Genomic DNA, 202942 nt, shown 5'->3' on the forward strand with positions numbered 1-202942 from the left:
CCTAGACTGAAAATATTGACTCCGATGGATCGTGCTATTTTAACCAATTACTAGTGGTGTAATTAGGTCTGATATTTTGTCTAACATCAAGTTTTGTTGCGCTCATCCAACTTTGTCATTCTCCACACAGTTACCCAACAAGAGTATTATTTGTTCGACAAGTTTTATTCCTTTTACACAAACTGGTAGCTACCGACTTTCGCCAAATGTAGGGAGGGTTCTTTCCAAACAGTGCCTCCAAACAGAGCTCATGATTCATACCTCTCCGCCACTCTCCGCTTTCAGTTTGTACTCCGCTAAATATCGTCCACAGCACCTTCCGCTCGAACGCGTTTGTCCTCCGTGAGCACCGTCAAGCTTCAAGTCCACAAAGCACTACTGGTCTAATAAGGGTTTTGTACATTGTCAGTTTCGTACGGCGGCGTAGCGTTTTGCGAAGGGCAAAGTAGGTCCGATTTCCCGTTAGAATGCACCGCTGGATCTCTTTACTAGTGTTGTTGTGCGCGGCCACCAGCGATTTCAAATACACGAGCTCATCTAGTTTGTCGCCGTCAACGGTGACCGCCCATGGAAGGCACGCGTTTGTTTCCTTTATACCTGTTCCTTTCATGTATTTGGTGTTCGACGCATTTATTTTTAACCCAATCCTCCTAGACTCCGCTTTCAGTCTGGCGCAGATTGCCTCCGCCGTTCCTGGCAAAGTTCCTGGCTATGATACCAAAGTCATCAGCAAATCCTAGGAGTAGGTTAGCTGCCATAGCTAGTCTAGTTCGACTGTATCGTCTGCTGCTTTGAAATCAATAAAGATGTGATGCGTGGGCACGTTATACTCCCGACATTTCTGCAAAAAACGTTGGATGGTAAACATTTAGTCCGTAGTTGCGCGAGCTTCCTTGAAGCCCGTGGCCCAGGCCGTGGTTTCTTCTGCTGTACGAAGAAGTCGTCTCCATTCAACTCGGTCCATGGCCGCAATTCGCCAGCCACGTAGTCTGCGTAGGGTCCGCAGGTCGCCTTCCACTTGATCGATCCATCTTGCTCGCTGCACGCCCCGCTATCTCGTTCCAGTCGGATCGTTATTGAGAACTTTTTTAACCGATCTGTCGTCCGACATCCTCACGACGTGCCCAGTCCATCGCAGGCGACCGATTTTTGCGGTGTGAGTGATGGGTGGTTCCCTAAGCAGCTGATGCAATTCATGGTTCGTTCGCCTCCTCCACGTTCCGCCTTCCATCTGCACTCCGCTGTAGATGATGCGCAACACCTTCCGTTCGAAAACACTAAGGGCCCGAGCATAGTCCATGCCATACCTCATGGCCGTAAAGGACTACCGGTCTAATCAGCGTCTTGTAGATTGTTAACTTCGTGCGATGGCGAATTTTGTTCGATCACAGCGTCCTACGGAGTCCAAAGTAGGCACGATTTCCTGCTATAATGCGTCTTTGTATTGCTCTGCTGGTATCGTTGTCTGCCGTAACCAGTGAGCCCAGATACACGAACTCATCTACCACCTCGATTTCATCACCCTCGAAATGAATCCTGGGAGAGAGGTCAGCATTCACTTCTCTAGAACCTCTTCCTTTCATGTATTTGGTTTTCGATACATTTATGACAAGTCCAATCCGTTTGGCTTCAGCTTTCAGTCCGATTTACGTTTCCGCCATCCTCTCAAAGATACGTGTAATGATGTCAACGTCGTCAGCGAAACCAAGAAACTGGACGGACTTCGTGAATATCGTGCCACTCGTGTCTATTCCCGCTCTTCTTACCACACCCTCCAAAGCGATGTTGAACAGCAAACATGAAAGCCCATCACCTTGCCGTAACCCTCTTCGAGATCCAAAGGGACTCGAGACTGCCCCTGATACTCGAACAACACACATTACTCGATCCATCGTCGCCTTGACCAATCGCGATATCCAGAAATCCGTAGTAGTGCATAATCTGCCATAGCTGATCTCGATCGATCGTGTCGTACGCCGATTTGAATTCGATGAATAAATGTTGCGTGGGCACGTTGTATTCGCGACATTTCTGCAACACTTGCCAAAGCGCGAAAATCTGGTCCGTGGTGGCACGGGCACCCTTGAATTGCCCGACGAACTCCTTTGCAAATGGTGATAATCGACGATATAAAAGTTGGGAGAGTACCTTGTAGGCGGCGTTCAACAGTGTGATTGCGCCTTGCGCGGTAATTACAACAATCCAACTTATCGCCCTTTTTGTAGATCGGACACACGATGCCTCCTCCGGTAGAAGCTCCTCCTCCCAAATCTTGACAATAACTCAGTACAGCGCTCTAGCCAGTGCGTCACCACCGTATTTCAGCAGCTCGCCGGGTAACTGATCAGCCCCAGCCGCTTTATTGTTCTTCAGCCGACCTATCTCTTCTGCTACCTCCTGGATGTCGGGGACTGGTATTCTGTCGTCTTCTGCACGTGCTCCAAGATCTATTGCCATATCGTCACCTCCATGTTCAGCAACATCGCTGTTAAGGTGCTCGCAATAATACTGCTTCCACCTCTCGATCACCTCATGTTCGTTCGTGATAAGATTACCATCTGAGTCCCGACACATATCGGCCAGCGGCACATAGCCTTTGCCCGAACGGTTTAACTTCTCGTAGAACTTCCGTTTATCGTTAGCACGGTACAGTTCTTCCATTGCCTCGCGATCCGTTCTTCCTGTTGGCGTTTTTTCCTCCGAAAGACCGAGTTTTGCCTGTTCCGTGCTTGTTTATATGTATCGCTCCACATTCGCCCTCGTACGGTGTTGCAGCATTCTCGTACGTGCTGCATTCTTCTCCTGCACTGATTGCTCGCATTCGCCGTCGAACCAATTGTTTTTTCGATTCGGATTCATTGTACCTAGTGCCGCTAGAGCAGTACTACCGATGGCGGTCTTAATGCCTTTCCAGCCATCTTCAAGAGTTGCTGCACCAAGTTGCTCTTCCGTTGGTAGCGCTGCTTCCAGCTGCCGCGCGTGTTCACAAAATAGAACATGTAAAACGCAAATAACCGCTTTGCGTTTTTCACTCCAGAAGATTGGTGAGAATTGTTGACCAGGACATTGTTCGCACGGCTGCCAACTGAAAATTACTTTTAATATTTAATGTAAAATTTGTTCTTTTGCGATGAGGTTCTATTCCATCAACAAATTCTGTTCTATCTTGAGATCTGTCTGGAAAATCGAGTTGGCCTCGACCGAGAATGGCGAACCTGCATAAAATGTCAAAATCTACTGACAGCATATGCTCTCATTGTCCGCCATTAGTCCATCGAAAGGTCCTACCAATTTTCTTTGAAAAATTACTACAATTAAGCAGCAGGTAACTAAAGACCAGTAGAAAAGCAATGCATCAGCTCAGTACCGGGCGGCGCACTTCGTATAAGTTTTAAACGTTTCGAAGCAATGAATGAAGCGCGATTTACATCTCACACCGATTGCCATTTCACCTGACTTAATTGAATTGATGCTTAATTCACGCCCCTGTGCTTCGAGCTGGCTGCCAAACGACAGAACCAACGCCCGCCGCCGTTCGGAGTTCGGACCGTCGACTCCACATCACGGTTATAGCTTCTTCCCCTTGTGGCCAGGTGAAAGGTTAATTGAATTTAAACGTCCGTCGGCAGTCGGCATTCTCTTTGTCGGGGGATAACCTGCCGGGTTAATTACGGCGCAGATCTTGACGGCGTGTTTGCTTTGTGGATTACGGTGCAGGGTGCGTAACCGGTGCGAAGCTTTCGCTTTGTATCAAGTGCAAATTTGGTAGATTTTTTTGGGTAATCTCACTCTCAAGGATTTGATTTATTACATACTGTTTTGTGTGCTGTGCTACTCTTACGAAAATCTAATTTCTTTTAATGTCAGCTTTATGAGCTCATCTCACACGCACTGACAGTAGACAAAAATCTGGCTCTGTTGGATTGCATAAAGCTGCATACCTAAAAGGTTAACACTGACCCACGATTGTGACCGGTGGTTGAGTAAATTTAAATGTTTCAAATGATCCTTCCATCATTTCAATCACAACCAAGGGCTGATGAGCACTGCAGACTGCGATTGCCACTTCATCGCAAGTGTTTCTGAAGTTACTCGTGATTATTTTGACAAATTACGAGCAACATTGTAACTTTTGACATACCGTAAAAGGTTTCTATTCTACACGAAAAGGAAGACATTGATCATTGTTAGCATCTGATTGAGCTGCCATGGCGACGTGAGTCGCAATCAAGAGTCGTCTTCAATTTTGGACAGCCGAACAATGAGCATTGGATCTTCGGATTTTACTAATTGCTTACCGTTGAGTAGCGACTTAGCGAGACCATCGTGCACCACTCTGCAGTGGCTTCTGATTGGCAACCGGTGGTTGGTTGGTTGGTTTGGTGCGGACTTATGGCAGGGCTAAGGGTCACGATTGATCGACGTTCGGTTACACAACCGAACCGAAGAAGCACCCTTGGGATCGCAATGGATCGTGATCGGACGGAGACGTTATCCTATGCTTTCGGCAGTGCGGCAGTTAACGCTGAATGAATGCTGGTTGGCAAGCGAATTTATCTTGTTGCTGCCGGTTATTTGAGCGATTTTTAGAATGATTTGTGGCAGCCCAACCAATAAATTATGTGAAAGTACTCAAGACCCCGGGTTAGGGGGTTTACCAAAGCACGCTCGAAGAAGAAAAAAAAAACTTTAGTTAGTCGTGAACTCCTTAGTAAGAACACGCATTCAAAGCGAAAGGTCAAACAACACTTCCTACCGTCGTAAAAGTCAGATCAGCGCGTGAGTGAGTGCCGACAGCATCTAGTCCGTTCACCAGCAGCTGGTCGGAATGCGAGACCTCTGGCTTGCCAAATATTCCCACGCAAGTGGTGTGACGATTTGGTAGCGTTTCGAAGCAATTCGCCAACGTGTGTTAGATTCAATTTCATGGTAGCACACTGCAATGGGAAACGGAAACACCGGAGATCACCGGCTGATGGCGAAGGAGGAGAAGAACTTAATTTTATTGTAACCGATGATCGCGGAATGGATTCCTCAGTGAGCTGTGGACCGATTGAACCGAAATGGAAAACAAAAAAAAACATAAAACCAAGCAAAAAAAAGCAGTAAAATGCGCGCGCGTGATTTTCGGTCATTTTCACGCTTTATAATTGCGGCCTTTGCCGTTGCCGTCGTGTCCACCGGGTTGTTGGAATGATGTTGAATTAAAAAATTAGCCACCGAAATGATGAGAACACGCCGAGGAAATATAGGCAGATTAAAATCGCCTAACAAGCATATGAATTGCGGACTACAATTTACTACTGCTTGTATCGTTATTTAGTGCAATCATTGAGTGGGTAAAACGCGACCCGGTCTTCGTTCGGTACAGGTGACGAGGTGACAATGAACGGCGGGGCGGTTGTTTATAAAAATTAAAAATCTGGCAATAATTGCCCTTTTCGGAATGACCGCCGCCGTGGCGATGTGACCGAAAATCCGACCAATGTTGGGGTGCATTCCTTTGCGACCGCACTTGCTACTGTTTGCGCAGAGCCAACGCAAATAATTACAGCATTTATGGTACAATCGCCGGGGCTGCTGCTGGGGCTGGCGCTGGAAATTATTTTACCGTTGGATGGTGCAATTGCTGCTGGTGGCCGGCCTTGAGGTCGGAAGGAAGATTCTTAATTGGATGATTGCCAAAAAAAAATATGGCTAATTGAATCACCGCACACCGAACAGTGGCCGGCTCGATTTGAGGGTTTTTCGCTTCTGCCAAACAAACTTGTGGTATAAGTTCGGTCACTATTCGTTGCACAATTTTGTTCGATAGTCGGTAAGCAATTCACGGCAGTGGATTCATGGAATTATTTCCGATTCTGACGAAATTAATTAGACAAATGTCCTGAAATAGAAGAAGAGATTAAATTCTTTTCTGATCCATTAGATAAGTATTAACGTAATCAAAAAATTCCTAATAATGCTTTAATTTATATCATCCATGTTTTGCTGGTTGAACATTTCAAGCGATCAAAATCGACAAGTGCCAATACATAAAAGTAAACTGAATAATCTCACAGAACAGCCTATTGTAGATGACGATAGCATACAATGATGGAGCATTCGGATAGAGATTATCGAGAGGACCCGTAACATATTGCCGAATGTGTTATGGTGCGGCCCACCGGGTCAGACCTCTGATGAATCTCACTTCTATAGCCCACACCGTTTGGCCACATTATTGAAAACTCATTCCAATCGAACCGGCACTAAATCGCTTTTAATTAATCTTGATCTCTTGATACTCTTTTTTTTTCTTTTTTGAGTCAGCAAGCATCACTCTGTTTACGTTTACGTTTCGACTGACCTTTTGGGGACTAATCAGTGAGGCTCTTTTTTTGCCTATCTACTAAGTCGATCTTACCTTACCAACAGCAGACGGACGGTAATTAGTTGCAGAGGCGGTAAAAAAGATGACACCTGACGGATGATGGCGGCAATGTGGCACTGCGCAACCGCACTAAGTATAGTGTGAGTGACATGCGAAGGATGCCGCATCATTGTAGATCGAAAATGTGAATTCGATGGTGATTGCGTGCGAGTCGAAGCGGCCTTTCGATTAGACATTGACAAAAATGCCAAAAAAAACATTGAATTGTGAAAATCAGCCATTAGGTACGAGGTGCTGTAATCAGGAAACATTTTTTCTGGTAAATTATTTTGTTGCTTTTTAAAATATCCGACCCGAAGATTTATGCACTTTGGTAATTCTGAAAACATGTTTTATCCTGTCTGAAAAAGGAATGTGAAAACATGATTCTGAAACGAAAGCATTGCATTGTCTGTGCAAAGCGAAGCAAAGCCCTGGGCTTAAACGTCGTTTAAAGCCTTGACCCTTCTTTATCCACAAAATTCGCAGGCAGTTAGTACAGGACAATTACCGGGCTATGGGGGAAAGATCCTACTGACTCTATCCAGCAACACCACCCAGCAGAGATTTGAACATACGAAGACTGGCTTGCCAGACCAACATAGCTGAATGAGAAGTGGATTGTCTTCTTAGTTCAATACTCCTAAATAGTATAGGGTGCAATGCTCACGGGGCACGGTGATTATTGACACTTCATACCTTTATTATTCTATACCAGTGGTTTAGAAATTGGTCGAAAAACACGACGTTCCGAAGCCTGAAGTGCCGAGTCACATTTACCTGTCGATAAGGTTCTACGAACTGAGCAATGTGTGTGTGACAAAAAAAGAAAACATCTTTACAAAGGTCTTTTCTCTTTCTTTCTTATTTCTTTCATCGATAGACTTACATGGTTAACATTAAAAACTCTTTAATTTTGCATCTTTACTGTTGAGTGACTCGTCTATTGTTGTCTATTTAACACCTGTTATTCGTTTTTCGTTCTTTTTAACATCTGCCTCTCTGGCATTGTCTCTTTATCTACATTGTCTTTTTGTCATTTCGTATCGCCTTCTGTGGCGTTTTTGGGTTGCTAGCGTCTTTTTGTTGTCATCTGTAGTCTTTTCTGGCATTTCTTATCGCTGTTTTACTGTCTTTTTAGCGCCTATTCGTTGCCTTTCCTTCGTCTATTTATTATCTTTTCCTCATCTGTATTATCTTTTTAGTTTTTTTTACTCCTTTTTTGGTATTTTGTCGGTGTCTCACATCGTATTTTTGTCGTCTTTCGTCTTTTTTCATTTTTTTCTTCTTTCATCTTTCTTACTTCACTTTAGCGGCCGAGATCCGGGGTGGCTCATGCCGTATCAAGAATTCCTCTCCATTGTAGTCGGTCCTGGGATACTCGTCGCCAATTCGTTGCGCGTCTCGACAAACGTAGGTCGGCTTCAACCTGGTCGCGCCAGCTAGCACGTTGGGCCCCTCTATTCCTGTGCCGGGTAGGGTTCTCGAAGAGAACGGATTTTATTGTACAGTCGTCCGCCGTCCTTGCGACGTGGTCGGCCCACCGTAGTCTCCCAACTTTTGCCAGGTGTAGGATGGGAAACTCTCCAAGTGGTGCCTGTAGCTCATGATTCATACGCCTCCGCCACTCTCCACCTCCCGTTTGTACTTCTCCAAAAATTGTCCGCAACGCCTTTCGTTCAAATACGGCTAGTACACGTATGTCTTCCGTAAGCAAAGTTACTGTCTCAAGTCCGAAGAGGACTACCGGTCTGATTAGCGTTTTGTACATCGTCAGCTTTGTGCGGCGGTATATGCTGCTAAATCGAAGCGTCTTGCGAAGGATAAAGTAGGCTAGATTTTTAGCTTGAAGTGTCGTTGGATCTCCTTACTCGTATTATTGTCGGCGGTGACCAGAGATCCCAAATATACGAACTCATCAACCACTTCCAGTTCATCGCCGTAGTCACTGTCCGTGACAACATTAGGCAAACATTAGTTTCTCTAGAGCCTCTTCCTACCATAAATTTGGTTTTCGACGCATTGATTTGTAATCCCATCCTCCTAGACTCCGTTTTTATTCTGGCGTAGATTGATTCCGCCGTCCCAAGGTTTCCAGTAATGGTGTCGAGGTCGTCTGCGAAGGCTAGGAGTTGGTTGCTCTTGCTGAAGATCGTTCCTATCGTTTCGATGCCCGCTCGCCGGATCACACCGTCAATAGCGGTATTGAATGACATACAGAACAGTCCATCCTCTTGCCGCAACCTTCTGCGCGATTCGCAAAGACTCGAGAGTGTCCCCGAAACGCGCACGTAGCACATCACTCGTTCCAAAGTAGCTTTGACCAGTCGCGTCAGTTTGTCCGGAAAATCGTACTCGTGTATTATCTGCCATAGCTGTTCGCGTTCAACGGTATCGTATGCTGCTCTGAAATCCACGAAAATATGATGTGTGGGCACGTTGTACTCTCGACATTTCTGGAGGATTTGTAGGAGAGTAAAAATTTGATCCGTAGTAGCACGGGCCCCCCTAAATCCGCCTGATATTGCCCTATGAATTCTCTTGCCACAAAATCTGGAAGATCACCTTGTAGGCGGCATTGACCACCGTAATGCCGCGGTAGTTACAGCAGTCAAGCCGGTCGCCCATTTTGTAGATGGGGCAGACTACGCCTTCCATCCACTCTCCCGGTAGTTTCTCTTCTTCCCAAATCCTTGAAATCGGCCAGTAAAGTGCCGTTGCAAGCGGTTCTTGGCCATTTTTATAGAGTTATGCCGGGAGTCGGTCCTTTCCGGCGGCTCTATTATTCTTCAGCTGACCGATTTCTTGCCGGATTTCTTCGAGATCGGGAGCCGGTACGTTGTTGCCGTTTGTAGGTACTCCGAGATTAACTTCCATTGCGTCTCCTGCTGCTATATCGCCATTGAGGTGCTCATCGAAGAACTGCTTCCACCTGTCGACCACCTCGCGCTCGTTTGTGATTAGATCCCCTCCCCTCCCTACACATGTCAGGTTTTGGTGTGTGGGCCTTGCGAGTTTGGTTCACCTTCTCGTAAAGCCCGGAATAGTCGTTCAAGTTCCTCACGATCTCTGTCTTCCTTTTGGCACTTTTTTCTTCTCAGGATCAAGGTGAGTTAAAATAGGTGATCTAATTTTCACAGTTTGTAGAACAGAAGTGTGCGGAACGATTGATTAGCAACCATCGACGTTGCTTACACATTCAACAGTTTCCACTTTGAAAATTTCGGTGATCGTCAAGGGTAACCCAGCAGGGGTGAAAAACAAATTTGAACATCAGAAAACCTCTCTTGACTAACCTTGTACAGAATCATGGTCAACTCATTCCTCGCTCATCAATACTTGGCCAAATTCTCTCTCGTGGAGAATGTTTGAGAAAAACCGGCCCTCGATGAGAATATTCGATTTGGTCGATTTGGTTCGAGGTTCGTTGGTCATGTGATCTCCAGGTGGCCTTGTGGATATCTTTGTGGGGAAAGAAGGTGCTCTTGATCACCAAGCTTCGGGAAGCCGCAAAGTTGATGCATCGTTGGCCGTTATCGTTTGTGCCGGTGTGCTGCAGGCTATGGGGCCCGATCACCGGTCCCTGCCGATTTGGGCGTTCATATCCCCGATGACGATCTTGATGTCCCGTTGTACGTTGCCTCCAGCTGCGCATAGAAACCTTCCCTCTAGTCGTCGGGTCTACCTTCGTGTGGACAATGCACGTTTATGATGGTGTAGTTGAAGAAACGGCGTTTTATCCTCAACATGCACATCGTCTCGTTGATCGCTTTCCAGTCCTGCATTTTGCCCAACACTACAAAGCCCGTTACCAGCTCGTTGGTCGCTCCACCGCTCTGGAAAAATTGGGATTTTTCTGCCACGGATCTTCCACACCTTCTCGCCTTTGCGACAGATCTCCTGCAGTACCACGATTCCCAACTTTCGGGATTCTAACTGATCGAACAGCACCCTGTCGCCACCAACAAAATTTAGCGATCTGCAGTTCCAGGCAAGGATGGAAAAAGTCATTCACTGAAGTGAGCATCGCTGATTTACGATCATAAGTTGTCGAAGATAGAAAGATTGCTACCACTAACGCTCAGTATTGATCCAGAACTGTACTGATCGATTTGCTTTCGCTGCTAGATGTGCACCAGCCAGTCTCGAAAGAGAAATGATTCAAAAGGGATATGAAAAAATAGTGACTGGATCAGAACCGACACAATAGCAAGACGAACGTAAGCGATGGGAATCGGTTTGAACTTGGTTCACTTACGGTCACTGATCGTTCAGTTTTAACTCAATTGTATTCACACTTCTGCTATTAAAATATATTGTAATTATTCTCCATATGTTTCAAATATTCAAACACTTTGTAACTTATTCAGAAGTTACATAACTTATTGGAGCAAAATTAAAGCTGATTCAAATGATGATTGCAATCATTTTCGGTTCATGAACGATTGAGAAGATGAAAAGCAAAATAAAATCGGATCAGATTCGCTCAGTGGCAAACGTTTGGTTCGCTTCGTTAGGGCCAGAGAGTGAAAAAAACATAGTAGGCATGAGCGCAATCATTTCAGCTCATATTCAATTTGGTTCGTTTGCAACAAATGATTCAAACTAGAAATACTCACAGTAAGAGATACGCGGAAACTAAAGCCAACGATTTGGCATCAGTGTATAAAAACTGCCAGCACTTGCTGCGGAGCAAAATGCTGTAGCAGTGTCAATTAATTGTTTTCAACATGATCCGCTTCTGTTTTGTTTACATCAATTTTGCACAATAGAACGATATATCTTGCAACTTAATCAATGCAAAATGCATTGCAAAGCTTTATACACACTGTGTTCGAGTATAATACTCAAGGTGCGTGACAATAGCTTAAGCAGATTTCATAACTATTTCAATACTTGTTAATCAAACAGTTAAGCAAACAGTATGCGTGTTCGATTGGCTCCCTTTTGACAATTCTCGCTGCTCGATTGGCTCCCAAGATGGCTGCTTCCGCGTATCTCTGAGTATTTCTAATTCAAACTACTACGCTTGGTCTCTCTGAGTGAGCAAGTTTCCATTCCATGTCCTTATTTCGTCGCCTTGGTGCATGCCGAATATTCCGAGAAGATATTTCTTGACTCGTGTTGTTAGTTTTTTTGGGTTTAGGTAGGTAGCCGTACTAGGACTTACGCTACCGAGCCTTGGGATGGGGCTGCCATCTTGCAGTGTCGAGACAACGCTGTGCCTCCTCCCCTGTTAGTATACGACCTTAGTTTCCACCGGGTTTAGTTACCCGATCTCCGCTAAGGTTGCTCGTATTCCGGCTGTTAGCACGTGGAGGAAGTGGTAGGTGTTGCTAGATAAGAGGCTGTTAGGGACCACAATGGGGTGTGTTTTACGCATTATCCAACTATTTACCAACTATACTAATAAACTTCGAACCAATGTTTATAATGAATCTGCATCCTATTTTCATCTGTAATATTTTTTAGCTTTTAAGTTGAATAGCACCGATTGCTTGTGCCCCCCTTAGATTCTATTCATTCGATATGTTTATAAGAACTAGAAAATTCACTGTTGAAAGTCGGGTTTTCACTCTTTTTGGCTACAAGAGTATACTCCTCGATAGTTTTTTTTTTCTTCTACTATCATGAGCACATCTATAAACGGTTCATAAATCAAATTATAATAGATCAGAACATCCGCGCATCCCATTCTCTTCGGTAACGATCTTCGTTCGTAACCCAACATGCCGCAGTCGTAAAGAGCATCTTTCATCATCTCCAACATGCCTCTATAGTAGTGATGGCCCGTCATCGACGTCGACTGGTGCTGAAACCTACTACAATCCGTCTACCCTGGCAGGCAGAAGCCAGTATGAACTCTTTGCCAAAACTAGATCACAGGGTTCGCGGTGTGAGAAGGTACCGAAGAATTCCCGTTCTATTACCCGACGCGGTTGGCCTCTGCAGACTGCCAGTAGCATCAGCCACACTAACAACCCACAACTGTAAAGTGTACTTGAACCATTCACTTGTCATGTAAGCTTAGTACCATTCTGGCACCACTCAAAGCGTGCCATCACTCTGGCTGAAGCGACAGACGACCTTTAGATGCTGTTGAAAGATACCCTTACCGTAGTATAGTTAGGAAAACTGAAGTGAAAACTGCCCACCAACTAGTTATAAGATTGAAAAACTGCTGAATCTCGGTTTGACTTGCATAATATGATAAGTCGTACTGCAATGACATTAAGATACACACCATAAAGGAGCAACTTTTCACTAATTGCTTGATGGCATGCCTAATATAAAGTTTCCCCGTTTCGCGTATCGAGCAGCAACATTGTTGATCCACGATAGAATGCAATAACGGGGTCGCTGCTTAATGATGCGCTACAAATTACGTTATCAATTTGCTGCTGCATCTTGTTAATTTATTTTAATACGTTACGCAACCGGTCGAAACCCCAACTGTCTGTGTGAGAATTCTGCACCACCAGCCAGCAGGCACTAAACCCGGTGTTTAGATGCCAATCGTGTCTTTCTCTTTCTGCTGCCATGCCAAGCCGTGCGATTGTGAAGTTTTAGTTTTTTTATTAACCACTCATCATCTACTACTACTGATCGTGCATGCAACGGAGAGACGAAAGCCCAGAAGAAAAATATTTTCTCGGAAAAGCCCGAACAAAGAAACTTAAACTGGTCGAAACCAAGTTTTGAGTGCGAATATGCTTGAGTCGTCGCACCATCATCCATCCCCCGTGGAGGAAACTGTGTGACCGTGGCCCCGAAGATGAGTGGTATCTCGACGGAAATTGAAAGCATTTTGCTAGTGCCGCGCCGTCGTGGCGCTTTAACGAACTTATTTATTTAGATTGCAAACCGACAACCGACACGAATTTCGGGTCGGGTGAAGTGTTTATTTACATCGCGAAATGGTTGGATAATAGTTTCACCAGGAAGGTTGCAGAAGTTGTTACAATTCAACTCGAGCTGGTAGCCAAGTTTGAGTAGGTTTTTGGCTAAATTTGGCCATGGATGGAGCGTAAGGAAGTTGTAACAATGAAGAATCACCAATTCAAGTGAGACCTCATTCACTCCTACAATCTTTAGACCATTTATTTAATTTTTCACTATGCTAACCAACACGAAAAAGTAAAAGTAACAACACAAATTGATAACCTGATGATGAATACGAACCAATTAAGTACGTGTCAGATATTATCTTTGATTACCCTTCCGAACTGATGTACGACCCGGTCTCGGTTTCTTCCCACGCTCTAATCCTGTTGGCACACAGCACCGTCTGCAGAGATGGGACAAAACACGTTAAAGCCCACCAACCAAAAAGTGAAGCAAGAGTGCAGCATCTTCAATCGTGCACGGCATCGGTTGGTCGGCATGCGCCGTTGCAATCTTGAATGGTCTCTGCCGGGATATACACAAGTGGCATTTGCATCGCCTTGATTGACGAAGGCGAAGGTACACGGCGATTATCTTTAGTCAGTCAACATTTGGATGAGTTTTGAGGTAACGATTGATTAATAACCTAACGCATTAAAAGTTTATTCGTGCATCCTGAGAATCCCAAATTATTCGCACACACACACACACACACACACACACACACACACACACACACACACGCACACGCACATACACACATACACACACACACATACACACACACACATACACACACACACACACACACACACACACACACACACACACACACACACACACACACACACACACACACACACACACACACACACACACACACACACACACACACACACACACACACACACACACACACACACACACACACACACACACACACACACACACACACACACACACACACACACACACACACACACACACACACACACACACACACACACACACACACACACACACACACACACACACACACACACACACACACACACACACACACACACACACACACACACACACACACACACACACACACACACACACACACACACACACACACACACACACACACACACACACACACACACACACACACACACACACACACACACACACACACACACACACACACACACACACACACACACACACACACACACACACACACACACACACACACACACACACACACACACACACACACACACACACACACACACACACACACACACACACACACACACACACACACACACACACACACACACACACTTCAAGGACCTGAAGCAGAGTTAGCTCATGCTTCGGAGAATCTTGAATACAGCGAGCAAAACGCACAACGGCCTCGTGCCGCGTGCAGGAGAGGCGAAGAAGGTGACCGTGAAGGCGTCGAATACAGTACGACGGACGCCTGCCCGTTGACGGAGTGTCACGACGCGGTCCAGGACGCCGCGGAAAGCGCTACCAGCAGCGGTAAGGCGTCCGTCAAGCGTTTGATACAGTCCCCGAGGGATAGTACCCCTGGTGGACCGAAAAATCGGTAAAAGCCCTCAGGCTAGCGGGTTGGCAGAGCTAACCGATGAACCAGCGGGAAGCTCGTAGACGGGTGGCCCGTGGACCGAGGTTAAGGCCAAGAGAAAAGGCGGAGGAGGCTCCAGTAAAAAAACAGCTCCACCTACACCGACAAGGAAGCGAGCGAAGAAGGGCGACGCTCTTATCCTGAAAACCGACGGGTCGAAATACTCGGAGGTTCTGAAGGCCATGAGAAAAGACGCCCTACTCAAGGATCTGGACGCGGACGTGCCGCTCACGCACGGGCGATATGATCCTCGAGTTAAAGAAGGACGCCACCAAGACGAGTTCCGCTTACAAGTCCATAGCGGAAGGAGTGCTCGGGGACGGAGCGCAGGTACGTGCTCTCACACCAGCAGTGACACTCCAACTTAAGAACCTAGACGAGATCACCGAAGTGCGCGAGGTCGTACAAGCTCTCAAAGAGCAAAGTGGAGTGATGGTGGCAACCGAGGCGGTTCGCCTACGCAAGAGTCCGGCCGGGACCCAGGTAGCCACCATACGACTTCCGCTGACTGACGGAAACGAAGCCCTGAAAGCTGCTAGGCTAAAAGTGGGGTGGTCGGTATGCCCACTGAGCGTGCTCAAGCAGTCGGAGGCTTGTTTCCGGTCCTTCGAGCACGGGCATAAAGCCTGGAACTGCAAGGGGTCAGATAGGAGCCAGTTGTGCAGGAGATGTGGCAGTGCTGGCCATAAAGCAAGGGATTGCGCGGAGCCTCCCAAGTGCCTGATCTGTACCGGTAAACGGGACGCAAAGCACGTAACAGGAGGTCCAAGGTGCCCGGCCGGTGTACCGGCGACTAAGCCACGTTCATAGTGACACAACTCAACCTGAACCACTGCAGCACGACTCAGCAACTGTTATACCAAGCAGTTTCTGAGTCAGCAATTGACATTGCCATAATCACGGATCCATATCGCGTCCCTGCCGGAAATGACAACTGGGTCTCGGATAGGTCTGGGACGGCGGCTATATGGACGACAAGCAGGTTCCCGGTTCAGGAGGTTATGTCAACTGCAGACGAGAGATTTGCGGTTGCCAAAGTGGGTGGAGTGTTCTACTGCAACTGTTATGCTCCGCCGAGATGGTCTATCGAGTAGTTTACGCGGATGGTAGACGCGGATGGTATCACTTGTGCTGACTGGTCTAAGGCCGGTGGTTGTGGCGGGCGACTTTAACGCTTGGGCGGTAGAGTGGGGAAGTCGTCGCACGAACCATAAGGGTCGGATTCTGCTTGAGGCTCTGGCAAAGCTTAACGTAGATCTGACCAATGTCGGCAACACAAGTACCTTCAGTAGGAACGGAGAGGAATCTATCATCGACGTCCCAGCAAACATTTTGGTCTGTATAACTCAATTCTAAATGAGATAAACGTCAGCATATAACGTCTATCAAATCATATATCATGCGCAGAAACGGCATATACATGCTAAAGTGGAGGCGATATACATGATTTAGTTCTTCAGAATAATTGAAATGCCGACAAAACAAAACAGTTTATACGACTGAGTCGATTGACTGGATTGCATTTCGACACAGTTACGATAATATTTCTACTCTACCTTTCGCCTTTCCCCATGTGGTAAGTAAATGGCAAGTGTCAAAAATTGCATACAGAGCAGGCTATTTATAGCCAAATATTCGCCCTGGAAGTTAATGAGACAAAAAAGTAAAAGCTTTGCTGAAAGCTTTTTTTCGTAAGCTTCCAGATATTACCGACCTGTCACAATATTTAACTTTTTTGTCTATATCATATAAAACAAGCTGTACTCACCTGGTTTAGAACCAAGAACCACCCGTACCGCAGTATTTGTTCATTACCTTTAAGCTAGTGGTACATCAGTACCTCAATGATATTTTTGCACATCTTAAACCGAAGTCATGGTACATGTAAGCAATGAGGTCTTTTCTGATGCATTGAACATGTAAGTACGGATTTGATTTATTCTCATCCGACATACGAGTTTGTGTCAATTGCGACTGAATAACAGTGTCGTAAATAAGTTTGCATTTGATCGTTAATTTCAATGATAATGCTGACTTCATGGAATAAAGGTACTGCACTTTGTTAGCATTCCCTGGTACAGATTGTTCTAAATATACATTAGAATACGTTATATGCATATTCATATTTGATTACATGGAGATAATATTATTAACGCTCAAGTACAAAAATGTTGTTGGCTCTTTTAGAAGCTCTTAAAAAGAAATTAAAAGTTATTTAAAATAGAATGCTGAACATTTAGATGCTATAGGACAGCTCAAAATTGCTTACAACAATAAGCATCAAACATTATTTTTTACTGTACAAGTTTAATGCTGAATGTCTTTTTCCAATTCCACTTAACATTTACATTTCTTCTGTAAAGCCATAAGATGCACTGATATTAAGGCATTTAGATCAGCGGAATGGATCATAATCTAGACTTGCCCAGTTCTGAGAAATACTCTCCTTGGTAAATTTTAAGATTTCCGTTCGTTCACTTACCTATCAGAGAAATATCTAAAAAATTATGAGTTTCTATTTTTAACATTTTTAATTTTTAAAACGTTACGTTATGTGGTTTTAATACGTCAAAAACCAATCAAACTCCTCAAAGAGTGCTTTTTCAAAAAGATGTTTGATTGTCTTGTCAGTATGACTTAATCATTATATGCTTGCTGCTTAATATTTAGGCGGACTTATTTGAATTATTAACATTTTTAAAATAGTTAAAAAGGTAATTGTAAAAGTCTTTCAAACCAGATAATAGTTTTTTGGATATTCCGCTACAATAAAAATAAGTTCAATTTTAACAAAAGAAATAAATAGATATTTAAATTTAAAATAAAAACGTAGAAACCGGTAATTTTTTTGGTTGACAATTCTGCATTAAGAACGTATCCTTAAAATCTCTCTATTTTGTTGTTTTTGTTGTAAAGAAATCACAACAAATTTGAACGTGTTTTGATGCAAATCATATTTTAATGCACCTAGAATCTCATGATTATCACTGCTTGTATATATATCTAAAACGATGTCATATAAGACATTTTGCAAAACATAATCCGATGAAAACTTTAATTAAATACGATTACATCTTCATGATAGCCATTGTTGGTAACTAAATCTAAGAAATCGTCATATGCGATATTCGCTAAGCATAACCCGATTATCTTTCGACCTATTTACGATTTTTACTATTAATTCGTATATCAATCATCGTGTGCATTACATACGATGAAATTTACACAATGTGCTAGGGTAAGGGATCTAGTTTTCGACCCTGTGCTAGTTTTCGCGCTACTGCTAAAACATTCATCAAATAGATTCCTAAGAAAAAGGTAGAGCAACGCTATTATTTAGGATATTGTCAAGGTTGTTATTTTGCTAGAAATTTTGCAATACCCCACCAAAATTTGCGTCTGTACGTCCAAATAATCAAGTTTTTTAAACTGGGACTGGAGTTCGAGTGTTTTCTTTTCGTCTAGTGAAAACAGATACGGAATCAAAATTTCCATAAATTGTGTATATTGAGTCACTGAATTCATGCAATATGTTTTTATACAAAGAAAAGGTTATATTTCTGTCCAATTTTCCTTTGTTGCAGTGCATATTTGTTTTTTATGATGTAATTAGAGACGTTTAAAAAAGTACGAAAATTGAAACGCGAAACTGTTTGTGTTCTAGATTTCGACCGGTCGAAACAGCCTTCTGTATGCTTTCAAAGACGCTTGTTTCATTTTTCAACCCATCGTTCAAAAGTCATGGAAGTCTAAAAAGTATCCAGACCCGAAAGTAATTGTATGATTTCAGGCGTTTTCCGGGATTGCGTTTCATACATTTTGCATATATTCATTTAAAGGAGAAGGGTAATTGAAATAGTCTACAGGAAAGGTTTACGGTTTAGTTTTAAAAAAATAATACCAATGTGATATTACAGAAATGTTGCAGTTACTTTTTTGCATTAAATTCATCAATTTAAACAACCCTCGACTGTGAAAATACATTACTTTGTACTTGGGTCGAATATTAGAACACGCAAGGGTCGAAAACTAAAACAAGGGGTCGAAAATTAGCCGAATGGAATATTGAATTGAAACGAGAAAATGAGTGAAAAATAAACATCGTACACTTACTTCCTTTTAAATGTTAATTGTAAATACATCCTTTTATACTATTCTATCATATTTTCGAAAAAAAAAGCGCTATTTGGACGATATATTGCATTTTGTTAGCCATGCGTTGGTTTCATAGGTCGAATTATAGTGCCCTTACCCTAACAACATGTGTACATTTATACGAGTGCGATGTGATATCTATTTATATAAGATTAAATCTCGACATAAATATACGATATCTGGTTTGCTGGGGTGACTTTCGGCAGTCCTGGTCTGATAGGAAACTGGAGGGTAGACAATGGTTACACTCACAGTGACAATCAGGTGGTCCGCTATGGTGTCGGTCAGATAACGAGGCTGCAGGCGGCGAGTAGGCCCAACACTCCAACCACCCGTGGATGGAAGACATCATACTTCGATTCCGAAGTATTTGTGGAAGCGATCCAGAGAGAGTGCGGTGATCGCGGTATGCCCGATCCGAACGCTGATCATTTGATTGAGGTACTGTCGCGATCGTGTGACGCTACCATGCCTAGGAAAGGTCGACCTAGGTATGGCAAGTCACCGGCTTACTGGTGGACAGATGAAATTGCGGAACTCCGCGGAGCGTGCTTTCGTGCGAAAAGAATTATGCAAAGAGCTCGTTCGGACGAAGGCAGGGCTGAATGTCGAGTAGCACTTGTTGCTGCACGCGCAGCGCTTAAGAGCGGGATAAAGTAACGCAGTAACGCAAGTAACGAGCCTGCTTTGAAATGTTATGTGCTAGTGCCAATGCGAACCCGTGGGGTGATGCCTACAGGGTCGAAATGGCAAAGAATAGCCCGCTGAGTAATCGCCAGAGATGCTGGAGCGGATCATCGAGGGCCTCTTCCCGCGCCACGAGCCAAGGCCCTGGCCCCAGGCCGCTGAGTCGTCCCACGGCCGACGTTCCAGTATCTCAGATCATAGCGTAGGATGGTCGGCCTCCCAGCCGAACATCCAAAGTAACGTGGGCGACGGCGGTTTGGAGGTCGGGGAGGAAGTGACGGTTACAAACGAGGAACTCATTGAGATCGCTAAATCCCTAAAGATGAGCAAGGCACCGAGGCCAGACGGTATCCCGAATATGGCCATTAAAGCGGCTATTATAGAAGCTCCCGAATTATTCGGGGCAGTAATGAATAGATGCCTGGAAGATGGCCACTTCCCGGACAGATGGAAGCGACAGAACCTGGTCCTATTGCCGAAGCCGGGAAAACCTCTGGGTGTCCCCACGTCATATAGGCCGATCTGTCTGCTCGATACTGCCGGCAAGGTACTGGAGAGGGTTATCCGTAACAGACTCGTACAGTACACGGAGGGTACAAACGGTCTGTCAAGGAACCAATTCGGCTTCCGAAAAGGCAAATCTACGGTGGATGCCATCTTGTCTGTCACTAAGACAGCCGAGGTGGCAATCCAGCCTAAGAGGACAGGTATTCGTTATTGCTCAGTTGTCACGCTCGACGTGAGAAATGCGTTTAATAGCGCTAGCTGGGACTCCATAGTCAGCTCGCTTCGGAGCATCCAAGTGCCGGTGTCGCTGTACAGAATTCTGGAAAATTATTTCCAGAATCGTGTGCTATGCTACAACACGGAGGAGGGTCAGAAATGCGTTACAATCACCTCAGGAGTTCTGCAAGGTTCCATACTGGGTCCGGTGTTGTGGAACGTCATGTATGACGAGGTGTTGAAGCTAAAGTTCCCGGTAGGGGTGGTAATTGTCGGCTTTGCGGATGACATCACCTTGGAAGTCTACGGTGAATCTATCAGAGAGGTCGAATTGACGGCTACCCACTCTATAAGCATTGTTGAAGATTGGATGTGATCCAGGAAACTGGACCTAGCGCTTCATAAAACGGAGGTTATCGTGGTGAACAACCGCAAGTCGGTGCAGCAAGCAAATATTAGCGTCGGGGACTGCACTATTTTGATCAACTCCTGGGAGTCATGGTCGACGACAAGCTCAAGTTCGGGAGCCACGTCGACTATGCCTGCAAGAAGGCTTCCACAGCTATTTCGGCATTGTCTCGTATGATGTCTAATAGCTCTGCGGTATATGGCAGCAAGCGAAGGCTTTTAGCCAACGTGGTCCATTCCATACTCAGGTATGGCGGGCCGGTGTGGTCATCGGCGTTAGGTACCAAAAGCTATCTAGCCAAGCTGGAAAGCACCTATCGTCTCATGTGCTTAAGAGTGGCGAGTGCGTATCGCACAGTTTCACATGACGCAATCTGCGTCTTAGCGGGTATGATGCCTATTGGTATCATCATCAGCGAGGACGTAGAGTGCTTCAACCAACGGAGTACCAATACGGAGTACCACAAGATCGACCTCGATGATCACATGTCAGCGGGCATGGTCTGATTCCACAAAAGACCGATGGACACATCGACTTATCCCGGAACTATCCGGATGGGTCAACAGGCGCTACGGCGAAGTCAACTTCCACCTGACACAAATTCTGTCAGAGCATGGTTGTTTCAGACAGTATCTGCACAAGTTTGGGCATGCGGAGTCCCCCGCGTGTCCTGAATGCGTGGATGTTGAGGAAACTGCAGAACATGCTTTCTTCATATGCCCTCGCTTCGCGGGCGCGAGAAGCAACATGATGGCAGTGTACGGACAGAACACTACTCCGGATAACTTAGTCCAAAGGATGTGTTCCAGCTTGGACGTCTGGGGAGCGGTCAATGCGGCAGTTGCCCAGATTGTACTTGAGCTAATAAACGAATAAACAGCCTAACGACCATAGTCCAGTAGTTATCTAAGCGAGTGGGTTAAGCACAATAGCCCCTCTTTGAAGTAATACTGATAAGCTGGTGCCAGGGGAAATTGAGGCTGGAGACTCGAGTAGGGTTTTAGTGGTTCGGGATCCTCATGCCCCGTTAGGGGGGTCGGGATACCTAAACCCCACTCCCTCAGTTGTCTTTTATGGTGTCTGATAGTACCGTATCTTTTAAGGTGCTCAGCAGATTTCCCAACTCGTAATAAAAAAAACACTAAAAATACTAAACGGAAAAATTACGAAATTTTACGCGTACTGCTAAGTAAACGGCAAACTCAAAACAAAGTTGGGAGTGTGGTTATAGTTTGGCCTACTGTGATATCATTAAGGGGTTATATACAGTTAGAATTTTCGAAGAATCGATTTTCTGTTTATATCATGACATGATCATAGTGTATATACACTCAACCCCCGCAAATATGAAAAACAGCTCGTTCAGATTGGGCGAATTCATTTTTAATCTGAATATTTGGTAACTCTATTCATTTTCACATACGCGCACCTTATGAACTTGTTGTTTTGATTTGACGAAAACAAACGTTTTGAAAACATTTCAAACATGCGCGAATTCTAAAGGTTCGATTTGTAGAATACGAAATTGGCTCGGCAGTTTTAACTAAAATGGTCTATTTGGAGTGCTGGAGAGAGGTAAGTTGCATATGAGCTATATTGCCAAAGCTCCGGAGTAAGAGGAAACGCATTAAGATTTTTTGCTTTTTTTTTTAATTTACCGGTCAACTTTAACGTCAATTGTGTGTGACGCTTGATCGGTTTTTAATGTGAACGCATTCATACCACCGGGGTACAGATTAAAAATGTTCAGATTAAAGAAGGTCATACCAACGGGGGTACACGGTATATTTAAGTATGCACACAATTTCATGCCAATCCGGTAAATATTATTTTACGTTTAAAATTGCGCAGTCGCTCATAAAAATGTTGTTTTAGTTTGAAACTTTTTGGTAACTTCGGCGCACTTTTTCGTTACATTAGACCGTATGAATAAAAGAGTTAGAGCAAATGCTCCCATATGATTTAAACGGGAAAAGCAAAGCAAACTGTTTTATTCATACGGCCCATTGTGTCTGGCCGCTAAATCTGGATTATTTTCCCTAATGCCAATGTATATGACGGAGCGAAACAACAACATTGTCGTTGTTGCTCTTTCTCTTTCTTACTACTGTGATTTCAGTATGTCGGAGTTTGATCGCAGTTTTGTGCAGACGAACTTTCAAACTGCGGTGTCCCGTTCAGTTGGAAATGCGGTATATTCCTAGCAATAAGTGTGCCGCAGACACCGAAACGATTCATGCTAAAATAGCAGTTTTATGAATGATTGCGCCCTTTGGAAAAGAATAATTTTTCTTGCAATTAGCAATACTACAGACGGTATATAAAGTACAGATGCGCATAAAATTTTATACGTGGCATAAAACACCTATCGAACCGTCAAATCGGGGCTCCAAATGAGCAAAGTAAACAAACAGGCTCGACTAAATTTTGTAATCCACCTAAAATGTTACAACTTTAACCATTAATTTACCATTAACATATGGATCAGTTACCCTCAATATACTATATAATGCTTTAAAAATTTCAATTGGTTTATTGCACCTTGCAGCAATTTTACGAGTCCTACGCAAATTCGTTTTTTAATAATAATTATCCTGTACTAACTAAATACACTGAAAATATGCTTGTCAAGCAAGGGGTGGTGCAGTGGGGAGGCAATAACGAAAAACTGTTGGTTCAAATTGCTAAATTGCAAATCTGTGCAGAAAATAACCATGCCAATAATTTTCCCATCAAAAATATTTGTGATGCAAAATATGCATCGTATTCGCGAAGTTACACATTACCTCGCGATTTACGCAACTTTCTGCTAATCACAGGGAGTTTGATTCAATTCTTATTGGTTGTCAACACTGTTTAAATAAAAAAAATGAAAAAAAAGTGTTGCCGAATTAGGTTTTCAACGTATAATGCGCCTCCGACATTTGACAAACGTTGTAACGAAAAGTGGTTATGTTTAGCACGCTTATAACTCAGTCATTTGTTAATGGATTTTAGAGATATTTGCATCAATCGATCAGAAATGATTCTAAAAATAAATAATTTTTCAAATAACTATTGAAAAAAGCATAAATAAGGAGCATTGTCAAAGACGAAAGAATCAGCCAATCACATGGAAGCACTCTTTTGCCTCCCAAATCCGGAACGACAATCGTATACACTTGCGGTTTCGTTTACCTCGATTCTAGAAAAAAAAAGTGACCGAACGCTTGCTTTTCAAAGTGGAAAGTGGCGGAGGCGTATATGAATCACGACCTACAGGCACTACTTGGAGAGATTCTCATCGTACACCTGGCCTGGACACCATCGGGGCACCTGGAAAGTTGGGAGACTACGGTGGTCCGGCTACGTCGCAATGATTCCGCCGGACGACTGTGCAGTAAAATTCGTTCTTTTCAAGAATTCCACCGACACCAGAAATAGAGGCGCCCAACGTGCTAGATGACTCGATCAGGTTGAAGCCTCGTTCAGGTTCTCGATGAAATTCTCCAGTGTATTTACTGATAAAAGTTTGACGATTGCAGAGATATCCACAGCGACCGAGTGTGTTCCTTTCCTGGGTCATTCATTGAACAACCTCACCATCGACGAAGTGATGGTTACATCGGCCGCCGCGAAGTTGAAACTTTCTCGAGCCGTTGGACCGGACGGTATACCACCTGTGTTCCTGAAAAAATGCATCCACGCTATCGCTGCTCCAATGAGCCATCTTTTCAGCTTATCCGTTAACTCAGGTGTCTTTCCCTCAGCATGGAAATCGGTCTACATGTTCCCTGTGCATAAAAAGGGAAATAGGAAAAACGTAGATAACTATCGAGGAATCTCTGCTCTAAACTCAATTTCGAAACTGTTTGAGCTCGCACTGTTTGAACCAGTATTTGCATTTTTCAAACCGTACATCCCTGATAACCAACATGGATTTATGCCCAAGCGCTCCACGACTACCAATCTCTTGACTCTCACATCCTACGTGATAAATAGTTTCGATGCTCGGTCGCAAACAGATGTCATTTACACTGATCTTTCCGCAGCTTTCGACAAATTGAACCACCAAATCGCTATTGCAAAACTGGATAAGCTTGGCATAGGTGGTCCGTTGCTGCGTTGTTTCCGTTCATACTTATCCGATCGCCGCTTAAAGGTGAACATTGAGGGCAGTCTCTCTGGATCGTTCACTGCTCATTCTGGAATACCACAAGGCAGCCATCTTGATCCTTTAATATTCCTTATCTACTTCAATGACGTCAACTACCTGCTCAAAGGTCCGCGACTCTTGTTTGCTGACGACCTCAAGTTATACTCAAAAGTCGAAAATCTATCCGACGCCGCTGTCCTTCAGGAAGAACTATCGACCTTTGTCAAATGGTGTGTCGACAACCGCATGCTGCTCAACCCCAACAAGTGTGAAGTCATCACATTTTCCAGAAAGTTGAGCCCGTTCGCTTTTGACTACAAGCTGTCAAATACGCCATTACTTTGTGAAAACTGCGTCAAGGATCTGGGGATACTGCTCGACACTAAACTTACAAGCCTGCAGAAACTTTGGCTTCATTATGCGCATCGGCAAGAACTTCAACTATGTTTACTGCTTGAAAGCTCATTATTGTGCATTAGTCCGCTCCAATCTTGAACACTGTGCTCCAGTTTGGAGTCCATTCTATCAAAATGGAGTTAGCCGAATCGAGTCAGTGCAGCGGAGATTCATTCGTTTTGCTTTTCGGAGACTTCCGTGGAATAACCCTTTCCAGCTGCCAAGCTACGAACAACGCTGTAGGCTCATCGACCTAGACCCCCTTCATGTTCGTCGCGATGTAAATAGAGCAACAATTGTCTCCGATTTATTGACCTCACGGGTGGATTGCCCGTATATATTGCAAAACCTTGATATTCACGTCCGGAGTCGTACATTGCGCAATAACCACTTTTTACACGTGCCGAATCGACGGACTAACTACAGCAGCTTCAGCACGATTACCGGTCTCCAACGCCACTTTAACCGCTTTTACTCCAGCTTCGAAATTGACGTCAGCCATAACGTGCTGAAAAATCGCTTTTTTTTCAATAGCACGTAGTTTTTAGGTTAAATCATCATTTGGGCCACAAGGCCTGTTGATGTACAAATAAATAAACAAAGCCGACATGCGTGTGTCGAGACGCGCAACGAATTGGCGACGAGTAGTCCAGGACTGAGTGGCAATGAAGAGGAGTTCTAGATACGGCAAGAGCCACCACGGCTCTCGGCTGCTAAAAAAAGTAAGTGAGGTTTGGCCACCTTTGGTATTGCCAACACCGTGGTAGAACCAAAGGGTGCAAAGACTAATAATATAAACTAACTAAAATATCACTCACTTAACAAGAAACTGGCCATTACACCATTTATCCACAAATCGATATTTACTTACCTTTCTATGAGGGCTCAATTCATGTCAATAGTATCAATACGAAGTAATAGTCAATTCTATTATCTTTCATTTTCGTATCTTCGTGCAACGTAAGAACTATTGAACTACTAATATAATGTATTTACTGGACACTATACTTATTGTTCTTACAACATAAAAATGAACATTTACCTTGTTCGCCAACTGGTTTCTGATAGTTGGTACCCATCATCGGCGCTAGGTCCAACTCATTTTATTTTCTTGATCGAAACCTAGATTCTTGATTTTATTATCTTAATCGAACCCATTCCGAACAGAATTTGTCTTTTGTTTTTCAATCAGTATGGCTTAAAGCATACAGTTTGTTCTTTGTTCAAACTCCTAGACTAGTTCAAATACATGCTTTTCTTCAATAATATTTTATATTTATTAGCATCTAAATATCCTTCATAAGATTGTTATTACTTGCGACATAAATAATAGCATGAAAACCTAAAACTAAAACATTCGCTTCACCAGCGCGCGACTCCCCGGGAAAGCTTCACTCTCGGAACTTCCGCCTCACGCACCGTGGCATCGGCAGCAGATACAGGATCATATTGAAGGCGCACAAGCCCAAAGCGAACGCAACACAGGCCGCGATGTCGGTCGTTTCCTGTGGGTGCGCCTTGCCGATGCGTTCCAGCAAAAACTCGGTCGGCTGCGGACAAATCGCTCCCGTTGCCGGATTGCAGTCCATTCGACGAGCGTGAAAGATGGTCGTGTGCAGCAACGAGCTGGCGTACTTGCTGTGAATGCCTTTGGCGTTTTCCTGCAGCCACGGCGAAAGCCCTTTGTAGGAGCTTTATTTGTTCGGCAAAACGAGAAAAAGTTTTTTTGCTTAGATCATGCACACGTGGTTGCATAGCGTATAGGCGTTAACACTTACCGTACTGTTCCGCTAGCTAGTGACAGACAGATAACCAGAATGTAGGAAACGGCAATGGCAGCGTTTATCTGGGATTTGATGACCAATAGGAAGGCAATGCTTAGCTGTTCGGCAAGCACGAAACAGGTCCATAGTGCGATCAGGATGTACATGAACGTGAGACCGTCCGGTGTCGTAGGATTTAATATGAGCGGATAGAAGACGCACGATGCTATTGCCGCTGAGATGAACGAAAATGGCATCGACACAGCATTGTAGGCTATCAGGAGGGTAGCTCCGGTATACAAACCCTCCGAGTATTCCTGACAGAAACGTTTTCGCCAAGTGGGAACTGAATCGAAGCATAGGACGAAATTCTTATATGTTAAAATTTAAAGCAGAAAAAAACTGTTATACTTACATAGGCATATCGTCGTCCAAATGCCCACCCCATAGCTAAGCCCCAAGACGGTCATAATCATTCCACTTTTGCTGAAGAAACCGCGCGAATCGTCTCCAATTTGGCTGTAGAATAGCCACATAAGTCCCATGGCGACAGGTAGGGCCAACAAGCGCAAGAACATTGCCTTCATTCCTGCATAACCGCAGGAAAAGGTTGCCGCCAGCAGCCGCAAATACAGAACGCCCCAAACCTTCAGTTCGCCCGGTTTTCCGTAGGCCAACGGAATCTTACCGCTGCCGATCGGATTGATTGGCGCCTCCGGGATGGGCGATTCTCGGGCGAACTTTTCCACCAACGCTTCGATTTGTTGGCTCGACTCCAGGAACCGGTCACGGGATCTGAAAATGAGTGATGAATTCGGTTAGCTTAAAATACCGTTTTAAGGTAACGTTCCTACCGGGACAAAGAATCGCAGAAGAACTGACATTAGAAAACTGAAGGAAGGTCATCGTGCAAACAATAATGGAACAACAACGAGCGTATTATAAATACAACATTTCAAGTCTTTTTTTTATTCACGGCCCGTTCTGATTCAAGTACAGCATCATATCGATTTCATCGTGCCGCAGTACGGCCCGTTTCTTCGCGAAATCCCGCTGCTGTTCGGTTCGACCGAACAGCTGCTTCATGTCGTCACAGGCCGCCGGAATGTTCAGCACCCGCTGGCAGAGCTTCTTCAGCAGGGGGAATGCATTTTCGTTGCGCCAATAGCCCAGGATGTCCATCGGCGTTTCCAGCTTGATGTTCACGTACTGCCGAATTTCGTCGTCCACTACGTCGGCGGACTCGACCTCCAGAGACGCGTCCATGTACTCGTAGAATTTCGTTTCCTTTCGAATTTCGCTGCTGTCGGTCTTACCACAACTGTACAGCTTTTTGAGCTGTTCGATGCCATCCCGGTCCCGTCGTAACTGCTGCTTTACTATTGCGAGCGTCTCCGTGCGTTCCTCGTCAGTAAGAAAACGAAGTCCTTTGAACTTCGGATCTAGAAATACCGCAATTTTATGATAATCGTGCAGCTTTAGGCTTTGCCTAAGCTGCATTTGGAATGCTTCTTTAACAGTCTTTGTTTCGTCGTCATCACCCTCCTCCAGTCGGAAGCACTTTTCAAGCTTTTTCTTCCACAGGACAACCTCACTGATGGTCACATTACTGTCCGAAATTAAGCTATTAATGGGCTCCTTGAACGGAGCCATTATTTTCCACGTCGGATCCTCTTCCGTAGCAGCTTCATTATCATCTCGGACGAATACTCTCTCTAGGTAGAGTTTACTGTCCAGTTTGGCCACATTCATAACGGTTCTCATTACTTCCCAGAGAGCAGTCACTACACACGGTATCGGTTCAAAATCGTCCGTACCAGCACTATCCAGCAGCTTCGAGCCGTATACAAGTTTGAGAGGTTCAGTCTGTTCTTTGTCCAGCGTTGTGGACACAATGGTCCGGAATTCATCGACGAAAGTCTTCAGTTCATCCACGAGTACAGTCTTAACATTGATTTTGCGAAAATAATAGTCTTCCGCGATGGTGTAGGAGTTTATTGTGACGTAGGTTTTCTGCTCAGCTTCGTTTCTAAACTTGCTGAAGCTGTAGCTTAGATCACAGTCTTGCAAGGCTTGGTTTAATTGGCATTTTGCTTGCTGGTAGATCGATGGAATGGCATGTTCTAGGAGTTTTTCTCTATCGGCCAGAAATCCAATGTCCTGCTGACCGTAGAATACTCCAATGTTAACCAACATTTGAGCAAAAGTTCGAAAATTTTGGCTATCGAACATGTCGACGCTGCTGAGATCTTTGTATAGGAAACAGGCCTGCTGTCGGATCAGATCGTCGATTACGTTTTGTGGCATTTGGGTAGTTTGAAACTTGACGGCGTTGGATTGCGTCGGTCCTACTGCTGCCGATGCTTTTGCCGGCAAATTTCGGTTGGAAGCCGGCTGTTGTTCAATTTTGACCTCCACTCCGGAGGGAAGCTTAATCTTACACTTATGCCGAAGTAGAGAACCGGTTCCGGTACTAGCTTTGTGCAGTACCAGCCAGCCACATTCCAGACAGCGAACGTAATTCTGTTTGACGCCTTTGTAGTACATTGGCATGTACCTGGCCCAAGTGCTGTTATTGTTGTGATGCTTCCGGTAGACCAAATCCGGATCCTTCTCCGTGATCTTCTGCTCCAGCATGTCCTTGGTGAGCAAATTCGCCTGGGCCGGTTTGAACATCTGATCCGTCAGGTAGGACAGATTGCCCATCTGAATCTGGATGATCTTCTGTGGGTTTCCGGCAGCCTTCCGGAACGGTTCGACCAGCGAACGCGAACTGGTTTTAATTTCGATTTCCGGCTCATGCGGAGCTTCGTCGTTGGAAAAGTCCTCCAGCACCTGGGCCAGCGTGCTGTGCGCGTCCAGCGATACTTCTGAATCGGCCTAGAAAAGGGTGAAAATTGGTGGTCTTTCGACAGAGACAGCGGTTCTGATTGGCAGTACGTGAAAGATGAAACTGTGACGTGGCTTTTGATGGTATTGTTGGTAGTTCGCAAGTGACTAAGACCAAATACATGGAAATTAGAGCCACGAAGGAGACAAATGTGTGCCTCCCACAGGCAGTAATCGTTGACAGTGACGAATTGAAAGTGGTAAATGAGATGGTGTTTCGGATTCGCAAAAAAAAGCAAATCCTTGGGTTATAAACGTCATTAAAACTTGACCCTTCTTTATCGACAGACTTTGCAACCGGTTATTAAAGTACAGGACAATTACGGGGCTAGTGCCTTTCGCAATGCGCTACGATCAAGTAGCACACTGTTTGAAGCTAACAATGTGCAAAGCCCTTATTAGAGCTCATTAGATAAATTGAATGCCGAGAGTGGCAAAGTCGGACGAGTTACGGCACAGTTTCTGGGCAAATTCCATCGTACATCTGGCGAATATCGACAGGTTACACACAGTTGTCGTAAGCAAGCCATTCTCTTCAAAACCCTACCGGCACCAGAAATAGAGGAGCCAGACATGCGATACGGCTTGACTAAGCCGAAGACGACTTATGTCCTCTCAGATGCTGGCTTGGAATAGCACAAGCTACAAAATTGTTTACGTTCAGGACATCAAATTGACATTTAATGTTTAAACGAGTACACCGGTTGAAAGAGAGGGGTGGTTTGGCACTCTGGCATACTTCCCAAGCACAGATATCAAATTGGACTAGGTTCAATCGTCGCAAAGCATCTTCAACCTGTTGGGAAGGGGAGATTTTGTCACTTTTTATCTAAAAATACGTTGCAATCAATCACGAAGCGAGGTTTGCCAGTTGGAGAATGCTTCATTATTTTGAATTTATCGATAGTGCGTACTTTGAAATCAATAAGTTACTATATTGGGGTTGTTTTTCCGATCGATTGGTGCAAAAATATTTAAAATCGGTCGGCAAACCGCTAAGCTATTAGCGCTCAAAACCTATCATTTTTCGTGACGCTCGCATTTTTCGATTTTTCGGAATGACACCCTATCCCAAACCTTACCGTAAGACGTAGTCAAAACGTTAGGACTAACATTAAAGTCAAACAAATGGTAACATTAACTGGTTATATAACAATAACAAACACATCGAACAAATGGACTCATTTTGTGCGTAGTCCATTCTATATTGCTGAAATCTCGACGCCTAAAGAAAAGAGCCATGGTACTGCATTTCTATTTATTCTGATGAGAATCCACGGCGCGTCGATTTCCCCCAACAACAGTTTGCCGTCAAAGGTCGTCCTTTGAATATTTCGTCGCTTTTGGAGGGTGTTTGTTCCCAGAAGTCTGCATCTACTATAGTTTCGTACGACGGTAGCTCATTGGGATTTCGCCAAGGAAAGATTCTTAAAGCATATCTAATGGATCTCGATTGGATTTTTTCGATTCTGTGCATCCAAATTTCCAATACGGATCGATCTAAGCTGCAGTACGAGGTACGGAGACAGAACAGTATGGATCGCGGAATTCAGCTGAGATACGGAAAATGAATCCAAGGTTTCGACCAGATTTAGCGATGATATGACTAAAATGCTCGCGGAAGCCTAGTTCTGAGTCTATCAATACCCAAGGTTACGTAAATCATTTCATCTCTCCATTTCTTCGTTTCCTCTTCTACATCTCCATCAAATTGGGTTCATTTTCCTCGTCAACATGATTACAGAGCATTTTACCACGCTGATAATCATAAAATTGCGTTGGCACCAGTCGTAAAACTTGTGAATGACATTTCACAACTGACAGTCTGTAGGAGCACTGATAGTCCAGAAGATTATGGAGATTGTATGCATATAAAAGTTTGCAACTTTACGGTAACACATGGCAGACGTCGTTAAAGAATGTGATGAACAACAAAGATCCTTAATTACTACCTTGTGGGACATCTGAGGAATTATGAAATTCATCTGATTCCGTTAATCCCAATTTAACGCACAGTCGGTGATTAGTAAGATACGACTCGAACCAGCAGACAAGGTTTGATGACACGCCTAGACGATCGAGTTTGACAAGCCGTGGTATGGTGGTTGACTCGTCGACTTGAAGTCTTTAGAGGTGAGGCACAGTGATGAGAACTGGACTAGATTGGTAACGGTGGAGCAACCAGAGTTTTCCCTGTTCCGTGTTGCTCTGACGAAATGCAGTTTTAAAAAGTTCTTTGTTTACAAGTATTTCAAAAAGTTTCGTTACGGTACATAATGGTATTACTTCACGGTAGTTGAAGTAGAAATCATAATTTTTCAGCACCGGGAACATTACTGATTTCTTCCAGCATTCCGCTTGTGTTGGGGACAGATTGAAAATTGTTCAGAGAGCATCGGCGCATTTTATCAAAATAATTCAAGGAATTCGGTCTGGTCCTGTAGCCTGCTGAAATATGACCAACTCAGTCCGCGATCCGTTCCCCCGAATCTCTAGGCAAGTGGCTTCCCAGTGACTTGCCAAGTAAAGGCTTGCCCGGCCAAAAACTCCGCCTCAGGGCGGGTCAGTACAATAACTAGGGGGACAAAAAGATGGACGCTTGCTCTAGTGCTCGCTCTACGCGTTTTCAAAAAGCCTAACCACAGAAACTCGCTATCCGAAAATCCTCAATTCACACACCGATTCGTACCTTTTTCCTCACTGGCCCAAACTCTAGACATCCAGATTACTGACCAATGCTCGGGTACTTTTTCATTTCGACGTATCAGCAAATGAGAGATTCTTTTCGTGTCTCCTCTCTCTCGATGTTTACGGCGATTCTAATGCATTTTGACACATCAGCTTTGCATGAATCGGTTGCCGAAGTCACTAGCTAGCCAAATGTTTTGAAAATTTTCTTTTTAATGCATTAGCATTAGACACGAAGAGAATCTCTCATTTGCAGATACGTCGAAATGAAAAAGCACCCGAGAATGTAGGAAATCGAAGTGCGGGGACTGTGTTACCAAGCAGTCCACTTGGAGTACCAAAAACAACACTAGGAATTACGCGATTCGTGAGACACCTTTGAAATACCTAATTTACACCAAATGACAGATACAGCAAAGGGCCAATCTAATCAACCTGATTGCTACAGTCCAGGCCTAGTTAAGAGCTTCATTTTTCTAAAGCTAGCAATAATATCTGAATCATCAAATACACAGTTTCTCATTAGCATCCTGTTAGTGGGGCATCTCTAGGCGTGTCTTCAATTTGTTGTGGGCTATGCAACTGCTGACGCGTTTGGCAAACAGTTTGTAGATTCCTTGTGTAGAACTCGAAAAATCGGTATCCGAAAACATAACAGACGGCAGAAATTATTCAAAGAAGTGCCGTTATTAGTGGTTCCTTACCAAGCTTGAAGGGTTTAGCCGGATGTAGGGGTCCTTTACAGCGTTACATGCGGAGGAAAAAATGTGTCTGTGGAGCAAACGCGAGAAGCTCACATTTTAATGCCATCGGCTTCCCAGATAGGACCAGAACCAGACAATCTGTAGACTTTCTCTAGTTTGCATAACAGAGTTCCGTTGTCCACTCGATCAAATGCCTTGAGACGTGTGGACAGCATTCTCTTATCCGTAATCGTCGAATGGGCGAACTGAGCGCGACGCAAATCTGGTCAAAATCGTTGTAATAGACTGCTTTGGATAAAAAATAGGCTAAACTTCTGAGCAGTTGAAATGTAATTCATACAGGCGCAGACGAGTCCCTCATTGATAGTGGTGTTTGATCTTTTGAGAGCAAATAATTCCAACAGTTCAGAAACTTTTGATGAATAATTTCGCAACACTTCCGAACACAACTTCAGAACGAACATTGAAATGCCATTTGGCTGAACCAGCGGTGTCTGAAAGTTTTAACCACATACCAACACGAAATGGATGGAAATCAAAGGCCAATCGTTGATGCAAATCGAGATTTTGTCAGATAAGAAATAGCTTTTGTTGAACGAATTCATGAAATTTTGGACTAAAAGATTGTACTTCTCAATTTCCGAGCTGGCAACTTGATCTTCAAGATGAATTAACAATGATGGCAGACCAACTTCTATCTTACTTACATTTACAAAATACCAGAATCGTTTTGAAGTCCTGCGTAGGGATGACTGAATTTGTACAGGGGATTACTGAATCACTGAATCTTTGGCTAAGAGTGGACGTTAGACACAAATCCAGTCATGAATTTGTCGGAAGTCGGAGCGAAAATCTAAAGTATTATCAGTCCCAAAAGAATCCTAAATCCTCAATCGGCGCTAGAAGATTGAACGGGACGTCTAAAACAAGATGATCGACGTCCGAAGCAATCAAAGACTTAATGTCTTCGGGAGCTAGACGTACAACAATAAAACCATCAGGAGATCGATCTGAGTTGTCCATACATATGATTTACACCATCGAAACTGAGGCTGGTTTAAGGTGGTGTCCCGGATTTTCCCGGGACAATCTCGCATTTAGACGACTTGTCCTGGGCAACCGAGCGTCTCAAGTGTCCCGTATTGGTTAAATTTTTTAACCATACCAGTTGAATGTCAGAAACGCACGCAGAAAAGTTCGGCAAGACTTTTTTTTAAATTGCTAAAAGATTCTGAAGAAGTTTTCTTTTTACAAAGAATTTTTAAAACAGGTAGGTTCTCCTCCAAAATGTAGACCATTTAAAAAATTGTTATGCATTACAGAACCAATTTCTCTTCTGGCAAATCAAAGCAAAGCAATGCCTGTCTGAATTTTCCAGTTGAATGGCAACGTTCACCTTCCATAAGATAACCGATTACCGTGTTGATCACGATATCACGTCACGACATTGCAGCGCGAGTAAACAAAACAGAAAAGCGCTCTTTCTCTCCTTTTTTCTGCATCTTTCTCACCCACCACAGTTAACGGTACCGAGGAACTCACTCTCCCTCTCTCTCTCGCTTATCCGTCCCAACAAACCGATTTCGAGCGCAAACAACCACCGACAAGTTGCGTCTCCATCTCCACTTGTTTGTATTTAATTTCGTACGCCACCAATCCAATACCAGCACCAGCCAGCGAGCCAGCGAAGTTTACACCGAACAATGAGAAGCCAGTCACTTTCACAGCTCGTGAACTCGGTCGGCCATCTTGGGCGACCGTCGACCACGTCACGACCGTTTCACGTACTGTCTAACATGCGAACATTAGTTACCTGTATGTCGTGGTTGGGTACTTCCTCCTTGATTTGATTTATTTCCACCGGCATGTATACCATGTGCATCACATCCTTGCTGTCGCGTCTCGAGCCGTCCGCAGTTTTATTCCCTGCATCACGTACCGGGGATGACGTTGACGAACCTGACATCGGTTGACTGCGTCGAAACATTTCCGTAGGTCACGAATTCTGCAGTATACACCTCGGGTCTAGTTAGTTGAATTCTCGTAAATTGCCGTGCCTCAGCAGCCTGTTCCAAGCGGGTTGCATGTCCTGTACGCGTTTCGAATGCTCGCTTCCACCTTTGTTTAATTTTCTTCCCTTTGCTTTGTGCTGTCACGCACGCACACTGATCTACGGAGAGCAATAACCACCTGTACCGTACGGGAATTCAACCCTGCTGTCACAGCAATCAAGCAAACACAACCGTTTCAATGCGCTCCCAAACACCGACTGAATCGTGAGAGTGGGCCCGCTGCGAGCTACGACCACTGGCTGAGGTGGTCGAGCTTAGAACTGTGCTGTGTGCTAGATGGAAGCGTTGCGAGTTGCGACTTGCGAGTGAGTGAGAGTCACGTTTTTCGTGGTAGCTTACTCACCGACCCTCCTTCCATTCCTCCTCATGTTTCGTCTGCAACAGACCATCGCGCGAGCGAGAAGCTGAACACGAAATACACGAACATGATGGGTGGATTCACAAGTGCCGGCATCACCACACCACAGCACATCACACCACACCACACACCGCAGCGCAGATTGCTCATCTGCCTGTGTGTGGTTAAGCGCTACGAAGCACATTTTATTAACCAGTTACCAGGTCTGATCGAACGATTGAACGTGTTGCACTACAGAGCCATCGTCGAGTGGCCAGCTAGAGCCAGCCAGATTGTGGTGCGGGCAACGGGCTGAGAAGAGTGACGCTGCAAAAGCACGAACGAATGTGAAATTAGCTTCGCTTCAGGTTGTGGTAGTTGCCAGTTGCCAGTTTCACCAATCTAGTGGAACAATAATTTTTCACAATGCAACGTCTTTATAAAACATTTACAAAAAGTGGTATGTTTTGCACGCTTAGAACGTAACCATTGTTCAATGGATTTTAGAAATATTTACATCAATCGACCAGAAATTTTTCTATGCATTAATTGAAGTAGAGAATCTAAGGTGAAATTAGTCAGCATCGATTCTGCCAATTTCAAAAGCAGTTTTTTTGTTTGAAACAAAAATTCTGTTCATGAAAATATATTCGCTGTATTCAAATTAGCAAGCAAAATGCAGTGAATACATTTTTATAAATAGAGCCCAGCTTTTGGGCCCAAAAACTTCTTCCGAATTTGGCCTCTTCGACGAAAAGTTAATGACTGCTAATTTCCCGTTAAGGTGAAATTAGTCGTCATGGATTCTGCCCATTTTAAAAGCAGTTTTTTTGTTTGAAACAAAAATTCTGTTCATGAAAATATATTCGCTATGTTCAGATTGGCAAGAAGAATGCAGTATATTTACATTTTTATAAACGGAACCCCACTTTTGGGCCCAAAAACTGCTTCCGAAATTGGGTTTTCCGACGAAAAGTTAATGACTGCTAATTTCCCGTTAAGGGAAATCTGTCAAATCACTTTTGACTTTTGAGTATAAATAACAAGCACTGTCAATAATTAGCAAATCAACCAATCACATGTAAGCACGCTTTTTCTTCTCACGCCCGCGACGGCAAGTTACGAATTCGACTTCCTCGTTTTTAGAAGAAAAAAAAAGACAGTTTTTCCGTCCAAATCATCAGAGATAATTTATTTCGTTTGAACCTAGACCAAGTTGATGTCCTGTGAGTAAATAATTTTGTAAAAGTGCTAAAACTAGCCGCTCAGATCAGCTCCGATCGTTTATATTCAACTAGCTGTAACCCTCGTACGTCGCCTCGCGTTGCGTTGAGAGCAAATTAGAGATACACTATGTAACGCTAACGCTATGTAACTCTATGAGGTATAACTGCGTTACTCTTGCTCGTCTTTGCTTAATGTGGGAGATTATTACCGCGAAAATAAATATCGCACCCCTCGTTTTGGCTACAGACAAGGCTCTTATATATGGGTCACTAGCTGACCCGACAAACTTCGTATTGCCACAAATTAACCTGTGTTGTACATAAATCATGAATCTCGGATGATCTTTGTCACTATCTCGAGTTTTGCAAGCCTCCCAGTGGGCGGCGCTTCCGACGGCGGGTCACCGGCAACACTCGCGACCGGCTCGTCCTGAATGATCTAGTGTTACTATAGATAGTTTTTGTGGTCTTGTTATTGATTAATGTTTTATGGAAGAGTCTCGAATTTCTCGAGTTGGATTAGTTTTTGAGTTTCGCAAAAATTTCTGTTTTATTTGTATGAGAGTCCATATCCCCCTACCACAGGGGTGAGAGGTCTCTAACTATCGTAAAATAAATTCAAGACTCAAAAATCTCCTACATGCTAAATTTGGTTCCATTTGCTTGATTAGTACTCAAATTATAAGGAAATTTGTATTTCATTTGTATGGGAGCCCACCCTCTTAAAAGGGAAAGGGGTCGTAATACACCACAGAAAAAAAATTCTGCCATCTAAAACTCTCACATGCCAAATTTGGTTCCATTTGCTTGATTAGTTCTAAAGTTATGAGCAAATTTGTATTTCGTTTGAATGGGAGCCCCCCCCCCTCCTAAAAAGGTAAGAAGTCCTAATTCATAATGGGAAAAATGGTTGCCTCCAAAAACACCCACATGCCAAATATGGTTCCATTTGCTTGATTGGTTCTCGAATTATGAGGAAATTTGTATTTCATTTGTGTAGAAGCCCCCCCTTTTGAAGTGTGGAAGGATCCTAATTCACCGTAGAAAATATTTTTGCCTCCAAAAACCTCCACATGCCGAATTTGGTTCTATTTGCTTGATTAGTTCTCGAGTTATGGGGAAATTTGTATTTCATTTGTATTGGAGCCCCCCCTCCTAATGTGGGAAGAGGTCCTAATTCATCACAGAAAAAATTCTTGCCTCCAAAAACACCTACACGCCAAATTTGGTTCCATTTGCTGGATTAGTTCTCGAGTTATGAGGAAATTTGTATTTCGTTTGTATAGGACCCCCCTCCTAAAGTGGGGAGGGGTCCCAATTCATCATTGAAAAAAAAATTGTCTCCAAAAACACACATATGCCAAATTTGGTTCAATTCGCTTGATTAGTTCTCGAGTTATGAGGAAATTTGTATTTCATTTGTACAGGAGCCCCTCCTCTTAAAGTGGGGAGGGGTCCTAATTCACCATAGAAAATTTTCTTGCTCTCGAAAACCTTCACATGCCAAATTTGGTTGCATTTGCTTGATTAGTTCTCAAGTTATGAGGAAATTTGTATGGAAACCCCCCCTCTTAAAGGGGAGAGGAGTTATAATTCCTCTTATAAAGAGGGGAGGGGTCTCAATTCACCATAGAATAAATTCTTGTCACCAAAAAAAACACCCACATGCCAAATGTTGTTCAATTTGCTTGATTAGTTCTCGAGTTAGGAGGAAATTTGTATTTCATTTGTACAGGAGCCCCCCCTCTTAGAGTGGGGAGGGGTCATAATTCACCGTAGAAAATTTTCCTGCCCTCGAAAACCTTCACATGCCAAATTTGGTTCCATTTGCTTGATTAGTTCTCGAGTTATGAGGAAATTTGTATGGAAGCCCCCCCTCTTAAAGGGGAGAGGAGTTACAATTCCCCTTATAAAGATGGAGGGGTCTCAATTTACCATAGAATAAATTCTTGTCACCGAAAACACCCACATGCCAAATTTGGTTCTATTTGCTTGATTAGTTCTCGAGTTATGAGGAAATTTGTATTTCATTTGTATAGGAGCCCCCCCTCCTAAAGTGGGGAGAGGTTCTTATTCATCATAGAAAAAATTCTTGCCTCCAAAAACACCTACATGCCAAATTTGGTTCCATTTGCTGGATTAGCTCTCGAGTTATAAGGAAATTTGTATTTCGTTTGTATAGGAGCCCCCCCCACTTAAAGTGGGGAGGGGTCCCAATTCATCATAGAAAAAAATTTTGTCTCCAAAAACACACACATGCCAAATTTGGTTCCATTTGCTTGATTAGTTCTCGAGTTATGAGGAAATTGGTATTTCATTTGTACAGGAGCCCCCCCTCTTAAAGTGAGGAGGGGTCCTAATTCAACATAGAAAATTTTCTTGCCCTCGAAAACTTTCACATGCCAAATTTGGTTCCATTTGCTTGATTAGTTCTCGAGTTATGAGGAAATTTGTATGGAAACCCCCCCTCTTAAAGGGGAGAGGAGTTATAATTCCCCTTATAAAGAGGGGAGGGGTCTCAAATTACCCTAGAATAAATTCTTGTCACCGAAAACACCCACATGCCAAATTTGGTTCTATTTGCTTGATTAGTTCTCGAGTTATGCAGAAATTCGTGTTTCATTTGTATGGGAGCCCCCCCTCTTAGTGGGGGGAGGGGTCTTTAACCATCACTAAAACCTTTCCTGGCCCCAAAAACCTCTACATGCAAATTTTCACGCCGATTGGTTCAGTAGTTTTTGATTCTATAAGGAACACAGGACAGACAGGCAGACAGACAGACAGACAGACAGACAGAAATCCTTCTTTATAGGTATAGATTCCATGGGAAATTTACAGTCAAATTTTTTTTTTCTCTTCGGAATATTTTTTTTACGTTCTTTGTTCAAAAAAAATCGACACGTATTTTTTCATTTCGATGTTACTGTTGGAATTCGCAAGATATGATTTTTCAAAGTATTGTAATCCGTAAAAATCACTATTTTTTAAATGCTGATTGTAAACATAGTTTGTAATATCAAAAAATGACTTTCTACCAGATGTGTTCACTATTCCACAAGTTTTAAAAATTGGTATACCATACCTTTTCTCGATTGTTTTTCAATAGTTAAATAGTGCATTTATATAAACAATTGCATTGTTTTCAAAGTTGGAACTTTTTTTCTCGATTTTTTTTTTGTTTTAAAATATTTGTTAATCTTTCTCAAAGCATGGAAAGTTTGGAAATGGAGAAATGAAATCTGTAGGATCTATGAACTTTTATATCGAAGCGCGCACGTTAATGCAAACGAGCAAACGATCGCGCCCATTTCAACGACACGTTACACTTTATAGCATCAAAGGCGGCCTCGTTATGAAGCTGCCCGTGGGTTAGAACATCGATTGAGCATAACCGCTCGCTTCACATTGACTCACGCGCTGAGACATAAAAACTCATAACTTCTAGAGTTTTTATTTCTCCATTTCCAAATTTTGCATACAAAACTGCTTTTTTTGCACCTTGAAATGCGGTCAGGCATATAAACTAATATTTTTTGAAACGGTAGTTCTTTTACAATTGACGAAGGGGCGGTAGAAGAAAGTAATGAAATTTAGAATACAGGAGAGAGAGCGGAAAGGTGAGAGGGAGGTATTAGTAGCTGCGCTTAACAGGTAGTCGTTGTGACTCCTGCTTTTTGTCCAATGCTGGAAGGTATAATCTGGGATTATAACCGGATTCGAACCCACAATACCCGCCAGGGTATGTGGCTCGCTGGTACTGATGTACTTTTGAACCATAGAGGCGCTGAACAAAAGGAAACTGCACAACCCCCTTTATTAAGCGTGCGATGTATCGTTCAAACTCCACCAGCTGCTGGGTTGGGTTATTTATAGACACACAAATTGTGCCTCTTCGTCGATCAATTGTAATTGAACTACCGAATTGAGAAGTTTTGATCTAACTCGTTTTTTTACTGACCAGCACAACGAAACTGTACAGGCACTTGCGCGACTTACAAAGTACTGCACGTGACGTTGTTCGTCCATTAGCGTGTTAGCCGCGATTCTCAACGCGGATCTTCGGGTTGAAGGCTCCTTTCCTAGGGATAGACCAACCTCGTGTCTTGACCTTGAACGGAGCCTTCAACTCAAAGATCCGCGTTGAGAATCGCGGCTAACACGCTAATGGACGAACAACGTCACCTGCAGTACATAGTAAGTCGCGCAAATGCCTGTACCGTTTCGTCGTCCCGGTTAGTAAAAAAACGAGTTAGATTAAAACTTCTTAATTCGGTAGGCCAATTAAAATTGATCCAGCAAGAGGCACAATTTGTGTGTCTATAAATAACCCAACCCACCAGATGGTGGAATTTGAAAGATACGTCGCACGCTTAATAAAGGGGGTTGTGCAGACTCCTTTTGTCCAGCGCCTCTATGGTTCAAAGGTACATCAGTACCAGCGAGCCACATGCCCTGGCGAGTGTTGTGGGTTCGAATCCGGTTATAATCCCATCCGGTCACAACGACTTCTTTTTTAAGCGTAGCTACTAATAACCCCCCCTCTCTCACCTTTCCGCTTTTTCTCCTTCATTCTAAATTTCATTGCTTTCTTCTACCGTCCTTTCGTTAATTATAAAAGAGTGTATTGTAATTGTAATTGTAAAATAATAACAAATCTACATATTTTTTTCTGTCGGTTCGATTCTGCTGTATCTGTGCTTTGCATGTACCTGTGTGTCCCGTGAGTCAACCTTAACTTTTCTCCGTTTTTGTGGAGCAACCGGTCCTATTTTCGTTCAGTACAGCTATAAATGCCTTGAACTAAGAATTATCGGCGATTTCCAGATCACGCTCTTTTCCTCCGGGAAGTTTTATAATAATTGCGTTTAGATTTAAAGGAAAAACGCCTACAGCTCTGAATCTAGATCGTAGAGTTTGATCAGAGTTCTCCAGTTTAATTAAAGTTTTAATTAAATTCAACAGATATGGAAAAAAAAGTTTTTGGAATCGTGCCTCTGAAGTTTAGTATATAATCCTGAACAATTTCTCGTCACTTGATTTTTAACGGCCGGATGGGTTTGAGGGCTGACACAAATGTGTACTATTTGGAGGAACCAGCACGAAACTAATTTTGTGCTCTTGGTAGGTTTCAATTACTAGCAACGACAGATTGTTGCTTAAGTCATCACCGATTAACACCTTTGATTTGTTTTTCCCAGATAGCACATTATCTTTGAAGTACCTCAAAACTCTTTTGAAAAACCACTACCCGAACAGGTTATTATCGAACCAACCAGATGGAGAACATCCATAAACGGGTCGTTTTGGACCTTCCAGGATCGATGAATGGTACAAGTTATTACTCTTGTATACTACGAAAGGTGGAAACATATTTCCAGAAGCTAATCCGGCGAACATGACTGAAGTGCCCGATTTGGATAATTCCATGTTTCGTTCAACGTGCGCTGAATTGTGACTTTGGTACGTCCAGGATCATCGCAGAAACTTGTTTCATCGTAGTTTACGATGAGATTGAGGAAAATATTTTAAAAAGGATGAACACCGATTGCAATTTTTCCCATCTGGTCTAAATAATTTCTCAATCGATCGAACGCCTGTTCGAGTAAACGGAGAATGGAGATTCTGCAGCAAGAAGAATCCCTTCTGTTAATCTACGTTCCTTTTACATGTAAAGTACAGTTGGTAGACCGTTTTTGGGGTCCGATAGTATTCCTTTTGCCATGTTTTGATTGTTGCTGGGCACAGACATTTCCGGGTGATTTCTCTTTTCATAACTTCTTCAACAGCCATTTTCAGTACCCCCGGGAAAAATTGGCATACTTCCGACTGTCCGGATGTGTCTTATATTTCCTTGGCATGGTTTCAGTATTGCTAAAAATCAATAGAAATTATAGCTTAACTCGTGTCAATAGCCCGTATGAATAAAACGGTTTCCTTTGCTTTTCCCATGTAAACCTTATGGAGGAAGTAAAGTAAACTGTTTTATTCATACGGCCTAATATAACACGGCTTTTTACGTCTACTAGATGTTACAAATACAATTATCATGAAACAATTATTTTATTTCTTATTATTCACTCTTGGGGAAGAGTAAATGTTCAATGCAAGAAATGTAGATTTAGCGAAGGTGAGAGATGAACTAACAGCTCTCAATCTCTAGTCGAGTGTGTTGTTCAACCAATTACCACTAAGCTGTCTTATACTTTGTACCAAGTCTAATATTAAGATTTGGTTACGCTTGCCTAATTCTATCACTCTTTCGCACATCTATCCAGCGCGAGTATATTTTTGTTTGACGGTATTTCTTGCGGGTTACTTAACTATAAAACTTGTATGTTAGACTTATTATACATGTATTAATTGCGAAACAAACGTTTTGCAGTTGAAAAAATTACGACAAATTTAGCCACGTGGACAGAGATTTTTTAAAACTTTTAGAACAGCGGAAAATCCTTTGATCGGTTAGCTACAAGTCTCAATAAGTGACTTTTATTGCAATTTGAAGTGTCATATCATAATGCATTAATATCCATTTATCAATTTTTTCAAAAAGAGTAAAAGAAGAAATTAAAAAAATTCAAGTTGAATATACAACAAAGTTTTGAAAGAAACATCCATTGAGACAATAGTGAGGAAAATAATTACTTTCTCATTATTACGCAATCCTGTTAATGGACTTATTTACACCACCAGTAAGTGAATTTTCATCATGTAAGGTTTCTTAATTCTGTACCCTGTGTCAATAGTTATCAGACGCGATGCGAATAAAAATAGGTTATGAATTACCAGCACCTAAGTAGTACGATGAATCAGGATAAATGCAAATGCCTGAAACCAATTCAGGCATCAAAGAATTGCTAGCTTTATTATGTGATTGCGCATTAACATTATGATGCGTACTTTTCGTACTGCATTTTTCTTTACCTTTTAGTGAGCTAACGTTAGAATCGGTTGAAAACAAGTGTTGGTTGTGCACTTTTATCGATACGATTTACTTTCAGGACTTAAACTTCATGTAGGCTCATTAGAAACAAATAATCGGGACGGGATGGATTGGTATATTCTTTCTGAAATCGGAATGAACGAAGTCGCAGGTGTATAAATCCGTCGTCTGGGAAATGTGATTGGTTGAAAAATGAAAATTGAAAAACTAGACATTTCAATCAATTTTAACTGTTTAGCAGTTGCATAATGGTTACTATTATCCCACAATGAAATTGCTGGACTTATTTTCTATCCAACGACAATTTCCAAGTAACAACTTGGGTTTTATAACACTCTTATGATGGCATTTTAGACCTAAATTGGTCCTGAAAACCGCCATAAGAGTACCACAAAACTCACATTGTGGCGAAATTTCATGCTGTGATAAAAAAGTGATTGGTGTTTGAAATCTTTCATTCAAACTTTACGGTGGCGTTTTCGTTTTCACAAAGTGTTATCCAGTATAGTAAACAAAGATGTAGTCCTACGTAAAGATTGCATTGCTACTATTGCGAAAATATACAATTTGTGACCAATTTGTAACACATATTGTGATTTTCAAATTATTTCAAAGCAACCCTCGAAAACTAGCAACACTGTCGTTTCAGCCAGCCAAACAATGGCGCGCAATTCCAGCCAACTGTGTTCTTAACACCAGGCTGATACCTACAACGTCAATTTTCGCCGAAGAAGCGTGACAAAATGCTCACCACCATTTGGTGAAGCCAAAGCAAGAAGGCTTTACGTGCAGTATTCTTTGCTCGTTTTTTACACTACACATTAACCCCTGCCTGAACACCGCAACACGGGGAAAAGAAAAGAACAAAAAAACGAAAACAAACATGATAAATATAATTCAACCATCAAGTCACGCACAGCCAAACGCGGGGCTGCGGTGAATTGCGATGGAAGATCACGCGTTGCCAATTTTGCCAGCAAGGTTCAACGAAATCGTGACCACCGATGGTTCACGATTTCACAAAGTACCTATACTTTCGCCAACGTGTAATCATTGTCATGCCGTGACCAGCAGTTCGGAGACCCAATCATATAGCAGAGCGACAGAGCAAAAGCTAGAAGGACAATAAAAGTGGTCACCGCGATCCATCGGCCAGATTGTCCTTGAAAAGAAAAGATCATTCATCTTTTGCATGTTCTCGTTACGAACGATCACTGGGAAAAGGTGCAAGCAAGTGGGAAAACGAAACAGGTAAGCAGAGAAGAGACAAACAACAACACAAAAAAACTCACGTCGTGTACACTGTACGGTGGTGCCCTGGTCTGACAGCGGCAGCTGGAAGTGGCAGTGAAATTCAGTGATCCCCTATACAAGCGGAGTGAAGAGCGTGAGTGTCAACAGTGAGCAGACACCGTTAAGTTGAGAGCGTATACGTTGTGAGAGCAGACGACAAACCACGAGCGAAATTAGTTTTTTTTCTGTGAAGGAATTTTACATTCTGTGAGGCTTGTTTGGCTTTTCGACGCACGGTTTGACACGTTGGTTTTGATTCATAAACTTGCAACAGTTTGAGCTTGGCAAAGCTTGCTCGACAGTCGAATAGGTGCGCTTCACTTTACCGAGGGTAATGTATTGTGTAAGTCAAAAACCCATAACCAATATCTACTTTCAGCAAAAACTCTAATATAGGACCTAGGGCACGGGAGGGTATTTTCAGTCCATTAAGCGATTGCTTCTATTTTTTCGGCCTATGGCCTAGTTCTAGTGGAAGAACAGGTGGTTTTGACGTTCTTTGAAAAAAAAATAGTAGATTACTTACAGTCTTGAGAAAATAGTTATAACATATTAAAATTGTATGTCGGCAAAGTATTTTTATTGACGAAAGAAGAGGCAAATAGACTGAATTTAGAAACCTGGTGATAATACCCTCGCGTACCCTATTTGTTTCTGAAAACAAATTAAAAGACTTCTTTGCTGGGTGTCTTAATAAAATCTGGAAATATAGGTAGATATTTTGCATCCGCAGTAATCAGGATTCTTTAAAAACATCGCATCTTTTGAAATATTTGATTTGATTGATGAAATATTTCACTTAAACAGAGGTCTGCACTACCGTCAATTGTGATCGATTTTTACATTCCATAGGTAGGGTATGTTGCTGCTTCGTCGTAATTGTCTATTCCCGTCCTATCCAACACAAATTATTAAAAATATCAGCATTTTTATGACACACAATTCAAAACTAGTTATTTCCTAGTATTTCAGTTTGTTTTCTATCATACACGATCAATCAAAGTGAGCTGAGACCTATTTAAATGCTTTTTATCATTAAAGAAAGCCTACCAGCCAAATTTCCTATGTTTTTTCGTGCGACGAAGAAGTAAATGTCTACTAATCGTTTTAATTTCCGTCATTCATAAATGAAAATAACTCTCGCAAGGCATCGTCGTTATTCTAAAGCCAGGAAAACTTGCGTGACCTGCAGAAATTTTGCCTAATAACATTTGTCATGCCGTCCTTGACAAATACATGCGCGTTAGCTTCGTAAACATTGTTGTGATTTTTAGTTCGGACGATGAAAAGTTTTGATGGACGGATTATAAAATGGTACGACGAATTTAAGAAATAAACTCAGTTGTGTAATTTCAATAAAATATGCTTTAATAATCGCTTTTCAGTGATTTCGATCCTCACGGATCGGAAGGTAAGTGTGTTTTAGTCAAATCAGCACAAGAACTTTTGGAGTATTCATTAAATCCATCCAAGAAATGATGAAAATTAGAATGACTTTACTTACTAGGACGGGAATTAGAAATAAACCCTAATCCTCAAGCAGCACATTCTTGATACTTTTAGTTGCAGTAACTTAGGCTTATACAAATTTGAAAAAAAGTTTGTCGCCCCCCCCCCCCCCTTCAAAAATTTTCAAAATGTGAAGGGCCAAAAAAATAAAGTGTATTATTATTCTGTTGCATTCGTTTGTGATAAACAGATTTTTTTACAGTTCAATGAGTGTACATCTCTAAATTACCCGATTTGGCCAAGTTAAAGTAATTATCGCGTTAGTCTCGATCAACTTTGCCTTTAATCAACTTCAATTCCTGCTGCAGGTCACAGGCGACTATTTTGCATAACGTTTAAGTTCCCGACGTCAAAAATTAGGGTGCTTCAGACGTTTGAATCCATTTCCTTTAAATTTTGTTACATTTTAATTTAACTTGTTTTAAAAGAACCGCCCAGTTAGCTTCGAGGTACGACGCCGGTCTAACAAGCCAGTTGTCTTATGTTCGAATCTCGGCTAGGCGGTGCTTGCTAGTTAGAGCCAGTAGGATTGAGCACTGGCCCCGTAATTTTCCTGTACTCTAATAGCCGGTTGCGAAGTCTGTCGATAAAGAAGGGTAATGTCAAAAGACGGTATAAACCCATGGCTTTGCTTTGCTTTTTTTTTGAATTAGATTGAGGCAACAATCAAATAAACTATCATATTAGTGAAATTTAGTACCGCTTTTGACGGAGGTATTCCTAACTGCAGTGGGATTATTTTTTCTAATCACAGGTACTAGATAAGTTAAAAATGGAAATAAGACCAATCATAAACGACAAACGGTGCTTTCGGGGCTTCAAATTGGTCGTTTTATGCTGTAATGTCCAAGTACCTACCCTATTTTTAGATGTTTGGAAAGTAAAACTTAAAGACAAAATATTTTATTATGAACTAGCTGACCCGACAAACTTCGTATTGCCACAAATTAACCTGTGTTGTACATAAATCATGAATCTCGGATGATCTTTGTCACAATCTCGAGTTTTGCAAGCCCCCCAGTGGGCGGCGCTTCCGACGGCGGGTTACCGGCAACACTCGCGACCGTCTCGTCCTGAATGATCTAGTGTTACTATAGATAGTTTTTGTGGTCTTGTATTGACTAATGTTTTATGGAAGAGTCTCGAATTTCTCGAATTCGATTAGTTTTTGAGTTTCGCAAAAATTTCTGTTTTATTTGTATGAGAGTCCTTATCCCCCTACCACAGGGGTGAGAGGTCTCTAACTATCGTAAAATAAATTCAAGACTGCAAAATCTCCCACATGCCAAATTTGGTTCCATTTGCTTGATTAGTTCTCAAGTTATAAGGAAATTTGAATTTCATTTGTATGGGAGCTCCCCTCTTAAAAGGGGAAGGGGTCGTAATTCACATAGGAAAAATTTCTGCCATCTAAAACTCCCACATGTCAAATTTGGTTCCATTTGCTTGATTAGTTCTCGAGTTATGAGGAAATTTGTTTTTCATTTGTATAGGAGACCACCCCCACTCTTAAAGTGGGGAAATCCATAGAAAATATACCATAGAAAATATTCTTGCCTACAAAAACACCCACATGATAAATTTGGTTCCATTTGCTTGATTAGTTCTAGAGTTATGAGGAAATTTGTATTTCGTTTGTATGAGAGCCCCCCCTATTAAAAAGGTAAGGGGTCCTAATTCATCATAGAAAAAATGGTTGCCTCCAAAAACACCCACATGCCAAATATGGTTCCATTTGCTTGATTAGTTCTCGAATTATGAGGAAATTTGTATTTCATTTGTGTAGAAGCACCCCCTCTTAAAGCTGGGAGGGGTCCTAATTCACAATAGAAAATATTTTTGCCTCCAGAAACCTCCACATGCCAAATTTGGTTCTATTTGCTTGATTAGTTCTCGAGTTATGAGGAAATTTGAATCTCATTTGTGTAGGAGCCCCCCCTCCTAAAGTGGGTAGGGGTCCCAATTCATCATAGAAAAAATTTTTGTCTCCAAAAACACCCACGTGCCAAATTTGGTTCCATTTGCTTGATTAGTTCTCGAGTTATGAGGAAATTTGTATTTCGTTTGTATGGGAGCCCCCCCTCTTAAAGTTGGGAGGGATCCTAATTCACCATAGAAAATATTCTTGCCCTTGAAAACTTTCACATGCCAAATTTGGTTTCATTTGCTTGATTAGCTCTCGAGTTATGAGGAAATTTGTATTTCATTTGTATAAGAGCCCCCCCTCCTAAAGTAAGGAAGGGTCCCAGTTCATCATAGAAAAAAAATTTGTCTCCAAAAACACCCACGTGCCAAATTTTGTTCCATTTGCTTGATTAGCTCTTGAGTTATGAGGAAATTTGTATTTCGTTTGTATAGGAGCCCCCCCTCTTAAAGTGGGGCGGGGTCCTTATTTACCATAGAAAATATTCTTGCCCTCGAAAACTTTCACATGCCAAATTTTGTTCCATTTGCTTGATTAGTTCATCAGTTATGCGGAAATTTGTATTTCATGTGTATAGGATCCCCCCCTCCTAAAACGGGGAGGGGTCCCAATACATCATAGAAAAAATTTTTGTCTCCAAAAACACCCACGTCCCAAATTTGGTTCCATTTGCTTAATTACTTCTCGAGTTATGAGGAAAATTGTGTTTCTTTGGTACAGGAGCCCCCCTCTTAAAGTGGGGAGGGGTCCTAATTTACTATAGAAAATATTCTTGCCCTCGAAAACCTTCACATGCCAAATTTGGTTCCATTTGCTTGATTAGTTCTCGAGTTATGAGGAAATTTGTATGGAAGCCCCCCCTTTTAAAGATGAGAGGAGTTATAATTCCCCTTATAAAGAGGGGAGGGGTCTCAATTTACCATAGAATAAATTCTTGTCACCGAAAACACCCACATGCCAAATTTTGTTCTATTTGCTTGATTAGTTGTCGAGTTATGCAGAAATTTGTGTTTCATTTGTATGGGAGCCCCCCTCTTAGTGAGGGGAGGGGTTTCTAACCATCACTAAAACCTTTCCTGGCCCCAAAAAACCTCTACATGCATATTTTCATGCCGATTGGTTCAGTAGTTTTCGATTCTATAAGGAACATACGGACAGACAGACAGACAGACAGAAATCCTTCTTTATAGGTATAGATTGGATACATGTAGAAAGGATGTAGCTGAACTGTTCGAAACATGCAATTTTCTGACTATTGGCATGTTATGATTATCATTGGGATCAATGGTGGCTCCGACCATAATACCATAACCACTCCTGCCAAAAGAAAGTTGAAAACTTTTAAAGATTGGCTCGGTTTGAACTAAAATTTATATACTGTACAAAATTTTCGTAGTAAATTTTTATTATTATGGAAAAATAAACACTGTTTTCTTCGTTTCTGTTTAGTTATTGTAGGTTTGACGTTCGAAACTTACATTCCTCAGTGGAACAATTTTTCATGCTCCAGCGGAAATTCGTCATAGGAAAATTCACTTCGTCATAGGCAAGATTTCTTTCATTTATCATGGACAGACAGCAATTATTTACAAAAATCTATGCACGTATTCTTTGAGCCGTGTCCAAGAGCCACCCAACTACTATAAAAATCACGGTTTAAATCACGGCTCAAAATTTCAAGTAGTTACTTTTCGTCATACTTAAGCTTCTCTTCGTCATACAAAACTGGTTGGAAAGCCAACAGGATTTCTAGTTTTTGAACAAATATTGAAAAATAATAATTTTCTAGCATAATCTTTTGCTCGATAGCGAAGAGACAATCCATAAATATCAATACAAGGTGGGTTTGACAGTAATTCGCAACGAAATTGGTTATAATGTTGGTTTCTTGTCGATATGTCTGGAAAGCAGTCGAAGACCCGCCGTAGACGTACCCCTCCAGCACCCTACTAAAACGTTTTTTTGAATAGTTGACTATCGAAAAAAAAATCAAGTGTCGAAAATATTCGAGGAGTGTATCATCCTATAAATACGAAAGTGAAGCAGATGCTGAAGAAGAAGCCGAAAACTACGAAGCCACAAACTAGGACAGGGCATGCCATCTGGCTTCTTACTCTTCTTTTCTTTATGGCCGCCATCCCGATTGAAAATTCTTTGTACACTCTGCGCCATGGTTGCCTGCACATATTACTTTAAGAATCACTTCGTTTGGCGGACAACAGCTTCGGAATGCGCCGCAGTTTATGCGATTGAAATCATGTTTTGCATTTCATTTTGAAAATTAAAATTCGTTTTCAAACAAAACTAACATACAACTACAGAATACAAAAGCAATCAAAATTCGGAAATAATATTACTCATCTTTGTATTCCCACTAATGAGTTTTAGCAACACTGAAAGTGATACGGCGTTATATTTTCCAACCAAAACAGCTTCTAATTTTTGGGATTACGAGCTCGTTTTCGCCCATTGTGCAACGGTTGCATGTTACTTTCAGTTCAGCCAATCAGGAATTGGGTCAATTTTGGGTCAACACCGCGGTTGACACTTGGCTCGTCCTGTCCTAGGCCACAATCTATAAAACTTTTTATCCGTTTATGTTCCTCTTCAGCTGATCTGCGAAAACTAAATAATGTTTACATTTTCACACTTGAACAGTAAACAACCATGGATGTTCCCATAGCAACTCCTTCAGGGCGAACCTGCAATGAATGTCAGAAGATTGTGCCCAACAGTCACCATTATCGTTCGTGGAAAGCTGGATTTTCTTCTCTAACTGTGGCTCGACGAATATGAATGTCACAAGGATTTAATCAGAATTTAAGATATGTTCTGGATCGAAGTAATAGAAAAACCGCCAACTGAAGCATAGAAATTGTATCGCGATTAACTGACGAGATTTTCATGTGTCATTATAGATAATGAAGCTTACATCGTTGCAGATTTTAGACAACTTTCAGAATTGGCGTTCTACTCTGCAATGGCTAAAACTGCAACATCTGAATATTTCAGGGCAACAAAAACTGTCTAAATTTTCTACCTTGTATGTATGACAAGCAATTCGCACTAGTGAGAGAAAAACTCATAACTCAATCTATCATCAGAACAGAGACAATCAACGAGAAAAATTACTAGTAGGAATGCCTTCAAAAGCGGTTGCAGCCTTTAATCAGAAACCATCATGATGATTCTTTGATCGTGACAAATTGGTATGAAGCTAATAAAGTAATTATCGTGCCAAAACTAGCTAATTGTTCTGAATGGCGCCAATCGAAAAATGGGCTCTGATGAAGAGGGCTTTTTCCGGAAAGAAAGAGGAATGGTTAAAAATGCCAGCATTTTAAACAAATCTGGACCAGAGCTACCAATAAGATCACTGATTACTGATGATTTTACAGTTACGCCCTTTCGAAAAGTTAGTGCCAATATTTGTGAGGTATCCTAAAATTTTATTACAATTTTTGGTTAGTTTAGCTAGCTAGACCATAGCTAGATTTCATAGAAATGGAAAGGACAAAACATAACGAATTATTCTGAAATCATTCTTTTATAAATTTGATATTTTCATTTAACCAAATAACCTTTCAGTCAGATTTTATCGTACAGCCACGAACTCACTTGTTTCGATCTACGTCTAAATAGGCTCGACTCAGATTAATGCGGTCAGTAAAAGGTGACGTAGTTCCTAACTAACGGCTATAAAGTATGTATATAGCACTGAATTACGATCTACGATGGTAACCGAATCAAAGTTCGATCGCAACCGTAATCCTATCACTGGTAAAGTAAAGTTTTCTGCGATTCTCGAGTAGCCCCCCTATCTAATAATTTCCAAAGCATAAATCAAATTGTACTTACCTTCGATCAACGGTGGACAAACAAAGGTAGTACATCAATGGATTTTCCAGCTCCGGACAGGGAAATCCAATCCCGTGGAAATACTCCAGCATTGCTCTGGTTCCGCCCGAATAGACAGCTCCTCCCAGACAAAGGAACAGAGCCCTGCAGATAGCATCAAATAAGTTATCATTTATTTACATTAACCAACATCACATCGAACTTACCTATCCAGAAACGGAAACACATCCGAACGAGGTTTCTCCATTGAAAGCAGAATTCCACAACCCGTCTTCTTGGCCGAGTTAGAGAGAATGCTTATCAGCAGATAAGCACTCAGCGGATCCAGTCCCTGGGTCGGTTCGTCCAGCAGCAGCATAACTGGATCCCGAACCAGCTGAATTCCTATGGCCAACCGGCGTGTCTCACTGATATTCAAATTTTCCACCTTCTTGTGGGACACCTGCGACAGTGCCAGATCAGCCAACACCTGGCGTACCTTCGAGCTTTTCAGATAGCCGCCCAGAATGGTTGGCGTGTAGTTCAGTGTCTGCGAGACCGTCAGTCCGGGCACGAAGGTACAGGCATGTGTCACGTACCCGCAGCGTTGCTGAAACAGCGATTTCGTCAACGGAGACCCGTTCAGCAATACCTGCCCGCGTGAGGATCCTTCCGAACGGCGAGCGATAACGTCCAGCAGGGCCCGCTTGCCGCTACCTTTGGAGCCCAAAATGGCCATCACTTCTCCGCTTTTTACCGTTAGGTGGACCCCCTTCAGGACCAAGGCTGATTGTCCCCCACCATTGAAGCAACCTCCGGTGTCGACCTGGGGGGAATGAAAACATAGGGTAAGTATGTTGAAATTGGATGTTTTGTTAGGAACAACTATTCAATTATATCTTGGACAAATTTAGAGACATTAATATAGAATAAAGATTTTTGACCTAGAACTACGTCTTATCGCAGGGTGTCATTACCAAATGTGCATTTAGGCCTGTGCTGCGCCAGAAAAGTGGAACATTTTAAACGCTAATAGTTATTCCAATTCAGAACGGATTTTGATAGTTTGCATACCATTCGACTCATAAAAGATTCAGTATTTATCTGGTTTTTAATAAATGATTGATCTTTAATTGCTAGATAGTGTGAAAGTTAACCAAAGCTTTTGAGGTAAAATTTCCTCATACAATTATAGACTTGGAGCTATCGAATATTGAATGGAAGATTCACGAATTTTGTTTTGTGGGCAGGACAGTCAAGAGACAGGAAATACCATTCCTTCCTGTGCTGTATCCTCCCACAACACTGTACACTATCCGCCATGGCTTTACACAGTCTTGTTAGCTTCCCGTGAAAGCCGTTTTCGTCCATAATAATACACAGCTCTTCACGGTCGATAGTATCATAGGTTACCTTGAAATCTATGAATAGCTGGTGTGTTGGGACTCAGTATTCGTGACTTTTGGAGGTTCTGTCGCAACACAAAGGTTTGTTCCGTAGTCGTTTACCCGTCCATAAAACCGGCTCAAAAAATTCCCACGAATCTATTTGCTAGTGGCGATAGAAGGCGAAAATGATCGACGAAAACACATTATAGGTGGTGTAGAGAATGGTGGTCGCTCGATAGTTCTCACATTCCAACTTGTCGCCCTTCTTCTATATTGGACAAATTATTCCCTCCTTCCACTCCTCCTTCAGTAGCTGTTCTGTTTCCCAGATTCTGACTATCAGCCGGTACAGACAGGTGGCCAATCTATCTGGGGCCATCTTGCGATATTTACCAGCTGTCTTGTTGTTCTTGAGCTGCTTGATGGCTTCTATCACTTCATCTATTGTGAGGTTTGCACATTACCATCACCCACCGTACTGATGTAGTCATTCTCCCTGCTGTCTTGGCATTTCATATAAGCACCATTGCAGTGCTCCTTCCACTTTTCGATCACCTCATGTTCATCCGACCAGATCCCTCCGTCTTTATCCCGACATGTTTTGGCTCGCGGCACACAGCGTTTGCGGGATTCCTGTGAACGATACAGCTGTTCTATGTCCTCGCACTCCATTTCTTCCAGTCGGCGATTTTTATCCCGGAAAAACTGAGTTTGTACTTTGCTTCTGTCTACATCGTTCCACGTTTTGACGGGTCCCCTGCTGCAGCATCGACGCCTGCGCTGCATTCTTCTCGTCTAACATTATACGCCGACTCCTTTCAGCAAACCCAATGGCATACTACACTCTTGATGGCTATCCTAGCAGTTCTCGAGAGGGACTTCATTTAGCTCACCCTTACCCGGCAGCGCAGCCTCAAGGCATTACGCTTACTCACCCAACAAACACCGAAACGGAATTAAAATGCTACTGATTTAGTTACAGCTGATTTAATTCTGAATGCAGGTGGTGAACGCTGAATAAATTTAAGCAAAGGCCTCTGTATTCTATAAGTGTTTAAGTAGCCAACGAATGCGCTGTAAATCAGCTGCTTCACATAATAGTGTCACAAGCTGATTGGGTGCATCTTCAACCTTTCCACAAATCGTCAATATTCTCATTAATTGTGCTACACTAGCTGAATAAGCGATTTGTCATCTTAATAAAAAAGCCCTCCTAAGAAACATTTATGCGCTGAATAAACATTTTAGCAGCCATTATTATTCAGCCGTAGCTGAATATGCGTCGAATTAAATTTATGTAAACAATTCTACAATACTTATTCAGCCGAAATTGGAGAGCTTATTCAACCTATTTTGTTTGAGGCAGAAAAAAACACTTTTTAAGCAATTATATCGCCCTTTACACAACCTATGTGCCCCTTGTTTCCAGCTTTGCGCAAGTTGGTTATTTAAAAACGCGCAAAAGCCTCTATTAGGCTCCATTGCAGCTTCGACAGCAGCTATTAGCAAGCCCGAAGCATGATAAAATCACCAAATTTAGATGTTTAAGAGCTGAAAAAACATTTTTATTTCTAAAACTAAACCATGGTTCAGCCACAGCTTGAATAAATTCAGCAATAAAAGCGTTTGATCGGCCTAAAATTGTTACTTGGGCCACTGCTTTCAAGGCTGCAATGGAGCTTAATAGAGGCTTTTGCGCGTTTTTAAATAACCAATTTGCGCAGTGCTGTCAATTCTATTTTTAGAACGAGAAATAGTTTTGCAATGCTTTTTCAGTCGCTTAATCAACGTCTCATCAACCTTTATGCAGCCAAAAAAATTATTTTTTTTTAAATTCATATAAACGCATATTGTACATTTCTGTAACAGCTGAATTTTGCGCGATAATAAATTTACTGAACACAACAACCTTACTCTCTCATGCATCTCAGTTTCTATTGTGTTTATCGCTAATCGCAATATAACGTTTGACACCTGAACCAATAAATAGTTGGTAAACATGGTTTTTATTTATTGCGTTCATGTTGCGAAATTTTTTTTTTCGAATTGAAATGTCGCAAATATATCAGCTCCTGGCTCTCGGCCAGGCTTTTCATAAAGCCCTATAAATCAGCCACGTAGCCAGAAAGGGGGACCCGGAGACCCAATTTTGATTTTAACTGTTTTATATGCATATTTTTGCGTTTAGAACTACACTACATTAAATGTATTATATTTATAAGCAGTAAGGTATGCATATAATGTACTAGGAGCCAAGATAGGGCTCCTGGCCCCCACCTCTGGCTACGTGGCTGCTATAAATGTATCTTTATAGGGCTTTAGCTTTTCAGGGCTCTCGGATGACTGGTAGTAAGATGCTATGGAGAGGTATAGGAAATGTTTTTTTTATCAAAATTAGGCAGAAGTCATAAAAATTAAGTAGAACAGAGTAACTGTACCACAAATAAATATGATTAGTGATTGTTTTCCAGATAGGTAAACATAAATAAGTGAGAAATTTTGATTTTACTACCACTAGAAACGCGCCATCTCTTGAAAAGCAACGGTTCCTATTGGGATTTGCAGACCAGACTTCGAAAGGCTCCATTGTTCCTTTACCGAACATTTTTATTCTGCAAAGAGTTAGTGCACTGCACTGGCAGAGCAGATATTCTGCGGTTTCGCCATCGAATTCGCAGAGTTGGCAAGTATCATTGTCCAGACTACCAATCGTTTTGAGATGGCGTTTGCTCGGACAGTGACCGGTAAATAGTCCTATTATTATACTTAGTTCGGTTTTCTTCAAATTAAGCAATGATAGGTTTTTTACGGTATGGCTGTATAAAGCGCTTTGACTGTTTTAGGGTACCGCCAGAGTGCAAGTGACGCGACGCGACATTTCTTGCTATAGTTATACGCGCAGCCCTTTTTCGCCCGAAGCAGGACTGTGCATTTAGCGACATAAGAGCAAAGTCGTGTCGCGTTTACTCTGGACGGGGCCTTAGTCTTGTAGAGGATTTCCAATTTTCCTCTATTGTTTTGTGTTACCATGCACGAAGTTCGGATTTAAGTGCGCTTGGTGACACACTACAGAACGGTTCTGGGACGATAAAGTCCCTAGATGAACCCTGCCTCGCTAAATATCGGCTTTTTCGTTTCCTTCCACTCCGCAATGGCCAGGAACCCAGTAAAGGTTTTTTTTTGTGTGTGGATATTATCACTACGACCAGCATTTTGATCTATTGTGATCTTATCCAGGTGTTGTTCCAGGTGTGTTTTCACTCCTTTTGTCCCTCTACTTTTCAACCAATCTAGCTCTAGAGCCAGATAGTGCGGAGACTAGTTATAATTTGTCCTTGGACAAGAGGCTTCATTCGCACCCCGAGCAAGTATCATTCTTATAACCAGCCCCGGCTAAAGGCTTCATGGTCGGTAAAGCAGAGTTCAGCACAGAGTGAAGGTGTGTATGTGTGTATGTATGTGTTCCTTAGTACTTATGCATTACCAATCTCGTTCCTAGAACCAGGAAGCGGAACAAGCTATAATTTGCCCTTGAACAAGAGGCTTCATTCGCACTTCAACACTTACAACTTGCCCTGGCAAGAGGCTTTCATTGTTAGTAAATGCAGAATGCAGAAGGAAGGATGACGAGGGGCCTGGGAAAAAACCCATGCTAAAGTCACTTAACATCGAATGGCCTGATTCTACTAAGATGCGAACCCACGACCACTCGCTTGTCAAGGCAGATTCGGTAACCTTGCGGCTACAGGGCCCCCCAGTAAAGGTTTACTTGATTCTTTTTCGTTAGTTGCGTCAGTGAGAGCGTACACTCCCATACTAGCTTTGAGTTACAAGTACAAGTGTTGATTTTATAAGCAAGAGAAACGAGAGTATTTCCGATATTTTAATCACTATTTACTATAGTTGCACGATGCCGCAAGTGCACGATAAAACTAACCTACAAAGTTATAAATGTTTATTTAGGCATTTCATTGTATGACAATTTCAGTAAATGCTTACGTTTAATATTTCTCGTATCTGCTTAATTATGTTCAATTGATGTATGCACAAAGATATTAAAAACTATAAATGTTTAAAATTAAAAAAGAAGAAAACTTATACACTTTAATTCTACTATGTGTATTTTATTCACGACAGATACGTATTTCGCCTTCGACTTGCAGGCTTCCTCAGTGTCTGTTTTCGAACTCCTCGAACTATAAATATATTTTAATATATTAAGTAAAGAAAACTGGTATAAGGTTAAAGATTTTGTTTCTCACCACGGCATGAATGTAGGCTTTGCTACCGTAAATGTACGTTTTCGCTATCGTTTGTATATATAGAATCACTGCTAAATGTTTTAGATATAATATAATTTTAAGAATGAAATAATTATTATTTTAGAAAATTCACCTTAGATTCACTTTAAAACAATCACCTTAAATTTACTACTATCGTCTTCTAAAGTGTTAAGAAATATTTGTTCTAATCGCTAACGGAAGCAGAACTGTTTATCCCGCTTATCAAGCTATCTGTCTGCTAGAAATTTATCTGACATTTAACCATCGTGACCAGGGTTCTGACTTTAAGGCCTATTGCTTGACGTGGCGCAAGTGACAACAAGCTTTAAGTGCTTTAAGCGCTGCTTGACTGTCAGACAAAAATACATATGTTAACATATCTATAATTTCTAACCAGGCAGACACGTGTACATTCGTAGATTGCATATATTTCACCTTGGAACACTGTGGGCCAGTGTCCCATTGGTGTTGAAATATTTATTCCTGGGCTTGTGATGCCAGCTCCAGTAGATATTTATTTTTGACCCTTCTGCACAGAAAACGACAGAGCCCTGTCGGATACTCGGGTCTCCTTGTTCCCAAGTACCCCGTCCGGATTCTATTATTTTGAAAGGCTTTACGAAGTTTGTCTTTGTTTCCATCCAATCTTCGTTGTTGATTTTGATTTTGAAAAATTTTAAGGATTGACAGTTGGCTACTTATATCTCCATCACTAACTTGTTTGTGACGTGTTATTTTTAGTGCACGTTTCTCCGCCTCCAACTGTATTTCCTGATGGAGGGAGGGGTAAAAATGCAAGATTGCGTCTAAGGCTTTTGATGGTGATGGTGAGCTTCTGACTGCATCGGTAATTAAATTACACGCTAGCCTTAGTTTGCCTAACTTTAATTAGGTGGTCCTTTCTTTTACCTTTGGCCATCATACGAGTGAGGCATATGGTAGTCTTGGTCTGATAATGGCTAAGTATAACCGAACATCTTAGCGAATTGTTAACAAACAAGACTCACTGTGGCACAAAACTTTCAAGTTATGTTTGTTATGTTATGTCAAGTTTCTCACAAAAAAAACATGTTTAGCTCAAAGGTAATTCAAGAAATTGGCACAAGAGAGCTAGTTCTTGTTTTAAAACATATTTGAGAATCAAGAAAAGCATGTTAGCCGTGCTAAAATACTAAAAAACTCATTTGGATTACCATAATGGATGCTATTTACTATGTTCCGTACTTCTAAAATCGATTTCAGCATCCGAAAGAAACAATGTTGAAATTATGAATTATTAATTATTAAGCAACAAGCAAACTAATAATTAAAAATTCAAATACCTCAAAACTGATTTTCCAAGTCATATTTTTGTTGTATAATAGCTTATCACGCACTTGTTCCACAGGAATTAGCTGTACAATAGTTTAAAAAGCTATTACCCAACAAAAATGTTACTTGGGTTACATAATCAACAAATATTAGTCGTTTTATTGCAGAGATTGCATCTTTTTTTCTGGCAGTTAAAACACACCCACATGCAACGCCAATTCAACTTCTCATTGTTATTTCATTTTGTTGGAAGGAGAATCACGTGCAAATCCAGTACAGTAATGTTCCGATTTTGTCTACCCTCGATTGTGTCTACCCCAGATTTAATAGGTTTTTTATCCCGATTTTGTCAGCCTATAAATTTTGTTTAATTTTTGTGCTTTTAAACATGATTTATAAGACTTTTCAGCCTGCTTGAAACTATTCTGATTCTCTGGGGAGAGTTTTTGAATAAAATGATGCCTTCTTGCGAGTAATTCAGGGTCAAAACTAGGGCATTTTTATAGTAAAAGTTCTATAGTTCCTAAACAAGCTAAACAAGATAGAGGTATACAGTTGGATTTCGAATTTGGCAACAAATGCGTGTAGCCTATGTTGCCAAAATCGAAAGCGTGTTAAAATCGAGACCCTTTTTCGATATGAAAAAATTTAATGTAAATGCTTCAAAAATTGACTAAATATCATTAATCAACGATTGCAACCATTTTATATTTAAAATGCCCGCTAAGAGCTATTCGTCCGGTGCAAATAAGTTATTGACACCCTGCGGTAAGACGTAGTCCTACGGCAATAAAAATATTATTGTTTGAAACCACATAACTTTTTTTCACGAACATACTGAGGGCATCATTTCTTCGCCATTTAAAGCATGTATGCAGAAACTGATTGATATTTAAGCATATTTTTGGAAGTAAAATATCTTGTGTTTCCAAAAACGAATACTTTTGTTGCCAAAATCGAGGCATGCCAAAATCGAACCATGCCAAAATCGAAATCCAACTGTACTATATTCAGCAATGTTGTGTATTTTTACTATTTATACAACTTTGTAAAACAGGAAAAAGTCATACAACTACAAAACAACTAAAATAGAATAACTGATTTTAACGATTTTTCATTTATAAGGAATAGGATTTTTTATCTTTGCTGAAGAGATGGATGGTTACTGTCTTCAGCAAAATTTCTTGTAATAATATGCTGTAAAACTTTGCAGAACACATCAATGTGTTATATGGGGGGATTAATCCAGGGATGGTTCGATCACTTTGACTCAATTTTGATTCATTTGACAGTAGCGTCGTAACCAAGCAAAATTTGGCAAATTGATATATGGGACATTTGTAGATAATAACTAGATCTACAATTTTGCTTAATAAAGTGTTGCTGTATCTTTTGTAGTTACGGTGCTACAATGCTAGTACCGCATTAGTAACTAAATGAACGTTCATTTAGTTACTAAAGAGGTACTAGCATTGTAGCGCCGTAACTATAAAAGTTACAGCAACACTTTATTCTGCAAAATTATAAACAATAACGAGTTCTACAAATGTCTCATACTTAACTTTGTCAAATTTTGCTCGGCTGAGACGGTAGTGTCAAATGAATCAAAATTGAGTCAAAGTGATCGAACCATCCCTGGATTAATCAAAATTTGAAATCCACTGGACAATAGAACTTTTAATTTTATGAAACTCTTCCAAAGGTTCCATAAACCTAAAACCAAGATTTCCAGCTCAAAGCTAATGCGCACCAAAAAAGCTCAATGAGATTCATTGAGCTTTCGGTTGACCAATTGAGGGTTAAAATTTAATTTTTAGTAGAAGTTTATATATTGCAAGGTCTTAAGTCCTGAATTTTGAAAAAAATTTCCCGATTTTGTCAGCCCAAAATTGAACATGGGGCTGACAGAATCGGAACATTACTGTATAGTAAACAGAATTCCAATGGGAAAAAAGCTAGCTCGCAGTGATGCAGTCGTTTAGCACTTAGCATAGGCAATGTAGTATGTAAACATTCCTTAATACCACCGGATGAAACATGTTTTCAGTTTCCTTTGTTTTGCTTCATTTCACCGCAAAACAAAAGTGACTTGAATGCCTCCGTTAGTGCAAACCCACAGCCAGCGGATCACGTTCACAGATCCGCGTGATTAGAGCAAACGCATCCCAGGCACTTCCATGCATGCAGAGCCTGCAGAGCACGGAATCGAGTGCTGCCCGACATGTCAACCGAAAAAGGTCACGTCGTTGCGCATAGCCTCAAAGAACAAAACTTACCTCGGTGGTATGGTAAATATTATGTGCCTCCAGCACGTAGTCACTGCCGATCATGTTGTTGATTACTTGCTCGATCCACAAACCGCTAACTCTCTCTCCGCTGGAACACACGACTAAATAAAACAACACAAAGCGAATCCACACACACCGCACCAGCACCACCTTACGGAACCGCTATCTCCGGGTCGGGTCGGCGAGATGCTCGAAAGAGAGGTTTCAAGAGAAAAGCAAGAACCGCAACTTCGCAGAAACCACCCTGAAAACACAACTGGCACACTGCGCGGTCCGTTCGCGACTGATTTGTTGCTGTTTGCAACCGCCCCGGTCGGGTCGGGTCTCCCGTATCCGCGATCGACCGCGATGCGGCTCTCGCGTTTTCGAACCAATGTTCGAAAATCGTACACTACCGAAGCTACGGAAACAGAGTGTTGAATGCACTGTTAAAATTATTTTCCACCAATTTTGTTTAGTGTACTTTAGGAACATCAAATTGCTAAAATTTAAATTTCTGTTACTCAAAATTTGAGTAATTTAATTACGTTTATTTAAGGTATTCGGGAGTTCAAGTCTACTTCGAATGTGTTTCTTCCAGCTTAAGTACAACTCATCACAACAGTTTTTGGTTAACTTTTTCGAACTCTCTCCGTCCATTACACACGCCTACCAACAAACAAACGGACACAGCGTTGCTCCCGTCCCGATGGACAACGACTGCACGATCGCAAAAGCGTTTCCGCGCGAGAGACCTCCGCCGCTGTCAACATCGCTGTTCGGCGATCGTCCGCTCAGTTGAGGTTTCACTTCGGTGCCAGCTAGGCAAAATATCTTTTTCTTGCCGTCGTTTCCAGCTACAGCTAGTTTCCAAAAAAGTGTCTACCGCCCAGAGGGGGCTACCGTGTGGAACCAATCGGGGCCCACTTTTCCTGTACGAATCGGTGGTATCTGAGACGCGCTGATCGCGATAAGAAGTAACCCAAAAAAGTGGACCGAAATTTCTCCTGCTTGCGGATTTTGGCTGGTGCAGGTACGCAATTAAAGGTCACCGAAAGCAAAATAATAAACCAAGTGGAGTACGTTCTGTGGACGTTCTATCGAACAGTGCTGAAAGAATCGTATAGTAGATACGTGTGAGTTTGACGTTTTGAATTTCTATGGTGGATATATTTACCGCAGCAGTTGAATGAAGTTAAATTGAAGGTTAAGCCTATTGTTTCACGGCAACGTCAAACGAACGCGTGAATAATTTAAATGCAGTTTAGAGTGCTAATCGCCCCGTGTTCGTTCGGCAGTAAAATAGGTGACAAACAAAATAGTCGTCAAGCCTGAAGGCAGCACGAAATACGGTCATTTCTTTTGAAACTGGTTGTGTCGGCCCGAGTGATCGGTCGGTGGTGCTTGTGAAAGAAAAGAGTAGAAGAAAATTGATTTTGTGTTACCCCGAGGGACGACGCGGAGAAATTCCTCTTGGATTAAAACATCGTTATCTGGTTTTTTCTCTGTACATATGTGTATGTGATTGGCCGTCTGATTTCTGTGTTAGTGAACGAAAAAAATCGGGTTCGTCGTCGCCGCACACCGGGAAGACAAATTCTTCTCCTGCTGTTGCTGTTACTTGGATTGGAATGAAAAGTAGGCAATGATTTGTACGCTTTGAATGACTTGGCCGATCTGAATAAGAGGCAAAATATATTGACCTCATTTTCGACCCATGCTCTACTGAACCATCATTATCTAATATCGCGGCGATTGGTCTTTGTTTTCAATGTACTTAAGACCGAAGGTGATTCGAAACTAACTGTATGAAGTGTGATTCCGGCCACAGAGAGGTGATCTAATCGAAACCACCTCAAGAGGAACAACGACAGTAACTAAGCGAGAGATTAAAACTCGGAACAATAAAAAAAAAGAATCCGTGGGTGGTGGCGTTCTCATCGGAATCACAGACACACGAACCGACGAAGCACTTTGCTGGAACGGGCTTGATCTGATGAATTTTCTAGCTGGAAAATACATAAAGGATTAAAGTTGCCGAACGAACCAACGAAAACAACAACAACAAAATTAAGCTCGCCCGATTGTGAAGGCGTGAACTGGCAACCTGAAGGTGAGTGAACTGTTCTTTTTTAGGTGTTTTTAATGTTTAGTTTTTCGTCACGTTTCGCGTAAACGTGGATTTGTATTATTTTTTATGATCTTATATAAAAAAACCCGAAATCTTTGTTATGAATCAGGTAAAGCAATGACACACTATGACATAGAATGTCGAATTTTGAATAAAACAAAATTCAACCAGTACCTAACATCTGATATTACACTAAGCCTAAAGTTTTTAATACAACGGATCAATTTTGTTCAAAGCAAAACACTAAAGATTCATTAAAAATCCTAATAAATCTTTCGAAATAAAATTTCCCCCTACATTTTCCGCGCAATTACTTTGCTTTCCAAGCAAGGACGACCATCAGATATACCAACTGAGTAAGCTAGAAGTAAACCATGAAAATGTTTAGTAGCAAGGAAAAGACTAACGAATTACAAGTAAGCGCTGATTCACTGCCTATTTCGCAAAGGTCGATAAAGTTCCAAAGAACTGCACATGTAGCTTTCATCATCCACGTTAAGGGGGCATAAATGCACTAAAATGTTTGAATATATCACTTGGTTTTTATTTCAGATTCGGATTCTACAAACATTTCCGCTTGTTTTGATGCTAAATTTTGTAATGATCCGACCACGGCGGAAAGTGTACAAAAACTATCATAACTACACATAAGTATTCCAGTGCCACACGGAACAAACTTGTCGTAACAAAACTCCGCTCCTGTAAAAATACACTTTTCAAATTTTATGTACCTTTCTCTCTGAAATCAACTAACATTTTGTAACAAACGTTTTTTTTTTATTTTGTTGGTAAACGTTTGGAAAAGAGTTTTATTACTTTTGAGCTTTGTAAACAAAACACAGTTTCAGGAAAAAAGAAGAAAAATAGAATGCTGAAAAAATAAAATTTTGTTTTTTTTCCTCTTTTCTCTGGCAGTGTTTTGTATACAAAGCTTGAAAGTCATAAAAGTTTTCTACAAACTTCTACTGACAAAAACAAAACTAAAGTTTGTTCGAATACGTTGATTAGTTTCCGAGAAAAAGGTACATAAAGTTTGAAAATTGTGTATTTCCAAGAAAATAATACACTATTTTACTGGCCAATTGCACCCGGAAACTGAAATGTTAAATAGATTCTAAATCTGTTTAGCCCCGAGTTGGCTTGCCATGTTCATTATTCTACGCATCTGCAGCGAGACCTGGATAAGTCCCGCACTCTTACCCACGTTTGTAACCGAGGACGTAAGACAAAGAAGAAAAGAACAAGTGAAGTTAAATCTGAAAGTGATAGATCCTAGTGTGGGGCACGCGGGCTTCGTGAGCGGGTTGTGCAGAAAGACACTACGAGCAGCGATGGCCCGTTTTGCTGAATAAAAATCCATAGTTTTACCGTCTGTGTTTTTAAAACAAAGGGTTATAATTTTGTTTCAAACTATGAAACAGGCAAAATTTGATAAAATTTTAAATCAAATTATTGGTTCAAATAACAGTTTATCCGACATTTGTGGTGCGTGTGTGTCATTTGAAGGTTTATTAGTATAAAGTATTTGTTAGTTTCGCTGAAAAGTATAAATTACTGTTTAAAGGGCCGCTAATAAAAAAAAGTATAAATTATTTTCGATGTGCACTGTTTTCTGATAACCTAAACTTTCTTTTCACACGGACGAACTCCGCTTCATTTCGTCTAGATGGGTGATCATTTTTATCGCATGGGCATTGTTCTTTATTGTATTTGAAGAAAATTGATACCTTTTTGAATCAAATCAGTGCATGATGCATTGGAAATTTTCTCCAATTTATTCAAGAAGGCATACTTCCGACTTTTGTTGGTCGCCTTTTTCTTGACTTTTTTGTCTTTTTTGTTATATGTTTGCTGTCTCCATAAGAAGACGATAGTCTTCTTATCGTATTTTTTTTTTGATTTTATAAATTTGATTATAGTCACTTTAATAGCTTGGGTCATTCGTAACTTCTGCCATGTTGGGATTTGAGTCCAAGTCCTCGGCGTGAATACTTACTCACCGCGATTGACCTCTCGTTTTTTTTTTGTTTTTTTTTAACATTTGTTAATCTTTTTCGTTCGGTATCTGGCGTCCTGGTACCTTTACATCGCCTTTTTGTCTTCTTTCAGCGATTTGCTGCAATTTTTTATCGTCTTTTGTGATGTTTTTGGATTCTTGGCGGCGTCAATTGTACTATTTTTTCCAATCGCTGTTTTTGTTTTTTCTTCATTGCCTATTCTGCATTTATGTATAGTCTTTTCGTCAGTTTGTATTATTTTTTTTTTGTTTCATTTTTGCCTTTTTTCACCACATTTTCGTCGTATTTCATCCTTTCTTCATCGTCTTTCTCGTTCACTTATCTTCACTTCTTCGTCATATTACCTTCATCCATTCATTGTCGTTTCACTGCCTGTTCGTCGTCTTTTTGTCGTTTATTTGCTGCCTTTTCCTCGTTCTTTCGTCGCCTTTTCGTCGTCTTATCGTTGTTATCTGTTGTCTTTGTTTGTATTCATCATCCGTTTGCCGTTTTTTTGTTATCTTTTCATGGTCTTTTTGCCATGTTTCCATCACATTTTCGTTGTTTTTTGACGCCTTTTAGTCAACTTTTCATCGTATTTTCGCCATCTTTTTATCACTGTTCTGTCATCTTTCATCACTTTTTTACCATCTTTCCGCTGTCTTGTTGATGAGTCTTTATTGTGAGTTTCATTCAAATTATCCACCGCGCAACTCAAAAATGAAATGCTCTTTCATAGTTGCCGGGTCGATTTTGATATTATTGGAAGAAATTATCAGAAATCATAAAGTTTTAGTTACTTTTGACGACCCAGTTAGGTGAACAACAAGCCTGTTTACAGCATTCTGGCAAAAGTTCTAGCGCGGTGTTTGCTTCAAGCGCGGTGTTTCCTTTAGACCGCGTTTAACTGTGGGCAAAGCGCCCAATATTGTCTTTTCTAGGTATATTAAACATCATTTCATCACTTTCTGAAGGCTTAAATGTCCAATAGTTTTGTTTTACCGCGCAAAAAAGCAAGAACATTAACGGGAAATTAGCAGTCATTAACTTTTCGTCGGAGAGCCCAATTTCGGAAACAGTTTTTGGGTCCAAAAACTGGGTTCTCTTTATAAAAATGTTCACTGCATCCTTCTTGCCAATCTGAACACAGCGAATATATTTTTATGAACAGAATTTTTGTTTCAAACAAAAAATCTGCTTTTGAAATCAGCAGAATCAGTGACGACTAATTTCATCTTAATACATATGGAACAATGATTACAACTACTTGGTTAAAAAGAACAACCTTATTCACTTGATTTTATAGTTCTACCGCATTACAGAAATCATATTAGGAATATGATTTTGACATATGGGAAGAAATAAATACGAAAATATTTTACCTTTTCACTGTACTTCAACTAGGAAAATATCAGTATGTATTAGCATAAATGCGAATATACTAGGGTATAGATCCTGTTTAATATAATGAACGTAATTGTTTTATCCAAAATGCTACGGTGACGAAAATATGCATTAACAATGAATAGTAGCGTAACTATTGGTACTACCACAACTACCCTACGGCCGGAAAGCGAAAGCCTAAAAGTGAAGAACGTTCTATCGGCTATCAAAATGAAAATTATAAAATTTTAATTGGTACCATGGCAGCAGTAACGTAGAACTTTCATTTTATAATACACTTCTAATTAGAGTAAAGTTTTCTGTTCGTTTCTTTCTAACAGAGATAATGAAGTTACGCTTTTCAGGATATTATTTACTTGAAGTAAATTTTACTTTCTGTAGCATTCTCCTGATTTTTAGTAGCTAAACGAAACTATTAACCTTTTCCGTAAAGCTTACGAAAAACCATCGATATAAGCACTTGATCCGTAGGTCCCTAGATTATTCCTAAATCCGTGGAACTACGGATAAATCGGAAATCTGGCATCACTGGCTAGGATGTTGTGCGTTCACGAGTGTGCAGATAACAGAATGTGACTCCAGCCCCACATGTTCTTTTGGTACAATGGTAGGAAAACCACAAAAAACTGATTTTCTCGAAATATTTTCAACCGCAACTAAAAGGAGTTTGTGGAACCAGCCTTATTCCAGAATTTGAAAGAAGATGTAGAAATCCCCGAGGATTCAAAGCTGTCAAAAACTCATGAAAATTGATTCATGTCAAATAAAAGATACTAAGTATCTGCATCATATGGTTTGCGAGATATAATTGACTTTCTGTCGTTACTCCCCTAAAATCAGTTATTTTAACTTTTTGTACACAAAACCTCATCTAACAGGTTCGACATGTTCTACAAACTTTTTCCGTAAATAGGCACCTACTGGCAGCTAAAGTTAGCATCGCTTGAATCGCCATGGAATATAGTATAAGTGTGCCAAAAATCTCGGCCGGGTTTGGTCGGGCATTTTGGTTATTTCAATTATGAATTACATACATATATGCTGGTTTTAGCAAGTTATCAAGGTTTTATTATTCGTATATGTTCGTAATAATTTCACAGGACCTCGTCCACGTCTGTTTCGCTACCTGTTGCAGAATTATTTTCGTTCTGGTACTTTTGTAAAAGTTTTTTATGCTACTGGTAACAACCGCTTTGATTTTTTTTACTGTTGGTGTTCTTAAAGTTAAAATCAATGGTTCCGACGTCATTTACAATCTTCTGCCCGACCAGACCCGACCGATTTTTTTGGCACACTTATACTATATGCCATGGCGGTTCTAGCAATGCTAACTTTAGCTGCCAGTAGGTGCCTATTTACGTAAAAAATAAAAAGCGAGAAAAGACTTTTGACCGCCTTTTTCCAGAATGATCCCACTGTGCGATGTGTCCGGTCCATCGCAGCCTGCTAACTTTAGCTAGATGTACGATGGGAGTCTCCCCAAGCAGTGCGTGTAGTTCGTGATTCATACGTCTCCGTCACTTTCCGCTCGAACACGGCAAGGACGCGTATGTCCTCCGTGAGCAGCGTCACGGCTTCAAGTCCACAAAGAACTACCGGTCTAATAAGGGTTTTGTACATTGTTAGCTTCGTGCGGCGGCGTACGCTCCCTGATCGTAGCGTTTTACGAAGAGCAAAGTAGGCCCGATTTCCCGCTTGGATGCGCCGCTGGATCTCCTTACTAGTGTTGTTGTCCGCGGTCACCAGCGATCCAAAATACACGAACTGCCTCTGCTAGTTTGTCACCGTCAACGGTTACCGTCCGTGGCACTATGGTCGAAAAAGCCAAAATTCCAGACAAAAATCAATATCTCGAAAACCATTGGCTGTACATATTTCATGTATTCAGAAGATTTTGTTTAGAAAAAAAGACCTATCTTTTGGTATAATTAGTCATTAGGGTGGTCCACTTTTACTCGTTATAAAAATTTTAACTTTTTTGTCTTGCGATATAGAGCAATACTTTCTACTACAAAGTTGTAAATAATTTATTTTGCAGAAACTTTGCTGAAGAAACCAAATTTGTATCTCATCTTTGTATCTCTATACAACGAATTTTCTAGATTAAGTCAGGGTGGATCTTGAAAAAGCAGTTTTTTTGCTCTAACTTTTTTATTTGAAAACCAATTTGAAAACTTTGTTCGGATGATTTTTAGAACGTAAAATAATGCATTTTTTACAACTTCTAGACAGTTGCTATCTATTGTCTGAAGGAAGATATTGAAGTTTTCAATTCAAAATATTGTAGTTTTCCACGGCGTCTCACACTTCCGTTGGCACATATTTTCGAAAACGGAATGAATGGTCTAAAAGTACGTATCTGGATTTAAAAAATCCATGTAATGGCATTTTTCCAGACTTCTCCTATTCTGAGAAAAACGCATTTGAAAAGTTAGTATTTTTCCATATTCAGCCCCCTGTTGTCCAACGGTTCACCAATATCTACGATCCGCAGGGCCTGGGGAAAAGTTGGGTTCGAATTCTGTTATAATTGACTCCCATTATAGCTTGTTTTGTTCCATGTACCCGTAAGCGTTGCTTCAAAGGCCATCCCTTACCTGTTTTTTTCGCTCTGCAGACACTATAAGCACGTTTATTTCATGATTTTCTTCTACCGTCCCCTCCATCTATTGTAAAAAAACTACCATTATAAATACCGCAGGTAAGTTAGAAAACGACGCTTTAAAACCTTTTTATTAAAAAGTAATATTGGGGGTACTTTTAAAGAAATGGACAAACGCGAATTGTTTTCTTTGTGAAAAAATACGCAAGGAAACTCCGTCGAAAAAATCCGAAAAGTATGTGGTGAAGTGTGAGGAATATTTCAACGCACCATTACTAATTCCTGGATAAAGTTTTGAAAATATTGCAATAATATCGAATGATTATGATGTCCCGACTACTTCATCGATTGATACCGCATTCTCATTAAACAAGTCTCATCGAGATACAAAAATTAATTTTATTTTATGCTGTGGACAAAATGCAGCCCGATTTTTTTTTGTATTGATAGGTCATCCTAAAAACATTTGGCCGAGTTGAGTGCTGAGAGAATGCGTAAAATCGCTCGTTATCAAGCCGTAGAAGTAAGCAACTGTGAGCTTATTCTGCTAGAATCAGTCTGCAAGGCGGCAAGCAAAATGGAAATACTTGTCTATACAAAATATTAAAAAAAATTATAGCAAATTCCAAAAACCTTGAAAACATTTTAGAATACCTCGAATTTATGTTAGTTTTCTTTCTAAAAAGATCAGAAGGTTTTGCCTTTCTACTATATAAATATATAGTATAAAGGTATAGAAATCACTCGAAAAACCGGAAATGGAAAGAAGGTCCTGCGGGCCGAATGTCATATACCATTCGACTTCGTTTCGAAAACTGAGCATTTTCTGTGTGTGTGTATGTATGTGTGTGTGTATGTGTGTGTGTGTGTATGTGACGCTTTTCAATCTCACTCACTTTTCTCGGAGATGGCTGTACCGATTTTTATGATCTTAGTGTCAAATGAAAGGTCTAGGTGTCCCATAGGTCGCTATTGAATTTCATACTGATCGGACTTTTAGTTCAAAAGTTATGTATAAAAATACGAAAAATATGGGGCTTCATTATCTCATAAGTCCTTCAACTGATTTGAACCAAATTGATTGCATATGAAAGAGGAGCCTTGCAAACCCTTAACTTCAGAATTTCATGACGATTGGACTTGTAGTTTGCAAGTTACATAAAGAAATGTGAAAAAATTGTATTTAAAACATATTTTTGTAACATATAAGCATTAATTCAATGTAAAGCATCACCAGATTTATTATCATTTGAAAATTACTGTTGAGATCTATCAAACGAAACCGAGTTATTGAAAATCGGACGGTTCATTCAAAAGTTATTCAAACTTTAACACTTAAGCACCGTATATTAAACCGTTAAAACGTGTAAAACCAAAACATTTCAATCAAATGTTGATTGTATTCAATGTGTGTGATGTATGTGTGTATGTATGTATGTATGTATGTATGTATGTATGTATGTATGTGTGTGCGTATGTATGTATGTATGTGTGTGCGTATGTATGTATGTATGTGTGTGCGTATGTATGTATGTATGTATGTATGTATGTATGTATGTATGTATGTATGTATGTATGTATGTATGTGTGTATGTATGTGTGTATGTATGTATATGTGTGTTTGTGATGACGATTTGCAATTTTGAAATTTGCATTGAAATTCAAGGAGAGTGTGAAACATGTCAATTGTCTGAAGTTTTCGAAGCCTCTTAGTGGAATGTGGAATACGAACTCTGAAATTAAAGAAAAGAAAAAACTTTTTCCGACTGAATTCCAATATTTAAAATTTATTCGCGACAGATACGTATACACTTCGAAATAAGACACTGATGAAGCCTGCACGTTGTAGGCGAACTATGCATCTGTCGCAAATAAATATTAAATACAGTAGGATTTCGAATTTGGGAACAAATGCGTGTCTTTTTGATATGACAAAATTGAATGTAAATGCATTGGAAATTAACTAAATGTTATTAATCAACGATTGCAACCTTTTTCACAAAATCCGCCAAGACCTATCCATGCGGTGTAAGTAAGTTTTTGGTGACCTACGGTAAGACATAATCCTACGGCAATAAAAATATTATTGTTCGAAACATTCTATGATCGCAAACTTTTTTTCATGAACACACTTAGGGCAATATTTTTTCGTCATTTAAAGTAATGCGGAAACTGACTGATATTTAAGCATCAGCATTTTTGGCTCGAGCGGCACGTTTCGATATTTAAGCATACTTTTGGAAGTAAAATATTTTGTGTTGCCAAAAACGGATACTTTTGTTGCCAAAATCGAACATTGCCAAATTCGAAATCCCACTGTAGTGGGATTCAATCGGAAAAAGTTTTTTCTTTTCTTTAATTTAAGATTTCGATTGTCATTTTAATAAATAAATAATAATAAATAATAAATAAATAAATTTTCTTCACTTGCTGTAACTCGCAATTAGACAAGAAAAGCAAAAAGCGAAGAAAAGCATTAATTTAAGCATTTAGATATAGTGGTGTATAGGATTTAATATACTAATGGATTGATTTTTCCAGATAAACTTATATAAATTGCAAACAATTTTTGCGCATCAATAGATGCTGTTTCCAATCAATAAATACTAGAGCTTAGAAATTTTATATAAAAATAGGAGCAAAACATTGTACGGTAGTAATTTTGTACGATTTGTTTTCGTTAGTGACACTTTAAAAGACAGAAATCTTATGTCATGCATCATATTTCAATAAATAAATGGAATTGACAAGCACTGGAAATCACATCGATCATATTTCCCATTCTCAAGCATGTTTATGGCACAGCTTTTGCACTATTCGACCTCATCTTGTTTTCCTAACCCTCTAACGGGATACATTGTACAAACGATGCGATCAAGCTAATGACTATCTTTTCATGAAAGTACATTCAAAAGAAGCTTAAGTTTTGATTTTCATGCAAAAATAATTATCTGAAGGAGCGTCAGCTAAGAAATATTTCCATTTCTCTTTTTTTATATCTAATGCTCTATTCAGTTATTTTTTCTAATTCAGATATATTGCAAAATTGAAGCCAAGCAAACTAATAGTAAAATTTTGAGATCAACCATTTTGTTGTAGATATCCTTTTTCTTCAAAATCGAAATATAATAATAATTTTTCTGAACTCTTGTTTTCCAAAGATGCTAACTTTTGAACGCATGGTATTAATATCAAAATATCAAAAAATCTGCTATGAACACATATTTCATATTGTCAATTCAAAACAAGTTTCGTATGTGGCTCTAAGGCCTGAATGTTAAGGCTGTCTATATATATATTCATTCAAGTCTGCAAAAATTATCTTTTGTGTTTACATTATGTTTCTATAAATCACGTAAATGTTATAAAACTAAATAATATGTTCATCAAGTAACATAAATGACGCTTACAAGTATTTCTGCACCCAAGGAAAGAAAATATAATTATTGTACGCAATACGTTGTGAATTTGACTGGCAAATAAGAATTTTGAGGAATACAGAACGGATATTTCAAAATATAGTCAAGTTAATTAGAGATGTCCCTGAGAAATTAAATAGTGATTATTGTGGCAGTAGAAAGGCTAGGTCACGCCGCTAGGTGGATTAATTCGGGTTTTTAAATAAGAAAACATACGCGATAGATCTACACGCTTAACGGGAAACTAGCAGTCATTAACTTTTCGTCGGAAAGCCCAATTCCAGAAGCAGTTTTTGGGCCCAAAAGCGGGATTCTGTTTACAAAAATGTAAATCCTGCGTTCTTTTTGCCAATCTGCACACTGAATATATTGAACAGAACGGAACAAAACACATGAACAGATTTTTGTTTCAATCAAAAATACTGCTTTTGAAATTGGCAGAATCGATGACGACTAATTCCGCCTTAAACAAAACTACGCAAGCGCAACACTTCAGTCCAGAGATGTAGAAATACTCTTTTTTTATAACTACTGTTTTTCATAACGATAGTTTTTTTTACAATAGATGGAGGGGACGGTAGAAGAAAGTAATGAAACAAACGTGTTTATAGTGTCTCCAGAACGAAAAAACAGGTAAGGGATGGCCCTTGAAGCAACGTTTACGGGTCCATGGAACAAAACAAGCTATAATGGGAGTCAATTATAACAGAATTCGAACCCAACTTTTCCCCCAGGCCCTGCGGATCGTAGATATTGGTGAACCTTTGGACCACAGCGGGCTGAATATGGAAAAATACTAACTTTTCAAATGCGTTTTTCTCAGAATAGGAGAAGTCTGGAAAAATGCCATTACATGGATTTTGTAGATCCAGGTACGTACTTTTAGACCATTCATTCCGTTTTCGAAAATATGTGCCAACGGAAGTGTGAGACGCCGTGGAAAACTATTATATTTTGAATCGAAAACTTCTATATCTTCCTTCAGACAATAGATAGCAACTATCTAGAAGTTTTAAAAAATGCATCATTTTACGTTCTAAAAGTCATCCGAACAAAGTTTTCTAAATGGTTTTCAAATAAAAAAGTTAGAGCAAAAAAACTGCTTTTTCGAGATCCACCCTGACTTAATCTAGAAAATTCGTTGTATAGAGATACAAAGATGAGATACAAATTTGGTTTCTTCAGCAAAGTTTCTGCAAAATAAATTATTTACAACTTTGTAGTAGAAAGTATTGCTCTATATCGCAAGACAAAAAAGTTAAAATTTTTATAACGAGTAAAAGTGGACCACCCTAATGACTAATTATACCAAAAGATAGGTCTTTTTTTCTAAACAAAATCTTCTGAATACATGAAATATGTAGTGCCAATGGTTTTCGAGATATTGATTTTTGTCTGGAATTTTGGCTTTTTCGACCATAGTGCGTGGGAGGCGCGCGTTTGTTTCCTTTGAGCCTCTTCCTTTCATGTATGTGGTCTTCGACGCATTTATTTTTAGCCCAATTCTCCTAGACTCCGCTTTCAGTCTGGCGTAGATTGCCTCCGCCGTCGCAAAGTTCCTGGCAATGATATCGAAGTCATCTGCAAAGCCTAGAAGTTGGCTACTCTTGGTAAAAATCGTGCCTCTCGTTTCGATGCCCGCTCGTCGGATCACTCCCTCAAGAGCGATGTTAAACAGTATGCAGGATAAACCGTCACCTTGTCTCAACCTTCGCCGCGTCTCGAAGGGACTCGAGAGTGTCCCTGAGATGCGTACGAAACACATCACTCGATCCAATGTAGCTCTGATCAGTCGCGTCAGTTTGTCCGGAAAACCGTGTTCGTGCATTATCTGCCATAGCTTGTCTCGATCGACTGTATCGTATGCCGCTTTGAAATCAATAAAGATGTGATGTGTGGGCACGTTGTACTGCCGACATACCTGCAAGATCTGTCGGATAGTAAAAATTTGGTAATTCCCTACGAAACCTTGTGCTATCGGTGACAACCAGCGTAACAGAATCTGGGAGAGTACCTCGTAGGCGGCGTTTACCAGCGTAATACCACGATAGTTGCAGCAGTCTAGCCGATCACCCTTTTTGTAGATGGGACAAACCACTCCTTCCATCCATTCCTCCGGTAGGTTTTCCTCCTCCCAAATCCTCGAAATAACCCAGTGTATTGCTAGCGTTTCTCCGCCATGTTGATAAAGCTCTGCCGGTAGGCGGTCCTTCCCAGCGGCTTTTTTTGGTCTTCAGCAGCTCGATTTCTCGTTTGACTCCTTGGAGATCAGGTGCTAGGACAGCACTATCTTCCATGGGAGTATTTTCGTTCCGCCTCTTTCTGCGGCTTCGCCATTGAGGTGTTCATCGAAGAACGCTTCCATCTGTCGACCACCTCGCGCTCGTTTGTGATTATATTCCCTCCCTCGTCCCTACACATGTCAGGTTTCGGTGTGTAGCCCTTCCGAGTTTGGTTCACCTTCTCATTAAACTTGCGCGTGGCATTAGCTCGGAATAGTTGTTCTAATTCTTCAAGATCTCTGTCCTCCTTTTGGCGCTTTTTCATTCTTAGGATCCTGGTCAACTCGTTCCTAGCTCGTCGGTATTTGGCCAGGTTCTCTCTAGTGGCAATACTTAGATAATTTTTCCAAACAGTTTTCTTCCCTCCACCGCTTGTTGGCATTCCCCATCAAACCAATCATTTTGTGTACTCCGAGGCTCAATACCTAGTGCCTAGAGGCGAACGACCACTATGGGGTCTATATTCCGCATTATCCAGTCATTTACCAGGCCGCGAGGGCTTGTCATCATTAAACCAGCGACACACGTTTCACGTAATCAGTGAGTGTCGTTGGTTTAATGATGCGAATTTTTGAGTTACATGGTCAGTCTCTCAATGCAGAACTCTACTAGTTGATCACTCTCAGCTGGGAGAGGCAGAAAGAGTCAATAGGATAGGATCGTAGCACTAGTCACGCAAATGTCCTGTACTCTCACAGCTGCATCCTATAAAAACAAAAGGAAAAAGGGAATGTAGCACTTTAACTTTTTAGATAGTTCGTATATGAATGTGTCGTCTGTGTTTGGGAAGCAAAGGGAAAAAACGTATAGAGAATTGGCATTTTCTCTCTTATCATAAACTTTTACTATTTAGTGATTGAAATAGAATATTCTCTTTCATGCGAATGAATAATTCGTGAGAAAATTTTCGATCAGTTGATGTGAAAATTTTGTTAATCCGTCAAAGAACGAATGAGTTTAAAGTGTTCAGAACCTGAGTATATTTCCACTTACAGACTTACCTTCCTATAGGACGTACAAAAATGAAATATTGGCATTGGCATTTGAAACCCCAAACTTGTCCCCAGACTTTGTAATTTTGTGATAGTTAATAATTAATAAATTTATTAAATTCAATCAATTTAGAACGACACAAGGATACTTTTTTTCACATGAGGGAAAATAGTGTGAATTTATGTAATTTACGATTTAAAATCTCTGATCTGAATTTATGTCATGATACTTGCCTAATCTTTTCCTCTGCTTTACAAACTACAAATGTATTGCTTTGCTAGTGTGAAACTTCAGTCCACCACGGGGCAACGTTTTCATGGGGTCCCGTTCGTGCGCTAGCCGCGTTTTTAATTCTTCATGTGATGCACTTGAAACCATTTCTCCACTTTTGCAGCCATACTGGCTTGTCTAGTGTCTGTATTCGTACATATACTATCATTTTGCCATTGAACCATCGAAGCTATGAAAGAAAAACACGGCTCTAGAAAAAAAAGCATTTCGCCTCGGGACAAGTCGAACCGCTGCGCTGCGCCGGTTGATGCCAAGTTTAGATTCATCATGTTTGGAATGTTGCCCGGTGATGCTGCGTGGCCGGGTCTGGCGACCATCCGGGTGCACTTGAAGCTTGTAGCCCGGGCTTGCGTGGGTATGAAAGAGAGAAAGAGAGCCCATGAGTGAAGCAACCAAGCAACGAAGCCTATGCCTACGAGTGTAGTTCTGAAACTTGATTATCGAGACAGGACGGCGGAGTTGGTTGGAAAGCTTTTTCGCTTCGGCCATCATCAACTTCGAGGGCGAGCAACAGAGAGCGAGAGACTGTACTAGACGATTTATCGTTCTGCTCGTTGCCGATGTGGTACGGCGTGGACCGGTTTGGTCACCTCTGGACAGAACCGGCCGGTCGACGATGGTCTGGACAAGGGAAGGGACACTACCGTTGAATTTCTTGCTTTACGATAGAAATAAAAAAAAGCTGTGTTGGGAGCTGCAATTGTACTTGATGTTATAAAAATTCTACACTAAAGAAGTGGTTCACAAAGCGACAACTTAGTTTATATTAAAACAAAATTAAAAATCTAATGTTGCTGTGCCATGAAATGAAACCGGTCAACCTAATTTTATGTAAGTACAGTTTGAAGCAAAATATTTTAGTTACCCAACAGAAACAGAAACTAACTTCTGAGTGATATTTTATTTCAACTTCATCACGATCGAAAAACTTTCCAACTGTCGAATGGATTTGAGTTCGATAAACATGTTTATTTCGTACACTGTCGAGGGTTTCAGTTTCGCAAACATCAATTGTTTGGTTTGCTTGTCGTTCGGTGAAGGAAAAACATTTTGGCACGATCTGACACTAAACCAAAATGAGTTTCGCTTTGCGACGCATGCTAATGCCAGGAGAAAGCTGTGTTGCAATGCGTACAGCCGGATAAATAGATGGCCATGACGTAACTGTGGGCCGAATAAAGTCTTCTCAACCAAAAAATCGCGGAGAAGGAATAAAGCTTCGTCTTCAAAAATTTATTTGAAGACCCCAAGGCCAAGGCAAACTCAGAATTTCTTAAGTGCCGAACAGAATTATACGCCACCACATCCGTTAGTAGCCATTCGGTAATTAACCCATGGGAAATCTGTCAAAATAACGCTGTTGGATGCGTTGACGCTGTTTGGCCCTTACTCACTTTAGTATTATCTAATTTTTGGAACATGCATAAGAGTTTTTTTTTTGTTGAGGCAACAAATATTTTGTACAGTTTTATAACTTTAAAACAATCACGTAGAAAAGCAAACTCCAGCACTAAAAATAATATTATAGAGCACTATTACTCAGACATCTCCATCGGTTATGGCTTTTCGGCTGCGCAACCAAAGTTTGATTGTTTTGTTGCAAACAAAACATCTTCTATTTATGCGTAAGTATCCTCGTTCCATTCCTCGGCACGTCTTTCCTTTGGCAAAAACAAACAACCCAGTTTCTGAAAGTTACTCATCCATCCAACCATCCATCTATCGACCGTCAGCTGTTAGTAAGTAGTTATTTGGCCATTTCCGCGCGGAATTCCACATTAGATATTCAGTGGGAAGTGACCAACCGAACCTCGACATTGCACGACGGCCACAGACGGGGAACAGATTGCTTTCGGTGCGGCCCGCACCGCACAGCATCGTTTATTTTTTGGGCAATAATTCATCAGCGGAGAAAGTTGACTAACCTGTTGCGAGCGGACCGCGAAACGGGTTTACCTTGATTTCGGAATGTCATATTTTGGGTTTTATGGTGGGTGATGCGAGTGCACCTACAGCGAGAATGGCCAATTGGAGGCTGAGCCACGCACAGGGTGTGACCAGCACATTCACTGGCCTGACTGCGACGTTTGGTTCCCTGGAGAGTTGTCCTTACCATGAAATGAAATCTTATTTTTGTTTGACGGAAAATTTGTGTTAACTGAAGGTGCGAATTTTTGAGCACAGCCAAAGTTCGCATTGGTTCAACTGATAAATTATTATAGTTTCACAATTTAAACAACGGTAAATTTTATTAGTTAGTCTGTTGTCGGTAGCTTACGTAAATTAGACCAATTGGGCATATAGGGTATGTTGCTGCTTCGTCGTAATTTCCTATTCCCGTCCTATCGAACACAAACTATTACAAATATCAGCGATTTTTATGACACACAATGCAAATTTAGTTATTCGCTTATATATTAGTTTGTTGACTATCATACGCGATCAATCAAAGTGAGCTGAGATATATTTAAATGCTTTTTTTTATTAAAGAATTCCTACCAGCCAAATTTCCTACGTTTTTTCGTGTGACGAAGAAGAAAATGTCGACTAATCGTTTCAATTTCCGTCATTCATGCATGAAAGTAACTCACGCAACGCATTGTCGTTATTCTGCAGCCGAGAAAACTTGCATGACCAGCAGAAATTTTTGCAAAATAACATTTGTCATGCCGTCCTACACAAATACATGCGCGCTAATTTCGTAAACATTGTTGTGATTTTTAGTTCGGACGATGAAAAATTTTGATGGACGGATTTTAAAACGGTATGTCGAATTTTAGAAATAAAGTCAGTTGCGTAATTTCATTAAACTGCTTTTATAATCGCTTTTTAGTGATTTCAAAGTGCACGGATCGGAAGATAAGTGTGTTTGAGTCAAATCAGCACAAGAACTTTTGGAGTTTTCATTAAATCCATCCAAGAAATGATGAAAATTAGAGTGGCTTTGCTCACTACGACGGGAATTAGAAATGAACCCTACATATTTGTATGTAAGGAAGTAAATAAATTTGGAGAAAAGTCTGGTTAATAGCCATGTAGCCAGCGTCTCAAATAGCAATTAGGGCTTTTGATGACTAAAATTGATCATAAAAGGCACAATAAGAGTGCTATAAAAACCGAACTGTTACCACTAATTGACTGCAACCGCTAGTAATACTGCAATAACGAAAAATTGACATCACTTAACATTTACGGTGCACCATTAAGTGTAACAAATGCAGTGTGACAAATAGGTTAAATGATTTGGAGTGAAACTACCTGAATATTTACCTTAAAGTGGCCCTATTTTAAAATAAAGACTTTATCTCATATTTATCATGCTTTTGTTTTATTTGTTTGTTACTGTTTTCTTTGTCTTAGGTTATTTTTGAACGCTAATACACTAAAACTCAATTCAAATTATAGCTTTAACTACTTGATTACTGCGTATTTCAAAGAACTTGTTTTTCGTGGCTTTTAGCGGTCATCAAAGAGTATTTTCAAATCTTTAGTATCCAGGCCTATTGAGTTCAAAACAAAGCAAAGTTCCTAAAAAGTTACTAAAATATATGTTGAAGTATTTCAAATTACAGTAAACCAACAATACAAATACCTCATAAATACAAATTCCTCATAAATGCCTACTTACTTCTAACAGCATAGAGCCGAGGTGGTTCGCGCCGTATCAAGAATTCCTCTCCACTGACTGTATTCGGTCCTGGGCTACTCATCGTCGATTCGCGGGCGTCTCGACACACTCAAGTTGATTTCAACCTCTATTCCGGATGCCGGAGGGATTCTTTAAAAGAACAGACTTCACTCCCTACTAGCACGGTTGTTACAAACCAGTTGTGGTAACCGATTTACGACTAGTTTCAGTCATAAATAAGTTTCTACAACCATAAATGCGAAAAGTGTGCTACTTGGGACTGCATAGTCGTTCAGTATCCTTGCGGCGTGGCCGGCCCACCGTCTGATTAGCGTTTTGCACTTCGTCAGTATTGTGCGGTTGCGAATGCTCCTTGTTCAAAGCGTTTTTCGGAGGGAGAAGTAGGCTCGACTTCCAGCTTGAATGCGTCGTTGAATCTCCTTGCCATCGATTTGAATTACTATCGATAGCGACCAGAGATCCCAACCACTCCCAATTTATCGCCGTCAATAATCACCCACAGTCCGTGGGAGGCGAGCGTTGTTTTCTCTGAAGCATCTTACTACCATATATTTGACTTTCGACGCATTGATTTCTAACCCAATCCTCCTAACCTCCATTTTAAGTCCTGCGTAGATTGCCTCTGCCATCCCAAGGTTTCTAGTAATGATATTGAGGTCGTCTGCGAAGGCTAAGAATTGGCTAGGAGTTGGAAGATCGTTCCTCTCGTTTCAATGCCTGCTCGCCGGATCACGACTTCAATAGCGATGTTGGACAACCTTCAGGACAGACCATTCCCTGGTCGAAACTCTCGGTATGATTCGAAGGGACTCCAGAGTGCCCTCTGAACACGTATGATAGAACATCACTTGCTCCAGGGTAGCATTGAACAGCCGCGCCAGGTGGACCGGAAAACCGTCGTCGCGCATTATCTGCCATAGTTGTCCGCGCTCGACTGTACCGTATGCTGCCCTGAAATCCACGAAAATATGATGCGTGGGTACGTTGTACAGCACTCGTGCGCCCAAGTAACACTGCAACTAGAAAAATATTCAAAAAACAGTTGCATTTAAATCATAAAGAAGTTTAATGGAAAACAAGATGTTATAAAAATGTTTTATTTCAAACGCCGATGTTTTCAGCCAGAATGACAGGTTAAAGTTGTATTTCGGTGGTACAGCTAAGCTTTTATCGATCATTTACAACTGAGTAGTCGCGACTACGAAAGTAAAAGAGATTTTTAAGCCTATTCGCACTCACACGAAAACCCATGCCGAATTGTCAAAACTTGCGTGAAAACAAAAGCAATAATACTTCCTTCTCTTTTTGTGTCACGCAAAAATCAAACAAATATCAGCAACTTCGCAGTCGCGGATTGCCGGCATTGAACAGCGGGCGAAGTGATGACGATGAGTACAGCGCAGATCAATAACTTTGACACATTATTGCAACATTGCAATATTTTATTGAGCTTAACAGGAAATTAGCAGTCATTAACTTTTCGTCGGAGAGCCCAATTTCTGAAGAAGTTTTTGGGCGTAAAAGCAGGATTCTGTTAATAAAAATATATTGACTGCACTTTTCTTGCCAATCTGAACACAGCGAATATATTTTCATGAACAGAATTTTTGTTTCAAACAAAAAAACTGCCTTTGGAATTGGCAAAATCGATGACGACTTATTTCACCTTAAATGCTCCAATTTATGAGTTTTCCGAGTATTTTTAAGCGCAATTTAAGTTCTTTCACAAATAAAAACTAACTGTGAATCAGTTGTAAGTTAACGCAAAACAAAATTCATACAGTACAACTTTTAATTGGTTTCGAACTTTTCGGCTATCGGTGTGCTCATTTGTACCCAATTTTCTATAAACATGGCTGATGACTGCCCCAACATATAATGTAATAGATCAATATTTTTGTGTCGTAGAAAAAAAGGGGTATAAAAGGGACATATAACATAATTAATATGAAATATCCCACAAGTTTTCAAAGAAATGAGCATGTTTTGTGAGATTGTCATAGAATGATATTTATTTCGATTCCCCTCAACTTTTGCTTATAAAAGTAAATCTTGAGCGCATCAATTTTTCGGAAGTAGAATGGCAAAGTTCACGATAAATTTAAAATCGCACTTTAGTTTAAATTATGTGAAGGCTACAACGTAGCTTTGAGTGATTGATGAATTACCGAATTTTATCTTGCGAAAAATGTCTGACATTATTTTGCTTGTAAATACATAACTTCAGGGAAATGTCAGAAAAAAATCCCTTCAACAGTTATTTACGCTTTTCTGTTGGTAGCACAAAAGCCATGCAACGCATAGGCGTCACTTTGAAATATTTCACAAACATGTTAGATCGTTTTTAGATCGTTTCTTGCGCTTTTTCAGTCGGAAATTGGTTTTAAATGAGTATGCGAAAACGAAAGGTCAGCGATTAGCTTTGTTTTAAATCTGTTATCAATTCTTATTTAAAACCAATTGTGTTACTTGGGCGGTAATTCCTCTAGTCGCACCTAAAAGATTGCACGACCGCAGTTATCTGTCAGACTACACGTGGTTTCCTAGGTGGTTGCTATAAACAAAAATGCAACGTTGCCGAATGACACCTCCCTCTCTGCATTACGTAGATACATTACAAACAATTATTACAAATTTGGCTAAACTTTGACGTATTGGACACGTATTCGATAAACTTGTGGTTTGTTTGTAAAAATTTAAATGTTTTTCCCAAAATCTAACGGAAGCGCCGGCCACTACTATTTAGGTGCACGCGTTTTCCTAGGTTTACTGACTAGTAGGGACTATCCTTTAGTTAAGTCCGAACGAGCGACAGCGAGTAAAGACAGCATGTACCCCACGTTTTTACAGGTTGAAGGCAGTGAATATTTTCGGCCAAATATGACATTCGCCCTTTTATGATTCGGCCTTTTGTGATTCGACCATTCGTGATTCGGCTATTAGATATATTATGCCATTTGTAATTTCGGCCTTTTGTGATTCGGCCATTCGTGATTTGGCCATTTGTGTTTCGGCCATTCGTAGGTAATCCTTTAACATCACTATAGGTCCGAAAAAAGCGAAAATTCAGCGACCAATTGGAAAGAGCGGTTTTATGACACTCTTTTTTTCCAAAAAAAGTTTACTTTACTTCTTTATGGAAATTAACTCGCAGAAAAAAATCGGCCGATGTAAAATTTGCGATGTGTGCGATGTAAAGTCAATATCACGAGAAATGCCTTAAATACTAAATAATTTATTTTTAAATTTTATCATCTAATGCATGTAAAAATCTTTTTGGCACCCACATAGGGTGTACAAAATAGTTTCAACGATTTACGTATTTTCAAAATCATAGAGTACACTGAAAAGTTTTGCAATTCATTTATTAGATTAGTCATTTTCGCTGCCTTCCTTTCTTTAACAATATAGATATTGTGCAGGAAACGTTCCGTGAGGTTCCCTGATTGCAATCAAAACGTTATACCATGCTAATAAAAGCACTGATTTACTAGGAATCAAATCCTAACGGACGGCTGTCCATTGGCGTTCATTAAAACATAAGCTGACGTAAGTTTAGAAAAGGAACTGAAAAGCGAGCTCTAGACAGAGGGCTTGCTCAGCAAGATGGATCAGCAAAGGTCCATTCAGTGTGCCCGGTACGGTTTACGGGTCCGCCCACGTGATAGTCTTCCAGACACGCAAATCTACCATGTGCTCTGGCGGGCTGCATGATTCATACCTACTCATGAGTTGTACAGTAATATCGTGCGAAAACGATGATCATGATCACTCCTGCCTGGTAAATACGCAAATAGAACGAACGGTACTTGCAAGATTTATTGCAACTTACCGAACGCTTGATAGCGTGCAGCAAAGCTTCAAATGTGACTCCGACGATGAGAAAGAAATGGTGCTCTGCATTCCATGATCCGCGCAATCATTGAAAATTTTCTCGTCTGCTTTTCTTTGGCAAAATAAAATGTCATTATCCGAAAAAGTTACGAGGAAAATAGTTGCATTGCAAGCGACTCTAAAGGGCCAAACAGAATGCTGCGTCAACGCGTCCGTCAGCGTTATTCTGACAGTTTTCCCATGGGTTTACTGTCAAATTGACGCTGACGGATGCGTTAACGCTGCATTCTGTTTGGGCCTTAAGAAGCGCATTCCGTGCGTTCCGACAGTGTTCATAAATCATATCCAATTAGCGCTCGTCAAGGTCAACAGTTTTGAGCCAGCAAAAAACGCGCTGCCCGACATTTCAAAAGTGTTAATGAAATTCCATCTCCGCAGCAGCAAACATACGTTATGTCATTTGTTTTAATGCCATCCAAACTGCGCGTTCGTTTTACCAACTGGGCCGGCGTCATCGCGCTTAAATACATAACGCCCAAAGCTCATTAGAGCTAGCATTAACAACACACCTGCAATGATCACCGGGTCGGTGATGGATAATCACTGAACCGATCCGAAATATGGAAGCGATTGCACCACTTGGCCGGACGACGAGCTGATTAATGCATCGGCTGCCATCTCGAGCACATCCACCGTTTTGGATGAAATTTAGGTGTCAGACCCTTTCAATGGCAGTTCACTTATACTCACGTGATTTATGTTTTTACAACTTTTTTATTCGATAATCGATAGTGCTAGTTGTATTTTTTTTCAACAAACATTGCTGTCTGTGATATGGTCTACAACATGGAAAGGAAGGTAAGTTCATCACGTAAAAGTTACACAGAAGTTATGTATTTGTTCACTGCATTTGTTACACACAGTGGTGCATCGTAAATGTTACGTAATCGCTTGTATTACTAACTGCTGCAGTCTAAGTAACAATTTGTTTTCTTTTGGACTGTTATTATGGTTTTTATGATCAATATTGGTCATCAAACCATCCATATGTGTCTAATACCCAAGTAACAGTTCTGAAGCCACTTGATTTTATTTGAATTTTTTAAAGGTATTATGGCGGTATTAATCGTATTCTCTGGTTTAATTATGGTGTAACGCCAGACTCTAATGATACGATTTAAAAAAATACGTATAGCTGGCAATAAAACCGTAAAAACCTGGTAATAAAGCAAATTTATTGTGGTTGCTTGTTTATACCACTAGTTTGTTGCGCCACATGTTTTCTAAACTTGACAGATTTCGCGCCAACTTGACTAGAGTTTGGCATAACCGTTTCAAAATCAAATGAAACTTGGTGGGTGTAAAACCCACGTCTAATTAAGAAACTTGAGTTTTTCCGAAATTGGTTCAAACTAACTGTTGGAAAGGGCTTAATTTTTTCTCTGATTTTTTAAAAATATATCTCGAAAATTATAAGACCTGTAAAAAATGATCTATGACTGACTTTCAGAAAGCATTCAGAATTTTAATACTGAAAACTAAAATTTCACACTGACAAAAAAAGCATTTTTAAAACTAAAAATCGATTTGCCAAAATTGGGTATCTCAGAAATGGATGAAATTTTTTTCAAGACAGACAATTATGCGGCCTATAAGTCTTCCATCATGGTAAGATATACTTACATCTAACAAAAACTTTTTCATGTCAATGTTGAAAATTTAAGGTAATTTTTCTCAGTATATAATATCGTAAGTGCGTCTAATTCTGCGCACCGTATATTTTCATTAGAAATATTCTCAAATTAACAACAAAATGCATACACATTTTACTAGATACGTCAATTACGATAACAATTTGCAGGAATTTGGAAGTTTTGGCTAAAATATTGGGTGCGCAGAATTACGGTATCAACGTGAAACCAAAGCATGTACCCAACGTATTTTCAGGTGAATATGACGTTCGGCCATTCGTGTTTCGGCCTTTTGTGATTCGACCATTTGTGATTCGGCCATAAGGTCTTGCACGGGCGAGCATAACCTCACTTCTTTGACGTCTATCAGTGGTTTGTTTACATGGACTTGGACCATGGGTTAACATGGTTGAAACTGAATATTGCTTAAGGCCTTAGCGGCAAGTCAGAAAAGCACATGAACTGCCATTCCGAGTAGTTTGGAGGGTGACACTGCTGCATAATACGCTTTCAAAACGTTTAATTTCAATTTATGCATATCGTGTTCGCCTAACAAATAGTAAACAAACCACGAGTGGATGTCAAATGGGTGAATTGCGTTCATTTCGGTTCACTCGTGACGTCACCTTGCAAAACCTTATTCGTGATTCGGCCATGGATTACCTACGAATGGCCGAAACACAAATGGCCAAATCACAAAAGGCCGAACGTCATATTCGGCCGAAAATATTCACGGCCTTCAACCTGCAAAAACGTAAGGTACATGCTGTCCTTACTCGCTGTCGCTCGTTCGGACTTAACTAAGGGACTATCCCTAGTAGTCAGTAAACCTAGGAAAATGCATGCACCTAAATAGTACACTCGCGGCCTGCGGCCGTCTCTCCCTGAATCATATAGGAAACATTTGCTACTAACACGGTAAATAGGTTACGCACCTTATAATGAACGAAGTTCATTTGCGCTTATTGGAACAAAGAACTATCAATCATCTATACTCTATAGTAAATAGTTGTTTTGCTCATTTTGTTTTTTGTTTGATTAAAGTTACTTTTTAACCACTTGTCAATTCATGTTTTTCATTGAATAGTTATTTGGGCATTCCGAAAAAATTCGGCCTTTCGTGATTCGGCTATTCTTGATTCGGCCTTTCGTGATTCGGCCTTCTGTGACTGCTGTTGAGATTCGGCCATTTGGATTTCGGCCATTCGTGATTCGGCCATTTGTGTTTCGGCCATTCGGTGCCAGCCCGTGTTAAAATACAAATCAACCTTTTTTCGCGCTTACTTTATAATTTTGAATCGATGCGTACTGTTCGATACTTTCTAAGCATCGATGTATTTGGACAGAATGGAAAACTATCGAAAACTAGCTGATAATCGCTATTACTACTCACATTCACGGATTCTCACTCCACAGAAAACCGGAAAACAGGAATTCAGGAACATTCAATAGTTAGTGAATGAGACACAACACAAATAATTCTTACAAAACGGATGGTTTACCTTTTAAACCGACCGGTTTCGGGAAATATGTTTCCCATCAACGGGGTGATGTCCAACTGACTATCTTGAAGAGATAGAGCATCTACATCCTTAACTTGGTCAAACTGAAGAGTTGCGATATTATTGGAGCATCGTCCTCGTTCATTACCAGTTGTTCAGCTGTAGATATCTGCTTAGACTCCCAGGCATTTAACTGTGACGATTTTCGCACGTTTTTTTACATTTTTGCACTGTCCCAGTCTATTCGATTACTAACATTCCTCTGATCTTAATTTAATGAACGGCATTCGTATAAGTTCAACCAGGGTTCCAATTTTGTTGGTTCTGAAGCTTTAATAATAGAAAAAGGAACTTAGTTTTCTTAGTTGATCGAGCCGAATCGTCTGAATCGGCCATCGTCAATAAAAAGTCACCGGAAATAGCGTGTTGAACTACCAGATCTAACCTCATTTTTTTATTATCAAAGGATAACAGCGTGTCAGCTCCCGATCTCGAAGAGATCCGACGAGAAATCCGTTAGCTGAAGAATAAATGAAGAGCTGCCGGAGAGGACCGGCTCCCAGCAGAACTCGACAAAATTGGCAAAGAACCACTAGCAACGGCACTTGACTGGATAATTTCAAGGGAGGAGAAATGGATGAAAGGTGTGGTTCGTCCCTTCGATAAAAAGAGCGATCGGTTCGATTGGTGTAATTACCGCGGCATTACGCTGGTCAACGCCGTCTACAAGTTGATTTTGTTACGTGGTCTGTCCTCAATAGCAAGAAAACTCGTAGGGTAGCAGCAGGCGGGCTTTATGGGGACCCGCGCTACTACGGATCAAATTTCGAAAACCGTCTTGAGTACAAGTAGCCAACTCCTCCTAGCCTGCGCAGACAACCTCGACATCATTACTAAAATCCTTGGGACGGCCGGAGCAATCGACGCCAGACTAAAAACGGAGACTTTGGAGGATTGGATTGCAAATCAGTGCGTCGAAGGCCAAATATATAGTCGAAAGGGGCTCTAGAGAAAACAACGTTCGCCTCTCACGGAAACTGACCATTTCTTCGCGCAAAATTTTTAAAAAATCATTTGAACAAGGTAAGTTTCCTAATATTTGGAAGCAGTCATTGATATCCTTAGTATATAAAACAGACGACCGTCATAACGTAAGGAACTATTACGGAATTACGAGCTTTCCCTACTAGCACAGTTGTTACAAAACAGTTATAACAACCGAAATACGACTAATTCCAGTCACAAATAGGTCGCTGCAACCAAAAGTGTCAAAACTGTGCTACTTGAGTTTCTGCTGCCTGCGTCAAAACTGTTTGAAATAATCGTGAGTGGAGTGATTTTCGTTCCGTTTGCACAAGCTTGATAGAATTTACTTCGTTTTGCATTTCGGAAATGGAGAACAAGAAGCAAGTTGATGTAATTTACACGGACTTAAAAGCTGCTTTTGATAGAATTGATTATGCCATGTTATTGCACAAACTTTCCCAGCTAGGGGCATCACAACAGATGATTCCGTGGCTAGGCTCGTACTTGCGCGGAAGAGTGCTGCGTGTGAAGCTTGGTTCCTGTATTTTCCTGCAGTTTACGAACATGTCCGCAGGGTAACAATATGGGTCCACTGCTCTTCTCGCTGTTTTTCAACGATGTTACCTTTCTATTAGGTGCTGGCTGCAGCTGTCGGTTTTTTTAAAGAGCGGTTTTTTAAAGAGCGAAATATTTAGTTAAAATGAAAAGCTGCATTTTGTTTTTTGGCAAAACTCCAAGCTACTATCTTCGTTATACGAAGTAAATTATCTTACTGCAGCGATCAATCTTTTCAAATGCCGTTGTCAAAATAGTAAAATAGTAACAAACCATGATACTCACGGAAATTCAATATGGTTACAATGATTCACATTAAAGTGGACATGAGTAATGAATTTTTTCCTTTTTTTTCAAATGGCACCCGACGCCGACAAATAGTTGAAAAGTTTTCCTCCATAACCCTACCTTTCTAATAATTATTCCTAAAAAACAAGCAAAGATGAAGCACTACTAAGTCAACTGTACTGTATCTTAAATATAGTTAAAAAGTGCCGTCACGCAACAAGAAGCACCCACAATATGGCCTCCAAACAAGACCCGATAGATAGAAGTATTGCTCAGTTTTGGACTTCACCTGCCTAGCAACTTATGAAACCTGCTGCAATGCAAAGCCCGCGACGTTTTCTCCAGTTTTTTCCCTATAGCAGTGAGAGTTGCCGTGGCAGAAAAAGGTTTCGGAAGCTTCAACCTACCACCTTAGTCATCAATCGAGAATGCTTTGTTCCGACGAGCGCCAGTGCAGTGGAAAGTAAAATGCAACCAGCCAGCCAAGTCGGTTTGTACTTCCATAAAGTTGCATATTTAAACAAACGACAGGCTAATGCATCTCCCTCATCGTTCGCGCGCGCGCTATGCATTCTTCAGCGCCGAGACGGTACTCAATTCGAGTGGGATGTAATTATTATTATTCACGTCAACAGTAATTTTAATGCAGATTTTTTTTTCTTACGGAGAGCAATTGTTTATCACATGGCCATGTACCAAAATAGTGCACTTAAAGGTGGCATACGTGGTGCCATGTTCAATTAGATAACTGTCGGGCTTGCCATTTTGGGAAACGTGTTTGTGCGCACGTTTGCTGCATTTAGCACCGAATGGAACCGGTGTCCCGAACTTGGCCGTAGATCATCTTGGTTGCAGCTAGCTAGAGCATCACATTGGTTGCACGATTGTCTTGCCTGGTAAACCATACAATCAAATTGTTCCTGCATGCTTTAAAATCGTTAGATTGTCCAGCTTGCAGCTTTGGCCAGTTATTCAGAGGTGACTAATGGCGGCGATAATGTTGATTGATGATCTGGAAAATACAGCAGGACGTTTGCATGCTTGCATTGATTGTTTGTTGTTTGCTTCGTTAAGTAAGTCGAATGTGACTGAAGTTTACTTTTAAAGCTTCCAGTTTGCTGGACATTACATAAAACTTAATTTTCTTAATATAGGTACATAGTAGGATATTTGGAATTTGGCCGCAGAATCGACATCCCAGAAAACTAGTCTGGCTGCATTACGGGGTAAACTCATCACGCTTGGTGATGTACAGTAATTAATTTCTATAAAATTTCTTACCGATCGAGATTTGGCACACACGGTGGCGCCTCCTTCGCCACGGTGAATGACCCACCACACTGCGCCATTGTTGTGTGTGGATGCCACGGCGAAAAAAAAATGAAGACGAAATCGAACCACGATTCGAGCAATCAATTAACGTTAATAGATGGAAAACGATGTCCGAGTGTTTGTTTTGTTTACAGCAAGTAAATAAAGCCATCGTAGATCGGTTTTTAGTTTCTTCGAAGTTGCTTTTGCCTTTGCCTTTTGCCGTGGGGCAGCAGCAGAGCAGCGGCAGCACCTGTGTACCGCCCACCTTTCCGTTCCGGAGTGAATACCGGTTCGGTTCGAGATCGGTAGGCTTTTTCGACTAATTTTAATGGTCCAGAGAAAAGAGAAATTTTATATTTGTTGAGGCTTATTTTTCGCTATTCAATATTGGCAGCTAGCGGCAACAACAACGAACAGATTAGGGCATACCTAACTGTTGAAGTTACGCACTTTGGGAAGCAAAGACCCAAACAAGGTCGAAAGGCCTTCCGTTTTTTTTGCTCACTCGTAGTTGTAGTTTTTCACCGGCCTGCCTGGCCACACTTTGGTTGGCCGGATCGGTTTCGACTTGAATTGCACTTTCCAAATCTCACTTTGTCTGCTGCAATTGACCTTGCGGTGAGATGGTGTGCACGTTGCAGGCGAAAATTTGCGAAAATTTCACTGCCAATTACTGGTGGGAAGGAAGCGGTGGTAAAGAAATTAAAATAAGTGTGAACGATTTTTCGAGAGGACTGCGAAACTGTGTTGATCCATCCATGGTAGTAAGTAATCAATTGCTGTAATGATGATGATGTCCAAAGCGCTTTTATAGTTTGATTTACTCCTCAGATGGTTTTTAAAACGCCGGACCGGTTGTATGAAGATTCCCGTTCCCGTTATTCGAAGGTTATGAACCGAATGACGATGATGAATGATTTAAATGGTTAGTTTAACACACCCAAATTGTATTGTCCATGCATGAAAATTCGGACTCTAATCTAATTGCGAAATCTAATTTATTTCAATCAATCTAGAAGAGGCGTAACTTTCAGTACGGTTCACTGAGGCCGGACTAGTTTTTCAACATTTGCGGTCTAGGTACGGTGCGGCGCGGCTGCTCTGCCTGTCAGTTTTGAGGATTCGCTGGCCAGCCAGCCAGCGCTTCTGCTGGAATGTGGAAGAAACGCAACATAGCGAACGGGAAAAATTTTATATATCTGGTCTGGTTGGGAAGTGTGTTAACCTTTTCTCGCCATCGTTCGACTAATTACTTAATCGGTGTCGAGTGGACCACTCTGTTGTGAGTGCATTCGAACAAAATGCATGTACATAGCTGGAAAAGGTACAACCGTTCATCACACAGCCCAGTCCAGGTGAATCAGATTTGAGTCATCGTGCAAAAATGTCTAGCAATTGTATCCGTAATTAGCGGAAGAGCCTTAGATAGACTTGTTGAGATTGCTGTTCTCGCCCGATGATGTGATATTTTTCTAGAAGTGTTCTGACATTTTTAGTCAGTTTGTCAAGGCACTGTTATATGGCCGACGCGACGTTGAAGCTGGACATTTGTTTCAATATCTTTTTTTTTGGTGAGTAATTTTAGAAACGTGCTGAAAAAACATGTGTTTTACATGTAACCTTCTGTAAAAACATGTGTTTTGAGTCTTTCGATAATCGCCTAGAACCATATGCTCTTGTAAAATGCAACCAACATACGCTAAGCATGCAAAACTTATTTGTAAAGAATTTCCTAAGAAAATCCTCTATAGCTCTGCACTCGATAGAGATTTAAATGTCATTTCTTTAGCAAAATTTTTTACCTTTATATTTTCTATAACTTTGCCGAAGAAACCATGTGTCTATCTACGAACACAAAAAAAATGGACGTGTATCGAGCCTTTAACGAACGCGAAACACATAAAACGTATGCTTGCCGTACTCTCATTTAGGTGGTTGGGGACGAACGGAACCCATACAAGTCTATAGTAGGGTAGATGCTCCAGTAGTTGTGGTAGTACCTATAGTGGTGGAAACTCGGATTATTCCGTTATTATTGCAGATTTTGGTACAAGTTTGATAGGTATCGAACTACCAGTACCAGTATTATTGGTAGGCATCAAACTTGTATCAAAATCTGCAAAAATAACGGCATAATTCGAGTTTCCACCACTATAGGTACTACCACAACTACTGGAGCATCTACCCTACTCGACTTAAGACCTAAGCGCTGATTTCATAAATCCACTTGCCCCATTTTACTCCATGGGCTCGTGAAGCTATGGAAATTTAGAGCTTGAATATGCGATAACTCTGCAAGTAAAGGTCCAAGAGATATGCGGTCTTCTGCAAAAACGTGTATTTTGAGTGGTAATTCGGTAATTGTCTAGAACATTATATTCTTGTAAAATGTAACTAACAAAGGCTAAGTATGAAAAACCAAATTTTAAAGAAGTTTTCAAGAATATGCCCTATAGTTCAGCACTCGATAAAGATATTAATTTTATTTTTTCAGCAAAGTTGCTTGTTTTTACAATATTTGCTACTTTGCTGAAGAAACTATGTCTATATTTCTTAACACAAAAAAGTTATTTTTTTCTTTTCATTATAGTAAGCGATAACTAACTTTCGACAGTTGTAGATTAAGGGGAATATTTATACGAACATAAGTGCTGAAGACCATAAATAATAAAACGAAAACAAGAGCCCTTTTGGACTACTGTGCACTGTAACTCTGATCTGTCGCGTCAGTTTATCCGGAAAACCATGTTCGTGCATTAACTGCCATAGCAGGTCTCGATCGACTGTATCATATGCTGCTTTGAAATCAATGAAGATGTGGGAGGATGGCATATTGTACGTCCGACAATTCTGCAAAATCTGTCGAATGGCAAAAATTTGATACGCAGTTGCGCGAGCCGCCATAAAGGACGCCTAATAATTCACAGCGAAACCCTGAACTATCAGTAACAGCTGTTACCAACGTTTCTTGGCCCATGTTTATAAAGCTCTACCGGTAGGCGGTCTTTACCGGTGCATGGTGCTCCCCCAGCCCGTTATTTTAAAAAAATGCTCCATGAAATCGGACCTCACCAGTCGATTCGTGAGGTTGTACTGCAGTTCTGGTGCAATTTTCAAAATCCTCCTACGGTGGAAATTTGAGTTACGCCCTTTTAAGTGCCGTAAGTACTAAAAACAATGTAAAAACGACAAAACACTATTGCAAATCACGTGTTAAACTGCTAGTTCACGAAAAAATCTGTAGAAAGTGCTCTACATATTTTAGATTCAATATTTCATGATATTTATTGTATAATTGAAATAGGTCTCTTACTGAAACAATTTAATTTGAAGAATATGATTTTAACTAGTATACGTGCAAACCAGAAGGTGAAATTTGACAAATTGTATTGTTCTTTTCTATATGGAACTAACTAACATTAATAGTAGTCGAATTTATACGTTTAACATATTAGATATTCAATAAACTGCACTTATGCTCTTTAAACTTTCAAACTAGACTTACCAGCAGCTGTAAAGATCATGTAATGTTGTATCTGAAATATGTAAAGCACTTTCTACAGATTTTTTCGTGAACTGGTGGTTTAACACGGTCTCTTTGCAATTGCAACACGGGTTTGCAATGAGTGTTTCGTCATTTTCACATTATTGTTAATACTTACGGCACTTAGGAGGGCGTAACTCAAATTTACACCATAGGAGGATTTTGAAAATTTCACCAGAGATGCAGTACAACCTCACGAATCGACTGGTGAGGTCCGATTTCATGGAGCATTTGCATTCAAGACGAGCAAAAGTAACGTGGTTGCATTTCATTGAGTTACATAGCGTACCTCCGATTAGCTCTCAATTAGACGCGAGGCGACGCACGAGGGATACAGCTAATTGTAAATCTTTTCAAGTTCAACTTCAAGTCCGATTTCAAATCCACTTTTAAGTTCAATTTAAATCCAATTTAAATTTATTTCTAATTTTAAATTAAGAAAACTCCTAAGAAAAGTCGGAAAGTTATCTTCTGTTACATGGAAGTTTTTTGAAATATGTTTTTTGTTTTCTTTGTCATTTTCTATAAACGGCGGTTTCTCCTGAAAATTAAGGCAAATTTTTTTTCCGTCTCCGACTCCGAAAAACGGAAAGAAACACTGGAGCAAACGTGACAAAAAATAGACAAATGGGGCAGAAAAAGAGAGAAATTGTGAGAGACAAAAAAAAAGAAAAACTGTCATGAAAAAAAGAAAAATCGTAACACAATGCGAAGGAAAACGAAATGTGAAAAAAGTATAAAAGAGGAAAATGGGGGGCCCTGTAGCCGCAAGGTTACCGAGTCTGCCTTGAAAAGCGAGTGGTCGTGGATTCGAATCTTAGTAGAATCAGGCCATTCGATGTTAAATGACATTAACGTGGGTTTATTCTCAGGCCCCTCGTCATCCTTCCTACTGCATTCTGCATTTACTAACAATGGAGCCTCTTGCCAGGGCAAGTTATAAGAGTGTTACTTGCTTGAGGTGCGAATGAAGTTCTTGTTCAACGGCAAATTATAACTAGTCTGCGAACTTCTTGGCTCTAGAGCAAGATTGGTTAAAAAGTAAGACGAAGAGTAGAACGAAAAAAGGGATGAAAAAGACCGACACTTTAGGCACTCCAAAGCGATGCAGCAAAAATAACGAAGTACGGAACAACACCTGGGTGATATCACAATCGGTCAAAAAGCTGGTCGCAATGATAATATCCATACAAGAAAAAATAAAAAAGGAGAACATCAAGAGGATGAAAGACAAATCGGTAGAGAAAAGAAGGGAAAACAATAAAGAAAACGAGGAAAACAAGAAAGAAAATGACAAACTGGACAGAAAAGAAAAAAACGGAACAAAAAAAACAGAAAAAGTAGAAAAGAAAAGGAGAAAATACGGGTGCAGGAAACGAGGTTTAAGAAACGAGAACCAAAAGAGAATTAAATAGACGGCAAAAAAATGAAACCCGAAGACAAAGCGAAAAAGAAAAAGAAAGCATGACAGAAAAGGAGCAAAAGCAGGACATAATAAAAGGAAGAACGGAGCTGACAAAAATGAACACAAGAAAAGGAGTTAACGGAACAGAAAATAAAAAAAAACGAGACAGGCCAAGAGGAAAAGCGAGCCTGAAAATGAGAAAAAAGACGAAGAACGGGACAAAAAAGAAAAAACAGGACTGAATAGAGCGAGAAACGGGTTTAGAAGAGAAGAAAAGTGGGAACGAAAAAAGTAAAAACAAGAGAAAAAAGAGGGAAATCTAGACAAATGGACGGGACGGAAAAAGCAAAAACACGTGATAGAAAAGGTGAAAAAACGGGTATGAGAAAGAGGAAAAGTGGAGTGGAAAATAAGATAAATCAAAAGGGAAAAGAAGATTAGCCAGAGAGAAAAAAAAACGATAGAGCAAAACGGAAAAAAGAGGTCTAAGAAAATATAAAAGGAGAAAGATAGGATAAAATGGGATAGCAAAATGAGACAGAAAAAGGAGAAAAGAAAAGCAGAAATACGTAAGTAAAAGTAAAAGATAAAACGGGACAAAAAAAGACGGATAAACAGGAGATAAAATAGGAAAAGCGGATGGCAAAGGATAACATGTGAGTCAAAAATAGAATAAACGTGACAGAAAAGTAAAAACGGAACATCTAAAGGAGACAAAACAAAACAGGCGAAGACGAAAATCGAATTACAAAAAATAAGTTAAAAACAAGATGAAAAACAGGATTGCAAATAAGAAAAATGGCACACTAAACGAAGACTGAGGCAACAATGAAACAAAAACACGAAAAAAACAAGAGAAAAAGAGTAAATACTGAAGGAAAAAGAAGAAAAGTGTGAACAAAAACCAAGAAAACGGTACGGAAAAGAAGAAAATCGATACAAAAAGTGGAGAAACGGGACTGAAAAAGAGAAAAAAGAGTCTGTTTATGCTGGAGTTCGAACGCTATGTACAGTACCGCCACGCTTCGTTAAGTCATACCTCTGATTGTGCAGCAGAACGAATGCGTTCTGATCTTTTTCACATTTTCGTATCGATCAAGTTTTCTTGATTGACAGTAAACACATGGAAAAACTGTCAGAATAACGCTGACGGACGCGTTGATGCAGCATTCTGTTTGGGCCTTTAGTTTAATTAACATGTTTTATAACAATTTTTTGTATTTCTTTTAGCTTGATGATAAATTCCTTAAATTTAAGTGTTGAAATTGGTTCTCAAGTAATGTCCGGAAAACTAACGAACAGCGCCATGTTTTCATTGGATAAGTGTCAAAATTATTCGTGTGCTTGTTATTGAAACCAAACACATTCTGTTTTGTCTAGTAATTTGGAAAAATACTCAACGCACTTCAATTTATAATATAATGTTCTTAGTTTGCATTAACAATCTTCTAATCCAAGCATTTCTCTTTTACTTCACAGGTAATTTGCTGACGTGTTCCATCAAGAGCGGTAACGAGGAACAGCTTTAATCAGCCCAAAATTAACGGATTTTACCATAAATGTTATGGTAACGCGGAAGCAAAAAGCTAATCATATCAATGCACTAGGAAATACCTTGCTAACGGTTCGTTTTGTGGTGATTAAAAACACCTTAGAATCAGCAATGGCTGAATTTTGATTGCCAAAGTTAGTTACAGAGATAACATTCATATAAATTTTAAACAATATTAATCACCAGCCATTGTTTACAAATCGTACCTGCCAACGTGAAAATTAGTTGATTTATTTTCGTTCACTTCTGCTCTTCTATAGAAGCTAGAGGCATGGAACGGTTCTGAGAATGTATTTTTTTTTGACAATGGTGTTGGTCACTGTCAGCCATAATGTGAATCACAGTGTGCCATATCCGAAGGCGCTGCTAGCGTAACAACACGGGAAATCGAAGAACTTTTGTCGGTCTGTTCGTTACGGCCATGGTCATAAAAACAAACTCGTATCAAAACATTAAACGTGAAGTGCAAAGAAAAACAATCACTTCCCGCTGCTGCACCGTTCCGTGGTCGGAATGAAAGGAAGAAGACTTCCTCCCCGTTCGGCTGGTCAGTCAGGCCCCATAGCGCTGCGGGTAAGAATGCATAAAGTTCCGCCACATCATCGACAATTCCGTGGTGCATCGCGACTTGTGCGAGGAAAGGCTCCTCGTCACCATCTACGGACCACTGGAGAGCCACGTAGAGAGCACCGTCGGTCGGTCGCTTGCAGCCAGCGGTCCGCGCGACTACGCAGTCATTTGTATTCCCTGTAAAGCAGTCGTCGTCGTCGTCGTCGTCATCGTCATTCTCTTCGTTGAGTATGGCCGCTGAGAAGCCCGACGGAGCACAGAAAAGCATTCGCTTTTACCCGTCATCTCCTCCGTTACGACAGTCGACAGTGGCTGGCAGAGCCTATACGAACAAGAGCCATAGCGAATTTCCAAACGCGACGGCTAAAGAAGAGCATGAAAAAGTCGCTGAACTCTCGGTCGCCATGGAGGTTACTAAAAAGCCACGATCCGGAATGAAGCTGCTGAAGTTTTACTTCTCGGAGATAGTTGAAATTCCCAGCAAAACCAGCAAATATTCGCTTCTTTTTATTCGATGTGACACCATGCTTTGCATGGTCAAATTAAATCAGAAAAACGACTTTACTCAACCAAACCAAGTTTGATTCTGATAAAACAAATTTACCTCGGGTCTCACGTTCGCTGCTGGCGCTACTGCCAAATGGCCAACTGTCTTACCAACCGGCCACGTTTCACCTTTCCATTCGGTGGGTTGCATCCACAGAAGTTCAAGTTCACTTGCATGCCCACGTTTTATTTCGGTTGTATTGACACGTAAATTCTCACCAACCCATGGTCAACCGTACTGTTCACGTAACATTATTCGCTTTAGGTTTCCTATTGTTTTCCAGTAACTCATTGGGACTTATTACACAATCTGGCTGAACGGTAATATTATAATCAATGTAGACTCGTTAGTATACAAGGTTGAGGTTTTATTCGGCAAACTTCCTCGTGTTCACATCCATATTAAGAATTCTATTTTTGGAATCATTGTTAGACCACCTACAAACAAACATCTATTTTCCGCCAAAGAGCGCCACATTTACTACCCATTGTTCGGGCTGTTGCGGCTGCATTGTGCAACGGGCTTGGACAGGCGGCGCTATTTACTTGTAAGTTCAGTAAACGGAACTCACCAAGGCTACCGGAACGCCAAAGTCGTTCTAGCGGCGCACGGCGAGCGTTCGCCCGTGGTGCCCATGGTGGAACTTGTTTTGGATTTTGCAAAAATAATGACACCTCGAACCCGACTAGGTTTACCCACGCAGCAATTGCAGCTAGTTTTAGTAGCACTGATCCAGCAGAGTGTGTATGTGCTGATCGGTAACAGAAAATCGACACATGGCAGGAAATTGATTCGAATAAGGTCGTATGTCTTAGCATTTTTTTGACAATTTCCTAACTTTTGGGCCATTCTACATTTCGAAAGGCGAAATAACAAGCTTCGGGTGAAGCTAGTAGGTATAATGGTTTAGGTTTTGCGTTTTAATTCTTTCCGGATTAGCGAGATCCGGATTACCGAGTCGTCAGATTAGTGGGGCAATACTTTGCTTGCTCGTTCGAGGGTACTCCTGTTATAATTTTAAGTTTGGAAATGTCGATCATAGATGGTGCTAGTGTTCAAGCAAAATGTGGATGACGATAATTTTTGTTACTTATTCTTCCATGAGTTATGTCTGTTTGTCTGTGCTACTGATTTTCATTTTTTAAGTATCGAGTAGTGAAAAACGAAAGCATTAGCAAAACAGTCGACAGCAGAAAAAAAATCAACCAAAAACTTTTACCTTTACCCTGCTGGTGAACTATTTTCCTGTCCCCAGCAGCAGCACGGTGGAACCGCGCCCATGTGTGCAGTAGCTATTAGCTATGATTTACAACGTCTTCTGATGGCAGCTTTCTTTCGGGGGGTACTGCAGCAATTTCGCTAAGCAAAACCTCTGGCATGATTCAGCAGAGCACTGACTACTGAAATTGTCAAAAGCATTCGGTGCCTTTGTAAGGAAACAAAAAAAAATGCGAGTGTCTATACATGAAGACATATGTAAATGAAGGCAAACCAGACTTTGGGCGCTTCAGTGTAATGGCGGCTATCAACGCCATGTCTGCCGTCTCCACTGACAGTCAGTGGGGTAGAGCGGCAAGCTAACGGCGCCGGCTCAGTTTCGGTGGGGAGGCTTATAACTGTACGTGTTAAATTGAGCGAATTATCACGTGTAACCATGCGTTTATTCGCTAGGAGTTGTGCTAAGAATTAAGTCACGAGATCGAATTTCTCGCTGTCAGTTGGGAGAGGTAAGAATCTGATTCGAGCAACGTTCCGCTCCCCCAGCAGTAGTGGGTGGGATGGGATTGTCATCTTTATTTCACCTGCTGCTCTGCCGAAAGTTTCGCTACACTGAACATATCGGATTGTGGGTGCAGCCATGATGCACCCATTCAATGGAATACTCGTCGTCATACAAACTATGGGAAATTTACCGCACTGGTGGCATTGCACTCCGGGGCGGTCTCGCGGTTCGTGGCTCATAATGAGAACGAAATTGAATAGCATTCGAAAGAAAGCTACTCTCCCAGTATAGCGGAATAAAAGGCCGAAATGAAAAGAAAAGTGGGTGGGCACCGGTATATCGAACTGTCTGGAATTCGATTGAAAAATTGAAAAAAAACAGGTGTTTTCCTCTTCCACTAGAATGCTAGAGAGAACACCGTGTAGGGTGCACAAAATAGGGGCTAAGTATGATTGTCTGCGTATTCAATAAAGCAATCGTTCGTCCTAAATTAAGTCACTACATCTGTACTTATATTGTTTTGAGTTTCGAAACTAGGCTAGTATGCATTGGTGATACAAACTTTTGTTTTTTAAATGCGTCCAAAAAAAATGTTGTAGAACAAACCAAAATAAGCAACTTTACCGAACTATCTTACTGGTTGACTAAAGAATTATGAGCGTCTTAGTGAAATAGTGGTGGTGCGATTTCCTTTAGGATTTCACCTACATAACAATGTTTCGCCAACCAATTCGGTCCAGATTCTCGACTGTCCTGCACTTTCCAGGTGTTACTCACTTGGTCTAACCATCGAACGCGCTGTGCACCTCTACGTCTGGTACCAATCGGATTCGAGGTGAACACCATTTTTCTGGGGTTGTAGTCTGGCATTCTCACAGCATGTCCCGCCCATTGTACCCTTCCAGCTTTAGCAACTTTCGGGATACTGAGTTCGCCGAAGAGCTCGTGGTTCATCCTACTCCTCCATACACCGTTTTACACATACACCGTCAAATATGGTCCTAAGCACACGACGATAAAAAATGGCCAGTGCTTTCAAGTCCCCGACGAGCATTGTCCACGTTTCGTGCCCGTAGAGGACTACCAATCTTATTGACGTTTCGTACTGCAGCCGATCATTACAGTAAAATTAAATATTTTAAAAAATTATTATATATGCCGTTGATAAACGCACATCTATTTTGAGTCTTACTAAACTAAACATACTAAACTAAACAAACATGATTCAACCACATTCAAGAACACCGATGGGTAGAGGTTTTACGGAACAAAACACAATAGGGTCGACAAAGCGCCAAATCAATTAAAAGGTAACTTTTGGGCAGTTCAACATCAAGATCTCTAAAATTTGTATACCACCCATGACCCAAAGCCAAGCATTCAGGAGCTTTTAGAGTATTCTATATACACCATCGTTTTGCGATTGGCGACCGTGTTTCCCGAAGGCTTGCGAGTAACCGAAGGCACAATGCACTCGTGCCTACGCCTAACCCGTAAAGGATCAGCGATTCGTTCTCTGATAGTTCGCGGTCATAACCGTTAAGGAGGATATCAACCCTCGGGCATCGGCCCTAGTCATAAAGGAGGATTCCCTTCTCGGTGTGGCAAAAGTCGGTCTCGTCCGTCGCCAACCGATTTCAGTCAAAGAAGGCAACGCCTGGGAGAATACTTACCTGGAACGCCTTTCCAGGTCGCCCATTCGTCACCGTTCATTTCGTCGTCGACGCCATTTTGTCAGCCATTGGGGAGACGTCACTCCACGTTGCCACTGGAAATCAGCGAGCGCTCGCCGGTCATAGTCAAACGCCATCGTTAACAAACAGAAGAAGTGAGTGATACATACCGTGATCCTAACCTATCGAACACATTACACTGGACAATAAAATACACGTTTTTCAAAGAAGTTGGCCGCTTCAGTGAAGAATTTGTATCGTGATATTCCTCCAGTTTGCCCAGTAGTGCGCCGACCTTGCGACGAAGTCCGGGTCTCGTGCTGCTGAAGTTTGTCGGGGTAGCAACTCACCTGGGGGTTATTACAACCGGCACGAGCTGGATTGGTTACCTGAGAGCTACATCGACTCGGGCTGAAGATCGCTGCTATTCAGGAAGTTCAGTGGCCAAATTCCGGAGATTTGTTGATGCGAAGCATGACCTGTGAGCTTTGATAGGATAACTTATTTTTCCTTCCACGTCCAAGCTCAGTACCTAATTGTAGGTACTTCTTTCAAGTACCACGTCTACTACAGTGGCGGTACGAAGGTAGAACGTGGAGTTGGTTGCGTAGTATTGGGAAAGGAAAAGCAACGAGTTATCCGGTGAAAGCCCGTAGATGACCGTATATGTATGTTGAGAATTAAGAATAAATCCTTCTAATACAGCCTAATCAACTTATACGCACCGACAAATGATAAATCCGATGATGCTAAGGGTTACTGTGGAGTTTATTATACGCAATATCCAGCCATTTACCAAGTGTCTCAATGAAACACAAAGATTGAAATAAAGGAAAAAAAAATTCACGATCAAATTCTACGATCTCGAAAGATCCGGCAAGAAATCAGCCAGCATAAGAATAATAGAACCACCGGGAAGGACCGACTCCTAGTAGAACTCTACAAAAATGGTCAAGAAACACGAGCAGCAGCATTTCACCAGATAATTTCAAGGATTTGGGAAGTGGTGAAACTACCGAAGGAGTAGATAGAAGGAGACGAGAGGTTTGTTCCATCCACAAAGAGGACGTTCGGCTAGATTACTGTAATTACCGCGGCATTACGCCGGTCAACGTCGCCTACAAGCTGATCTTCCGGATTTTGTTACTTCGTCTATCTCCAAAAGCAAGAGGATTCGTAGGGCAGCATCTGGCGACGCTTATGGGGACCCGTGCTACGGACCAAATTTTCACTCTCCGACAAAATGCTCCACAAATGTCGGGAGTACAACGTGCCCAGGCACCATATTTTCGATAATTTCAGGGCAGCATACGAAGCAGTTGAGCACGAGCAGCTATGGCCGATAATGCACGAGAACGGTTCTTAGGACGAGCTGACGCGGCTGATCAGAGCTACTCTGGAAGGAGCAATGTGCTACACGCGGGTTGTGAATAGACTCTAGAGTCGCTTTGAATCGAAAAAAAAATGCTATTGAAGGATCATACCTTCGGCGAGCAGGTGTGGCAACGAGAGGAGCGATCTTCAGCAAAAGTAACCGACACTTACGTATATTTGGGATCTCTGGTTACCACCTGAATAATGCATACTGTCGGTGCCTTGTGCACCTGTAGCCATAAAATAGACCCTACAGTGGTTCATAGCCTCTTATTCAGCAACTCCTATCCCTACCTCCTCGTGGTATCAGCCGGGATACGAACAACCTTGGTGGAGATCGGGTAACCAACCCCGGTGGAAGCCAAGGTCGTATGCTGACAGGGAAAGGGGGCTCTTTCGTGCTTCGTTAGCCCTCCGGCGAAACAGAGGTTAGTGTAGCAGGCTTTGCAAGCCGCCACCACGAAAAATACTAAAGCACGGTAGCACTAAAGCTACCGGGGGAGTGGAAAGATGGATCTAGAAAAAGAGCGACAAGTTGGACTATGAACTATCGAGCGATCACCGTTCTCAATGCCGCCTATAAAGTGCTGTCCCAAATCATTTTCCGCCGACTATCACCAATTGCGAACAGATTTGTAGGAACTTATCGAGCCGGCTTCGTCGAAGGTCGGTCTACAACGCATCAAATATTAACACTGCGGCAAATCCTCCAAAAGGGCCGTGAATACAGAGTTCCCACGCATCTTTTGTTCGTTGGCTTTAAAGCCGCATATGATACCATCGACCGGAAAGAGCTATGGAAAATCATGGACGAGAACAGCTTCCCCCAGGAAGCTCATCAAACTGATTAAATCTACGATGGATGGTACACAGTGCTGTGTTCGGATTTCGGATGGATTGTTAAGTTCATTCGAATCACACAGAGGGCTTCGTCATGCCTGCTGTTCAACATAGCGCTACAAGGTGTTATGAACCGAGCGGATATCAACACGCGGGCACGATATTCAACAAATCTAGTCAATTCGTCTGCTTTGCCGATGACATGGATATTATCGGAAGAAAATCTGTGGCTGAACAGTACACCAGACTAAAGCGCGAAGCAGAGAAGATTGGGTTAAAGGTAAATAAAATTGATCGACGGCGATGAGTTTGAAGTAGTCGACGAATTTGTCTACCTTGGCTCAATGGTAACGGCGGACAATCATACCAGCCGTGAGATTCAGAGGCACATTATCAGCGGAAGTCGTGCTTACTATGGGCTCCACAAGCAATTGCGGTCGAGCAGACTAAGTCCCCGTACAAAGTGCACCCTGTACAAGACGCTTAGTAGACCGGTTGTTCTCTACGGGCATGAAACATGGACAATGCTCGAGGAGGACCTGCGAGTGCTCGGAGTTTTCGAACGACGAGTGCTAAAAACGATCTTCGGCGGCGTACAGCAGTACGGAGTATGGAGGCGGAAGATGAACCACGAACTCGCACAGCTCTATGGCGAACCCAGTATCCAGAAGGTGGCTAAAGCTAGACGGATACGATGGGCAGGGCATGTTGCAAGAATGCCGGACAACTACCCTGAAAAGATAGTGTTCGCCGCAAATCCGGTAGGAATAAGACGACCAGGAGCGCAGCGAGCAACCGAGTTACGTGGAGAAACTTTGTTCAACAGGCTTTGTCTTAAGACGAGAAACCACCTAAGTAAGTAAGTGGTTACCACCGACAATAATACAAGTAAGGAGATCCAACGACTCATTCAAGCTGTATTTTTGCCTCCGCAAAATAATTTTTAGTCAAACAATGTACTAAAACGCTTTTGAAATGTTAACCTGTTTTCTCTCCAAAAGATCAAAATGAGGTCTACCTACTGACGAAATTTTGATGGCACCAACCCTGATCTGGGCAATACAAGAACAGTTTTTGTGTTTGTGGGATGGGTAATATTGGGACAGAAATTCAAAATTGAACAGATAAAAATCAAGTTCGTTCAAAAGAAAATTTATTAGCGCCTCGTTAGCAACTGGAAGGGAAGAATTGAAATCAAATAAACCAGTCCAATTTTTCTCATTGGGAAACGAATCCATGCTGCTTTGGGAAAGTGCCAGAAAATCTACCAGCAATTAGACGATCATCATACGTACCAGCTTCGGTGTCAATTGATGTGCCTCAAGGTACGTATAAAGTGCCGGAGAAAAGGGCTGCCGGTACTAAGAGATCTAAAACAAAAGACAGTGGCGAGAAAAATATTTCTTTTTTTAAACGAAACTTTACGGGCTTGCGACGAGAAAAAAAAACAAAACGCAATCATCAAGCGATTCAAACGAGAGTGAGAGCGCGAAACCGCCGCAAGCACATTCCTCTAATTTCATACCTTCTTCAATGCGCTTTCAGTTGGATGCTGCGACGATGCTGCGACGCGACGTCAGTTGGCTGAGAAGAAAAGTTGCACACCGCGGGTGAGTGGGTGGTGGGAACTTGCTCCAAGATGCCCGTGACCCCTTGCCATACTGAAAGTCGTGGGAGGTCATTACCACCTTTTCATCATTATCGTCATCAACTTTTTAATGATCAGTCTTTCACGGCGGCCGGCGGTAGCAAGATAATTCCGACAAAAGTCAAGTGAACACAATGATACCAACGGTTTTCATTTTCCCGTGTTTTACACACCGAATTGGTCAGCAAATGACCCGGTCGGCGAAAACGGCTGTCGGGCGGGGGAGGCTCATCAACATTCTGCTCCGCAGCCAAATTACTTGACATCGCGTGAACCATTTCACCTTGGCTCCGGTGTACGGCGGAACAATTAGATGTTGGAGTCGTTGGACGATACTTTATGGTTTTTATTGTTCATTGCTTTCCAGTCTGTTGATATGACTGACAGATGGTTATGTTCAATTGCCTCAATTGGTGGAAATGCCATGTTTTCTTGGCTAATTTTTCTGTCAACATTCCAATTTTCGGTAAAAATGTCACAGTTTAAAAACAACTGTGAAGGTCTGCAACTTGTATTAAAATAAAAAAAATTCAATTAGGAACTTAGCACAAGGCACCCCCCTTCGGAACGAAAAAAGGTACGACCTTTTTCGCATGTGGACTCCATACTTTCGGAGGGCAAGTCTGAGTTTTGGGGTAAAATCTCAACAACCAGAATTACCAAATTTGTGTCAGCTAGCTAAGCGCAGTCCGGAGCTCAACCTTACAACTGTTCGCGGTTTGCGCTTCAGTGGGCTGCCGAAGATTGATACCTACCTTGTTTCGAGCGTTGAAAAAGTGTGCCAACCGGAAAGGGTATGACTATTGATTTGCCAAGGTTTTGCCCGCTCTAGCATGGTAAATGAAAAATAAGTAATGGTTTTAGCTGAATTCCCAGGAAACTATTTTTTTTTCGACGAAATGCGTTTCAAAAGAAACTATCATTTCCAAATAAATCAGATGCACTCAGAAAATAATTTTTACGTGGAAAAAAGCGAAACAAAACTAAAGAACAGCAGAGATTAAACGCTCAAAACACTCACATGTGAAGCCCATTCGGTGTTGATTTTTTTTTTCGGATTTCATTTTTAAGGTCAAGTTCAATTGTATTTTCACTCGTCACGCGACGTTGATCTTCATGGTGTTTTTTGCGTTGGCTGCATAGTACAGGGCCGCCCGGCACAGATTTATTTCGGGCGATTAAAAATCCGCGTGCTACTGCTCAATAGTAGTGGATAGTGTCTACCTGAACGATCGTAAGCAGGCGATCAGTGAGCCAACCGAGCTTGAAATGTATTAACCAAATTAAAAGTCTTCGCGAATGGATCTCTACACTGCACTGTTGCGTTTGCGCAATTAGAAACTGTGGCTTCTTTGAAAAAAAGTTAAGATATTTTCTTTTTTAACAGTATCTGATCAGATGGGATCCCCCAGCGAAGATCAATATCGATACACCAAGATCGAAGTCATAAAATTTCCAATATTCAGCATGCGCCAGGCCGACCTCATGGTGTGTGAATATCGGTAAACTTTTCTGTGGAAATAATCTTCCTGCAACGAAGGCAATCGAAGAAATCAAGCGGGGACTGATTAGACAGGCATTGAGTCATGCCATGTAGGAACAAATATTAACAACACTCGGTGCATGATAACCGAAGGTGCGTACTGTCTCGAGGAAGTAAAAGTAGGTTCAGTTTTGATCGACTTTTTGATATGCTGGCCTAGTAAAATTAATAAAAATTTATCTAGCACATGCCAGGTGAGGTGATACTACCCGTACCAGGGGATTGCATGGATGTAGGTACAAAAGCAAAACATTATCCGGCGTCTAGGCGCACGGTGGGTTGCATCATAGCGTGCTGAGTTTTTTTTTGTGTCAGTCAGCCAGTCAGTCAGTCGGTAGTAGAGCGTTTGAAGCTAAGCAAATGGTGTAGGCTCGGCTATCGAAAGCCAACCGGTCGTCGTGGCTTTGATCGCGTGAAGATACAGTTAGGTGGCGTTCCAGGTAGGCCTAAAAACATAGTTGGCCGACTACAACGTCGTTGACAAGGTCTTACCGAAGCGGGCCACAGACGCACATTGCCACGATGCGTACTACCGTGTCGGTTCGGTACGTTAACGGCGCGAAACGGTTCAGTAAACCGTCGAACAAGACGCAAAAACTAGTTGACAACAGGATTTATGCAATCTTGGACGATCGCGATTTAGCACGTAAGTCCATTGGCAAACGCGCCATGTATCTGATCTAATTTACATGATATAGGATGTTGCATCAGGCAGCTTCGGTTGGCGTGGCAAACTCACAACAGTAACGGTGTTTTTTTTTTCCTGGCTGGAGTGTCCAGTTCAATGAGCCTGTCTTCGCAGCAAATTCGTTACAAGCTGTCCTCAAGAACGCGCGAAATTCAAGTAAATTATGCACAGTTGGGACATCATTTAATGTAACTAAAAAACTTTACCCTTATTCGCTAGGGGCGTAAACCAATCAACCCTTTAACTTTATATACTTACTTTTGATTTAGGACTGGATCAAGAAACGTCACGAAAAGTGGTTGGATTTTGAGCACTAATGAATCCTGATTCAAAACTTTCCTATACCGACTGTGCTTGGAAAGTTCAGTAATCGTTGAGAAAATCAAGCGTGCGCTTGTCGGCTGCTGCACTGACAACGATTGGAAAGCACACTGCTTCCCAGCTATCCAATGTTGTTCGGTTCGGTCCGAACATATTTTGTCCTGTTTCCTGAGCTGCAGCTGTCGAAGTACCTAAATAGATACACAGTACACAAGCTTTGCACAGTTTTGTTGTCCGTGATTGAGAAATTGAGAAATCGGGACAAAAATTACCTCAAAGAAGATTCCAACTAAGGCCAAGGAACTATTTCGCGGAATTTTAGCTAAAATTTGACGGATCAACGCGAATTGAACTGAACTGAACTGAAAACAGAGCCACACTCGTTTTGGAAATACATCAACGAGCAAAGGAAAGAATTCGGTCTACCTTCAACAATGAAGTAGAGAGACCAAATGGGAACGAATTCAGTTGAAAATTGTAAGCTTTTCTCTGAGAAATTTTCCTGTGAGACACTGCCAGGCCCTGCTTCAAAAATATGCTACCTCCGCTAGACCCCATTCGGTAGACGCTATTCTCGGCATAAAATATGATGGCAGTAGGACAGAAAGTTCGTAGATAAATAGCGAAAACGAAAGGGGTCTAAGATTGTTCCCCTGAGGGACGCCTGAAACATTCGTAAACACTTCAAAACGAGAAGCTCCGATTTCAACGCAAAGCGATTGGTTTGTCAAATAGAATTTGAACCAAACGATCAAGGATCTATTGACTCTAAATTTCTTAAGCTTTTACAACAGAACTTCGTAAACCACTTGATCAAATGCTGCCTTAAGATCGGCGTAGACAGCATCAACTTGTCCACCGTTGTCTATTGTGTGAAAGCAGAGTGATGCAAATTCCATCAAATTTGACGCTTGGGATAGAATTCACGCTGGGCTGTTGAAATGTAATTTTTACATGAGCAGAAAAGCGCCTCATTGGTAATGATCTTAAAAACTTTTGAACGGCAACATAAGGAGGCGATGCGTCTGTAATTCCGAACGTCTCTTTTGGGGCCAGTGTTCTACCATTTTAAGCAATTCATCGACGATTCTCTACATGCCACGTCGATCAACCACGACGAATTTCACTACTTATGCTACGGATACTATGTCAAGACGTTTCCAAACGGATGCAATCTATACTGACCTCTCTGCTGCTTTTGATAAGTTAAATCACAAAATTGCGATTACCAAAATCGACAGGATAGGACTTGGCAGCAGCCTACTGCTTTCGTTGAAGTCCTACTTGGTTGATCGGCATACTTACTCACCTACTTGAGCAGCCGAGAGCCGGGATGGCTCATGCCGTATCAAGAATTCCTCTCCATTGTACTTGGTCTTGGGCAACACGTCGCCAATTCGTTGCGCGTCTCGACACACGCAAGTCGGCTTCAACCTGGTCGAGCCTTCTAGCACGTTGGGCCCCTCTATTCCTGCTACCGGTGGGGCTCTTGAAGAGTACGGATTTCACTGCACAGTCGTCCGGCATCCTGGCGACGTGGCCGGCCCCCTGTAGTCTCCCAACTTTCGCCCGGTGTACGATGGGAATCTCTCCGAGCAGTGCCTGTAGCTCGTGATTCACACGCCTCCGCCACTCTCCGCTTTCCGTTTGTACTCCGCCAAAAATAGTCCGCAACACCATTCGTTCAAATACGGCTAGTGCACGTATGTCCTCCGTAAGCAAAGTTACTGTCTCAAGTCCGTAGAGGACTACCGGTCTGATTGGTGTTTTGTACATCGTCAGCTTTGTGCGGCGGCGCATGCTCGCAGATTGAAGCATCTTGCGGAGGGAAAAGTAGGCTCGATTCCCAGCTTAAATGCGTCGTTGGATCTCCTTACTCGTATTATTGTCGGCGGTGACCAGAGATCCCAAATATACGAACTCATCAACCACTTCCAGTTCATCGCCGTCTATAGTCGCTGTCCGTGGGAGGTAAACGCTGCTTTCTCTAGAGCCTCTTCCTACCATATATTTGGTTTTTGACGCATTAATTTGTAGCCCTATCCTCCTAGCCTCCGTTTTTAGTCTGGCGTAAATTGCCTCCGCCGGTTTCTAGTAATGAAGCCGAGGTCATCTGCGAAGGCAAGGAGTTGGCTACTCTTGTTGGAGATCGTTCCTCTCGTTTCGATGCCCGCTCGCCGGATCACACCTTCAATAACGATATTGAATAACATACAGGACAGTGCATCCCCTTGCCGCAACCCTCTGCGCTATTTGATAGGACTCGAGAGTGTCACTCGCTCCAGAGTAGCTTTGATCAGCCGCGTCAGTTTGTCACCGTACTCGTGCATTATCTGCCATAGCTGTTCTCGTTCAACTGTATCGTATGCTGCCCTGAAATCCAAGAAAATATTATGCGTGGGCACGTTTTACTCTCGACATTTCTGGAGGATTTGTCGTGAGTAAAAATTTGAGCCGCAGTAGCGCGGGCCCCCATAGAGCCCACCTGATACTGCCCTACTAATTCTCTTGCTATTGGGGATAGACGACGCAACATAATTTGGGAGAGCACCTTGTAGGCAGCGTTGACCAACGTGATGCCGCGGTAATTACAGCAGTCTAGCAGGTCGCCCTTTTTATAGATGGGACAGACTACACCTTCCATCCACTCCTCCGGTAGTTTCTCCTCCTCCCAAATCCTAGAAGTTATCCAATGAAGTTGATCGGAATCTGGCTGTCAGCGTCCGGTGTTCCACAAGGCAGCCATCTTGGCTCGCTCATCTTTGTGCTATACTTCAACGATTGACACTTTTCGTTATAAGGAACCAGGCTTTGCTTTGTTGATGATGTCAAAATTTGTCTCAAGGTCGATAATGTAGACGATAATGTAGGTCGAAGACGGTGTGTTCCTGCAACTGCAACTGGAAAGCAACTCTATAGTGATACTGCAAAAAAAAATAAGTACGGAATTCCTGACCTGGAATACCTGACCGATATCACAATAGATCAAAATACAAGTCGCAATAAGGCTTGTTCGCGACAAAATTTGGACACCGCTAAACACACACAGCTTCGGAAATACATTAACAATGAGTGAAAAATTTTGCAGAATGGTAGACGTATGCCTGTTCTTTCTGAAAATATAACAGCTGTTATCAGGGGAACCAGAAAAGTTTCTTAGGGAGGATTTTACAAAAAAACGGACATAATCTAACCTTAAGCAGTGTTTTCAAGAAATCGGAAATTATTTTCAGTTATAAGCTATTTAGGTTGAAATTTATTTTTTTTTGCATTTGACAAAAAAATCGAATTGAAATAAAATCAGACAAATGTTAAAATTTAGCCTCTCATTTGGCATCGAGGTATGTTGTGTGTTCGAATCTCGGCTGGGAGAGGCTGTAAAAGTCCATAAGATCGAGCCTCTTCGGCCAGGGTCGAAACAAGCTAACAATTTATCCTGCATGCTTTTCAAGATCGCTCTTGAGGGGGTAATTCGACAAGCGGATATCGAAAAAAGGAGTTTGATTTTCAGTAAATGTAGCTACATAGCGCGTAGCAGGCTACGCGTTTTGATATTAAAATCAGAAACTTTGTCACGGCGGAGGCCATTTGCGCTAGACTGAAAGCGGAGGCTAGGAGGATTGGGTTGAAAATAAATGCGTCGAAGACCAAACTATCATGGTAGAGGCTCAAACGAGAGCAACGTGTGCTTTTCGCGGACGGCAATTGTTGGCAACAACGAACCAGAAGTGGTAGATGAGCTCGTATGTGAGATCGCTGGTGGCCACGGACAGCAACACAAATGAGGAGATCCAGCAACGTATTCAAGCAAGACATCAAGTCTATTTCGTAAAACGGCACGACCAAAAGGCATAAGCCACCGTACGAAGCTGACAATTTATAAACCCCCTTCTGGCCCGATAGTTTTTAGGGATTTGACAATGCGCACTGAGGACATACGCGCCCTTGTGGACGGTGGACTACAACTTCAGAAACGCCTGGGAAATGGGCGACGAATAACCCAAGATCAAGTTGAATGAAGCTTAAAACAGCACGAACCACCCCGGTTCTAAGCTGCTAACGACGACGACGACGAAGATCGTATAACCAGCCCAGCAAATTTTTTTGAGTTCTAAACCAGGACCAGGCATAGTCGAAACAAATAAAACACGCTGACTTTCTACTACCTTCACATCATACATGAAGAGACTGGTCTCATTTGTTGAACAGAATGTTTCAAGCAAGCGCCAGCTGAAGTTGGTGACTGTTTCAAGTGACGACAACTGAAAGTCAGGCACGAACACGATTTGTCGATGTTGACTAAGTAGGTTAAATATTACATGCGTTATATTGTAGGAAATGTTACTCAAATTCAATTCATTTGCGTTAAAAGTTACTGATCTTTTACTGAATGTTTGATAGGAAAGTCAAAATAAAACTTCAAAACCGATCGTCATGCTGACGTGAAACCTGTTTTACTGACGCAGATTGAAACCAGATTCGAAGCGAAGCGGATTTCCTTCAATGGAAACCAAAGCTTCATTGTCGGGTGACAATTTGCAATTGAAAGTGATGTTGTCGGGCCCTGCTCTAAGCTGATGGCTGTGAAATTTCAAGCTTGAAAGTGTAGAACAATTTTTCTTCTGGGGGGGGTGTAGAACACCCAAACCCCCCCCCCCCCCCCCCCCCCGTCGCTACGCCCATGAGTTGTTTATATTACAAGCGCTCAGCGTAAAATGGCGTGGAAAGAAGAGCAGGTGCGAAAAGCAATTGTGTGCGGTCACAATGAAAATCCGGATCTCTCGTTAAGAAAATTTGCTGTTCACCTGTTCACAGTGTTTTAAAATCGTTCGATACTCGCTTGACAACAGCTAGAAAGAAGGGAGGTGAAACGAAAACGGTTCTGAGGAACCACCACAAGGATGCGAAGGTAGAACACATATTACGGAGGAGACCAGATATTTTTGTACGTACCATTGCTCGTAAAGTAAAAATGTCGCCAACATTCGTGCACACTTCTAAGCAACGACAAGGCATGAAGTCTTTCAAGATGAAGACTGTGCCAAACCGTAATGATAAGCAAAATACGATGGCTAAGACACGCACTCGTCAGCTTTATCGCGAATATTTAACGAAGTTTCCATGCGTTATAATGGACGATGAAACGTATGTTCTAGAAGACTTTAAACAGCTTCCTGGTATGTCTTTTTACACTGCCATGAAACGGAATGGCGTTGCAGAGCATTTTAGGACAAAGAAGAAAGCCAAGTTCCCCAAAAAATATTTAGTATGGCAGGCCATATGCAGCTGTGGTCGAGCAAGCAAAAGTTACATCACTACGGGAACGATTAACAAGGAAATATACCGTGAAGAATGCCTGCAGAAACGATTGTTACCGTTCCTACACAGACATGATGTACTCTCGCTGTTTTGGCCTGATTTGGCATCCTGTCACTACGCCAAAGATGTTTTGGAATGGTATGATGCTAATGGAGTCCATATTGTACCGAAGGAGGCGAATCCACTTAACTGTCCAGAGTTACGCTCCATCGAGTGGTATTGGGCTTTGGTGAAGAGAGAAGTGTCCCAGCACAAACAACAAGCAACAACTATAGATAAATTTCGAAAATCTTGGACAAACGCAGCTAAATTGGTTGCCAGCAAGTCTGCACTGGCCCTCATGGCAAGGGTAAACTCCAAAGTTCGCCAATTTTTCATACAGACCAAATAAGTAATGTTAATTTGTTTGATAATTATTAACGATACACACATAAATGATATAAAATTGTTTCATGGATTGAACTTCTATCAAATTTGTTTTATTGCTAAATTGAGGTGCCCAGATTTTGTCGCAAACAAACCTTAATAATCTCGTGTCGTATCACAGTAGGCATCAGGGAGGATGAAAAGTGGAACTTTTTTCCTATCGTCTTTTGCTTTCAATTTCGCAATATAGTGACTTCGAAACTTTTATTCGTAGGAATACCCCCTTTAATCTGAAAGCGTCAAAAGTTACTCATGGCATACTGTGATAAAAATAACTGTTTTGTGTTGGGAAACACACACATAGTTTCTTCGGCAAAGTTGTAGAAAATATAAAGGCAAACATATTTGCTGAAGAAATGATATTTCTATCTGTGTCGGTTGCAGGAATATAGAGCATTTTGTTTGAAAGTTCATTAAAACTTAGTTTTTCATTCATTGCCTTTATTGACTGCATTTTACAAGAGTATAATGTTCTATGCAATTATCGAAGCACTCCAAACACACGTTCTGCAAAAACATGTATTGTGAGTGGTCTTTTACAATTGACGAAGGAACGGTAGAAGAAAGTAATAAAATTTAGAGAATTAGAAAGAGCAGAAAGGTGAGAGAAGGGGGGGGGGGTGTCTCTTACCTTTTGTCCAATGCTAGATGGGTTATAATTTGGAAGGCATATTGCGATGCACAAAAGTTCATAACGGACAGAATGGTCGTTGAATCGATTACGCCATTTAAGATCTTTGCCACGCGAACTGCTTGCTAAACCTTCCTAGTTTGTTCAAGTGTCTGAAAACTCAACAAACGACAGCAATTGGTATACGGTGGTAGTTTTATTAAAGCATACATCAGCTTGCATCCAACTCCAACCAGCAAAGCAATATCGTTCACAAACGGCAAAAACAGAAAAGGTCCCGTGTTGCTGCCTTGAGGTGTACCCGAGAGGTTGGTAAACCGAGAAGAGAAGCAGGAATCAATCTGCACACGTAGAACTCTAACACATAGGTAGGAAGTGAGCCATTTCGTGTAATTTCGAGATGCACTAAGTTGCGAAACTTTCTGCAGTAGTATTTTGTGGTCTATTCGATCAAACGCAGCCTTTAAATCTGTGTAGATAACATCAATTTCGAAGTGAAATATACAAGTAGACGTGGAATCTAGAAAGTTTGTACTAACGGATCGATCAGGCATATATTCATGTTGGTCAGTGGAGATATAGAATTTTGTTTTAGTAAGAATAAAATTGCTCACTGCTATTTCAAATAGTTTGGACGCAGCAGAAATACCAATGATGCCACGATAGTTTCGAACGTTCCGTCGGTCGCCACTTTTAAATGCAGGGAACATGAACAAATGCTTCCGAATGCGAATGAATTTATTGAATATCTGGCACAATGGATCCACTAATGCTAGTGCACAAAGTTATCATCAAGAGACGGAGCGGCACGAGGTTCGCAATACAGAAAGCGAGGAGCAGAACTCGATTGTGAAGTTTCAAGATGAAAGTCGTACAGCACCATAACGCAGACAAAATCTGGAGGAGAATTTGCAGACGAAATATAATTATAGTCGTTATAGATGATGAATTGGCCGGTTTTGGACAAATTTCTGGTCCAACTTGGCAAGTCGTTACTATTGAAGTTCGACCAAACAGTGGCACAACGACAATGACGTCACTGTGGTTTTCAAAAAGTGAAATCCGGGCAATATCTCGGAGCAAAGGCGCCAGGCGTATACGACGAGTACAAGTTAAAATAAAGCGGCTAAAATAGTTTCATTATGAGAAAACAAGAAAATGTGTTACGATGAAGGTCGAACAAGCCAGTCGTCGTATGTTCGAATCTTGACTAGGTGGTGCTGCTAGATAGAGTCAGTAAGATTGTTGCACTAGCCCCGTAATTGTTCTGCACATTGTACAACCGAACACAGCGAAAGGGAAAGTTGTTTGCCCTTTTCTTCTTAATTTTGCACCAAATGCCCCGCGAGAAAAGATTTCACTTACGCAACCGGAATCGAGAGACTTATTTGCATTAGCCGCAGTTTGTTTGTTTTTGTGTGTGTTTCCGGATGGTCAACTTCCATTTTCATCATCACCGCATACATAACCTCCTGTTTTCGTTGCTGAATAAATTTTGGTTGAACTTTTATACCGATTCCGAATCGAATTCCGATCGATGACCACCACCGACCACCGACCACCGGTTTGCTATGCAGGTCGCGCGGTGCGTTGCATAAATTTTTCTAAAGAAAGTTTTCTCTGTCAAACCGCTCGCACACCGAGGCGTTCGATCTCAGCCAAAAACCGTCACTTTCTCCCGCAGGCAGGCAGGCGTCCGATCAAGAGTCGCCATCCCATCATCATCAGCATGCAGCGATTGTAGCACACACCTGACACAGCCAGCCGCTGCCGGCGATGGTAATAATGCTGATGTCAATGACGATGACGGTGATGATGGTGATCATGATAATAATGGCGATGGTGGTGATGACGGGTTCGGAGCAGAGAAATGAACTTTAAGTGGCCACGCGGTGTGCGGTGGTGCGAAAAGAAAGTCAAATTGAGGCGAAGCTCTAATAATTCGGCGACGATTTGTTGCTGTCTGTTGGAGGTGCGTGGTACCCTCGCGCGGGAACCACGGAGAAATTTATGGTAATTCATTAGCGAGGTGGCTTGTGACTAACAACTTGGGAACTGCAAGATGGTGATGGGGTAATGCCGTGATTAGTTCTTAGAACGATTGGCGGATGAATCAAATCTTGAGCACAAGATACTTTGTTTCAAAGCCTTTTTGAGTCAGCCAGACGGGACATCCCGCGAGTGTGCGGGCTGTCCTTGCAGTCGTGCGCATTTTGAGAAAACTTTTTAAACCCGGATGTGGTAATTGCTACCCTCAACTGTTTCAAGGCTACCTAGCACAAAAATAAATGTGATTCACTGTCGGTTCGTCGTCATCCGCGAATGACAGCTAAACATTTACGTACCACCTCCGGTGGTTGTTCGTTCATCGTTACGCTACGGGATCACCACTTCCATAAACGAACGAGTTCGGGGTTTGCTTTTCCGCTCTTGCGCTGCAAATAGCACACCAAACAACCGCCCGCCAGCGCGGACGAGCCCCGAAGCCTGCCGGAAGAAGCCACTTCCTCCGCATCCCCGGTGGTGCCGCTACGATGCAGCGCAAATAAAAGCGGCCGCCTGCGCCCGTCAGCGCAAATAAAAGCGGCCGCCTGCGCCCGTCAGCGCCAAATACAGATGCCGAGTGTTGGCGCAACCTTGAATTCCGAGCACACCTCGACTCGCGAAACCGTACCGTTTTCTCAAGTGGGTATGGTCCGAACCGAAGTATGTAATTGATTACATTATTTGCTATTCATATATGTAGCCAATTCCAGACTAATGAGCTCCGGTGTATACTTATACTTATCCGTAAATGGGTGCCAAGCGAGTTGATCTGGTTCGTAGACCTCGATGATGGCTCTCAGCGTGATCTTGCACACCCGGACCAGAGCCTGTTATTAGAAAGTTGTACCCAAATTGCCCAAAATAAAGCACTTAGCTGCCGGTTGCCGAACAGCCGGAGGTTTGCTTCCTTCGAATCCGAAAATCAGTATTTTACGAGTAGCTTTACCGAAACTTGAATACGGTATTTTCCTCTGCAAAAACTTGACAGTACCACTCTAATTTTCCACTGATCCAGTTTGCGGACCAGCCTTCAACGAATGGCGGCTGTGGCTGCAGCGGCGTTGCACAGTAGTCCAAAAGGGCGAAAAGTGGATTTTTTTTCCTGGTGTCTTTTGTTTTCATTTTACCATTTATGGGAGTAATTCTTGCTGAAACGGGGCGCTACTGACACGAGGTCTTCAAATATTGGAGCTTTTGCGCTTAATTGGTTGAAAATGGTTAAAAAATAAGAATTACACTTTTAATACCTCGGAATAGTGGACCCCTCGTTCACCAAGCGGCCTAACAGTTTCAAAAAAAAGTTGAATTTTGAGCAAACCTTGAGGTCTATATCATGTGATATTTCATAAATTTGCCATGAAACAACTAACAAATGGCCCGGTTCTGTAAAGAAGAAGAACTGGGCTTTCAAATGGAGTAAAAAAAAGTTTGACGGCCATCTTGGATTTGGTCGCCATATTGGATTTCATTCTAAGACATGTAATATATATAATGCCATTACACACCTAATTTTATGAGTGTTTCTTGTAGCATTTTTTTCAGCTTACCAATGGTGGTCTTAAAATGAAAATCGTTTGGGGGGCTCATGGTGAAAACGGCGAATTTTTGATAAAATCCAATATGGCGATCAAATCCAAGATGGCCGTCAAAAAAAATTCACTCCCATTGAAAGCCCTGTTCTTCTTCTTTACAGAACCGGGCCATTTGTTAGTTGTTTCATGGTAAATTTATGAAATATCATATGACATAGATCTCAAGGTTTGCTCAAAATTCAACTTTTTTTGAAACTGTTAGGCCCCTCGGCGAATGAGGAGTCCACTATTTCGAGGTATTTAAAGTGTAATTTTTATTTTTTAACCATTTTCAACCAATTGAGCGCAAAAGTTCCAATATTTCAAGACCTCGTGTTAGTAGTGACCCCGTTTCAGCGAGAATTACTCATGGTCTTCAGCACTTTTCTTCGTATAAATATCTCCCTTAATCAAAAACTGTCAAAAGTTAGTCATCGCTTACTATAATGAAAAAAAAACTTTTTTGTGTTAGGAAATATAAATATAGTTTCTTTAGAAAAGTTGTAAATATTGTAAAAATAAGCATCTTTGCTGAAGAACTAAAATTTCTATCTTTAACGATTGCTGAACTATAGGGCATATTCTTTAAAACTTCTTCAAAAATTGGTTTTTCATACTTAGCATTTCTTAGTTGCAGTTTACAAGAACACAATGTTCTAAACAATTATCAAAGCTCTCAAAATACACGTTTTTGCAGAAGACCGCAACTCTCTTGGACCTTTACTTGCTGAGTTATCGCCTATTCAAGCTTTAAATTTCCATAGCTTTATTAGCCCATGGGGTAAAATGGGGCAAGCGGATTTATGAAATCAGCGCTTCATATTAAAGCTTAAGTCGAATACTATAAAATAGTACGGGTTTCGCTTGTCCCTAACCACCAAAATAAGAGTACGGCAAAGCATACGTTTGATGTGTTTCGCGTTCGCTAAAGGCTCGATACACGTCCATTTTGTTTGTGTTCGTAGATAGACACATAATTTCTTCGGCCAAGTTATAGAAAATATAAAGGCAAACATTTTTGCTAAAGAAATGACATTTCCATCTCTATCGAGTGCAGAGCTATAGAGCATTTTCTTTGGAAATTATTAAAAATTAGTTTTTCATACTTAGCTTATGTTGGTCGCATTTTACAAGAACATATGGTTCTAGGCGATTATCGATGGACACAAAACACATGTTTTTGCAGAAGGTTGCAAATCTCTAGGACCTTTCCTTTCAAAGTTATCGCTTTTGACCCGTGAAGTTAAGGAAAAATGAAGCTAAATAGCAACCTTCTGCAAAAACATGTGTTTTGAGTCCTTCAGTAATCGCCTAGAACTATATACTCTTGTAAAATGCGACCAACATAAGCTAAGTATGAAAAACTAGGGTAGTAGTAGATCTACACTGGTGATAGGAAATGGACGTACGGAAGGCACAACGGACGTTAGGCATTTTGCCGTTGGCTTGTAAGCGGTCTAATCAACTCAGTTTAAAAGTACATTGCATATGGTATGAGTCAGATAACATACGAGTGACTGAAACACAAATGGCCGTATCACGAATGGCTGAAACTCGACTGGACGGAATAACAAATGATGTAGATTTATTGGCAGAATCAAAATGGCCGATACACGAATGGCCGAATCACTGAAAGTTTCAGCTCTTAATTTCTGCTGGAAAATGTGTGGGACTTAATGGATTAAAATGAGCGTAGCTCGTTTGCGGCGCCTAAGAAAAAGAAACTGTTTGTACTACAAATGATTACCAAAATAAAACATAAGGTACAGAATGTGTTTGTATTGATGTTCTTAGACTAACGTGCCAGTGTTTCATGAAATGCTATTTTTCGCTAGGATTGGGCGAAATTCCCGAAAGTATCAATAATTTAATATCAATATCAAATCCGCTGCTTTATCGATACCGTCGATATATCATTCGCGAAGCATCGATATTAGATTTATCGATACTATTTAAGGCGGAATTCTGGGATTAGAAAGTGCTACACAAAAAAGGGATTCATAAAAATTAATCAATAAAAAACATTTTGAGCAAAGAGAGTGCCTCCAAAACACGTATGCAACACATCACTCGCTCCAGTGCAGCTCTATTTCAGACACGTCGTTTTGTACGGAAAACCGCACTCGTGCACCACCTGATACAGCTATTCGCGCCCGACTGAATCGTATGCTGCCCAGGAATCCACAAAAATATGATGGGTCATACTTCCGATACATCTGGATGACCTGCCGAAGTGTAAAAATTGGATCCGTAGTAGCACGGGCCTCCATAAAGCCCACCTGGTACTACCATACGAATTCTCCTACCACCGGGGATAGACGACGCAACAAAATTTGAGAGAGCACCCTGGTGGTGGCTTTGACCAGCGTTTAGTGATGTCCGTTAATCGTTTAATCGAATCGATTAAATCGATTAATTTAACTAATCGAATAACACAAGGAATATTCGAATAATTTTTAATCGAATACTGCCAGCACGAATGGTTGAATTAATCGATTAGTGCAGAAAACGCTCACCGATTAATCGGTAATCGAATAATTGAATATTTCGGACATCACTACCAGCGTTATACTGCGGTAATTACAGCAATCTATCCGAGATGGGACAAACCACACCCTCAATCCACTCGTCCGGCAGCCCTCGTTCAACTCCCTGAAACCATCCCGTGATCGCGTGTCGTTGCTGGCGGTTTTTGGCCATTCCTGCAGGGTTCCACCGGGAGTTGCTCCTTTCCGGTTCTAGCTCTTCTCGATCTCTGTCCCACCCCTGCCACTTTCACCGCTATTATGGCGCGTAAAAAGCTAGAAAGTCTTTGTTAATGCCGTCAACGCCCAATACTGCTCTCTGGTCAGTTCTGAATTGCTGAAAATCCCGTATCGTATGCACTTACTGTTCAATAAGCGTTAAACATGTAAGAGACCTTGTTCAAGAGTCAATTCCAATAAAGTAAATTTGAGAATTAAGCTTAGTATACCTGAAAAGAAAACAGCGCCAGAAAAATCCTTAAAATATTGCTTTCTTGAGCATTTCCTGGCCAAGTTTTAGCTTATATATTTTTTCAGCTGCATATCCCGCTTTAAACAGTATCAGGATGAAATTATCGATTTAGCATAATATCGACGTCGTAAATATCGATGAAATATATCGAAATATCGGCCTTCGAGTATCGATATCGCAGGTATCGATACGGTATCGCCCAATATTTTTCCTTCATTTGATATTTCTCTAAATAAAAGTTTGCGACGAGATTTAGTCAAGTAGGGGCTTGGCTTTTCGTGTTTCGACCTTTTATGATTCGGTCAAATAAGGGTTTGGCCCTTCATAATACGGCCAAATACAATTTCGGCCTTCGGTGACAGTTGTTGAAATTCAGCCATTTGAATTTCGGTTATTTGTTATTCGACCATTCGACACCAACTCGGTGAGTCGATGCGAGGGGTAGGGAAAACTAACAAAAGTCGGTAGACCTAGGAAAGCGAATAAACCTAGATCTCCGTGGGGGGGCGCCCCCGCAGTGGCCGTCCCTTTCGACGGAGGCTCGCCGGTAACCCTTGCGGCTTGCGCCCATCTCGTTTGAATCGTCTGTGAAGAGTCGTAAAACATTTTCCACGGAATTCTATCAAAAAGTAGTTATGCCATATGTTTTTCTGCCAAATGGTCTCATGGATGATTTTATGGCAAACGACGTAATGCCAAGCAGCATTATGCTAAATGACTTTATGTTGAATGGTTGGCTCCGGTTCTTATTATATAGGGACGCACTATTGTGTTTTATTGTGATGATTGACTCAAGTGCGTATTCGTAGGAAAGCGATTTTTTTAAAATTATGCCTATAGTCTATTATGCCTATTATCCATTATGCCTATTGTCCATTATGCTTATCATCCATTATGCCTATCGTCCATTATGCCTATCGTCCGTTATGCCTAACGTATATTATGCCTAATGTCCGTATGCCTATCGTCCGTATGCCTGACGTCGCGCACCCCTCATTTGGGTGGTTGGGAACCATCGGAACCCATACAAGTTTATAGTCATGGCAAAAGGATTTTTTAATATCTGATCTCGTTGAAAATCTACGGAAAATATTGAGGATTCACCTCAAGCGAAGTCCATTGCTGTACGAAACTTTGAACGCGTTTTCCTCAAAACCATATTTCTTTAGCTGGCGGTTCCGTGTATCTCAGAATCTAGTGGACCGATTTGGCTGAAATTTTTTTCAGCATGTAAAAGTGAATTATCTAAATTGTTACGTAGCCGTTTTTTGATATCTCCATTTTTCAGTTTTTTATGAGCTTTTAATTGGCGATTTTTGATGAAAAAACACCTTTCTTTTGGAAAAATTGCCGCCATTTTGGTAATTTTTCGAATTTTCAAAAACCGCTACGTAACAATAGAGGTTTTCCGTAAAAAAATTTTTTTTTCACTAAATGTTCGGTTTTGCCTCTTAGAAATGATACCCATATAAAACTTTCTTTATTAAAGCCTCTAACTACTGTAAAAATGAAAAACTAAAATACGTATATTTCAACCCGTCACTTCTCGGATGTATTACATGACATTTTGTACCAGTGTCCTCTATTTTCACCACTTCGAAACCATTTGTGCCACTCTTTACTCTTGTGGCAAGCAACAAACGAAATGAAAAAGAAGGTAATCATTAACTTTTCATTCGTTTTGCCCTTTTCACTCAACCGCTGATACACATATGTCAAAAACTGTTATGCAATGCTGCCAGAAAATCTGAAAATTTTGATAAACAGTGCAGCCAAAACGAATTTTTTTAAACTCAACATTCTTGCAATTTGCATTATTTAAAAATCGTAGTAAATTCTAGAGTCAACGAAAAAAATATATTTTTGCACCATTGTCACTCGTATTGGGAGTACTTTCGAGAAAAAATAAGAAAAGGAGGGGTATGATCTGACGGAAAACCTCTATTTAGGTATTAACCTAAAGCTTCAAAATCATCCTTGAAATCCGTTCAACGATACTCCGTTGGTTCCTGGCACGTACCGCCAGCAAGGAACTATTTTCTAGAGGGCATTCACGCGCCCACCTGCCACTAGCATAATAATCACTATTCTGGTATCCAAAGAATACAAAATATATTTTCAAATATACCTTAACCAATAACCAAAATACCCCAACACTCAACTATAATTCTAGCATCTGAAAAATTTTTACGAAAATCTATTATTTTTCAGTCTTCCGGAGTAGGGTCCCCCCTTAAAGAATATGCCCTATAGCTCAACACTCGATAAAGATAGAAATTTTATTTTTTCAGCAAAGTTGCTTGTTTTTAAAATATTTACAACTTTGCCGAAGAAACTGTATCTATATTTCCTAACACAAAAAAGTTATTTTTTTATTTTCACTCTAGTAGGCGATGACTAACTTTTGACAGTTTTTTATTAAGGGAGATATTTATACGAACAAAAGTGCTGAAGACCACAAATGGTAAAATGAAAACAAAAGACACTAGGAAAAAAGTTCCACTTTTCGCCCTTTTGGACCACTGTGCGTTGGCTGGTGGCGTTCTGGGCCCTAAATTATGTTGCAGCCTCAAGGCGCACCCGCAAACCACGGCAACCAAGGCGTTAGTCGGTAGGTTTACAATGCAGACATTCCACTTCTTTCAATATACTGAATGTATGAGTAGTAAAGCAAGCTTGCGCCGCAGCTGCAGCAAGTTGGTGGTGTCACAGATATATGATTATGTTTTCACCGCTCAAGGCTGACGCAATTTTTCGAGATTTGTCGATGCATGTGTACTTCTACTAGGTAACCGAGAGGTTTAATACTATTAGCTTCGAAACGGATTCAGTCGCTGGTCGGTGTTTGACTGAGTTATCGGAATTTTGATCGGTATGTTCTGTATCTTATGCAAGTCAATTTTTGATTGCATATTTTTTAAGCTCAGTAAAATGTATTATCTTAAGCAGTTTGGCCTCACAAGTCATTTTACTTTCATAGAAACCTTAATTGAATTGTGGCCCAACTATCAATAAAATGTCATAATAGCTCATATTTTTCGTAATGCTTCGTTTACCTGCGCCATTATTCACAGTTTGCAAACATTTCCTCCGCATCGTAGTCGTAACCTCGACTTCAGACTGCTAATTACGTCCAAAGCACATAACCTGTATGATCTCTATCACAACCCAATAATGCTTTCACGATTCGAAGGCACCGTGATCCATGTGCACATCGCCAAGTAGGTTCACACCCGAACAAATTTACTTAATGTTCGGTTTGGATTCATTGGAACACGGTTGTCATCGACAACTGCCAATAATATGAATCGTTTCCTAATATCAGAGGACTGCGCTTGATGTTTACGGAAATTTCTCCGAACTCCACCAACATCAGCATAAAGTCGGATTGCGACTCCTTTCCCGGGGTCCCATCGTCGTCGTCATCGAAGCGTTAATAGCCTCAGATACATGCTTATGCAATCACTCCTCCTCCTCCTCCTCGGCTGGTTGCGACCTCACTCATGATCCGCAAGCGTCAACAATGGTTGTTACAGTTCTTTTTCACTCCAACACGACCGCTTTCGATCATAGATGTGAACCCAAGGGGAAAGAAATAAACATACCCTCCTCGAGAGTCAACACAGCAGAGCAGCAGCCCTCAGCCGCTATGCTACGGTCGGTGCCACGGTGGCACCCGGAGCAACTCTCACTTTCACTTCGCACAACAGTGCGACCCTACTGTGCGAGCTGCTACTATACTATAAGTGTGGGTCCCACCGTAAATCATCCGGCAAACTATCACTTCTGAAAGCCGAAAACATCGTGTCGACAACGATGCAAACAAGATTAAATATTCTTCAATTGCCGGTGCGGACCACCACACCAGAAGTTACCTCTCGACTGTTGCGACTTGCGACCACCATGATAACTAACGGATTGTTTAATTTAATTTTTTTTTAGTTTCTTACCTTCCTTCCTCGTCTTTCCTCCAATTACAGAAAACTGGCACGAATGGTATGGAATTACGCGCCATGGCCATCCCGAAGCAGCAACGCGAAGACCGGCGGTACTCGATGCCGCACGGAATGCCCGGATCGCTACCACCCGGAGCCGCGGACGACCTACACGCGTGGTCCATCTATAGGTTAGTCAGTTAGATTCAGTTGAGCGCATTGTGCAATATCACAAACGGGTCAATTTCAGCTTTTGATTGTACTTCTTGTAGTAAAATTACGCAGGAATTCTAATTTACTTGCTTGCTGTGGCAAGTAAATAATTTCAACTCATTACCGTTTGATTGCTGCAAATAACTATTCTCAAAACTTTTTCGATTTGCGCAGAAGTGGAGCTTGTTTTTACGACCGACTTTTCCCAATCGTGAGAGCAAAATAATAATAACTTCTGCTATTAATTTGTTTGCCTATCCCTTCGTGCATGACGATTAAAAACCATAACCTACTTATTCTGTGTTTATATGAGTGTACTAAAAAGTATTACTTTTCCCGACATGATCTCCGTCATAAAACGTAAATTAGCGTTGCTTGATAGATTTCTAAGCTATCCTCCAAGAGGTACAGTTGAGTTGAAGCAGACAGAAAACTAACTTTTATTTCCTTTTTTTTTTCAAATTTATTTCCTTTGATATTATAAAAGAAAAGTTTAAATTAATATGTTAGGAATTTTTTTTAGTTTAAACAACTCTCAAAACTGGTATAAAATCCCAATCAGCCTTTTAATCAGATTTTTCTATCAAAAAGTAACACATAATTCAATTGATTTTTTTTACTCGGGTTACTTCGAAGTACTGTTGAGTGTTGATGGAAGTTTTTGTTTTTTTGTAAACATGATCTTAAAACTGTTCTTTACATATTTTGGAATGGACCAACCTCGGGGGCTCTGTAGCCGCAAGGTTACCGAGTCTGCTTTGACAAGCGAATGGTCATGGGTTCGAATCTTAGTAGAATCAGGCCATTCGATGTCAAAGTGACTTTAGCATGGGTTTATTCTCAGGCCCCTCATCGCCCTTCCTTCATGCTGAGTTCTATATTATCCCGATATGGCCTATTGACAGTGCAAAAATGAGACCCTTGTAGTAAAAATGCACTGGTTTGCTACGCCAGGGATGACTATAATTGGGGACTGTGCGCTGTCATGTGGAACGAGGTGGATAAAGTAGAGTAAAGCATTGAAAGAAGGGTACCCAATTACACACAAGCACGCATAAAAAAAAGAAATTCAATAAGCATATCGCTCACTCAATAGCGACTATAGCTAAAATAAATGCAGTGCGGGTTATACAACAAACACCCGGGCGATATCACAATAGATCTAACTTACTGGTCGCAGTGATGAGTCCATACAGGAAAAAAAAAAAAACCTCGTGTTTTTGCCTTGACCTTTAATGAAGTCAGACGTATAATTATTTTTTTATGACGGTAGTGTTTTTTCACAGAAGAAAGTAATGAAACAAAGGAGTTGATAGTGTCCAAACAGACTGGAACAAGGCTTGAAGGGAAAAAAACGGAAAATTAGCTACGAGAGGGTCATTAAAGCAACGGTTAAGCCTATACAGTTTCGTCGTTCCGTCAGAAAAAGGATTTAAAGCTTGCTTCAGATATTATTGGAACAAAAACAATTGCGTGTATTTCAGTTATTTATTATTGAATTCAAGAACTTTTCCTACACAAATGTAGCATTTTCTTCATACTTTTAAGAAAAAATACGTATAAAATTATTAGTCACGGTTTCAAGGGAATCACCGAATTTTTTCTGTAATATGGCTCATTAGGCGGCGCACGCTTTCTTCGTCCATCGTTTTGGCTATCTTATTCCACCTTCATCTGATCTTCATCTAATTGATGTCTTCGACAACTTTTCCCTTTGCCTTGAGTCTCCTCTTCATGATTGCCCAGTATTGCTCAACAGGGTGGAACTGGGGGCTATTGGGTGGGTTAAGGTCTTTCGGAACCAACTGGACCCCTTTCTCTGCATACCATTCTTGAACGACTTTGCTGCAATGACAGCTTGCCAAATCTGGTCAAAACATCACGGGATGGTTGTGGGATCGAATGAACGGCCAAATTCGATTTTGGAGAGACTCCTTTCGGTACAGTTCCGTCATTGACTTTTGCCCGAAGTCAGCCTTGACTTAGGTTTCATCGTCCATCAAAGGACACCCGTCGAACTTGGTTAGCACCCGGTCGTATAGCTTTCCAGTACGGATTTTGACCACACTATTCTGTTTTATGGTTCGGTTTGGCTCGATACGACTTGATTCCTTCCCGGAGTCGAATTCTCCTCACGGTACTATTGGCAGCACCGAATTTGCTGGCCAAATCACGGTCCGACAGATTGGGATTCCTCTTGATGGTCTTCAAAATCTTACCACGCAGTTTCCGGTCGACAGTTCTACTCCGATGATTAGCATGAGGCTTCCGAATCGTCGTCAATGTTTCCTTATACCGTTTGATAACACGCCATACGGTATTTCTGGGCAATTTCAGCTGTTTAGCTAGCCTAGATGCAGACCACAATGGATTTTTCAAATAACTGTGCTCATTTTTTCCCTTTTCTTGGGTTCCATGTTGTTTGTTTACAAGCTAACAACATTTTCGACACGTGGGCGCCAAGAACTTCCAAATCCGTCCACCAAAAGCGCCACAATATGAGCAAAAGTTTGTTCCAATTCTAAATGAAGCAAGATTTGTATTAAACTTCTCATTCGATAGTTTGACGCAACATGTTGCAAGAGACGGAGTGTCTAAACCTAACTCAACTGTTGATGGAGTTTGAGATACGACGCACGCTTAATAAGGGGGCTGTGGAGTTTTTTTCAGCTGTGGTTCAAAGGTTCACCAATATCTGCGGTCCACAGAGCCTGAAGTTGGTTCGAAGATAAGTTGATTCGATTTTTATTGGTTCGAATTATAGCTTATTTCGATCCGCAGATCCCCCTGTTTAGGTAAACGGGAGCGGTACACAACTTCTTGAGCGTTGCTTCGATGACCCCCCCCCCCCCTTAACTAATTTTCGGCTCTTTCGCTTTCACGCCTTGTCCCATTCTTTTTGGACACTATCAACAACTTTGCTTCATTACTTTCTTCTACCGTCCTCTCTGGTAATTGTAAAAAAAAACTTCCCTTATCAAAAAAACATTTTTGGGTTTCTTCATCATTTAATACAACTTTTATCCCTTTAATTGCAAACATAGCTAAGCTAACTTAGAATAGCGGTATGAAGTCTTTTGGACTGAAAATTATAAACTATTAATTAAATTTTCATAGCCTGGCAATGTCATCATTTTCGATGAATTTAATTATTTGTACTGGAACGTCAACAGGCCATGTAACCAACTGACAGATTTAAGTTTAAATTTGGTTTTTCTACAAAATTCTACAAATCTCTTCGTCTTGTTTCTTCCGGATTCGATGTGAAAACCATTTTTGCAGGATAGTTGTCCGGCATTCTTGCAACATCCCGAGCAAGGTTTGACAGCAAAAGTATACCAAAATTGTTACATATTCTGTTGTTGATATCAACTAAAAATTTAAAGAATGAAAATTAGCTGACATATTCTATTTATGATGTATTGTAGGTTTACAATATTTAAATTAATTAATTTCCACATAAATTTTTTTCTAGTAACATTGTCAGTTCAAAGTATATACTGATAGCAATATGCTGATAATATGATATCAAAATGACAACTAATTCAGCTTTCCCATTACTATTGTGCAGCAGCAATATTAGTATTCCGTTTGATATTTTTGATAGCAAAAGTAGTATTCAATTCCATTTCACGGTGTGGAATTTTTGCTATCAATTTAGATATTTTAACCACTAACAAAAAGTCGACCAAAATGAAATCAGTTTTCAATTTGCTGTAAAACTTTGCTCGGGATGTCATGCCCTACATATCCGTCCAGTTTTAGTCACTTTCTGAGCACTGCGCTCCCCGAGCAAAGTTTGACAACAAAAGAATATCAAAATTATTACATATTATTACAAATCATGTGTTGATACCGAGTCCAAATGGCACTTTTGATGTAGGTATCAGATATTGGTTTCATTTTGCTTTCAATTTTATTGGAAGAAAATGAGTTGGCATATTCTAGTTATGATGAAAATAAACCTACAATATTTAAATTAATGTATTTTCACGTAAATTTTTTCTGGTAAAATGGTCAGTTCAGATTATATGATGATAACCATATGATGATGTGATAGGAAAATGACAACTAATTCAAATTTCTCATTGATATTGTGTAACAGCATGATTAGTATTCCGATTGATATTTTCGATAGCAAAATTAGTGGAATACCACTAAGTTTCACAGCGTGGAATTTTTGCAATCAATTTTGATATTTTAACCACCAAATCGACCAAATTGAAATCACACCGAGTAATTAAATCAGGTCGATGTAGTGAATAGCAATGACATGGTTGAATGTACGCAAATGTTTATGATCAAATCAAGAGTAATCATAGCTAGCTTAGTTATGAACTTAAATATAAAACAATAATGTCACTTTCAAAATGTTAGCACTGCCCAAACTTTGAGTCGATATTGTTTCTGGCAGCCATGTATATAATCCTATTGAGTGGGACAACGTTTCCCGTAAGGTCGAGGAACGCGAGAATAACGAGCGAAGTCATTCTGTGTGCTATTTTCTCTGTATCGTTCCAATTTTAGTATATGTCCAGCCGAAGCTAGGATGAAACCTAAATCTAGGTGGACAAAAGTAATTACGCTAAAACCGTTAGTCCTAGGTATATAGTATGTTCGGAGTAAATTTGTTATTTTAACTTTCGCATTTTTTGGTGTATATGATATTAGGGTGATCATCATAATAAGCGAGTGCAAAATATAAACTTTTTTATGGCTTAAGTGAGCTGAATAAAATGTTCAACAAAATTAAAGAACATTAAATTTTAAGTAGCTTTGCCAAAAAAATTAAAGTTCTATGTCTTATGGTTGATGGGCTGGAGCTATTTAAAGTTTTTTGGTCGGGGTGGACCTAACTAATCCGTTTTTTCTTTATATCTTCTTTCGTGTTTATTTTTCACAAATCATGCCTTCTGAGCACTTTCACACGTATGGAAAACGCACATTTTGTTTGAAGAAATCAAGTTACTATCTCCTTCGGTTCCGAAGCTACAGGCATTTTTTCTAAAAAAAATGGTTTTTCATATGTCAATAATGTAAAAACTGCTCAAAAGCAGCAAATGAAATTTTGTATAAATGTTTAGTAATATATTGGTCTTCGAAATTAATTGAGATCACATCGGTCCAGGTCGGCCCTTTTTTGCTAGACCGTATTGAATAATGAAATAAAAATTACCGGTTTACGTACCAAAATCACAATTTTTACGTAAAAAGAATGAATTAAAAAACGAAAATTAGGCTAAATGCTTGTTTTTATCTTAATTATCTGTATTCAGCTTATGAAAGTGGCTGTGGTTTTTTTTCGAGCTGAAAACCTTTTATTTTAGGGGATGCGAATGCTGTAACATTAATTAACTGTGGTCGCCGAAAATATAAGGCCCCGTACAGAGTAAACGCGACAGCGACGCGACACGACTTCGCTCTCATGTTGCTAAATGCACAGTCCTGCTTCGGGCGAAAAAGGGCTGCGCGTATAACTACAGCAAGAAATGTCGCGTCGCGTCGCATGTCGCTTGCACTCTGGCGGTACCCTAAGAGTTATTCTCGTTGATACCGGGCTACTACTGACACGTTATCTTCAAATATTGCTACTTTTGTACTTGATTGGTTGAAAATTGTTAAAAAATGAGAATTACACTTTAAGTATCTCGAAACAGTGGACCCCTCGGTCGTCAAGTCACAAAATTTTGATGCATGGCTCCACTGCAGCTGATTCCAAGACTGATTCTCTGATATTACCGATTGGGATGATGTTAGAAGAGGCACAGGAAGCAATTAAGAAGATATGTAGGCAAGTTAGAGAAAGACATACACGAAAGTTTTCGAGAGATAACAATTATTGATTTAGTGAGAATGATGCTACAGTACCCAGATTTGTTAATAGCAACCATTAGAGGTATCCCAGTTTTCAAAAAAACTTAAATCGCCCTGAGAAGTTATACCGTTATTAATTATACTTGATTAAGATAGATAAAAATGTGATTTTGGTAAGTAAAACGGAAATTTTAACTTCAGTATTCAATACGGTCTAGCAAGAAAGGGCCGACCTGGACCGATGTGATCTCAATTAATTTCGGAGGCCAATATATTACCAAACATTTATACAAAAATTCATTTGCTGCTTTTGAGCAGTTTTTACGTTATTGACATTTGAAAAAAACCACATTAGCTTAGGAGCTTAGGAACCGAAGGAGATAGCAACTTGATTCCTTCAACCAAAATGTGCATTTTCCATGCGTGTGAAAGTGCTCAGAAGGCATGATTTGTGAGAAATAAACACGAAAGAAGATATAAAGAAAAAAACGAATTCCACCCCGGTCCACCCCGACCAAACTTTAAACTTTAAATAGCTCCAGCCCATCAACCGTAAGAGATAGAACTTTAATTTCTTTGAAGTTACTTAAAACTTAATGTTCTTCAACTTTGCTGAATATTTTATTCAGCTAACCTAAGCCATAAAAAGTTTATATTTTGCACTCGCATACTATGATGGTCACCCTAATGTCATATACATCAAAAAATGCGGAAGTTAAAATAACAAATTTACTCCGAACATACTATATACCTAGGACTAACGGTTTTAGCGTAATTACTTTTGTCCACCTAGATTTGGGTTTCATCCCACGGTGCGGCGCTGGTATTGTTATCCTCTGTTGCCAGTAATCCAAGGTATACGAAATCATCGATTACCTCAAACTCATTCCCGTCGATTACCGCGGTACTGCCTAAGCGGACCCTAACGCGCTCGGTCCCGCCCGCCAGGATTTGCAAACAAAACGAAGTGTGATTGAATTTATTAAAAATCGTGCCCCACATTTCGATCGCCACTCGTCTTAAAATACCTTCAAGCACAACGTTGAACAACAGGCAGGAAAGACCATCTTCTTATCGAATTCCCTTGCGAAATTCTAATGGGTCTGACAACCCCCACGGGTTTTTCATACAGCACTAGACCCCATCCAGCTTAGCCATGATAAGTCTAGTAAGCTTAGACGGAAAGTTGTTTTTGTCCAGAATTTTCCATAGATCTTGTGGATTTACACTATCATATGCAGCTTTGCAATCAATGAACAGGTGATGCGGAACTTTTGGAGGATCTGTTGAAGGGGGAAGATTTGGTCCGTTGTAGACCGACCCTCCTTGAAGCCGGCCTGATAGCTTCCCACAAATATATTAGCTATGGGCGGCAGTCGATAGAAGACTTGGTAAAGCACTTTGTAGGCAGCATTCAGGATAGTGATCGCTCGGTTGTTCTCACAATCCAGCATATCGTCTTTCTTGTAGATTGGGCAGGCAAATAACCCTGTCTTTTCACTCCTCCGGTAGTCGTTCCGTCTCTCAAATCTTGACAATCAATTGATACCAATAGCTGGCCAACTTGTCCGGGCCCATTTTAATAAGTTTCGCTCCCACGCCATCCTTTTTTCTACTGCTTTGAAGTTGACTTCTTTAATTTCACACTTTAGACCGTGACACAAAGCCCTTGTGAGAGGGCTAGGGCTAGGGCTAGGGCTAGGGCTAGGGCTAGGGCTAGGGCTAGGGCTAGGGCTAGGGCTAGGGCTAGGGCTAGGGCTAGGGCTAGGGCTAGGGCTAGGGCTAGGGCTAGGGCTAGGGCTAGGGCTAGGGCTAGGGCTAGGGCTAGGGCTAGGGCTAGGGCTAGGGCTAGGGCTAGGGCTAGGGCTAGGGCTAGGGCTAGGGCTAGGGCTAGGGCTAGGGCTAGGGCTAGGGCTAGGGCTAGGGCTAGGGCTAGGGCTAGGGCTAGGGCTAGGGCTAGGGCTAGGGCTAGGGCTAGGGCTAGGGCTAGGGCTAGGGCTAGGGCTAGGGCTAGGGCTAGGGCTAGGGCTAGGGCTAGGGCTAGGGCTAGGGCTAGGGCTAGGGCTAGGGCTAGGGCTAGGGCTAGGGCTAGGGCTAGGGCTAGGGCTAGGGCTAGGGCTAGGGCTAGGGCTAGGGCTAGGGCTAGGGCTAGGGCTAGGGCTAGGGCTAGGGCTAGGGCTAGGGCTAGGGCTAGGGCTAGGGCTAGGGCTAGGGCTAGGGCTAGGGCTAGGGCTAGGGCTAGGGCTAGGGCTAGGGCTAGGGCTAGGGCTAGGGCTAGGGCTAGGGCTAGGGCTAGGGCTAGGGCTAGGGCTAGGGCTAGGGCTAGGGCTAGGGCTAGGGCTAGGGCTAGGGCTAGGGCTAGGGCTAGGGCTAGGGCTAGGGCTAGGGCTAGGGCTAGGGCTAGGGCTAGGGCTAGGGCTAGGGCTAGGGCTAGGGCTAGGGCTAGGGCTAGGGCTAGGGCTAGGGCTAGGGCTAGGGCTAGGGCTAGGGCTAGGGCTAGGGCTAGGGCTAGGGCTAGGGCTAGGGCTAGGGCTAGGGCTAGGGCTAGGGCTAGGGCTAGGGCTAGGGCTAGGGCTAGGGCTAGGGCTAGGGCTAGGGCTAGGGCTAGGGCTAGGGCTAGGGCTAGGGCTAGGGCTAGGGCTAGGGCTAGGGCTAGGGCTAGGGCTAGGGCTAGGGCTAGGGCTAGGGCTAGGGCTAGGGCTAGGGCTAGGGCTAGGGCTAGGGCTAGGGCTAGGGCTAGGGCTAGGGCTAGGGCTAGGGCTAGGGCTAGGGCTAGGGCTAGGGCTAGGGCTAGGGCTAGGGCTAGGGCTAGGGCTAGGGCTAGGGCTAGGGCTAGGGCTAGGGCTAGGGCTAGGGCTAGGACTTCAGTCTTTGTACAATATTCAGTTAATGGCAGTAGCCAAGCAGTAGCCTCTAACCAAAACTAGTACTGGTATGCACAGCAGTAAAACAACTTTTAAATTTTTAAACAACACAAGCGAAAACACGTCGAATCGAGAATAATATATGAGCACTACGGCACCGGATCTAGCAATCAGTGCAGTGCTGCTAGGTGTATACTAGGGTGAGTAAAGACTATACTAACCTTGGTACATGGGATTTCCAACAACTGTGATTACAATGTACCGTAGCAAAAATTACTTTTGATTACTCTTATTAATCGGGTTGTTGTACGAGTGAAATATTGCTATTGCAGTTGAACATTGCTGATATTTTCAAATCATGAGGTCCTCATGATGAGGATTTCTCCTTCCTTATATCATTTTACTACTTATCAAAGGAAATACGATGTTTTTTCCAGGCGAATTATTTCGTCGTAGACTTTCTAAGCGATTGTTTGTTAGTCTGTTAAGAAAAAGAAGAGTTAAAGGTTAGAAGTTTACGGAGCGTCTTAGTAGAACACGAAACCTGTAATCAATTAAAAAGAAGACTTATCCAATTTAAATCTACTATGTATATTTATTCTTAACAGTTACGTATTTCGCCTACGACTTGCAGGCTTCCTCAGTGTCTGTTTTCGAACGTGCCCGAGACCAAGTTGATGTCCTGCAAGTAAACAACTTTGTAAAAGTTTAAAACTATCCTTCCTCTTCAATCGGTTATCGAACCTAGACTAACTTGATGTCCCGAACGTAAAATGTGTTAATTAAAAAGAGCAACCATCCTTAACTTTCAACAGATTTTATCGATGTGCTGTAACAATTTATTCGAAACTGAAGTCTGGTATGAAAACGTGGCAGACGAAATATTCGAGTAAATATGTGACGTGACGCAGTAATTTTCAAAGTGAAGAATCCACACAAAGTTATATAGCGGTTAGGTCATACATTCCTGTTATCTCCGTTATAGTGAATCTAGATTATCACATCAAAACAGTGTTTTTTCGCCGAAATTAAAGAAAATTAGGTTATTTACCTTCGATTCGCTCTCAGTTAGACGCGAGATGACGCACGCAGGCTACTGAAAAGTACTCCTAAGCTGAGTACCAAAATACAGTGAACAATGGCGAATTAATAATAATCTATTAACAGGCACAATTTTCATCTAGCATTCCACATATTAGTTAATACTTAAAAGACAATTATACTTCAAAGCAATCGGTCACAATAAAAAGTGCCTTAAACTATTTTTGAGGAAATTGGCGGCAATGAATCAGTGTTATTTTCTGTTTAACCAAAAGTTGTGTGTCAAATGACAAATATTTTATGTTTTGAGCTTGTTCCCCAAATTTGATTTTACAATCTTACCCTTCGGTATGACGTCAAAATTCGGATCTATTTTGATCTCCTTGCTTCAAAAAAAAAAACCAGTGAGCCAGTTTAATTTTAAAGCATATATAATTCATTTGCCAAAAAGCTCTGACCTTCTTTCCTGCGGCGATTCGGAATGATTTGGCACGGATCGATTTGTACTATTTAACAGTTACCACTTCCCATAGGCAACTGCTCCCCCCATGTACGTATGTAGTCAAACTTTAATCATTTTCAGCCTAGTTTACGATTGTATGGTCCGAACCCCAGGCTCCAGCTCAGCCTCTGGGAGACCACAAAGACCACGCGCTGCTGTGAAAAGCTATGTTCGCTCATAGGTCCGCTAGTTTTCCCATTTTCATTGTGCTCCACAGCTCCACTCGGCTAAGCTGGCGAAGTAAATTGTTGATTGTTCTTCCTTATACATTCGGCCCGCCCGTATTCACGTATGTGATGGTGTACAATTGTATGTAGGCGCAGCACATCGGTACGGTAGGAACTTCTACCGGTATAAACGACTGATAACTGACCCGCGCATCTTGCCATTCTTTACGCGGGTAACCTAGTTTCGAGACCAACTCCGCCGCCATGTGCCCGTAGCGTAGTGTGATAATGGTTGATAATGGTGCGGGCGGGTGGCCGGCCGGTGGGTGGCGGCGTTGCGAGCGAGACCAGTCTTCAATCATTTCCCGTTTCCGGGCTGATTGATGTTCGTTCTTTGTATGTTGGGGTGGTGTTAATTGTCAGTCTTTCATCTTGATTGGAGCCCACGATGACGATGTACTGGGCAAACAAGAGGAAAAGAACTTTAGAAGGTATTCATTCGAACAAGGTTAGGTTTGCCCGCGTTTCTTTTAGAAATTGACGATTCAATCATTGCAAAGCTTTGCGAGGATTGGTTTCCGGACTAAAGTGGTTCCTGTTGAATTTTTCACATCAAATTTCCACAAATTTTTAACCATTCATCAGTCTAACTGTCAATCATCCGACAGGCAGGAAAATTGATGCAAATTTGCTTATAAAAATTATCCTCCTCACCTCAACGGTGATCGATCTATCGATTGAATAATGAAACTCGGAAGAGAAATTCAATTATAGTCTCATACCTACCGGTGAAGCCAACGGTAATGGTTTGTTTTGTTTTCTTGCCTCGCGCATTTAAAAACAAATGTCTGGAGAAAAAAAAAGTTGATAATAATTATGCCTATGCTTTGCTTATATTGGCGTTTCTTCGCCAGACATTTCTCTCTCTTTTCACTGAAGTGAAATGCTTAGGAGCAATCAATCTTCAACCGTTCTGGTAATTAGATTATTAACTTAGCAATCAGCTGTACTAAAAGTTTTCCAATTGGCTATTTTACGAGTCTCAGATAGATAGGAAAATTGTTACTTACCTCGGATAATTGACTGGTGACTGGTAAATGCCTGCCGGCATTCTCATTAACAGCAGATTTATAAGTCACACCACGTATTGTTGATGTTTGCCCAAACCGAATGCATCCGTTGTCTAGTTCTGTTTTATTTTAATATTTGTAAAATATTTTTGTGCCGTACACGGATGGTAATTGTATACCAAAATTATCACGCTGCTAAAATACGCAGCTAGCTGTCAATTTTTCTCGCGCACAATGTAGTAATCTACGATCGCCTCGAGCATAAAGAACTTGCAAATGTAGATTGGCGTACCCAGTGAATTCGGTAGACCAAATCCACACGAAATCCACCAGATTTTCACTAGTAATACTTGCACCCTAAGCATTATACTAATTACACACACATTACACTTCTCATGTACTTCCAGACAAAATCTAAACTCCGACTTCGCCGATTCGGCACTCGGTTCATCGGACAAATCGCCCCAGCCCTACAGTCCGCAGCACCGTAATGGCTACCGGGATGATCCGGCCATCGCGAACCACCCGCGATACGGTGGCTCCAAATCGAATCCACTGAACTCCAACATGTACACCTACCTCAAATTCGGTCTGCCCCGGGTTTTCCCACCGAACGGAGGCCAACCCGGTCGGGGTCGCAATTCGTCGAAGGCGAACGGACGCGGTCGGGTCAACCGAGGTTACCGCGACAGTACCGGACCGGGACCCGGATCGTCCGGGTACGATAGCAGCGATAACGAAACCCACCGTGGTCGAGTGCCAGCTAATTTAAGGTAATTTCCGATCTACCAGTAATCACTGCAGAAATTAAAGTTCTTTATTTCTTACAGGAAATACCGTAGCGAATCGGATTTTCGTGCAATCGGAGCAACGACCTCGCGGCCAAACTCCCGCGCTCAGGGCATCCCACTGGCCGCCCTCAAACAGGCAAACAGTCGCGCCAGTATAGCAGGCACTAACGTGTACAACCCGTACGCCACCAACCTGCGGCATCACAACCTCCGCTCAGCGAGTGAAGCGGATCTGCTCGCCGAGTGGGATTACGACGACACACCGACCTACGGCGAAACACGACTGTACCCGGAAGAGATCTACAACACACAGAGCAGAAGGCACTCGATGGCAGGTTTGGTTTATCCGAACATTCAGGTACACTGCCTGGACGTTCTGCCGGGCCTGAGAGGCGTTTCATTACAGGCGAAAGCTGGCGATTTGTTCGCCATTATGGCAACGTCACAGCGCGAGGGTACAGCACTTGTAGAAGCATTAGCCGGAGTACGGTAAGTAAGATTTCTACACGGAAAAATGCATGTTACTAATGCCTCGAACCTATCCCACAGGCAACGTATGAGCGGTGAAATCTTGGTAAATGGACAGCAAGTCAACAGACGCATACTGCGTCAGCTTTGCGGTTATGTACCCGATCTTCAGACGGCGCCACTTGATCCGCGGATGAGTGTTCAGAGTACCCTGTCCTTTCATGCTGCCCTCCGAGGACCGTACGACCGCAGCGACCTTAAGGAGCGTGTCGACATACTCGTCGAAGACCTCGGTCTAACCGCTGTCCGGTCGGCCAACGTTTCCCGTTTGACTCATTCGGAAAAGCAAAGACTGAATGTAGCCTGCCAACTGCTCACGCAATCATCCATACTCTTACTCGATCAGACCACAGTGAACATGGACATCTTCGATACGTTCTTTTTGGTAGAATATCTGCGACAATGGTGCAGAGCTGGTAGAATGGTCATCATGACGCTTCAACCGCCAACTTTTGAAATACTCTCCATGTGCTCTGGGGTGCTGCTCCTGTCTGGAGGACGAACTGTCTACTCGGGCAGCAGAGCCGACTTGCCGCGGCACATGGGAACGTTGGGCTATCCGTGTCCTCCCTTCAAAAATCCAGCCGATTACTATCTGGATTTGGTGACCTTGGACGATCTGTCGGCAGCAGCACTGCTAGAATCATCCGCCCGTATCGAGTCCCTGGCAAACTCGTGGGATCATGTAAATTCAGAACCGCCACTCGCCGCTCCTGTTGCCAACCTGCCGGAACCAACCAAAAGCGCCGGTTTCTTCGGACAAATTAATGCTCTCGCAAAGAGGTTCGTAGTTTTACTCCACCGCAGCCCTAGAAGTGTTAATCATTTTCGTTATTTTCAGATACATGTCCTACAAACAGCCAGGATCACTGCTCAACTGGATAAGTAGACTCATTCTCGCAGCGGTGCTATCTCTTTTCGTAGGCTGCATATTTTGGGACGTTCCGGCATCCGATCCCCAGCTGAACCTCAACGATCGATTAGGGTTAGTTTTCCCAACAAGTCACAAAACTTTATGTAATAACAAAATCAACTGTTTTTTTAGCTTTCTACACTGTATAATAATGCTCGCTCTTTGGCCATTACTGATCCTCCAAATCCGTGACGTTCAGGAAGATCGGCGGCATGCAGAAAAAGACCTTCGCCTTGGTCTGTACGGAAGATTTCTCTACATCATCATACAGGGGACTCTTAGCGTCCTGCCGAGTCTCTGCATCTGGCTAGCCTATTTGCTGCCGGCACATAGCATGGCTGGCCTGTACTCTTCCTCCGGTAGCAACGATACCGCAATCTACCTATACATGGGTAAGTCGATCCGATCATTTCCGGCTAAATAGAATCAACAACAGTCGCACGTTCCGTTTCAGGTTACATGCTACTCTACCTAATGGCCATACAAACGATAGTGTTATTCATCTCCCACCTGGTGCCGTGCGGAATTTCTGCAACCATCATTACCTCGCTGGTGCTGCTGTTTCTGTCCGCCGTCGGTGGCTACTCGATCCATTCGCGCAACGTCCCCGACTACCTGCAGTGGGGCGAAACCATATCGCCGGAGAAGTGGATTCTGCCGCTGTTCACCGAGCAGGAGTACAGCACCGAGACGCTGGCCGCACTCACCAGCCAGCAGATGTGCCGGAACAAGCAGGTCAGTAGTACCGTCAGTGCACCAGTGGTCCAAAAGGGCGAAAAGCGGAACTTTTTTACTAGAGTTTATTGCTTTTATTTCATCATTTATGGTCTTCAGCATTTTTGTTCGTATGAATATCCCCCTATACTATAATGAACTATAATGAAAATTAAAAAATTACTTTTTTGTGTTAGGAAATATAGACATAGTTTCTTCAGCAAAGTTGTAAATATTGTAAAAACAAGCAACTTTGCTGAAGAAACAAAATTTCTATCTTTATCCAGTGCTGAACTATAGGGCATATTCTTTGGAATTTCTTTTAAAATTAGTTTTTCGTTCTTAGCTTTTGTTAGTTGCATTTGACAAGAATACAATGTTCTAGGCAATTATCGAAGCTCCCAAAACACACGTTTTTGCAGAAGACCGCAAATCTCTGGGACTTTTACTTTCTAAGTTATCATTTATTCAAGCTTTAAATTTCCGCAGCTTCGCGAGTCTATGGGGTAAAATGTGGCAAGTGGAATTATGAAATCAGCGCTTCATCTTAAAGCTTAAGTCGAGTACCATAAACTTGTGCGAGTTCCGCTTGTCCCCAACCACCCAAATGAGAGTACGGCAAGCATTCATTTTATGTGTTTCGCGTTCGCTAAAGGCACGATACACGTCCATTTTTTTGTGTTAGTAGATAGACACTTGATTTCTCCAGCAAAGTTATAGAAAATATAAAGGCAAACGACTTTGCTGAAGAAATGACATTTCTATCTCTATCGAGTGCAGAACTATAGAGCATTTTCCTTGGAAATTCAATAAAAAATAGTTTTTCATTCTTAGTTTATATTGGTTGCATTTTACAGGAATATATGGTTCTAGCTGATTGTTTTATGACTCAAAATACACGTTTTTGCAGAAGATTGCAAATGTCTAGGACTTATTTTTACAAACTTATCGCTTTTGACTCGTGAAGTTAAGGAAAAATAAAGCCTAAATATGCGATAACTTTGTAAGGAAAGGCCCTAGAGATTTGAAATCTTCTGCAAAAACGTGTATTTTAAGAGCTTCAATAATTGTTTAGAACATTGTATTCTTGTAAAGGAAAGCTAAGTATGAAAAACCAATTTTTAAAGAAGTTTTAAAGAATATGCCCTATAGTTCAGCACTCAATAAAGATAGAAATTTTATTTCTTCAGCAAAGATGCATGTTTTTACAATATACAACTTTGCCAAAGAAACTAGATCTATATTTCCTAACACAAACAAGTATTTTTTTTTTATTTTCATTATAGTAAGCGATGACTAACCTTTGCCAGTTTTCGATTAAGGAGGATATTCATACGAACAAAAGTGCTGAAGACCATAAACGATGAAATGAAAACAAAAGACTCTAGGAAAAAAGTTTCACTTTTCGCCCTTTTGGACTACTGTGCAGTGGTCACACGAACGGGTCAGACTTTAAATCTTTAAGACGGACCGCGCATATCGTCAAAATGTCCAATCTAACCTTAATAGTATCTGGCTTTTGTGAGACCTTAAAAAAGGCAAAACTTACTTTTGGAAACATTAGTTTTTGTAGATTTGTTTGCTCTGCTCTGTGGAAGAACAGACGCGGTTTATTCTCGTGAGTTCTGCGGTCGAAAGCTCAGGTGTAACTCCAACTAGCCAGGATTGCCGCATACTCTTGCGATCTCCTTTTTCGTAATTTGCCATGATTTCAAAACATATCGTTCGTTTTGGTGTACTTACTCGTAATCCCGAACATCTATCGATTGAACTATGAACGAAACTCAACTAATACCGCCGCCGCCTTGCCATTCCAGGTTCAGCACCAGGAGATTATCGTCCAGCAGCCCTGCCCACCACCGAACGGAACAGCCGTTCTGGTCGATCACCTGCTGCTGGCTCGGGATCACGTGCTGGATCCGAGCGACATGTACTCCTCCACCGTGCTGGGGCTGCTATTGACCTGTATCGTGTTTTTCGCCCTTACCATGATTGTCTTTCTGATCAAATGTCAGCATTTGTTCCGGAGGCGAACCGATCGCCGGCAGAAGCGCATGTAGAGGCCACTGACTGGTTAGATCTGTCAACTCTACCGCCTAGGTAAGTAGCATCAGGTGCAAAACAACACGGACGACTATCGTAATAGAATGACTTCTACTGTCAGTAGGAACTAAAAAAAAAGCGTTTTTAGTTGTTCTTTTCATTTTTTTTATTTAACTGAAATTATTAGATGGTACTAGAGATAAGAAGGAAAGAATGAGATCGTTAGAAAACTATTTAAGATTTTTAATCGAATGTTTTAGAAACAAACAACAAATAAACACGAAACCGAAAGCGAATCAGCGGTTGAAGACATGAAGTTAATAATAATTCACCACTGAAAAACAGTTGGAAATCTATATTTTACACGAAAATATTTGGTAAATTACATGCAAGTATTTCTGCATTAAAATGTTGTGCTACATATGCAATGCCGAATAAAGTTAAATAAAGTTCAATTTTTAATTAAACTTTGCAAATTGCAAATCTCATAAAACTAACCTAAAATTTGCACTAAGTTTGCGGTTTCGTGTTCGGCACAACAAAGCAACCGAATAAATCACAGTCTACTAGTTGCATTACTAGTCAACATGGTGAATTTTACGTTGTGTGTTTTTGGCAATGAAACGTTTGACAGGTAAGTAAATGCCTTATAAACTACTAAGTGCTTGTGTATTACTCAAAGAAAAAAAATAGAAAGTGCTTTTCAACAAGGTCAAATAAAACCTTTCCAAACACTAAATCTACTATTTAACTTCCGCACATATTAAAATTAACAAAAGAAGAAATAAGGGAAAAGTGATTGAACATTTTCAAATGAATACATTTCTATAATAGTGAGAGCTACCATCAATTTACGAACAAAACTGTCTAGATTTCTCTTCCTCTAATTTAGTTGTTTTTAACACAGCCATTACAACCATTATTCGCTAAATGTACCACAATGTAACATACGCATTCCGGTTCATTACTATAACTCTAACTTTAATGTAACAGTGCAAAACTGCTAATCTTTCTCAACCGATGCAATTTATACTCCTCAATAGGCTGCGACATTACTTTCCACTGAGACTTAGCCTACTAATTTTAACGAATTTTACAGCCGATTATAGCAAATCTAATACCAGCCAACAAAGAAACGTTTCTGGCAAAGCTTCGAACTTTCGACTGCTATCGTATGACATCATCACCTTTATCACTGGACCACCAAAGCAAGACACTGCACTGCACAGCCAGCAGCTAATGATGACAGCCATTAAAACACAATCATCATAGCGATAAACAATTTCCGTGCCAACCGGTCGGTGCCTTTTGAAATCCAATGCAACCAAACATGCAACTAAGTACTATGCACTTGGATTGCACTCAAACCTAGGTTAGTGTGCCAAATATGACATTTAGAAGGTTAGCGTGAAAATCGAACCAACCTACGGAAACATGTGGAATCGAATTTTTTTCTAGAACTGTGTTATGGAACCAGCACAAGGTGATCTCTGGCGGTGTGGCGAGATTTTACGGGAAAACAAAACAAGAGGAAGGGTGTCAGAAACATCACACTTTCGACCGACTGGCTACGGGTGATTGCACTTTCTGATTGACCTTCTTTGTTATATACGACTTTGTGTGCATCCCGTGTACTCTGTGCTTGTATGTTTATTGTCTTGATATCCATTTCTGTCTAACAACCAAAATTCTGGAACGAAATTGCAAAATTTTCCGACGATTGAATGCTTGAAACTTACCTAGAATTCCTTTGTTGAGCGTCTTAGTAGAATCTGAGAATAAAGAAAGAAGTTATCGCAATTGTCATCAGAAGACGCAGCGAAAATGGCACAAGTTGTACAAGACTGCACTACGAAGTCAAATCCGGACGCAAAAAAGTACTCAAAAAAGTTCTACGAAACTTACTTCGATAGAAAAGATAGACAGAGATTCTACTTCCTCGCTACTTGAAACTTGCAATAGTCGAAAAAGCCCCTTTTAAACAAAAATATTTATTGGGTACCGTCTCTTCGACGCTGTTCTTGTTCTTGTTCTTAGCCTTCGTATCATCCGTGTTTAGCTCGTCCGTCGCAAGGTTTCTAGTAATGATGTCGAAGTTGTATGCGGAGGCTAAGAGATGGCTACTTTTCTGAAGATCGTTCCTCTCCTTTCGATGCCTGCTCGCTAGATCACACCTTCAATAGCGATGTTGAATAACATACAGGCGAAACCCCCTTGCCGCAACCCTCTGCGCGATTCGAAGGGACTCGAGATTGTCCGAAAACACATACGTAACACATCACTCGCTACCGGGTAGCTTTGAACAGCCGCGTCAGTTTGTCCGGAAAACCGTCCTCGTGCATTATTTGCCACAGCTGTTTGCGCTCAACTGTATCGTATGCTGCCCTGATACGAAAATATGATGCTCCCGACATTTCTGGAGGATTTGTCCCCGTTTTAGCACCTCCGCAAGTCCCGCTTGATACTGCTTTTCGAATTCTCTTACTATTAGGGATAACAAGCAAAGCAAAGTCTAGGTGCTACATTGCTTTATCGAAACTTGACCATCTGTTTCTTATACGACAGACTTCCCAGCCAGTTGTTAGAGTACAGTACAACAGTGCAGACGGCATTAAAAAACATTGGAAAAACCTGGAAATCCGGGAACCCTCAGGGATTTTTATTTTCTCTGGTAAAACCTGAAATTCTTAGGGAATTCTATCCAACCTCAGGGAACTCTTAAAATCTATCGCAATGTTTTTTTCACAACACTATTCCCAGACTTGGATGACGATCCTAGACTCTATCGAATCTAATTCAGAAATCCAGCCTGGATCCAGAGGATTATATCCCGGTAAATAAAAGTTTAAACTGTTTCGCATGCCTTGCGGTTCGGAGAACGAAAATTTATTATATAATCAATTTTACGTGGTTTGCAGAAAAACACGTAAATGGGTACTAAAGAATTCGGTGCTGCGAGAATGCAGCGCGCATCGGTAAGCGATGAAAGTGCGAGTGATGCACTCCAGCTAACCAACTTTGTTTTTTCGCCCTACACTTGCGTGCGCCTGAGCTTGCGAATGAACTTGCTCGGGAAAAATAACAGTTAAGGAACAAACGCGCAAAGTATAATTTACCGGTCGGCAGAATAGAAGAAAGCGGTTCTTGCACGGAGAACTCGCTTAGGGAGAAAGAGTTTTACTTACTTATGAGTCCATCCAGTCCGACAGAACAAAGGGATGAAATCAGAGATCTCCACTGCCCGCCACGGCTTTTACCTGTCGCCAGGTCAGGTTCTGGTCTACAGCCCGGATGTCGTTGGCTAAGCTGCGTTGCCATGAGCCACTGGGTCTGCCTCTTCTACGCTGTCCTTGTGGATTCCAGTCGAGTGCTTCTCTGCAGACCTCGTTCGACCCTTTCCTTAAGGGGTTTCCGATCCACTTTCATCTACGTTCACGAATTTCTGTGGCTATCGGCCGTTGATGACACCGACAATGGAGTTCCTCATTGACTATCCAGTTGTCAGACCACCAGGGATGAATGATGTATCGCAGGCAACGGTTAACAAATACCTGCGGTTTTTGCGTTGTCTCCGCTGAGACGCACCACGTTTCGCAGGCATACAGCAGTACGGATTTAACGTTTGAATTTTAAGATTCGGGTTTTCGTACGTAGAGTGATCTGGTTTGAGCACCAAATGTTTCGCAGACCTGCATCAGGCTTGATACCACCATCGGGCGTTGTCTGGCTACCATGATATTGAAAGGCGTCTACCTGCTCAACTTGTTGTTCCGCTAGTGTGAAGCTGGTGGAATTGTCAGTGTTCAGTGTCAGTCAAACGTTGATCCACGCCGCCTACGAGGTGTTTTTCCACATTTTGTTACGTCGTGTATTCCCAATAGGTCATGGGGGTGCTACTACTGATGAAATTTTCACTCTCCGACAAATCCACGAGAAATGTCGAGATTTCAACAATAGCAACAACTACAACCGCGAGGAAAAATGTTCCTTGCGTAAAGCTTGCAAGTTTCAAGTACAAAGAAAGATGTCTTGTACAATTTGGACCATAAAACGACTCAAACCAGTCCTCTACTTTGCAAAACTGTTGCTATTCTCGCTGCGTTTTGCCTTTCTACTATATAAATATATAGTATAAAGGTATAGAAATCACTTGGAAAACCGAAAATGGAAAGAAGGTCCTGCGGCCCGAATGTTATATACCATTCGACTCAGTTTCGAAAACTGAGCATTTTCTGTGTGTGTGTATGTATGTGTGTGTGTGTGTGTGTGTGTGTGTGTGTGTGTGTGTGTGTGTGTGTGTGTGTGTGTGTGTGTGTGTGTGTGTGTGTGTGTGTGTGTGTGTGTGTGTGTGTATGTAACGCTTTCAATCTCACTCACTTTTCTCGGAGATGGCTGGACCGATTTTAATGTTCTTAGTGTCAAATGAAAGGTCTAGGTGTCCCATTGGTCGCTATTGAATTTCATACTGATCGGACTTTTAGTTCAAAAGTTATGTATAAAAATACGAAAAATATGGGACTTCATTATCTCATAGATCCCTTCACCGATTTGAACAAAATTGATTGCATATGAAAGAGGAGCCTTACAAACCCTTAACTTCCAAATTTCATGACGATTGGACTTGTAGTTTGAAAGTTACATAAAGAAATGTGAAAAAATAGTATTTAAAACCTATTTTTGTAACATTTAAGAATTAATTAAATGAAAAACATCAGACATTTTATTATTATTTGAAAATTACTGCTGAGATCTATCAAACGAAACCGAGTTATTGAAAATCGGACGGTTCATTCAAAAGTTATTCAAACTTTAACACTTAAGCACCGTATATTAAACCGTTAAAACGTGTGAAATCAAAACATATCAATCAAATGTTGATTGTATTCAATGTGTGCAATGTATGTATGTATGTATGTATGTATGTATGTATGTATGTATGTATGTATGTATGTATGTATGTATGTATGTATGTATGTATGTATGTATGTATGTATGTATGTATGTATGTATGTATGTATGTATGTATGTATGTATGTATGTATGTATGTATGTATGTATGTATGTATGTATGTATATATGTGATGACAATTTGCTATGAAATTCAAGAAAAGTGAGAAACATGTCAATAGTCTGAAGTTTTTGAAGCCTCTTAGTGGAATACGAACTCTGAAATAAAAGAAAAAAAATTTTAACCTACTAAACTGCCCATGGATGCATAGTTGACGTAAAAACCAAAATGACCAAAATGTACTTTTTCGGTCCTACGCACTCTTAACTATGTTGTTCACATGCCCAATACTCAAACAACATATGTTTGTTCGAAAACATTCGAGAAATTTAGGAAAATTGAGTTACTCTGCTATTGGTTTCACGTAATGCTAATGGTTGACGTAATTTCCTGCATAATCAATCAGCATAGTAACCTATTTGTTTTTGTAGCTTGACGCCAAGTTATGGGAATAATCGTTCAAAAACCAGTCTGTTTATTCACATAAACTGGCGTTCGCATTTTTTAAACACAATAAATGAGGAATGAATCATGAAACTCCATCAGTCCTCTTTTGATTAATAAACTCTACTAAATAGACAGATTATTCGTTTGAAAAAGTTTATAGCAAAGATTATATGGCTTTATTTCACGATAAAAATGCGTTTTCTCAACAATCATGGTGCTGGTCGTTACGTCGACTATGCATCCATGGGCAGTAAATTCCACTATTTAATATTTATTCGCGACAGATACGTATACGCTTTGAAATAAGACACTGATGAAGCCTGCACGTCGTAGGCGAACTACGTATCTGTTGCAAATAAATATTAAATAGTGGGATTCAATCGAAAAGTTTTTTCTTTTCTTTTTTAGATTTCAATAGTCATTTTCTTCACTTGCTGTTACTCACAATTGTACAAGAAAAGCAAAAAGCGGAGAAAAGCAGTTAATTTAAGTATATAAGTACATATAGTGGTGTATAGGATCAAAATACTAGTGAGTTGATTTTTCCAAATAAATTTATACAAATTTCGCATTAATAGATGCTCTTTTCAATCCATAGATACTAGAGCTTAGAAATGTTATACGAAAAATAGGAAGTAAACGTTGCACGGTAGTAACTTTGTAAGATTTGTTTTCGTTAGTGACATTTTAAAGGACAGATGTCTTATGTCATGTATCATATTTTAATAAATAAATCAAAAATGACAAGCACTGGAAATCATATCGATCATATTTCTCATCTCAAGCATGTTTATGGCACAGTTTTTGCACATTTTTCGACCTCATCTTGTTTTCCTAACCCTCTAACATTGTAAAAACGATGTGATCAAGTTAATGACTATCTTTTCATGAAAGTACATTCAAAAGAAGCTTAAGTTTTGATTTTCATGCAAAAATAATTATCTGAAGGAGCGCCAGCTAAGAAAAAAGCGAAGTATAATAATAATTTTTCTGAACTCTTGTTTTTCAAAGATGCTAACTTTCGAACGCATGGTATTAATATCAAAATATCAAAAAAATCTACCCCAAAAAACCACTAAAAAAACCACTCAAAAAAAATATCAAAAAATCTGCTATGAACACATATTTCATATTGTCAGTTCGAAACAAGTTTCGTATGTGGCTCTGAAACCCGAAAGTTAAGGCCAACCGATTATAAAACTAAATAATCAAGTAACATAAATGACGCTTAAAGTATTTACGCACTCAAGGAAAGAAAATATAATTATTCTACGCAATACGTTGTGAATTTTTCTGGCAAATAAGGATTTTGAGGAATACGGAACGGATATTTAAAAATATAGTCAAGTTAATTATAGATGTTCCTGAGAAATTAAATAACGATTATTGTGGCAGTAGAAAGGCTAGGTCACGCCGCTAGGTGGATTAATTCGGGTTTTTTGATGATGATTTCAATAGTTCGATGATTTCTTTTTTTTATTTTTAGATTTTACTTAGACGCTTGGCAAAAGAACTAAGTAAGTTTCAAGCATTCAATCATCAGAAAATTTTGCAGATATTATAAATACCGCTTAATTTCCAGCATGGTTCTGTACCAGGAAGATCAGTTGATACAAATTTGCTGGAATCCTCTACATGTTACATTAAATTTAAGGCAGCATTTGATCGAATTGATCATAACATTACTCTGAAGCAGTTTGCTAAGCTTGGGTTTTCTCAACGCTTCTATCACTGGTTGGAGTCACTTCAAATTGACTTCGAGGCTTGAAAAACTACAGGTTAAAATCGGATCATAGCTGTCTGATATTTTCGTGAATGAGACAAAAGTTTATGGTTTTAACCATCACCGATCATGTGTAGACCATATCACAATGCTCTGCATTTTATTTGACATTTGACTCCGAAAAGGCGTTCGACCCACTCAGCCCCGAAAACATCTGGGGCGCACTTAGACGTAGAGGAGTTCCAGATAAGCTAGTCCATCTCATCGAGGCTCAGTACGAGGCGTTCTCGTGCAAGGTTTTGTACGACGGCGTCTTGTCCGACCCCATAAGGGTTACTGCTGGCGTGAGACAGGGCTGCATTTTATCACCGCTTCTGTTTCTCATCGTTATGGATGAGATATTAGTTGGAGTAATTGACAGTAGACCAAATCGAGGATTGCCTTGGAATCCTCTAACGATGGAGCAGCTAAATGAACTCGATCTAGCCGACGACAACGCCGAAACGATATGCAGAGCAAGTTAGATGACCTCTCCGAAAGCTCCCAGCTTACAGTCAATGTAGCAAAAACTAAGTCTATGATATGGACTATGACGGCGATGGACTAGAAGTGGTTAATGAGTTCGTATATTTGGGATCTCTGGTCTCCGCCGACAATAATACGAGTAAGGAGATTCAACGACGCATTCAAGCTGGAAATCGAGCCTACTTTTCCCTCTGCAAGATGATTCGATCTAGGAGCATACGCCGCCGCATAGAGCTGACGATTTTCAAAACGCTAATCAGACCGGTAGTCTACGGACTGGAGACAGTAACTTTGCTTACGGAAGACATACGTACACTTGCCGTATTTGAAAGAAAGGTGTTACGGTGGAGTACAAACGGAAAGCAGAGAATGGCGGAGGCGAGTGAATCACGAGCTACAGGCACTGCTTGGAGAGATTCCCATCGTACACCTGGCGAAAGTTGGGAGACTACGGTGGGCCGGCCACCTCGCAAGGATGCCGAACGACTGTGCAGTGAAATCCGTTCTCTTCAAGAACCCCACCGGCACCAGGAATAGAGGGGCCATCCTCAACATACACATCCTCTCATTGACCACCTTCCAGTTCATCACGCGTTCCTTCATTTTGCTCATTACTACAAAGCCCGTTTCCAGTTCGTTGGTCTTTAATTCGCCCTGATATGGTTGGGCCTTGCCGCCACGAATCCTAGATACGATACGGAGGTAGGTTTACGTAAGTTGCCTTACTGCCCAGATAACCAATAAGCATTAGTATAAGCAGTAAATCAATCGTTTATTAGCATCCCTGGCGTTTTGTACTGCAGGTTGCTATTTATCAGCATTTTGATTGCATAACTGTTGTGAATCGGCATCCACAATTCTGTTTAAATTCTTCTTGTCAGTAACTAGCTGCAAATAAGCATTGTCAGCACTATAAGAGGGCTAGCAGTAAAGTAGCCGCATATTTTGCCAAAAATAGCATTTAGGTAGCATTTAAGGCAACTTAAATGCTTATTGGCATGCATTTAAATTGCATTGGAAATGCTTATTGGTTACCTGGGTAGAGTCACACTACCAAATCTCGTGATAGGGCTGCCATCTTACGTGTGGTGCCAAACAGCAGTGCCTGAAGCTCGTGATTCATACGTGTTCGTTGTTCACCACTTTCAGCTTGTACTCCACTAAAGATCGTCCGCAGTACCTTCCATTCGAGCACGGCAAGGGCGGCGTGTGTAATCCACGGGCAGCATAACAGCTTAAAGTCCATTGCAACGATTTAAAGAAAATTCTGCATTTACTAACAATGAAGCCTCTTGCCAGAGCAAGTTGTCCTTGCTTAAGGTGCGAATGAAGCCTCTTGTCCAAGGACAAATTATAAACTACCTCCGCACTACCTGACTCTAGATCTAGATTGGTTTAAGAGTAGTAAGAAGCGTAGATGGAAAAAAGGGATGAAAACGCCGGCACTTTAAGCACGGATAATAACCAGTTCGCTCACTTTATAGTGATACTGTAAAAACAACGAAGTGCGGAAGAACACCTGGATAAGATCACAATAGATCGCAATGCTGGTCGTAGTAATAATATCCGTACACAAAAGTATGAATTGCCGGTCTAATAAGGGTTTCGCCGGTCTAATAGACCCGGTTTTCTGCTTGAATGCACCACTGGATCTCTTTACTTGGACTGTTCTCCGAGCTCTCAAATACACGAACTCATCTACCCTAGAAGTTCGCGCTTCCTTCAACTATTACCGTCCAAGGCGCGCGTTTATCTTCTTTGAGCCAGGCTTAATTTTCGGTTTTTTGCTAAGTAGATTCTCATTTGACTACAGCGCCTCAACGAAACAGAATTCAAAAATGTAGTGTAAAGGGAAACTGTAGAAGTAATTATTATCTACAACTTTGCAGAAGAAAGTAAGTTTTATCTTTTGTATTTACGGCGCTATGGGGCTGCTACCCCGTTGGTAGCCAAATGAGATCGGCGGAAAATCGAAAACTGGACGTTTGCTGACTTTCCTGAAGCATCACAAGTATTCCGTGCTGTTTTGGCCGCATTTAGCATTTTGCCATTACGAAACAAAAACCTTGGAGTGGTATGCATCCTACAACATGGTACAGGAGGTGCCCTTATCACGGTGCTGTCTTACTAAACTGGTTTGACTGATAAGGTTTTAAGCAAGGCAAATGAAAATGTGCCATGAAAAATCAACACACCAGTTTTACATGAATTTTAATTGCTTTGTGATTGACTTCAGCAAAGCATAGCCGCAAAACCTTGATGTCATACTCCGATTTTTATTCGACTGACTCCACAGCCAGCTGTTTGCGCAGGACAGGACAATTGTAAATTCTAAAAATTAGCAGAAGCTACACCATATCATAACCACTTGCTGGCGATCATCTTCTATAGTTGAAGATAATGCAGATGCAAGTAATTGATAAAAAAATCTGAACTTTAAAAAATCATCTATAACTGTCGTATATTAATGAGAGCTCAACTGATGACATTATAAGTCCCGACTATTATTTTCTTTTATTGAGAACTGTTACCCATATTAATTCTATTCTGCTGATTCAACCTCCCGTTGTAGAATACAATTGAATCACGAAAACCGGTTCGCCAACACAACAATACAGCGACAGCGGTCACTCACTTGCTTTTCCACCCCGACCTAGACAGCTTCGCCGTCAGTAGCACTTGGAACGTACACCTGACGGTATCATGAGAAAACTACTGCTTCTGTTCGTTACATGCGTAGCAGCTTGCCACTGCGCCTTGGCACAGGACGTTTCGAAAGTTTTCGTCGAGAACGGAATCGTTTCCGATGTGATCCCGGAAGCACCGACCGGTCTGGTGAAAGTGTCCTATCCTTCCGGTCAGCAAGTTTCCCTTGGCAACGAATTAACACCGACGCAGGTCAAGGATCAGCCGACCGTCAGCTGGGATGCGGAACCGAACGGCCTGTACACGCTGATCATGACCGATCCGGACGCACCGTCCAGAGCCAATCCAAAGATGCGCGAGTGGAAACACTGGATCGTCACCAACATTGCCGGTTCCGATCTAAGCACCGGTGAAACGCTAGCCGAATACATCAGCTCTGCCCCACCGGAGGGATCGGGACTGCATCGGTATGTGTTTCTCGTCTACAAGCAACCGGGACAGGTGCAGTTCGACGAGCCGAAACAAAGCAACCGGTGAGTGTTGGTTTCTCTTCCATACTCCTTCCACCTAACAATAACAATCGTTCATTGCACTCAAGAAAGAAAAGTGCACGGTAAATTTCCCCGAATCAAACTTGATAAAATCTCGCTGAAGGTAAGAGAGAAAAAAATCATTAAGAGGCACTCTGTTGCAATTGAAAAAATTGATTGATAAATATGTCGCACAGGCGCATGCAATACTTATTTGTAGTTAACCCTCTAACGGGTAGACGGTCCTCACCGTCTCCGGTCAGAGCCACATATCTAATTTGTTTTGAATTGACGGTATGGAAAATGTGTTCAACACAGATTTCACAATATCACTATATTTTGACCATAGAATCGTTTATAACTATCAAGCGAATAAGGTTGTTCTTTATAACCTACTACAGGGATAAGACAATTTGTAATTTCAAAAAGTTGTCTTATATCGAAATTGTCTTATATTGAAACTAGCGTCGCATTAGCGGTCACTAATTTTACTTTGTGTTGTGTGTTTACGTTTTTTGAACTACAGTAATGTTCCGATTTTGTCAGCCCCATGTTGAACTTTGGGCTGACAAAATGGGAAAACTAACAGAATCGCGAAATTTTTTTTTTTCTATTTTAGCTGTTTTTGTAGTTGTTGTATGACTTTTTCCTGTTTGGCAAAGTTGTACAAATAGTAAAAATACACAACATTGCTGAATATAGTGTACCTCTATCTTTGCTTGTTTAGGAACTATAGAACTTTTACTATAAAAATACCCTAATTTTGACCCCGAATTACTCGCAAGAAGGCATCATTTTATTCAAAAACTCTCCGCAGAGAATCAGAATAGTTTCAAGCAGGTTGAAAACTTTTATAAATCATGTTTGAAAGCAAAAAAGACTAACAAAATTTATGGGATGACAAAATCGGGGATAGACAAAATCGGGAGCTGACAAAATCGGAACATTACTGTATTTATTTTTGTTTGAGCTATTAGTATTTTACAATTTGCAGGGTTATTTTGAAATCATGAATATCTTCATGGCTCCGATTTTGGAAATGGAAAATTACCTCTGGTATCGTTACCAGCTATGTCAAAGAAATTTGTCTTATGCCCAGGTAACCAGCAAACATTTCCAATGGAATTTAAATGCAAGCCAATAAGCATTTAAGTTGCCTTAAATGCCACTTAAATGCTATTTTGGCAAAATATGCGGCTACTTTACTGCTAGCCCTCTTATAGTGCTGACAATGCTTATTTGCAGCTACTTACTGACAAGAAGAATTTAAATAGAATTGTGGATACCAATTTACAACAGTTCTGCAGTCAAAAGGCTGATAAACAGCAACTTGCAGTATAAAACGCCAGGGATGCTAATAAACGATTGATTTACTGCTTATACTAATGCTTACTGGTTACCTGGGTATCGAGATAAAAATGGTCTTATATCGAGTTGTCTTATATCGAGATTGTTTTATAACGAAGTTGTCTTATATCGAGGTATTCCTGTGCCTGGAAATGCTGTTCTATTTGCATTAATTTGCTTGACTCTTATCACGCGATAATTAAAAACTGTTGAGAATTAAAGCCTTCAGAAAACACAACAAAAAGGCGATCAAAATTATTAAAATGCCCAGAAAAACATAATGTAAAACGATATAACAAAAACAAAACGACGGAAACCAGACGTAATAATGAAGAAAATGCGTTTCAAGTATTACAAATAAGTGATGGAAATTTGACAGAGAGATGATGAAAATAACATAAAATACAATAAAAAGACACAAAACCAGCGACAAAAAGAACAAAAAAAATTTAGAAAGCCCCAAAAAGCCGACAAACATGCTAAGAAAACGACAAAAAGATGTCGAATATACTACGGAAAGTCAAAACAACAAAAAGATAGTAAAAAGACATGGTAGTAATATTGAGATTTCAATGCAACTTTTTGTGTGTAAAGATTCCATGTAAATAAACAACTTTGTATACTTAGTTTTTCGAAAATTGGTCTGGACTAACTTTTGGAAAGGGCTTAATATTTTTTCTCTTTTTTATTATAAAAAATATAATTCGAAAATTATAGGACCTGCAAAAAACGATCTATGGGTAACTTTTAGAAAATCTTCTGATTTTTCATAAAAAATACTGAAAAACTAAAAATTAATTTCTACACTGAGAAAAAAGCATTTTAAAAACTAAAATTCGATTTTCTTAAAAAGCACATCTCGGAAATTGATGAAATTTATTTTGATGGTATGTATTTATATGGCCTACAAGTCTTTCATACAATGCAAAATGGACATATTTAAGGGATAAAAGTTTTTCTAACAAAAACTTGTTCAATTCCTGGGAAAAAAGGTATAAATAGGTATAAGTTTTTGTTAGAAAAACATTTTCCCCTAAATATGTCCATTTCACAATATATGAGAGACTTGTAGCTATATAAATGTCTACCTTCAGAACAAATTTAATCAATTTCCGAGATGGACTTTTTTTGGAAAATCGATTTTTAGTTTTTAAAATGCTTTTTCTTCAGTGTAGAAGTTAATTTATATTTTTTTCACTATTTTTATGAAAATTTAGAAGATTTTCTAAAAGTCACCCATAGATCATTTTTTGTAGGTCTTATAGTATTCGAGTTATATTGTTTATAATAAAAAAGAGAAAAAAATTAAACCCTTTCCAAACGTTAGTCTAGACCAATTTTCGAAAAACTAAGTATGAAAAGATGTTTATTTACATGAACTCTTTACACACACAAAGTTTCATTAAATTCTGAGAGGGTCATGCCAACCTCTGGTCGAGTTGGAATGAAATCCATCTATTGTCAATTCAAAACAGCAGACCCTAAAAAAGAGGGTTAAGCAATAGCAAAGAGGCTTTAATATACTAAACTATGACCACTCTATCAAATTGATCTCGCATAAATAAAAAAAAACATGATACCACCGTAATTTTCGTCCCGGCAAAGTTATTTCCTTCCTTCTAGAATACAGTTTATAAACCGTCAGAAGAGCAATCATGCGACAACACCATTCTAACGTCTCGTTGCAGTAATTCGAAGCGTGGCAAATTCCTTGCTGCCGAGTTTGCCCGGAAGTACAATTTGGGGTCACCGGTAGCCGGCAACTTCTACCAGGCTCAGTACGATGACTACGTTCCGCAGGTGTACGCCACTTTTACGGAAACGAAATAACGCGTCGACGTACGTCGAGCACCCACCCGCTGCAGCCTGACCCGATTTCGGGAGAATAAACACTAACACCCACTACTACTACACACCCACACATACACAGCATAGCGGCATGACAAACATTCTTCTAAACACTACTCCCTATTTGCTCTTTGTTTCGGCACCCGGCACACTCCTGGCAGTTAAAATTACCGAACACGAATAAACAGCACATAAAAATCATAACAAAACATACCTGCAGTTTTATTTTCGCACATCGACGGAAACAATTCCAGTTATAGGGGGAAAAGACCAATTTATGCGAATCTAGTTCTCCTCTGTAAACACCAACCAACCCTTTCGGGGCCGTTGCTTGGAAACGTTCGTGACGTTCCATCGGCGATGACCCAGATGAACTGCATTCTGCAGCTCATGACAATCCCATTCTCCAGTCTTGTCGCATCTGCCAGTCCCAGTCGAAACTCCAACCGAACCCGTTCTCGATGACGTCGGAATTCGTTCGTGATTTCAAAAGTCACAAAATCGTACCGGATGTAATACCGGTTCCGCCGGAAAGCTTGCTTCAAGTTACCTATCCGGACGAACAACGTGTTAACCTTGGGAACATACTGATGCCGAAACAGGTCAAGGATATACCCGAAGTTCAATGGATAGCGGAGCCCAACACACTGTACACCCTATGCATGACGGATCCGGATGCACCCAGCCGTACAACGCCAAAATTTCGTGAGTGGCACCATTGGTTGGTAGTTAACATTCCCGAAACCGACATGGAACGGGGCGAAACACTGTCGGAATACATTGGAGCAGCCCCGCCAAAAAAAACTGGTCTTCATCGGTATGTCTTTTTGGTATACCAGCAAAGTGGTAAATTGAACTGTGACGAAAAACGCCTCTCAAACCGGTAAGTTTTGATTAAACTAACGGAACCGTGCACGCCTGAATTGCTTGCTTTTACTCGACAGAAGTTCCCAAGGTCGCGGAAAGTTCTCAATCCAGAAGTTCTCCGAAAAATACGAACTAGGCATTCCGGTGGCCGGTAATTTCTTCCAAGCCCAATTTGATGATTACGTGCCCAAGCTGTACCGCCAGCTGGGACAGTTTCAAAATGGCTTCTAACTCTAAATGAGATGGCGGAATAGTTTGTGAAAATTTTCGATGAAATACAGAAAACTTGAACTTGTTTAACCTATGTAATGTGTTTTTATTTACCTGAAGATTCGAATTAATTGGGTTTAGCTTGGAAATAAGATATGGAAACAAATTTAACATTCAACAGACACAAATCGAGCTCTCCATAAGTGGGAGCCGCCATGGTCGTGGTTGACATTTTGTGCGGGTAGAATTGGTTCCAGTTTGACATTTCAAGCCAGGTCAAAATCGGCCGCCATTCCCGCTTATGGAATACTTTTCGTGCTTATCCTAAAATTGTGTCCCTTAGAATATATTATACATTAAAAGTGTTTAGTATTTTACAATATTTTTGGTAGCCGAGCTATTTTATATTACCAAAAACGAATACTTTTGCTAGAGACAAAATCCCGGAATATCGAATTCACTTCTTAATCTCGCTCTATTAATGTTGAAAAAAGATATTTTTTTGTTTGGCCCTAAGCATCTGTAAGACTTCTATTCTCTATAGGCAGACTTCGCAACCCGCTGTTAAATTATACGACAATTACGGGGCTAGCACAACCCAAGGAACAAAACGTCAGCACTTAAAAGACCAGGTGTGGAATAAGAGTTGTGTAGTAGCATCCGGTGTTGAATAAACTAATTTGCTGAAGTACATGTTGTGTAAACATCATATCCCACATTTTTTCTAGCTTCTAACCAACATCTACACTGTCTCTACGGTTGTTATGTAAGTGTGGAACAAGTGTTGAATGAACGTTGTACAAATGTATCAGCAGCACCGCTGAAAGCAAGTGTGGAATAATGGTCGCTTAAAGGCATCCAAGAGAAAGCATGTCGAATAAGCGCTGTGCAAACGTATCAGCAGCATCGCTAAGAGAGGTGGAATAAGAGCCGCCTGAGGGCAACTAATAAATAAACAACACTATGAAATAATTATTAGATCCACTTTATTGCACATGTCAGGACACAAATAAATAACTCAGCTCTTTTCAGTATTAAAACATAACACTTTCTCGCCCTTAAAAACTATAATCGTACGATAATCATTGAGCGGGCACCTTATCACTACCGACAACAAACTGCACGTCAAAAAACTATTTTCAAGAAACTTTCCGAAATCCTGCTGCGTACATTTCGTATAGCAGGAGAACTGGAAACGATACATGTTTCCATTTCGACCGTTGTCGATTGCTCCGTCAAAAATATACTTAACAATGCCAATCAAAAGGTCCGTGTGGAAGTAACACTTGGTCTTGGAACCAGAGATTCTATTGCGGGATCATTGTATTTATACCTGCGAATCCAAATCGTTCACTGAAAATCGCTGGGTAGTAGATTTACACAGCCACACTGTCAAACACCTACAGAAAGTCTGCCGATTTTCGACAATTTGCACTCTGTTTACTTACCGCTCTGGAAGTTATAACTAAAACAACTGTGGAATAGATATGGAATAAGAGTGCAGGAATAAAAGCAGGTGTAGAATACTGGTTGCTTAAAGGCAACCATGGAAATGTATGTCTAATAGACGTTGTGCAAACGCATCAGCAGCATTGCTAAGAGCAATTGTGGAATAATAATGGAATAAGGGTGGAATGAACGTTGTGTAAACGCATCAGCAGCATTGCTAAGAACAAGTGCGGAATAATAGTGGAATGAGCGTTGCGCAAACGTACCAGCTGCATTGCTGAGAGCAAGTGTGGTGAAAGCTTGGGTGAAAGAGTGAAATAAGAGTGGAATGAATGTTGCGCACACGCTGCTAAATGTGTACAAACGTTGGAAGTGTGTAATAAAAGTCGAATAATTGTCATACAAACGTATCAGCAGCAGCACCTTTAAGAGCAGGTGTGGAATTGAATGTGCTTGATGGCAACCAATAACACCAATAACTTGAATGACACTTATACTTAAAATTTGTATTACGCCCACTTTATTTTTTTAAGATTAAGAGTAGAAAAAAATTATTTCCTAGAAATATTTTCTTCGCAAGTGGATTAATACAACAGTAAACCTATATTACCGACTCAATCGAGTTACTCGCGTTGGACTCGCTAAACGAGATGAATCGGATTGGGTGGCATAGTGGCGATGCCACCGCTGGTAGCGCCGCAATCGCACGGCCAGCTCCCGCTGCCGGTGCGCGAAAACCGCACTCCTTCTCGTGCCATCCGCTGCTGTTTTTTTGGATGAAAAACCTTAAATCCGACCCGATGACCCGTGACAAAATTAATCCTCCTCTGCGGCACTTGCACGATCCACTCCTGCTGCTAACTAATCACAAATGAACAACCCCACACATTGTTCACAGCTAGCCGAAAGCTAGTACAAATAGTGTATAATTGTTTAATATGTGCTGAATAAAGGTTTCTTGCGTAATTTTGTACAGCAGATGCCTAACATGATTTAAGAAGCTACTCTTCAGCGCTTAAATATCTTTTAGCCGAGGTTTGTTTCACGCTTGACAAACTTTAACTTGTAGATGTACATCGGCTAAAAACTCGGCGCCTGTCATGTCAGATTATCTCAGATGTGTTCATCGACGGCTTCCGACTGACAGGATGTAAGTTCGAATCCGGATGAGTGAAAAAAGTAAAATGGCGGGCTAGATGAAATTTGAGTCAATGAATGATTTCCTACTAAGTCTCTCATTATAAATCATAATAATAATATGAACAAGAATGGACATGAAAATAATGAAACCCACAAAATAAAATAAATACTTCCTACGTATTTTTTCTTTTTGCTTGTCTAAATGTTGAACTGCTGTGGCATAAATGTAGCTTTAGTGTCATCAGCAGTAGTTTAATAAACATATCTATACGTACTGAATAAACGCATTACTATACGTTGCCTAACAGTCATACAAACGTATCTTCCATGCCCATATTCAGCACTGTGCTGTTTAAATTCTCCAAAACCAACTGTATAAGCATTGAACAGAGGTATTTAGACATACTTGAAAATCAGCTATACGGCATGTGCTGAATAAAAGCTGTCGATTAAATGTTTAATAAGCAAAAATTGTTCCTTGGGAATGATCATACTGACTCTAACGGCAGCACCGTGCAGCCCCACATCGACCCCACAGTGGTCCATAGCCTCTGCAATTCCTACCCCTACCTCCTCGTGGTACCAGCCGGGTTACAAGCAACCTCGGTGGAGATCGGGTAACCAACCCCGGTGGAAACCAAGGTCGTATGCTAACAGGAGAGAAGGGCTACTCCGAGCAATGTTGGCCCTCCGGCGATATTGTGGGGTTAGTTGCGGGCTTTGTAAGCCGAAACCACTAAAAAAACAAAGCAATGAACTCCGTAAATAATAATTACTCTAATCGGAACAATCGGTAAAGACCCTGGGCCAGACGACGAAAACGGACTAACGATTGGAAATTGGGAACATGGAACTGTCGGCCTCTAAATTTCCTCGGAAGTACTCACGTGCTTTCTAAAGAAGTGAAGAGCCGCAATACACACGAGCTTGGCACAGCTTTTATAGTGATGGGCGAAATGCAGGCCGATCAAACCCCGAATGTGCAGATTAAGAATTGAGGGCCGATTCTTTAATATTAGCATAATTAACGTGCACAGCTCTGACCTCGGAAGTACCGATGATGACAAAGACGAATTTTACGCGCAGTTGGAGCGCGAATACGACCACTGCCATGATGATGATGTCAAAATCATCATCGGGGACTGTAATGGTCAGGCATTCAATCAGGTATCAGCATCTTTGGCTCGAGTAGCACGTTCCTCACAATCATGTGGAAGATTTGTGCCTTGCCCATCTTACCCGTGTCATCATTTACCTGATGAGGACGGGAAGGAAAACAGGAGGAATAGGAAGAGGTGGATGAGGAATTTGGACAAACACATACATACCAAGAGATTTTTGTACCCCCGAGGGGATACTGCAATCCTTGGTAGTTAACTTATCAATAGTACACACCCTGGGGGGTATACTCATGATAAATAAGAACTTATAGCTCAATACCGCTTTCGGTAAGAAACATCAAAATGTCTCGTAATTTTAGTTTCCTAAAATCCGATTCATTTAAGACGTAGGATTCAAATATCCTATGACGCAATTGTGCTACTGCAGGACAGTTGCAAATTACGTGAAAATTTCAGCTCGCTGAATCGTAGCCTGTTACCGTCGATATCGGCAACAAGGCATTGAATGTACTTTCAAGGCATGCATTTAGTTCTTCTATGATAATTTAAATTCCATTATTCTGTGTTCCATTAATTTTAATTTCGTTTTCGTTCAAATTTTGGTGGCGCATTCTACTTGTATTAATTTTAAGTTAAGTTAAGTACTAATCCTAAACTCACCACCCTGCTAAATAGTCACCCAGCCCAAAATAAGCTTGGAAGACTACGCATGAAGTCGACAATAATAAAGAAAATTGTACAGACCAGAAAAAAGACGGCAAAGAACCGCAATAAAATATCCAACCCTGAAAACGACTAACATCTCTTCGGCGAGTTTCAGATATAGGCGAAATCGACGCAACACCACTGTGTCTGGTGTTCGACAGAGAAGAAGAGCGTGACAGGGGGATTGAGAGTGATGACAGATGAGCGAAGAAGGCAATCATGGTTAGACCGATCAAGAGGCAGGATCGTTGTTGCCTGTCCTCTCACGAGTATCGATAACGTTTCTCGGTGCTGCAAGACCACGAGTTCCACTTGTCCTTTTCGGCAAATTTAATAAATTTCGCGAGTGTTGAAAAGCTGCTCTGGAGAGGATTACGACGCATCGTGAAACGACGAAGTCCTCTGCCCGTCAAGCGGTTCCCTGTGATATTCCGCTACGGTGGAACCGGAGAAAACCTTCGCCATCTTGTAGCCCGATTGGAATCGTCCTTTAACCGATGGTTATGCTAGTGTCCTGTTCGCACGCGAAAGCCCTTCGGAGGAAACAACCACTGTTTAGGAAGCCGAGTCCCGGTTACGTACTATAGGGTACCCCACCGCAGCAGTGTGGCCCAAATCGTCGGGTCTTATATCTACAACCATCCCGGATCCCGTTCCGGCAGGGTAAGAAGCGATTTCACGTGTCACCGGTGACAGCAGAGGTGCTGGTGGCCGGCGAGTAACGCCATCGTCGAGTCACACGTGTTCATTGAGAGGGACGAACGAGGGGAAGGCCCGAGGAGGTCTGGTTGAGCCTGGCCCCCGCTCTTCGACGCCAGAACCAAGCCCATTAGATTGGCAGTATCTCACCCACCCCATCGGCAGGCAACCATGTTTTCGCCGCCAACATCTCGTGTGTGCGAAAATGAGATAGCATGTCAGCATTGCGTTTCACTCAACTGCCAGCAGTCTGATTTGGGCCCGCTGTCAAGTTTTGAGCCCAGGACATGCTGTCGCTGACGTTCACTGCAGCTCGATATAGAGATGTCGATGGGCTGATCTCACCACATTCCTGAAATCGTCGCTGGGAGACGGTTCATCGTGTGGTAGGGTAAGGCGGTGCAGAATGCACCGCTTAAGCGAAACATCATTTTGCAGAGGAACGGCGTGTTTGTTCCACGTTTTTCAACTTCTAGAAGACTGTGATCTTTTTTACAGTTACTCCTGGTGAAATTTCCTAACAAAAACCAGTATTTTTTGTTATTTTTGACGATTTTTGGCAAGAGTCAAAATCATTATGTGAGGCAGAACGCCAAAGCCCGTGGACAAAACACACCAAGTTTGCCCAGCTAGGCGTTAAACGCAACCAAAAAATTTACCATTCAATCACGTGTTGTATAAACTCCTAAAACTAGGCTGCCGAAATGGCGGAAGCGTTCGTTATAGCGTTTGTTACAAACGGTTGTTTGCTGGGATACAATTGGTGTGGTATCTCAACATAATTGGCAATAAAATTTAATCATCTACTTTTCTCCAACTGATGTGTGATGAAATATTGTAAGTTAAACAATGTACAATTAGGTTTAAGGCAAATTCTAAGTTCTATACAATACATAATATTGCTACATTTTTAATAAATAATCCGAAACAAAAGATGTACTGCAAATTAAAAATATTTTATAACTGTTCATTCCCGCTGTGATGCATTCTACCCCTGTTTTGTATTTTGAAGTTTTTTGCAATATATGTGAAAAACATGCCTAGTTAAAGCCGTTTTTGTGATGAATCATCGAGTATGACAGTATGTCAATTAGATAGACTGTATTTATTATGAAATTTGCATACCAACTAGTGGTAAAAGCTTAAGCTTAAGCTTAACCGTGATTTCTTACATGTGGAATGAGATCGCGGATAACCGCTTGATTTTATTGGATGTGGCTATGTTTGATGCTTTTACATTCTACACAATTATGAACCAAAATAAAATGCGCATTCATAATTTTACTAAATAGTTTCCGCGTTGTTAAGCAATTAATGGCAAGGGCCATTCTACCCCCCCGGTGCGTTCTGGACAGTCTTACCCTATTTTACCATATTTTTAGTAACCGAGCTATTTTATATTACCAAAAACGAATACCTACTTTTGCTAGAGACAAAATCCCGGAATACCGAATTCACTTGTTAGTCTGGCCTTAAACATCTGTAAGACTTCTATTCACTATAGGCAGACTTCGCAACCCGCTGTTAAACTATAGGACAATTACGGGGCTAGCACAATGATCATACTGACTCTAACGGCAGCACCGTGCAGCCCCACATAGACCCCACAGTGGTCCAAAGCCTCTGCAATTCCTACCCCTACCTCCTCGTGGTACCAGCCGGATTAAGAGTAACCTCGGTGGAGATCGGGCAACCAACCCCGGTGGAAACCAAGGTCGTATGCTTTTCGCAGCTCTACCAGGACGAACCAGAAAGATTCGCGCAGGCATTCCTCACATTGGAATCGTGTGAAGAAATTCTACAGAGGATTCGCACAGAAAACCTTGCTTATAGAAGCAGAATTCTTATAAGAGAATCCAAGAGTTTAATCCCAGGGATAGCTGTAACTCGGCACGAGAACCACCTGTACTATGAACTGTTCTGTTCTGACGTGTAGACGCAGTAAGCTACTCATATATATTGAACTATTGACATCCTATCATTTATCACGCAAATCAAATCAAATACTTACGCTGCGGCAGATCCTCTAAAAAGTCCATGAATACAGAATTCAACGCACAATTATTTCATTGATTTCAAAGTTGCGTATGATACCATCGACCGTAAAATCATGGCCATTCTAACCTTGCAGGGGACTTTATCAACGTGATGGTCCCTCATGTGGGCTGTTCAACATGCCCTTTCAGGATGTTATGAAAGGAGCAACACACAGGCACAATCTTCAGCAAATCTAGTTAGTTCGTCTGCTTTCCCAATGAAATGGATATTGTCGATAGAACAGCAACTGTGGTGGTGGCTGAACAAACTAAAACTTAAAGTAGCGAAGATTGGGTTGAAGAAAAATGCATCCAAACTAAAGTACCGTGAACCGCTAATATGACGCACACGCTGAAAGCTGGTAACTCGGTCCTAATAACGACCGAGTTTGTTTTGTTTCGAGCATCGAGCCGCTATGCTGCCCGTTCTCCCGATACTCGACAGTGCCTGAGTCGAGTCGAGTTGCACGACATGACTTACAAAATAGAGCCCATATTCATTCGATTTACTGTCCTTGTAACGCTGATGTCTTTTAAGTAGATGTCGTTTTTTGTGTTAATTTACTATCATGAGAATATTGCAAACTGGGGCCCCTCATCTCAAAGGCCCGGTGGGCCTTTTGGCTCCCAGTCCGCCCCTGGTAAGAAGCATGGACAATGTTTGAAGAGGACAAACGAGTACTCGGAGTTATAGAGAGAAGAGTGCCAAGAAAGACCTCCGATGGCATAGAGCAAAACAGAGTATAGAGGCGGAGGATGAACTATGAACTCATGCAACGCTACAGAGAAACTGGTATTTTTAAGATGGCTAAAGCTGAACGACCAAGAACACAGCGAGTAAGATGGATAATGATAGTAATATGTAATACAAATCACAGAAAGCATTTAAAGTGCATGGTTTCATGATGGTAACTAAAATCTAATTTATGGTATGACTCCTTGCAGTAAGATGTAGACCCATGTTAAAAAATATGCACAATAACAAACCATTTTTGATTTCGTTTTAGGTAGACTATAGCCGAATGACCCGAATTCCGATTAAAACATAGCCCACTTAAAGACAGCTGTACGACTATACTACTGCACTGGTACTACAACTAATTAAACATTAATTGAATTGAGATGTGTTTCGAAAATGAACATAATGTTATATTTCTTTTACCATGAAGCTAGGATCTGATTTAATCATTTAATTATTCCGTTCCAGACAATAGCTGTGCATGCAGAGTTGGCACATAGTTGTCAAATTGTGCTTGATAGAAATTTCCCGCCACCAGCTCAGCCAATCCATACCTCCTCACATAGTCCATATGCTGGAAGTTCGACCGACTGTTATGGCTGCGGTTCGACGTACGGGGCGAATCGGAAAAATCGATCTTGCCGTTCTGCTTGTAGATCAGAAAAACATACCGATGCAGTCCAGTATCTTGTGTAGGGCCAGATCCGATGAACGCGATGCGGGTGTCGCCTTTGTTAACATTACAGCCCGGAATGTTACCAACAAACCAATGACAGACTGAACGAAATGTTGGCTGCGCTCTAGACGGTACATCAGGGTCCAGCATAAAGAGCGTATAGTAAGAATCTCGGTCTGCCAACCAATCAATCAATGGTTGTTCCCTAACCTGTGTTGGGGTCAGTACGTTTCCAACCTGCGCTATCGCTCCGCTTGGGTACTTAATCTACAATATTAGAAAAATACTTATAAATACGTGCAAAACAAATGTAATAATTATCCATGATTCTCATGCTGTTCGTTATATTCGCCGTTATTCAAACCCTTTGGAAATGTTTGGTAGAACACAAATAACTCTTAGCATAAAGCAAAATGCAATTTCGCATTCAAGCTCCATTGTAGATGACAAACAATATACACACCCTGGCGATCTCTGCTGGTCCAGCATCAATCAAGTCCGGAATAATTTGGTGCAAAGAAAAAATTCTCTGTATGAAAGCCATCGATTCAATGGCTTCACAGGCTGCAGCAATACGATTAATCAACTGCGTTAAAACACAAAACAAAGTGACATTTGAGTCAGACATTGCTTAGCTCAAGTACTACTTATCACAAAAAAAAACTGCGTGCTTTTATAGCAAGAGCACAGCAGATCAATTCTTCGATTGGTATAATGAGCATTGAGCACAAGAATGTCCCTCTTGCCATACGTACCTACAAAAACGTGCAAATTTTCACGCCGATCGGTTTAGTTGTTTTCGATTCTATAAGGAACATATGGGCAGACAGACAGAAATCCATTTTTATAGGTATAGATTTCTGGAGTTAATTATTTCACTTAAAATTTGTCTGTGCAATGAAATAGAGGTCCAAAACTAAGGTTATATGCATTTTACTGCCTTTTTCTATTTTATTCGATAGACAAAAACATCAATCCCAAAATATTCTAAAAAACTTTTTCGGGCATGTTTTTCGAACACATTTCCTACAAAACATTCTTAAAGCTGTATTTTGATTGATGTTTGCTCAAAAGGTAGAGTACAACGAGACGAGCGTAGTAGTTTGGTAGTGCTAGTTTAATAAACACGTCAAAAACGATGAGTGTTTCACAGCCGGAGCCGTTTCACAACAGGGGACAATCCCATACTTTTTAATTTTGAGATTATCGAAGTTTTTTTTTCGAGCTGAACAGCGTTCTATACAGCGACCTAAGCAAACTTTTTGCGAACTTTCTAGTTTTGTTTGAAAGTTGCTTAACATTCCTACTTGAAACTTGAAAGTACGGTTAGTTGCTTAAAAATTAAGCTGAATAGAATTCTAATCATGATAATTTGGGTAGCTGATTAAGCTAAAAAATACACTTTTATCGGAACTTTTGGTTGCTTGGGGAACCATCACACAAATCATGTCGGCGCTGCAGCGAAAATGGCGCGAAGGTCAACAGTCGAGTCCTTAAATAGAGTCTCGTGCAATCGGTCTCGGGCAATGTTTCACCGCCGGGGAACTTCTCACCGGAGTAGGGAAGCTTCACCACCGGGGACTACTCGAGTCGACGATAGCAGAGTGAAAGTTGACAAAATAACAACACACACGGAAAAAATCCTGCGAGGGAGGCCGTGAAGGGATGGACGTTAGGTTGATCGCCGTCCCAACATCGGTGCACGTCTCGAGCGGGTGCAAGGAAAGTGGACGGTGAAGGATCAGGAGTAGTATCAAGAATGGCAGAACCCTGAGAGGGTAGCTGTGAAGGAGTGACGTTATAACAGTCGCCATCTCCGGATTGGTTCACATCTCGACAGGTGTACGGAGCAGTATACAAACACAGCCTGCCCCCGAAGTAATACTTAACGGTAGTTCCGGGGGGGCTAAAGTCAGACGCCCGTGAGGTTTTTAGTGTGTTAGAGTCCCACTCTGTGCCACATACATCATCAGTGTACCTGGCATAGAGCGTTTCCTCACGTAAAAAAACTACAAGGTATACAGCCCTAAGGGTTGTACGAAATGGTGACGTAGGACTATATCGGATCATTAGATTAAAGACTAATGTAATCTGCTTTTCTGGCATATGGCATATTGTTTAAGTGAGAAGTGCGAAATATTCAGATCCAATTCTTTATTGAATGCTATGGTGGCTTTGAAAATACGTGGACGAAGGTTCATAAGTACAACGTCTGTAACCATTGAGATTTCTTTTAAAAATCACTTGTGTGCATCAAAAAGGTTGAAATAGTAATGAATGACCAGCGTAGATTATTGTATTAAATATGATTATGCGTAGCTTGACATGTTTCAATAATCTTACTTTAACTAGCTTATGACCTTTAAAGGGGCCATTGTTTACAAATAACATTAAAGCCAAAGCACGTTCATCACAAATTTGACGTTCCATTCGAATGTATTTTTCTTTTGACATGAATGGCAAAAGGCACGTAAGTTAGCGCCGTCGATTCGCTGTCTTTTGCTCCGAGAAGGTTTTACTAGTTTTGTTTACTTTCATAACTTACCGCTTGTTACATAACAGAAAATATGGCACATTCGCAAAAATTTCTGTTTTATTTGTATGAGAATCCTTATCCTCCTACCTCCTTACAGGGGTGAGGGGTCTCAAACCATTACAAAATAAATTCATGCCTCCAAAAAACCCCACATTTTAAATTTGGTTCCATTTGATTGTTTAGTACTCGAGTAATGAGGAAATTTGTATTACATTTGTATATGAGCCTCCCCCTGTTAAAAGACGGATGGATCTTAGTATACCATAGAAAAAAACCCTGTCTTCTTAAACCTCGACATGCCAAATTTGGTTCCATTTGCTTGATTACTTCTCGAGTTATGAGGAACCCAGATAACTCAAAATCATAATAGAAAGTTCACATTAAATCGTTTTTATGTCAATTTTACATTGTAATTGTATAATGATTAGAGTATGTCAAATCGAAGTGAACAATAAGTTGTTTTGCAGTCGTGCGTGTCTTCATATTCATGTCTGTGAATTATAAAGCAGTATAGACGGTTGCAATATTTGATTATATCTTAATCATATATTCAGGAGTGTTTAGTTGCGTGTTATAAAAACTACGCAAAATAGAATTACAAATAATTGTCAAAATTTTCGCACGTATATCGCCTCCACTTTGGTACATATATGTTCTTATATGGCGTGAAATATAACTTTTTCGTTCAGATATGATTTCGTATATCTCAGTTGTAATTGAGATATACAAACCAAATTTGGCATGTGGGGGGTTTTGAAGGCAGGAATTTTTCTAATGATGGTTTGAGACCCCTCACACCTGTGGTAGGGGGATAAGGAATTTCATACAAATAAAACAGAAATTTTTGCGTAACTCAAAAACTAATCAATCTCGAGAAATTTTAGACTCATAAAACATTAGTCAATAACAAGACCACCAAAAACTATCAGTAGTAACATTAGATAATTCAGCGCGAGTCGACCATAGGCCGCGAGTGTTGCCGGCGACCTGCCGTCGGAAGCGCCAGCCACTGCGGTGGGCAGCCCCCCATAGAGACCACCTCTATCTAGGTTTATTTATTTTCCTAGATCTACTGACCTCTATTACTTTCCTTCAGTTGGGTCACCCCTGCGAAATGGTACTTTCTACGAAAAGATTTTCCGTGAAATGGTACATTCCGCGTAAGGTTTTTCGCGAAATGGTATTCTGCGAAACTCTATATTCCGCGTTATGGTCAACCGAGAATTGGTGTTCCGCAAAATAGTATTCGGCGAAATGGTTCGTAATGATGGCGAATATTTAAATGTTATCCGCTTTATTTTATTAGGCTGAGCGATGGGGGGAGTTGTTTTCTACTTTACTATGAGGAAAATTTGTATATTAAAACACCCATGAACTCCTCAGAAACTTGCAAAACTCGAGATTCTGACAAAGGTCATCCGAGATTCACGATTTATGTACAACATAGTTTAATTTATGGCAATACGAAGTTTGTCGGGTCAGCTAGTTTTACATAAACTGAAACGTTTATATAACAACTTTTATATTTATACACGGGTGCTCCGGTAGCTCAAATTTGGTCGGGTTTTCGATCTACGGTTAAAGGTAAGTATTTGAAAACTGCACGAATTCAAACACCACGCATAGCACACTAGATCATCGCCTGCGACGGATATGATCTGACACGTATGGGAAGCAACAACAAAACAGGCTTCTCGTTTCTGACGGTTCTGGAAACGATTGCAGCATCAAAATGTATTCTCCGCAGGAACTCACCTTTGCTATGGAAATGTAAACAGCCGGAAAACAGTGCGACGAAAACGGTTCTCTTCAATAACCCCACCGGCACCAGGAACAGAGGGGCTTAACGTGAGCAAGATGGCTCCTACCTATCGTCGGTGGCAAATATTGAAGTGAAGCGTTTGAGAAGCGGATAAATTGACAAACATGACGGTATAGAGCACGAAAATTGGAACCACGAACCCAATTGGCACCAAAGAACAATAGTTACTGAATGAGCTGAAACGGACGATAAAGATGAGCAAATCGGTATACACTCTGGCGCTTTAGTTGAACTTCTTGAACGATGCATAACTATCTTGTCGTAATAACGAGGATCGCAGAATTCATCTCATCGACAGGAAGGGAACACTGAAGATTTGATGATGTAGACACGAGATATATAAATCCCGGGCATCTCGGTTAGCACGAATTATAATCAAACTGTTATCAAAACGTACATATGTTGATAAAAAAATCATCTTGGTTAATAGGAAAGTATTAATTCAATTTCGAATTATACTTAAAACAAAACCAGTTTAAACCAATTCGCAAAATTCACTACAATTGGCCAATACACCGCTACTGTATGTGCTGCACGTTTTTGTAGGTACGTATGGCAAGAGGGACATTCTTGTGCTCAATGCTCATTATACCAATCGAAGAATTGATATGCTGCGCTCTTGCTATAAAAGCACGCAGTTTTTTTTTGTGATAAGTAGTACTTGAGCTAAACAATGTCTGACTCAAATGTCACTTTGTTTTGTGTTCTAACGCAATTGATTAATCGTATTGCTGCAGCCTGTGAAGCCATTGAATCGATGACTTACATACAGACAATTTTTTCTTTGCAGCAAATTATTCCGGACTTGATTGATGCTGGACCAGCAGAGATCGCCAAGGTGTGTATATTGTTTATCATCCTACAATGGAGCTTGAATGCGAAATTGCGTTTTCCCTTATGCTAAGAGTTATTTGTGTTCTACCAAACAATTCCAAAGGGTTTGACTAAAGGCGAAATATAACGAACAGCATGAAAATCATGGATAATTATTGCATTTGTTTTGCACGTATTTATAAGTATTTTTCTAATATTGTAGATTAAGTACCCAAGCGGAGCGAAGGCGAAGGTTGGAAACGAACTGACCCCAACACTGGTTTGGCAACAACCATTGATTAATTGGTTGGCAGATCGAGATTCTTACTATACGCTCTTTATGCTGGACCCTGATAGAGCGCAGCCAACATTTCGTTCAATCTGTCATTGGTTTGTTGGTAACATTCCGGGCTGTAATGTTAACAAAGGCGACACCCGCATCGCGTTCATCGGATCTGGCCCTACCCAAGATACTTCAATTCAGATTCAGATATTCAATTTATGTTTATTTAGTAGTACCAGTGCAGTAGTACAGCCGGCGTTCGCTCTTTGGCTGTCTTTTAGTGGGCTACCTGTTAATCGGAATTCGGATAATTCGGCTATAGTCCACCTAAAACGAAGTTAAAAATGGTTTCTTATCGTGCACATTTTGTGGACGTAGGACTACATCTTACCGCTTAAATCTTATCTTACCGGACTACACCTTATAATAGTGTTTCCAGTCTTCGAGGGGAACTTCGTCCACCTCGGTCTCTTCCGGTTTCGGCAGCGCAGCTTCGAGCGAATTTCGCGCAATTTTCGGCAATGTCAGGCTGCTTCAGCCTCGCGAGATTTAAGCGATACCAACAGAACTAAAACAGAATGCAAAAACAACAGAATATGTACACAATATTGTACGCAATAAAATTATGAATGAATTATAAGACGATATGGAAAGAGAGCAAATATGGAGAAGCTATTTATGAATCTAACATACACTTTATTTCATGTTCCGTTTATACCACTTTTTTAACAATATCAAATGTTTTGGCTTTTCTCAGTAATGCATTGACGTAGAAGTTTTAACGGAAAAGGTACGCTGCTGCGATGAGAATTTTAAGTTTTCTAAAAAAAAGTTTTTATTCGAAAATATGTAATTTTATTCACTTAAATGAAAATTAATTCGGACCAAACACTTCACTTTTTATCATGTTACACCTAATACCATTCTATTTATCTTTAAAAACTTTATATAAAAATGTTGGAGCTTTTACACTGAACACTGGAAACAGAAATACACAATCACTGGTCACTTTTTTCTCCGGAGGATTTCGTCAAAAACCGCCGAACGCGGTTCCATTCCTTGGCCCGGTCTGCTCGATCAATGTACCTGAAAACAAAGACGAAAGACAGCCGGATTAGACTCGCTTCGCTTCGTTCTGGCACAATTTTGCTTCAAGTATACTCAGTACATTCGGATAGCTGCCCTTGCAGCACCGGTACGTAGTCGTCGTACAGCGCTTGGTAGAAATTGCCTGCCCAGAGGTTTGTCAAACCGTAAATCCGTGCAAAGTTCCGGGTGGAAAAGTAGCGCCTCGGGTTTCGGCAGCGGTTCGATAACCGTACTTCGTTGGTGAAGTTCAGCCGATTCTGGTGCTCGTACAGCAGGAAAACATACCGATGGAGTCCCGTTCCTTTCGGTGGCGCCGCACCAAGATATTCCACAATGGTTTCGGCCCGATCCAGATCGTTCCCCTGAATGTTTCCGACGATCCAGTGCACAAATTCACGATGCTTCGGGTCATCTCGGCTCGGTGCGTCCGGATCGGTCAAAATTAACGTGTAAAACGAACGATTATTTGCGTTGAAAGTTAGCACCGGTATGCTCCTGGTTTGTGTGGGAGTTAGCCTATTTCCTCCTTCCGCTTCACGGCCACTTTTGAACGCAACTCTTAGCCAACAGTCCGGAGCTTCTTCGACCACATCCGGCACAACCTCATTCGATGCAAACGATCGATAGATGTGGGCATCATTCAGGATATCCGAACATCGGATCTCGAGTAACATTATAATTAGGGGAACTGAAACTAACCGTAACATTGTCACACGCGCCTAAAACTCAAGTGGCAAGCGAAGCTAGAGGCACATAACTAATGGGCGAACTTGCTTCGGTGGCTTTCTTTTAAAGATTTACTTCGGTGGGTGGCCTACTGAATGCCACCTTCAAGAAAGGATTGCTCAAAACTGGTTCTAGCCTAAAAGACAGTTTTCTGCCAGGCCAGTTGGTCGCCACGCAACTGGAAAATCTAATACTACGCTACAAGCAAATCAGATGAAAAGATGAAAAACACGGTTTGAAACATAGTCTTGTATCTCCTGGTAGTTAAGACTGCTTGCATCTTGCATGTGCACATTAACAGAGAAGTGCACGACGTATAAAACTAGTAAGGGGCAGATTCTACCATTTCTGTAACCATTAAATGTTGTATATTGGAAAGATTACCTAACCAATTTGCTTCGAGAGCTTGTGCGTTTACTACAGAGAATAGGGTTGATATCGTCATAAAACTAAGAGTAAGGCGCAAAAAAGAACTGCGTTAAAAATATTACAGATTTTTGATAATGAACTTGCTATAGTTGAGTAAGTGTGTTTTGACTTTATTACAAACGATAACTGGTTTGTTTTTCGGTTTTGATTGGTGAATTAAAGTGTTTGCCGTTTATTCTCCTTCTACACTCGCTTGCGTATACTCAGACCTCTATAGACGCTGGGACGCCAACTTTTCACAACACGATGCCCTGGTTTTAAAATACATATTGAACTTCTTTCCAATGAAGATTAAACAATCATCAGGCAAGGCGGTTGCTTAAGCCTTCGACAGAACACAAGAATAACAATCGATTATTCATTCATAAATTATGTTTACGCAAAATATTTAACGCTATATACGGCCCGTTAAGTCTATAATTATTGAATAAAGCAATCTGATTTTCTGATTGTTTTTATGGTTTTTTTTTTATCAACTATCCTGAAGCCAACTAATGTTTTTGCTTTACAATTAATTATATGAAATCCAAGCTTTGACATCAACTTTTGTGCTTAAAAAAGCAATGCCTTGGGTATAACGTCTTTAAGACTTGGCTCTTGTTTATCGACACAGACTTCGCAGCAGGTTATCAAAGTACAGGACAATTACGAGGCTAGTGCAATGATCCTACTAACTCCAGAGGCACTGCCAGCCGAGATTCGAACATACGACGACTCATTGTCAGCTTAGTAAGGCGGGGTATGCGTCTTGATCGTAACGTTTTGCGAAGAGCAAAGCAGACCGGAGTCCTCCTGGACTCCGCCTTCAGTCTGGTGTAGATTACCTCCGCCGTCGCAAAGTTCCAGGCCATGATATCAGAGTCATCTGCGAAGCCTAGGAGTTGGCTACCTTTGGTGAAAATATTACCTCTCGTTTCGATATTCCCCTCGTTGGATCATCCCCTCAAGAGCGATGTTGAACAGCCTGCACGATAAGTCGTCACTAGGCTGGTAAACGGCTGAATAATGCGTACTGTCGGTGCCTTGTGCACGTGTAGGCATAAAATAGACCCTACAATGGTTTTGTAGCTAATTAATTAAAACGATGTTTATTCGTGAGCTACTCGTTTGCTAATAATATATTTTACAATGATTGTCATCCTTATATAAACTTCTACTCTAAGCTATGCCTTCTATATCTCCTACAGTTCAAAGCCTCATATTCAGCAACTGCTATCCCTACCTCCTCGTGGTACCAGCCGGGATACGAGCAACTTTGGTGGAGATCGGGTAACCAACCCTGGTAGAAGCCAAGGTCGTATGCTGACAGCAAAGAAGGGCCCTTTCGAGCTTCGTTGGCCCTTCGGCGAAACAGGGGGTTGATGTAGCAGGCTTTGCAAGCCGTCACCACGAAAAATACTAACGGAACGAAGAACAAGGAAATTCTTACTGGAACAATCGGAATAGACCCACGCGACGAAAAAGGACTTTGGATTGGAAAATCTTTCCGACGTGGAACTGACGATCTCTCAACTTCCAAGGGAGCATTCGAGTGATCCATCACAAAGTGCACCTGGAGGTCACCAAATCAGACAGAATCACAGATCGACCACGATTTGATCGACAGTCAGCACTTCTCAGACATTATCGACGTCAGATCCTATCGAAGCGCTAACGTTGACTCGGACCACTACCTAGTGATGGTTAAGATGCGCCCAAGACTCTCCGTTGTGAACAACATTCAGTACCGACACCAGCCTCGGTTAGACCTCGCGCGGCTGAAGCAGCCAGACGTCGCCGAAAACTACGCGCATTCACTCGAAGCTGCGCTGCCGGAAGAAGACGAGCTGAACGGAGCCTCTCTCGAGGACTGAAGGAACACTATCAAAATAGCCATCAGCAGTGTAGCGGAGAGCTACATCGGGCATGTGGCCCGGAATCAGCGGAACGGTTGGTTTGACGTTGAATGTAGGAGGGTGATGGATGAGGAGAACGCTGCGCGGGCGGCCAAGGAGCGCAGGGCCACACGTCAGAACGTGGAAAAACACAAACAGAAGAAGATGCAGCGAAACCAAATCTTTCGGGAGAAAAAGCGCTACCTGGAAGAGCAGGTATATGCAGAATTGGAGCGGCTGCACCGTTCTCAGGAAACGCGAAAGTTCTACCAGAAACTGAACGGATCCCGCAAAGGCTTTGCGCCGCGAGCCGAAATGTGTCGGGATAAGACTGGCAGTATTCTGACGGACGACCGTGAGGTGACCGATAGGTGGAAGCAGCACTTTGACGAACACCTGAATGGCGCCCAGGCGGAGAACCATGGCGGTGGGGAAAGCGATTTCGACGGCGCAACAAACGGGGAAGAGGTGCCAGCCCCAACGATAGGCGAAGTTAAGGAGGCCATTATGCAGCTAAAGAACAACAAGTCAGCTGGGAAAGATGGCATCGGAGCTGAGCTTATTAAAATGGGACCAGAAAAGCTGGCCGTTTGTCTGCACCGACTAATTGTTAGAATTTGGGATACGGAACAGCTACCGGAGGAGTGGAAAGATGGGGTTATCTGCCCGATCTGTGGAAACGGCGACAAGTTGGACTGCCGTTCTCAATTGGTTCTCAATGCCGCCTATAAAGTGCTGTCCCAAATCATTTTCCGCCGACTATCACCAATTGCGAATAGCTTTGTGGGAACTTATCAAGCCGGCTTCGTCGAAGGACGGTCTACAACGGATCAAATATTTACACTGCGGCAAATCCTTCAAAAGGGCCGTGAATACAGAGTTCCCACGCATCATTTGTTCGTTAACTATAAAGCCGCATATGATACCATCGACCGGAAAGAGCTATGGAAAATAATGGACGAGAACGGCTTCCCCAGGAAGCTCATTAAACTGATTAAATCTACGATGGATGGTACACAGTGCTGTGTTCGGATTTCGGGTGGATTGTCAAGTTCATTCGAATCACACAGAGGACTTCGTCCAGGTGCTGGTCTTTCATGCCTGCTGTTCAACATAGCGCTACAAGGTGTTATGAACCGAGTGGATGTCAACACGCGGGCACAATTTTCAACAAATCTAGTCAATTCGTCTGCTTTGCCGATGACATGGATATTATCGGCACAACATCTGTGGCGGTGGCTGAACAGTACACTAGACTAAAGCGCGAAGCGCGAAAAGATTGGGTTGAAGGTATATACGTCTAAAACAAAGTACATGCTGGCCAGCGGAACCGAGGCCGAACGACACCGCTTGGGCAGTAGTATATTGATCGACGGCGATGAGTTTGAGGAAGTCGACGAATTTGTCTAGCTTGGCTCACTGGTAACGACGGACAATAATACCAGCCGTGAGATTCGGAGGCGTATTATCAACGGAAGTCGTGCTTACTATGGGCTTCACAAGCAGTTGCGCATGCGGTCAAGCAGACTAAGTCACCGTACAAAGTGCACCCTGTACAAGACGCTTATTAAACCGGTTGTTCTCTACGGGCATGAAACATGGACAATGCTCGAGGAGGACCTGCGAGTGCTCGGAGTTTTCGAACGACGAGTGCTAAGAACCATCTTCGGCGGCGTACAGAAGAACGGAGTATGGGGGCGGAGGATGAACCATGAACTCGCACAGCGCTACGACGAACCCATTATCCAGCAGGTGGCTAAAGCTGGACGGATACGATGGGTAGGATATGTTGCAAGAATGCCGGACAACTGCCCTGCAAAGATGGTGTTCACCTCAAATCCGGTAGGAACAAGACGTCCAGGAGCGCAGCGAGCAAGATGGTTAGACCAGGTAGACCAGGAGCGAGATCTGGCAGAGAGTACTCGGTGTCCAAAGAATTGAAGAGCGGTAGCCCTTAACCGAGTTACATGGAGAAACTTTGTTCAACAGGCTTTGTCTTAGGACGGCAAGCCACCTAAGTAAGTAAGTATAAGTCGTCACATTGTTTCAACCCTGGCCGCGTAGCTAAGAGACTCGAGAGTGTCCCGAGATCTCTGATCACCCGTATTCGTGCATTATCTGTCAAAGACAGTCTCAATCGACTGTATCGTATGCTGCTTTGAAATCAGCAAAGGTGTGATGCGTGGACACGTTGTACTTCCAAGATCTGTTGCAATGTAAAAATGTGGTCTATAGTGGTGTGAGCGTAACGTAACACCTTGTAGGCGGCGTTTATTAGTGTTAAGCCGCGATAGTTGTAACAGTAGAGGGTAGAGCCGATCACCAACTCCTGCCACCCATTCCTCCGGCAGCTTCTCCTTCTTCCAAATCTTGGAAATAACCCGGTGTAGAACCGTTACCAGCGTTTCTCAGCCACGTTTATATAGCTCTGTTGGTAGGCGAACCTTACCAGCAGCTTTGTTGGTCTTCAGCAACCCGTTTTCTCAATCGACTTCTTAGAGATCAGGTACTGAGACATTACTATCTTCCATGCGCACTCCTAGGCTAACTTGCATTCCGCCTTCTTCTGCAACTTGTCCATTAAGCCTTCGAAGAACTGCTTCCTCCTGTCGACCACCACGCGCTCGTTTGAGATCACATTCTCTTCCTCGCCCCTACACATATCGGGTTTCGGTGTGTAGCCCTTACGAGTTTGGATTACCTTCTCGTAAAACTTGTTCTATTTCTTCACTGTCTCCTTCGGGTGCTTTCTACTCCTCAGAATCGTGGTTAACTGATACCTTGCTCGTCGGTATTTGGCCAAGTCCTTGGCGTACGGCCCGGCATAGTTTGTGTACTTCATAACTTCGCAAATCCACCCTTTTTTTTACTTCCTGGACATAGGATTGCAAAAATCCTACCATTTTTCCCACCTCTTCCGATGACAACTTCGGGTTCCTTTGGGGAGAGCCATCGTTTTCGAATGAGTTTTAGGTTTTAGGATCAACTATGTAGGATCGTAGTAAACTGTATAGCATTAGGAATCCTTGACTCCCTGTAACTAATGCGGAATAAATAATATTATCATTCCGATTTGGACCACCAAGCAGTGAAGATTGATTTTCCCTTCTACAAACTGCATTTTCTTTTCTACCACTTTCGGGTTTCCCGTATATTGTTAGAAGTCCTCCGTTATAGGACACACCGTGTATATAAGATTATTCAACAGTTTAGTTAACTTACGAAAGGATGTTTCGGGATCATTTTTTACGGGCATGCGTAAATTGATTCTAGAATCTGCGTTTTACCGGACACTATCAAATCATAGGAAGCGTGCAATGGTAGGCAAATTATCCTAATAGGTAGTATAGAATTTTAGTACAAGTTCTATTCATATTAAAACAAGAATACTGCATGATTTGAAGAGTTATCCAGGAAGAATATACCAATGGAATACAGTGGACTCTCGGAAAAGTTAATTGTTCAGAAAAGTTATGCGAATATCAGCTCTCATGCAACGCTTTAAAAAGCTAATTTTTGCCTTAACTTTTCTGAGAGTTTGAATTTATTGGTTGTCCTAGCGTTCGTCCATACACGTGTATTTTTCTATCTTTATTACGTGTGACCTTCTATCTTTATTTCTCATTTTTCGGTGTAATGTCGCCTTTCCACAATTTCATACAGGGTCTCATCATAACTGGGATTAAATTAAACTCTTGTACCGAACAGTAGCAACAATAGTTCAATACGAGCACATAGTTACTTCAGGATTATTGATGGCATACTGGAAAAGCGCAAACTCAGATTGAATTTTAAATGCAAAAGAAAGAACAGACAGGAACTAAAAATAAGCGCGGACATTATCAAAACGTAGTCGCAGACTATACGAAAAAAAAGATCTTGCTACATATTTCTTTCCCTACAAAAACTTTTTTATGCAACGTAAGAACCAATAACTGAATGTTTAGTGAACGAGACACAACACTAATAGTTCTTACAAAACGGATAGTTTACCTTTAATATTTCGGAAAAGTAAATCGACCCATTCCCCAATCGATTAACTTTTCAGAGAAAACACTGTAGTAGTAAAAAATTAAGTCAACTGTATATTGATGAACTTGGCTTAATTGGTTTAAATTTGACAGTGCGTACAAGAGCAGTTTAAAACTAATTACCCATTTACCAGCAGGATTTCTCAAAGCACAGTTATAATCAATTTTTAACTATACAAATTGAAGTCAGCTTACTAACGTTCACGTCTTTTTATCCATAAATTTTGAATTGCAGTAATATTTTTAAAAAGACGACATGCCCAATCGTCGCTTATTCGAAAGTTTCTACACCTGCCGTGTCACTGGTTCTACCTGAAGTTTAGTAAAACGAAAACCGCATTCGTTCCGCAGTGAAGCCTCAAGGGATATAGAAATGAAACGCACCCTCGAAGGGCGCCATATCATAATAACTACGCAACTTTCACGACCGGAGACTATCTTACCCCAATTCTCTATGTTCCATGCGCTGGCACTTATAGAGCTAGAGGGACATTCCACAGACACTCAGACAGTGCTTGTTTTACGGTTCGAGGTGATAATAGACATTGATCTGTCGCGCTCGAGCAATCGCAGCACGCAATTTTGACTTATTGATAAGCGCTACTTGAGCTGAACAATGTCTAGCTCAAATCTCACTTGGATGGTGCTGTGTGTTGTTCTAGCACAACTCATCATCAGTCGTACTGCTGCTGCTGCCTGTGATGCAACTGAATCGATGGCCGAGCCACTGAAAACTTTTTCCAACCATGAAGTTATACCGGACGTGATTGATGCTGCACCAGCAGAGCTAGCTAAGGTGAGTATGTTATTTGATATTTATAATCGAACTTGACCTACAAATTGTGTTTGGATCTTTTCTTTAAGAATCAATTGTGTTTTTTTGTTAAATTATTTTTACAGATATTTTTGTAATTTCACTCAAAAAGCGCTTGAATAGAAGTAAAGCATGACAAACCAGTTTGATTGTCCAAACCAATACACAGAAAGTAACGCGGTTGATTCATAAACTCGAAATCATAGACAGCTACATTCACTTTTCATGCATATTTTTTCTATTTATTACAGATCAGCTACCCAAGTGGAGTGGTAGTAAATGGTGGAAACGAGCTGACCCCAACGCAGGTTAAGGACCAACCTAAAATAGAATGGTCATCGGATCCGGATTCTTACTACACGCTGTTTATGGTGGACCCGGATGCACCGCGTAGAACGGAGCCAAAGTTTCGCTCGGTGTGTCACTGGTTTGTCGGAAACATCCCGGGTGGTAATATTGACGAAGGTGACCATCGCATCGCTTTCGTCGGATCTGGCCCACCACAGGGTAGCGGGCTGCATCGGTATGTTTTTCTGATCTACAAGCAAAACGGCAAGATCGACCTTTCCGATGCGCCTCGTACGTCGAATCGTAGCCGAAATAATCGGTTGAATTTCCAACATAAGGACTATATGAAAAAGTATGGATTAAACGAGTTGGTTGCCGGAAACTTCTATCAGGCACAGTATGATGAATATGTGCCAACTCTACACGCACAGCTATCTTCTGGAACGGAATAATCATCTGCTTAATTAAAATTGTCATTATATGGTAATTAATTTAATTGTCATTGTATGGTTAAAGAAGTGCAAAACGAGAATTACGTTGCATTACAGTTAATGGTGGAATAGTAGTAAAAATGCTTAACAGCATAACAATGAAACCAATTCTTTACCGAACTCAACCAACTTTGCAAAAGTGCAAAACCTCAGCTTCTACCTGCTTTCAGAGCAATAGCTTTGTGTCAAATAGTAACTCATATAGGGTTTATTTCTAATTCTCGTCGTAGTAAGTGTCGTATCCAACCATTTTGATGGCAATTGAAGCGGTAACAAAACGGCTTCCAACCGTGTTAACTATAGCCAACAGAATGATCCTAATCCTAGTTCGTTTCGTACACCGGCAACTCGGAGACCATCGGTACTATGACAGAGAACCTTTCGACAGTTCTCTCTCTTTCTCTTATACATAGCCCTAGAGTGCATATAAATAGAGTGACAACAAAAGGCCTTTTCTGATGCGTTCGTTATACCCTAGACAGACATACAATTGTACCAGCGTTGTACAGCAAAGTTTCGTTAATTGGTGGTTCGTTAATTGGGCGGTTCGTTAATTGGGCGTTCGCTAATTGGGCTATGTGACAACTTGAATGTCAAAATTGTATGGAATTTTCGAGTTTAGAAATTTCTAACAACTGTCAGTCGGCCCAATTAGCGAATCAGCTGGAGTGCAGTCGTGGCCCAATTAACGAATTCAGGCTGTACCTGTACAATTGTATGTCTGTCACCGTGTACAACGATAGAATCACGCAAGCAAAGTGGTACAACGGTGGTTTCTGTACCTACCTCTTTCACCGTTGTACGAAGCTACAACTGCTCGATTTTTACTGCGCGCAGCGCCAATGACTGGTAGTTGTGATAACAAAAACTAGGCAGAATTTTAAATTAATTATTATTTTGCAAGATTTTGGCAAAGATTTAACGCTAAACGCTCGGCATCTTGAAATTTGTGTTAACATTTCGTGAATAGGAACAAAAACCAACGCTTAGACCATGCAATTAGAGATTATCGGTGATGAGCACAACCACGTACAACGTACAGCAGTATGTCTGTCACCCTTCCGTTGTACAGGTACAACGCTGTACACGTACAACGCTGGTACAATTGTATGTCTGTCTAGGGTATTACATAGCGTTTTATCAATAATTTACACTGAAGAATATCATTCCGTTAATTTCAAATTTATCTTTATGGGCGATAACCTGAATCTACTACAGTAAGTAAAGCCATTCTAATTTTTATCATTTGTTGGATGGATTTAATGAATACTCCAAAAGTTCTTGTGCTGATTTGAACAGCCCTACCTTCCGATCCGTGAACTTTGAAATCACTGAAAAGCGATTATTAAAGCATGTTATTGAAATTACGCAACTGACTTTATTTCTTAAATTCGTCGTAAACCGTTTTAAAATCCGCCCATCAAAACTTTTCATCGTCCGAACTAAAAATCACAACAATGTTTACGAAGCTAACGCACATGTATTTGTATAGGACGGCATGACGAATGTTATACTACAAAATTTCTGCAGGTCAGGCAAGTTTTCCTGGCTGTAGAATAACGACAATGCCTTATGCCTTGTGTGAGTTATTTTCATTTATGAATGACGGAAATTAAAACGATTAGTCGACATTTTCTTCTTCGTCGCACAAAAAAACGTAGGAAATTTGGCAGGTAGGCTTTCTTTAATGATAAAAAGCATTTAAATAGGTCTCAGCTCACTTTGATTGATCGTGTATGATAGAAAACAAACTGAAATACTAGGAAATAACTCGTTTTGAATTGTGTGTCATAAAAATGCTGATATTTTTAATAATTTGCGTTGGATAGGACGGGAATAGGCAATTACGACGATGCAGCAACATACCTACTTCTTTTTGAATTCTCAATGGGATTTCAAAATACAATTCCCTACTAGTTAGCACTAGTGTAGGTTGATAAAATAAATGTCACTTATCGAAGTAACTAATAACGCGAATAATAATATGTATAACATTTGTACTTCAGATCCTGTTAATATTTAGATGGATTAACGATTCTCGTCTATTTTATATCGAGCCTAAGCCGAAGGCTTAAGGGCTAAACAGAATGCTGCGTCAACGCGTCCGTCATTGTTATTCAGACAGTCTTCCCATGGGTTTCCTGCCAAATTGACGCTGATGGATGCGTTGACGCAGCATTCTGTTTAGGCCTCTAGTTAGCTGTTAACCTTTTGTGGCTGAGGTGCTAGTCCGACAGACTTCAGATATCCCAACACCGCAGAAGTCACGAATGACCCAAGCTGTTAAAGTGACTACAATCTAACAAAAAACACTGACTCCAGAAATCAGATAAATGCATCCTGTTTCGTTATATGTATTGTATTTTAATTCTGACGTTTGCTGTAACTTCTTCAAACGTAACTATGGTTTTATTCATTAAATGGATTGTTCAATATAAGTACGTTTTAAATTCTATAATAGTTGAAACACAGACTAAGTTGAAACATGAATTTGAATATTTTCTTATCGGATGGAGTAAATATGTTTTTAGTGAAGAACGAATATTGAAACTTCCAGTATGGAAGAACTGTGCAAACTGCAAACTGTGAAAAATAATTGACTGTTTTGACAACTGACATTTACTCCCTCATAAGAAAGTACAAAATAACTTGACCAGCATAAGTCAATATTAAAATGATAAAAGTTTGAAAAGTTATAAATTTGAATAAATCATTAATAGCAATTACCTAATCCTCTAATGCCCACCACTAGATGTTCGTTTTTTTATGACAATACCTGTTTTCCATTTTTGTTTTTAACTGGCAAACACTTTGACCTGTTTTTTGCGCTTCCAATGCGCACGAAAAAATTTTAAACTTGCAAACTCCGAAAAACGGCAAAAACAATAATATAATTATTATATTGTGTTTTTGTCAACGATACAACTTCAATTAAATCTTTTTTTAAGAAAAACTTCACAAAAACTAATTATTGGGCAGCAAACTTGTTAATCTGTCAAGTTTGTATAAGTATTGCCGTAATTTATTTATTTTATCAGCAAATTCGGGCAATGGAACGAAACGGAGAAAGCAATCAAAATTTTTTCAGGTTAAAACAAAAGTTGAGCACTAGAGGATGAGTTAACTAAGGTGTCTAGCAGACTACACGTTAGCATAATCGTTAAGATTAGAGTGCGTCAGGACAAACTTATTTCTGACGATAAATACTTCAACAAAAGTCGTTCGAAAGTCATTAAATTTTAATCTCCCCGTCCCAACAGGTTGAAGATTCTTTCTGGCGATTGAACCTAGTCCAATTTGATAGCTGTGCTTGACAAGCAAGCCAGAACAAATGAGTCTTCTCGTTTCAACAAGATTTTCTTACGACCCCGATTAAACCTAGACCAATTTGAAGTCCTTGCTTGAGAAGTAGCCAAAAAGAATGACAACCCAAGTAACAACGGTAGCTGAATTGCAAGAGCAATGACTGTTTACGGGTTGGTTTAAGGCGATCAAAGCTGCATAAAGTAAGCACTCAAATGGTGTTTAAATAAGCGATGTTTAAGCTACTTTAAGTTTTTCAAACCAGTTCTCTCCCAAAAGCTGATAAAAAACCTTAATAGCGGATTTTTCTGCCAAACAACCTGCTTCTAAACAACCATAAACATCAAACCGTTTTACGGCTGCTTAAAGGTGTTAAAATGTAGAGTGGAAGCTTTCATTAGGTTCACAGCTTTCAAACTACTTTAAGTCTGCTTAAGGGTGTTAAAGTGGCTTTACAAACTTCTACCAAGTTTTCTTTCGGCTCACAGCACACATACTGTCAGATCATAGAATTTCGCAATTCAGCTGACAGCAAAAGTTTGTCAGTTATCGACATTATCGACTGCTTCACGCTAGATGGGCTAGGCTTCAGGTGTAAAGATATTTTCACTGTCTGTTCTGCAGATGCAAATGGGGTGGATCATACGGTGAGTGCTTATGGATCAACAGATGGCGGGTTCAATTCCCGGAAAAAAGACATGCATTTTTAATTAGCCTAGCTAGCTGTAGGGAATGTGTCAGGCAGAATAAGTTGGTTGGATAAATTAATCCAGTTAGGTTATAAATGTTTTGTATTCCTTTCCGTGTTATACAAAATGGTGTTGGCATATAGATCTTGTTTACTGGTATGAGTGTAAGAATTCCTCTGCATGTGTGAACGAGATCATGCATCGTGCGCACAAAATGCTTGGCTCAACACTCTCTTATCTGAGCAGAACAGAGGAAAGGAGAGCGAATCGTTCGTTTCGAATTGCGGTTGCGAGCAGGGTTGCCACATGCACAGATTATTCTGTGTTTAACAGATATTTGAAAGAAATCGCCTGTACAGAATCTGTATGCACAGAATACAGATTTTCGCCAAATTACACAGATTAAACAGGTTTTTGAGCTTTTACATGAGAGTGAAAGAGACGAAAATAGCCAGCAAAATGACTCTCTATCTCTTTCACTCTCATTGTTTTGCATTGGACAGATTTTTGCACGGATATTTTTCCTCGCCGTACAGATTGTCAGATTTTTTCAACAAAAAACACAGAATTATATGTGGCATCCCTGGTTGCGAGTTTATTAAAAGCGTTGCGCGAAACAAGAGAGGCAGTGTTTTGGATGATGTAAGCTTGGACGGACGTGTTTCATCGGAGTTCGAAAGTTGTGTCGATGGTAGATTTGGAGCTGAATTATGCTCCAAATCGTGAAAATTCCAGTCATTAAAAGGAGAGACACGACACTAGCTTACTTGTACGAATTAAAGTTATTCGAAACTAAAAATATCGCGTTCACGGCAAAATAATAAAAATGACGCGCTCCATTTTTTTAAATTTAAAAAAAGTTTTTTTTAGCTGCATGAAGGTTGATGAAGCGTTGATTAAGCGACTGGAAAAGTAGATTGCAAAACTATTTCTCGTTCTAAAAATAGAATTGACAGCATTGCGCAAATTGGCTATTTAAATGTGCAAAAAAGTTTCTATTAAGCTTCGAAAGCAGCTATTAATTAGCCTGAAGCTTGATAAAATCACCAGATTTAGATGTTTAAGAGCTGAAAAAAGGTTTTCATTTTTAAATCTAAACCATATAGATCAGCCACAGGTTGAATAAAATCAGTAATAAAAGCGTTTGATCAGCCTGAAATTGTTACTTGGGAATGCACATAAACACGATTTGTATGTACTGACCTAGCGTGTTTAATCGGTTTCACATTTCGTTTTCCTAACGATTAAGATAGAAATCCGATCGGAAAATGCAATATTCGCACTTGCAACTGCCAACTAAAACAAACCACCACCCCATCGGCATGCAACCATGTTTTCGCCGCCAACATCTCGTGTGTGTGAAAATGAGATAGCATGTCAGCACTGCGTTTCACTCAACTGCCAGCAGTCTGATTTGAGCCCGCTGTCAAATTTTGAGCCCAGGACATGATGTCGCTGACGTTCACTGCAGCTCGATATAGACCAAATCATCATACCGTCAATTGACATATACAGTGGACCCCCGTTCGTTTGAACGATTCCTCATGCAAACTAACGGGGTTAGTTTTTAATTTGAACAACTAGTAACCCTAAATAGGCTGAAGTTTGTGTCAACTGGCTGCCCTGCTCTTTGTTATTGTTTTGGTGGTTTGTTTTAGTCGGCAGTTGCAAGTGCGAATATTGCATTTTCCGATCGAATTTCTATCTTAATCTTTAGGAAAACGAAATGTGAAACAGATTAAACACGCTAGATCAGTACAGATAAATCCTGTTTATGTGCATTGTCCGCATTAGCAAATGATGTCATATTGAGAATGACATTTGAACCATTTTTAGTTTGCACATCGTGCAAACCAACGGGGTTTAAATTAAAAAGTGTTCAGATTAAAAACAGTCAAACGAACGGGGGTCCACGGTACTGGCGCCCTTGTTTACATTTTGGAAAATTTTCCTTTTCGTTTATAGCGAGTGTAGCGTGTATTTTAACATTTTAAAGGCATAATGGCGTTTTAAATTTATCCTAATGCTGTTTAAAACAACAAACTTGCCGTTTAACAGCTGAAACTTTTTTGGACTCTGCGGTCTGTTTGTAAACAAGGGCGCCAGTATCTGCCAGATGACGTCACCTTGATTTGGTCTATAGAGATGTCGATGGGGTGCAAACCACCAAAACAATAACAAAGAGCAGGGCGACCAATTCACACAGGTTACAGCATATTTCGGGTTACCAGATGTTCACATTAAAAAGTAACCCCGTTAGTTTGCATGAGGAATCGTTCAAACGAACGGGGGTCCACTGTATAAGATACAAATGCAATTCAAATCGAATATGTCTCCAGAATATGTTGTTATATTAATAGCGAATTCATAAATTAACCTGGGTTCGTGCTAACTCGAACCCGAAATTTATGAACGATACGGGCAGTTTGACAAGTCGACCCGTAAACCGTAATGCTAGACAGTTTTAACCTGCGCTTCAAACTGAATGCTGTCAGTTTAACCGAAATGCAATCTCGGTTAATTTATGAACGCTTTGACAGCACTTCGATTAAAACTGAGTGCTAATCGACCTGAGCCAGGTTAATTTATGAATTCGCTATAAGCTTGCTGACGTTTACCCTACGGACACATCGACGCGCGATTTGATGTTGCTGTTAGATTTTACATTGATTTTACACGTTTGTTTTTGTTTTCCCCCAGTTATACCCCGGTAAAAAACATACGTTGAGTGAAAAACGATAAGTTTTTGTAGCTTTTTGAACTGGGCTTAGCAAGCTCTATTCTTCTAGATCACCTTTCTTTTTGAGTATGGATAAGCAAAACTAATCGAAAAATGTACTCAAATTAAAAAATATAAAACTTCGTATCGCAAAACTCTGTTGAACACCATCATGATGCATTTACCAACACACATCATGCGTCAAAACAAAAAGTGACAGCCCGCGGTCATGGTGCTGTCACTGTCATCTGTCATGTTGAGCCCGACGCTGTCAAAGTTAGCGGTCAAAATTTTATGCTGCGTGCAGCGCAAGCAAGAAAGGAGAGGCTTCGCATACGTCAAAACGAGCTGTAAATTTTCTTCATCCTGAAAAACGTAGTGTTCGAATCTTTTCGCAGGTCAGCTTTTTAAATTGCAATGTGTCTAATTTATGTCTTTGCTTGGTTAGATTTCATTACATGCAAATTGCTGCAAAAGGTTGAATAATCTGGCCGACCAGTGAAACTTGTGCTTTGTTTTTGCAATAGTGCACAGCGTTCGCAAAAAGTGAGAGTTAATCGCAAAGAATTCGAACGGCAATGGTACTATCTACTTTTGGTTGCTTCTGCTAGAAAAGCATTCTTCGCTGGCGGTGTTCCCCGTGAAGAGCCGAAAGCGGGGTAGAGAAAAAGAATTATTAACATGTCGGATATGAAACGTGTGGCACTGACGACGATCGGTGACGCGGTAAAGAAAAGTCCCTTCGGTGGCAGTGGGTCAGACCAAAACACGAATAATTTCTTCTCCGGTGCGTTGGCCAGCTCGAAGAGCGGCACCAGCAGTAGCAGCGGCAGCAGCAAAGACCGCAAAACGGTCCGCCTGGAGCTGAAACTGTTCGAGCCCACGGAGAACAGCTTCCCGGAGTTCAGCTTTGCGAAGCTCGTACGCGAAGAGCAGGTGAGTGGTCGGCAAGAAACAGGCGGGAGAATGGTGGTGGTGGTGGGCCGGAACCGTGGCGGGAGACGTTTTTTTTGCGTACGAAGGACTTGATCGAATTGCACTACCGATAGGCGGATGGTGTTGCGTTTTTTTTTCTTTTTGGCATGAAGGTGTGTTTTTGCGAAGTAAATCGACAATACACGGTGTGCGGATTTGTAGTTAGTGCAGAAAACAAGCATTATGTCGCCATGCTGTTTTTCTATTTAACTGAACTGAATCGGAGTATGTGTGCAGTCTTATCATTTGTTTTGGCTGAATATATTAATTAAAAGCGAAATTAACCAGTATTAAAAGTTCATTCAAGTTTACACTGTTGATGCGATGATTTGTGCAAATCTTGTAAAGTCTACTAAAACATACTAGTTGTTTGTATCAAATGATTGTGGACATTCGAGTTGTGTGATTTCTGTATATTTTAACCTAAGTATTTTCTGAGTGGGTTAACAAATGAACTTAACGAATGCGCCATAAGTATTTTGTGCATCATTAATGTGTAATTTAGTGACTACAAGAGGTTATGCGTTCTTCGTCTGTTTGAGTGTAAGAGCTTTGTATGTGAAAGAGAGAACTTTGCGTGTGAGAGAGTGAGCTTTGTGCGTATGAGAGCGAGCTTTGTGCGTATGAGAGCGATTTAAGTGTGATGAGAGGAGCTAAGTGTGATGAGAGGAGCTAAGTGTGATGAGAGGAGCTAAGTGTGATGTGTGTGTGTGTGTGTGTGTGTTGTGTGTGTGTGTGTGTGTGTGTGTGTGTGTGTGTGTGTGTGTGTGTGTGTGTGTGTGTGTGTGTGTGTGTGTGTGTGTGTGTGTGTGTGTGTGTGTGTGTGTGTGTGTGTGTGTGTGTGTGTGTGTGTGTGTGTGTGTGTGTGTGTGTGTGTGTGTGTGTGTGTGTGTGCGAGTGCGTGTGTGTGTGTGTGTGTGTGTGTGTGTGTGTGTGTGTGTGTGTGTGTGTGTGTGTGTGTGTGTGTGTGTGTGTGAGAAAAGAGTGAGCTGTGTGTGAGAGAAAGTGAGTTGTTTGTGTGTGAGAGAGTGAGCTTATCTATACGTGGCGATTTTGGGAATTCTGTACACGGGCCCTATTCTCACAGTCACCTCACTCACCTCACTTCTCTCACACGCCCTATTTTGGCAGTCACTCTCACCTCACCTAACAGCTCCTCATTTCATTTGCACAGTCACCCAGGTGAGCGGAGTCACCTACGTGATTCTGAGGATCGCAAATTGTGCTCTCACTTAAAAAATTTAGGTGAGGTTACTGTGAGAATAGGGCCCACGTCTACTGGCTAATTCAAATTTATTCCGTTTTTTTTTTCTTCGTAGAAACGGCAACGCAAAATAGAGAAAAAGAGTACTGCAAATGGATTTCTTCCCGAACCGGACGACAACAGCGATGTGGCACGCATCGCACGAGAACTGGAGAAAAAGTACGGTTCCGGGACAGCCTACAGTAGCAGTGGAAAGTTTGCTCGGCCCACGCAGCTGGACTATTGTGACCGAGGCGCGGGCTACGACGAAGAGGATTCCTTCATAGATAATACCGAAGCGTACGACGAAATAATCCCGGAAGAGATCGAAACCGTGTGCGGTGGTTTTTACATCAATTCCGGTCCGTTGGAGTTCAAAAAGCTGTCCAACTTTGAACGGCCCGAAGATGCGCTTCGGATGCCGAAACGAAAAAAGCGGGCGTTGTCATCGTCCAGTGAAGACAGCAGTGACCGAGAGGACACGGCAAAAGCGGTGCCAAAAAAAGTGGTTACGAAAAAGAAAGATGAGCTGGGAGCTGGTAGTGCGACTAGTGGAACTGACAGCACGGCAGGCAAAGGGGGTAAGCTAGGGAAGAAACGGTTAAACGGTCACGTTGTAAAAAAGGTCAAAATGACCGCAGAAAAACAGGCTAATCGTAAGGCCACAGGGGCAAATAAGGAAAAGAAAAAGAAGAAAGAATCGAAAGTTATAAATGCTGAAGCAGTCGGTGGAAAAGATGTGAAAGTGGTTAAAACAACAACAGTGAAAGATATGTTGCGAGCGAAACGGGACAGTTTGCGAAAGATGGAACAGGAAAAAAAGGGTGGCCGAAGCAGCGGCTCAGGATCTACTTCCGAGGCGGATGAGGATGGTGAGAATGATGGAACGGACGATGGAAGTGATTCTAGTGAAAGTGATAGCAGTGACAGTGGATCAGATGACTCTGAGAGTGACAGCGCTTCCGCTTCCGAGCCAGAAAAGAAGGTTGACAGTGAAGCCGAAAGCAAAAAGCTTAAAGAAGTTAAACTGCCAGATAATCTGCCGGATCATTTATTGCAAGACTTGAGCAGTTTGAAGGACATTGCAAAGAACACAAGTGGCAAGTTAAACTTTTTCGATGCCACTGTTGCTGATCTTCTGCTGCAAATCGATGTTAGTTCTCGAATGTGCGGTGGAAGTGCGCGGAATGCTATATACAAACATCTGGAACTGCATCTGCAAGTCAGTAGGCAGACACTGATGGTAAAAATTAAGAAAATCCGAATAAGGAAAGAGGATAACAAGGTTAAAAAGGCGCTCAATAAATTGGAAGATGTGGTGACGGAGCTGATGCCGAAGGTACTAACAAACTATGAAAATGAGCGGCAGAAAGCAATCGAATTGCGTAACGCACAGCCTACTACTAGCGAAAATAGTGAAAAAACAGATATTAAGTATCCAAAGAAAAAATTCCCTTGGAATGATCAGCTTCGAACACTGTTATTCGAAGTAGCCGCCATACGGAAGCAATCCTTCCACATTCTTCGTCCTAGAAAGGAAACAGAGGAAGACTACGTCAACAGCTACCTGAAAAAATCAGTAGTTCCACTCTGGCCGACCGGATGGATGAAGTTCGAAGAACTTCAAAAGGAACTAGACCGTCGGAAAAAGGCCGACATGAAAGCTGCCAACAAGGAAGTCAAGAAGACAGTTCAACTGTCGGCGGTGACAGCTTCTGCGGTGCTATCACCAGTAACAAACGGACCGGGAGGAGGTAAACCGGATGCAGTATTAACCCCAGCAGTGAAACAACCGAAAACCGATGAGAAGAAACTGATTCGACCGGCACAACAATCACCAATTATAACTGCCACAAATATGACCCAGCCTTCGCCAAGCACTTCACCGGCAGGTCTGAAGAAAACATCCGATCACAGCATCATCAACATCATCAGTTCGCCACCAAGTAAAAGTTCCTCACATTCCAGTCATCCGCTTGCTCAGCAACAGCCTCAGCCGCTGTCTCAAATGCAGCAACAGCAACAACAACAACCACCACGACCTCAATCGCAGCCACCACGGCCACCTCTCAATTTTGACGAGGACCTAATACAGACACACATAATTAATCTAGAGGTGGGTCCAAGTACCGCCAAAAGATCGCCAATCAATCCCACCACAATAGTATCGGATTATCCGAAAGATCTCCGGATAAATTCGCCGGCTCTGTCCTCGGCATCTTCAGCATCTTCATCCCGCAGACAATCTTCCTACCAAGATCCATCACCGCCGATGGCGCACACAACTCCCACAACAATCGTTCCAAGCAGCAGCACTGGCCGCAAGGATCGCAAAAGCTTGGACGACGACAGCGACAGCAGTATCGAAATCATCGGAGAGTACAACGTTGCAGATAAACACGGCATTTCACCCGTACAGCAGAAAGTGGATCCGTTAAATTTGGCTTTGCCTTCGCTGAACAAAGACAAGTACAAAAACATCGGAAACAGCTCCGGTAAGAGCAGTAGCAGCAGCAGCAGCACCATCCATGGCGGTTTCTCCAAGGGAGCAACCTCCGCAACGAACTTCAATAACAACTTAGAAAAAGCGAAATATGTCGCACCAACAGCAGCCAGTACCAGCGGTTCATTTGCTTTGCCCACAATGGCGGGATTGATGCAATCCAACTCCAGTATGCCACCAAAAGCTACCTCCATACCGGGAGAACTTGACGTCATTCGAATTATGAAGGAACTTCAAGAGTTACAGGTTCGTTATTGGTCGGTCACCTTAAACTTCCCTTTTTCCTACTTTTTGCACTCTATATAATAGGCAATTCAAATGAACTCGATGAACAAAGCTAGTTTGAAGAGCGACAGTCCGAAACCAGCGCACATATTTCCATCAACTTCGAAGAAGACGGAACCCGTCAATCACAAAACCCAGTCACCGGGACCGGCAGCTTCCCAGCACCAACAGCAATCTCATCACAGTAAGTACATCACAGTAGCTAGTCCATAGATTGATTGTGTTTGCATTCAAACCATCTTTTTTAATGCGTTCATTGTGCGTTTCATCGGTCGTTGCTCAGTTCAACTTCCACAGCTCGCCCAATTTTTGCCCAGATCGTAGACGATGAGCACACACTTGCGAAGACATTCTACACTGCCACAGTATAGCAAGCGAGCAAACATTAACACGTAGTAGCAGCGTCACGTCCCCCGATGGCACGCTCGGATTCGGTGAAAAACGTAACCGTTTTTTTCTTATGACTGTTGTGATTTTCTGTATTTTTTTTTTGTTCTTTTATCTTGCGAATAATTTTCAAAGCATGGATTTGTAGACCGTTTCAATTAGTCATGCGCATTCATTCGTTCGAATAATACATCTACTAGAGGTTGTATAACATTTTCCTAAAAACCAGTTTTCCGAAACCCACTTCTTAGAATGAACCGATTTCCTGAATGTACTACTTTTCTGAATACCAATTATCCCCTAAAAGCCGCTTTCCCGAAATTACCTACTACTTTCCCGAATAGTAACGTGTTGTGCTTAGAGCAGAGATGGTTCATTCACTTGAACTCAATTTTAATTCATTTAACACTACCGTCTGAGACGAACAAAGTTTGAAAAAGTTATAATGGGACATTTGTAGAACCAATTTTTTTCTGAAATTTTGTTCAGTCAAGCTAGGCTGTATTTGGGCTTTTGTGCGACGTACCGTCCATCGAAGTAGCCCCTGCTGCGGCGATAAGAAAACAAATGTGAAAATTCTGTTAAGACATGTTTCATCCTCCAAATAATCAAGCAGAATAATAAGTTTGTTTGAATAGTTTGAATTCTTTTCATTCATCCGGAAGTGTTCCGAATGTAACAATTTGGCGGCGAGAATTAAAGAATCAAGAATCGAGAAACAAGGCATCATCAAGCTTATTCTCCAGCAGATCCAGCAGATGGCGAAACAAAACGCTCGTCTGATGGCTCAATGATAGAACGTTTCAGCAATCAAGAAGCACCAGCCCGGCGAGCAGCCTCGTGTTTATTACCGAATCATTGGCGTTCAATATCCGTGAGTTTTGCTACGACCCCGAGAATAGCTGTGTGTTCGACCGATGGTTCCAGAAATACGAACACCTGTTCCGGAAGAACGACGTTAAACTTGGCGATGCAGCTAACTAAGGTCCGTCTCCTACTATCTACGAAGTGTGACGGTGCGCGACAAGTACGTAAATTTCGTTTTGCCGACGCATCCCTTTGAGTTTTCTTTCGATACCGTGAAGAACTGGAAGCAGCTGTTCGGAATGAGGATCACCTTGTTTAGCGAATGATACCAGCGCTTCCAGCTTTCGAAGCGCACTGAGAAGGACTACGTAACGTATGCAGCGGCAGTGAACAAGCGATGTGACAATTTCGAGTTGAACCGTATCACAGCCGACATTTGCAGAATCTGAAACATGACACCCCCATGGTAGAACAGAAATCATCGACAATCGCACCAGTCTGTGCCGTCAAGCAGAAGAAGCAGGTATCAAATCCATCTGTTCCACAGTCAAAGGATAGCAAGCAGCACTACGTTCGTGAATGTTCTTTTGTGAGCCACATCTGTAAATCCTGCAACAAAGTTGGACACAAGAAAGATTACTGCAAGTGCAACTCTGTGAAGCCCAACAATCGAAGAAACAAAACCAGCAAGATGTAGTGAACTGTGAGCGGCATTTTTGCAGTCAATCAGGTGAGCAGCGACCGCAGGAAGTTCCTGAATCATCGCCATTATCCGCGGACTGCAAATTCGGCTGCAGTTCGACACAACATACGACATAACCGTCATTTCAAGACAGACCTGGCACTTGGGCGAACCTGGGATCACCGGAGCTGCAACCAACCACCAATCAAGCGAAAACGGTGTCCGGAAAACCCTAGCATACAGGAAAAAGCAATGCCTTGAGCTTAAACGTCTTTCTAAGACTTGACCCTTCTTTATCGACAGACTTCACAGCTGGAGGTTAGAGTACAGGACAGTTACGGGGCTAGTCGAACTAAGCGGCAAGTAGCCACATATCCGGTCCTTAATTTGTTCGATCTCGACTGGAGTGAAATCTTCGAGCTGTGGTCGCAACCTCTCTCAGTGATCTGCAACCGTTTCCGAGCCTATTCAAGGAGTCTCTCTGATCTTGCAAGCAGACGAAAATCAAACTGCTCCTCAAGCAAGACGCACATCCCGTGTTCAAGCTAAAGCGTCGTTCACACCTACAGCAAAGGTTGGTGCCGAAAGCAGTTGAGCATTATCAATTTTTCACAATGGACTGCTCCCATCGACGTGCTCGTAGACGACGTGTCAAAGTTAACGATCAACACCCATCAGTAGAGCTTCAACAGTTTGGCACTAGATGTAAAGTCTGCATCTGGAGATTTACAATAGCGGATGAACGGTATGATAGCTGACCTCGACGGCATAGAATCATTCCTGGACATTATGGTATACAGCGAAACTGAGTTAGAACATCATCGACGTCTCATGGCACTTTTCTCGAGACTGCAAGAGTACGGATTCCATCTTCGGGAAAAGAAATGCCGCATTTTTGAACGTCAGATCAAACATCCGGGCTTCGTTTCTTCCTGCGTGCTGTGAACTTTTACTCGAAGTTCATATGGCAAATGCATCAGCTTCGGCATCCACTAGATGCACTCTCAAGGAAATTTATCCAGTTATATTGGTCCTCAGCATGCCAGCAGTCGTTTGAAAAGATTAAACAAATGCTACAATCAGACCTGCCACTCACACCATGACCCGAATCTGGCAATGGCAATCATCATCGCGGCAGACGCATCGAAAGTTGGTGTTGGTGCCATCGCAGTACATCGGTTTCCCCCAACTGTATCCAACTTCGATGACCTTCATGGCCCTGATGGTTCCATGAAGGTCATCGAAGTTGGATACAGTCAAGTGGAGAAGGAAGGCTTAACGTTGGTGTTTGAAGTTACGAAGTACCACCGGATGATCTTGGGTGGGAAGTTCACGCTGCAAATCGACAGCCAACCCTTGATGAGAATCTTTGGTTCGAAGAAAGGTATTCCGCTCCATACAGCAGACCGCTTACAACGGTGGGAGCTGGGAGCTAACTATCCTATGCTGCGACTTCGACATCGTATACATCTTTACTACAAAATTTAGCTAAGCGTATGTACTATCACGCTTGAGCAGAATTCAATTTTTGCCCAAACAAGCCAAAGTTGTGCTCATTGCAAATCGGAAGATCACTCTATGCTAGATGAAAAGTGCCCGGAAAGGATCATACAAAAAACATTAAAATGTTCATGTCTAAGCCAGTAATCAGAAAATGTTTCTTCAAACGAGAAACGCGTATGCACCGTTGGAGGAGCTCAACGAATTACCAGTGTTAGGTGAAACGTACGCATCTGCACAGCACGGTGAATCTCTTCGTGAACAGAACAATGGCGACGAACAAACCAGAAGCGAAAGAAAATCAGTCCAGCAGTGAAAACGTATCCGGACCAACCAAAAAAGCAAGGAACTTCGTAAAGATGAAGGACACCCCGTGGAACCAACCAATGCACTATGATCCAGAAAGCCAAATTAGGTGGAAAACATTGTTTACTCAGTAGTCGTTGATTTTAGACTGTTTACGTGTGAGCAACAAAATCTTGATTTAGGATGCCGCTTTTTTGGCATGAGCTATTTTAGGGTAGCCCTTAAATGAAAATAATTAACCAAGGTCCAGAAATTATCTTCAAAACGAAACAAGATAGAACGATATTCACTTCAGCAATTTTATAGGTTGAAGTATTTTGAATAATATTGCAGAAGACGGAATCCCTCTATCTCGAACCGTTCCCATATTAGGGCGATTTTCCTGAGTCAAGTTAGGGTGACCCTGCTATTTTGCGATTTTTCTCCATAACTTTTTTATTTTGCATTTCTCGGAAAACACTTCAGATGACTGGCTAAAGTATATACTACTACACTTATATTAAATTTTGTCATAAAGCTAGGCCGTTTTCAAATGTTAGTATCTTAGAGAGATGCAAGCAGAATTAAAATCGGTTGATTGCGTTTGAAAGATCGTGATTTTTTTTGCATAATATCAAAAAATTGGAGAGGGGATTTTTGTCTATCTCAAATAAAAGAACTTTAAATACGTGGGGTTTAAGTATATAAAAGTTAACGAGTTGCGCCATAACTCCGGAACGCCTTGACTGTTCTTCAGCAAACTTGACGTACATGTTTCTTGATACAAGTGAATCAGCGACTAGTCGTCATCCACTAACCTTTGAGAGCAACGATTCTGGCCGTATAGTCAAAGTTACTAGGCCAACCACAGAAGCTGACAGACGTCGGCTTCGAACGGATTAAAGGAGAAGATCCGATCTAGCACAACCAGCAAGGATGATGGCCTTTCGCCGCAAACGGCTTCGAAGATGATTCTGTACGACAATTCTATCCTAACCGTAAAGCCCTTGCTATCGTGAAAGGATGCCTGATGATGTCGGATCGGTTGGTGATTCCAACCAACCTTCACTATCGTATTCAGAAGCAACTTCGTCCAAGTCATCGAGTATACTCCTATATTTCGTATCCTTTAGTACACATATGTTAATACTTGGCAAGTGCTATGGCAACATATATTTTTGATAGGCCAACTATTTTATATTGCCAACATACTCTTACTTACCAGAGAGAAAGTACAAGAATGCTAATTTCAAAATCTATTTAATCCATACAATTGCATAAATTAGCGCCACCAACAAATTTCTAGTAAATTTAATATTTTTAAACAAAATATATGGCAACTATAAAGTCCCCACGATCAAACTGAACCTTGACGTGGTGTAGGGCTTTCTAACTAATCACTAAATGAACAACGATCACGTTTACTTCTGAATGTGGGTATATAAGAAAATACTTTTATGATTTCAAGTGGGACTCGGGGTAAAAATTTACCAAATGTGATTGTTGCGTCGTTCAGAAAGTGCTTTTATTCCGTTTAAGAAAAAAGCCAGTAAGGGGATTTCTGATAATTAATAGATTAATGTTTCTGGGGCACACCCTATCTATCACAGCTGTCACAAACATCTAAGGGGATGTATTGTGGTGACCTAAAACTACACAAATAACAGCTCAAAAAATGCTTGGAAAGCTACAACGTATGGCGTGCTCTTCAATAACTGGAGCAATGACCAGCACACCTTCCAAAGCACTAGATGCTCTTTTATATCTTCTACCGTTGCACCAATTCGTACAAGTTGAAGCAGAAAAAGGTGCTCTTAGGCTTAGGCGCGTTAAACATTTTCAAGATGGGGATCTCAATGGACACCTACGAATCCTCCGAGATTTTTAACTGCACACCCTGGTAATCATGAACGAAGACTGGATGGAAACTAGGACAAACTTCGATACCCTTCAAAGTAATCGAAACCGATCGCAGATTATGGGAAAAATGTGGTCCTAAGACTCGTCCGGGATCACTCCTGTTTTACACCGATGGTTCTAAAATTGGCAAATCTACAGGAGCTGAGGTTACTGGACCAGGAATCGACATATCAATTCCAATGGGACAGTGGCCCACAGTCTTCCAATGCCAATATCAACTTGTACAAACATTTGCTTGACTAGGAAATACAAACATGCCAATATCTGTATTTTCTCCGATAGTCAAGCAGCTCTAAATGCCTTAAAGGCATACACTTGCCAGTCAAAGCTGGTTTGGGAATGCATCCTCTCCCTAAGACAATTGGCTTTAACTAACAATGTTAATTTATACTGGGTACCCAGTTATGCCGGTATAGAAAAAAATGAAAAGGCCGATCTCTTAGCGAGAATTAGTTCCTCAACTGAATTCGTTGGACCTGAGCCAATCTGCGGGGTGTCTACAGCCTGCGTAAAAGCTGGGCTCAAAGTCTGAGAATCATCAACGATTGATGCCAACTGTAGAGCTGCTCCAACATTACGACAATCAAAGCGTTTCGTTACGCCATTCAAAAGCATCACTCACAGCTTAATCAGTTTGAATAAAGTGGATCTGAGTGCGCTAACCGGTCTTTTAACCGGACACTGTCCGAGCAGATATCACCTTAAAAATATAGGTAAGCTGACATGATATATGTCGATTCTGTAATTTTGAGATCGAGATCGATAATAATATTTCTAGTGGTAGGTTTTTGAGGTTTGGTGACGGAGATCCGTTATAGATACTCCGCACTGGCTCTTTGGACTCGAGGGTTGGAGGGCGGGTGCGACTCTATATTTTAAAGCTCCTGTCGGCTACCGCGAACGTCCAGGTCGTGTTCCATTTACTTTGTAGACCTGTCTTGGGACAGTGCTCAAAAGCTGGGACATGTAAGATGAAAAATTGCCCTGATAAGTTGATAGCCACTAACGGTCCAAAATTTGTTTTCCTATTGGTTCGTTTGTGGTTGTTTGTGTTGGAAAATTGGCAGTGGGCGATAGTGATAGTTTGGTTTGGCTCACGAATCTTCTACTTCTTCACTATACTACATTTTACAACTCAAGTAGTACAAAATGTCCAGGGCAAAGCACATTTATAAATTCGATCTATCATTTTTCTTCTCATCATCATTTTATTGAAAATATGACATTCCGGCCTTTGGCAGAGAGATCTCAGAGTCAGTTCGTGGAATCCACGCAGGGCCGGAACGCCTCCGCCTGTGGACATAGGCGTGTCGGCTATGCTTGGGGCTCTACCTGTGTTATAGTGGGCGACATTACCTGTCTCGTCAAGTAGAACCAATGTTTGAGGTCTCCCTGACGCTTTGTTGACATCACAAAAGGGCCCAGCGCAGAGTTTTACACGCTATTAAGTGACCAGTTGGATAACCCGAAAAAATGGAAAAGCAACTATAAAGTAGTTAGACCGTGCACAGTTGTATCGTCTGTGTTTGGGAAATTGAGCAATCGTGTAGAAAATGTTTGCAAAGTAGATTTCGACTAATTGTTCAAGAGCGAAAAAACTAATTTACTCTTTCTCGAGCGTACGTTTGTTTGCAGCTGCACTGACAATTATCAAACTGATGTCTGCGTTACTAAAAAAAAAAATGAATTTTCAAAAGTGCACGCCTAAAAATTAACAGTTTTCTTTATTGGGCACGATGCGTAAAAGATTTTCCAATCAATTGGCGCTAAAACAATGAAAATCGATCAGTAAACCGCTGAGTTATTAGCTCTCCAATTTTCATTACCCTCTTATACCCTCTTTAACAGGATGCAAAAGTTTCAAAGTTGCCCAAATTCAACAGCTTAAAAAACTTCCCATAATATATCATACAAAAGTCTTCAAATTAGTCTCGAATTACTACTTTGGATGTTCGTTTTGGCACATACTTACTGATCAAAAGAGGACTCTAGAACTATTAGTAAATTGGAACCCCGAAGTACAGCTTCCATCAATTCTCAGGTTCGACATCGACTGCGCCCAACAGCACCAGCAGCAGCAGTGGCCAGCACAATCCCAGCATTTTCGATGAGGATTTCCTGCTTGCCAACTACACCTACGATCGGTCTCATAAAAGAGCCTATCCGTAAAGAACCTGTGTGTTTAGTGTTTCCCAGAACAAAAAAAAAGCAAAACAAAAACCAAGACTGTTCACCCGCGCATGCATGCAATGCTTGCCAATTCGTTCCAAGGCGTCATATTCACACTTTACTTTAGTAGTCTCACTATCCTCGCTGTTGCTGTTTGTTTGCGAAGGATGATTTCATTTATCGTTCTCGATGAGGTAATTGTTGTTTCATAGTTTTCAAGAGCACACAATTGATTTCTGGTCTGCACGCTTTTTTTAGTATTTTTACTATTATTTTGTGATTAACGCTTCTAACTTGCTTGGAAACACTTTTATTCACCCCCCAAAACCAGCTCGCATCTAATGTTACATAACGTTGTTCTTCCAGAAAAACCCGTCGTCATGCTGAACGGAGCCCTGTCCAGCCCTCCAGCGAGCAAAGCGTCAACAGAGAATGTGTCGAAGCCGGAAGCGTTGGCGGCCACGTCGAAAAAGGCGACTCAAAACTAGGACTGGAAATAATCTAATGCCACTGACATCCAAGATGTTTGTTAGAATTTACTGTTGTTTGTGTGTGTGTTTGTGTGTGCGTAAGAATAAATATATATCCATAGAGCCACGATATTTGTACATACGGAAGCAATAGGCGTAACAAAAAATTAACCAAAATAGTCACTGGAAGGTGTTAGGCAAACACTGCAAGTACACAAGTAAGCCGAATTCATCGTCGAAGCCACAGGAGAATAAACGATAGTTTTGTTAAATTATGTTACTCCTTTTTCTTTGATCCAATAATTTTATGTTATTATTTAATTTTATGTTCTTGTTTCATAATAATGTAACGAAAAGTTCTAATTGATTCAATGAAAAGTGTAACGCGAAATCATCATTTACCTATCGGTTAAGTTCTAGTGATTAGGGAGAGGTAAAGTAATAATAAAAATCATTTCCAATTAGTATCAGTTGGACTTTCTAAGCGTTTTTTAATTGCGCCCTTTTGAAAAATTAAAACTCTGGAACGTGTGTGCCATAAATTCAAAAGATAATACTATACTTCCTTCAACAATATTGTAGATAATAGTCTACTCTACAATTGCCCTATTACACCACTTTTTTGAATTCTGTTTCACTGAGGCGCTGTAATCGAAAGAGCATAGCTACCTACTGAGCAAAAAAACAGCAAATGAAGCTTGTTGTCGACCAGCTATAAAACGGTGTCTCAAACTCGAAGTGTTAACTATTATTTGTTGATAAATGAATCCTGAATTTTCGTGGATTCGAAAGGAAAATTTTATGTCAATGAGCTTGTTAGACGCCAGTGCTAGCGTATGAAATTTAATACGTAATTTCAATGGAACTTGGGCCTTAATAGATCTCAGGTATTAGAAGAACTTGCCCAATTCCTGCCTAATTACACAATTCATTCAAAGTACAGGTTTGACTGCAACTGTAACACGCTTGAGCAGAGAGAGATACCGAAATGCCAGAGCTGCCGAAAATACTGGACCAGTTCCTTCAGAGGCGGAGAATTGCTTTGAGAAGCATGACACGAGAAGCTTCTTTAAAGCGTTCAACGGAATCAGAAACCGGACCGTGCCAACTCCTGTTATGTGCAATGACAAGGAGGGGAACCTGATTACCGAAAGATCGGCGGTGGCCAGGTGTTGGAAACAATATTTCGACGAACTATTCAACAGTGAACAAGATGGAGCTGTCAGCAGAAACAGGATAACGGTTGAGGATGATTGACAGACTATGGATCCACCAACACGTGACAAGGTTAAAAAGCAGCTAAAGAACTGAAAAATGGCAGAGTAGCTGGATAGCATCCGTACCGGACTTTTGAAAACCGGAAGGTTGGTTGGTTGCCCTTTTTACAAAAAAAGCCATCGACTCAAATACAGCAATCAGCAAACTTTCTTCAATTCTGCATACAAAATTCTCTCCCACATCCTGCTTCATATACTGAGGCCGTTGCAGGAAATCTTTGCTGGCGTTGTTCGCCTTGCGACAAATCCTCAATAAATTCCGGGAATTCAGCTTGCAGACTCACCATTCGTTTATAGACTTCAAGGCGGCGTACGATTCAGTTAAACGAAATGAGCTGCGGTGGAGCATTGTTGAACATGGTTTTCAAACCAAATTGATTAGGCTGATACGCGCTACCCTTGATAGTTCAAAGCCGAGAGTCAGAATAGCGAGTGAGACATCGTTTGTGACGTTAGATGGCTTAAAGCAAGGTGACGGGCTATCGAATTTACTGTTCAACATAACATTGGTAGCAGAAAAGCGGTACCATGATCACGGAATCTCATATGCTCCTAGGGGTTGCAGACGACATCAATATCATCGACGTTAACCGTAAAGCTATGGAAGAAGCGTACACGCCTCTTAAGGAGGAAGCTGCGAAGATAGGGCTTATAAATTCTACCAAACCAAATTATATGGTGGCTGGTAGAGAGCGTGTGTTACATTTCGAAATTAAACCCACAAAATGTCACACAATTGCTCATTCTGCACAAACTATCATTACGCAGCTCAATGTCTGCAGCAATTGCGTTAGAAGGCTATCTCAGTGCTGAGCACCCGAAATGTTGTACAATACAAATAGGGTAAGGAACGAGTTAAGCAGTGTTACCTATTTTAATCAGTTGAACATAAATGATCCGAAAATGCACTTTTTTATTCATATTTTCAAAATCTTTTGATAGGATCA

General features: G+C 41.3%; 9 protein-coding genes across 12 annotated transcripts; 5 read left to right on the plus strand and 4 right to left on the minus strand.

Annotated features, from left to right (window-relative positions):
* Positions 1-26745: 26745 nt before the first annotated feature.
* Positions 26746-62101, minus strand: LOC128732583 (ATP-binding cassette sub-family G member 5). Its single transcript, XM_053825902.1, has 6 exons — positions 61888-62101; positions 52857-53455; positions 52651-52794; positions 27623-28002; positions 27223-27553; positions 26746-27136 (listed from the first exon to the last, which is right to left on the minus strand). Exons 1-6 carry the CDS (start codon positions 61939-61941, stop codon positions 26836-26838), a joined length of 1809 nt encoding a protein of 602 aa, XP_053681877.1. The 5' UTR covers positions 61942-62101; the 3' UTR covers positions 26746-26835.
* On the minus strand, positions 28159-35739 carry LOC128732490 (uncharacterized). Its single transcript, XM_053825787.1, has 2 exons — positions 35302-35739; positions 28159-30087 (listed from the first exon to the last, which is right to left on the minus strand). The coding sequence occupies exons 1-2, from the start codon at positions 35473-35475 to the stop codon at positions 28180-28182; spliced, it is 2082 nt and encodes a 693-aa protein (XP_053681762.1). The 5' UTR covers positions 35476-35739; the 3' UTR covers positions 28159-28179.
* A 639-nt stretch (positions 62102-62740) lies between the features above and the next one.
* LOC128736550 (ATP-binding cassette sub-family G member 8) lies at positions 62741-142293 on the plus strand. 2 transcript variants are annotated; one of them, XM_053831071.1, is made up of 10 exons: positions 62893-62911; positions 63661-63991; positions 125255-125400; positions 137288-137653; positions 137711-138160; positions 138221-138982; positions 139041-139184; positions 139245-139504; positions 139567-139847; positions 141644-142293. In XM_053831071.1, the coding sequence occupies exons 3-10, from the start codon at positions 125273-125275 to the stop codon at positions 141884-141886; spliced, it is 2634 nt and encodes an 877-aa protein (XP_053687046.1). In that variant the 5' UTR covers positions 62893-62911; positions 63661-63991; positions 125255-125272; the 3' UTR covers positions 141887-142293. The 2 variants fall into 2 exon arrangements, with proteins under 2 accessions (XP_053687109.1, XP_053687046.1); XM_053831134.1 differs by lacking the exon at positions 125255-125400 and having other exon boundaries at positions 62741-63991.
* A 9982-nt stretch (positions 142294-152275) lies between these two features.
* On the plus strand, positions 152276-156137 carry LOC128745416 (protein D3-like). The gene is made up of 2 exons (XM_053842491.1): positions 152276-152751; positions 155784-156137. The coding sequence occupies exons 1-2, from the start codon at positions 152276-152278 to the stop codon at positions 155923-155925; spliced, it is 618 nt and encodes a 205-aa protein (XP_053698466.1). The 3' UTR covers positions 155926-156137.
* A 267-nt stretch (positions 156138-156404) lies between these two features.
* On the plus strand, positions 156405-157041 carry LOC128741424 (protein D2-like). The gene is made up of 2 exons (XM_053837235.1): positions 156405-156826; positions 156888-157041. The coding sequence occupies exons 1-2, from the start codon at positions 156405-156407 to the stop codon at positions 157039-157041; spliced, it is 576 nt and encodes a 191-aa protein (XP_053693210.1).
* An 8322-nt stretch (positions 157042-165363) lies between these two features.
* LOC128745417 (protein D2-like) lies at positions 165364-166213 on the minus strand. Its single transcript, XM_053842492.1, has 2 exons — positions 166049-166213; positions 165364-165852 (listed from the first exon to the last, which is right to left on the minus strand). The coding sequence occupies exons 1-2, from the start codon at positions 166211-166213 to the stop codon at positions 165364-165366; spliced, it is 654 nt and encodes a 217-aa protein (XP_053698467.1).
* Positions 166214-172190: 5977 nt separating this feature from the next.
* On the minus strand, positions 172191-172802 carry LOC128732739 (protein D2-like). The gene has a single exon (XM_053826071.1). It carries the CDS (start codon positions 172800-172802, stop codon positions 172191-172193), a length of 612 nt encoding a protein of 203 aa, XP_053682046.1.
* A 6945-nt stretch (positions 172803-179747) lies between these two features.
* Positions 179748-180867, plus strand: LOC128745084 (protein D3-like). The gene is made up of 2 exons (XM_053842065.1): positions 179748-179984; positions 180254-180867. Exons 1-2 carry the CDS (start codon positions 179805-179807, stop codon positions 180740-180742), a joined length of 669 nt encoding a protein of 222 aa, XP_053698040.1. The 5' UTR covers positions 179748-179804; the 3' UTR covers positions 180743-180867.
* A 6995-nt stretch (positions 180868-187862) lies between these two features.
* On the plus strand, positions 187863-201175 carry LOC128746129 (yemanuclein). 3 transcript variants are annotated; one of them, XM_053843187.1, is made up of 4 exons: positions 187863-188428; positions 189787-192459; positions 192523-192682; positions 200615-201175. In XM_053843187.1, exons 1-4 carry the CDS (start codon positions 188174-188176, stop codon positions 200734-200736), a joined length of 3210 nt encoding a protein of 1069 aa, XP_053699162.1. In that variant the 5' UTR covers positions 187863-188173; the 3' UTR covers positions 200737-201175. The 3 variants fall into 3 exon arrangements, with proteins under 3 accessions (XP_053699162.1, XP_053699156.1, XP_053699168.1); XM_053843181.1 differs by lacking the exon at positions 200615-201175 and adding an exon at positions 200121-200442; XM_053843193.1 differs by lacking the exon at positions 200615-201175 and adding an exon at positions 192782-192907.
* Positions 201176-202942: the final 1767 nt, after the last annotated feature.

The sequence above is a fragment of the Sabethes cyaneus genome, chromosome 1, assembly GCF_943734655.1.
Source record: "Sabethes cyaneus chromosome 1, idSabCyanKW18_F2, whole genome shotgun sequence".
Lineage (NCBI taxonomy): Eukaryota > Metazoa > Arthropoda > Insecta > Diptera > Culicidae > Sabethes > Sabethes cyaneus.

Coding starts and splice junctions, on each gene's coding strand:
- LOC128732490 (XM_053825787.1), bottom strand. CDS start 35,475: ATGTTTCGACGCAGTCAACCGATGTCAGGTTCGTCAACGTCATCCCCG. Junction 30,088..35,301: donor TACCCAACCACGACATACAG/GTAACTAATGTT, acceptor ACCCTTTTCTAG/GCCGATTCAGAAGTATCGCT.
- LOC128732583 (XM_053825902.1), bottom strand. CDS start 61,941: ATGATCGGCAGTGACTACGTGCTGGAGGCACATAATATTTACCATACC. Junction 53,456..61,887: donor ATATTTACCATACCACCGAG/GTAAGTTTTGTT, acceptor CATTCCCCCCAG/GTCGACACCGGAGGTTGCTT. Junction 52,795..52,856: donor GTGTTTCCGTTTCTGGATAG/GTAAGTTCGATG, acceptor TGCTATCTGCAG/GGCTCTGTTCCTTTGTCTGG.
- LOC128736550 (XM_053831071.1), top strand. CDS start 125,273: ATGGAATTACGCGCCATGGCCATCCCGAAGCAGCAACGCGAAGACCGG. Junction 139,505..139,566: donor CGCAATCTACCTATACATGG/GTAAGTCGATCC, acceptor GTTCCGTTTCAG/GTTACATGCTACTCTACCTA. Junction 139,848..141,643: donor AGATGTGCCGGAACAAGCAG/GTCAGTAGTACC, acceptor TTGCCATTCCAG/GTTCAGCACCAGGAGATTAT.
- LOC128745416 (XM_053842491.1), top strand. CDS start 152,276: ATGAGAAAACTACTGCTTCTGTTCGTTACATGCGTAGCAGCTTGCCAC. Junction 152,752..155,783: donor GAGCCGAAACAAAGCAACCG/GTGAGTGTTGGT, acceptor GTCTCGTTGCAG/TAATTCGAAGCGTGGCAAAT.
- LOC128741424 (XM_053837235.1), top strand. CDS start 156,405: ATGACGTCGGAATTCGTTCGTGATTTCAAAAGTCACAAAATCGTACCG. Junction 156,827..156,887: donor GAAAAACGCCTCTCAAACCG/GTAAGTTTTGAT, acceptor TTTACTCGACAG/AAGTTCCCAAGGTCGCGGAA.
- LOC128745417 (XM_053842492.1), bottom strand. CDS start 166,213: ATGTCTGACTCAAATGTCACTTTGTTTTGTGTTTTAACGCAGTTGATT. Junction 165,853..166,048: donor GACCAGCAGAGATCGCCAGG/GTGTGTATATTG, acceptor CTAATATTGTAG/ATTAAGTACCCAAGCGGAGC.
- LOC128732739 (XM_053826071.1), bottom strand. CDS start 172,802: ATGTTACTCGAGATCCGATGTTCGGATATCCTGAATGATGCCCACATC.
- LOC128745084 (XM_053842065.1), top strand. CDS start 179,805: ATGTCTAGCTCAAATCTCACTTGGATGGTGCTGTGTGTTGTTCTAGCA. Junction 179,985..180,253: donor CACCAGCAGAGCTAGCTAAG/GTGAGTATGTTA, acceptor TATTTATTACAG/ATCAGCTACCCAAGTGGAGT.
- LOC128746129 (XM_053843181.1), top strand. CDS start 188,174: ATGTCGGATATGAAACGTGTGGCACTGACGACGATCGGTGACGCGGTA. Junction 188,429..189,786: donor AGCTCGTACGCGAAGAGCAG/GTGAGTGGTCGG, acceptor TTTTCTTCGTAG/AAACGGCAACGCAAAATAGA. Junction 192,683..200,120: donor CCAACAGCAATCTCATCACA/GTAAGTACATCA, acceptor ATCAATTCTCAG/GTTCGACATCGACTGCGCCC.